The 288,358-nt window shown below is 40.0% G+C and overlaps 14 protein-coding genes and 2 long non-coding RNA genes across 39 annotated transcripts in view; 5 read left to right on the top strand and 11 right to left on the bottom strand.

Moving 5' to 3' along the window:
- LOC120555698 overlaps positions 1–393 on the bottom strand; it is a 4,629-nt gene extending 4,236 nt beyond the window's left edge. The window contains exon 1 of one of the 3 annotated variants that reach the window (XR_005638744.1): positions 1–393. This exon is cut by the window's left edge and continues 691 nt beyond it. This is a non-coding gene — a long non-coding RNA (uncharacterized LOC120555698). The other 2 variants (XR_005638745.1, XR_005638743.1) reach the window with 2 other exon arrangements.
- Positions 394–523: 130 nt separating this feature from the next.
- On the bottom strand, positions 524–13,280 carry LOC120555697 (interleukin-18 receptor 1-like). 4 transcript variants are annotated; one of them, XM_039794662.1, is made up of 10 exons: positions 12,745–13,280; positions 8,176–8,431; positions 6,307–6,487; positions 5,964–6,108; positions 5,814–5,879; positions 5,578–5,701; positions 5,221–5,366; positions 4,821–4,964; positions 4,622–4,725; positions 524–1,282 (listed from the first exon to the last, which is right to left on the bottom strand). In XM_039794662.1, exons 1-10 carry the CDS (start codon positions 12,803–12,805, stop codon positions 1,145–1,147), a joined length of 1,365 nt encoding a protein of 454 aa, XP_039650596.1. In that variant the 5' UTR covers positions 12,806–13,280; the 3' UTR covers positions 524–1,144. The 4 variants fall into 4 exon arrangements, with proteins under 4 accessions (XP_039650596.1, XP_039650597.1, XP_039650598.1 ...); XM_039794663.1 differs by having other exon boundaries at positions 524–1,263; positions 12,745–13,278; XM_039794664.1 differs by having other exon boundaries at positions 1,184–1,263; positions 4,575–4,725; positions 12,745–13,278.
- A 4,311-nt stretch (positions 13,281–17,591) lies between these two features.
- On the top strand, positions 17,592–33,497 carry LOC120555695 (coiled-coil domain-containing protein 81-like). 3 transcript variants are annotated; one of them, XM_039794660.1, is made up of 16 exons: positions 17,592–18,138; positions 20,273–20,334; positions 20,456–20,609; positions 20,983–21,167; positions 21,257–21,331; positions 21,448–21,646; positions 23,116–23,230; positions 24,810–24,903; positions 25,475–25,621; positions 27,065–27,163; positions 27,469–27,638; positions 27,754–27,832; positions 28,947–29,057; positions 29,733–29,842; positions 29,917–30,042; positions 32,579–33,497. In XM_039794660.1, exons 2-16 carry the CDS (start codon positions 20,296–20,298, stop codon positions 32,715–32,717), a joined length of 1,842 nt encoding a protein of 613 aa, XP_039650594.1. In that variant the 5' UTR covers positions 17,592–18,138; positions 20,273–20,295; the 3' UTR covers positions 32,718–33,497. The 3 variants fall into 3 exon arrangements, with proteins under 3 accessions (XP_039650594.1, XP_039650592.1, XP_039650591.1); XM_039794658.1 differs by lacking the exon at positions 17,592–18,138 and adding an exon at positions 19,892–20,139 and having other exon boundaries at positions 23,119–23,230; XM_039794657.1 differs by lacking the exon at positions 17,592–18,138 and adding an exon at positions 19,894–20,139.
- Positions 33,498–58,350: 24,853 nt separating this feature from the next.
- Positions 58,351–61,690, top strand: LOC120555913 (serine protease 23-like). The gene is made up of 2 exons (XM_039795104.1): positions 58,351–58,745; positions 59,513–61,690. Exons 1-2 carry the CDS (start codon positions 58,720–58,722, stop codon positions 60,693–60,695), a joined length of 1,209 nt encoding a protein of 402 aa, XP_039651038.1. The 5' UTR covers positions 58,351–58,719; the 3' UTR covers positions 60,696–61,690.
- A 1,925-nt stretch (positions 61,691–63,615) lies between these two features.
- tmem39a (transmembrane protein 39A) lies at positions 63,616–77,111 on the bottom strand. The gene is made up of 9 exons (XM_039795102.1): positions 76,826–77,111; positions 71,918–72,134; positions 70,389–70,611; positions 69,468–69,551; positions 69,192–69,346; positions 67,484–67,841; positions 67,143–67,330; positions 66,910–67,030; positions 63,616–65,521 (listed from the first exon to the last, which is right to left on the bottom strand). Exons 2-9 carry the CDS (start codon positions 72,028–72,030, stop codon positions 65,282–65,284), a joined length of 1,482 nt encoding a protein of 493 aa, XP_039651036.1. The 5' UTR covers positions 72,031–72,134; positions 76,826–77,111; the 3' UTR covers positions 63,616–65,281.
- A 2,090-nt stretch (positions 77,112–79,201) lies between these two features.
- LOC120556409 (immunoglobulin-like domain-containing receptor 1) lies at positions 79,202–88,060 on the bottom strand. Of its 4 annotated transcripts, none has more exons than XM_039796007.1 (10): positions 87,765–87,985; positions 86,809–86,979; positions 85,532–85,681; positions 84,818–84,937; positions 84,441–84,587; positions 83,089–83,211; positions 82,547–82,728; positions 81,583–81,636; positions 80,956–81,525; positions 79,202–80,788 (listed from the first exon to the last, which is right to left on the bottom strand). In XM_039796007.1, exons 1-10 carry the CDS (start codon positions 87,808–87,810, stop codon positions 80,750–80,752), a joined length of 1,602 nt encoding a protein of 533 aa, XP_039651941.1. In that variant the 5' UTR covers positions 87,811–87,985; the 3' UTR covers positions 79,202–80,749. The 4 variants fall into 4 exon arrangements, with proteins under 4 accessions (XP_039651941.1, XP_039651940.1, XP_039651939.1 ...); XM_039796006.1 differs by having other exon boundaries at positions 80,956–81,573; positions 81,604–81,636; XM_039796005.1 differs by lacking the exon at positions 87,765–87,985 and adding an exon at positions 87,993–88,060 and having other exon boundaries at positions 80,956–81,636.
- A 4,249-nt stretch (positions 88,061–92,309) lies between these two features.
- LOC120555986 (immunoglobulin-like domain-containing receptor 2) lies at positions 92,310–117,002 on the bottom strand. 3 transcript variants are annotated; one of them, XM_039795226.1, is made up of 10 exons: positions 116,826–117,002; positions 112,407–112,793; positions 107,119–107,238; positions 102,955–103,011; positions 100,232–100,378; positions 99,936–100,103; positions 99,325–99,453; positions 98,028–98,373; positions 96,385–97,120; positions 92,310–95,198 (listed from the first exon to the last, which is right to left on the bottom strand). In XM_039795226.1, the coding sequence occupies exons 1-10, from the start codon at positions 116,947–116,949 to the stop codon at positions 95,163–95,165; spliced, it is 2,250 nt and encodes a 749-aa protein (XP_039651160.1). In that variant the 5' UTR covers positions 116,950–117,002; the 3' UTR covers positions 92,310–95,162. The 3 variants fall into 3 exon arrangements, with proteins under 3 accessions (XP_039651160.1, XP_039651162.1, XP_039651161.1); XM_039795228.1 differs by lacking the exon at positions 99,325–99,453; XM_039795227.1 differs by lacking the exon at positions 102,955–103,011.
- A 1,107-nt stretch (positions 117,003–118,109) lies between these two features.
- On the bottom strand, positions 118,110–128,619 carry LOC120555985 (cell surface A33 antigen-like). Its single transcript, XM_039795225.1, is given in 8 exon segments — positions 118,110–119,202; positions 119,205–119,371; positions 120,569–120,695; positions 120,834–120,950; positions 124,157–124,321; positions 124,752–124,968; positions 125,092–125,261; positions 128,444–128,619. Coding segments are annotated over 8 exon segments (1,269 nt in total). The 5' UTR covers positions 128,484–128,619; the 3' UTR covers positions 118,110–118,936.
- An 8,698-nt stretch (positions 128,620–137,317) lies between these two features.
- On the top strand, positions 137,318–144,981 carry grpr (gastrin-releasing peptide receptor). The gene is made up of 4 exons (XM_039795658.1): positions 137,318–137,688; positions 142,157–142,508; positions 143,895–144,008; positions 144,700–144,981. Exons 1-4 carry the CDS (start codon positions 137,318–137,320, stop codon positions 144,979–144,981), a joined length of 1,119 nt encoding a protein of 372 aa, XP_039651592.1.
- Positions 144,982–153,763: 8,782 nt separating this feature from the next.
- On the bottom strand, positions 153,764–161,550 carry vegfd (vascular endothelial growth factor D). Of its 2 annotated transcripts, XM_039794187.1 has the most exons (8): positions 160,605–161,541; positions 158,225–158,426; positions 158,018–158,138; positions 157,567–157,636; positions 157,207–157,334; positions 157,014–157,129; positions 156,448–156,613; positions 153,764–154,008 (listed from the first exon to the last, which is right to left on the bottom strand). In XM_039794187.1, exons 1-8 carry the CDS (start codon positions 160,713–160,715, stop codon positions 153,990–153,992), a joined length of 933 nt encoding a protein of 310 aa, XP_039650121.1. In that variant the 5' UTR covers positions 160,716–161,541; the 3' UTR covers positions 153,764–153,989. The 2 variants fall into 2 exon arrangements, with proteins under 2 accessions (XP_039650121.1, XP_039650122.1); XM_039794188.1 differs by lacking the exon at positions 153,764–154,008 and having other exon boundaries at positions 156,454–156,613; positions 157,211–157,334; positions 160,605–161,550.
- A 409-nt stretch (positions 161,551–161,959) lies between these two features.
- Positions 161,960–177,502, bottom strand: pir (pirin). Of its 3 annotated transcripts, none has more exons than XM_039794031.1 (10): positions 177,343–177,502; positions 176,116–176,243; positions 175,918–176,010; positions 172,970–173,050; positions 170,412–170,618; positions 167,908–167,992; positions 166,564–166,608; positions 163,421–163,503; positions 162,563–162,629; positions 161,960–162,418 (listed from the first exon to the last, which is right to left on the bottom strand). In XM_039794031.1, exons 2-10 carry the CDS (start codon positions 176,206–176,208, stop codon positions 162,300–162,302), a joined length of 873 nt encoding a protein of 290 aa, XP_039649965.1. In that variant the 5' UTR covers positions 176,209–176,243; positions 177,343–177,502; the 3' UTR covers positions 161,960–162,299. The 3 variants fall into 3 exon arrangements, with proteins under 3 accessions (XP_039649965.1, XP_039649964.1, XP_039649967.1); XM_039794030.1 differs by having other exon boundaries at positions 177,347–177,501; XM_039794033.1 differs by lacking the exon at positions 177,343–177,502 and adding an exon at positions 176,924–177,322.
- An 808-nt stretch (positions 177,503–178,310) lies between these two features.
- On the bottom strand, positions 178,311–188,141 carry zgc:113276 (uncharacterized protein LOC553748 homolog). Of its 3 annotated transcripts, none has more exons than XM_039794245.1 (10): positions 188,055–188,141; positions 187,275–187,509; positions 183,074–183,267; positions 182,760–182,975; positions 179,897–180,284; positions 179,502–179,635; positions 179,160–179,399; positions 178,884–179,045; positions 178,699–178,788; positions 178,311–178,617 (listed from the first exon to the last, which is right to left on the bottom strand). In XM_039794245.1, the coding sequence occupies exons 2-10, from the start codon at positions 187,480–187,482 to the stop codon at positions 178,447–178,449; spliced, it is 1,803 nt and encodes a 600-aa protein (XP_039650179.1). In that variant the 5' UTR covers positions 187,483–187,509; positions 188,055–188,141; the 3' UTR covers positions 178,311–178,446. The 3 variants fall into 3 exon arrangements, with proteins under 3 accessions (XP_039650179.1, XP_039650180.1, XP_039650181.1); XM_039794246.1 differs by having other exon boundaries at positions 187,275–187,482; positions 188,055–188,140; XM_039794247.1 differs by lacking the exon at positions 178,699–178,788.
- Positions 188,142–189,890: 1,749 nt separating this feature from the next.
- Positions 189,891–197,026, top strand: LOC120556456. The gene is made up of 7 exons (XM_039796078.1): positions 189,891–190,016; positions 190,132–190,250; positions 192,259–192,355; positions 193,481–193,856; positions 194,382–194,507; positions 194,626–194,756; positions 196,182–197,026. Exons 1-7 carry the CDS (start codon positions 190,005–190,007, stop codon positions 196,401–196,403), a joined length of 1,083 nt encoding a protein of 360 aa, XP_039652012.1. The 5' UTR covers positions 189,891–190,004; the 3' UTR covers positions 196,404–197,026.
- Positions 197,027–198,085: 1,059 nt separating this feature from the next.
- On the bottom strand, positions 198,086–211,636 carry ace2 (angiotensin I converting enzyme 2). The gene is made up of 18 exons (XM_039796077.1): positions 211,397–211,636; positions 211,147–211,305; positions 210,893–210,986; positions 209,320–209,463; positions 208,505–208,620; positions 208,272–208,377; positions 207,563–207,660; positions 207,237–207,409; positions 206,261–206,487; positions 204,628–204,772; positions 204,294–204,392; positions 203,476–203,598; positions 202,997–203,175; positions 201,224–201,282; positions 199,593–199,690; positions 199,373–199,489; positions 198,419–198,613; positions 198,086–198,318 (listed from the first exon to the last, which is right to left on the bottom strand). The coding sequence occupies exons 1-18, from the start codon at positions 211,583–211,585 to the stop codon at positions 198,213–198,215; spliced, it is 2,427 nt and encodes an 808-aa protein (XP_039652011.1). The 5' UTR covers positions 211,586–211,636; the 3' UTR covers positions 198,086–198,212.
- A 7,265-nt stretch (positions 211,637–218,901) lies between these two features.
- Positions 218,902–286,741, top strand: nhsb (Nance-Horan syndrome b (congenital cataracts and dental anomalies)). 7 transcript variants are annotated; one of them, XM_039795334.1, is made up of 13 exons: positions 218,903–219,512; positions 273,011–273,163; positions 273,259–273,395; positions 275,763–275,810; positions 276,101–276,145; positions 276,328–276,372; positions 276,648–276,710; positions 277,185–277,377; positions 277,582–277,713; positions 278,230–278,382; positions 278,746–281,937; positions 282,157–282,298; positions 282,458–286,741. In XM_039795334.1, exons 1-13 carry the CDS (start codon positions 219,233–219,235, stop codon positions 283,083–283,085), a joined length of 5,211 nt encoding a protein of 1,736 aa, XP_039651268.1. In that variant the 5' UTR covers positions 218,903–219,232; the 3' UTR covers positions 283,086–286,741. The 7 variants fall into 7 exon arrangements, with proteins under 7 accessions (XP_039651274.1, XP_039651268.1, XP_039651270.1 ...); XM_039795335.1 differs by having other exon boundaries at positions 218,904–219,512; positions 282,175–282,298; XM_039795341.1 differs by lacking the exon at positions 218,903–219,512 and adding an exon at positions 263,542–263,774.
- On the bottom strand, positions 240,182–241,319 carry LOC120556026. The gene is made up of 3 exons (XR_005638784.1): positions 241,227–241,319; positions 240,425–240,563; positions 240,182–240,297 (listed from the first exon to the last, which is right to left on the bottom strand). It is a non-coding gene; the product is annotated as an uncharacterized LOC120556026 (long non-coding RNA).
- Positions 286,742–288,358: the final 1,617 nt, after the last annotated feature.

Below are 288,358 nucleotides of genomic sequence, written 5' to 3'. Positions count from 1 at the left end.
TGTCAACCGTCACTTGATTACTGTTTGCTATTTGTGGGCAGGGGCGTCGGACTGGGGGGCAAAGGGGACTGAGTACCCATAAGGCCCAACAAGATGATAAAATGAATGGCTGTGGATGCTGGGAGGGGCCCATAGAGAATGCCCTTTAACAGGGCCAAGAATTTTGTTTGTGGGTTTATCACAGCTTCCTTTCTCCGCAGTGCTGTGGAGATCTGTCTGGCAATGTGAGACTTATCACAGCTTGTCTGCCCCTCAGCAAGTTGATGAGAACATCTGACTGCAAAATGTAAAATCAAAACAATATACTAAAAAGCTAACCAGTGAAATACCTTTACTGGGAAGCTCCATTAAAGAAAAACAGTAGGATTTTAGTAAATATAAAAGACATAAAATAAAATATAACAAATTATAAATAGAAATAAAAATATATTATATATATATACACATATATATATATATATATATTTAATACTATATATATGTATATATATATATATAGTATTAAATATGAAATACATTCAAGGCAAATATACATTTATACCTTTTCATCATACACGTAATAATTGAATATAATATCAAACACAATGCTGATTTAAAAGTACTGGTACAACAGAAACAGACACAAAAGAGAATTTCTGCCACAATGACAAGTCAAAATGTCTGCTGCCAAAAAGGCCTATTTGCTCAATGAAATGTGTTCAACAGGTGTGCGCAGAGTGAGGGAGAGATGGAAGATCTGCAGTGCTGAGGCTCACCAGGAGTGGGCATTACTACACCAAGGCACTTCATTTTATGATATATGTGGTAGGGGTGAGTGGGGTCGAGTGGTAGGGGAAATAAGTTATCGGGGTGGAAAAGGGATGGAGAACAGTTATTTCCTGTGAGTAAGAGGATCTTCAAAAACTATTTGAGAGTAAATTGGAAATCACAAGAAAGCTTTATCATGAAAAGTGCTCTATAAATAGAATGTATTATTATTATTATGATGTAGCATACAAAAACAATTGATCTGATATATTCATTGTAACTAAAAAGTTATCATACTGGATTGTCTGAGGTAAAAGCCTTTCTTTTGATGCACGCTGCGGGGAAGGTAGGTAATAACGTAGCTGCTTCCAGAAGGAGGAGGAGGGCGGCATGGAGCTTATGCCCTTCCAGGTGACACAGTCGCCAGCCTCGCTAAGAAGCTGTAAGGCCTCTGGTAACGAACCTGAGCCTGTCGCTCCACAAGGGCTTCATGGATGGCACTCAGCAGGTCAGATCCTAGACGGAGAAGAAGGAGCTGCATGGGTGGGAACCAAACCCAGACAGCAACCCAACATTGAATAAATATTGATTTTCCATCGGAATCATCATTATGGTTGATATTGAAATTTCAATGCAAAATAAATGTTGAATCACCATTACAATATCGATGAAACCTGACGTTATTAATGTTGATGGCAACAACATTGGAACAACATTGATCTGTAGTTATCTTTATGATTGATTAAGCATTGATATTTGGTTTATCGGGCGATATTGCCAATGTGTTGAAAAGTCATTGATTTATAGTTGACCGGGAAACGACCTGTTGTTGAAAAGCCATCGAAATATAGTTGACCGGGAAATATGATTGAAAATGCATTGATATATAGTTGACCGGGAAATATGATTGAAAATGCATTGATATATAGTTGACCGGGAAATATGATTGAAAAGTCATTGATTTTTGGTTGACCGGGAGATCATCGGGTGGTAGACCAACGTACTGCACCGGACACATCTCATTTCTGGACTCTTGGGGCGAATACGATCAGGTAAGCTTGCTTAATATGTAATGTTCGATATGAATGAATTGTACTAGCTAAATCAAATACTGTTACTCGTTAACATGATGGTTAGTGTCCATTATGCTTTTGGATTCTGCATCAGACAACTTTTAAAAACAGCTAATGTTAGCTAGCGTTAGCTAACGTTAGCTAGCGTTAGCTAACATTCGTTAGCGTTAGCTAGCAGTAACAGTCTTAGAACATGGTACAGATGAAGTTGGAAATGTTTTGGCAAGGAAATTATTGGATATGACTGAATTTCCATTTGTAGTTGCATTATAGCTTTTGGGTTTTGCTGAGGACAACTTTTAGAATTCGGTCATGTTAGCTAATGCTAGCTAACGTTAGCTAGCGCTAGCCTTAGCCTAAATATCCATTTTGAACTGATGTTTGGCAAGGATGTGACAGTATTTGTTGCTCTAATTGTGTTGTAATGTGTTTGTAGAGAGGAAAATGCCGGGCGGAGAGAGAAGGAAAAGAGATCACCTGCCAGAGGGACTGAAGCAAGTAAAAAGGTAACCTTCAATTTTGAAAAGTGATTTGAATGTAGGGAAAACATGATAGGCTAGACTACAACACTGGACAAATTGCCTTATATCCGATCATTGAAAAATACTAGGACTAGTGAATTTGTTTCCAAGTGTGTATATATGTGGGTGTTCTGTTTAACTTAAAGGCTAATTTGTTTGCATTGTGCTTGTATTTTCTGTTTTAGATGCTCATACACAGCAGATGGGGACAGCCAGCGTCACCCAATTTACTTTCCCACCCAGGCTGTGCAACAGTTGCTGCACTATGCGTCAGACCGGGCAGGATGGACTGGACGACAAACCAGTCAGACGTCAGAGGACCATGAACTGTAACTATGCTAAAGAGGACAAATAATGAAATAAGAGGCTAATAAAATGAATTTGTTTTTACCTTAAACAGTGTGGTGTGGTCAGTGTTTTTAGGCTAGGCTATAGGCATACAAGCTTTCAAATGTTCAATCACTTTTTACCTTCCTGGCTGTAGATAAAGCAGGATATTCATTATAGGTTATTTAATTTAGGGCATTACATTTTCGTATGCCTAGCAATACTTTTCTATGGCTTAATAATGATTGAAATTCCATTGAAATCACGTTGATCCTTAGTTCAGTTGAAATTTCAACATTGTTTCAATATTCCTGATAATTGAAATACCATTGAAATTCCGTTGATCTATGGACAGGATTTCAACATTGTTTCAATATTAAAACAGGGTGCAAAATGATGTTGAATCAACATCAGAATTTGATGTTGTTTCAATGACTTAATGTTGACAACGCAATGTTGATTTAACATAGTTTCAATGACTGTTTGCTATCTGGGAAACCACCGTGCGACTCTCAGCTGCAACCAATCAGAATTCAGATTATATATATTATTATATTATTAATATATATTCATTAAAGGGGGGGTTCAGAATTTTGGACATAGGAAATCATTTCCAAGTTAGCCAGTGTATTATTTATCAGTGGAGACCGTTTTTAACATGTTTAATCCAGTCCTTCTAGTTGCAGAGTTCGCTGGTGCTAGGCTAGCGCAAGTCAACAGTATCTGCTTCTCAGCAGTGGCGGAATTTTACTTTGCTCCGGTTAGTAGTACTATAAAGTATTAAACAGAGAAGCGCACTGGCGGAGACACTGCTCAAGTGGTGAATGTGTAGTGTAGTTTAGACAAACTTTCAAAAACCCCGCAATCTGAAGGACCACAAGTCACTGACAACGAATGCGGTTCCATCCGTCTTTCCAGATGCACCAACAGCTACTGATGAACAGGTAATAACTTTTGGTAGGCCACTATAGCTAATAAAGCTAGCCCCTTTCGTAACATTAGCCTAGCAGCTACTGATAGATTATAGAGACTGACAACGTTAGTGGAGATAACGTTACAGTTCAATGCATTGTGTTGATTTCTTCGTGCAATGTACTCTGCTTCTGTAGCAATAAGTGACAGCGGCACGTAAATAAACTTGCATGATTGTCATGTAAACCGGCTTTCTTGGTAGCCTAGGTAATATTACTCCGCTGCTGCTGCTGTAGCCTATGCCTGGGGTCTTCAACGTTTTTTAAACCAAGGACCCCTTAACTTAAAGCGAGACGGAGCAGGGACCCCCTACTACATATATTGTATAAAATGAAGTTGCATAATAAACTGGGCCTACAGTTACGTGTAGGGCTGCCTAAAGCTTTTTTACATACCTTTTTTTGCATAGAATACTAAGCTTTTAAAAAAGCCTTATAATTGTTGGCATATTATAAATTACATTTTAAATAAAAAAAACAACTAATACCTTAGTGACTACCTTACCTATGGGCCAGTAAGCCTATCATCAGTGGGGATTTATATTTGCTAATAATATGTTGGATTCATGTTAAGACTTTTTTAATTTTTAAAAAGACTTTCAAAAATTGACAATAATTTGGAGGCCCCCCTGCAGTGACTCTGAGGACCCCCTGTTGAAGATCCCTGGCCTATGCTATACAACTACAGGGAACAAAGTATAACTTTTGCAATGCGATGTAAGGGTAGTTTTATTAGCAGTTACTGTTGACTTGCGCTAGCCTAGCACCAGCGAACTCTGCAACTAGAAGGACTGGATGAAAAGTGTTGAAAACAGTCTCCACTGATAAATAACACACTAGGTAACTTGGAAATGAGGTCCTATGTCCAAAATTCTGAACCACCCCTTTAAGATTTTCGGGTAGATTCTCTTTAGAGTATAACCTTTAATATGTACCTTTCCCCGGTAAGACGTCACGATCAAGACAGAGACTATAACCAAACCTCTCTTCCAAAACATTCTCTCTTCTCTTTTCTGTCATCTTCATGTAGTCCTACGTCTGTGTTGCTCTTGTAACAGACCAAAAAGGCATCATAGCTCTTTCCATCTAAGATAACAAAAACAAACAAAACAAGCTTAGGTGGAGAACAATATGCACCTGTTATGCAAAACGTTATTCAAAACATGAAACATTTTTTCCACCTGAGGTGCTGGGATAGCAACAAAGAGTGCGTCGTAGAAAAACAGCAATGTCCATTTTCAGCTTCATATACAGAACAACTGCTACAACAATCACCACCACGACCAACACAATGCCAAGAGCGAGGGAGAGTGACGAAAATGATGCTGTAGGGACAAAAAGGACAAATAACTCCTACAAATATTCATTTAAAGTAGCAAACGCCAGATGAAACATCCCTGTAATCTGAATGTGTCGATTAGAGATGTGTTTATTAAGTACAATTTAGTGTATCCCAGGGTCATTAGCTGAACTAGTTTGAGCTTTAGGTTAGTAAACTGAACCCAACACTGCTGGAAAAAACAATATACAATAGCAAGAATAGGAAAGCCAAAGATGTATCTATCCATCCATCTCACATACATTTTTGGGCCAAGTTGATTGTGACAAAGCTTGAGTGTTCGGATACAGATTGCAGTTTACAGGTGTAATTTTTTGATAGATCCTCCTCTGACACTTTTTTAAAGACGAGAGATGCTGTCATCTTTAATTCTCCGTCATTATTTTCCCTGAAAAGAAAAGGAAAGGACAAAGGTTAACTCTGATATGTGTGTGTGTGTGTGTGTGTGTGTGTGTGTGTGTGTGTGTGTGTGTGTGTGTGTGTGTGTGTGTGTGTGTGTGTGTGTGTGTGTGTGTGTGTGTGTGCATATGTGGCTACGTATAATATTTGCACTCCCAAACCTATTTGTGAAAGCTGGTACATCTGTGTGAAATGTTTACCTTGTGAAATTGTAGAAAACTGGTAAGCTGATGTCCGTTTCCACCAATGATTTCCCACTTAACCAGAATACCTCATCAAAGTCTGAATACATAACAGCTTTACAATCAATCACCTTTGGTGAGCCTAGAAAAAGCAGAGTTTACACAAAATTTAAAAGTAGTAGATTAGAAAGATAATAAATGCTTATACTTGTATATCCAAGTGTGTGTATTCACGCTACAAGATTGAAGCTCACCCAAATCTACATGAAATACATGATTATTCTGTGGTTCTGTGATTGCAGCATCTTTCCCAGGTTTTTCTGTGCAAAAAAAAGGAGAAAAAACTTTCATCTCTATTCTAGCATATAAAGATAAACATATTGAAAACAGTGCTGATTTGCTACCCTTTGGTTGGACATCAAGCACCATTGTAAAGGTCATGTTATATATTTGACCATAACACAGGTAAGATCTGGTACAGGTGTAGACCCCATGATCACTCTCTTCCACACTTGAGAAGTAACTGTTTTTTGGCAATGACTCGCCCTCCTACAAGATGGAAAATGTATTAAATTCATGAAAATCAGCCTCAAATAAAACAAAACTCCACACTCCTCCCAAACTGTGGTATGCTTAAAAAATATTTTTTAAATGTTTAAATCTGATGGGTTACAACATGTAGTCAGAAGTCCTGACCACATTTCTGGAGCTAAAATATCATATGATATATCTGCTGTGTTTACATACCTTGTGCCATATAATGCCGTTGCTGGTTATATTCGGGATGTTTGGAGCAGGTCTGTTTACATCAGGGCAATGCAATGTGCAGGTCTCTTGTGTGTAACATGTTATAGGGTACTGGGTCATCTTTTCATACTCTCTGGACTGTGGTGTGAGAACTGTCAGCCTGAACCAGGTGCTGGCATTCCTGCCATGTCATCAAAGAAAAGATGAATATGAAGGTTTCACTTTACATTTGAATCACAACCACTTACAATGAATGTGAAAGTAGAGACGGCTTTAAGGATCTGTTTCCAAATGACAAATTTTCCTCTTAGCCAGTGTGCCATTTCCACATCCAGTTTGTTTTGGTATTATTTGGCAAGATCTGTATGTCTGTATATACATCACCACATTATAACAGCCCTTTAATGGCATTTGGCTTGTGGCTGACAAGGTTTCATGAATTTTATTAATTTGAAGCAGAGTGAGACCTGCAGTTCTCCCTCTTCCCTCTTTGTCTAACTCCTCCTATCAAGCGAGCATGGGCATGGGTACCACTAATCATTAATTTCATACCAATGCCATGCCGGTATATAGCAGCAATCCTATGAGATTGACCGTTCTGTTTTTTTAGTAAAGCCCTTTGAGATGACATACTGTGATTTGAGGCTCTAGTTAGCTAAAGAAACATTAACTTGAATCAGCCCCAGCCGTAAACTAGGGTTAGCAGAAGGCTAAACTACTGTTAAAGGTCCCATGGCATGAAAATTTCACTTTATGAGGGACCACTAAGGTCTATATAAAAGCATCCAAAGAGCACCACGTCATGGGACCTTTAAAGATTTTATTTGGCATTGAATCAATACATTTTGAAGGAGACCTAGATAATGCAATATGATCCTGTATTCAAGAGATCAAAATTAGGTCTGCAGAGTAACGAAAGTTAATACAGGGTCAGATTCTTATATAGGCCTATAGGTCGTCCATCCTTATCTCCTCCAATCAAAAGGCCTTGGCACTTCTGTAGGGTTGAGATAGTCTTGCATTGCCAGACCTACCTTCACAGCACTGCGGAAGAAGGTCTGGCTAGTCCACACATCATGGGAGAAAAACATGCTCTGGTTTATTGGCATTTCTTTAAACCAATCACAATCGTCTTGGGTGGCGCTAAGTGCCGGACTCAATGACGGTGGCTCTGCAAAATAGGCTCGGGAAGGAACTTGTAGGCCTGCGTATGTTTTAGTAATGCAAGAGAAAATACAAATTTGGTCTCGATTTACCCTGCAGAGATCTGAGGAGCTAACCATAGTCCTCATAAATCGACCAGTTTAGAATGAAAGCGGAAGGTGACGGAATGAGGGACTTGCGGCGGAATTTCCGGCGGCACCTAAACAATCCCGAAAATGAAACGTCATCAATATAGACTAGGGTTCAGATAACCTTGCTTGTCCACCACGTTTACCCGGTGTCTCCTTGTTCGGAAGGCAGCAGTAGGCGGTGCCATAGCTTCGGCATTATTTTTTTTCTCTCTCTCTCTCTCTCTCTCTCTCTCTGAAGTGACCTGTGATTGGCCAAAGTCTCCTTTGATGACTAGATTTCCTTAAGCCTGAAGATAGAGCCCAATGACGCCAAAGATAAACTGCCTACCCCAACTTTAAGATCTAACTTCTAATAAAATGACTAATGTAAAACCTCATCCGTCAGTGATCTTAGTAGCCTCTAGCCAAAATAATCCCTTAGGAGTAAAATGTGTTTGCATGCCTTAACTTTACAGTTTTGTTCTATGCCAGTCTCAGGAAGGAAACATGCATGTTATTAACTGTGGTTTCTGTGGAAATGTTTCTTCCTTGTGATAGAGGAATGTTTAGGTTTATCAATTTGTTTGTACTTTACCCCTGAGTGCATGAGTAATTCCCCCGATAGTTTACAGAGGCATTAAGAATCACAAGGCTCCTCCCATGAACCAGTATGCCCATCTGCCTCTGCTCAGCTGATGACACGTTGTTGGTCAGATCCATGTCCTGGGTGGTGTAACTGGTCCAGATCAGTTTGGCATCACCATGATCATACCCTCTGGGACGGGGGCAGTACAGCGCGACCATCTCACCTTCCTTGACATATATCTCTCTGGGTCTCTGGGGACACACACCTGCAAAGTGTCACACATTTTAATTGTACTTTGTAAAACTAGAACTTTAGGTTACCAGGGTAACTATAATTATCTGTTAACCCAGTGAGGTATCTCGCTATGGGAAGTGCCCTCAGGCGTGACCAATCATGGAAGCTCCAATAACACCACGTCTGTCGAAGACAGCCCAATCATCGTGAGCTGATGCAAGCTAAAATTAACCTCGACGGTTAGCAGAAAATATAACGGACACCCAACTCAAAAGCAACGCAATTACAGAAATGTATTCCTTTTTGCCGTAAAGCAGTAATATAACGCATTACTAATTACATTTTGGTAATATTATACCCATTACAATCTCAGTAACGCGATTTACAACGCATTTTAATGCAACATTTAGTGGTGTTTTGTTTTTTTAAGAATTCACCAACAACGCGAAAAACATTTCTTCACAGGAAAAAAAAAGCCATGAGTATTATTTCCTGTTGCTGTATTCGATGGTTGAGATGAATGCAGAGACAGATACATCGCGTGATGGACATTATTTCCAGGAGTTATTACGCTGCGTTGAAGGGAGCTGTCCCATCACTCTTCCATGTGGTCTGGGCCAGAACCAGAGATGGTACGGACAACATCTGTGTCCCAACAGGTGACTTCACGGTACGTCAGCGCGGACAGCAGTGTGTCCGAGCTGCTGACAGATAGAAACATGTCGGGAATTAATGTTTAGGATTGCTACACGTAAATACCATTGCATTTTATCAGCCGTGGAAAGTAACTATGCCATTGTCTTTAATACAACTGTAAGGTACTTTTAATGGAGTATTTTCATTTTCTCCTACTTGCCTATTGTACGTTTTACTTCTATTCTATTCTATTTTTATAGCTTTAGTTACTTTGCATATTCATATCAATTATACAAAATAGTATGAATAATCTATGATGTATTAAAGTGGATAAAGATGAGACTTTATTGATCCAGTGGTGAAATTCACAAGCTACCTGCCAAGTAAAACTTCTGCTGTTATTTTGGTGAAAGTAACTCAAAAGTAATGCAAAAATAGTGTAAAGTAGGGGTGGGGGGAAAAATCGATACAACATAGTATCGCAATATTTTCTGTGGCAATACTGTATCGACACACAGACGGCAAGTATCGATCTTTCATTATATATGTGTTGTCAGTTTGTCTGCTTGACAATCTGATTTTGCAGCAATACAATTGAAGTGAGATGAACAAAGAGAAATTTATCTTTTTAGATAAAAGAGATGTTGACAAAGTTTCCTTTTGGGGACATAATTTGAAATTGGGAAAAATGTTTAGTGGGAAAAAAGTTAATGAATTGCAATATATCGCAGAATATTGCAATATGTTTAAAATCGCAATAATATCGTATCGTGACATAAGTATCGTGATGATATTGTATTGTAAGGCCTCTGGTGATTCCCATCCCTAGTGTAAAGCATTACAATTCAGAGACAGTAATATTGTAATATAACTAATTACTCTCAAATGACAGTAACTGGTAATCTATAATGTATTACATTTTGGAAGTAACTTACCCAACACTGTTGCTAATGTTACATAGTGGTAGAAATAGGTAGACGTGAGCAAAGAATTTCTAATAAGGGAAGAAGTTTCACTATCTCGTTACTTGCAGTTCCACCAGAGTTCCATATAGGGGGCGCTCACAGGCCAGTGCAGAATGAATGGGAATCTATGGAGCTATACCCCTCAAAATCCACTTTTCTCAGGATATAATTTTTTGTCTAGTAATTTGAATGTTGCATTCGAAAGGGGAGGCTAAGAAAATACACACTGCTGGGTGTTGGATTTTTTTAACGTGGCTTTTTTGTTCTAAAAAGCCTTTTAAAATGTCAGTGATGTCATACACATATACTGTACAGCCAGAGATACTACTTTACGGCAAGCTCTGAGTCACTTCCTTTGTTATTTCGAGGCATCGACAACACAGCTAACAGGTAAGGCTCTCCCTGTCAACACACGTGCTAGAAAGAGGTTTGCTAATGTTTTAAAGACCACGCCGAAATATTCACTCTGACATTCTGGTTCTGCTTCGGATGCCGTCAAGCGGGATCTCCGATCGTAATCAGTCCTTCACTGACCAATCAGCATTCATTAGCAGAATGCTAGCGTGTTATGGGCAACAACGACTCAACCTGTAAGAAATCGAATGGACATAAGTACTCGTTCATTCCACTTTCGACCTATAATCCATGTTGAACTTGCAAAAACTACAATCAAATCTGAGATTTCTCAACGACAGTCAGACGAAAGAGACAAATTTAGCCGTCTAGCTCCACAGAGTCCCATTCATTTTGCACTGGACCACAATCACCCCCAGTGGAAATCTGGTGGAACTGCAACCAAATTCGGTACAATGGGGCTGAATAGGGAGTGGAAGGGCTTTCCGTAGACCGGCTTTGATATGAGCCAACACAGCCACAATAGAAAACAACAACCTGAGCCTGAGCAAATATTTCTTATAAAAAATCCACAAATCCACAAGATTTGTCCACAAAAATCCGGACGTGAGGACAGCTGAGGAGCTCGTATCATCTATACAAGAAAGAAAATTTGAATGGCACGGGCGGCAGCGCTTAAAAGGAGGTTAGGCTGGCCCATGCTTCCATGATTGGTCACGCCTGAGGGAGCTTCCCATAGTAAGCTATTTCATGCGGTTAACAGAGAACTTGAACTTGTTTGTGGAAATTAACAAGGAAATTTCAAAGTTATCATTGTATGCTCAAATGGTGACTGAAATGTGACTGGTTAGAATAAGAGAATAATTTTTGACCGAGTGCAATAAAGATAAAATCTTGTTGTCACCATGAAGTTTCCAGGCAACTATCAGAAAGTCGAAGAAGTTACTGCACCTAATCCCACACAAAACTCCTTGTAAAACCACAAAATTGTTATTTTTACTTCAGTTTTTGTATAGATAAGTTTTGTAAGACAAAGATTTATGCTTAACTTAGATAAACATGTCCCACTCACGTCCACAGCTACAAGTTTGTTTTGGACCACATTTATCACAAGAAGTATTAGAAAAATGCAAGGCGCGCAGACTCACCAGTTTGTGATGCAAAGATGTGAAGATGCGGTGACTGATATGAGAGGTTGTAATAAAACAAAAGTTGTGGTTGTACTTAACACATTTTTTATATAAGTAAATGTAAAAGTAAATGTAAATATCATTTTACACATTTGTGAATGAATACACATTCAGATAATGTTTGAATATTTTATAATAGTGAAAATGTTAACATACAAGTTCAGATTTTTGTTCTACAAGTTCTCACAATGTATTCTACAAGTGCTCTAAATCAAGTCTTAAAGCTCTTGCATTTAGCTCATATTTAGCTTGATATAGGCTATTTTGCCTTTGTGACACATCATGAGTTTGGGTGATGAGACTACAATATTATGACACATTCTGACCATATACCAATTTAGTGGTTGCTAAATTAAGGAATTGGTCAGCTTCTGCGGAATTATTCAGCACTGATGATGCTTTGTTTGTTTTATTTGGCACGTCTTATAACCATGGTTATTTCATGAGGATTGTTGATATTTACCAGCTGCTAAAGCAATGCTGGTATTGCTCCCCTTGTGTGTGTGTGTGTGTGTGTGTGTGTGTGTAATCATGCAACATGTGATCTGGAAAACACCTACTGACTACCACTACCACAGAGGCGGTTTTGAGTACAGTACATCGCCAGGTGTTTATATGTCTGTCTGTTTGCAGATTTTATCACTGCGATATATTTACAATCTGATGCAGATATAATGGAATGTAATTCCTGTTTCGTAATCAAACCAGTAGGGGCAACAAGGCCTAGAATTACCTATTAAACAGATGAATTTATTAAGATTCAAGATGTATTTTTTGTCAGCCCCGGCTCTATAAAACAATATTTCCAAGTAATATAATAATCAATTAGCATGACCTGAGCCCATTTTAACATTGTATTTTGTCGAGGTCAACCTAGTTTTAAATACTTCCAAACTACATTACAGTACGGTTCGGGCCCCCAAAGGGTCACTGGATAAATCTCAGACGTAATGGAATGATAATGAGGGTTTATATTAAATAAATCTATATAATTTTTTTGACTTTTTATAAAATATAGGATCATTTTAGCTGTCTGGTTAATGATTTAATAATATAAGATAAGAAATGGCTCTTTTGTGGAAATGTAAACAATTAATAGATATCGAAAACTTATGCCCATATGCCTGTCACAACAGATTTACACATTATTCAACCTGTCTAATGACATACAGTAGTAGAAAAAGTAGTCATTATCATACCTGTCCATAACGTCAGGAGAATCGGAAGTATTTTCACAGTCATGATGAGAACAAAGCACATCAGGTTCCAGAGAGTCCAGGGTATTCTATAAACTCCTTGGTCCCGTTCAGTGGAATTACATGAGAACTGAAAGTAAAAGGAGGAGCTATATTACATAACAAAGTCAATCAACACTGCTCTTCTCATCTACCTCATATCTATTTCGGAGTGTCTCCACCCCCGGTAGAATAGCCTCGGCCACACAGCTGAGCTATTCACACCCTGTGACATAACAACAAAAACACGTTGTTCGCGTGCACCGAAATCACAGACGTTCATCTTCCATGACCGCAGAAACTGGCGTATTAGGAAAGTTTTGTCTCTAAAGTTTATAACAATTGAATTTCTAGCGGAAAATGGATACAGTCAACAGGGGCTAGCTCAAATAGTGGCATCGGCAGCTCGCAGTGGCATTTCCGGTGGCAGGTTGAGATGCCACGGCATCTGCCTCTGTTAGCAGTGGCATTTAAGGTGGTAGGTTGAGATGCCACGGCATCTGCCTCGGTTAGCAGTGGCATTTAAGGTGGTAGGTTGAGATGCCAACGATTTTTCCTGAGATGCCACGGCATCTTTCGCCGTTTATATGGTATTTCCGGTGCCAGCCTGAGATGCCACAAATTTACTCTGGCTCCTGCCGATGTTTGTGTGTTATTCATCGTGGCATTGTAAGATGTCACGGCATCTGCCGATGTTTGTGTGTTATTTCTCGTGGCATTGTAAGATGTCACGGCATCTGCCGATGTTTGTGTGTTATTTCTCGTGGCATTGTAAGATGTCACGGCATCTGCCGATGTTTGTGTGTTATTTCTCGTGGCATTGTAAGATGTCACGGCATCTGCCGATGTTTGTGTGTTATTTCTCGTGGCATTGTAAGATGTCACGGCATCTGCCGATGTTTGTGTGTTATTTCTCGAATGTTGTGGTCGGGCTAAGTTCGGCTGGCGGGGGGGGGGGGGGGGGGGGGGGGGGGGGGGGTTTTTTGGGGGGGCCCCGGCCCCCGTAAGACGCCATGGCAACATTTGACCAATTATGGAAGGTAATAACGAAAAATTAGTCGCGCAAACAAGGGCTGTGTCCGAAATCACCCACTAGGCTACGCATATAGGCTATATCATAGTTTATAAATATTAACAATTGCCAATATAAGACTTGATAGCATTTCCATGACCCTATTTGTGCAAAGGTTTCTTTGATTATTACAATATTTTATTTGTATTACAGTCTGTTATGTTGCAGTGCTGAGGAAAGAAATTGGTGGTAGCCTGTGTTTATTTTAATTTAAAATGCAAAGTAAAATGACAAAATCTCTATAAACTATAGGGATCAATTATAAAGATACAAACTTTTTTTGGCTGTAAACATTGTATCTATTCTTTGAAGTTGGGCATGATTTATAAAAAGATAAATCAGTTTTTTTTTCTTAAAGGTTATGTTCTATTCTATGTTTATTGTTATGCACAAAAATGTTAAAGCAAATCTCTTGTAGCCTTTGTGCAAACCTACTTTGCATTAAAACTGATTCTGATTATTCTGTAGAAAGAGAACTTTGTACACATTTTACAAAAGATAGTCACATTTTTAATAATCCCAAACTTTTAGTTTTATCAACTTTATTTTACATTAAATTACTAACTTTCCAGTGGGAAGGCTACTGCTTTGGCATTTCAACGTGTAAACATTTGGTGATGTTTGCTGATGTCAGTATGCATCTGCTGTAGGCCTACTAGTGGATAATACTACTGAGTTTGTGAAGTGTTTAAAACTCCTACATAAATATCGTCACAGAGAGTAGGCTACAACACCAGTGAGGAGATTCATCAATTAGCAGCCAGTGACTTGTTTAATAGCACTTGGGAAAAGCAACAGCATGAGTTTCTAAACAAACTCTGGTTTCGTCTTTCGAGTTCTTACAAGATGCTATATCCAATAGGCTATACATGTAAAGTAAAATAACCTAATCTTTAACCTGCATTTTTCTGTTAGCATTCCTATTTAAAAAGTGCCTATATAATGTAGCCTATTGTTTATGCTGTCATTGTTTTCACCTGCAGTACCGAGCATTTTGAAGACAAAACATGAAACAGTTACAGTCACATAAGCACGGACAGAAAACACAGGAGCATAGATGAAAGCAGATAGACATAGAACACATAAGCACTAAATCACATAAACACAGCACATGCGCACCAAAATGAAATGCATAATATTTTATGAAATAGTTAGTTTTTATTATAGCCTAGTACACAACATTTCTATGAAAGGTTCCACATAGCCTAAACTTCACTTTGCCTTTTAATATTAATCATCTGAATACAGTTTGTTAAATTAAATGAAATTGAAAAAATATGTTATTACAATGACATTACAGTACACAAGACAATTTTGTGTGTTTTGTGGAAAATGGTTGCCAGATTTGTGTTTGTCCTGTAAGAATTGAAAACTCAGTCCTGATGGTTAATTACTTGCAATGTTTTATGTTGTTTGTAGGCAGACTTGTTTTGTCTTAATGTATCCATTAAAACGTTACCCATTTAAAGTGTGCTGAGGTGTTGCCTCAGCACACTTTTGCTGAGGCAACAGTTATGACAATATAATATCACAAGTGTCATGAGGTGATTGTCAAATTTGAAAATATAGTCTATGAACTTAAAGTAATCTTTAGTGCATGATATGTAGCCTAGGAACAGTATAACGCATGCTGATGTATTGGAAACATATGCATGTTTTGTAAATTATTTCTGAGAAAGAGGCAAAAAGAGATTCTTTGCTCTGCTGCCCAAATACTGGTATGTTGTCACTGACAAGGTATCTGAAGATTTTATAGATTGTAGTTTGTTACCACAATCAATGTTTGTTGTATGACTGGTATAATAAAATTGTCCTACTGTAATAAATAAGCCGTACAGCACATTCACAAGCATCACAACTCAGAAGTTCATATATTGGAAATTTTGACCCTCGAAGCTTTGATAAACTTCTATTTGTTGTCATTGATTATTAAATATGCAATGCTTACATGTAAAACTAACAATGGAGCTGAATGAACATAGTTAAGCAATAAAGTAATTTGCTAAATACAAAAATAGAAAAGGAAAATGAATACATTGTAGGGGCCCTGATGAACACTATAGTAAACATAAACACCCATATGAATGCCATTTAGCCTTTCACACAAAGTCATATGAAGGTGTATAATACAGCATCACTTACTGTGACGGGAAGCTTTTTTTGCACTCCCAGGACACAATGACAGTGGTACTTAATGATGGGTATTGAAGATGCTCTGGATACAGATTTGTTGCATTACAATGTCTTAATTTGTACAATTATGAATATATACTGAAATTTAGTTTGGAGGGTTTTAGATGGAACCCACAGTGTTGACAAAGACAGGATTTGTTGGTACTAATTTTTGTTTCTTTCAAATGTACTGTAAATTATGTAAGTCTGAAATATTTACTTGGGAACAACAAATTAGAACATACTTTTTTTACTGCAGGAAAACACTTATCAGAGATAGCCTAGCTGCAGCTGACTGGTGCCGTAAGGCAACATTCGATGGAGGACTGAAACTCCCTGCTGTCCTTTCAATGGACAGAGAAGAAAAGAAAAAAGCCCTCCAGGAGATGGACAGCTGGAATGGGGAACTGGATGAGGGTTCTCCAGCAGAACTGTTCACATTTCTCTTTAAAAAAAAAAAATAGGACTACTGTGCAGAACTTGTTGATAAAAAAAATTTACAAACTTTTTGCAAGATTTGAGGAACAGTGATGTTGTATTATATTAAAGAGTTTTGTTCCTAAATACAGTCTAGTCATTCATACCAAGACCTTTTTACATAGTTTTAAATTAGAATCCAGTGATGCACATATACATATAAATATCACATAGTATAGGCTAAGCTATAAATATTGAGGGTTAGAAGTCAATCATTTTGACAGGTCATCTGTTACATCTTGCTTCATTTACAAACCGAAAGGGACAGCTGCCACAACAGTGGCAGGTGCTTTGTCAAGTGTAGGCCAATAGCCTAAATATTGTTCCCCTAATGTAATCATGCTTTAAACTGCAGCCTTTTAATTGAGTGAGTAAAGTATTTTGTAATTTTACATTGCATTTTAAATTAAAAGAAACATAGGCTACCTCCAATTTCTATCCTCAGCACTGCAACATAACAGACTGTAATACAAATAAAATATCGTAATAATCAAAGAAACCTTTGCACAAATAGGGTCATGGAAATGCTATCAAGTCTTATATTGGCAATTGTTAATATTTATAAACTATGATATAGCCTATATGCGTAGCCTAGTGGGTGATTTCGGACACAGCCCTTGTTTGCGACCGTTATACCCCATAATTGGTCAAATGTGCCATGGCATCTTACGGTGAAACGGTGGCAACCCACAAAAACAGCGGCAGCTGCCGAGGCATCATAGCCTGGATGCCAGCCGAACTTAGCCCGACCACAACATTCGAGAAATAACACACAAACATCGGCAGATGCCGTGACATCTTACAATGCCACGAGAAATAACACACAAACATCGGCAGGAGCCAGAGTAAATGTGTGGCATCTCAGGCTGCCACCGGAAATACGATATAAACGGCTAAAGATGCCGTGGCATCTCAGGAAAAATCGTTGGCATCTCAACCTACCACCTTAAATGCCACTGCTAACCGAGGCAGATGCCGTGGCATCTCAACCTACCACCTTAAATGCCACTGCTAACCGAGGCAGATGCCGTGGCATCTCAACCTACCACCTTAAATGCCACTGCTAACCGAGGCAGATGCCGTGGCATCTCAACCTACCACCGGAAATGCCACTGCTAACCGAGGCAGATGCCGTGGCATCTCAACCTACCACCTTAAATGCCACTGCTAACAGAGGCAGATGCCGTGGCATCTCAACCTACCACCGGAAATGCCACTGCTAACCGAGGCAGATGCCGTGGCATCTCAACCTACCACCGGAAATGCCACTGCTAACCGAGGCAGATGCCGTGGCATCTCAACCTACCACCTTAAATGCCACTGCTAACAGAGGCAGATGCCGTGGCATCTCAACCTACCACCGGAAATGCCACTGCTAACCGAGGCAGATGCCGTGGCATCTCAACCTACCACCTTAAATGCCACTGCTAACAGAGGCAGATGCCGTGGCATCTCAACCTACCACCGGAAATGCCACTGCGAGCTGCCGATGCCACTATTTGAGCTAGCTGTCTCTCACTACAGTTGCGCTTTCTGTCTTCAGTGAAAGCATACAACCGTTAGTTTGTTAGTTAGTACCTATTTTTTTTAGACACCAAATGGTAAACCGTTGTAAAACATTCTGAAATAACTGCTAGGTGAGTGGTTAGAATGTTGCGCTTTGGTCTGTGAGTCAGGAGTTTTATTTTTTTCATTTTGGATTGGATAATTGCATGCAATTGCGCAAGTCAGGGCCCGCGAAGGCGAAATGTTTTTGGCAGGGTGGTAGGGGAAGACTCATGAATATGCCTGCTCTGGTTGGGTTGGTTAGGTTTAGGCAAGAGGAGTGGGATTGGTTATGGTTGGTTAGGGTAAGAATGTCAGGGCAATAATATTCCAAAAAGGTGTAATACATGAGTAGTATGGATAACTGTGTGTAAATATATGCCAAGGTACTGTAAATGCACAGGGGTACAAATAGCATACATTGATATTTGTACCAGACGGGGTATTAATAGAACGAATGAACTGCCTTGCACTATATTGATATTTAAATCTTAAATCTCAGGGCGTTTTCACCTAAAAGTCTGGACCAACTTCCGAACCAACGTTCGTGTTTAATTACATTGTACATTTGATCCTCGTCACCACGTACTCTCGGCATTTTTGTGAGTGTTTTCTAATTGACTTTTGACCCAAATGTTGGGTTAAAACAACCCCATTTTCTGGTTTGAAATAACCCAGAAATTAGTTGGTCCTATGCCCCTTTTTAACCCAGGAGATGGGTCACAAATAATCTAACTCCTCCAAAATGATATGAGAAAAACACAATTTATTGTACTAGTTTGCATTTGGCAAAGACATACAGATGGAAAATGTTTTTTTTTTTTATTGCTGGTGGTGGTGTAATGGTGTGGGGAATGTTTTCTTGGCACACTTTAGGCCCCTTAGTACCAATTGGGCATCGTTTAAATGCCACAGCCTACCTGAGCATTGTTTCTGACCATGTCCATCCCTTTATGACCACCATGTAACCATCCTCTGATGGCTACTTCCAGCAGGATAATGCACAAACAGATTCTAATCACAAAGCTCGAATCATTTCAAATTGGTTTCTTGAACATGACAATGAGTTCGCTGTACTAAAATGGCCCCCACAGTCACCAGATCTCAACCCAATAGAACATCTTTGGGATGTAGTGGATCGGGAGACAAACGGCGGTTTGTGTTACCTTTCGACATATTAATCAATCAATTAAACGTTAATTCTATAGCATATTTTCATAAAAGTAACACAATGTTCTTTGTACAAAAGCGTCATCAAATAAAACTTAAATTCAATTATATAAAATATACAAAACATGTATAGAACACACAAGCACATATGCATGCACACGTACACGCACGCACGCACGCACGCACGCACGCACTTCTATTTATTTATTAAACTATAATGACTAATTTATATATTTTTATATATCTTTTCCCTCATTTATTTATTGTAGGAATGTATTTAATGAATATTTATTTATGTAGGCCTATGTATTTATTTATTTAATATTGAATAAAATGGCATTCCATATAAACAATCCACAATAAGAGTGGCACCTGTAGGGGAGGTTAAGTTATTCCTGTCTATATGTGTTAATAATAATAATAATAATAATAATAATAATAATAATTGTTGTTATTTGTGATTGTTTTTAATTATTAACAGGAAAGTCTGAAGTTAATGCTGAAATAAATAGGCTAGTTAGGCTATGTCGAGTTCACCCTGAATATGACGTTTTTTGGCTCCAAATAGCTTATGTGTATCCAACATTATAATAATGACAACTACAAGAGGAAACTTGAACTCATAAAAACCTCCTTTGTTGTAGTTTCGTGTCAGCCGCACTGACGGAGGCATCAGCTGCGCTGCACTCGGCGCGTGCACTGCGGGGGTGCATTGCTATGGGCAACCGCGGCTCTCAAATGCTCGACATGCATGATCTCTGGCAGTGGCAGCCAAGCAGCGAGACGACAGTAGGGAAAAGTTTTAAAAAACAACTTAATTTTTTTTTTTTCTGACGGTTTAACAGATATGACTGACATACTGCGGCTGGTGCCAGAAGCGGACACACGGACTTTACCTACTCTCACTCAGCTCTCTGAAAACGGTCGGACAACCCCCCCGCCCTTTTTTTCTAATGACTGTGATTCAGCTGCTGGTAGTTTATAGTCTGTGTATACACTGCTAATAAAGTGCGCATGCGTCTCCATTTAACCACATCTAATGTGTTTTTTTTTCAGATATCAACTGTATTTGGGCTGATATGTCCGCCTACATTGAACGTCAGATGACCTTACAGAAGGTAACCCATCTATCTATCTATCTATCTATCTATCTATCTATCTATCTATCTATCTATCTATCTATCTATCTATCTATCTATCTATCTATCTATCTAAAAATTGATTGATTGATTAAAACAGGGGGTCCACCTGGCAGGACTGGGGACCTTCACCTTCTCTCAGCAGAAGTTGGACATAGGAAACAAGTTCACAATGATCCAAAGACCCATCTTTCTCCTGGCTGGGAAACTAGTCCAGTCGCTGGGTTTAAAACAGCTCAGGCCGATGGCTGCAGGTGAGCTAATTTTTGAAGAAAAGCTATACATGTGACTTCTGAAGATTTATTTAATCACAAACTCATCTGAAAAACAAAAAGTGCCACCAAATGGATAAAATATATACAATCAGGAAATGAAAGGCCTTTAATCAGCTTTTAGTTATGAGTGATGGGGTCTTATAAAGACACAATGTAACACTTTTGGTTATTTTACAAGAGAGTTCTTTTTTTCTGTGCTTGTGATATCCCATACTCCCATGCATCAATCAGGATTTAAAAATATTTCAATCAGAATCTTATGATAGTTGGTGGTTGCTAGGTCACTGTCATTATTATGATTATGATTATATTATTATAAGGGTTTGTTGGTTTGTGTGTATGTCCCTTGCAGCAACACACCTACCAGTTGTGCAACTGAACTTTGCAGCTGTGTCACAAGATACTCCTTTCAGTCGCGACGTAGTGGAGGGCTGCATTAGAGAAACTCTTCTTCTCCTGTTCAGAGCTTTGGCCTCTGAACAAAATATATTCCTCACCTTCCAGGGAATTGGAGTTTTATCGTTCAAGAACAACCAGGTGGCTCGCCTACTCATACTGTATTTCTAAGTTGCAGACTATGACGATGGTTTTCTGGTAAATCTAATCTCATCTGTTGTTATTCAAAGGTACGGATGAAGTTCAACAGAGAATTTATTAATGCCATGGATGGAACTGGTCGGCTGCTGTTAGCCTTTAACAACGTGAGTATAAAGAAGTGCATGTGTGTTTGCAGGTTACAGTGCATGTTACAGTACAGTATATAATTAATGTAAATCATATGTATGGATACAGATAATCTGTACTTTTGCCCCTGCAGAGACCTGGGAGCAGTGTCTCTTTACTGTCTGGTGGCCTGTCCAGGCTGCAGAGGCCACAGACTGCCAACCCTGTCGCCTTGCCAACTGTCTGCTCTCCTCAGCTAGACAACAAAGCTGGTGACAAAGATCTATGGTGCTTGTCACCAGCTCCAGACCAGAGGAATGCAGGAAGTGAAAGAGCTTTTTGCACTAAATTAGGTATTGAATCAAATCCAGATCCTTTCAAATCTCCTATCAACTTGCTGCAAAGGAAAAATATTAGTTGTCTTCGTGGCTGAATCTGAAATAAACATGTGGGGGCCTTTTTGATTTCTTGCTGAAACGTTAGCTGACTCTCCGTTAAATATAAAGCTACAGGCAATGGCCGATTAGCTCAGCTTAGCATAAAGACTGGAATGAGGGGGAAACAGCTAGCCTGGATCTGTCCAAAGATAACAAAATCCACCTTTTGGTGCTTCTAAACTCATGAATTAACACGTTCTATATAATTAGTTTAATCCGTACGCTAAGCTAAGTTAAGGCTATAGTGCATAGCTTCTGTCGCCCCCATGAGGAATTCTAAGTAATAGAAACATAAAGTAAAGAACTGTGGGCGTGTCCACATGATGCAAACCTTCCGTGATCGCGCATCACCCCCACCCCTCCTCCACGCAGTTGCTAGTTGCCAATGAGGAAACAGAGGATTAAAAAAACATGGACTCTTCAGAAGAGGTAATAAGTAGTTCCCAAAATGTCAAACCATTCTTTTAAGATGTGTCAGTGCACTTGAAGAACTGGTTGCACCAGCAGTTTGAGGTGGAGCAAACCAGTTCTCATGTTAAACAAAATGACTCAAGCTTTTACTTTCAATTTTGTGTGGGCTACTATAGGCAATATTTAAGAATGGGCAACTCTATAGCTAGTTATAAAAGACAGAATTTGTTAGAGCTTAATGAGTCTAGGCATTGAACCTACTGTACTTGGAACTGCTATTGAAACCCATCTCTATCAAAAACCAAATGAATAGGGTGCAACAAAGGTTAAAGGTCCCATGACAGGGTGGTCTTCGGATGCTTTTATATAGATCTTAGTGGTCCCCTAATACTGTATCTGAAGTCTAAATTCAGCCTTGGTGCAGAATTACAGCCACTAGAGCCAGTCCCACAATGAGCTTTCCTTAGTATGTGCCACTTCTGTATCTGTAGCTATTGAGGAGAGGGGGCAAGGTGGAGGGTGGGGGTGTGGCCTTGACCAACTGCCACTTTGCTCGTTTGAAAGCCATGATGTCTCTCTCTTTCTCATGGGTGGGCCAAATTCTCTGGGTGGGCAAAGCAGAGAAAGGGGAGGTAACCTTGCTCCTTATGACCTCATAAGGAGAAGATTCCATATTGGGCTTTCATTTTCTCAAAGGCAGAGCAGGATACCCAGGGCTTGGTTTACACCTATCGCCATTTCTAGCCACTGGGGGACCATAGGCAGGCTGGGGGAACTCATATTAATGTTAAAAAACCTCATAAAGTGAAATTGTCATGCCATGGGAGCTTTAAGATACAGCAAAGAAAGAATAGCTGTTGAGTTCAGAATGACGGAATCAATAACGATAAATCTGGAGTTGCCATTTAAAGAGCAAGATAAGTTCAGTTACGTTTTGGAACAGTGAACCTACTCAGACTTGTATGTCTCCACAGAAGTTCCCCAACAGAGAGAATCTAAAACTAATCAGCCACTGCAGCCTGCCAAGATGAAAGCTGTCAGCCTGTCTGAAAACCTGAATCCAAAACCCCCCATGGAGGCCACAGACAAGTACACCACACACAAAGACACAAAACCGCACAGACAGACAAGCACACACAATCTCTGTGGAGGTACACTTTGCAGTGTACAGAGCTGTTGTTTGAAGGTATAGATGAGTCAGTGAGAACTGAGAGCTCAGTGGTGGTCTTACATTGTTACAGCCCTGAGGCAGCTTCCAGCTCCATCAATGATGCACAACTAGCTGTGGGACAGATTTCTCTTCTGTCATTACCTACTTGCACTGTCAGAGAAGGAGTGAGACACACACACACACACACACACACACACACACTTAACTTGGAATAAATATCTGAAATAACTTGTATTATTTGTCCATCCACACAACCCACACACGGTAATTGCAGTTTGTATGTATCTTTCGCAGATCCCCTCTTACACAACCTAGGAAGGATCTAAAGATAATGTGTAAAATTAATTATATGTTTATATGTTCATGTAGACATGTTTACAGCAATTAGGGCTGCTCGATTATGGAAAAAATAATAATCACGATTATTTTGGTCAATATTGAAATCACGATTATTTAACACAATTACTCATTAACATTTGGATATAATGGATAGTGTCCAGGGTATAATCTGTTAGTGTCCTTTATCTCACAGAAAGCGTCTTTGGATCAGAATAAAATCTGTTTTACTACTGTGAGTCGGTTCAGCTTTACAGATATCACACATAACGTTACACAGCTAATGAACAGATCCCCAGACATAACACAATGTGCATCTCACATCACATGTTCACTCACTATGACCACTACTACTGTCATTACTAAACATTGGGCCAAAATATTAACAATAATGTCGCTGTCAGTGGGCTTATTTGCTAGCTAACCTTAGGAAAAATCCAGCACATAGACGGTACCTTAGAGTAACGTTACGTGAAACAGGTGATTTAACGTCCCTGCTCATTTACATACAGTTTAACAACAAAACTAAATGCTGAGGGAACATTACTATGTTTTTTCATGTTGGTTTTGAGCAGTATGCCTATGCACCCCCACTAAGCTGGAAAAAGTTTTAAACAGTAAGTGAATACAGCGTGTTGGGGGGAATACAACATCTACTACAGCGGGGGGGGGGGGCAAAAGGCAGAGGGACGGCAGCGTTAGCTAACGTTAGCTGTTCCCAGACAACTGAGTTGGTTTTGGCTGCCATCTTTACTCGCGCTGAGTTTTTAAATTCCAGCGGAGGATATGCACACGACTTGCCTCCCTGACTGGCTTCAGGAGGGGCGGATGTGCGCGCATGCGCGTGTCATTCAGAACACAAGACAAAATAAGAGTGTTCTTGCAAAACAGAACATGGCAAAATAATCATTTTTTCTCGAGTATACTATTTTGGTGATCGTTGGGAGCCGAAATTCAATTAATTGCACAGCCCTAAGAGCAATCTAATAATCTGTCAAGAATGTAACATTTAATTCAAAAATTTCTTTTGCACAAGGAAATCACACTGCTTAGATTATCCCCTTTACCATATTAAGATAACACCAAAATGCACATGTACACGGGACATCGGTCTCTTTGATGAACAATATACAGAAGTAAAGGATTGGTTTCCCCTCCCAGGCCTACCACCTCCATCACACCACCAGAGGTCACTCCCAAACTAGAGGAACCTCGCGTGAACGTTAGCTGCTCTGGCCACACCCGTGCTGGACAGGTGAGTGTTTGTCATAGACTGTAGGCCTGTAATAAGCGGGCGGAGCCAGAGTGACGGTTTGTGGACTACATTTTTGGCATTTTGGAAAGGTGTAGCTTGGGAGGATACGCATTGCTAAGCCTCTATGATAATTTACATGTCGCCACAGTAGCGTCTTGTTTATCACAAGGTAGCCACCACACCTTAAAGCATAACTTACATTGTCTATTTTACTCTAAGCCTAAGGCGTACTCATACTTGGCCCAGTTGCCTTGAACCGTGCCCGAACACGATTGTTTACTGAGGTAATAAATCAAGTGAAAAGCAGGATAATTTTTTCATAGACTTATATACAATCAGAATTATTTTTGCAACCAGTGGAGTCGTCCCCTGCTGGCCATTAAAAAGAATGCATTGGCTTCACTTTTCAGACCTGTAGGCTATGTCCACTTCTTTTATACAGTCTATAAAACCCAAACCAGCATTCTCTACAAATTTGAAAGCCTGTGAGGAAAATGAAAATAACTATATGTTCACGTTACTAATAATTACAGTTTATGATTGTAATAACTGTCATTTCTTGTCATCATAGGAACTGTGCTACCTGTGTATGCAGCGGGCACAAAGAAACGTTCCAGTCTATTTGAGGGAGCAGCAGCAGGCAGAGGAGAAAGCGTACGAGAAACTCTTACTGCTTGGAGAACAACAGAGAGACAAGCAGTACATGGACGAAGAACAGGTGTGTGGGTGACCCGTGTGTTTGCGTGAATGCATTGTGCGCACTTGATGTGTTTGACAAGGACAAGAAGTGAAGCAAATTTGCATTTTGCATCATTCGTGCAAATGTGACTGCTGGAATGCTTGTCAATCTGTGTTAATTCCCCTGTAGTCTCTCTTTGCCAGACCTTCCTCCACAGTGCTGCACTGGAGGGTCTGGCTAGTCTATACACCATCCGGGATGGGAGAAAAACGTGCTCTGGTTTATTGTCATTTCTTTAAACCAATCACAATCGTCATGGGTGGCGCTAAGCGCTGGACATAGCCACGGTGCCGCTGCAAAATAGCCTCGGGAAGGAACTTGTTTTGGTGGAACGTGTGCACGTTCAAAGGTTGTTTTAGTCTTGCAACAGAAAACTCAGATTGGACAGATAGTCTAGCTAGCTGTCTGGATTTACCCTGCAGAGATCTGAGGAGCAGTCAACCATAGACCTCATAAATCGACCAAAGTTTAAAATTCTAACACAAAGAAAGCGACACGTAACGGACATCCGGCCGAAAAGAATGTCACCCGGCGGAATTTCCGGCGGCAACGCAGTAATCCCGGAAGTGGAACTTCGTCGACAGACCAATTCCCCTGAAACATCCAAACAGCCTCTTTGAGCTAAATGCTAATGTCAGCATGGTTACGTCAGGATGTGTAATGGTTATCGTGGTCACCACGTTAGTTTAGCAACATTAGGTAATTACTGTAATACAAACACAGCAAAGGCTGATGAGAATGTTTTGTAAGTATTTGGTCATAAACCCAAGTATTGGATAAAATTACATTTTGAGCTGATGATGGTGCTACATGAAGGGGATCACAAAAAGTGATTATGATCCTGAGGGGAACATGAATGAACCAAATAGCAATCAAATAGTTATTTATCAAGTAGTCAAGATATTGCAGTCCGGACCGACTCAGAGACCAACATTGACCTTCCCAGAGTCTTTGCGATTTGTGAGTGCTCTCGGGATTCTTTTGTGGTTTTTAGTCAAAGCAAAACACAAACTGTGGTTGGATTAACTGCTGGTCCCTTGGTCAGAGGCAGAAGTCAGATAAAACTCAAGCATTATTTCAAGAGAACGTGAAAGCAGCAAGAAAAACACAAAGACTAAAAATATCTCAACAACTGAGGAGTTAAGGGTGGTTCCAGACTGGTTGGGGCCAGAGAGCTGAGAAAACAGCTTTATCCACTTAACAGTGCTGGGAAAGAGGTGTTGGACATGTGGGATATTAAAATTGTAAATGAAAAAAACTTTAAGTGCTTTGCACGTTGACTTTGCCAATATTATTTCATGGTTCAATAAAACTTCCCTTAAAAGTTCATGTTTTACCCTGTATATGTCATGCGCTCAATGTCTATTTTTTCCAGTCAATATGATGATAAAAGGCATGTGTTTTTGTGTGTTCATCTGGCAGGAAAAGCTGAATGAGCAACGTGAGCATGCAAAGCAGGTTGCTACATTCAACCTGAAAATGTCAGAGAAGAAAGAGAAAACTTACTGTCCTCTCTTGCCTGTGAGTAGAACCTGGACGTTAAAGCGTTTCAGGATTTCAGTCCTGGTGGTAACACTCCTTGAGCAGCTAGTTTGTAAGAAGTCCATCAGAGGAGGGTCTGTTTGCCAAACAAACTCATGTTGTTTTACTGAATATAAATACATTGAATGGCTATTGCAGAAAAAATGCTGAGCATCAATACCAATCTTGTGGATTATTACTTTAAACATGAAATAAGATGTATTAACTATTGTCGCTCACTGCATCTTTTGAAGTTAACTCAAGCTGTTAAAATTCAAAGTCTTCTCTGGGCTACTTGTGTTTAGACCTCATTTGTCTTCCCGGCTCGGCCCTTCACTCCTGCCAGGAGGATCCAGCAGCATCGCTACATGAACGAGCTACAGAGCCAGATAGAGACACGGCGGCAACATGATGTTCAGGACCAGCAGAACCGTCTCCTCATGGAGCGTCTAGACCAGGTCCAGCTGGTCCAGGAGTGAGTCCTTAACAGCGATACTGCTCTGGCATTTCATATAGTCATCTGTTGTGATAAATAGTGTGTCATCTGGTGTGTGTATGTGTGTGTGTGTGTGTGTGTGTGTGTGTTTTAGGATAGCTTTGCAAAAGGCTCAGCAGCTCCAGCAGAAACACAAGAGAACTATGCATTACAAGAGGGCTCTGGACACTCAGGCAAGAAAATGTCTTCACAAAGTTGACTTTCAGACACAAGCAATTTAGTAAACAGACAATGATTTGAGTTCATGAAGTTAACATTAGGTGATACATGTTCTTGCATTTCAACATGTTTTACAAACACTTGCAGCAAGAGAGAATACTTGGTCATTGGTTTTTATTATAATGTTAGTATTAGTTAGCTCTGGTGTTAATAGGCTTTAAAAATATATATTTGAGATCTTTTACAGAAATAATGTTGTCCCTTCTGTATTCCTCTCTGATTACGAAAGCATTTCAGGTTCAGATAATATTACGGATGTCTAACTGTGCTGTTGTGTTGTTCAGCTTGAGGAAGTTTGTAGGTCAAAGGAAGGCAGCAGAGTATAGCTGCCGCCCATCCTGCCAGTTAAGGGAACTAGTGCCAGCAGGCTGACCAAAACACTTAAAGCATTAAAAACATGTTATTGATTTTTATTTCCCGACTCAAAAAAACACATTTTCTAAACAAAATCATTCCAGTTTCTTTGTTAATAAAGAAGCATAGATTTACACAACAAAGTCTGTTTACAGGTCTTGGGGAGCTCTTGACTCAGCATTGGTTGTAGCTGAAGACTTTAAAGGTGCCCTGCCACACGTATTACATTACTTTGTGGTAATGTCTGAAGTTCTACCATGGACTCTGTAACATGTTTTGTGCGAGCAAGTGGCAGCAGATCAAGCATCAATCATCACAAACCATACATATATTAAATAGATCCATTAACACAATACAGTTATAAATCCTCATACCACGATTGACATCTGAGGCATTTTTTCATTTTCTACATTAGCAGCTACTAGCATAAACAGGGTACATTTAGAAAAGGAAGAATAATGCATGGCATATTAAACAATAGCTCTGGTTCTGCTGCATTGAGTTTGACATAGTAAAAAAAAAAATTGATAACCAATATTTTTTTGGGGATAACAACAAAGGGCAACAGCAAAATAAAATTCACTGGGCTTTGTTTTGATCTTGTCGGCCAGAAAGGACATGGCCACCATGGCATATCTGGCCCGGAAGCTGTATTATGCCATGGTCTGCTTTATGGTAACCTTAAAACTGAAATGAGTCTGTTCTGTCCTTTAGGTGGGAGATAAGAAGTGCACAGACCCTCCAGAGTGCCAGCATGACAACTCCGGGTTTAACCGCTGTGAGAGAGCAGCCAATAACGCAGAGAGCCGACAGAGGGCCCAGAAGGTCACCTCTGTTTCTTATTGCTGCCATAAACCTCATTTTTCCACATGTGGCCTCTTGCAGATGTCATAAATAAGAACTCATAGTTGTTTAATTATCTCTGCATAGGTTTTTTTTGCAATGACAGTGACAGAAAAGGTATTCAGAACCTGAAGTAAAAGTAGCAATACCACAGTGTAGAATAAATGTGCTATTATTATAAATTATATTATTGGATTATTCATTCATTCAATCATTGATCCATTAACATTTAATCAGCAATTTTATGTTGCAGTTGGTTGAGATGTAGATAATTAAACTTCTTTAAATAGGGTGGGGGCTTAAAATTAAAAAATGCATCACATTTTTGTTATGTCAAATGTTTACCAGCAAAATGATTACAAATTATAGATGTTAGATAAATGTGGTGGAATAAAAACTACAATATTGCCTTCTAAAATGTTGTGAAGTTAATGTATAAAGTAGCAAAAGATGTAAATACTATGTAAAATACAAGTTTCTCAAAATCATACCTACAGTATTTGAGTAAATGTACTTCTTTTCTACCACTGTCTTTTGGTTGACCAGCCAACAAATATTCTCAGGCCTGTTACTGTAAGTCTTGTGTTTTTTTTTTTTTTTTTAAATTGGTCTACTATTTTATCAAAGTTGATGTAATTTTATTTTACATACTGACAGCTCTTCCAGGTAAATTGCAACGCTGCCACTCAGAGGAAGAAAGAAGAACTGCACAACCGCCGAGAACAGCTGGAGAAAGAGAGAGAAGTTCTCAAACACAACAAAATGGAGTGAGTAAAGGAAAACCTTAGTCCAAAAATGTTTTCTTTTTGTGGAAACTTTCTGTGGTATGTTTTCTGTCCAGGTTAATATTGGACCGCATTAGTCGCTTTGAGAAGAAGCAGGACATCAGTAAGTCACTGGAGGACGAGTGGAGTCGTAGTGTGAAGCTCAAACACCAGCGAGAGGACGAGGAGAGGCACTTCCTGAGGTGTGTAGATGTAGGACTACCTTGCGACTGCATAAACATTCACCCATGCATTTACATCTATTTAAATAATCATACGCTTGTTAACCATTCACTCACACAATGTGGTACTTAGTCTGACTCAGGCATGAGCCGGTATAACATTCTGACGGTATGATAACCTCAGCTTATACCGCAGGAACGGTATGACGGCAGATTTTAGTGGTTTTGAAACTGCGACTTTTTCAAACCTTTAAACCGGTAACCGTCCCATGCCTAGTCTGACTGGCATAAAATTTGTTGCACCCTGGGACAATGGGCCTCATTCACCAACCGTTCTTACGAAGAAATGTGTTCTTAAACCCTTCTTACGCACTTTTTACGAAGATTCTGGCATTCACTAATGTTTTCTTAACTTGGATTTGTTCTTGGCTAAGAACAAAATCTACGAACACTGAAAAGCACTCTTACGCACATTTGAGTGATGACAATTTGCTCCAAATGATTGGCTACTGCATTTTCTTTAATTCTACAGTCGTTTACAATGATAGTATTGTACTGTAATGTATTTCTGATCATTTGTTGAAAAAGAAATCATATTATGCAAAAAAACACTAACACTGCAATTTACATTAGCAGTTAAACTCATTAAATCCTTCGTTTTTTGGTGATTGGTCGCTATTTATAGGGCAAAAATGCAGTGGTAGAATCTAACAAAGTACAAATTCTTCGTAACTGTACTTAAGTACATTTTTCACGTATCTGTACTTTACTTAAGTAGACTCTACTTTTGACTATTACTTTGTTACATTTTGCTACATTTCTACAATGTTCCGTTACATTTTCTGATCAGTTTCCCCCCTGCCAAAACGTCTTCCTGACCGTCACACGTTTGTCTCACCAGTGAAGTTTTGTTGCCGTAGATAGGGCACTGCCGATCCAAGCCGGCTCCGGTGCTCCAGAGCCCGGGCGCAGCGCCGCTGACCCTCGTTAATACAGCCTCCGGTAAAAGTGAAAATTAAAATGTTTATTTTTTATTATTCCCGTTTTTAAATCATAGTTGCCATCTATTTCTTTCCACAGCGTCGTTTCCTCCTCCGCCAGGCTGCGTAAGACGCGTTCATATCTAATTTATTTGGCTGGACCTTTTCACATCTCCCCATTTGCGCTGCTTCACACACTTTATTTGCTTACTTGCATGGTTAAAGAAAATAAAATACATCCACGATTCTAACAACACATTTCCATTTTATGCTGGTTAGGATAGGAACTTTTTTTAAAAGCCAGGCCTTGTTTGTGGTAGTGGACACCTTCTACTTTTACTAAAGTAAATATGTCTCTGGTTATTTGTACTTTTATTTAAGTACTGAGATTCAGTACTTCCTCCACCGGGGCTCCGACAATCTCCGAAAACCTGTCTCCCAGGAGGTGCACAGGAAGTGTCATGTCCTTATAAGGGAATTTGCGGGGCGTTTTCTTATGCTAATTAGGAACAACTGGCACGCGCTTTCAGTTACGAAGACGTGGGATTCATCAATCCTAAGAACACAGATGCGAACAAATCTGCTGTTTAAGAACACATCATGAATCCGACGTAGACTTTTCTTAGGAACCTTCTTAAGAACATATTTAAGAGAAAACTTAGGAAGATATCGGTGAATGACGCCCAATGTTCCTTATTTTAGTTCCTAGTTTCAGACTTGCTATCTAAGACACAAACAACTGGCCCATTTTGACATCTTGCACACAAGAATTTAAAGTGGCTTGATTAAAGGTAAAACATATCCAACTTTGAAAGGCTGTAACACTGTACATATTGCTCTAATTGTGAATAAATGCTCTCCTGAGTTTGGTTACAACATTCATCTGATTGTGATGTACAGGACCTTGGTACTGACTGCCCTAAAAGATACACCTTGGCCTACATCATTCATGCTATATACAGACTGATCTCAATAAGTGGCGTATGTATGACACGCCAATTCGTATGCCATTTTGGCGTGTTATCAAGACACATAATCGCTTTTTAGCGTGTTTATCGACGCCGTTTGGCCTCCATTGACTTACATTACCTTGCGAGTACGTGTCAATTAACGACGTAGCGAGTAGTATGAAAGCCCGAAAATCCGCATAGAGACGTCGGTTGGGGTAGTGGATGGGTCAAACAACACAGGACCTTCACCCAGGAGACCGGCGATCGTGTCCCGCGTGTCACATTTCCTAAACCCAACCGTCGCTTTCTTCTTTTCCTAAACCCAACCCCGTTATTGTTTTCCTAAACCCAACCGTCCGAAAAGCGATTATGTCTGCGTCTTGATAACACGCCAAAATGGCATACGAATTGGCGTGTCATACATACGCCACTTATTGCACTGCAACCCGTCCGCTTTATACGGCGTAGACGCGGATAGCTCAAAATGCGTACAGATAACACACCACTTGGCTTTAGAAGGTGGCGTGTATGTTTACGCGAATTCATGATGTCACGTTGCTGTACAACATGTTTTTCTGGTCATTCAATCATTCTTCTTTTGCTTTTTTGCTTTCTGTCTGTGGTCAGGTCTGCTGGTCAACTCCTGGTTGATAAGCTTGAGCAGTACAGGCGCTGCTGCCAGTGTAAGAGGAGAACCACCAACTGTGGAGAGACCAACATCTGGAAAGACTCCTATTATCTTTCTGGCTCACAGTTCATGATCTGATGAACAGTGTAGCCTAGAGCAGCACTTACATACCTAAACAAGACCTCAACCTTTGTAACTCATCATGTGACTAAAGATACTTGGATATTTTGGTGTGCAGCATGCAATTTCCTCTGTTTTAATGTGAGATTTCTTCCTGCTCCTTTCATCAATTAGTCTTCTGAGTTCATGATTGTTGTACTTTGTATTTTTCCTAGAATATGGTTGTTTTGGGTATTTATATATCCCAAGTTTGCATGTTACAATAATACTCACCCATACAAAAGGTTTGTTATATTCACAGACTGGATTTTACAACTCTGGAAAGTTATCACAGTGGCAACTATTTTATCCTTCGTTGTTTAATAGTGTTAAAAATTAGCTGATGTCATCTTATTTTCAATCCATTCAGAAACCACCTAATATGGAAATGGCCTACTTCACCCTAGCAACCACCTAGTAACACCATAGCAACCAGCAGAAACATCTTATCAACCATATTAAAGTCCCACAGTAACCTCCTGGAACAACCTACTAATCATCTGAAACATCTCAGCAGCCACGTATTATTACAAGAGCAACCACACCAAACACCATAGCAACCACCTAGACGCAATCTGGTGACACTCACACAAACCTACAGTACCCAACACTTTAGAATAAACAGCAGCACCCTAACAGCTACTCAGCAATGAAATAGCAAAGTACTGTCTGTTATTCACCCAGCGTTCACTCTGTATGCCCTTTGAGATGAATTTGTGATTTTGGGTTATAGAAATAAAACTGACTTGACCCCTTTGAGCAAATCTCTCATTCAGTTTGGTTAAGAGGCCCAGTGTACTAATGTAATTTTGTATTATTGGAGACAAAAGCTAGTCACTCTAATTAACTAGTCAAGTTAATGTTAAACTTTGTAAACATGGCTTACACTCAAAGCCATTTTTTACATCAAATAAGAATCCTCCTCTCTAGTAAGTGCAGTCTACATAGACTATAATGGCGTTTTTCCATTACATGGTACCTGCTTGACTCGGCTCGACTTGGCTCGACCGCGGTGCCCCGCCCTCCATTTTCCATTGCAGATTTAGTACACCTTATGCCTGAGGCAAGCGTGACTGGTCGTCATAGTGGCGCCGCAGGAAACTGCCGTGACCTAACACGGCACGCACACAGAACGTCGAAGGTGTGTTGTTTTTGACTCTCAGCATGTGGCTGTTGCCAGAAGACAACTTTTGTTTCAAAAGAAGCTGGAGGCAGCAAAAAAAACACAGCTGGCTAAACTATTTAAAAATGGCGGGTTTGTTCAGGACACCCCCGTCTGTCGCTAGCAATGATGACGCAGTGATTAGTGACGATTCTCTCTGGCCAATCAGTAGTCTGCAGGTTTTCACGTCACCTTTTGGTATCGGCTCAGCTCGCTTGGAACCTGGACGGAGGTGGTACTAAAAAAAAGTAACTGTTAGCAGGTACAAGGGACTTTTTTTCGTAATGGTAAACCAAAAAAGGCGAGTAGAGTCGAGGCGAGTCGAGCAGGTACCGCGTGATGGAAAAACGCCATAATGCAGGTGACGTCATATTATCATGTCAAGTTTGACTGTTAAAAAAAAAAAATGTTCTGCCTAGGCAAAGTAAAAAAAAAACATGGTTATTAACATACAAAACGGTGTTTTTTTGCTTCTGAAAGGCTTACACTGTGAAAACCCAGGGTGTTCATCAGTGCAGCACATTGGCAAAGTAAGTAAAGAGACTGTCTGTAGTGTCTTTGAGAAGTACAGTACAGAGAGATGAGAAGCAACAGGGCCCCAACAGGGCCCCCAAGTTTGTGAGGACTGTGAGGATAGGAGGAGGGAAACACAAAAACACAGATCATTGTACATCATTGTTTTCTTCATAAGCCATCATTGGTTGAAAACAAATTGGAGGAAACAGATAAGTAAGGGAAAACAAAACAAGATGAAGATGAAAGAAGGTATGCAGCCTCGATATGGGAGGACTGGTTCATGCAGTGAAGAGTTTCTATAGATGATAAATGTGTTCCAGGATCATGACAATATTATTCTGGCTGTGGTCCCAGTTCTCTCTGAAGCCAGAATTCCCTTAATGAGCTCATAGAGGCATTTTGAAGGTCTTTGTACCAAAACAGATGCACAATTGACTGCCCAACACACTGGCTGATTAATTTACTAACTGACAGACAGATTGTGTGTATGGACAAAGATGTGTGTGTAGGGAGGGGTGGGGGGGAGCGGGGGGGTTGTAGGGTATAAAGCATAGACTGTATATGTAGTGGTACAGAAACCTCATGGATGTTGTATCTCAGGAAAGAGGTATGTGATCCAGAACAGACCTCCCATTAAAATAATTGCTTTATAATAAATTACTGCTGTTTAAGGTCACAGGAGTATATTTGAAAACACTACCTTTCCAACATATTTCTCTAAGCTTGTAAAAAATTACCTGTTGAGATATGCATGGGGTAATATATACAAGAGTCAGAGATACAGTCATAGATGTGCCAAACTGCATATTTAAACCAAATTCAGTGGGTGAGACATTCCTAGAAATTGTCAAATACTCACTTATCTCTTTTCGCCTCGGTTTTAAGTGTTTGCATGCGTCTGTGTATGACCCACCCATTTCCTGCAAAGTCGTGTGGTGTGTGTTATTAGGGTTTTGATGAGCCCTTGTCGACTTACCCTTAAGCGATGTTCCATTACTCTGTAAACACATGGATTTGAGAAGGGATCGACCCTTGAAGAACTGAGGGAGTGAAAATGTTAGCATACTGACGTTAGGGCTTGTGCTTAAGGGCATTTTTAATTTCAAGTTTCCCTATACATTATGAAAAAAACAACTATTAGTTGAAATGTAACAAAAGCTCTTAATGCTCTTTTACTAATCATATTTCGGGCATGGATTACTTGCTCTCTGGGTGGTTTGTGTGTTGAATACAATACTAAGGATTTAGGACTTGGAATCAACATCTGGTGACTACATTTGTTATGGACTCATCGTTGTCTTTGATTAGGCTCACTGAGGTGATGTCGTCCAAGCCGGGTCATTGGAGAGGATTGGGGTGTTATTAGAGGGGTGGGGGGCACTGTCTCATGGGGCATTTATGCTCCCTTAGAGGAGCAGACAGCAGACCAACGTCAACATATTGTATGCTGTTTGTCATGCACTTGTTGACTGATAGCCAATGGAGGGGGTTATATGAGGCAAATTTTGCACAACAGCACAAAAGTGTCCTCATATACTGTAGTTGACTCAAATGTGAACTTGTTTTCCTCTGGAGGAAATCTGTGAAATGTGTGAAAATCAGGACAATTGTGAAACACCCTCTATTTCCTCTCTCTTCCCTCTCCTTTTCTATTTTGTGTGTGCATGTTTCCGTGTTTCCCAGGCCTAGTAGATCTAATGGATATTCTGGCAGGCAGACTGTGGTTGGCTTTTTGTCAGTTAGTGTCCGAGCTTCATTTCAGATCCAGATGTTCCCACCCTGTCCACACGCCATCCCACAATGACCAGAGCACAATCCCCATGAACCAACACATTGTGAGAGCAGGCGGGCTGCGTATTTGAACGACAGCCAACACATGATCAGTTGTTTACACTCTGAGAGTAACTAATGGAGAATGACACTGTGTGTATGTCCACTGTAAAAAAAAACTGGTATGTAGAAAATATAAGTTCAATGAAATGAGCTGGACATAGGTCATGTAGTTTAGACACTTTAACCCTTAATACTGTGTCATGATCTGTGTCAAAATTAAGATACTTTAAAGCTGAACTAATCAACATTTTTATATTACCATTGGATCCAACGACTATGTGTAAGTGACAAACCCACAGAGAGTCACTCTGCAGTTCCCTCAGCTCTACATTTTAACATGTTTCAGCTCACTGCCTTTTCTCTTGATGTTGTAGGTGAAAACATACTGTTGGAAATTACAAACATGTATGTAAGAAGACATGTTGAAATAAAATAAAAGCCTCACTTGAGTCGAGTACAATATGGAACTGGCTTCTAAACGACCGGTATCTACCGGACCGAATGACAACTCAGATTTAAGTGCCTCATTTCGATGCCACTTAAATGCCTGCGCTGCACACTGGTTGGCAGCAGATCGTATTAGCCTACAGTTAACTAGGAGCTGGCTGAAAATGCTGAAATTAAAGTGTGGCTGTATTTCACTCAATAGGATTCCAACACCGGGATGTACAACAGTCTGCAGCTAAAGACACAGCGTAGACCAGCTGCACTTTGAGACACTATGGCCACTGCCAGAGTCAGAGATCAGAAACAACACTGACTTAATGGTGCATTCAATTACACCTCGTAAGCTCATGGTGCATTCAAGTGCAACTCAAGCTGTTGTTGTAAAGTACCCTATTGCCATCTAGTGATTCTAACAGCAATTGACTGATAACATTAATAAGAATTATTACATTTTAAATAAATTATTTTAATTTGATCATATGGCCTTAGCAATAACCAAGCAGTTCTTTAATGTCGCCAATTGTCGTTTTGTTCTCTTCTTTTTTTATCGTATGGTATTAAGTATCAGTTCAGGCACTGTTCAAGCTCTGGCACCGTTTTACAAGTATCGCAGCTGATGTTTAAAAACTGAATGAGAAGCTATTAGTCTGTTCTGCAATCACTTTTTTCTCTGACAAAAAAATCTAAATTACTCAAAGTTATCAGAAACAATTGGTGATGATGAAAGTGAGATCTGTTGTTGATTAGAGTCATTTTCAGCACGTCTGAGAAGCAAAAACTGTTTCCAGTGATGAAACCAGTACAGGCCAGAAAAACCACGCCTGCTCCCTCAAGCTCTTAACAGCGTGTCTTAAATACAATATGAACACGTGAGTGCACACGCACATGCACACACAGTCTCTGTCTATCTCACACAACCATGCAAAGGGCATCTAAGGCTCACTCTGCATGTAAAAAAATTTCATTTCCTGTCACAAATATTTTTCTACTGTTCTATTGAAGCCTCCTCCTTTCCTGTTCCTCTTCCGATCATAAAGGTACATCCTTATGGTTCACACATGAATAACCTCAACACAGGCAGATACACAGAGAAATGATTTGGACTGTTGTCTAAGGGCAGCAGTAGTTGTATTATATGGATTTGGACCAAACTCCCCTTCTAATCTTCCTCTTTTTTCCGCATTTTGCATTTTCTCTGACCAGCAACAGTACATGATCATCCTTCCTCTGTCTCCTCTTTAATTGTTTTTTCTCTTTTGATTAATGTCCTTCTAGATGACTTCCCATCCTTCACCACCTCTTCTCTACATATGTATCCCATCTTACTGTAATCTGTCTGTACCTTTGTGTTTGCCTGTCTCCAGTGTATTATCTAAGGTTCCTGTCCACTGTAACACAATACAGGTCTTCAGTTATAAGCATGAAGTCACAGCTGCTGCAGGGAGCCCATCTTGGCACAGGGAGGTCAGCATGGCTGTGTGTGCGTGTGCTGTGGTTTGTGGTACAATGCCATTCAATTGTACAGCGCGATGGGTAATTAGAAACCGTTTCTCAAGCTGAAAGTTGTACTTAAACCGCTCATTCAGTGGGCTGCAATTTACACAGCATAATGACTTCCATGTTAAGCAGAAGACAAATTAGCTACAAAGCTTCTCAAAAGGAGTCTGAGCTGCCTGGGTAGCATGTTGTTTTATTTGCTAAAAGGAGCATGTGGAGTTTGCATTAAACGCTTTTGAACTAAAATTAGTCAAATGTTCTGTTGTGTGTCTTTGTGTGTATATACGTACATGTGCACATCTACACGTTATGTTTGTGCGTTTCTAAGAATTCAGCTGTCTCTCATGCCCGTTTATGGTCAAACTATGCTAGCAGGGTCACTCAGAGCACAGTAGACATGGGAAGAAGGAGAGAGAGTGATTGAGTGAAGGAGAGAAACTAAAATATGTGCTTAAAAGTCATAAAATATAAAGCTCCCACTGTTAGTTACTGGTTTATTTCAAATTCATTTGTACTTTGTGTCCTGGCAGAAGTTTGAGTCTGTACTTTATTATTCGACGAGGGAAAAAAAAGGAATCAGTTACTCATTACATTAAAAAAGTTATTACATTACTTTCCTCATTACTCAAAAGCAAACGTAATTAGTTACATTACTCCACCGATCCTTTTGTTACTGAGCATATCCCTGTCAAGGGTAACTTCAAATGTGACACACTGTGATTTCACAAGCAGTTTGGAGGTATTTACTGACCATCAATGGTGGAAAAGTACTCAGATCCTTAACTAAAGTAGTGCAAAAACACTTAAAGCACAGTAGAATTCCTAGATTTAGAATCTTAGTTAAGTAAAAGTACAGAGGTATTAAATGTACTTCTCTGATATATTTGTGGGTTTGTGTTGTAGTAAACTTATATATTCAAGAAAGGGCAACTGAGGCTCATCAAGTTTATTCTATTAGTTCATCAAAATGGAGATTGACTGAAGTACAAGTTTTTCTACAACACCCACACTGTGTGAGTCACAGTAATTTGGATGCAGGCCGGCCCCCATGTCATCACTTGTTAATCGACTACAGTTTATTCGCTCCGATCCCTCTGCACTTGTTTTGTATCCTTCAATAATGGAGACAGAGGGTTTCTCCTGATATGATGAAGGAACCGGTCCCAGTGAGCTGCAGCTTCAGCTGAACTAACAGCTGAAAGCAGATCATGGTCGAGATATTGCAGCAGTATTACTGATTACACTGCTGCTCTGCCTGAACACCAACACCACATTCGATGTCAGTGTGTGTGTGTGTGTGTGTGTGTGTGTGTGTGTGTGTGTGTGTGTGTGTGTGTGTGTGTGTGTGTGTGTGTGTGTGTGTGTGTGTGTGTGTTTGAATAGGATTCAGAACAATATCTCCATTCCAGCCCCTTAATTGCCTGCTGCTAATGAGTGGAGTCTTGATAGATGTGAACAGCTGGGAATGATGGGAAACTAAAGAAAGATGGAAATAATGTTGATAACCTGCCAAAATGCGGAAGCACAGCCACTGAGAGTGTGTGTGTGTGTGTGTGTGTGTGTGTGTGTGTGTGTGTGTGTGTGTGTGTGTGTGTGTGTGTGTGTGTGTACTGCAGGACCTACTCTTGACAAGGGGCTAAAGACGTTTCAAGTTGTGAGGACATGTTGTTCATTCCTCACAGCATTAAAGAAACATTTTAAAATGGATTGATTAAAGCTGTACTAATCCTTGGTATGTGACAGTTGTGTCACTTGTAGTCACCAACCCACAGACAATTATCATCCTACTCTAGGGTGACCAGATGAGAATGGGTAAAATCCGGTATAGGGTAGATGAGGGCGGGCGTTGTCATGTGGCTACGGTGGGCGTGGCCTCCAGTCCATTACATTTAGGGCCCTATCTTACACCAGCGCAGCTCGGGGCAAAGCCCGATGCATATGAGTGTCTGCTATTTTAAGACCATCCAGCGCCCACGTCGTTTAAATAGCAAATGCACCTGCGCCCACATTTGCACCCATGGGCGTGCTGGTCTTACAGGGAGGTGTGTTCAGGTGAATTGGTGAATTCTATTGCTATCTTGAGGCAGCGGGAAGTGATCGCGCCATTGACCGACAAAAACCTGATCTAAAATAAAAAAATGTTTTGCCTTTTGTCTGTTGTGTTCAGACTCCGCTAAATTCAGGTGTCTTTTTTTTAGGAGCAGATACAATAAAAAGGGGAGTTCAACGTATACCTGACTGCTTGAATTAGTTGATGAAAACAATGTGTAGCAATAGGCCTATATAATAACTGAGGAGATGACGCACATAGACTGTATATTATTAGTCTATGGTGACGCATCATGATGCATCGTGGCGCATCGTGATCGGGCGTGCGTGCAATTGTGCGTGTGTGCATGCGGGTACTACAGCTTAGGTCCAAGATCAGCACATAACAATTACTCACAGACCTGAAGTCCAGCCAAACTGGCTGTAGGCCATTTCGTGCTGCAGCCCCCAAACAAGACTGTATGTATTCAGCAGTACAACACTCTTCAACCTTGGTCTGATAGATTACATGTATCCTACTGAGACTCAAACAGCATCAATCTTAGTCAAAAAGTCTGTCTTAAAAACCTGTATTTTAATTGAATCATTTTGCCAGTTGGAAAGCTCCTCGTTTCCACTGCAGTTTAGCTGATTCAGAAGAAAAGTCAAGAACCAGAAATAAAACAGGATAAGAAAGGCCGATTCGAGCAAGATTACATTCTCTCAAATTAGGTGATGTAGTTGATTAGATGAAACAAGTGAAATTGAACAAATGAAAAATATAACATGGCCTATTTAAAATATAAAATGAGTTATTTATTATTATATGTTATATTTTATCTCCATATTTAACTTAACTTGAACTATTTTATGTCTTAGATTCAAATTGTTTTCATTGCATGATTTTCTTTTTATAGCCTACATATTTAATAAGCAACGACTGCTTCTCTGTAATTGTTGTGCATATGACAATAAATAACTCAAAACTTACAAATCACGTGTGTTTTCCTACTTTATTAATAAAATAGTGGAAATATTTTAAAAGGTATACACAATAAAAAAATGTCCCAGACAGGAAAAAATGAATAGCCTGGGACACTAAAACAATATTCCCACTGTCATAAAAACATGGAAAATCCCCTTTGTCTGAATGACTCAGAGGTCTCCCTCCTGCTGTGAACACACTCCTTCCCACACGGAAGCTCTCATTAACCCGAAAAGCTCCACACTTCCTGCTGGTCAGTGATTGTGCCCTGGTTACTATAGCAACAGTTGTTTTGTGGGAGCAAGACAGGTCAAAAGATGACTACAGATAAATGTTTGTCTGGTGTGAACACAGAAGCACAGTAATGTGTGTTTGTGTTAGTTGCTCAGCCTGTTTGGCAAATACAGCAGTGGTGGAGAGTAACTAAGTACATTTACTCAAGTACAATTTTGAGGTACTTTACTTGCGTATTTCCATTTGCTGCTACTTTATACTTCTACTTCACTATATCTCAGAGGCAAATATTGTACTTTTTACTCAAATTGGTAGCTTAAGTAACTTAAGTTACTTTGCAGATTCAGATTAACAATACAAAATACAATCAACAAATAAATGAGGATGTATCATTATAGGTTATAAGATACAACTTTATTGATCCCCAGGTTGGAAATTCACAAGCTACCCAGCAGTAGAGCCCTGCACAAGGCAACAACTCCAGCCATATCCCAACCCTGGCCCGTGGCGTTAAAGCCCCAGCCTGACAAAGTCTACCATTTTTAAGACCAAGACTAACAGCAATCACTTTCAGCTCTGTCTGACACACTCAGGCTCTTACTTCAACCTGATGATCTGCATCGTCAACAGAATTATCACGTGTAATGCATGTGAATAAAATGTGTATGTATTGTGGTGGACCTTGTTTTCACAACTCACAAGACAAGGTCAAATGGAACTTGTGAAATGAACTTTCAATCTCAACAAAACACTTTAAAAAAATGTTTTCGAACTTTGGCACTGCTCTGATTATGGATAAAAACCTTTGAGTGATAGGTAACTAGAAAAGACCCAGAAAAAAAGATTATATTCCGTCATGTAATACATGAGAGAAAAACAGCAAATGTCTTTGCTGAGCTACAGTTATTTAAGTGTTGGGCTTTGATTCATACTGATTCAATTAGATAGTTTCAATTGACCAACAATTAGAACAGGGGACAATCATAACATGTCTCATGTCGTGTAGGCTTTTAGCCTATTGTTTGTCTCAAATGTGGTCTCTCTACCTCCCTCAAACTGACATTACAACAATAAGCTCCATGAAGCATCTCTCCTGCCAAACAGTTTATTGTGTTTATAACTGTGAATACGCCCATTATCATGTTCTGATTCATGAGACAAACCTATCAAGCCTTCCAGGGATTTCTGGAAGCACTTTAGCTTCTTCTCATACCAGTTTCAAAACAAACATAAAACATTATCCATGGGAGGGTTGTTAACAGCAACCTTTTAAAACAACTTCACTTCTAGCTGCCTACCGGACGTCTGAAATGTGAGAATTTGGGCTCGTCCTACCTTTGTACTGTTCTAGCGTTGCTTTGGGCGATACCGAGTGAGAGTTTTTGTTTTCCCAAAACCAATTAGCGGAAAATACACCACTCCTGTGACAAAAAAAAGCTAAATATTCACCTGAATCTGACTTGATTATTTCTAATCTGTATCCACGACATTCCACTTCCGGGATTGCTCCGGTGCTGCCGGAAATTCCGCCAGATCACACACTTTTCGCCCGGATGTCCGTTACCTTCCGCTTTCTTTGTGTTGTAATTTAAAATTTCCGTCCGATTTATGAGGGCTATGGTTAACTGCTCCTCAGATCTCTGCATGGTAAATTGAGACAGCCAGTGTTCTGTTGCACGACTAAAACAATACAACGTACACACGTTCCACCAAATTAATTCCTGAGGCTACTTTTACAGCGGCTCCGTGTGGAGCTTAGCGCTGCCCATGACGATTGTGATTGGTTTAAAGAAATGCCAATAAACCAGAACATGTTTTTCTCCCATCCCGGAATGCTGTGTGGACTAGCCCTCCTCTGCAACGCTGTGGATGAAGGTTATTTCTGTTAAATTTATTTACTACTAATTGACTGCTGACTCATTTCGGTGTGAAGCCTTAACTCTGATGCTTGTTTGTTTTGTCACATAGCGGTAAGGCTCTAAGGACGGTAATAATGGCCACCATGGCCCACCACTTTGGTCCAGACTAACATATCTCAACAACTATTAGATGGATTGCCATGACATTTAGACATTCATGTCCCCCTCAGGGTTAATTGTATTTGACTTTATGTCCAATCCTTTGGTTGTCCCACTGGACTGGCCTCATTCAAGGGCAGCTTTTCCCCCCAATCAGAGCTTAAGTCGGTCTGAATGCTGCCTCAGTCTGGTTCACCACTGTAGTGCTGCTTTTTTCCTGACTTGTTTTGTAGAAACAAACATAATACAGTCCGTTCTTTATTTAGGAGGGCACCCAAGGGAATCTGGCTAAATGTACTGTAATGTATTTGTAAAATGTATATTAATACTAATAAATAAACTATACAAAGTTTGGAAACAAAATGTCAGTGGTGCCTGATCCATTTGAGGTCAAAATCCTCACCCCCATCTCACACACACACTTACACACTTACACACACACACGAGTCAATTGGGTCTGGACAAGAGAAAAGGACATCATTTCATCATCAAAAGTGCTGAGGAGTATGATTTGTGGTCTGCTGGGTGCTTATTATGGTCAGAAGAGATCTCACTGGTATGCAGATAGACTCCATGTTCAAGCTTGTTTCGCGTGGTCAGACCACCTCTGCCTGGCTGGAAAAGTTTAACCTCTGACCTATGAGCCGTGATATCCTCAGAAATACAGAGGATCAACTTAGAGAGAGAAAAAAAGAGATCATGATCCCTGCCATCAGCAGTGTGAGCGTAACAGGAAACCTGCAGCTAAATAACAGTCATTGTGTTGCTGATGTTTTGGGTTATCTGAGTCACACAGATAGGTTCAACATGGACTGTCCCTGCAGCTCTGAAAAAAGCTTTAGAGATATAAATACAGTGTCTCCTGACTTTGTACCACACACTAAACCACTTGTTGCTCCCTTGAAAGTGCACACACACTGGCATCTTGAATTGCTGTGGGTCAAGATGTTATCTCAAGATGTGCTTTGACTGTGAAAAAAGTCTCTCAATCACATAACTGATACAGACTCAAGAGTGAATACATTTTGCTCTGAGAATGAGGCAATCCCTGGATGACAGCTCTGAAAAAAATCCTTTGTAAAGACCTACAGGGTTTAAAGATGGATTGGATTCACAGGAATTGCTGATTTCTGGGGTCTCTCAGCGGCTGACAGACTGTAACTTTCTTCAGTGTGTAGTTGCTCTCTCGGGGATGGGTGGATGCTCACAGTGACTCAACTTGGATCAAGATGGGAGCAAACTCAAGCAGATAGGGTAGTTGTTTGTGTCACAGCATCCTTTGGCAGGCAGCATCGTGGAATTACAAAAGCATGTTGCTGGTATTCTTTGAAAAAAATTGTAAACAGTATGATAATAAATGTGACAAGCTTTGGACTAGATTTATCGTGTTTTGTTGTGAAGCATATTTGGGATCAAGTTCATGCTGCTGTGACAACTGTCTATCTACGGTCTATCTGTGATTATCTGTATCTATGCTGGACAGAAGAGTTAGCAGTCTAAAAACATAATTCAACATTTTGGGAAAAACACTTATTAGCTTCTTTTTCAGAGTAAAGGAGTAAAGTTTGTCATCTTGGACCTCGGACCATCTGTGTTGTTGTTTTACAATTCTCGTAAGTATAGACGCAACGTGATAGGTCGATGATCTTTGATCTATGAGCTCAGAAAAATCTACCTTGTTCCACAAAAGAAATATGTTCCATGTTTGCTGCATAATATTCACGTTCTGTGTGAAAGTACTTGTGACAAAAGCAATTTGAAAAAATATATTGACATGCGAATTAATAGCACGAAAAAAACGCCCCCGGTGTGTAAAGGCCTTAAGATGAGAAGTTTTTCACTAATCTGATGTTTGTGTTATAATTATGTAGCAGGAGTCAGGGCATGATTAGCCCAGCTTAGCATAAAGATGGGTAGCTGGAGAAACAGCTAACCTTGGTCTCCAAAGTTCAATAAGATGCCTTAAACTGCATTAGACTCCGAGGCCCAGATGTACTAACGCTTTTGCGCCCACTTCAGGCGTATTTGTTTCGCAAAGTGCACGTAAAAGCATGGCGAGGTATGTACAAACAGGCCGCACTGAGGTAAAAGCGCAGACTGCCTGTTGCAGGCACTGAAAATGGCAAATTACGCTTTTCTGTGTCATGCATATGCATTCACGGGAGGGTCAAGGGGAAAGTGGGAGTTTCCCATAAAGAGATGGGAGGGGAAGCGTAAAGTGTGCCTAATTGTGTATTCCGCGGTATGTACAAAAACCGCCTGTGAAAGCATGCCTCTATTTTGCACTGAAAATTCTCCGCCTCTTAAAAGCTAGTGTAAACCAGCCGCAAGCGAGTTTTCCCGCATATGCCTCCTGGTGAAATGGCAGCAGTACAAGACGAAGACATAGGCCAAGGAGATGAGCAGAACGGATTTTTGCCACAAGGATCACACTTTTTCAGTTAAGTGAACACAAAATCATTAAGCGTTACAGATTAAGCAGCCATGCAATATTACAGTTACTGGAAGAAATCAAAGATGACCATTGAATCTCCGACTCAGCGTTCACATTCCATTCCAGCAGTTGTTAAACTCCTCGCTACATTAAATAGTAAATAAGTAAATAAAGTCAAATATATTTATACAGCGCTTTTCACAGACAGGGTCAAAAAGTGCTTTACAATGTGCATAGACAATAAAACATAGTAGAAAAATACAATATAAAATTAAGTACAAATACAACAGTTAAAATTATCAATAAATAAAAGACATAGGTTACCCAAAAGCTAACCTGAACAAGTGAGTCTTCACTTGTCCCTTAAAACAGCCCACATTTTCAGCAAACCTAATGCTGGTTGGCAGAGTATTCCAGAGTCTGGGTGCCATAGCGACAAAAGCTCTATCCCCACATGTCTTCAGACGAGTGCGTGGCGTGGATAGCAGATTTTGGATGATAGACCTGAGAGACCAGGACGGGGTGTGTAGGTGAATTATGTTGGCAAGATAAGCAGGGGGCCTGACCATGTTGAGCCCTATAGGTTATGGTGAGAAGTTTGAATTGGATCCTGTAGATTACAGGAAGCCAGTGAAGGGAGCAGAGTAGAGGGGTGATATGGGTGCGCCTGCTTGATCTAGTAAGTAGCCTAGCAGCAGCGTTTTGAATGGACTGCAGGTGGTTAAGGACATATTTGTTGAGTGAGGAGAAGAGTGAATTGCAATAGTCAACATGGGAGGAAATGAAGGCATGGATGAGCATCTCTAGTTCTGACTGAGAGACCACGTTGCTTAAGTGGAAAAAACAGGATTTGGTCAATGATTTGATGTGAGTTTCAAAAGATAGGGATTTATCAAATGTCACTCCTAGGTTCCTAAATCTAGGCCAGACCGCAGATGACAAAGGCCCAATGTTCTGCTTAATCAGAGGGATAGCGCTGTCTGGCGCTATGATTAAAACCTCTGTCTTATCTGGGTTCAGCTGAAAATAGCTTTCAGCCATCCAGTTAGTTATGGCGTTTATGCAATTCAGGAGCCTTTGCCTGAATGTAAAATGAAGCTGAATGTCATCTGCATAAAAGTGATAAGAGATGTTAAAATTGCGAATAATCTGATCCAGAAGCAACATGTATAAAGTAAACAATATTGGGCCCAACACTGAACCCTGTGGAACACCACAAGACAGGGGCGATGATGCAGAGTGGCAATCACCAGTAGAGCCACTCCTGATATTCCCACCCATTCATATAATCTCTTAGTAATGATATGGTGGTCGACTGTATCGAAGGCAGAACTGAGGTCTAGAAGTACTAGCAATGAGCATAGAAATATGTCTGAGGCCATCTGAAGGTCCTTATGGACTCTCACCAAGGCGGTCTCAGTAGAGTGTCTCTTTCTAAAGCCTGATTGAAATTTGTCATACAGCTCCAAATTCTCTAAAACAGCTGTAAGTTGAATAGCCCACAGCTTTTTCGAGAATTTTGGACAACAATGGCAGCTTTGAAATGGGGCGATAATTCTTTAAAACTGTTGGGTCCAAATTTGGCTTCTTTATTATAGGTTGGATAGTTGCATATTTAAAGTAGGACGGGACACAGCCTGTGGCCAATGAAGAGATGACAATAGCCACTATACTAGGGCCAATGGCAGGACGTGCTTTTGAGAATAATGAAGGTGGTATTATATCCTGTGGACAAGAGGACATTTTCATTTTCTTGGTCAGGTTTAGCATATCATGGAGGCTGATTGGTTGGAAAGACTCCAAGAAGACTCCAAGAAGAAGGTAATAGGCCTAGGTGAAGGAAGGCAGTCTACATGAAGGTGTGGCCCAGGCTGAATATTTTATCTAATAGATTCTACCTTATCAATAAAAAATGACAGCAGCCTATTAGTCATATTGAGAGCATATTGTTGTCACAATGGCAGGAGGAGAGACAATATTATTTATGGTATAAAAAAAAAGATTAAAATAGAAAAATAGGCAGACCTGGATTTCTTGACTAAATTATTAAAATCCTGCATAAATTCCTTAAGATACAGACGGTGTACTTCAAGCCCAGTGGATTTCCACAGGCGTTCAGTCATATGGCACCTCCTCCTTAGACAACGCACATCGTCCGTCATCCAAGGCAAGACGTTACAGATGGGCTTAGATTTTATCTTTAAAAAGGAGCCACTTCCTCCAACACAGAAGAGCAGAGGTTGTTAAAAGACTGCATTAAGAGCTCAACATCATACTACCCATAGTATTAAAGTCACAGCCAAACCGGGAGATGAATTGCTCAACAGTTGTTTGAGTAATAATGTGCAAACGTGCCAGATGTTTCCGACAGGGGGGGGGTTAGCAATGGCAGAGAGATTAAAAAAGATACACTTGTGGTCACTAATCAACCTCACAACATATTGCATTGACATCCAAACCTAGTGTGAAAACAAGGTATAATGTATGACATTCCTCATGAAATCAATTTATACAAACTTGATAAATAGAGGCCTTAGTGCAGTTAAGATATATAGAAGGTTTATAGAAATTCAATTAAAATTTTTCAGTCGTGATGTGTTATTCTGAGGGAGAAACTATTTTTTTAAAGCAGCAAAAAGTGTATTACTTGCTTTTGAGGGAGATTGTTGGGTCTCTAAATTATAGAGTGGTCAAGACCTACTCTGCCTCTGCCTGCAACGTGTCCTGAGATAACCTCTGTTATGATTTGACATATAAAATAGAATTTAATTCAATTAAACCAAACAAACCATGAACATGCCCAATTTACAGGAATAGGAGTTGTTAATTCTTTACCACAAAAACATAGTGTCACCACTATTACTGAGGCTCTCTGCCCTCAGACTACATTATTCATCATTTAGCTGGAAGAAAGTTCTCTAATTATATTAAACGCCCCGTAATAAAACATGACTAGTACGACGCAACCTGAACATATTTTACAATGATGATGTAGGACAAAGACACACACAATTAAAGCCAATTTTACACCAGGCATATAATTTCACGTATTATTTGTGTAACCTAATATTACATAAAGTACCTCAAACAGGCTTTACAGGCACACAACAGCAATGGTTCACAACCCAGCCAAAGCGGTCAATGGAGACAATTAGAAACGCCACAAAAAACCTTAGCAAAGTATGAAAATCAAATCAAAGATCAAAAATCAAATCTGCATCTGTACTGTCAGATCATGTTTCTATTGGAAATGAATTGCACCCATGACCAGCATTCCCATTACTGAAGGCTAAATACCACAGAACTTTGTATAAAGAAACACTGTTTTGATTTACCTACCCTTTGATTCGATTAAATGTGCTGGCCTAATGAGTGAAAAATGACTTCAGAGGTGAGGAGAGTTCAAATAATCCTTTATTTCTAAATGAACTGAATATATTTGTAAGGACATCAAATTACATCAAATTGTTATGCTATAAATTTCATAAGGATGTGAGTCATTTTCCAAAGAGCCAGAGTATGACATGCCAAGCCAAGGGGTTTACCCATAGTCACAGTGCAAACTTTTCCTGTAGGCAAAATCTGCTTAGAAAAGCATCAAAAGCATTTGTATGCGAGAGGAGGAAATGCTATGACTGGGGGAAAACTTTAGGGTGTATTGGGTGCTTTTTGACATTACGATTCCCTATTTCTTTTACTTCTTCTTTTTGCCTTCAATGTCATACATGTGTATGATGCAAAAAGGTGAACACATAAAAAACTGTATGTAAAAAGTTTTTTTTCTTTTTTTAAGTCTCTAGCACATAATGTCCGGAAATCTTCCAAGGGAAGTTTTGGATTTGGCTTTGTTTATTTCAATATAAGAATTGTACCTTTTAATAGTGGACTTATTTGGGGGGAAAAAAACACATAAGTCTTATGGCATGATTTGTTTAAAAGTAGCCTATGCCTGTTGGTAAATTTCTAGATATTGCAGTAAAGCTTGGGAATTTTAGAAAAAAACATGTTTTGATTTAAATGAATTTTTCATATAAAAATCATCCCTTTAGGGAACTTATTTCGGGGGGGAAATACACATAAAAATCAGAGTCTGACATAAAGATCCATGGAGAAGATAAGTATAAGTATTTAGGCTAAGTCTTTTGGAGAATGGGACCAGTTGAGGTGGTTTGGGCATCTGGTAAGGATGTCGCCTGGCCGCCTCCCTAGGGAGGTGTTCCAGGCACGTCCAGCTGGGAGGAGGCCTCGGGGAAGAACCAGGCCTAGGTGGAGGTATTATATCTCCACCCTGGCCTGGGAACGCCGCGGGATCCCCCAGTCGGAGCTGGTTAATGTGGCTCGGGAAAGGGAGGTTTGGGATCCCCTGCTGGAGCTGCTGTCCCCGCAACCCAACTCCGGATAAGCGGACGAAGATGGATGGATGGAGAATGGGGAATTTTCATTTCTTATTGTTCAATGAAAGTTCAATACAATGCTAAATTATTTAATGTATTTAATTACACATCAACTCAACAAAGCGTGAGAGACGCGCTGGATGTCCCTCCACTCTCGCTATCTTTCTTATTGGGGCTTAGCACAGTCAAGGACGTTTGTGATTTGTTTAAAGGTCCCATGGCATGAAAATTTCACTTTATGAGGTTTTTTAACATTAATATGCGTTCCCCCAGCCTGCCTATGGTCCCCCAGTGGCTAGAAATGGTGATAGGTGTAAACCGAGCCCTGGGTATCCTGCTCTGCCTTTGAGAAAATGAAAGCTCAGATGGGCCGATCTAGAATCTTCTCCTTATGAGGTCATAAGGAGCAAGGTTACCTCCCCTTTCTCTGCTTTGCCCGCCCAGAGAATTTGGCCAACCTATGAGAGAGAGACATCATGGCTTTCAAATGAGCAAAGTGGCAGTTGGTCAAGGACACACCCCCACCCTCCACCTTGCCCCCCCTCTCTCCTCCTCAATAGCTACTAGCAGAAATGGCACATCCTAAGGAAAGCTCATTGTGGGACTGGCTCTAGTGGCTGTAATTCTGCACCAAGGCAGAATTTCGGGAAAGAGACTTCAGATACAGTATTAGGGGACCACTAAGGTCTATATAAAAGCATCCAAAGAGCACCATGTCATGGGACCTTTAAAGAAATACAAACACGTCAGAGCGTTTTTCCCCTTATTCCAGAATAGATACGTAGGTGGTGTAGCCAGACCATAGCCTACTCCACACTGACACTGCGCTGTGGAGAAAGGTCTGGCAATGCAAGCATTATCTGCATATGGCATGGTATATGCAGACTGAGCAAATAACCCCTATATTTCCATTATTACTGTTATTTCCCATTGAACATTTCTGTTAGGATAATTATTTATCAAAGAATGGACAAAAATCACTGGAGTTCTCTCAAAGTTAATTTTTACTTGCAAGTAGAGTCAGTTAAGGGTTAGCACCTCAGCACATGTACAGAAAAATGACTGAAGATTGTTCACAACAGTGTCTTTTTAAAGGAGTCGGGAGTCAAGTTAGTTATTCGGTTCATGCAATCAGTAGGTCAGGCTTGGCATCTCCTCCACATTATGCGCTCTGCCCTCAGGGATACATCCTGTGCTCTTTGCAAGGTCACTCAGCTTTCATGATTAACACATGAAAGACAAATACTAAAACAGCAGTTCAGATGCAAATGGTCAACAAAGAAACTGAAGCAAAATTTTCACCTCGAATATTCCCAGAATTTTGCTACCCTAGTCAGAAGGGTGCTCTGTTGCACCTGTAACTACGCCAAAAAGTGAGGTCACATTGTACTGACCACACCTTGGAGTACCCTCCTACATCACCCGCTTCGAACGTTATCAGCCAATTGAATGGCCGTTATCAGTACCACAGATGATGATATGAGGCGATGTGCAAATATCTAATAAGTAAGGGAATGCTTTGGCCTGAGGAATACATGGTGTGAATGTAAACTATTATCAGGTAGAGCACCATCAACCCAACTGTCAATATGTAAAGTACAACATAAAGTAATTGTTGGGGCAACATACTCCAATGTAAGTATAAACATGCTTTTTTGATGTTACTACGCAATCATCACTATTAATGTGGGACCTCTAGGGGCTTTCTGGGTAACAGGAATTCACAAAATGGCATATAAGCACACATGGCTAAATGGAGGAAAGTAAATACTCTAAACAGTAAAGTTGAAGACTTCATCACCAAATAACTCTTGGAATGCATTGAGCATAAAGCATGGACATTTCCTTTAACTGCAGATGAGTGAAACTGTTTACAATCTTTTTACGGAGGCATTACAATGTACAGTATATATCAAACGTGCTTGCCAACAGTTATATTCTCTTCCTTTTAGCTTTGCCTTGAGCTTTAAACTTGGCTTAAGTCCTCCCCACCCCAACGATTTCACAGCAAATAACTTCTCAAAAGTACGTCTGAGGTTATCTTGTTTTGCCAAACAGCTGTTTCGTGGCCTCTAGGGACAAGCGAGAGAAGAGGTCCAGGATGGGAGAGACCAACAAGATACTGAGAGGCACAGAGAGAGGAAAATACAAAGCAGGAACAGAGACAGACAGAGACGGAAAGACAGAGACAGAGACAGACAGAGGGACATAAAGAGAGAGGATTCAAACATGTGAGGCCATCCACACTTGCTTGATTGTGTCCGTGTCCAGAAGCGAGAGGAGGAGAGTGGGAGGAATAAAACAATTAACATGAACAGTACTCTGGGGAATGTGGGTTTCCTTGACAACAGCCAGCATAGCCAAACAAACAGGCCCTTTCATAACAATTCAAAACAAATAGAAAGGTCTCCCTCATGAGCACCCATTGGTAAAAAGGGACATCCCTTCCAGTTGTCCTTGAGGAGAAATAAAAAAAAGTTATTCTAATTCTTGTTTTATATTGATTTTAGCGTCTGTGCTCCTTATTTCAAATGTGTCCAAATGTGCATTATTATCAAACAGCAAAAACTGATCTGCTGGGATGGTGTGACAATATTTACAGAGAATTTGGTTATAAAACCAAATCATCAGTGAACGGGACGAGAGGAGGACAAGATGCTGGCAGACCCTCCTGCTCCAGAGAGAGAGAGAGAGGCGCGCGTGTGTGTGTGTGTGTGTGTGTGTGTGTGTGTGTGTGTGTGTGTGTGTGTGTGTGTGTGTTGTGGGATGGGTGGGGTTTTGGGTTATTCAAAGCAGTGTTTGATGAGCCAGCAGGTCCACCCAGTGTCCTGGCAAAGGTGCTAATGTATAATCAGTTGCAGGAGACCTTGAACAGGATTTTAATCCTCATAAAGCAAACGTTTACCAATGTATTTGGTTTCTTTGCAGAGAGTTTGATGAGGATTAATACCACTTCACATATCTGTTCAGTAAATATAAAGCTAAAGCCAGCAGCTGATTAGCTTACCTCAGCATAAAGACTGAAATCAGGGGGAAACAGCTAGCCTGCCTCTGTCTAATTGAAAACAAAAATCCATCTACCGGCACCTCTAAAGCTCACTAATTAACATTTTATTTTGTGTTTGTTTATTTGTATAAAAACAACAAGGTGGTTACAGGTTATAATTTTTCTTGTCAGGCACAGTAACATCCTGTGTCCACTGGTTGCCTGGCATCCTCAGTGACAACAAGACGTGTTAATCAGTGAGCTTTAAGGTGCTGACACGCCAGGCCGATTATCGGCCGTTGGACAGTCTGGCGAGGTCAGTGACTCGAATCTGTTCGGCGTGTCTCGCGCCGTCGTCAGTCTAGGGGGCTGTCGGCGTTCATTTTGGCTGACCTGACGTGTTCAGTCGCCGGCAGGGCAGTCGGGACTCACCCGGAAATGGCGAGCGGAATGAGGTGACTAGAGTCTCTCTCAAAAATCTTTTAAACTGACCTTTGTTGAGCTGAAATGAAGACAGATTCAGCAACCGCATGGCCTATTTTTCGCTTAAAATGTTTTCAGAAACATGTTTCAGTGAACTATTTTAGTACAATATGAGATCATATTCTGAACGGCTGCCATGACAGTCTGGCTTTGAATTTCCAGAGAAAACAAACCCATGTGACGCGTTCGTCCAATCAGCTGCCGGTTTTCATTTCTTGGGCAACAATACAGATTAGCGCCGCCTGCTGTTATAGAGATGTATTACGTCTCGTCTCGTCTTTTTGGTGTGTTCTGTGGCACTTTTTGGACCAACACGGGGAGACTGATCATTTTGACGGGCTGAGTGGATTTTATAACCTTTGGACAGAGCCAGGATAGCCGTTTCCCCCTGTTTTCAGTCTTTAGCCTAAAATAATCTGCCAAACTGCCTGGCTGTACAGACATAAGAGTGGTATCAACAATCTTCTCGTCTAACTCTCCTTCAGAAAGTCAATCAATGGATTTCCCAAAATGTGAAAAAAACGATTGCTTTAAAAGCCTCTGAGGGACCATCGGTCGACATTATAGTGATTGGACAACCAAATCTTTTACGCAAGTCGGTTCAACCGGACGGTCGTTGGTTGGCCTACCGAGTTAATAGATTCGGTCACCGGTTTGCGTGCCCGCGGGTTGGTGATCGCGCGTTTACTTCCCACTCCATAGTTGCTCCAAGACATGTAGCCTCTAACTGCAAAGGTCCTGCTCTCCATGTCTCTGAAATAGGCTGACATACTATTTATACACTCATACTGACCGACACTAGACTCACTTCTAACATTTAACTTAACATAACTACCAAGATGACGTGTATTTGTGTGTGATATCCATCGGTAATGTAGCCTATGAATTTCTATGTACACAATCATCCAAGATGCACGAAAAAATAAAGGCTTCTGGGATCGGTTGTTAACTCAAACTTGCCGAGAACCTAGACACCCGTTTGATTACATTAGACTCATGCAGTACCCTTGGTTACGGTCTCATTCAGTAGCCTGGTGCGCAGTCTCCTCGTGACAGCCTACCTACCATAGAGCCTGCAACATTCACTTCTCTAACATTTAACTCAACATAACTACCAAGATAACATGACGTGTATTTGTATGTGATGTACTTCCCCATCGATAATGTGTGAATTGCCATAAACACAATCATCTAAGATGCACCAGAAACAAGGCTTGGTTAATAACTCAAACTTGCCGAGAACCAAGACACCGCTTGATTACATTAGACTTCAGCGGTTGCATGGTTACATTCGTTCTCATTCAGTAGCCTGGTGCACGGTCTCCTCGTGACAGCCTACCTTCTTAACGTAACTACCAAGATCGCCTAACGTTACATGTAGCCTACTTGTACTGTATACGTTATAATTCTTTCCCCTCGCTATTGTGTGGATTTGACCAAGAACTATAGACACCGTTTGATTACATTACTCATGCGCCAGGCATGTCATTTACATAGCGTGCACCGCATTATTAAACACTTGTCATGCACAAAATACTGCAAAGTGGTAATTTTGTAAACACAAACATAGGCTACATTAAAGAGCACAATTATATCACCACCTTTTATTCCCAGAGTATTCGATGCACTGATACATTACAATGGCTCATGGGATTGGCTCTCAACGTTAGTAGTACAGCATTCAGTAACTGAGTCAACAGTCCCCGAGAACAGTCATACCGAGTAGCTCTCACCGCAACCGTTCTTCTACAACTCTTTCGGTCCAATCGTGCTGCTCGAGGTAGCCCATTTTACTGATAGATTGTACCCCGGGGGAGTCGCTAATGAGCTAGATAACTACACAAACACACAGTAGCAGAAGGAGACCAGCTACACACAACGGAGCATACACCGATCACACTCAGCTTGAGCGAAGCGCTGCCGGAACGAATGAGGTAAAAAAAACAGGAGTGAGTCGGTTCATTGACATATGCTACTCGATTCTCCCGGTTCAGTGACACGACTCGGGTTAATTAACCGGCTCTTCGGTCAGTTCGTTAACACTACCGACATTGCTTTCTTTAAGAGGCTGTAGCAGGCTGGGTTTTAAAGCTAGAGTGAAGATACGGATATCATATGAAACTAGATGACTTCCTAAGAAATCCATTGGCATCACCCATGTCACCAGCAATTCGGGAAGGGGTCTAAATATCACTCCAAGGTAGGGCTAAATCTTGGCGAGGGAAAACATATCTGGATGTAAATAGGTTATATGGATACCCATGAGCCTACCCCCATTACAGACACGCCCACTTTATGATAATCTCATGCAGTTTGGGGCAAAAAGCATGGACTTTTTCTCATATAGTATAAATGTGTTGATTTTGCCTATTCTGAAATGGTGTATTTAAATATTTCTGCATACTGGGGTCCCTAAACAGTCTTGGAATTGCATAAATGGGGTATGACTTAAAAGCTGAGACTCTTGTGGATGTGGGATCTGATCATTTTTAAATAAATTTTCAAGTGGTAAAAACATGTTAAATTGTGCAAAAAATCTCCATAACAAATGGTATCAACCTACCGTATACTTCCATCATAATGCTCTAAGCACTTATACACTCTAACCAAACCCAATGTTTATTACAGATTTATGACTAGAAAAACCTGACACAGCTGAGCAGCATCTCAAATTAATCTTCAAAATACCAGCTTTCAGATGATATTCCACTATGTGGCATATAATGTTGACCTGCTATCTCCCTCTGAAGAGCCCCTGTCCTTCCCATAAAACAGGCAAAAAATGGTTCTCAGAGGTTTAATATTTCAGTTAAAAAAACTCAGCTGCATGTAGGGAAAAATCTTCTATACCAACATAGGTAATTTAATACCTCGATTAGATATAGAACACAATATGGCATGTTTTTCTGGTAATTCAATAGTCTATATGAAATTAACACCATTACCATGTTACCATGGTAAGGCCTATTTTAGTAAACTCCTGTGTGAATTAACTTGACAAAATATTGAGTATTTTCTCATTTTATGAAGAACTTTAGAGCAAAATTAACATAACGTACAAGGATCAGATATTTCTGTAATGCAGCTCTAATTTTTGGCACTGCGGTTTTCATTACAAAGTCCACATACGAGCAATTTGCTGCAGGACAAGGAGAGATGGGTGGAGGTTGGTTAACTGTTCAGCCATGCATGAGTCCCCACTCACCACTCCTCTTGTTCTTTCTTTCTCTCCGTCTTTCTGGTGGCAGTTGAGCCTAATGAAATCATTACATAGCATAATATCAACAGCTTGCACATTTTCCGCATGGGTGGGTCAGGTAGAAATCAAACTTCCAGTCATAATAGCAGTACGGTCACCTTTGACTGTAAATGTCATATTTCAGAGAGAATAATCACAGCCTTATGATGTGAAATGAGAGAGCTTTTGTTGTGAAATAAACAGCTTGTGTGATTGCCAAGACTCATGAGGCTGATCAACCCAGTGAATTAAAGGGGGGGAAAGTGTGTTTGGGCAAAACATTGAAGTATGTGCGTTTAATGAGTACTTGGTGGCCTTTGTGGATGTGTGTGTGTGTGTGTGTGTGAGACAGAGAGGGAGAATCATGTCATGTTGCCCGATCTAAAGAATGAATGTGGGTCAGTGTTTGTGTGGCGAGTAGGTCACTGTACGGAAGTGCAACTTCTCTCTCTCTCTCTCTCTCTCTCTCTCTCTCTCTCTCTCTCTCTCACACACACACACACACACACAGTTTGACAGCCAGCACACGCCTCCGTCCAGCTGTTTTGGCCTGTTAGTAACAAAATGTCAATCGAAGTATGGCTTGTAATAAAAATCCAAATTTTAAACAATTATAAAGAGGCTACTGGATATCTGTTTTGAATGAGCATAACTTCCTAATAAATAAGCCGTTATATGTATCTGCAGACCAAATAGCTTCGCATGTGTAAATGAATTACCAACATTTATAACTACCAAGCAGAAAGGGAGTTTTCACAACCTTGTAACTCAAGTTATTCTTCTTAATGCCTTGTAACTCATATATACATTAATAAATGAGTTATTAAACATTAATAAATATATGAATTATAAACCCATTAAGATGGGGGACTTATAAGAAAGAAATACCATATTACAGTGATCAACAGAAAATAAATAAATCGTTTTCAGTTATCCACAGTAATATAGTCTGTATTTATATTTTTGAGTCATATATTGAAGAAAGAATTGCCCCTTTTCATATGCAAGTATTTGCAAGATTTCTTTGTTGAACACTGTGACTGAATCCCTTTCGGATGTTTTATTGTTCAGACAAAGTAAGCAAACTAAATCTGTCATTTTGGTTTTTGTGAACTTGCATGTTCATTGTTTACTGAAATTCTATAGAAAACAAATATATTAATTGATTCAAACCGGTTAATCGATAAAGGAAATAATTAAATGGAGCCCTTATTTAACGCGATGGATGTGTAATAGGCCTACCCAGTGCACAAAACTTTTTAAACAATTCAGACCTAATTGAATCATCGTTAACTTTATTTCCTATTGATCCGAAGAGAAAGGAGGAGGAACGGCAGTTAATTGGTAACCAGCAGCATTGATGTGATGCGTCTCATGACCGTGTCGGTGAGGATATACTCACTTTGTATATTCTCGTCGGCAGATGTGACAGTGTGAGCACAGACAGACAGACAGACAGACAGACAGACAGACAGACAGACAGACGGATAGACAGACGGACAGACCGCCTCCTCCAGCAGCGCACAATGATCCAACTCCTCCGCTGTCGACCCGGCTGCTGCCTTCAGAAAACTCCAGACTGTCACGGAATAAATAAAGTCGTCAGTTCCTGAAAAAAGCGCCGAGAAGCCTCTTTTCTTTGCAGCAGGAGTGCTCACCAGTTAAACTGCCATCGCGGGTTTTACCCTTAGTGTTCGACCACCGGCTCACCTGCAGAAGCCAAACTATGCGCTCCCAGGCTGCGGTCCCCCGGTAAGTCACCTCTATGTCCGGTTCGTCCGCACGTAACGGAAGGATTTACAGAAGTCAGAGAGGTCTGTAAGCAGCGGAAAACTTGTAAATTAAGAAATACATCTTAACTCTACTGTAAAATTGTAATGATGCAGTGCTAAATTATTATTTTCAGAAAATACCTATTCCCCTTAAAATAGCCTAAATAATCTGCCCTTACATTTATGTGTTTGGAGTTGCAAGATTCAGCTATGTCATGGTATGTGTATGACTTTATTATATCTCCGCACTCTTTTATGACACTTAATGACATATTTTAGCCTAGTCCCATATGTGTCATAAAAAAAAACGTCTTCATTACCTCTAACCCATTTACAAAACTACAGTCTATATTCAGTGCAACAAAATGTTATTCAGACATTTTTTCTTATAAGTCACCCATCTTAATGGGTTTATAATTCAAATCTTTATTCATGTTTAATAACTCATTTATTAATAAGGCAAATCCCCAGGCCACTTCAGGAATGTTTCCAGCAGTGTCTAGTTATGCCTGATCTTTGCCCTGTCGGCCATATTTACAGCATTAAAAACATGGACAGCTGCCAAATTCCAGCACTGATAAAAATAAAAAATAAAAAACTGGTGGTTGTAATTATAATTCCACGATGCTGGTTTCGGTCAGGTTCAACAAAACCACATAACTTCTGCAGAAATGTTTTGAGGTCATTGACAGTGAATGGGTCATTAGTACATAAGTTCACCTCATCTGTCCTCATGTCCATCCACAGGTTTATGTCCCTCTTATTCGTCCTCTTCCTTCCCCCTGTTTTTTCCTCCTCCTCCCGTCCCCAGTGGGTTCTACAGCGCGTCCCTGTGGTCCTCCCACAGCAGACTGAGGCTCGATCAGCCCCTCATTTCCTGTCTCCGGCCCGCTTGGAGGTCAGCTCGCCCTGTGACCCAGAATGCCACAAAAGGGCCCCTCGCCCGAGCTACTGGGACCTGCGGAGTCTTCTGGCCTATGAGACACTACACTCTGATGGTCAACTTACTGAGACCGCCATTGGGATCTACGGCTACGACCCCAGTTCTAACACCAGCCCGGCCTACGCCTCAGGGTCGTCTGGGAAGGCTGAACGGTCACATGTCAGGAGGAAGCGACAGATCTTCGGCCATGATGGGCGTTTTAGCATTGCTGGGCAGAACTTCCTGCTTAAATATCCATTCTCTGTGGCTGTCAAGCTGTCCACTGGGTGTTCTGGAACATTGGTGGGGGACCGTCATGTTCTCACAGCGGCTCATTGTGTTCATGATGGGAAAAACTATGTGAAAGGAGCCCAGAAGCTCCGGGTTGGGTTTCTAAAAACCAAGCAACGAGACACACAGGCTTCTCCCTTTTACCTTCCCTCCAACTTCACCAACCATGTTGAAGGTGGCTCTGCTCCTTACACTCCACCAACCAACGAAAAAATGAAGTTCCAGTGGATCAGAGCCAAGCGCACCCATGTGCCCAAAGGATGGATTAAAGGGAATGCCAATGACATTGGGATGGACTATGACTATGCTTTGCTTGAACTCAAGAAACCCCACAAACGCCGCCATATGAAGTTAGGAGTCAGTCCCCCAGCTCAGAGGCTGCCAGGTCGACGAGTCCACTTCTCAGGATTTGATAATGACCGTCCAGGCAAGCTGGTGTATCGGTTCTGTCGGGCTGGCGAGGAGACGTCCGACCTGCTGTACCAGCATTGTGATGCTCAGCCCGGTGCCAGCGGGTCCGGAGTCTACGCCCGGATGTGGGATGGACAGCGCCGGCGCTGGGAGCGGAAGGTGATAGGCGTGTTTTCTGGGCATCAGTGGGTGGAGCGACAAGGGGCGTCTCAGGAATTTAATGTAGCGGTGAGAATCACACCTCTCAAATACGCTCAGATCTGCTACTGGATAAAAGGAAACTTTGTGGACTGCCGAGAAGGGTAAGAGGCATACCTACGAAACCATAGGCCCGCTACATCCTCGCACATAATTCACATATTTACCCCACCACTTGTAGCGCTGATGTAACATCAATATAAACATCAACATGTTGTTTGTTGCCCCCATTCTCAGACGCCAATACCATTACTGTAAATACAGACCTGACAGATGCAAATCCACTATTGACACTATGTAAACAGGGCGTGTTCATATCATTTATGCTTAGTTTTTTTTTTTTATTACTGGGGAAAGGTCATGTGGTTTTGCGGAATAAATGCAGGCTTATCTGGTTCTCGGCACATTTGTCTAGATAACAAAGTTATCTGGAACATCCTCAGATCTGAACATGGACTAATGTAAAACAGGCCCTCAGATGGAGCAGGACTGGGAAAATGGTTTCAACATACATTCGGGCCTTTTTATTGTGCTAATACTAAAGATTGCACTGTTAAAACTCTTGTTATTCTATTGAGAATTATTTTTGTGGATGAATGTATGAGTCAGCAACCAAAGGTGCAGTTTCACTCCAAACTATCATATATTCTCTCAGTGGACACACTAGTTCTCTACCTGGTGTACTCTCTCAGCTAAATAACCTGTGCTTTCAATGAGCATTTAACTTGTTATACAGAAGGATATTAAATGACTGCAGATGCCAAGGCTGCGGATTACTTGTTATAAGAAGCACATTTTGTTGAGTGTTGTACTTTAATGCTTAGCTCCCTCTGGCGGCAAAGATAAAACATTGCAGGTGTCCAACATCATGCAGACTATATAGCCCAGGACTAAATATGCACTTTTTAATTTCTCCCTGTTTAACATTTGTGAAATTGCATTATTTGGGTTTGAAAAACTGAAGACTGTGGCGAAACGCAATGAAAAATGTGATTAGAAATAAGCAACCGAGTCACACTTGTCTTTTTATGTATGCACCAAATAACAAGGCAAATTCCTAGTAAGTGTTACTTACTTGGCAATAAATTCTTTTCTGATTCTGATTTTCTGATTCTCCGTCTGTTTAATACAACATATCCCTAACACAACACAATCTTTGTTTAAACACCATTTGTTTTATTTCAGATGTTAAAAGGCATTCTCAGAAATGTTGTGGGGAAACTGAACAGCGTAAGAAGCTGAAATATGAGGACCAGGCTCTAATGACTTCTCCAGCAGCAACACATTCAACAACTGGTTCAACCAGGAGTCTGACACTGCATACTGGGATATGGCACATAGAAAACACACTCTGCGACTCAATTTTACACTTTTTTATAAGTAACGAAGAACAGATCAACATCATTACCAACAATTTTACATAAAACTTGTCTTCAAATTTCATGTAGGCTAGGTTAGAGGACGATCAAGTACACTTCGGGGCAATGTGGTCAACAGGTGATTGAACATAAAATCTTTCCAAATCTCATTGCTCTTCTTCAGCTGTGATCGTATGGGTTTCACCAAAACAAAGAGAGGAGACTGAATGTGTGTCACTTGAGGATGACTCAACACTCATGTAAAAACTGACAGAGCAGGATTTAAAGGACATCTGAAATGTCTACTCTGTGTTATTGAGATAAGGCTGAGTTAAAAGGTGACATACAAGTACACCCGTTAAAAAAAAAAAAAGATTCAGTGATGGTGCTCAATTAGAGGCTACCAACTTTAAAGACATGTCAAGTCAACAGCAACATTCAGTTGAAGGATCATTCAACATTCAAGCGGAAATGACCACGGGCAAAACCGAAGCACCAAGGAGACAAAGCTGACCAATGAGCACGTGTATGGCATGTATGTATAATCAAAAGATTTCTCACCAGCGATCCAGATGCACACACTGGTTCATCTCAAAAGCAGTTTTCTCCACCTCATTTACACTCAACATCAAAGTTGACTGAAGCTCACGACCACATGAAATAATGATCCTCTGATTTTCTATTCCGACTTGAATCTACTGATCAAAATCAACAGAAAAGGCTTTTTATCTGAATACTGAACAGTCAATCATGCTCTGACGCTAATCTTTAATACTGCCCGAAGTTATGCACCAACTGCAGGTTGGAGCCAGTGAAGGAAAGGAGGCTCATAAAGAGGAACCCGCTTGAGAGCAAGTGAATATTTGCCAGGTGTGACTAAACAGAAAGGCAACATGCAAGGCAACCAGTTCGTAACACCATTCTGGTAACTGAGAAAACAAACTGGTAATGAGGTGACACATACAGGGCCCTATCTTGTAACCGGCATGGCGCAGCGCAAAGCCCGACGCAAGTGTCTTTGCTAGTTTAAGACCGACGCAGTTGTCAATTTCTCGTCCAGCGCCCACGTCTTTTAAACAGCCAATGCACCTGCGCCCACCTTTGCGCCCATGGGCGTGCTGGTCTTACAGGGAGGTGTGTTCAGGTGAATTCTTGGCGTATTGCTATCTTGAGGCAGCGGGAAGTGATCGCGCCACTGACTGACAAAAACCTGGTCTACAGCATTTCATTGTTATTTTAACTGCAAATTAGTAAAACGTGCATACTATGCTTGTTACACACACACAAAATATTTCGATGCAAATCTGCCATCATAATAGCAATGCGCCAAGATACAAACACGCCTGGCTTTTAAAGGGAATGGGAGAGGACACGGATTGGTTTATTGCATTTTACCCCCAAAACACACTTATGAATTAATGAAGACACCAAGTACGGCGCACGGACCCTTTTTTCCGCCGTCAAACTAGCAAAAGTGAATTTGGACACTCCCTAAACGCACCTGCGCCATGCGCTTCATGCCGTGCGCTTAGATCGTTAAAATAGGGCCCATAGTCTTTGCCCTCCAGCCTTTGATCTGCATTCATCACTGATGAAGATGTCACTATTAATACATCCTCTGCTGTCATATCTACATAAGAGTGTGACGGCAATGATACATTTCCAGTGGGAGAAGGGTTAGGTTCTGGGACGTACCAACAGACATATTTATTATTAGTCACATTTGTTGTCATCTACAGCCAATCCCTAAAGAGATGGACCGGATGTGGTAAGGCCCTTACTAGCATTATGGTTTAAGCATTTAGGCACCAAAATTGAACAAAATAACCATTGATGGGATCACCTTAGAAAACACAAATGAGTCATACGCTACATCATAGCAAGAACATTTTTAGCATGTCAAAGTGTGGTCAGACATCAGTAAGTTGACTTTAATTATCACCTGGTTACAGCAGCAGCCCTTCAAACGTTACGGTTGTTAAGTAACAACCAGGGCAGGCAGGGCTGTATGACAAGATGAAAACAGCTAGGGTCAAGCTTTTTTTTTTTGTTTAATTTTTTTTTTGTGTCCTTTAAGTTTAAAGATGCCAAATTTCAGTCCCCTCTCACTTGTTTTTATTCTGGTGTAGGTTTGTAAAGACTGGTGCTGTAACTGCCCTGATGCGAAACAAGCAGATACCGATAGCAAAAAAACGGTAACAAAAGTGAATGAGGAAGAAAACAGCATTCTCTGCAGAGGCAGTGGATAAGAGAGTTCCTAAGGTGTTTTTCCTACAGACTGATCTCAAGTCAGTTTGTAGGAAAGTTTTATTCCACGGGTGGAAGCTACTGCAGGCAGCAGTAAAAATATGTGTGACAATTTGCTGTGTTACAGGGGGTAATATGCCATACCATTTCTTGGTCAGATCAACTTATCGTGCTTGGCAACTGCACTGAGCCACAAAAAAAAAAATATTGTCCGGCACATAACCACCTCAACAAAATTATGTTTTTACACTTCAATCTTTAAATTTGTTTTTAGGAAACAGAGTTATAATTAGTTAGTTTTAGAGGTGCTGGTAGGCAGACTTTGTAATGTTGGACAGAACCAGGCTAGCTGTTTCCAGTCTTTGTGCTAACATTCAGCTAACCACCTGCATGTTGTGGCATCATATTTAATAAACAGACTCTCCACCAGTATATTCCTAAAATGTTGAAGTTTTGCTCTAAAATCACCAGTGAAATCGTGGCTTTTGTTTGTTTGTTTCATTTGGATCCCCATTAGCTTCAGCATAAGCTAAAAGCTATTCTTCCTGGTGAAGATGTTGAGAGCAGTGACAGTGTTTCCGTCCTGCTAACATTACCCCAAAGAGCTGCATCAGTTTAACTGGTTCTAGATAGAAGCTCCAAGAGCCTCAGGGTTGAACAGAACAGCCCAATCAGGATTCAGCATCTCAGATACAATCCTTTCCACTGCTCTGAATCGCTCGTCTGGTTTAACCAACTTTCGGAGGCCAAGTTCAAACTGTGATTGGCCACCGGCACTTAAAATATCTTTGGTGAAAGTCACCTCCTGGCATTCCATGACTTCCCTGTCAACAGCATAACACAACATGCTAATGTCTTCAGCGTGGTAATGCCCGGCGTAACTCGAAATAGTATACAAAATAAAAATATTCTTTTAAATAGGTATATATAAACATTGCATTAAAAATAGAACCGTATCAAAACAAGATTATGAGTTCACAGTCTGTCCCTTAACCTCCAAGCGTGAGCGCTGATCAACCCTCCGGTCCTCCACTTTACCAGACCTCCACATCCAGAGTTTGTAGGTGAGGTCTCACTGTGCCGAGCCTTTTACTGCGACTTGAGCCCCAAACTGTTGGAGGACAGAGGGTAAGAGTAGGCTTTGCCCAGCACAATACGGTCTCGGAGCAGTTTAAAAAGGACATAGTAGTTGCAGAAGAGAATAAGGCCCAGAGACAAAGTGTGGTTCCAGCGCTCAGAGCGCAGCAGAGAGTATAACTGGTACAAAACCACACTGGACTCGATCCAGATCAGCAGGTTCAGGATCCGCAATGGCTTGTGGAACAGGAACTGGAAGACCAACAGACAGGAAGAAAAGATTAGAGAAGACATTACAGAGTGTATATATAAGGTCAAAGATATAAATATTTAATATGCAGGGGGTGGAGACAATAAAACGTGCAATAAAACACTTGCATTAACTATGATTACATGGTTTCATTCACTTTGTGACAATAGAGACTATTACGTGCTGTCGCCGTATTTACGAGGTTTCATTAACTGTGATGGAGAGCGGGGGTTCGGTGAGCAGAGAGGGTTTGCAGTGGGGATGCCTTTGTTAAAGGTTTGTTGGTGAAAAACAATCTCTAAGACAACAGAATGTATGTAATTGTATGAGAAACACAATCAGCCCAAGCTGACCAATCACACATGGTATCTGCATGGCCGCTGTTGCCTGACCTGTAGTTACACTTTTTAGGAGGCACACGTCAAAAAACGGTGTTGCCTCTGAGCTAGCCTACACATGCAGCTGCCACAGGTAGAGCATAAGCCCTTAAAGAAGACCTATTATGCTTGCGGTCATATCTATGATGTTACAATGTCGGATGTTCACATTAAATGTAGCCAAATCTTCAAATAATTAGGTAAACGTATGTAAAAGCAATCCCTGCGAGTCAAAAACCTCAGATTTACCGCTCTTCTGAACGCTCCGGTTTCAACAGTTTTTTCCGTACCATGTCATACAGAGCCGGTTGTCTATATATGGTCATCTCCAGGCAGGCTCATTACATACCCTGTCATTTGTAGCTACCTGCTAACGGGAAACCTGTAATCATGGCTTCTGATGTTAATTTCTCTCCGATTTTGGGTCACATTCCTGCTATATACTCTGTTGCAGTCAGTCTCCACGGGCTGTACAGAGGCAGCAATAGCAGAGAACAGATGCAGAGACCCGGAGATTGGGAAATGCTGACTGGGCTTTTTCGAGAGGGGGGCTTAAAGAGGCGGACACTCCAACAGAGTGTCTCAGACAGAGGGTGAATACAGGTGCAGCAGCCATGGTAAGTATGAGAGAAATAAGTTTTTTGTTTGTTTGTTTTTTACATTAAAGCATGCAAACATGTTCTAGTAGAAACACAAAATACAAGTATGAACCTGAAAAGTGTATATAATAGGTCTCCTTTAACACACAAGTATAAATCAGCTTAACTCGTTAAATATGTGGCTATGTGATAAGAGTATAATTTCTGCTGAAGTTGGCAAGGGTGGTGTTTATTTCAAGTGAGGTGGTGCATTTTATGCTTGCATAGGTTGCAGGAAACCAATTCTACAACTGTGTAGTTTGTTGTATTGTTGTATTATATTGTAAAGCTGTAATTATTTCGTCCACCCTCATCACAATGAATTATGTACAAGTTACATCCACTGTCAGTATGATCTAAAGTCCAGATACTCACATAAAACCTTGCATGGGAGACATCAGAGGGCAGAGCGACATTATAGGTTCCGACCGCCTTATAAAGAGATCGACTGTGTCGTACCAACACCCCCTGAGGCCAAATGGTACTTTCTGACCACCTGCAAAACATAGCAACATCACAGTTACATCACAAACCATTAACAGTCATTTTTAAACCTCTATGTGTCTGTGTGCGTGTGTGTACTAGTGTGTGCACAAAGTGGCACTCACACATGCTGAGGTGCGTTGCTGTATGAGCCGTGCTCCAGTTTCTGCCAGCGGCCCAGGTGAGCCGCAGAGCGGTGAAGCAGGTCGCAGTAGCTGGGGGGCAGCAGCTGACTCATCAGCATCACAAACGCATTGATCCACACCATGATCAGATGCTCACATGACCAGCGCATGTCATAGTACTGGGTGCTCTATTAGAGTAAAGTGAAAGGATGGCTAAATTTACCTTAAAAAGAAAACACACACACAACTGTACGCAACATGAGGGGTAATGATGTCATGACACAACAATAAAATAAATCAATGAAATAAAAATGCAAATGAAACGACAGCTCGATACCAACCTTAACGAAGCAGAGCGGCAGAAAGGCTACATAGTAAGCACTGAACAGCGAGTTGAAAAGCACTTCCTTGATCCGCCGGTTGAAGTCGCTCTTCAGCTCCTCCACTTCTGCTCGAATCAACTCCGGTGTGTGGGAGTGTGTGTGTGGTGGGCAGGTGTGCGTAGGCATGTGCGGGGGGCTGGAAAATTGCTCCCTCAGGTTCTCACGCAACAGGAAGAGGAAGTCTCGCGGTCGAAAGATTGGGGTCTCTGTTAGGTCGGTCTGCTGGTGGTTGGCGGGGTAATCGCAGTCCGCCGGTGCCGTTTGGCTTTTCCCTCCCTCCTGATGGAAACAGCAAAGCGGGACGTACACGCCAAATCTGGCATGGAAGGAGGGCGTTGAGCAAACGAGGACAAAAGAACAGAGCAGCGCATTTTAGTTTTTCAAATGATGGCAGGATGAAATGGAAGATGTATGATGTGAAAACATCATGCATATTTAAAATGAGACACATTAAGGGAGGGTGGGTCCACAATTTCCTTTTCCATTTGCACACACATTAAACAAACAAAACAAAAAAAGTCTCACTATAACAGTATCACTGTGAATCACCTGATGAATAGCTACATGAATCATCTGTTTTTAAAACTGGTTAATATCCAGAAAGATTTAAGAAGGAAACATCTCGTTAGTTTTAGGTGTTTTACACAGTAAGTGTAGGTCTTTTCTTCCACTTTGGCACCACGACAGCAATGTGATGGTTGGTGTGTGAAAGCAATGTTTTGCATAAGATTCCGTCCCTGACCTCCTTGGCACACACAGAATCAAAACAAAACAGAAATCAAACTTGAATAGAGTTTTTAGTCACTACTTTTAGAGATGGAGGTCACCGTAACTAGGTCACCTGGGTCAGGTGTTAATATGACAGTTTGGTATTGTGGTATGGAGCGTCACTGTGCTTCAAACAAAATGCTTATCAGATCAATAAACATCTTTACCATGCAGGAATCAGGCTGCAGTCGATTATTTCTTCACATTGCACGGCAGCTGACACGGCGTGGTTTAGGTATATGTGACGACACAATGAAGTTAGCGTAGATGCTGCAATAGCATCAGTTGTGTCAGAACTGGAGATTAGTTCTTCATTGAAAGAAGAGCAAAGAATGCACAATTCCATCGAGGCTTTTCTCGATGGAAAAGACGTTTTCACTCTTCTCCTGACCGACTTTGTCAAGAGTTTGATTAGACAGATGGTTTGACCAATCACTTGCCAAGTATTACTTGAGAGTGCCTGCCCCTTTTCTAACAGTTTCTAATGTCGGCTTCTCAGATGGCTCTGTGTAACAAACCATTTGGCACTTCGGGTTAATCAATTCCTGTAACTTCTGTAAAACGGGACAATTCGACTGTACAAAGTGAAGTGTGCAGAGCGTAAAACGTAAGCAGGGTTTGAACTTCTCTATAAAAGCTCTATAGTTTTTGTGCGAAGAACCGAGTGAAACCCTAAGAATGCATTTGAGGAGAGAAAGCGTGCAATGTTATCCCAAATTGTATGAGAATTGCATCTCGTCCCTCTCTAGATGGCCTTTTGCCCTGCCTTCACATGAGGCTATTCAGAACAGGTATTAAAAAGGTATAAACATCGTTGCTTTGAGATGCGGTCGGTGACAACTTATACACATCCTGGCCTTCAGAGGGTTGGGGTTGGGGAGCGCTATTAAAGACTCACGGGTATCCCAGGAAGAGGAGGTTGAGCACAGAGTAGTTCTTGCAGAGGTTGACCAGTGTCCAGCAGAGCACCCAGCCACACATGGTCAGCAGGCTGAGCCGAGCTGCGATGAGAACCACGTAGCGGAGCAGCGATCTGCCGCTGCTCTGAGACACCTGGACGAGACACCATCACTCACAGTTACCAGAAAGACATCGGTGGGGTTGATTTCTACAGGTGCTATGTGTACTAAGATGTGTCAGCTGATTGGACGTATATACAGGTCTGTGTGTTTACCTCTGAAACTATAGTCCAAACAAGCCTCCTGGCCAACATGACAGTGATGAAGATAGCCAGGTGGTAGTCCATTAGATGAAAGTTCTGCTCAATTAGAAAAGAGAAAGAAGCTATAATTATTTTTTTCCTTGAAAACATTCATGAATTGTACATACTGAATTAGACCTAAACAATAAAAAATTGTTATGGAGATAGACAAATCAGCGTTAGTGTGTGCAGTGGCTGAACAAATGTGTCCATTTTTAAGTTTCAAGAGATCCATCAACAAAAAGAAAACATTTCAGGCTAATGTTCACCATTTTTGGTGTTTACCATTTCCATTTAAAAAAAAAAAGAAATTTGAAAAGGTTGGTTCTCATTCTCACTCCCCCCCTCATGTTGTGTTTTCTGCTCCAAGAAAATATGGTTCATTGTTAAAAAAAAAAAAAAGGTCTCTATCACAGCACATGATGTTTCCAATAATAGAAAGTATAGAGAAAAATGAAAGTGAAGGGAAAAAAAATTGCCTACAGATTGCAAAGCAGTAACTCAAAGTTAAAAAAAGAAAAACAATAAAAAGCTAAACTACAGAGTGTTTACACTACAGATGTCACTCAAGTTTTTAATATTCAAAAGTACTAATAAATAAAAAAAATTTAATTTAATTTGCTAATGGGCCGGGTCAAACTATCAATAGACGATGCTATCAAAACAAAAAACAGAGAGGCTCAGATTACAACACAGACGTCGCTCGCATAGAGAGCGTCACTTCATTCTCTGCTCAGGACACCATTACTCCCCATATCTTCTTTACATAGCAAAGATTTGTTTACTGCTATATTATTGTTTCAAAATGTCGAGAAGAGACCCTTTAAGAAAAGAAAAGGCAATGATTGCCAGTGACAACAGAGATGATTTGTGTGTGTGTGTGTGTTTTCTTACAAGCGAGGTAGAGGCAGCAGGGTGGCTGTATGGATACCACCACACCGTCCTGTAGATGTTTATGTACTGGACAAACAACGCCACCAGCAAATAAAGAAAGAGCAGGAACTCAAACAGCAGGCTGCTGTCCAACGGCAGCTCGGGAATCCTCGAGTGACGGACCGGCTCCGGAGTAATGAGGGCCGAAAGAGGGGGCGCAGACAGACCTACCGCGTTACTGCTCCTGAAAGAAGACACACAGACATAAATTCAGACAGTAGACAACGAACAATGTCTGTGTCACATCACACCTGCTGCACTTTCCTACTTCTCAAACATTAACTGCGAGAGCTCGAGTACCACCTACAAGGCTCTGCATAGATCCCTATTTTTGGAGTAAATATCATCCCAAACCAATCAGTAACCAAGTGAAATAACTCTATTAGGGCAAACTGACAGTTTTAAGAGGATAAGAGCTAACAACTGGACATTTAAACAGTCAATTTGCAACTATTTTGATGAACCGTTATGGGTAAGTTATTTTTTAAATTGTTTAAATTTAAAGTATACCCTTCGAGCATGCAGACTCGATTTGGCTGCCTGAACTAGTTTGCAGGTTTTGCTTCATTAGTCTTATAATAACTGAAATGTCAAGAAATTGTGAAAAAGGTCCATCACAGTCCAATGCGAAGTCTTCAAATGTCTTGTTTTAAACAGTCCAATGCGAAGTCTTCAAATGTCTTGTTTTAAGCAGTCCAAAACTCAAATATATAGAGTTTAAAATCTTATAAAACAAAGAAAACAAATGTTCACATGAGAAGCTGGAACCAGAGAATGTTCAATCGATAATCAAAAGATTTCTGATTAAAATTGATTAGATCGTTCAGCTCTAGGTAGAATGACCAAAACAACATTAGTTAATACTAATTTAGGAAGATTTCCTACTGAAAAAAAAATACACGCAAATAAAAGGCCGACGACGCTACAGAACTTTTTTAGCATGTCTGAATATAGTTTCTGAAACAATATCCATCTAAGTGGACAACAAAGAGCATTAAAGCCTTTTCTTTTTACAAGATCTACAGGGTAAAATGTATTGAGAATTGAAATTTGAATACATAACTATCCCTTCTATGAAATTATTGTGTTTTACTGTGGCAAGCAGAAACCATTATCTCCAAGGACGGAGCTTGTGTGCCAAATGTCTGTATCATATCAAATGTAGCAGCTTCAGGTTGTCTGATTAAGCAACAATAACTTACAGTCTCCCACTCAGGGAGGCGTTTTGATAGACTAAATATAAACTGCCTGTATGACAAAGTTTTATGCGCATTTAGCCTGAGACATGGTCGAAAGTTGACTGTTGCCCGTTTGCAAACGTGACAATAAAACGCAAAAGGCTCTCTTGTTTGTGAGCCTTTATTTAACAGAAATTCCCACCACATAAAAACAAAGGGTTGGTCTACAGACTGATCAGAGAAATTGTGGGTTATTAAGTAAAAACATTTCAATTCAGTGTAACGGGTGATGAACATATTGCGTGCGCTCACCTGCTCCTGAGGCCTATGCCATTGCCGAGGTTGCTTCCAACCAGAGTCTGCAGGGACGGCAGAGCAGAGCGACTTAGCTGCTGTCTGCTGGGACCCCTGCGACCTCCTGGCATGGTCGCCAGTTACCGTGGCAACCACGGACGCCGCCCACCAACCAACAGCCACTGGCACTCCTCCCCTTCTCGTCAATGAGCCACCATGTACCACAGCCAGACCACTGAGGAGGAAACCCGAAAGACAAGACAGAATCAGAACGAGAAAATGTACACAGATTATCAAACATAAAAGTCACACGTAGAGACGGAAAAAGAAATTTAAAATAATAAAAACTACAAGCCAACAGACCTGAGGCCTAGTCAACATTTACAGCACCCTGGAGTCAAATTAAATAGAATTTAATTTAGATGTGTACACATGTAGTAAGTAAACAGTAGTGAAGATAATTTGGGGAAGGATATTTGAGCACTGCACCGGTGCTCCAGTTTTTCCATGAGATGGATTTTCCTTTCTGATATTATTTTAAAAACTGATGTTGATTATTCTATACAAGGAGCGCGATCCACTTTAATGGAACATTTTTGCAAGACTTGTCATGTTGAAATACTGGGCTTTAGGCTAGACATATTCCACCGCCACTGTTGGTAATGAAGAATAGAGCAAACGGATCTTTAGCACTGCTGAATCATTTGGATTAAACATAGAAAACAGAGTTAAGGGGTCTCATTGAAAAAGCCAACGATGAAACTTCAGCATGAGAATCTTCTGCACTTTGAAACGTACAAACACATTCATGTTAACTCATTCACGGAGGTTTGAAGATGTAAAGATGTCAATATTGTACCATTTGTCTGTTTGGCATGGCTTTGATCAGCCTTTATCAAACCCACTACAGGTGAAAGGAATGACATGTCATCATGACATAAACTAAGTCAGCGATACATTTCAACAGTCACAAACCTGCCAGGGGTTTCCCCAGGAAACTATTTCGCAGAGGTTGTGAGCCACTCATATCCTAGTATAACTTGTTCTACAATCGGTTTAGTTTGTATAGGATAGCCTAAAAAACACACACGCACTGACTCAAGAGTACTTGGCTTTCCCCGTGGAGGTTTCACTTCTTCAAAAAAAGATCCACTTATCACCACTGCTACCAAATCAGAGAACCATCCCAAAAGCCTTCCTGGTGGCACCACAGAGCCGTCACCAAATCTACAACTACCCAGAGTAGTTGGCCCTTTTATATGCAGACTGCCTGCTGAAGCTCGTATTGGGAAAACAATTGCCTGGAGGTGTTTGCAGAGGCAAGGACAAATTGCTAAGTGTACGTCTAGATGAAATGACTGATGAGGGGTATTCATTCAATAATGAACGCATCTTTTGAGGCATTTACATCAGTGCTAGAACTGTCAGCGGACACTTTATACGGAATATTTTCACTGTGTTCATTGAGACTGTCAAATACTATACCTGACATCCTGTCAGCCAAAACACGACCTGAGGAAGATACCTGAACTTCTTCTCAGCTCCCAGACTATAAGTACAAATGTATCAGTGTTTGGATAATTCATAAATGCTGGTAATAGGCTTTTTTCACACCCTATCATAGCAGGAAAAGCACAGGTGTAACTAATAAAATTAACGACGGCTCATCTCTATTTCAGCTACGCCATTGTGAGCCAGCATGAACAATACTTTTTTTTAGGCCTTTATTGACATGACAGCTGAAGAAATTAAAAGGGGAGAGAGAGGGGGGGGGGGATGATATGCAGCAAAGGGCCGCAGGTCGGAGTCGAGCCCGGGTCCGCTGCGTCGAGGAGTACGCCTCTATATATGGGCGCCCACTATACCAACTGAGCTATCCGGGCGCCCAGCATGAACAATACTCTTGACACGCCGAAATGGCACGCAGCCATTAGCCTAATTATGTTGTTGTTATTATTAGAATACACCGGGACTTCTACAACACGTCAAACCAGCTGTTGTTAGTAAGACTAATTAGCTCTTACTTTGTCTCACTCTCAAAACATTTTCACACTCATTTCCTTATCATAGACATGTAAACACGTATAGTCCAGCTGTGGAAGGTTATGAATAATTTATTGTAAAGATGACCTGCTTAGTGATTTTTTTTCTCAACACTTTTGGTTCATACTAAAAAAAAAAAAAGATATCTTTTTTTATTTACACTGTCATTCTATTTTTTTTATCAATACACTGTGTAGTGCTACAACACGGCTGTTTGGTTGTTATGGTTAATTATTATGTTAATTTAAAGTTTTAATGTTAAAAATAGGAAACATAATAAAAAGGTCTAGAACCTTGTTAATGAGAGACAGTTGGCCTGAAGATACCCCCATAGTCTAATTATTTGATTTACATGTTTGTATGTTATTAACAATAAATAGAAGACAGACAGGAATAGGATAAAAAGGTACCATATCAATGTATGGTGATTTGTTTGTTACAAGTTGGTATGACACAGCAAGTTGATTTGTTGCATTTGTTGTAGCTGAGAGGACTACAACCAACAATTATTTCCATTATCGATTAATCTGCCAATTATTTTCTTGATTCATCAATAATGAGGAGTTTTATCTCTAAAATGTTTGAAAATAGTTACAATGTCCAACATGATTTATTCAAATTACTTGTTATATCTGTACAAAACTTACAGAAATGTTCCGTTTGCTATCATATGTGACAAAGAAAAGCAACACATCCTCATGTGGGAGAAATTGGAACCGATTTATCAATTATCAAAACAGTTGACGATTCATTTCCTGTCATTTGGCTAACTGATTAATCTAAAAGATAACAAACCCATCATGTTGCGGAAATGTATATTTGATACATGGTAGCTCTCCAAACTTTTAACTTGCTGGCTAAAAAAAAAAAAAAAAAAAAGACTACTAGATAGAAATAGAAACTACTTTGGTCAATGATTCATAATTTGGCAAAAGTGCCCAAAACAATTTGGTTGCAGCTTCTCAAATGTGTTCCTACTCTTTTATCGTATTTCATTGTAAATGGGATAATTTTGGATTTCTGGTCGGGCAAAACAAGCAATTTAAAGATGTCACTTGGACTCAGAAAACTTGTAAATGACATTTTCCCAATATTATAGGACACTTTGAGAAAACGACTTAATTTATCCAGAAAATAAGCATCAGATTAATCTACAATGTAGGCTAAGTAATTAAGAAGCAAAATAAGTCCCATCTGTGCCTGTGTAGTTGTAACTGAACGCCATAAAATACTACTGTATCATTTTTTCTTATCATCACTGCTCAGTGGGTTATAGTCCCACCCCGCTTCATCAGCCAGTGATAGGCTCCTAAAACAAAACACAAACCAGAGCCAGATAACATCCAACCTCCGTGTGTATCAACATTTCCTTCATGCTCAGAACCACGATGGAGATGATAGTAGAGCATGCTCTGTGGCCAGTCTGCAGCGCCAATATTAATGAATCTTCAACAGGAAACAGCCGTTGACACACACACACACACACACACACACACACACACACACACACACACACACACAGTCTCCTTAACAGAAAAGTAAAGTCATCACACTCACACACACACAATTACACATTGTCTCCTTAACAGAAAAGTAAAGAGTCATCACTCTCTCACTCACACACACACACACTCACACACACACACACACACACACACACACACACACACACACACACACACACACACACACACACACTATAGTTGAAAGTCGAAAGTGAAAACAGGAACTGTGAACTAGAAAATGAACTACAGTGGAGGGATTGCAGGATAGTATTTTGTGGAGAAGGACACGCTTATAGTTTTCCTCTTAACTTAAGTCCTTTTAAAAAAAGTGTTCAAAAGCAGTGTGGGGGGGAATTAACTAAGTACATGTTACTCAAGTAGCTACTGTACTTAAGTACAAATTCAAGGTACTTGTACTTTAGTTGAGTATTTTCATTTTAGGCTACTTTATCCTTTTACTCCACTACATCCCAGAGACAAATGTTGTACATCTTACTACACTACATTTGTCTCATAGTTTGTTGTTTTCATCCTCTTCCTGTCCAGTGAAAACCACACATCTCCAATGAATGTTTGTGATAAACTGAAGAACAATTTGAATAAACTACTAAAAAAAAAAAGCCATTTGGATGAAAGGCATCGTCACAAAGCTGAAAACAGGGATGTTTTTCTAAACTCATGAAAAGTAGGCTTTAAACGTGGTTCTCACAGAACAGCGATGTTACAACAATGTGATGCGTTGCTGTAGATTAAACAGTATACAAGGACGTAAAATTAGCACAACCTTAAACCTAACGTTACAGCAGTAAAACGCAACATACACATGCATAATAGTAATATTAATCCACAAACATCACCTATAATGTAAACCACTGCCAGAGAACATTTTACTGCACAGTGAGTAGGTCTACTTTTACTTTTTGATACCTTAGCTAAGTAGTTACCTTTTTTTATACTTAAGTAAGGTTTGAATGCAGGACTTGTAATGTTAACGTACATGTAACATTAGTGGAGTATTAGCTAGTGCGTTACTTAACAATTAAAAAGGATCTGAATACTTTTTTTGCCACTGTTAACAGGCGACTAACCAGGGTGAGAAACGTATGTTTAGCTAAAATAAGGCTGTGTTGGGCTGACGTCTATGTTAGACTGTGTTTTTGTTGTTGTTGCAAAGACTTGCTAAGACATGCACTGAAGCAGCCTGTCTGAATCGTGACACCAGGTAGCAGCGTTGTCATGTTACACACATTGAAACTTGTGAGCGCACTTTAACAAACGTTAAAACATTAAGATGTAAGCTTGTAGGTAACGCTAGCTTTTTTTTGTTTTTAGCCAAGACAGTTTTTCATTAAATCTCCGTAAAGCCATCGTTACTCACACAACACACGGGGGGGAGAAGTGAACAAGGATGCATCAGTCAGTTATGTGGCTTCCAGCCTGACGAGTCCAGACAGCACCTAGCATTTTCTCCGCCTTCCAGCTTCAATATTCCCGGTTGCACTGGTGTGGCGACGGGCTACGACAAGGCTGGAGGGTCGCTTTCTCTCCGGGTGAACGCATAAAAACGGCTTTAAAAGTTAGCCCCGGGCTTCAGAAGCAACAGTGTAAATGCGTTGCACAGAAACCGACGTGGCAAACCCGCACCGCCTCTCTCTGCTACGTCATCAGCGAGCGACTTAACACAAAACTACTGCACAGTCGCAGTTTGACCATTGACATATATAAGAGTTTGACCATAGAGTCTGTATATAAATATATTCTACTAGCTAGTTCGACCAAACAAACGGTTGTTTCGAGTCTTCTTCTTCCTTTTATTTAATCGACTTGCATGTTTTTATTAGAGACGGTTTAATATTGAATCTCTGATTTTATTCACGATCGTATTAATTATTAATAAAGTGTATTCATTTATTTTCACTAGCAAATTTCTAATTAACCAAATTACCAATGTTGCCTAATTCTTCTTTTCACTTCAAGTGCTGCGGTATTTACATTAAACATCAAACACAAAACATCACATTACACTCATTGTACGTGTAGCCTACTTTACCGAGTATGTCATGTTATGTTATGTAATGTAATGTTATTACAACAGCCTACTTCTAATCTACTACACTCTGGAGGCAAATATTGTACATAACTGAACTACATTTATTTGTTTTATAGGCTACTATTTACTTATGATTATTAATACAAAATATAAATCAACTATACATTATGATATAGTTTTTTTTTGTTGTTGTTTAAGCTACCGAACAGTAGATCTAAAGTCAGGCCCACATTAACCAGCTGCGACATTAAACAGATATTTTGATTCTACAGCTATTATACTTTTCCTTAAGTAAGATTTTACATGCAGGACATTTACTTGTAACAGATTATTTTTACACTAGTATATTGCTACTTTCATAACTACTACTATTACTACTTTTATTCATGTATTTTAACTAGCAGGTTTCTAATTAACCAATCGGCCAATGTAATTCTAATTTTCACCATACACATCATTTTACTCTACATTTTACTCATATTAGGATTAACACACTAGCCTACACTCAGTTGCCATGTTTATTACACAGTTCAATAGCACCACAAACTGCAGCCTCCAAAATTACCTTAAAAGTTGAATCAACATCTATAACTGAACATCATTACCTTAATGAAGGGAGGATTTATAGCAAGACTGCATTAGTTCTACCAAGCTGCTCCCAATAAACTGGCAACGGAGTGTAAGTCATTATACATTTACATGTGAAAACAAATTGTAACTTGATAAATAATAATTGTTCTTTTGTTTTGCTTGTCTGTAAAATGTCAGAAAACAGTTAAAAGCATTCATAATTTCCCAGAGCCAAAAGGGACACATTTAAATTCCTTGTTTTGTCATAATCCAAATAAATTCAGTTTATTAGCATATAAGACAGAGAAAAGAAGCAAATATTTGGCCATTTTGCTTGGAAAATGACTAAAACTACTAATTCATTAACACATTTATTGTTTCAGCTCTATTCAATTTGGACTGTAATTTGTGTTTTTTTTTTATAAACCAACATTAAGTAAATAGAAAATTTGGTTATTATTTTAACAAATGTATTTGCCAATTTTGGCAAGATTGTCAGGATTGGCTTTTTGTTCCCCCATTGCTCTGAATTCTTTTTTTACAAAGAAGTGACATTTGAATGACAAATGCTCCCTTTCTTTGATGGATAAATTAATGAACTTGTGTAGATCAAGTGAACGTACCACTATTCTTGAAAATGCTTGCATAAACCGACCTAAATTTAGTTTTTGTATTTATGTTACTGAATGTATGTTTAATGTTCTGCTTCTCATAGGTTTGGTCAAATGTTGTTCTTTTGAGTCTAAGCTAAAGCACATGATATTATATAGTCATTGGGATAGTTTTTAAGTTAAGTGGAATATTTCTAACTAAAACAAATGTTTTACCATCTTTCAAAGTTAACTACTGTTGTCAAGAACATACACTCATAGAATAACTGTAGTAAAGCCTTCACTTTCTTGAATAAATAATAAACATTTTGTTTTACATAAATACTACAAGAATGTCTTTGTTATGCATGTGCGCTGTTGATCTTCTCTATATTGTCGTCTTTCTCATGCAACTACCAACACATACAGTAATTGTGTATGGAAAACTTTAAAAGTATCATTAAGGTCAAAGTTCAAATGTATATAGAACAATACTAGAATAGTTTATTGACTGTAAAGTGTAAAAACAAAGAAATACAAATCCTTAAAAACAATGGAAAAGTCAACAACTTTAATTCCATGTGTAACTGATTATAGGTGTATTTCTAAATGATATGCAAAAGGAAGGGACAAAGAAACTAGGTGTTTCCAGAACTGTACACTGAGAATAATAGTATAACATTTTCATATGGTGCTGACAACTGTAATTTAAATGAAAAAACAACAACTTTTTGGGCCTGTAACAATAGTTCACATTACTTCATATCCTACATCAACACCATGTAAATGACTTATTTACATGCAGATTTTTTATAAGTGATACTTAATTTTATATACAAAAGTTTCAAAAAAGACTAATATTATCTAAACAGAGTGCAATACACCTTTTCCTTCACAAAATTAGTAAAAACAAATACACAGGTCACTTCAAGACATCCAGGAGATATGAAAAATAACCAGTGTTTCCCACACAGACTAATGTGTGGCGGTGCACCTCACTATCAACACCGGCCGCCGCGCATTGCGTTTCGTTATTAATTTCTTTTTTTTTATATAAATAATGTTATGTCATTTTTTTACTCTTACACTGAATGTGTTCCACGACTGAAAAAGGCACGTGTTGAGGATGAGGACCAGCCTGAACCGGAGGTATCTGTCTGAAATGGCGCTGAACAGTCCGACCACTGTAATTAGTTATGTTATTAATTTGTTTACAATATTTTCCGGCTTCAACCAGTGAAAGACGGGGTCAGGGAGATAAAGAGATAGATTCGTTAGGCATTGAAGTAGGATAGGAGGACAGCATCTAACAGCGTGTCTGAAAATAAGTATAAGTATTCCTTCCCCCACCCCCCCGGTGACACGGTGCAACACCCCACAAATAGCTTTCTATTCTGTGGGAAACACTGATAACCATTTACAAAAATAATATAGCTTAAAACTAATTCCAGCATCCACAATAGTCTATTCATATTTATGTAGGTTTATATAGTTCTAATGTAAGAATTGTAATTTGCTTATAGTTACTGGCCCTGAGCATAATTTCTTTGGCACGTAATGTTTTATGGCTTTATCAAATATAAGAACTAACTGTGTTCCTGCCAAGCGAATATGTTTTAAGAGGAGAAACATCCATTAAAGCCACATATAAAAAATAATCTAACATGAGGCTTTTAGTCCAAATCTACTGTAATTTCCATTACACTGATAAACCAGTAGAGGGAAACATTATTTCAAAAATTCCCCCTTTAGTAGAAGACCTGCATAGTTTTCTTAAAACAATATTTAAAAACAAAAACAAATGAGGAGCTACTAAATAAGTTTCTTTACTGACATCGAACATTTTCTTTAGCACATGCACACTTTGAGAAGGAGGATTATTGCCAATCTCGAGATTGTAAATCGCACATTTTATGAATACTTCTGCATATCAAGACGGTGATAAAAAAAAAGTTGATTCATGATTCATTTAAAAACATAACAAAACATTGATATTTAAAAGTTTACCAGTAGCCATACAACAAGGCTCCCAGATCTAGTGAGGTGTGCTTGTTCTCTGAAACAGAGGTCGCAGGGCGTTCAGCTGGAGGGCTCAGATGACGACGCTGGTGCCACTGCGAGAACTCTTGTCCTGAGAGACACATACTGACTTTAGATCACTTCATTCGCAATCAACATAATTCAGACTTTTTTTTTTTTTTAGAATGATTTGTGTGATTGAATGATTGTGTGGGTTTGTCTTTGGCGTAAGTGCGTTGGTGTGTGTGTGTCTATCAACTAAAGCATTGTGTGTCTTACAGAGTAGTGTTCAATCCTCCGTGATCCTGGTTTCTTTCCTGGTTCGTACTCCCTGTAGCTCGGAGGATTTTCAACCCAGCCTCCACCTCCTCTCGTCCCTCCTCCTCTCCTGCTGCTGCCTTCATCATCCGAGCTCCAGGACCCTCTTCTGGAGCGCTGCGATGCTGGGGGAGAGTAGTTTCCTCTGGACCTGCTGTCAAACAGGTCATCCCTGGAGCGGGAGCGGGGGCGGTCCATGCCTCCTCGTGGCCCGCTGTGACTGCGCCCGTCCAGGGAGTCCTGGCTGTAGCTCCTGGGAACACCTCTAGAACGCGTGGGTGAGGGCTGGCGCCTGCCTGCTGATCCTCGGTCGTCACGACGGCCAAAGCCGCTGCGGCTGCTCTCGCTGGAGCTCGGGGGCCGAGTCTTGGGTGCAGAAGGTTGGATTCTGACCTGCTGCTCTCTTATTGGTGGAAGTGTGATGACACGGCGCTCTGTTGGGCCCTCATCAAGGGCAGAGATCATGCTGGGAGGGCCGGGGGAAAATGGGATGGTCATGGGCCTCTGCTGTAGTGGTGGCATCTGCTGCATGTGGTGGGGTGGAGGCATCTGCTGCATGTGGTGGGGTGGAGGAGGCATCTGCTGCATGTGGTGGGGTGGAGGAGGCATCTGCTGCATGTGGTGGGGTGGAGGAGGCTGGGACTGACGTAAAGAAGACACCAGAAGAAAATACAAATGAAAACCACCACTCGTACTAGAGCTGGGCCACAATTCGACCCTACAGGTTCAGTAACATAGCCTATTGTTTTGGCAGTTATAACAGTTAGTGTACCAACAAGAAATGACACAACCAGTGCCCTTGCAGATGTCAGTCAAGATGCAACACTTGACAATTTATGCTTTAAAAAATACCTAAAATGTTTCTCTAAATATGTTGTACTTTTGTTGTTCAGTGGTTGAGGCATGCCACCTCGCCTGAAACAAAGACCACCCTTTGCTAATGAAATAAAACATGAACTTTTCAGGAAAAAGAGAAAGGGCACTATTTCACACAGCACATTATATATATATATATATAACATAATATAATAATAATTGTGGCTGTTGCTTTGGCCATCATCTACTAACTAAGATAAACATGAGACAAATGTGTCAGGATCCGGTGGCTTTCCGCCTCGGCTAAAACATTTCTTTGGGGAAACCCTGCATCAACAATTAGTTTTTACTAGTTCGGATTGAGGATCAACCGACTCTAAAGCGCCCACACATAACTTTATACCACCCCCCACCACAACTCTGGTTTCATCTACTGACTTGGCAAATATTGTTTTACTTAAATCAGATTAAATGCCTGAAAAATGCACCCCCTGCAAAAACAGAAACTTTGACAAAAACTCTGGTAGTTTGTGTACAAAAGACCATTGGAATTGTCTCCAAAAACTCAGAATATAAATTATATTCTGTATTATTGGCCTTCAAAAAGATACTACAATAAAGTAAACAGGAATGGTAACAGCAACAGTTGCTACCAGTTGAGAATGACAATATGACAGAATGATCTCATCCTCTTCCGTTTACATAACCACATTTGAGAACGTGAGCGGTTACATACCTGTAACATAGGACTGGCCATGTCTATCCCCTTCACCTGGCTCTCCAGGTAGTCCAGCATGTGATTGCTGTTGGCAGGGGTGTGGTTGCCATGGACACTGGGAGGGGGCATGCTGTAAGCTGAATAATGAGGAGGAGGGAGGGGCATGGGCTGCATCTGGATGCTCTTTCCTGAAACAGATCCTGGAGGGACAAAAACAAAAATAAAGTTATTTATTTGGAGATGAATACCACCTACAGTCTGATGGTATTAAAGCCACAGTGTGCACACAGTGTGCACACAATGTATGTATGTATGTATGTATGTATGTATGTATGTATGTATGTATGTATGTATGTATATATATATATATATATATATATATATATATATATATATATATATATATATATATATATATATATATATATATATATATGTATGTATGTATGTATGTATGTATGTATGTATGTATGTATGTATATATATATATATATATATATATATATATGTGTGTGTGTGTGTGTGTGTGTGTGTGTGTGTGTGTGTGTGTGTGTGTGTACCTTGGTAGAGCAGTGGGTTCATCTGGGATGAGGCGTTGCTCATTGGTCCATATACCGGCTGTCCTCCAAACCAGGGACCCATGGCCCTCTGAGCGTCCTTCATCATACGATGCTGCATCACCGCTGAAAGAAGCGAACAGCACATTCATTCATTCATATTTATCAATACAGGAAGGTCTTCACTGTGTATACAGTTTATCTGCACGGTGGCTGACAAGGTTTGAGGGACTATTGTTTTATTAACACAACAAATGTGGTATACTTTACACCATAAGATTTACTAAGCATACAATAAGATTTCAGAGTGATTTTGTACCTGCCAGGTAACACTGATTTTGGTTTATACCAGAACATTATGAAAATCAACTTGTGGAGACATAGTTGGGTAACCCATTAAAATGCACATTTACTTGTCTTAAGGCCAGGTAACATCACACAGGATTGCAGTGCAGAGCAGAAACTGTTTTAAAAGTTTAACTTTACGGAATAAGTTCACAATTGGTCAAGTCTGTCTCAAAACTGTACTCGCATGCCCATTGGTACTGTACATTAGGAGTGTTATTGGTTGCTGTAATAATTTCCCGTCCATCCGAGCTGTGATAGGATCCCTTCCTAACATGATTTCAAAGTATGTGATGGGGACATAAATTGTGCATGTACACGTCTATTGCTTCATATTTTCCAGACATTTTACTAATGTTTTTTGGACATTTTACTAACCACTTTTAGGTATTTTAGTTATATTTTTCCAACATGTTACTTACACTACACATAATGAACAAATTCACAATATCTGCTTTTTCTCTCCCAAGTTGCTTCAGTTTGTCTTATGTGCATTTCCAACAGGTTCTGACTTTAACGCTCTTGTGAAGCCAACTCCCTTGGCTTAAATGTCGGGGGAATTTTTAATAGGGGTGGGACTCACCAGAGCCCTCACGATACGATATCATCACGATACTTATGTCACCATACGATATTATTGCGATTTTAAAAACATACTGCAATATTCTGCAATATATTGCAATGTATTACCTTTTTTCCAACTTCAAATTGTTCCCAATTTCAAATGATGTCCCCAAAAGGAAAATGTTGTCAACATCTGTTTTATCGAAAAAGATACTTTTCTCCGTTTGTTCATCTCGCTCCAATTTTATTGCTGCAAAATGGGATTGTCAAGCAGACCGACTGACCAACACATATATCATAAAAGATTGATACTTGGCGTCTGTGTATCAATAAAGTATTGCCACGAAAAATATCGCGATACTATACTGTATCGATTTTTTTCCCCCCACCCCTAATTTTTAAAGCACCAACAAGGACAGTTTGCTAAATGGGGTTCGGCATTCTACCTTTTTCAGGACAGCAGCATTGCTGTGGACAGCAGGGACAGCGAACATAGCAGCAGCATTTCTGAGGGCAGCACTGACAGCAGCATATACAGAAGAGGAGGATCAGAATGAGGGCTCCAATGATCATGGCCAATACTGTTAGCCAGCCTGGAGAGGAATAAGAGATACGCTTATTGTGGTGTGCCCAAAAACAGAAAACTTGTTAACTGATATTTCTGACACTTATTATACTATAGCGCCAAAAAGCAACATATAATGCTACGCACATTTAGGTTAACACAGATCAACAGTAGATGTTGTGGAAATTCACTATTTGGAGCGACAATAAAATCAGTGAGTGTATGTTTCACCATATATATTTTCTGTTTGTTTCTTACCGTAAACAATGAGATTGACTTCTTGGTCAGAGTCTCCAGAGGTGTCTCCAGCAGCATTGACAGAGCAATAGTACACCCCGTTGTCCCACCACATCACCTCGGTGATCACCAGGTCTGCCTCTGCACACGCACAATTTAACAGCGGTCAAGTTAAAAAAAATTACATTATCTCATTTTACTGAGACAGAGCCACAATTTCAAAAAGAAAAAGATATTTTCATATATTTATTTTCTCAATTATTAATTAAATATTTGGTCTATAAAATGTCAGAAAATACTGAAAATGCTTGTCACTATTTATCAGAGACCAAATTGAGTGAAATCATTTCTAATTTCTCTGACCAACGTTCCAAAACACAAAAACACATTGACTTAACTAAAATAGAGCTCTAAGAAAAATATTGGCAATAATGTATCCACAAACAGTAATCTTTTTGACATTTAAAAGAAAGTACATAAATGAGTAATCGATTATCAAAATCGTTACGGGTTCAGTTTGTCAATCCACTAATTGATTAGTCGACTAATCATTTCAGCTCTGTTATGAAGTTTGAACAGGCAAAATAAAAGGTCAAGCAAAGAATGAGGAGGATATGAGTGTTTGAGTTCTTTGGTTCTTAAAACTGAATTTTGTCTCAATACACAAATTCATCTTATTCCCGTAACAACTGACGCCGTGCTGGATGGAACCACATAGTGTTTGCATGAACTCACTATTTTGGATGGTGATCCTGCGTTGACTGTATTCCGGTCCCAGCGTCGGCTCGCTGCTTCCTGACTTCTGGATCACTATGCGCACCGTCCGCTGACTGTCTGGACAGTCATTCGTCGGGTCCTGTCCCATCTGTAGTTGAGACTGGTACGCTGCAAAACCAGAGGCAAAGTTTCCATTAACACAATAAATAAAAATCTTTTCTGTGGTTGGTAACCACATCTACGCCTTCTATTTATACATGCTTGGTCAATTCATCACTTTGGTACAAACTGAAATATCTCAAAGACTAATGGACGGATTGAGTTTAATTACAGACATTCATGGCCCCCCGAGGATGAATCCTACTGACTTTGGTGATCCCCGGACTCTTCCTCACAGTGATCAGGTCAAAATATTTGTTTGTCCAATATGCTAACACGCAAAATATGCTTGTGTTAGCATTTAGCTCAAAGCACCACTGAGCCTAAGTACAGCCTCACATAGTTGCTAGCATGGCTGTAGACTCTTAGTCAATGAAAATATGATAAAATGTTGTCAATATGTTCATCAACCATGCAAAAATAATGTATAACTTAGTTCAGCAAGTCCCCACGTCACAATTCAAGGGTTTTAATGGTAAAAAAAAAAGAAGCTTTTTTATTAATGGGAGCACATGATTTTATTTCCAACATGCCTTATCTGGAACTACTTTCGGTTATTTTAATTTCATATCCTTTCATATTTGTTATTGTTATTATTGGATTTTATTTCACTGCAGTCATGAAATGTGTTTGTTCCTGGTTCAACCATGTAAAACATGCAACTTTGTTTTGGAAAGTGCTGTATAAATAAAGATTATTATTATTTGTCACAAAATATGTCGTGAAATCATGTGTCATACACATTAAGGGCTGTGCTAAAAGATTAGTGTAAAAATAAATATAGAATAAAATGATCATTGTATCATGTGTGCAGTGCAGTGCAAAGGATTCACAAAGGACAATGTGCTGATTATTGGCAAGAGGATAGTTGGAGCCTACACCTCTCATACACACCTTCTTTAGATTAGGCTGACTACATATGGGAAGTTATACGTTTTAGTAAAGTTCAGAGAGAACATTTATTTATATAAACATTTATATTTTATATAAACATATTTATATAAACATAAAGCCTCCATTTTAAACATAAAGCCTCTGTTTTATGTCAGCAGCACAGCTCAGGTAGGCCCTATATGTTACTGTGATTTTCTCTCCATTATGCTCTATTGTGGTGTGGGTTGGTTGTGTTTGTTTACCTGTGGAGTAGTAATCCAGCACGGGGTCCATGCAGAAGGACTTGTACCTCCAGGTGACCAGAACATTTTGGAGGCTTGCAGAGGTGGAGTAGTCACACCGGAGGGTCACAGCAGCAAACAGAGGTGTGCTGATCTGCGTCTGAGGAACAATCACCTGAACACACACCGACACTGTTGGGAAGGACAACAAACAGATTGTTACAAAACAGTAGTTTGTGTATTTGTATTCCAAGGAATAAAGCTACATCTCGTGTGCTGGAAATGAAGTTGGTAATTTAGAGAAACCGTAGCTTATGTGTGGCCAAAAGTCAAGGAAGAAAAGTGTGTTCAAACTGAAACAATGTGTGTGAGAGTTTCTCTCAACCAAGGAGTTCATTTCAAAAGTAGCAGAACCAGACAAACAGGTGACACAGACCAGAGGCACAGGAAATATGCTTACTGTGAAACCACTAACCAAACATTCAAAAGCTGGAATGAAACCTGTTGACTTTATCTGTCCCTAAATATGGAAAGCTCCCACTGACTATTAAAAACTCTTAAAAGTTAAGACCTTCGAATAATAAAAACAAGATTTAATAATACATTTTTCAAACATGTTCTTCAGCTCTGCAAAAAGACTTTTGTTAGCTTCATCCTGCAGTAGGCCGACTATCTCTGTGTCACATAAACACAAACTGTCATGTGATCGATACCTCCAGTCGGCAAGGTAAGGCCAGGCAGCTTTACTTATATAGCACATTTCAGCAACAGGGCAATTCTAAGTTCTTTACATAAAACATTAAAGAGCAGTTAAAAACGATTACAAAATTAAAATCAGATAAAATATGAGAATAAAATGTACAGTGCAGTGTAAGAAATAGGCTAGTTTCAGTCGACATTTCGACAAACTTTCATAAACAGGTTTAGTCGACTTTTTAAAGGAACACGAGTCCAATATTTTAAGAGATGGAAATTACCTTTTAGAAGCGAGAGCAGGAGGAAGCCAGCAGCTAATCTCCCCATGATGACAAAAAAAACAACCTTGGGCTGCGAATAATTAGTACCAAACAAAACTCCTCGGATGACAAAAATAAATGAATAAATAGGCCTAAAAATAAGAAAGAAAAGAACAAAAAGGGCCTACCCGTTAACGTTAAACTAAAACACCACTGTTCATTGTGTCGTCCTGAACAGCGTATGCCTACCTGAGCCTGCACTCATCTCCGGCCACACCCCGAAACAGGTGAATTCATCCGAACCGTGACGCACCAGAAACCCCCTCCAAAACAAGAGTGTAATTCAGCTAATGCTAATTTATCATTACATACATAAATAAACATGTTATTCTTATAGGGATTTATACTGTAAACACGTGTGTCTCTGGTGCTTAGGCCTACTGAGTTTATTTCTGTTAAGGCAATATTAAAATGTCAGTACAAATAGCCTATTGACATCATTTGCTCAGGTGCATTTGATAAAATAGTGTTTCAGATGTCCTAAATCCTAAAGAGCAAATGCTATTTTTCCAAAGCTGACTTATGGTAGGCCTATTTAAAATGGATTTAATGACAGAAATGACAGAAAGGCCTGACAGTGCTATTGCACAAGTCAAAAAATAGCCTACATATGATAATATTGAAATCATTATGAAATATTCTTGGATTTTCTAATTATATTTTCCGATTTTCCATGAATATATTTAGGCCGTCACCACAACTGAGAAGCTCATAATCATTTTAATTACATGCTATAGCATTTTCAGGTCTCACTTGTTAATGAGATCTTGATCTTAATGTGATTTCCTGATATATATATATATATATATATATATATTTTTGTTTTTGTTTTTTTGTTTTTTTTAAAAGATACAACAATGCCATTAGTTAAGAAAAGGACATACAAGTGATTTTTAAAAATAGACTTATAAGAGAGGATACTGAGACTAATGAACCAAAGTTTGCAATCTGACAATATCCAATACATTTATTAATATTATTAAATTATTATTACAATTTCAATAATTATTGATTTTCTGGCATAGGAAAATACCTTTCTAATGATATGACATAACAACAGACTCTGTCACTGGTTTTCTGCATTCATTCAGCACTCAGGTGTAACTCTGATCTATCACCACTAGATGTCAGCCTAACCTTGTTTTAATTTGAGTTGGCTATTCATTATTCTGTTTCTTATTTAAGTTTGACTCTTGAATTCTCTACAGTTTAAACTATAAAACCAAGCTGTTTATTCCCTGGAGGAAAGATGCTTTTTAGATGTGTCCTTCATAAACGTCTAGGCCCATCTGCAGATATTTGAGACTACTTTTGTGTGTTGTGCTAAAGTGCTGTCCAAGTCCTTCAGATTGTCAAAGCTTGTTTTCCCTCTAAGCACACCCACTCTGCGCCTGCAGCCCTTCAGAGCTCATATATTTTCCTGGAAACTCATGCCAAAATCCACTCTGTGTTTTATACTTGTTCTCCCTTATATCCTGTTCTTCTGCACAAAGTGCAAGCACATTGTTATGCATTTGATTTGATATGGTACAAAAGTAAACTTGTAATCACTTACACTGAAAACATCTTTAAATTTGCCTAAACATTACGTATTATGTACTTTTATAGATTAAGCTACCCAGCAGTATAGATTAATACATCAATAATCCAATTACGTAATATATATTCTTAAATGGGTCATTCTGCATAATGAGCACTTTTACTTTGGCTAGGCTACTTTAAGAATATTTTGATGCTAGTAATTAAGAACGTTTAACAAAAGTAAAACGTTAAATGCATGACATATTTCTACATTACTGTATTGCTACTGATACTTAGGTAAAACCATGGAGTACTACTTCCACCATTAAACATTTCTCTATGATATTAAATATTTATGACAAAACTAGTAACATCATTAGGTGCGACTCTTTATAGAGTTTGACACTTAAAAACTCAGCTAATCTGCTTCATCAGGACTGTGTGTGTGTGTGTGTGTGTGTGTGTGTTTGTGTGTGTGTGTGTGTGGTTTGATTAGATTTGTAAAATTGAATGAAAAAACATTTCTAAATGCTGATTGGTGCAGAGTCCCATCCATGTCAAACCAGCAAGAGGAACACAGAAAAAAAGCACAACTCTTTTATGGCGGGTTCATGCCACCTGGGAATAACAGGGACCGGCCCCATGATTATTGGACGGAGACCAGTGAAGGATTTTAGAAGCACTTTTCTGGTGAGCGCTGAGCATTACTGCGCAGCCTCCAACTGAGAGAGACAACGTAAATGTGACGTGAGCAACCTGTCTGAAAGTTATAAGTCTTCTGGTAGCTGTGCCAAGAGAAATCTCAATCATTCCCAATCTTACAGAGACGGAGAGTGTAGGTATATGGAAGGAGATAACATAGGCACAGGCTAATTATTGCTAACTAAAATGCTAGTTAACATTAGTAATTAAACTTAAACAGCTAATGTAAGTCGAAGCTGTCTGCAAGCTTCTCCTGTACTATACAATCGTTAGCCTATTTTTACAAAAACGCCTGATACGGAGCCATAACGTGAGATACAAGGTAACGGAGCCTTTTATACATTGTCGTGTTTCTTTAGAAATAAAAATGGACAAATAGTCTTTAAACGCTTCAGATGTAAAGTTATTTGCTGTCAAAGTGACGACAAAATGAATGGGATGCTAATGGGAGGTGATAGCTCGTTAGCATCAAAATGGCGCCATAGGAGCTACGCGTTCCGAGGAGAGGCTTACCCCCTTGGTCGGGATCATTGACATATATATAAGGTCGGGATGCGTGATCTTCTTCTTTTGTTATATTGGCGTTTGGCATAACAACTTGTTGCATGACTGCCACCAGCTGTTGGCCGTAGCCTAGAGCATCAGGTGTGTGAAAACATGGAGGCCACAATAACAGAAGATTTGCTGCGGTTTTCTTATGCGAGCATCCAAACAGCAGCCAGGTGTTTGTGTTATCTGCAGGACAACGAACGGGAAAGGACACGGATAAGGTGTTGTTTTTTTATACATAGGCCTATTTATGAATAATTTGAAACATGTTATGTCTGTTTCTTGGCAGAGACAATAAACTAAACAGTTTATTGTCATTGAAATATTTTCAGTGTACCAAAGTCTACAAGCCTACATCAAACGTCACTTGTCAACAATGCGTCACCAACTGGGAAACTTGCAAAACTAGCAAAATCTAGCCCGAGTTTCCCCACCTCTCATTCCCACAGGAAGTGACGTTAATGGTGACGTTTTCACTGGGAAATTATTTTTTTTCGATGTCCATGAATGCATGGTTACTCTATGGTGTTTGGTGATGTCATATTTCCCTGCTGATGACCCTGTGAAGCCCAGGAGGACATTGCTTAACAATATTCCCGGCATATTCTCCAGCTGTGAGTGGTCACCTACTTCCCCGATCCCTCCCATCACAAACATACAGTGCATGAGCTCAGAAAGACACACATCTCTCACACACAGACAGACAGCACAACACAACACACAAAACCAATAGAATGAGTCCTTTCTGTGAATGTCATAAAAATAATTTCTTCATGTTCTTACTGTCCCTGTAGTGGTGGAAGAAGTACTTAAGTTCTCTTTATAACCTAAATAAACAATTTAAAACCCCATTGGATTGATTGTTTTAGCTCATGAAAAGCAGCTGAACTATCTCAAACTACTCAAATTTAACTTCTCAAAAGTAAAAGTGCTTAAAAAATTTAAACAGGATTTTTTGTTTTAACTCACAAGAAGCATATTACTGTAGTTGGTGAGAGCCGTTTAAACTTTGTACTTTATACACTGTTGGGTAGTAACATTTAAAACAATGCATTATGTATGTAAAATCTTTCTCTACAAAGTAAATAGTAACTACATATAACTCAAAGAAAACACTAAATACCCTATCAAAACTGTATCAGAATTATACTTGAGTACAGTAGTTAAGTACAGTATAAATGTACTTGAATTCCATCACCGCTTGTACAATCTTAATATCTTAAAGGTGCTCTAAGTGATGTCACACGTTTTTTAGACTACAAAATTTTTTGTCACATACAGCAAACATCTCCTCACTATCTGCTAGCTGCCTGTCCCCTGAACACACTGTAAAAAAAACTCGGTCTCTGTAGACAGCCCAGGCTCCACAAACGGCAACAAATACAAACTGTGCCAACCTGCACCACCAAACATAACAAACGGTGTTCCAGTGTTCCAACCAATAACCGACAAGAAGGATTTGGGGGTGGGGGTTGGGGGGTTAGTGCGCGGAAGCACGGAAGGGAGGGGGAGGGGACGGGATGAGGAGGAGGGAGGGGCAAGCTAGCCTCGTTTTGTTTGAAAATACTTCAAACGTCAACGAGAAGTGACGTCGCCCAACATCGCTTAGAGCACCTTTAAAGCCAAGCAGTTGAAAACATCCTAAAATAAAGAACAAGGGTCAATAAAACCTGGGTTTCATTATTTCTGTTAGACTTATCTGCCGAGATGATGGAGAGATAAACACTGTTGGTCTTTATGTTTTATGTCTTTATTTATATAAATAAAGAGTTTATGGACAAAAGTTGTAAGAAATGATTTTATGTGGCTGTCAAAACAACTGCGACGCAGATCTCTGTGGCTGAGCTGGCAGAAGTGATATATGAGTTTTGACACAGCTGTGTCGTGAAGACAGGCAGTCTGTGATTACAACAATGAACAAAGACATGAGTCATACTCAATTACACATTGTCTCCTTAACAGAAAAGTAAAGAGTCATCACTCACACACACACACACACACACACAGAATTGTCAGTACCAGATATCAGAAAACATGAACTAAAACGAGTTTTAGAGATTTAGACTTTTTTCAAGAAGACTAAAATGGAAGCAGGAATAATAAAATACTGTTTGGTGTAATGTTAGATCAAAATAAGTAACAATCAGTCAGCTAATATGTGTTTTGTATATGTGTGTGCGACTGTTGACAACATATGAAGGTGCTGGTCTAGCTATTGAATCAGCAGCGATAAGAAAAGGCTGAATTACAGTTATCAAGTCAAAGGCACTTCATCTTATGTACACAGTTACACTGGAAGGCTTAAACAAACATAATCATTTACAAATTACATCGATCATATCACACCACACATATAAATAGGTCCGGTTTATATATAAAAATGTCTTCATACTGTCGTAAAAAAAACTAACTTTTAAAAGGATAGTGGCAGTTCAATACCTTTAACTTAAAGGTTTACAAAAAACAAAGATTTCATAAGGTTTTAGTCAACTGTAGAAAGTAGTTACTTTGTGCGAAATCTAACATGTTATTATGTAATAGACGATAAAAAGCTCCACAGATATACAAGGTGGAGAAAACATAACGTTACTGCTTCATGAATAAAGAAGTAACTAAATCACCACTGCCAATGCTGCAAGTGTGGGTCAAAATTGGATCAGTATGCAGTATTAGTGCATAGCCTCATTAGTTTACTACTTTGTCGGTGTAGCTTTCTGTGTTTGGCATATACTGTATGTTGTCATGAATTTCAAAAGGATTCCCATTGACCTATCAAATACATTTGTGATTGGCACTCCTGCATTTTTAGCACATATTATTCAATATTTCAAAAGCTCTGTTTCCATCTTTTGTTGCTTTAAAAATGCCTAAAGCAATAAAAATGAAATTGATGAAGCTGAAAAATGTTGTTACGTGGCATTGAACCGAACATTTGCATGTAAGATTAAGTTACTTAAAGAAACATTAACAGATTCTGTTGGCCACATGGGGCCTGTAGAAGATGTAAACACACTTGTATAAAGAAAATTAAAAAAACAAAACAGTTATCACCTCATAAAGTTGTAATGGTGTACATTTAGCAAACACTTTAGATATGCAGCAGATACAGAGCAACATTAGTATTCATTTGGAGTTGTGTTTGTGAGCACCTGATGAATATTAGTCCGATATTCACTCTCCTTTTAGCTCCGTTTAGCTGTTTTAGCTCTGTTGTTGTTTCTTGAAACAACTCCTGAGGGAAATATCTCACTTTTTATGGCTGCTAAACACTACATTAGCCACCAGCTAGTTGCTAACTGTGTCCGTCTGCCATTTGGTGCTGAAAAGGTAGAGTACAGTGGCTTTTTAAGAGCTTTTAATATTACTATATACTAAAAAACAGATGCCTGCTGTTGCTGTAAACAGGGTTGAGAGCGGTGAAAGTGAATCAAAACAGTAAATGCGCAGCGTGCAAACCTCAAACGATGAGTTCAAAAACACTACGCGGCTCTGTAGGGTTGAGCAAAACTGCAGAGTCACTACAATTGACACCTTTTGCCTTACTGATCCATTGTCAATATACCAAGACCAGGTCAAACCTAGCATGTGGCTCGATCATGTAACGGCCAATGTGGTAAATTGTGGCCAAAGTGTTATACAGATAGTCAGTGGTAGTGTCTATAATGTGAATCCTGGCTATTAAATGTTAATCTGCAAATGTCTGTAGTGCTGCAGTAATATTTGTTCTTAAAGTGACTGAAGTAGCAAATCATATGATATGGTAAAGCTACGTTTGAGTCAATAATTGAGAAGTCTGTGCCTATTCGCAACGGCCAATGTGGAACTCCAACACTCGACCGATCAATAATGCAACTTCATCACTCACTCAGTATGCCAGTGACAAACTATTGCGTTTATAAAGCTGGCCCAACTTTTGCTTAATGCAGCTTTAAGAGTCCTTTTCCAGGAGGTGCTTACATTATTTTGTCCACCCCTCTGTAGATACACATCATATCAACATTTGATAATGTTGGTTACTACTACGAGCTTTAGTTAACATTTAAAATCTCTTTGCAAAAGCCGTCTGAATTAGGTGCTTTAGTCCCTGAATGTGTTGCTGAATGTCACAGTGTGTGTATTGTCATTCAGCTGAAGCTACAGTATGTTCTTTACAATAATGCTGTTGTCATATACCTCCTTTACTACAACTGTGCTTATTTAAAGCAGATATCTCATCAAGTGGAAATGAATGCACTCTTTGTGCTGGAAGCGTAAAGCGTATAGGGATGAGGGGAGACGAACAGTGTCCCGCTGGGAGGGACAGTCCAGGACATTGACCCAGTCACCATTAGTTCAGTGTTAGTCCAGCTGATGACTTCAACAGTAATGACTTCATCATTCATCGAACATCATCGTAGCAGTCAGGAACCCTAGTGACAGTCGCCATAGAAAAAGTGTGTCTGTTGTCCATTTCTGTGCTGATTCAGCTTTCCTTCACGGTCAGTTGCATATTTTTGATGTTGCATATAGTCATTTCTATCATCTTTCATCAGCTGACATGCGGGTCCTGTTGAGCGCAAGTGCTCAGTCTGTGTGGCTTTCAGTCCATCAGACGATGAGGGAGTCCCGGCTGAGAAGAGTGCTCTGGTGAGGATAAAAAAAAGTTTAAGTGATCAACACAATAGCAGCTTACACCAAAATACTCACATACAGTACGTTTAAAGTAGAATGCGGGAGTAAAAGATAGTGAACATTAGACAAACAGGGTTATTATGGTGAACCTGGGACAAACTGCATTTCAACCTTTTTTCAAATTCTTTAAAGATTTGATCGAAGCTCCTGAGAGCTGGTTCTGTCGAATGAATTTATCTTGGACATGAATTCTTTGACGTTGAATACCTTTTTTGACCCAGGTTTATCAGGGAGGAGACAACCAGTTATGATTGTTATGGAGAGTAGTTGGATACAGAACGGAGTATTCTACCTAGTTTTCATTGTAGTAGCATCTGAACCTGACCTGTCAAAGGTACAACAACAACAACAGCCTTAGAGCTGGGACCCCGTGTGGGGAAGACAACATAATGATAGGAGTTTGAAATAGGGCTGGGCGATATGGAGAAAACCAAATATCACGATATTTTTGACCAAATACCTTGATATCGATACAGCAACGATATTGTAGTGTTGACTTTTGGTGCTTTCACAAAATATTTACACAATGAGATTTTTGATAAATAATCATCTGTAATGTGGATGTAATGACTAAGTGGGTAAAGGCAAATAATAGTACAGTTACAACAGTCTGGTAAGGTCAGAAAATGACATAAATTTACTGTAATGCAACCTTTAAAACAAGGAAAAGACAACACTTGTGTCATATTATGATATTACGATATCCAAAATCTAAGACGATATCTAGTCTCATATCACGATATCAATATAATATCGATATATTGCCCAGCTCTAGTTTGTAATATATAATCTTTTAAAGTTCTACCGCTGACGCTGGGACTTTTTGCCCAAAAGAACTATCGTACAGCAACTTCATGTCTCCGGACGAAACGCAGATTTAGTTCTTCAAAAAGGTTCTTGGGCCCCTGCGGAAACGCCCTAGTAAACTCCCTTCAAAGCAGCGAAATCCAACATTGAGTGTTAAACACTTTGCCGTTAGCCTAGTGTTAAACTTTTTATCAATTACACATCAATACAATAACTCATTTTCAATGAGAAAATATAACTAGAAAATATGCTACTCACTGCTGTTGATCTGCAGATTAGCATTACCGGCACACAATGCTACCAATAGTTGATAGGCTTAGATGTTACTCACCACTTTGCGGGTCTTGTCTCTGGGCTCCTCTCTGCGACCGGCCAGGGAATGGCCAGGAGGTTGAGAGCAGCAAGTGTTTGCTGGGAGCGGCCGCGGAGATGGCCTGTCCGTCCTGCTTCGCTCGGTGTCTGAGCAGGGAGGAAGTGAATCCGCCTCAGGCCTGTTACTGGGCGACCGGCTGCAGTGCCGACTCGATTCCCCGCTGCTCTTTTTCGAGCTGCCCTTAGAGGTTGTGTCTGAATCCCCCTCCCCCCGGGCCCCACTCTTCCCCTGGCTGACCCCTCGTAACTTGGCCTTGCGCTCCAGCAGGCTGGTCAGGAACGTGCCGTCGTAGTCCTTCTCTTGAGAAGAAGTCGATGGCGGACTGACCCTGGGAGGAGGTGGGGCAGGTCGCTCGCCGTCCCAAGTGCCCCGTCTCTTTTCGGGTGACTGAAGTGGGCTTATGTAATGTCCGTTATTCTTGTTTCTTCGGAGACGATCTTCGCGGTCGCTGTTGTCGCCAAGCTCATTTTCGTCATTGTGATAATGCTGAGGTGGACCATTGCGGTATGAAGGATACCGATTGAACTCCAGACGCTCCATCTCGTAGTCTCCCCTGTCCTCTTCCCTTTTCTCTTCCCCTCTGTCTCCTCTCTGCTTGTAAGAAGCAGCAAACTCCTCCAGCTCTTCTAGTGAGCCGGTTCGTCCGGCAGTGCGGTACGTCTTTCTCCGCAGATGTTCTGAACGAGGGTTCCACCTGCGGAACACAACACAAGGCCAAGAGAAGACAGACAGGGAGAGGGAGGGAGGGGACAAGGGAACAGGATGCAAGAGAAGGTCAGGAGGATTGTGAGTATTGTGTATATTTATATATGCAGATATACAGAATCGGTTTGCACTCACAAGTCGCTGACTTTACATGTGCTTAAGTAAATGAGTTACTGGCTTTCTCCAGTAAGCTGATTGCTTAAGGCGCTGGCACACCAACCCGATTATCGGCCGTCGGACAGTCTGGCGAGGTCGGTGACTCGAGTCTTTTCGGTGTGTTCCGTGCCAACGTCAGACGGAGGAGTCGTCAGCGTTCGTTTGGGCCGATTTGACATGTTGAATCGGCCAGCGGGCAGTCGGACTCAATGACCAATCTGAGTGGTGGAACCTGGAAATGACGAGCGGGACGAGCGGGACGAACGTCTCTCAAAATCTGACAAAAATCTTTTAAACTGACCTTTGTCGATCTGAAATGAAGACAGATTCAGGAACTGCTCGGCCTATTTCTTGCTTGAAAATTTTTTCAGAAACACGTTTCGGTGAACTATTTTCGTAAAATACGAGATCGTATTCCAAACGAGCCGCCATTATGGTCAGTTTTGAAATTCGGGAGAAGCCAGACCCATGTGACGTGTTTGTCCAATCAGCTGCCGGTTTAAATATTTTGGACGACAATACAGATTAGCGCCGCCTGCTGTTATGGAGACGTATTACGTCTCGCACACGCGCAGAATGTACAGGGAGGCAGTCAGCCCGACTGCCTTTTCTGCGAAAGGTCGGCCGTTGGGTTGGTGTTGGGAAGCGTCTTCTATAGCAGTTAAATTAGTAAGCCATGCTTCTAAAATAAAGTAAGAACCCAGGTCACTTTAGTGCATGTAAACGCAGACAGAGAGTACCTTTTGTGGTTGTCCTCATCGCTGTGATTCTGCTGCCGTTGATTTCGGCCGGGCCTGCGCAACTGGGACGAGGACGGAGGGTCATCGCTGTACCGCCGCGGAGGAAGGGGCTCATCCTGGCAGCGGCGAGGCTCTGAGTCGCGGTCATCGTGATATCGTTGGGGTGAAGGGGGATTGTCACGGTAACGCTGCGGCTCTGGGCTGCGGTTGTCACGGTAGCGTTGGGGCTCAGGCTGAGGGTCATGGTCAGGGATGGCGGGCAGAGCTTTCCTCTGGACATTTCGGTATGTTTGGCGGAAGCTGGTTTCTCCCTCGTGGAGGGAGCTCAGCTCGGACAGGCTACAGGCTGGACAGGTCAAAATGAAGGAATGGATAAATGAAGAATGACTGAATAAACTGAACATTTCTCTTTAAAGTGCTCATATTATGCTTTTTGGCTTTTTCCCCTTTCCTTTATTGTGTTATATATCTTTTTTGTGCATGTTATAGGTTTACAAAGTGAAAAAGCCCAAAGTCCACCCCAAAAGGACTTACCATCTCCAACAGAAAACACTGTTCACAAACTGCTCCAAACAGCTCTGTTGTAGTCCAGCCTTTACTTCCGTGACAAACGTGCGTCACTTTGTAACACACTTTATAATGCTCGCCTAGCTGCTAGCGTGGCACGCCCTCATACTCTGCTTCTGACTGGCTAGTAGTCCTTACCTAGCTGCGCATGTGCGACTCCCAACAAAGATGGTACAGAAGTGCGATGCCTCACTCTGTAGCTAAAACAGAGAGCTCAACACACAGGGTGAAAAGAGGAGCTGCAGCAATGTGCAGTACAACAAAAATATGGTGTTTTTTGAAAATTACACCATGTAAGCCTATTCTGGTATAACCTCTAAATACAATTATGAACCTGAAGATGAGCATAATATGAGCACTTTAAGGTAGCAGAGAATTTAAGAGAAACATTTATAACAAAGACTGCAGAAGAAGAAAGTCAGAGTTGATTGATGTCTGTAAGCGATTACATTAATTGTTGGAGAGAGAATCGTAAAAACACATTCTTTCAGGTGAGTAGGCATGCACAGCTGCTACTATGCACATCTGAACTACCGGGAATTCAATACGCAGAATGCTTGTGCAGAGAGGCAAGCCAAGACACGCTCAAAAGGATAAAAAGCCCAAATAGAAACTACCAACAGTATAGATAGTGCGGCATGCATTGTGTGTTGAGTGCATCAACATGCAATAGAAGATGTGGACAGCATTTTCGGAGAGTAAACCGACAGGATGAGTTTATGGAGCTTACACTGGTGGCTGATTGACCTGGCAGGGTTGAAGTGAGCCAGTTGTTTCTCTAGATACTGTAGCACCCTGAGAGAGTCCTGATCCTGAGATGAAGGGGCGCGGTAGGGAACCCCTACAGCATGCATTGGCACTGTAGATACACACTTGACCCATCAGCATGGAAAAGTTTTCTCTTTGTGTGCTTGTTCATTGTGGATCGAGGACCATTAGTAGTGCTTTTTCTCGTTTGCTATTTTCACTACCTTATTGTGTTACTATTGTTTCTTGCCAAAATTGCAGAATAAAATAGTTGGCATGCATTCACGTGAGAACACACATATCAATTTACAGCATTCCCAAAATAAAATAGCCGACAGAAACAATTACATTTCTCACGAACTTTTTTGAATGTTGTACTTAAATATCTGATACAAAGGCACAATTTCCAAATGAATCTTATCTTGTAGATTATTCAACACCCACCAAATGCAATATTAAAAAATTAAAAATATTTTTTTCCAAAAGCAGAATAAACTCTGGGGACGAATATATAAAAATAAAAACAACAACACTGATATCGTCAGTAATTCTAAAAACACAGATTGACTTGCTTGAAAAAGAGTAAGACCTCACCTGCTGTGAGTATGCTGCCATTTGAAGGGGGGAGGGAAGACATCTTGTCCACCAGAGATGGGGGTGCGATGGGAACCATCGTCGGAACACCAGTGACAAAGTATGGAGGGTAGGCAGGTGTCTGAGGGGTGGAGGTGCCCGTCTTTATACCCTTACCTGCCTCATAAACTACAAAAGCAACACACAATCCAATTCCGACTTTCCAGAAAAACACATTTTCAATAGTCAGTCAGTGTTCTGAGCAATAACTTTTGCTGCGTGTGTGTGTGTGTGTGTGTGTGTGTGTTCATACTCACGGTGTCTTGGGCAGCAGCATGTGTCGGGACAGCACCAGCAGCTGATGTAGCAGCAGCAGGAGTGAGGACAACACTGACACCAACAAACCCCGACCAACAGCAGGAATAAGACACTGCCCAGTGCCACCGCCGACACAAACACCCACTCTGAAAGTACACACAACACCGAATCCTGCATTTAGATAAGTACCAACACATAAATGATTAAGTTAGAGAGAAACCATTTGATTTGATCAGATCACTGTGTACTCTACTATACTAAAATGGCTGTTTGCTCATCAAACATTGGTGCAGCAGAACCAGAGATATCGTCTTTTTGTCTTGCTTGGCTTCTACATGACCCACGATGCAACTCTACCACTGACAGTTTGGTCAGAGATTTGTGTGTCATGCTAACAGCAGCTAATGTAGCCTCGAGCTGAACTGAAGAAACGGCTACAGAGGACGGGTAAGGTCACTTCTTTCTAACTCCACTCGTAGTCTTCAGCTGACTCAAAAACTTTAAAAATTTTACTGCTTTCCCTCTGTACAGTATGCCTCCATGTGTACACTGACTGTAACCCAATATTGTAAACTATTTTAACCTTATTTTGAGAATGTACCATGTTAACATTTAAAGTAAACTTAAAAATGCCAAAATGTATACTAAAATTGTTGTATTTTTGAGTAGTAAAGTAAGTAAAGTATTTTTGAGTACCCTGTTGATGAGCTCAATGGACCCAAAATACATTGTTGAACACAAATGAAGAACCAATTCATAGTTACAAAAATGGGCATAAAGGTAGTAGTAGTTGCAAATAATTCAATTCAATAAGTCAATAAAAAATTATATATACACTAGGGATTAGTTAATTGATTAAAAAGTGACTTAATTAAAATTTAGACCAATGAATGAATGAACTGTTGAAGGGCTGTGGCCTTGTAGAATATAGAGCAACTGGTAATTAGGAAGTAAAATTGTTTGATTGAATGTTTTGATTTTCCTTTTGTTGTGAGAACCTTAAATGTATTTAATGTGAACAGAAACATGTATTATTAATCAACCTTTATACAATCTCTCAAACTTCACTATTTAACATGGGAGCTACAGATGTCCTTACGTGTTACATTAAGTTTATACTATGAGAGAAATCCCCAAACCCCCGGCTGACAGTGTGACCAGTTTATTAATTACTGTAATAACCAGAGATGATAACCGAGACCAAGATTGCATCCAAATAAAAAGAAAGAAATATTTGAACATATGTTTTCATGCATGCATGTAAGCTGCTTGAAGCACCGATGAAATGGTATAATTTCTTCCTTAATGTGATGTATTGGATGTTGGGATGGGACATACCACAGTGAGGAATGATTCCTGTAGAACTATGAAACATCAGCTAAGAGAGAGAAGGCTGAATTGTTAAAAAAAATGTGTCTTCTATCATGTGGAGTTTTTAATTTCCAGAAAGTAAATGTTTTTCTTGGGACGTAACAAATCAGAACAAATTCAATCTTAACCAGAATGAGTCAGAACTAAAGAAATAAGATGGTTTTACACCGAGTATTTGTGCGGAAGTGAGTGATAGAGCAAGTACAACAGATAAACAACATGTATCTGTCTACAGGGACAAAGCAAAGCAAAGGCAAGGAGAGGGCAGATAAGGAAATCTTAACAATGTAAAACCAAGGACGTTGTCTCTCTAAAAACACACACAGGAAACCAGACCTTGCTACAGGAAGGAAATGGACAGTTTACGCTGCTCTGTACGACACACACACACACACACACACACACACACACACACACACACACACACACACACACACACACACACACACACACACACACACACACACACACACACACACACACACACACACACACACACACACACACACACACACACACACACACAGGTTTGTGGCACTATCTTTGTGGGGACCTGTCATTGACATAATGCATTCCCTAGCCCCTTACCTTAACCATCACAACTAAATGCCTAACCTTAACCCTTACCCTAACCCTAACCCTAACCATAACCATAACCTAATTATATCCCTAATCCTAAAACCAAGTCTTAACCCTCAAATAGCCCTTTAAAGTTGTGGGGTCCAGCATTTTGGCCCCACAAAGCTGTTTGTCAAGCTGTTTCTTCAAAACTGAAGCTAACACAGTACATTTTAGACATTTCAGAGCACAGTGGGAGTTGATGTGGATAACAACACATGCTAATAACACCAGAGATAAGCCTGCAGTAACCATACTAGCTGAGTGATTCATACCATGTCATTTTGGGAGCTACATCCACAGAATTCATCTATTCATTCATCACTTCCCCACAAACCCCGTGATAATTAACTGTGTATTACAGGAATTTGATGTGACATAAACAAACTCACTCCCTCTGGATCACTGTGTTTTACTGGGTAGTGTCCAAATGATGTGGGACGACATGCTAACCACAACCATAAATAACTGTAATGACCATAATAGCTGCTTTTTTCAGCACAGCTCATCGTAGTGGGAGTGAGATCTTATCTAAAGGGTGTGGTCTCTGAACTCAACTCTGTCAAAGCCTCATTATAGCTGAATCACACCGGTTGCATTATTTACTCATCCCATCTCAAGGAATTCTCCCTGCCACCTTCCAAATGGTTCCCACATCCATTGTTAGAGCGGTGAGTAGGGTTAGTATGAATGCAAGGAACCAGGTGAGGGGGAGGTTACATTATGCCCCTACCTGGCATAATCTTCATATCAAAGTCTGGCAGGAGATCTTCAGGCACACCTGAGAAACCTGCAGAGAGACAGAGCAGAGGTGACAACAAGGAGCGGAGAAGAGGAGAGGAGAGGGAATGGGGTTGGTATAAATGATTGATTCAAAGAAAGTTGTTGCAGCAGCAGCATGCATGATGAGAGAAGCAGGACAGAACAGACAGAGAGCGATACAGGGAAAGATAAACAGATAAAAAAAAAAGAGTTGGCAGATCAACAGCAGCATGCACCAAAGGACAATCTGGTCTTGTTCCTAAAAGTCTCCATATCAGAGCAACTGATAAGCAGGTTGATCATCTGATCTCTGATTTCAAAAGCTGTGAGGTCATCGGTCTGGTAAGAAGACAGACTGGAACGTGGATCATTCTCATGACATATAGGCAGAAGCTGTGAGTAATGTCACATGCAAAAATCACAGGTAGGAACATTCTTCACGTCCAGAGCCAGGAAAACAGACTGCAGAGAAACATTTTGTTTCTGAAACGGTTTATTTGTCTTTGTCTCTCTGTTATCTATCCGGTGAAGAGAGTAAGTGGCCCAGGGATGAGCCCTGGAGCTCCATAAGTCCATTACTTCCCTTGATAATAAGCTCTCTCCAATTTAACAAATCATCCTGCTGAATAATTCAGGAAAAGTTGCTGTAGACAACTGAAGTTGCACGCCACCTCCGTGCAGTTAAACGTGTTCTTTCCTCATGCTGAAACATGTTCCTGCGCTTTTCCGTCGATATTCTGAAATGATACATGTTGCTAGTCCTTTAACTAAAGCTACAGAAACGTTGGTGGAGGGAAAGATAGATTACTTCCACACATACATATGTTTCAGGGAAAGAAAGGAGAAATGTGAACACCGGATAAAACCCAAGTCCTTAAAAACCATCACCGCCTGTCAATTGTTGATCCTGGTATCTTGCTAGTGTTATGACTTTCTCTTAAAAAATGTTCTATTTAAAAACAGCTCTAAGGGACTCCACACAAGGTCAGCAGATGTCTGAATGAAACATTTCCATGATAGATGCAGTAAGGGGGGGCGAGTGTAACAAGTGTGTTTTGTTTGGGTGCATGTGTCCATGTGAGCACGTAAGTTGAAGCTTTGTGAAAAGTGCAAAAGCCAGTATAGGTGAGTGTGATGTGAGCTGAGCAGATGCTGGTGTTTTACTGTTGATAGTGTGATTATGGCAGAGAGGAGGAGTGTTGAGCGCCCGAAAGAAGGACTGGAGAAACATATGTTGGCCTGACTCCGGCTGACATACCTCACTTTGTATCTTTCTGGAAGGCTAAACGTGTTCTTTGCTGAATTTGAAAACAGAAAGAACCCTGTTAAGTTCATTGAGAAGCCGCTGAATCACCACATTAATTCAAAACAACTGGGTGCTGGAATTTGCATTGTGTGCATTTAAGGCTCCTCTAACTTTGTATTTGTTGCTGTTATGAAGCTCAGCGCAAATTCTTTCAGGAAGACTTCTAATTACTGCAATCACCACTATCTCTCCCTAAATCTTTTCAGCTGTTAAGAGGTGTTTACTCTTCAGTAAACCAATCAGAATTGGCCACAAATTCATGATCCAATCCCAGCGTGATATCCTGCTTGAAATGTCTCTCTCCTTGCTATCAGCTGGCTTCTCAGGCAAACGTGCAACTCTCCTCCTCCTCCCCTTCCACCTCTGGGCGTCATCATCCACTGCAACCGGAGTCCCTTTCTGGCGGACGGGTCCTTTCGTTCGGCCTCCTGGTTCCCTCTCCGCCATCACCAGTGTCTAGGCTCCATCGGGGGATATGTCTGTTTCTCTACCCCTTTAAATATTTTAATGATGGAGTCTAATCCCCAAAGACTTTGTACATTTCATGTACATTTCATATTATGCTTATCTACAATAAATATTTGCATATCTGCAACGAAGTCTCTCCTGATTGAAATGTGTTCTTTCTCCATTCTGCTCAAACAAGTAAGGCAGCTTACTTGCGGAGTTCCCACTCACATGTGAATTTGCCTGCAGGGCCGGTGATTCACCGGAGATTTACTTTCAAATATTTGGGGTTTGCTTGTTTTTCTCTATATGGTTATACAGGCGGGTGGTATTTGTACACTGCCACGCATACTCCTGCTATGGAAATTAATTGTAAAGAGAAGGTCAGCCTATATGTTGGTAGAGCTCTACAGAGAGGGCGTATACTCAAAAAATAAAAAACACACACACAGATTAAAACCATACCAATAGAGAACAGAGGGAAGCAGAATTCTTCCTTCTTTTTCATCAGCTAAACTGAACTCTCAGTCGACCAGTTGAGTGTTTCACATGGTGTCACCCCTCCATCTTTTGTATCATTGTGCTCTGCTGTCCCTCCTACACGTCATTAAATCTTCCCTCCCTTCTTTGCTGTGAAGTCATTTACACAAAAAAGACAAAAGCCCCCACAGCCTCATCCATTCACAGAGGCCCCAACTGTTGTTATGGAAACACAAGTGCCTCACATGCCATATTAGCTACACGCAGACCAGAAAATACAACTTTTTTCACTGTTGTAGATTTAGGGTCTCTTATGCCAGGTTACAGACTGCAAAGGGCAACTCATGCAGGAAAATCATGCCATCTTAATTTGCCTGTAGCATTAAATATATATATATATATACACACACACATATACTGCATAGTATCGTACCAGGGCCGTACCCACATTTAACCGGATTCAGTATTAACTCAAGTCTTTGCAAACTGTAAAAGCTTATTGCCCATTACGTCTGTGTGTATGTGCGTGTCTTTTGTGCATACGCATAAGTCTCTGAGTGCCAGCCAAACAAAAGTTCAGCCTCAGAGTGAATTAGAGCACCAAGAGCCACAGAGCTTCTCAGCAGTTGCTATGGTAACATTTTTAACTGATCACGGACAAGTACACTGTCACTGTAAAGACACAACACACTGCAGATACTTAAACAACATGGGACATGCAGATTCTAAGCGCACGCACACACACACACACACACACACACACACACACACACACACACACACAAACACACGTGGCATTTTAAAGACTCAAACAAGCGATAACTATTCTGCAGCAACTATGTTTCAAAACCTTCTTGTAGTAATATACAGTATGAGTTAATGCAGTTGCTTTGGTTACAGATTAGGCAAAACTGCCCAAGAAGTGCCACTGCTAGTTGTAAATCAGCTCATTAATGAGCTTGTATTGTGCTGCCTGTATAGGTCAACTTATACAGTAAAGGCCGCGTTATGTAACAGCAGCTCGTAGAAAAATTAAATTTATTTTTGTGTCTATGAGTAATTACAAACATATACAGGGTTGCTCAGAGATACTACAGCGTGTGGTCTGCCAGTCTAATCACATCTACGAAACAAGGTGATGGGACACCGCTAGAATCGATGACTCAATAAGCCATTGTTTCGAATGGTATACCGTGTACTTTTGCAAGTTTAAAGGTCCCATGGCATGGAAATTTCACTTTATGAGGTTTGGTGATAGGTGTAAACCGAGCCCTGAGTATCCTGCTCTGCCTTTGAGAAAATGAAAACTCAGATGAGCCGTTCTGGAATCTTGCTCCTTATGAGGTCATAAGGAGCAAGGTTACCTCCCCTTTCTCTGCTTTGCCCGCCCAGAGAATTTGGCCAACCCATGGGAGAGAGACATCATGGCTTTCAAACGAGAAAAGTGGCAGTTGATTAAGGCCACACCCCCACCCTCCACCTTGCCCCGCCCTCTCTCCTCCTCAATAGCTAGAGACACAAAAATGGCACATCCTAAGGAAAGCTCATTGTGGGACTGGCTCTAGTGGCTGTAATTCTGCACCAAGGCTGAATTTCGGGAAAGATACTTCAGATACAGTATTAGGGGACCACTAAGGCCTATATAAAAGCATCCAAAGAGCACCATGTCATGGGACCTTTAAAGTTCCACAATGATGAATCTGCCGGGGCTCACACCAAAACTGGGAACACATTGTCTAATTTGAAAGCCGGTTGAACTTCAATGGATGCCAATGAGACATACAGTAGAGGCGATATTCACAGAGAAGGTTGTGTAAGTGTGATCAAGCTTAGGTTTATCTTTTTAATTTCAAAACTAAAATCCTTTACAATAGGCATGTTAGGAAAGTAGCGGCAGCTTACCAAGAACCAGCAGCTCCACAGAGGCTTCGTTCTGTCCCTCTAAATCATCAGCTATAACCACTTTACAGATGTAAACTCCACTGTCTCCCCACTGGACCTCTCCTATGCGCAGGTCTGCCTCTGCATGAGAAAAAGGGAAGAGGTTAAAAATGACAGTCCTAAGTCATTTTAAAACATTTTAAATGTCTGAGCATCTTTGGCAAAATAAAATGTCTTTGAGGAAGTTTACCCATTTTCAGGTTGTAGCATCTTTTAAAAGTTGAAAACCTAACATGCATAGGTTAACTAAAAGGTTTGAAAGTATTTAGATTAAATAGGAAAACCCTGTTTAAACATGTAGGCTATGCATTTGTGAAGCACAATGCCTCACTGTCCTTTCTTAGGTCCTAAGTACGTCTTACGCATAATGTATGTTTAATGTTAAATTTATTTTTATAATATATAAAATATTCCTTAAAAAAACTAACTGTGCCCATTCATTTTCCTCTGTGACCCTAAAAATAATAATGCATCACTGTTTCAAGTTGCTGGGGGTGAAAATCAATGAAAATGTCATCATGATTTCAATTAATTAATTATTATGCTGCCAGCACAGCCGCCACTCTTCTGGGAAGATTTTCCTCCCAAAGGTGTTGGATGGGAGTGAGGATAGGGATCTGTGTAGACCAGTCAAGATCTTCCCCCAAAACTCAGAAAAACACACTAACCCACAACAATAAAAACGGACTATGGTTTCCCACAAACTTTTGGCCACATAAAAGTACTTTACAGGAGAGGCCAGAGTCGCCCCTATTCTTTGAGGAGGCTAAGGTCATTCAACATCTGTCAGAAGATGCTGAGGATGTTTTATGAGTCTGTGGTGGCTAGTGCTCTCCTGTATGCTGTTGCATGCTGGGGCAGCAGACTGAGAGTGGCTGACACCAACAGAAACTAATACAGAAGGCCAGTGATGTTGTTGGTGTGGAGCTGGACTCCTTAAAGTCAGTGTCAGAGAGGAGGACGCTGTCCAAAGTATACTCCATCCTGGACAACTCCTCCCACCCACTCCACAATACCGGTCAGTCTGAGGAGCACCTTCAGCGACAGACTCAGACCCCCACGATGCCCCACAGAGCGCCACAGGAGGTCGTTCCTGCCTGTGGCCATCAAACTATATAACTCCTCCCTGCTTAGAGTTAACTGGTCTCACAGCACGCATCCCCACGTCACATCGCAATATTCTTGGACAATTATGTACAATAATTCTTGCAATAGTTATCAGCTACATGAACACACATGTTATTTATTTATTCACAGCTGCTACTGTACAATAGAATTTGTAAAAGCCATTGAAACAATCTTTTTAACCTAATCGGACTTGTAACATAATGTCACTTACTTCTACTTAATGTTTGTATTCATGTCTGTAAATACTTAAAAAATTGTAAGTTTTTATTTATGTCTTATTGTAGTTACTTATTTACTGTATACACTTATTGACTTGCTTTTTTCTTACTCTTATTTTACCTTAAATGTGACTGAGCAACTGCAACTATATAATTTCCCTGAGGGATCAATAACGTATTCTGATTGTGATTCTGATAATGTTTTATGTACATGTATGATAGCTCAGGATAATGAGCATTTATATATATATATTTTTTTTAAATGTTTTTCTAATTATGGAAGCAAAGATTCCAACAAAGTGCTATTTCATAAGACGAATAGGCCATAAAAACAATTCCAATACAGTTTGGCCCAAGAATCCAACCCACAAGACAATACTGGGCCACTGACTCTATTGTAAGGGGGTCAGACATGTAAATACAGCAGGCAGGAAACAGGGTTGAATAATTCACTTCCTTTTCCTGTCAGCCAAGGAAGGGGGAGGAGAGACAGGCTGACCAGACCACACCAGTGTGACCGGTCTCTCCTTTAATACAGTAACACCTCCACTCGTTCAACATACAATGTTATAGTGTTTATTTCACACACTCCAACCACATGCAAGGCAGATGGACTGCCACCTTTTAAAAGGACCAGAAGTGCAGGTCAGTGTGTCGGTTTGTCTGTGTTAGCCATGTGATTAACAGAACAGCCCCTGTCCAGTGCATGCTGGGACAGACTCCAGCCTCGCTGTGACCCTGAATAGGATTACATGAGTCTGGATCACTGGGCGTCTCTAAAGGCAACATTGTTAAACTTTTTACTTTTCTGTCCATTTACAACATTGCTGCACTGACCTGTTTCAGGACAGGAGGTGGAGTGGGACAGAAAAAGAGAAACGACAAAGTGAAGGAAAAAAAAGCCCTACACTGAGAGAAATTAGAGTGTGGATGCTGGGATGTGGAGAGATCTAGAGAGTGAAAATAAAAGCGGGACATTGATGTACATCAGAGGGAAGGAGTGAGAGGTCAGGATGAATGAGAGGACAGCATGAAAACCATTTCTTTTGTCTGTGTTTCTGGCTGGTGAAGAGAAGGTCGATTCTTCAACTAGAGTTAGAGCTCCATAAATCTGAGGCCTGCAAACAGGGCTACCTCTCTGTCTTCACCAAGCGCGCGCACGCGCACACACACACGCACGCGCACACCCACACACACCCACACACACACACACACACACACACACACACACAACACACACACACACACACACACACACACACACACAACACACACACACACACACACACACACACACACACACACACACACACACACAGAGTGTCCCTTAGATGATCCTTAGATGACATAATGGAGCACTATTTTTTTAAACCACTGCCTTTAATAGCATGAGAGATTTGCTTTCAGTTACTTGAGCTAATAGTCAGATTATTTTTCATGTCATCAATGCTTAAAACATTCACAATCATGCATGACTGCAGGAAACATCCACTAATATTCAGAACATTGTTATTTCTGAGGCTGCATGAGAGGTGGGGCTCTAATTGATAAACTATTAATATTAACTCAATATCTTGATCAAAGAAATTGTAAGCATTTACCAACTGATTATTGCAATACTATAAAGGTGCTCTAAGCGATGTCACACGTTTTTTAGGCTACAACATTTTTTGTCATATACAGCAACATTTTCTCACTATCTGCTAGCTGCCTGTCCCCTGAACAGACTGTAAAAAAAACACAAACGGCAACAAAAACAAACTGGCCAACCTGCACCACGAAACTTAACAAACAGAGTTCCAGCCAATAACCGACAAGAAGGATTTGGGGGTGGGGGTTGGGGGGTTAGTGCGTTCCTGAAGCACGGAAGGGAGGGGGAGGGGACGGGATGAGGGAGGGGCGAGCTAGCCTCCGTTTTGTTTGACAATACTTCGAACGTCAACAAGAAAAGACGTCACCCAACATCGCTTAGAGCACCTTTAATATACTCATGGCCATGTGTAACATACGTTGGGATAGGGCTGCACAATTCATCGCAGTTGTATAAAAATCGCAATATGGACTGGTGCAATATCCAAATCGCAGGGGGGGCGCAATATTTGTTAATGGCAAAAGATGTGTCAAACCATTCTGAATGAAGTATTGTGGTGCTGCAGAGATGTCCCGGCCTACAAATCGTATTTTTATTTATTTGTTTGTCAAAATCAGTCAAAATAATCGCAATATTTTCATCATATCGTGCAGCCCTAGTGGGGGAGCGCCCTTCTCTGCTGACCCAGGAATCAGAGAGCTGCCAATACTTTCTGAAGCCAATAATGATATTGACATATGGCAGTTTGAAAAATGTGAATTGTGCATTTGAAAAATAAACTTGTTATTGCTAACTGGTAGGCAAAACATGTAATGGTGACACCGTTTTTAAAATGACTTCAAACATATTATCAGGTGATTTTTTCTGTGTTACATATCAGCCAACATACTGTATGTGTCAATAGTATATCTGAGATGGTACAATGTCAGAAAATCTTATGTATAAAACATTTGTACAAACTTCAGTTTTATAATCTACAGTACATTCTTGAATTAATTCTGAATGCGTATTTGGGGCATTTTCTACTTTTAACACGTTCCAGGCTTCACACCCGCGGTTGATTAGTGATTTCTGACTGGATGGATGGTGAGTTTTGCCTTCTTTTTTCTCTGAGGACCAACCTCCTCTTCTCTAACATCTAACACCTAGCTCTTGTCTTCTCATGCCAAACTGTGGAACTGGAAAACAACTGTTACTAGTGGGTATGCACTTATTATTTTTGTGTTATGTAACCTGATTGTTCTGAAAAAGTGGAAAAGGTTTCAGTAAAGCTGCCTCCGTCTCTCACCCTCCTCTACATGTGTGCAGAATCTCTCTGACTTCACGTTGGGCATTTAATCATCAGGAATCTGTGTGAAGGATGGGCCAATGCTCTGATATATGGCTTTTGATTAAACCTGCCAGGCTTGGCTATAGAAGAAATAAGAACATTAGTTTGGATCAATATGTTACAAAATAACCAGAAAGGCTGCTATTTCTTTAAAGTAAACTGGACACCCCAAAAAAATGCTTTTGAGTTGCTTCCATAGTGCTGCTCTACTGTATATTTATATTTGTTATGTCTTTAATAACTTGTTTCTTTGCTGTTTTTATCTATTGTGTATTTTACTACATTATTCTGCTACTGTGAAGCACATTGTGATACACTGAATGAAACACTGATCATATCTGTCTGGCTGTTTCAGCCATCACATGTCTACAGTATTTAGCTTCAATAATTCTCCACCACAACTTTTAAACTGCAAGCAGATGAACTGAAAATCCATCTAAAGCTGCAGAGTTAAAATTCATCCTATAGCCCAAATAATGTGACGGCCTGGCTACACAGCTGAAGAACAAAAACGAAAAAAAGACTTAAGATCGTTTTCAGCATGGGCATCAGAGAAACTAGGGCAGGGCGATATGGAGAAAATCAGATATCACGATATTCTTGACCAAATACCTCAATATCGATATTGCGGTGATATTCTAGGGTTGACAATTGGTGCTTTAACAAAATATCTTCACACTTAGATTTTAGATAAATAATCATGAGTAATGTGGACATAATGTCTAAGTGGGGAAAAAGGCAAATAACAGAACAGCTAGAACAGTCTGGTAAGTTCAGAAAAGAACATCACTTTTCAAAAAGTGATGTTCCTGGTTTTTTAAAACCAGGAAAAGACAAAACTTATGTCCTATCACGATATTACGATATCCAAAATCTAAGACGATTTCTATTCTCATATCACGATATCGATATAATATCGATATATTGCCCAGCCCTAAGAGAAACCGAACCAGAGGTGCAAGCAGCACTACATAAGACTTACTGTTGATGATGGAGATGTCTCTGCTCTTGTAGTACTCTGACAGTGTGATTGAGGAACCAGACATGGAGGCCACAGTTCGGACCGTCCGGCTGCTGTCAGAGCAGTCAAGGTAGCTCGCTGTCATCCCCGTCTCGTACCCTCCGCCGGCTCCTCTGGATCCACCCGTTAGCCCACCTCCTCCCTGGCCTCCGCTCATGCTGTCTGGGTAGCTGAACGAATCCCGCGTGCGGTCCTGACAGTACGACTTGTAGACCCATTGCACCACGGGGACCTGGGTGGACACGCTGTTGTACTGACACGGCAGAACCACCGACTGGAACAGCACAGCATACCTCTTCTCATCTCTCACAAACACATGAACCCCCGAGCAGCGGGGAAGGAGGACATCTGTGGGAGAGTAAGGAGATAATGAAGGATCAATCAAGTGTGAAGGAAGAAAGGGTTAAAACAAGTAAGTCTGGATAATCATTGCATTAATTATGTTCTATTTGCGTCAATAAATCGCTCTCCTTCGCAGAGTCATGAGCCAGATCTGAATATACAGACATCTTAGATGTCTATCGCAAAAAAGTCCATAAATCTGATTAGATATCCTAAAAAAAAAAAAAACTTTTCTTATAACTCCAGAACTTGCCTGTGAATTATCACATTTTTAAGTTTTTTTTTCAGTATCAAAGTACTCCAGTGATAGTTGTCTGCACATCCACGGCGTATTCAACATACTTGTAATGGTGTCAATTTGTGGGGCTTATACAAACACAACACAGATCTGGCAGCCACACCAGATTTGAATAATAACTGGGTATGTGTAATAAAGGGGATTTAAGGACTACCACAGCAGACAGCAACACACAATGATTCAGATGCTGAGTCGAGGTTTAAGGAGACACCTATTCCTGTTGGCTCACTGTAAAAATAACTGACAAATCACACACTACCGTCGTTGCATCACGGAAAGCTTGCCCTCTCTTTTCGAAAATGAGATTCAGTAGAGTAGAAGTATGTCAGGATAAACGCTACCTAGAAATACTTGTTACATGTTTTTATTTTACTTTTAGTGGGAATGAAATTGATCGTCATGCAGTTTGGCATGGTAAGTGTAAGAAAACAAGGCTGTGTGTTGTTGAGACTGTTTGAGTTGCTTCTGCTCGGTGAAATCTGACCGTGAGCTGAGTTGACTCTGGGTCACATGATGACCAGGAGCTCAAAGCTCGGCGGTTTAACAGCAACACCCGCTAGAGAGATGACCATGTGAGAAAAACACAGACCCACCCAAAAAACATCTGTGCATGCTGCTACTGCTGCTGCTGCGCGTGCGTGCGTGCGTTTGTGTGTGTGTGTGTGTCTCAGGCTAAGCAGTGGGAGGTGTGACTGAACTGGACCACTGAACAGGGATGAGGTGATGGATTAGAGGGGGGCCGGCCTGTTGAAAGAGTTATGTTTTCTTTCTGTTACTAAGAGTGAACCTAGCCAAACACCCACGCCTGGTTCCAAAGAACTGATACATTTCATCAAACATACTAACAAGCTACATTAAGCACAGGGATATGTTTACCAAGAGTATTCGTTCTTGGCTGTTTACAGACCTTGACAAGGATGTACCAGGGTTCATATGCATTTTAACCAATACTTTTCCATGACTTTTTCATGACTTTTCCATGTCTTTTTGGCAAATTTCCATGACTATGTATTCCTGAAAATGTCAGTCGATATTATACAATAAGAATAAAAATCAGTGTTAAAGTTTACCCTCAGAGGTTTAACAATAAAATGAATGACAATTTATGTGGTATTGGGATTCGTAATATCACGCCCCGAATAGAATGTTGAGGTTAAGACAACGTGAAATACATTTATTAATCACATATTATTATACGGTGTTAAAAAAAAATTCCATGACTTTTCCAAAACTTTCTGGGTCTTTTTATGTTTCCAAAACCTTTCCAGGCCTGGAATTTGCATTTTTCAAATTCCATAACTTTTCCAGTTTTTTTCAAAACGTATAAACCCTGATGTACATGCTGACAATTTTTCTTTTTTCTTTCTCTTTTAACATATCTTTATTAAATTTGCTGACAATTTTTCTAATAAAAAAAAACATCAAAGGCCTAAACGTAGTTACTAACTGGTGCTGAAACAATTTGTCAGTTGATCGATTAGTTGATCGACAGAATGTTAATCAACAACAACCTCTTTGAACAGCTAATTGAATGATCGTTAAAGTCATTTATCAAGCAAAAAATGCCAAACATTAACTGGTTCTACCTTATCAGATGTAAGGATAGGCTGCTTTTCTCGGTTTTCTTTAGTCGTTTATTTGACTTTTAGCAATTTGAAGGGCTTTTTTTCAATATTTTAGAGACTAAACAATTTATTGATTATTATTAGAAATTATATTGTACACCCTAATTCAATAATGCAAATAGTCATTAGCTGCAGCCAGGCAGCCCTATAACTAACAGAAGTACTGTTACAGTAGAACCCAAACTGTAAGATCAAAAACCAAACATTTTCTCTTTACATGTAACCTCCATGTGATCATACACAAAGCAATCCATGTCATAACTAAACATGATGAACGCACAGTTCAACTGATAAAACACAAGTCAAACCAGTGAATCAGATGGACCATGAATCTCCCCCTGAAGTTGTTGTTTGCTGATTCAGTAGGCTACTGTGAGGTCAGTTTACAATTTGTACATTTCAAAAATCAAACTAAACTGTAAAATGTGATGTTTTTAAGTTTGCTATTAAAGGCTTCTGTGAGTCATCTGAAGCCAATTTGGTTTTACAGTTTGGCTGGAGTGGTATATTTTCTTTTTTGGGGGGGCTGGGGGAGAGAAGCAATTCAGACCAAAACGAATCAAGCTGTCTTAAAACACAAATTCCTCAGGGAGAATATTTCTCTGACTTCTGAGAACTAGAACAAAAAAAAGCCAGGAGGTTGGTCTTCCTGGGATCACAGGCGGAGGGCGATCCAGGCTTTATTAGTTTTCAGAGGAAGCCACCTCCAGAGCAGAAAATGAAAGTAGCAGGAGGAGAAGGGCAAAGATAGTTACTGTTAAAATATTGGACAGAGGAGCCCTTTGAGTTTAGTGTTAAAGTATTGCTGTCTTGATTTGTCTGCTTTTTACGTGGGGAGAATCATTTCCTAAAACCTTTACAGATAAAAATCTGTACGCATGCTATTTCACTTTTTTTCATTACACTGGCTTTTGCTTTGAATTGAGATAGACATGTTATCTGCCTTTAATAACGCATTTTTGTTTAATCCTCTCATTGCTCCTTGCCGCTTTGATATTGGCAAATGAGCTGCTTCCTTCTGTTGGAAAAGTTTGGACCCACAATTGCTGCCTGCGGTCATATTTTATATTGTTTCTTTATTAGCTTTAGGCTATTTGATTATAGTAGTAATAAGCTGGGGCCAGTAAATGCTAGCCATTTTTGCATAAAAAATAATGCAAAAGAAATGGTGTTTTGGATAATGTTCAGCTTCGGCAGCTTTACCCTATGTCTTTACCTTTGCTAAAATATACAATGACTGAGGAAGCCTATATGAGTCCATAGCAACCAGTGTTGAATTTATTATTACCCAGTGTGCTTTGCTGAATGGTCTCAATGTTTTATTGTTTTATTGCATGTGAATACTAGTTTACTAGATGAGTAACTTAGTATTTGAAGTAATGCAGTAAATCTACTGAAATGGCCACCACACCATAACAGAGTGTGATGCGTAAGATGAGAATGCAGAGGTTTAGTCACGTATGTCATGGCTGTAAAAAAAAGCAATGGGCATCCAAAATGTATTACCGGTGAAGGGAGGGTCAGGTCTATTTTGAATATAAGGATCCCAAAACTCCTCCGGTGGCCCCTGAAGTAAATAACGAGCAGTCCCTGACTTTATTTAACTTGTTCTATTCGATGATTAAGCTATGGATCCAAATCATATATTCATATACATATACATATATATATTTTAGGTATGTAGTAAAACTAACTAAATAAAGTGGTAAACTGTAATTTCTGTCAGAAGTTAGCTAGACCTCCTAATCCACAACGCCTAAAGCCTCTGGTCGGATCATTCACACATGACTAGTCGACTGCAGCACTGCTGGCATACCAGACACCAAGCTGGCACCAAGTACTTTAATACTTTTCTGTGTAAAATATTGAAGCTTTGGCAGAATAGAAAAGACCTAAATGTGCTAAGGAAGAATAACTGACGCCCGGTTTATAAAACTTCATAAAGTTTGAATCCAAATGCTCAATTCGATTGTAAAAGGTTTAATCATTAAAATGTTAGCTTAGTTAAAGTGACGCTAGCATTAACGTTAACGTTACTTACAAACTTAAATCTGAATTAAACAACCCATGGTTACACCACATAGTTGACTCCATCTGTTCCCCTGTTCATCTTACCTGTCAGACAAACGATTAAAATCCACCATTTCGGCAGCAAAAGCATTTTCCAAGTCCTGCAGGTGAAGTTCATAAAGGTTTTCTGATGAACGTCTAACGTTACTTCTTTTCCCTTTAGTCTCATCCCTGGACGATGTTTCAGGCTCACACACGGACAGTTACTAACCTAACTAAAAGATAACGGGACCAGCGTCAAGCTTGTCAAAATAAAACTCAGCATTTCCGGCAACGGCTTCCAGAATAAAAGCTTTGTTGACGCGGGCATTTGTGTTGTGAAGTATGTATTCAAGTAACGAACTGTATTTTACTGAAGTGTAGGTTTTGATATAGCTCTACAAATATAATTTTACCTGATACACACAAGCCAAAATGTTACTGTTAGTGCAACAGAACATGCAAATAGTAAACAAAAACAATACAAATTTAAAATATTAATAATAGGCTAATAATAATAATAAATAAAATAGGCTACCTACGAAATTATTTTAATTTTGTTTAATAATATACTTTAATATTTAGTTTTTTTTAGAGTTACACTTTCATTGTACTCGCCAGGAGGTGCAGACTAACATGTGTGGCACATTAGCCTACTGGAAGCCACATAGAGGAAGACTCAGTGATGGTCTAGTTGGAATATCTCGGTGCTGCTGTACGAGAAGCTTGCAGCCTAAGGCTTGCCGATTAAATAAGAGGGGAAGTGTACGTTTTCTCAGTCTGAGTGGGTAAACAAATGCATTGCAAGTTACTTTTTAGTAGCCTATAGCCTACTGTATTCATCTGATGGCTGTGAATACTAGACTACTAAAGGCTATAGCGCGCTTTGGAGGAAGGTCTGGCAAAGCGAGACTTCTTAGGCTATAATGTGACGAATGTATATGGCTATGAAAGTAAAATGTCAAACCTTCGCCATCACAGAAAATAAAGCACAGGTGGTATCCTATCGTTCTTTATCATGTTTAAAAATGTTACAATTTTATCTTGAGGTCTGAAATGATCCCATATTAGACAATTTAGCTGCATTGTGTAACTTTACGCAGTAGGGAGGCGCAGAGACGCTCTTTCCAGACAATGGATGGTGGCGGTGATGGATGAAAAGGACATTTTTAACGACTAAGTTTATGGCGAAATTAATCCACCAAATGACAATAATTAATACTACAACTGGTAACAGTAATAATTTATGTCTTTACCCCTCATGTATCTATTTCATGTGCTTATATGAGAACAGTTGTTTTGCAGGTGTAATGTTGCCATCTAGTGTTCGGAATTCAATTTGCAAAAAGCTGTTTTGTTAATTTTATTTCAGCTTTATTTTTACAGTATATTTCATGATTGAGAGTACACACAATGTTTCACAACACAAATCCAAATGTAAAACTGGTAACATTACCATTGCTGAGATAAAAATAATACCATTTGTAATGTAAATTGTCTAATTTCATTGCATTTCAACATACATCTCTTTACAAAATAATTCAAGATAAAACAGATTATTTACATTCCAAATTTAGACATTTATTTATTCATTTAAAAATAGATCTGTGGTGAAATTAATAATCCCAACAATCAGAGGAAGAAAAAAAAAATGCACCAAATAGAGGACATTAAAACTGGTTAAATATGTTTCTATAAAAAGAGACATTAGACATTAGTCAAATAAACAGAAATAATCCTAGTAAGCGTAAAAAAAAAAACAAAAAATTAAAGCCCTTTTTAGTGTGGAGGTAGCATCCTAAAAAACCCAACTACCACTAGTTACACCCAACAGCAGAATACATCTCAAATCAAGACAGACGACAAGGCCTTGCATTCTTATGTAACAATGCCAACAATGTGAGTTTAAAGCTAAAATACCACCTAACTTCTGTATCACACAGCTCTCTAAAACAAACTAATCTTTCCTCAAAACTGTTCAACCTCTCGGACAGACTATGCTTCCTCTTAATTCTAGTATATTTGTGGCGTTTGAGCCAATTATTTCAAAACAAGAGCCATGGAGGGAAAAATGTTGTTTGAGCCAACCAGGCCACACCTTGAGTGAGATTTATCTGGCTGCCATTGGAGTAAAGTCGATGGAGAAGACAGAAGATGGCCGATACAGGTTGGAGGCTTTAGTCGTCGTAGTTCCTCCTCGGTGGCTTATTGGCTGGCACAGCTGGTCTGTCACGATTGCGATCATCATAGCGGTCGTCATCATTAATACGACGGTCTCTGCGGTCATCGTAGCGGCGATCGTCATCGTAGCGCTCATTGCGGTCACTGTACCTTTCACGGCGGTCATCATAGTCGCTGCGGCGGTCGTCGTAATCGCTGCGGCGGTCGTTGTAGTCGCTGCGGCGGTCGTCGTAGTCGCTGCGGCGGTCGTCGTAGTCGCTGCGTCAAGATCCTTGCGGTTCTTGTAGTCGCGTTCACTTAGTTCAACAGGGTTCCTCACACTGGAGTCAGAGCCCCGGGCGTCCTCCTGCCCATCGGCACGGGGACTCACACCGTTTCTAACCGGCTCTTTGAAAGTTTCCCTCTCCTCCTCCTCTTCCTCCTCACGAACTCTGGAAAGTAAACACATAACAGTCATGTTTGTTGTTTTTGTGTGAAGGGTTTTCATTTGATTGGGTTGCCTTGGCAGAGTTCACCTGGAACAAAGCTTCCACCATAGTTGCCTAGAAACCACCTCAGCTGTGGTCCCAATCTTCCCAATTCTTGCTAAAGAAATTTGGCAGAAGGTGAGGTTTGTCTACAGCTGTGATATTTTACACTCGGCACTCCATCAATGAATGTAATCCTGTCAACAAATATGACTCTGTGACATAAATGGGATAATTGGGATATGTTCTCTTCACAAATGCTCATGCTGCTTGTGTGAAGAGTACAAACTGTTGCGTTTTTTTTTTTTTTACTGAGATACAAAAAATCTTTGACTTGTATGTTCATGTATAATGTTGACTTGCAGCTACTTCGTTTGCTCATAATTTCTGTTGATAAATAGGATTTTTGGAGGAATTTATCTTAGTAATTAACAAATTTGACTTTGTGCCTATGAAGGCAGTAGGTCTATTTGACTTCTTCAATTTTACTGCAACAATAAAAAAAAAAAAATGTGCTGTATAAATAACATTTTGGCATTTAATATTTGGTATCTTGATTGACAGGTTATTGTTGATTTATTTGTCTATTAATCTAAAAGCCCCGATATGTTCGACCACCTGCCTCGATAGGTTAGTAATTAGTTTACGTGTCTGGTGACTTCGACTAGAGCATAGATAACAGCTTCAGTCCCTGCCGCGTAAACTTCAACAGGGCTGTCTGACGGCCAGGTAAAGCAGTGACAATATTCCAAATATAGTGTACACATTCATTTTTTTTATGTGAACCTTTAAGTGGCTTAAATACGTCACTGCTGCCCTCATCCACAGTCAGACATTGCTTAGCTTCCATGTTTGACCTTCTGCCTGCTTTTCCATACTGTGGGCGTGCCGACCGCCATCTACTGTAGGTAATACAATGACTATGGATAAGTACCTCATAACCCTCTTCAAAAAATTCCATTAAGCATTGTGAATGGGCCATATCAGATGTTCACCCTGTTCACATTGTAAGTTTATTTGATTAGGACAATGCACATTAATCAACATTTCTGTAAATGCGCCAGTGTTAGCCAGTCAGCTAATTTTCAACTATAGTCCTAGTATCACAGCATCTTGTTCATCAGTCAGTGCGAGTGTGTCTTTAAGGGAGAAAAACTTTACCCCATGGCGTATTCTTCGTCCTTTTTCTTCTTCCGACAACAGCAGCAGTAGATGACGATGATGAGCACGATCAACGCAGCGATTACTCCACCAATGATTCCTGCAGTGGAGGCAATGTTCATGGAAGCTAGAAGGAAGACAAGTTGATAGAAGAGGAAGAAGAAAAGGATGCATATTATAATGCAGTGTTGTAAATATGTGTTTAGTGGGATTACTAAGTTCCCAGACAGTTATGGAAAAGCTGCTAAAAGAAGGTTTCTCTCACGCGGCATTACTGCGAGGGTGAGGTTGTAGGAAGCAGAGCCGATCTTGTTTTTTGAGGTGCAGATGAAGAATCCTGATGTATCTTTGGAGATATTGTATAGAGACAGGATGCCTCCCTCTGAAAGACAGAGAGGCAGTCATACACACATCTCTTCTATAAAAGGAGGTTATTATTTTATATAGACTACAAATTCTTGTGCTACTGCTCATAAAAAAAAAAAAAAAAATCCAAGAACGCTCAATCAATAAGCAGTACTGTTTGCATTTTTCTTTTGATATCCAGCACCACTATGCAGTGTCACACCAACCCTTATTACAGTTTAAAATTGTTTCAAACAACACATTAGCACCCCAGGAAACAGTGGTTCCTGAAAGTGTCATTGTATTTTAGCTTATCACAAATATTTGGGTATCGGCCCAAATGTTGGCCGATAAACAACTTGCAATACAGAAATGCCATATACAGTATATGTTTGAAGTCATTTCAAAAATAGTGTTCGCATTTTCATGAAATGTTTTTGTCCACAAGAGAGAACTGAGAAGATGGTTTGACAGTATTCACTTTTCTTTAATAACCAAATCCAAGGGTTAGGGACTGCTAGGTGTTCTACTGTAAATCACCAAATTTGCTTCTAACTCTTTGTTGGTGTTCAGAAAATCAACAGTGAACTGTGTCGACACTCAAAATATCATCACTGTTTTAAATAAATGTCTTGGAGCACTTACCCACATATCAGCAATATGTCACCTGTCCCACCCGTGACACAGCCTGTCTTGATCAGTGCTATGGAAACATACAGGATGCCTTCCATTCTAAAGCACTGCCCGGTTTAGGGAACTCGGATCACAATATGATCAAGTTGATGCCTGCCTACGTGCAGGCTGCGGCGTGAGAAGGCCAGAAAGGTGGAAGTTAAGTGCTGGACTGCTGCCACCTCTGAGGCACTGCAAGACTGTCTAGAGCGCACGGACTGGGACGTAGTGACCGATGGGACTGAAAACATTAATGATGCAGCGCTTGCTATCTCGGGGTATATAACATTCTGCGAGGACACAATCATTCCCAAAAAGATTGTTAAGCTGTTTCCCAATAACAAGCCCTGGGTAACCCCAGAACTAAAACATCTTCTTAATCAAAAAAAGCGACTGTTTCAATTGGGAGGAAATAGAGAAGAGAAAAGGACTGTGCAGAAAAACATAAAAAGTATGATCAGGGACTGTAAAGCGGCATATAAACGTAAACTTGAGAATTTTTTTAGAAATGATGCTAGGAGAGCATGGCAGGGGGTTCAGGCCATTACAGGATACAAACCTAAGAGACATCTCATGACAGTTGAAAACGAACTTGTTATGGCTAATGATTTGAATGACTTTTATTGTAGATTTGATACCCATGATTTTATAGCCGAACAGGAATTGGTTTATAAAGAAATTAGTAGCATGAAATGTGGGGACTTTGACATTTCTATAGATGATGTCAAGTCCTACTTCAGACATGTGAATCCCCGGAAAGCTAGTGGGCCTGATGGTATTAGCAGCAGGACATTAAGGATGTGTGCAGATCAGTTGGCACAGCCCTTTCAAAGGTTGTTCCAGCTGTCAGTAGACACTGGTGTAGTTCCTTGTGTATGGAAAAAATCTTTGATCGTGCCCGTACCCAAAAATAATAAACCTAGGGAACTTAATGACCTGCGCCCTGTTGCCCTAACCTCCACAGTAATGAAATGTTTTGAAAAAATAATCCTGAAACAGCTTTTATGTGAGGTCATACCATCTTTAGACCCAAACCAATTTGCGTATCGTGCAGATAGAGGCGTAGAAGATGCACTGCTGACTCTGACAAACAATATATACGAGCACCTTGAACAGGCAAAGAGTCTTGTCAAGATTGTGTTCATAGATTTCAGCAGTGCCTTCAATACAATCCAACCACATCTGATGGTAAAAAACTGGTATACGCTGGGTGTCAATCCAAGATTATTTCGGTGGATTTTTAACTTTTTAAAGAACCGTAGTCAACAAGTCAAATTCAACTCATGTGTCTCATCGTTAAAAATCGTAACTACAGGGCCCCCACAGGGTGCGTCCTGTCCCCTATTTTATACACCTTATACACCAATTACTGCCAAGCAACCTCCTCAGACCACACTTATTTTAAATATGCTGATGATACAGCATTAGTGGGTTTTTTAAGGTCTAATACTGTATCCCTAGAGGGTTTTGAGAGGGAGGTGCAGGGTTTTTCTAAATGGTGTACAGATAATTTCCTTGTGGTTAATGCAAAAAAAACAAAGGAGATGACCATAGATTTTAATAAAAAGGGAATTATAGTTCCTTCCTCAAATATAAATGGTGTAGGGGTAGAGCGGGTTACAACATATACATATTTGGGTGTTGAAATAGATAACAAACTGACATTTAATGAATGTGCACAAAACAAGTGCAAAAAGTTACAGAAGAGGATGTTTTTTCTAAGGAAACTTAATAATTTTAGAATAGATAGCTGTATTCTTCAGATGTTTTACAAAGCCTCTCTTGCAGTGTGTTTTATCTTTTGGCCTTATCTGTGCCTTTGGTAACATGTATATCAAGGACCAAAAGAAACTGCAAACGATTAGTTAAAACAGCGAAGTAAGATCATTGGAGTTGATCAGGTACCTGTAGCTCAACTGTACAATGACCTTAGTTTAAAAAAGACAGAACAAATTCTAAATGATTTAACCCATCCTCTTCATCAGATGTTTTTAAGAAGTAACAGGTCAAGTGGCAGACTCCTGCAAAGGAAAATTAGGACTACAAGGTACAGCAAGTCTTTTGTGCCTACAGCAATTAGACTGCACAACAATAGACGTAAAAACTTTTAGGTATTTTAACTCTTAAATACATGCTTGTCATGTTTTCTTAATGCTTTTATTGTCTTGTCTGTTTTGTTAAATGTTTTGTATTTAGGTTTTTTAATGTTATGTAGTGGGCTGTATAACATTGGAGCGTGTAATGGTGACCACATGAATTTCCTACTTGTGGATAATAAAGTTTACCTTGACCTTGACCTTGAAAATCAACAGTGAACTGTGTCGACACTCAAAATATCATCACTGTTTTAAATAAATGTCTTGATTTGTGAGCGCTACACACCACTATGTGGTTCAACTTTGAACATCAAGCTGAGATTTGACTTAGAAGCCCGCGTGACAGAGGTTAAACTTACAACTTGTATACCATGGTCGGTCTTTTGCAGAGGTAGGCTAAGTAAACCTTTATACACTAAAAGTTGACCAATTTATTTTCCAGGATCGATAGTCCTGACAAAAAAACGATACTTACGGGCGGTGGCTCTGGGGGGTAGATCACGAGGTTTGTTCATGGCATCTAGACTTTGCCACGTATAAGTGGGTGGCGGGGAGCCTTCCGCTGACAAACAGGTCAGGTTGATGTTCTGGCCGTACTCTGCCTTTCCCTGGATCGTACAGATGGGCGTAGTTGGAGCCACTAGAAAGAAAACCAGGTGTAATTTGTCCTTAAAAATTATAATAAAACATGTCTAATGTAACTCGGTCAATCTACACAGTCAATCTAGATATTATAAAAAGTATAAATGCCTAAAGAATACAACACATGCAACATTTTCTTTTTAGAATGTCAATATAGAGAATGAGTGTTGTAACATGTCTATGCCACCTGGTAACAGTAGCGGCAAAATGGTTAAAACGGGAAGAGACCTTCCACATGACTTTTTTTTGCACTTCATTGCTAAAAGCATGATGTATTGCACTAGCTTACATTAGAAAACATTTAAATGCTTAACACAGTGGTTCCCAACCTGGGGTCCGGGCACCCCCAGGGGGGGCGGCAAAGATCACAGGGGGGGCGCACCCCACTTTTAAACAGAACATTTTTTTCCAAACAAATAAAATTTTACCTAGAACCACCAGACGTGTAGTGGCGGTCGGCGTGCCCTTAACGTCACTTGGAATCAGGGCATGGCACTTAAACACCCTGTTGTCATTTAGTGTGGTTGAGGACAGTTTCAGGTTGGCATTTGCCGTGGCAGCATCTACATCCAGGGACACCCGGCCTTCATACAGCGTACCGATGTCAGTAATTTGTTCAGTAGAATAATAAGTGAGGACAGCATCCTGTTACCCAACGAGAGTATCAGCTAAACATTAGAAACCAAAGATAAAGTTCTCCTAGCTGATAGATAATAGAGAATCATACAAACATGCACAAATAAACACATTGTAGTACTTTGGTCTGACCTCTTGAGTGCCTGGTGTGTCAGCCACAGCAGACCATGTGACGATGACTTGTTTGGGGGTACCAGTACCTTGGAATTTAATGCTGCAGGGCAGTGTGACATTCTTACCCCTGGCAACCTCATATAACACCTGCGGGATGGTCACAAGGATGGCACCAACACCTGACAGCACTGTCACAGTTTAAGAGAATAATAAAAGTAATGTTAATCTGACTGCATGACAGCCTGTGTGTAAAATGTGCCTTCACTGTGAAGGATTCACCAGCTGAACCAGATCGGCACAAATAAGTTACACACACACACACACACACACACACACACACACACACACACACACACACACACACACACACACACACACACACACACACACACACACACACACACACACACACACACACACACACACACACACACACACACACATACACATTTGAGGTACTTGTACTTAACTTGAGTCTTTTCATGCCACTTTCTACTTCTACTCCACTATATTTCAGAGAGAAATATTGTACTTTATACAGGGGCAGAGCACATAATTCTGGGCCCTGTAGAAAGGCATTCTCCATGGGCCCCTCCCTGAATCCACAGCTATGCATTCTAGCATCTTTTGGGCCCTCCTCACATGGGGGCCCTAGGTACTCAGTCCCATTTCCACTCCCAGTCCGACATCCCTGACTGCATGCATCTGACAGCTTTAGTTACTTTAAAATGTAAGTCAAATGTCTGCACACAAAGCACATGTTGCTTCTAAAATACAATGTTTAATTATAAGTTTAACTACCCAACAGTATATAGGCCTGCAAGTACAGCTGAAATGATTAGCAGGTTACCCGGGAACTGTTTGGATCGTTTCTAAAATGTGAAGATATTTCTGCATTGAGTAGCCTACTTCTACTATACGTAACCTACATTTTCCCTGAGGATACATACTTTTAATTGAAGAGGTGATAGAATGCAAAACCGATTTTACCTTGTCATAGTTGAATAACGACAGCTTAGTGGGTAAATAGTACATACATAGAACCTCAAAATCCCATTGACACTTCTTTCCTCTGCAAATCTCACAATTTGAAACTGCCTCTGAAAATGGGCGAATCTCAACCTCATTTGGCTCTAGTCTCCATCTTTGTCACGCCCAAACATTAACATAGGCTACACAACTGACCTGAGATCAGGTAGTCTTCTGAATAGGTCGCGCAGATCTCAGAAATTGTATACATTGTTCATCTGCTATTTTACCACTAAATTCACTTCTGAGACTTTTTTATGCGAGAAATCAAATATGTAGAGGTCAAATATGGACCGTTTTAAAATAAGGTGTTAATACAAAGTACATATAAAAACAAGATTAATGGATTATATTCACCACAAGTAAAATATATGTAACTTGCGTCTGTCCCTTATACAATACAAATACAATTCCGCTAAATTGTGAAAGGAATGTATTGTTGGAGTTTACAAGAATACAACATTAATAATTCCAGACAATTATTTATTTCAGTGGACACCTCTGACAACACCCATATTTAAAATCAAGCAATTCAACGGTATACATTTAGAGATTTTATGAAGTAAAAGTCCCACATTTCTACGGTAAAATGACGTCAAATCTGACATTTAAAAAGGTGCTATAAAAGACTTTGCTCCATAGTTCCAGGCAATTACGGATATATTTGAGTAGAGGGCATCACTTACTACACCCATACTGAAAATCAAACAATTTTACTGTTTAAATATCTAATGAGTAAAGTATGGGACTTTGCTTCCAAAAATCTCCATATTTATACAGTAAAATTGTTTGATTTTGAGTAAGTGATGCCCTGTACACAAATATCAGTCATTGCCTGGAACTATGGGCCAAAGTATTTCTACTGCACTTCCAGTTTCATATGTTTAGTCATTTAAAAGCAGAAGTATGGGACTTTGCTTCAAAGAAATCTCCATATTTAAATATTTGGATTTTCAGTATGGGTGTAGTAAATTATGCCATGTACTCAAATATATCAGTCATTGCCTGAACTATGGAGCAAAGTCTTTTTAAAGCTCCTCCAGTTTCAGATTTCAGGTCATTTTACCGTAGAAATTAGTGGTGGGAATCACCAGAGGCTTGACGATATCATCACAATACGATATTATTGGGATTTTAAACATACTGCAATATTCTGCGATATATTGCAATGTATTACCTTTTTTCCAACTTCAAATGTTTCCCAATTTCAAATGATGTCCCCAAAGGAAAATGTTGTCAACATGCGTTTTATCGAAAAAGATACTTTTCTCTGTTTGTTCATCTCGCTCCAATTTTATTGCTGCAACATGGGATTGTCAAGCAGACAGACTGACCAACACATATTATAAAAGATCAATACTTGGCTTCTGTGTATTGATACAGTATTGCCACGAAAAATATCGCGATACTATACTGTATCGATTTCCCCCCCCCCACCCCTAGTAGAAATGTGGGACTTTACTTTGACCGCAGTTGACTGCGGTCAAGCCAGCCGAGATTTGAGTTGTCTGTGCTGATCAATCTTCTATGCTTAGAACTGAAACAATTAATCGTCGATGTTTGATGGTGTCAGTGTTGTCCTCACTCCTGCTGCTGCTACATCAGCTGCTGGTGCATGCACATGCTGCTGCCCAAGACACCGTGAGTATGAACACACACAAATTACACATTTATCATAGTTATTGGTAGAAAATAATTGTGACCTAAAAAATTCCCATTAAAGCTTCGGCCCACCTTCATTCTGAATCTGAGCAGAGGTCTAATCAGCCAGAATAACTCCAAACACCTGTGTGGGTGTTTGTTCAGAGCCTTCTACGGAAATAAACGGATTCTCTTTGGAGATCTTTACATTTTGTACCGTCTGTCGAACAAAGCAAGACATTTTAAGATGTCACATTGAGCTTTGGAAGCATGTAGTGGGCATTTTATAGACCAAATGCTTTAAATAATCAAGACAATAAGTGAAAATAATAGTTACTTGAAACCCTACTTGTGTTATTGTAAGCCTTTTATGATGATATAACCCTCAATTTTAAAGTAAGTCTCATTTACTTATTTTAGAAACCAAACCATTATATACGGTTGCGTAAAGGAAAACAATAAAAGGTCGAGTCAAAAGCAACTTTGCTGATGTTGATTTCAAGAGATTCCATGGTTTCTAAATTCTAGTTTGCTTAAATTCTTTTGAAAAAAGGGTAACTTCTCCATTAACCTACATAAACAGGTTGTCTAGGCCTGTTCAGTTTCAGTCTGGTAGGCTACCTGATGCGTAAACGGGTGTGGCAGTTAAGGTGCAAAAAGAAAAAAGAATGTCATTTCTCGCAGGAATAGGTCTACTCACCCAGAGACAGCAGAGTCAAGGTAGCAATCCTCCTCTCCATGGTCAACACTTTTATTTCCTTAAACTAACTCACTGATTCTTTTGTGTCTGAGTTTTCTTTCAAATGAAACAGGGAACCAGCCGCCTGGTGCGTGTTTCCACCGAAACCCTAGAGCGACTTGTAAATTGCAACCGATGGGTGCGCCCGCCGAGTCTGGATGACTGACAGCGCTCCCAGCCAATCACTGCAGCTCCTGTTGTTCCCAAAAACATTCTTCATCCGCCCACCTGGCGTGTGACAGCTTGTCGTCTTTCCTGAGTTTTAATTTTTTTTACAGATCCTCCTTGCCTGAGACATTGGAATGCTGTTTCCAAATCTAACAAACATGTGTCACAATCTGACATATTAATCTCGAGCTCTATATAGTTCAGGGTGTCACCAAACCATAACAGAAGTGCCATTTAGTATATATTCTCATTATGTATTATCTTTTTACAATACGCTTAATGTTGCAAACGAGAGGGAAACGAGAGGTGTTTATGGATTGATAGGTGCAGCAAAAAAAAAAAAAAGGATCTGTGCTGTTGGAACAAGTGAACCGTTTAGTCCTGTCAGACTGGTTTGACGAGGAAAGGAGTTACCATCTAGAGGCACACACACACACACACACACACACACACACACACACACACACACACACACACACACACACACAAAAACAAAACAGAAAGAGAGAAACAACAGAGCTTAGTGTTTCAGGAACTAATTTCAAGCATCCTTCAACGATTAGTGTTTAAAATATTTAATTTTGAGTGACTAAACACACTGCCATAACTTTGAACCTGATGGTTTGTGTTTGGCTCGGCTCTGTGAGTCACTGTGTTGTACTACAGCACTGCTCAGTGGAGGTGAATGACTGTATATCCTTCTGCACACAAATGGGACAAGCCTATGATTAAATGCACCCTAACTTTAATAACTTTCAAAATAAAAAAATAAAATGAAAAATATGCCCTCTGTCAGGGGTAGAATGTGGCAGAAATTCCAGCAACTCCTGGTAAATAAAGGAATAGTTTGACATTTTGGGAAATACGCTTATTAAATTTGTTTTCTGGTGGGGAGTTAGATGAGAAGATCAATGCCACTCTCAATCTGTAATATAATGATACAAGCAGCAGCAGGTTAGCTTAGCTTAGCACAAAGACTGGAAACATGGGGAAACAGCTTGCCTGGTTCTGTTCAAAGGTAAAATTCTAAACTTAAACAGCTGTAGGTAGGATTGTGAAGATCCAGGGCTTAGCCCAAAGATTTGAACATCGACAACTTCTCAGTCCCTCCCCCCTTTCCGCTAAAGCCCAAAACAGTCTCCTAAGCCCCTCCCCCCACAAGGGAGAATTAATGCATGAGCAGTGATCGACACGCAGTTAGACACCCCCCCCCGGCCTTGATTGGTGCATCTGAACAGGGAGCTGTGGATTTTTGCAAATCGCACTACAGGCTGTAGGTGGTGCCAGAGGAGCCAGATATTTCTTTTAAATGACCTGCTTCGTGTAGTTCTTCTGGAACATAGGGTCAGTTTCAGCAAATATGACAGAAAGTTAGTTTTATAAGGCTTATCTACTGCATCTTTAACACATTATCTCATTTGTTCAATCACACAAAAAATAAATTTAGTTACCAAGACCTATAAGTTACCAAAACTCTATTATTAGAAGATGCAAGAATTAAACACTGACACACTGACCACGCCTTAGTTGTCTCCATGGAAATATTTCTAACATTCAGATCAACTAAAGATGTTTTGCATGATAGTTTGTGTATTTATCTGCCCTATTACCAGAGATGGGAAGTAACGAAGTACAAATGCTTCGTTAGCCTCCTGTACTCATGTAGAGTTCAGATATTTTTACTTTACTATTTATTTTGTGCCGACTTTTTACTTTTACTCCTTACATTTTTAACATGAATATCGGCTTTCTACTCCTTACATTTTACAAAATCGGCTCGGTACTTTAGTTTCAAATAAGTTCAGTGGAGTTACTGTCAAGGTTGGGGACAGAAGAACTCAGAAGAAAAATACTAAAGGTACATAACAGTAACAAAGAATAGTGTGACTAATCCTGCCTCTCTCCAGCATCATGTGGCAAGTTTTCTTCATCACATTGGATGTCTGCATCATCTCTAAATACAAATGAATGTGGTGTTGCCATTGCTTTCACTTCCATTACTTTTGTAAAGATATAGTGTTTTTCACTTTTTTGTATAGCTGTGTACATAACCTCAGATACCTGGACATGTTGGTATCTTTGCTCTTTTACCTGTTACGGTACAGTGTATAATTGTTTCATTTGTAAACAAAAAAAGGCTTTCTGAGCTTTCTCTGTATAAATACCGTATATGTTCACTAACTAGTCTAAAACAAGACACCTGCTTAGGGTTTCAGCTAAAATTGCAATCAGCAGTGTTTGATAGGCACCAGACTGAAATCTATTCTGTTTTGAATGTGTGGTTAACAGTTATGACAGCAGTGTGTTAGCATTTAAACAAAGTGCTGTAATTCTACAGTGCTGTGCACGTTGTGGGTAAAGTCATGGGATAAGTGTGTAGAGTTTTGAAAACTGTGTTCAAGCAATGGAAAACGAACTAGAGTTTGGTCCACATGAACTGCTGCTGTGCAGACTGTAGTTTGAGTTTTGCACATGTGACTCCAGTTGTGCCCACTGTTGTTTAGCAATCGAAAAAAAACCTGTTAATGTTAAGGGGTAGATTAAAAAAGAGAAACTGGATCTGTGAATTCTCACAGAATCACAATTGAATTCATATCTTGCTACTCAGTCAGAATCTTATTAACCTGGAGTCCCAGTCTCTGTCATAATAATCATACAGTGCCTTGGCGAAAGTATTCGGCCCCCTTGAACTTTTTCGGACCTTTTGCCACATTTCAGGCCTCAAACATAAAGATATAAAACTGTAATTTTTTGTGAACAATCAACAACAAGTGGGGACACAATCATGAAGTGGAACGAAATTTATTGGATATTTCAAACCTTTTAAACAAATAAAAAACTGAAATATTGGGCGTGCAAAATTATTCAGCCCCCTTTAAGTTAATACTTTGTAGCGCCACCTTTTGCTGCGCATTACAGCTGTAAGTCGCTTGGGGATGTCTCTATCAGTTTTGCACATCGAGAGACTGACATTTTTGCCCATTCCTCCTTGCAAAACAGCTCGAGCTCAGTGAGGTTGGATGGAGAGCGTTTGTGAACAGCAGTTTTCCGTTCTTTCCACAGATTCTCGATTGGATTCAGGTCTGGACTTTGACTTGGCCATTCTAACACCTGGATATGTTTATTTGTGAACCATTCCATTGTAGATTTTGCTTTATGTTTTGGATCATTGTCTTGTTGGAAGACAAATCTCCGTCCCAGTCTCAGGTCTTTTGCAGACTCCATCAGGTTTTCTTCCAGAATGGTCCTGTATTTGGCTCCATCCATCTTCCCATCAATTTTAACCATCTTCCCTGTCCCTGCTGAAGAAAAGCAGGCCCAAACCATGATGCTGCCACCACCATGTTTGACAGTGGGGATGGTGTGTTCAGGGTGATGAGCTGTGTTGCCTTTACGCCAAACATAACGTTTTGCATTGTTGCCAAAAAGTTCGATTTTGGTTTCATCTGACCAGAGCACCTTCTTCCACATGTTTGGTGTGTCTCCCAGGTGGCTTTTGGCAAACTTTAAACGACACTTTTTATGGATATCTTTAAGAAATGGCTTTCTTCTTGCCACTCTTCCATAAAGGCCAGATTTGTGCAGTATACGACTGATTGTTGTCCTATGGACAGAGTCTCCCACCTCAGCTGTAGATCTCTGCAGTTCATCCAGAGTGATCATGGGCCTCTTGGCTGCATCTCTGATCAGTCTTCTCATTGTATGAGCTGAAAGTTTAGAGGGACGGCCGGTCTTCGTAGATTTCTAGTGGTCTGATACTCCTTCCATTTCAATATTATCGCTTGCACAGTGCTCCTTGGGATGTTTAAAGCTTGGGAAATCTTTTTGTATCCAATCCGGCTTTAAACTTTTCCACAACAGTATCTCGGACCTGCCTGGTGTGTTCCTTGTTCTTCATGATGCTCTCTGCGCTTTACACGGACCTCTGAGACTATCACAGAGCAGGTGCATTTATACGGAGACTTGATTACACACAGCTGGATTCTATTTATCATCATTAGTCATTTAGGTCAACATTGGATCATTCAGAGATCCTCACTGAACTTCTGGAGAGAGTTTGCTGCACTGAAAGTAAAGGGGCTGAATAATTTTGCACGCCACTTTTTCAGTTTTTTATTTGTTAAAAAGTTTGAAATAGCCAATGAATTTCGCGTTCCACTTCATAATTGGGACCCACTTGTTGTTGATTCTTCACAAAAAATTACAGTTTTATATCTTTATGTTTGAGGCCTGAAATGTGGCAAAAGGTCGAAACGTTCAAGGGGCGCGAATACTTTCGCAAGGCACTGTATATGTGATGGTTTAGGCTTATTGGCAGACATCCATTTAAAATGTAGGCAATGGCATATAAAGAGCCTTTTAGCCTCTTAGCCAGTGTGTAATTTATCAGTGGAGACCGTTTTCAACACTTTTCATCCAGTCCTTCCAGTTTCAGAGTTTGTTGGTGCTAGGCTAGCGCAAGTTTAACAGTATCTGCTAGCCTGCCACTAAAAACAGTCTTACCCACTCGACAGTAGTTCTGGTAAAAGTTTGTGGTTTGACTTCCTGTAACAGTTTCCGTATAGAAACATCAACCGACCGAAATGTTTGCAGATTGCAGAGGTAAAAGCTAATTTACGACACAAAGTGTGATATTAAATATGACTGAGCATCTTTTTTTTGTAACATGCTGCCTCGATGGTCTGTTAAATTAAGATAACATATATAGATAAGAAATTCTTGTATATCCTGCAGAATAATGTGCAACTTTGTGCAAGAGGTTCAATGTGGGGTACCTGGGTAGCTCTCCAGGTAGAGCGTGCGCTTATATACAGAGGCTTAGTCCTCGATGTAGCGGTCATGGGTTTTGATTCCGACCTACGGCCCTTTGCTGCATGTTGTTCCCCCTTTCATGTCTAAAGCCGTCCTATCTAATAAAGGCATGAAATGTCACAAAACATCTTTAAAAAAAAGAGGTTCAATATGGCATTTTGTGACACACCACATTACAGTCAGGGACCTGTCACAAAAGATAGTTGAACTGTGAGCATCTGCTGAAAGATTAGGCAGCAAGTGTCTGATCATAGTGAGAGCGTCATTTAATCTTTTGCTTGATATTTACATGACATTTTGTGTTTCAAGTGTAACCTTTCCTTAATAAATAATGAATTGTGCTTTTTCTACGCATGCACAGGTGTATGTGTGTATATATACAGTATTGTAAATATTTATATATATATATATATATTGTTGTAAATATGTTGTGTGTATACACTTTGTAATTTACCCAGCCCACCTTCTCACCTCCAGGTTTCTTTTTCTGTTTCTCATCCCCTCCTTCTCCACTACGTACTGTAACATTTAAACCAATTTTTGTCTCTTGTGCTCCTGGCAGTCTTATCTCGCCTCTACATAATGACTCCGGACCCCACAACACCTTTTATTTCTTATCTCATACAATTCAAGCATGTAAAATGGCCTGGCATCTCTTGACAAACCACAGAGATAAACAGAGATTAAGAATGTTCTCTCACTGTGGCGTATTACACCCTGCTGGATACTGGTCATCATTGTTTCTCTGTTTGTATCTGTTTTGTATCTTTGTTGAAGTAAATTGGATAACCTGTAAGGGGTCTTTCATGGATCATTTCTCGGCTTGAGTGCCTGTTGATGGCCTGTCAGCCCTTTTCTGTATCCGGTACCTGTGAAGAGTTGTATTATCCTGAGGCAGCTGAGGATCCATTGAGACATCACTTTCTACAGGAACCCGCTGGGTAATTGCAGGATGTGGACCAAGCAGGAGATCAGGTAAATTCAACCAGTCAGCCTGTGAAAACCACATCTCATAGCCCTTACAGGAGCACAGCATGACTCACTATCTGGTTAATGCTTTTAATCATTTTTGGACTACATGGGTCATAGTTTTAAATTACTGGATCTGAACTGAGCACAGATTCTCAGCATGCAGTTTTAAAAGATGTAAGAGCACAATCAGCACTGGCCAAGGGACAAAGGCTTCATCAAATAGGTTAAACCAGCAGTCGTCCAAAACTTTTAAGGAATTGAAATGATCCATTTGGCTAACTTAATTTACAGCAAAGCTGTGTGGCTCTATGGATGGCAGTGCCAGTAGATCGATCCACCACTTTGGTCCAGACCAAAATATTTCAACATCTACTGGATGGATTGGCACAATATATTCTACAGACATTTATGATCCCCAGAGGATAAAGCCTAATGACTTTAACCTTTGACTTTGGATGGATGCTTCACACATTCACGTCCCCCTCAGGATGAATTGCAATAACTTTGGTGATCCCTTAACTTGTAATATACCGCCATCTTCTGATCAAAATTATAATTTGTCCAAGATTTTGCTTCACCGTGCCTGCATTTCCATCAGCCTCAGCTGTACTTTGTGTTTAGTGCTAATTTGCAAATGTTAGCATGCTAAACTAAGATGCTTAGCACACTTAACATTACCTGTTAAACATCAACACTGTGAGCATGTTAGCATACTAACAATTCAGCATTCAGCTCAAAGCACCGCCGTAGCTCAGCTTACAGAGCATGGCTTGGCATGGCTATAGGCTCTTAGTATTGTCTCGAAATCAATTTTGGTAACAGCAGTCAATTTGATGAATCCATTTTCTAAACCCCTCTATCCTGTTAAGGGTGGCAGTGGGCTGCAGTCTATTGCAACCCACGTTGGGTGATAGGCGAGATATGCTCTGATCAAGTTGTCAGTCTGTTATAAAGCTTCAGTTCTTTTCAATTGAAAAAATATTTATCCCTACCAGGGTCATTTCTACCTGCAGCTTACAATATTAATCTGCATGTAGCCGACTATGCCCGTGCTGCTAGCCCGTGCAGTGGTTGAAACGGGGGCAGCAGCAACAAGAACAACAACATCCACTGTGTAGCCTATTGAGGAAGTTAATCAGCTGATTGATGGGCAATAGCAGAGGTAAAAGTCTGTGTCATGCTATTTCAGTTTGAAGGGTAATGGGCAATGGGGAAATTAAAAAAAAGACAATGTTGTGCACATCCATGTAGTTGCTGGTGCAGGAAAAAAGAGTAAATGTTCAAATAAGGTAAAGTTAAATCAGGCAAACAATGTTTCGGCCCTCACACCTGAGGAAGGCCACATTTTGGGCCGAAACGAAACGTTGTGTGCCTGATTCTGCACTATTAAATATTTTTTCAGAGCATTTAACTGTTGTGCAGTCTTTACCTTATTTGAACACTGGGGAAATACCAACCCTGACGTCATCACACTCATTCCGACAAATGGTGGAACTTCATCACTCAGTCAGAGTGACAGAGTTTTGAGGTTGTATGGCTGGTCCAGCCAAAAAGCACACAAAACAGTGGATATGAATAAAGAAGCTATACAGAAGGATAGCAGAGTAAATAAAAAAGTTGGAATAATGATTACTTTTGACAGCAGGTAAAGCATAACAATGTTCTGATTCACTCATTGTGTGTGTTTTGATAGACTCAACATGCTCATCAATTTTCTCACGTAAGAAGTCTTTCTTTTTCACTCCAACAATCTCCAGACATATTTTCACAGCACTTTCTCCCAATTTTTCTGTCTTTCAGGGCCATGCTGTGCATCCGGCATAAAAGCTAAGAGGTCAAATGACTCAACAACAGATTGCTAAAACCACTAACAATAACTTCACTGCAATTACATTTTAGAAGTGCACTCCCGCGCTTGGCAACCATCTCTGTGTTTACATGCCATGGTAATTGATTGTCAATGTTTTAATGTCAACTCTCTTAACATCAGTGACATTGTCTCTGTCAAATTTCATATGCATGGGAACATTTTTGGTTTTAGATACATTAAACTCCAAGATTATAAGATATAGCACGGCCATGATCCTGTTCTTGACCCTGACAAAAAATTCACTTTAGGGGCTTGGTGGGGATTTGAGACACGGCTCTCTACTAACATACTTAAGGGGAAGAGCCATGTCCTCTGGTTCATACAATGATAAATTTATGTTTTGTTGAAAGTATAGTGTGTACCATGTCTGACATAAATACTATTCAGCTGCCTAAATATATAATGTAAGCTATTGGACAATATTACATAGTGGGTAACTATCACTTTTTCAGAGTACGTATGTCTTTGCATGTTGATTGTCTTGGTCCAAGCAATGATAAAGGAACCTTTTGTTTTCATGACCACGATTTATTCATTGATGGATTTATTTGAAAAATTAGTTCATTCTTTTTGATTGAGTAATCACTTTTTGCAGATCACATAGTGATTGTGTTGTGATTGTGTTGAATGTACCATTAACGTGATGTGAGGATTGCACTTACTACTAGATTGTACTAGTACTTTGACAATTGTAAGATTGTTTCAGTAAGTGTGCCAAATCGATTGGAAAAACTGTATTATAATTTTCTTATCTTTTTTTCTTAAATTCAATACCACATACACACATACGGATTTAGCACCTCTTTGGTGCATGGTGCGTTGAGCGCACATGGTGACACCCCACTATAGCGGACCCCCACTTTCAAACACAGAGGAGGACGTGCACTCAAATCTAAAGTTGGACATAAAATTGTCAACGCTGCATTTTTTTCTGAAACCCCAAAGGACCTGTCCGTAGGCTGTATCAGAGTTTGAAACATCTCTTGAGCGGTCAGTTGATGTAACGATGGGAGATGGACCATCTGTACCCAAACGCGTCGCGCAGCGTCACTGCTCTCCAAGGCACGGCACGGACGATGTGGTTCACCGGCGTGGTCATCGCTTCAATTTACGGTGTAATAAGCGTTTTGGGGCTAATCGGCAACATCACGCTCATCAAGACGTTTTGCTCTGCCAAATCCATCCGCAATGTGCCGAATCTCTTCATGTCGAGTCTTGCGCTCGGGGATGTTTTACTGTTGGTGACCTGCGCTCCGGTGGATGCCAGCCGCTATCTGTCAGAGGAGTGGCTCTTCGGGAGAGTGGGCTGTAAAGTCATCCCCTTCATTCAGCTCACCTCGGTTGGGGTGTCTGTGTTCACTCTCACGGCCCTTTCTGCTGACAGGTAGGCTACGGTTTCTAAATATATTTTTTTGACCCTATAATCACTTTAAAACGCCCACACGGCATCCAAATTATGTAAATGTCCTCTTGTTTTTGTCGTTACAGGCCATATGTACAAACTAAATGTTTTATTATTAGAATAAAAATCAAATATGTAGGCTAACCGTGTATTGATGTGGAGACTATTACGCACAACAGAGCTGCTTCTGTTTAAGGCTGCTGACAAGTGTACCAACCCGCGTGTACATACGGTGGCCTAATCAATTGCTAAAGAAATCAATATACTGCTGCTAATTTTGTGATTTCAAACGTTTGAAAAGATGACTTTTGCTTGTTTTTGCTTGTGAGTCTTCTTATCTTAATCTCACCAAGAATAACTGTAGTTCCCAAAATGTTGAACTATTCCTTTAAAGTTCAGTTTACTCGTCAACTTATGAAACCCCTGAGTTCAGGTGCCAATAACTCACCAACCAACAAATAAGAAACTAAAACACAGGAAATACAGTCACGCTGAAGCTTTTTGATGCAAATCCCCATTTCTTTGCATTTCACATTGCAGCCCTTTGTCATATTTTGGAATGATAGTGGGTTGCAGTATTTGTTGGATGGTTTGCGATCAGACATTTCTCCAAAAATTAACCCCATAGGAGTATCGAGTGCTGAGGTCACAGAATGGACACATTTTACTATAAATGCAAACAACAGCTCTCTTTATCCTTATGTGCCATAAAGAATCCCTGGCCTCATTTTCAGTTACAGGTTGGAATAAGAACGCATTAAAAACAAATGAGTGATCATGAGCAAACACTTGCTTTTAAGGTTAGTCTACAGCCACTCATCCAAAGAAAGAAATCTTGCTATTGTCATATGTTTGCCACAGTATTTGTCACCTAAAAGTAGCTACATTTTGCATCACATTGTAAAATAATGGGAGTAGGTGCAAAGGAAATCAGATACAGGGCTCAGCGGGTTTAACTTCACATTCGGTTGGACAAGCTCCTCTGTGTATCGCTGGTGTTCAATAATTCTAATTGTATGCTGCAGCAACAGGGAGGTGCTGGACATGGCTGCTAGAGAGGTGAGCGTTGATGTGTCTTCACACTCACATTTAATTAAACCCCTGTGTCTGTCAGTTCTGCTCCTGCTCCAAACTTTCACCATTCCGACAAAGTACAGTGAATTCACTGTGCTTTGTCATTTGGCAGCACACTGCGCAGTATCATGGATATGGTTCATATTTTGTACATACCTAATCTTTGTTTGGGGAGTTTTGGGATACCTGACATGAATTAATTGATGGTTATTACATATATTTTGTGTGTAAAACCACAGGAAGTTATTGTAGATTGACTGATTTGGCCTGCTGATACTGTAAATAAATTGAATTTATTACCACGGTCAGCACACTTTTAAATTGGGTGTGACTTATACTTTCCAACCATGTCATCATCTTTGATTACCATCGCAGATAAACATCTATAGATTTGCAAAGAGGAGCATGATGATTATCACAGAAGTAGACAGAAGACAAAAATGTGTCAGTATTTAAAAAAAAACCCTGCTCTATACCAATTAATATCAATAACACAAGCAACAATCAAAGTTAAAGTTGAGAATAAAACCATTGCATCCTTATTTATTCAAGTAAAAACTACTATATTTCTCTCTAATGAAAAATGTAGTGGAGTAAAATTAAGTAAAATTAGCCTGTTGTTGTGTTGTGCAGTTCAGTTCTAAGAAAACATGTCTAAATCCAGCCTCCTGTAGGCTACTCAAAATGCTTTCAGCTCAGTTTTATGTGTTTCAGGGTCATGATTTCATTTGAGCACATTTACTGTATAATTAATTATCCTTGAATTTAGTGGTGTTTTCAAATTTAGTTTTGAGTCTGGGGAAATAGAAACAAGATGTAACTAAATAAACTTGCCTGGCTTCTGTTTCTTTTACCAGGGTTAAACACTTTTAACTTTTAACACTTTTAATAATCATTACAAATCATTACAAATCATTACAAATACAAACATACAAATAATACAAATTACAAATATTAATAACACCACTAGATGGATGTTATCTTCTACATAAGGCTTGTTTTTCATTCCCTCATTTTCTATATTACTTCCTCAAGTTCAACATGGTTAATGCTTTTACCCATAATGCAGTAGATCAGTTTTAAGAGATATTGAAGGACAACGTTTTTGATTTACAGAATGCTAAAAAAATGCATGTGGCTTGTCTTTATTTTAAAGCAAAATATTTGCTTCATCATTTTGGCTGTAATTGACTTTTGCTTTTAATTGATGCAGGATGACCCCATCCAACAAACCATTTGAACCCATATCTTCTGGAAAAAGAGCTGCAGAACACCTGGACCAAACTTAATTTATTAATTAACAACGTATTAACATTTGGATTGTTATTAAAACCGAGTTAATATTTATAATTGCACATAATTCCCTTAGTTTGGCTGGTGGATTATTATTGGTTTATATTTCTTTGACAGTCTGAATCTTAATAGAAACACAAAAGCGTTTTAATAAAACAAAGCACCATGAAGTGGAAGTCTTTAGTAAAACAATGCCATAACAACTTCTGAACTTGAGAACGTAATATGAAACTCCTGCCATAAACATTTCAACTCCACTTTACTGTTCTCTCTTTGTCAACCAACTATAATCAATGTTTTACATAAAAAAAAATAGATCACATGACTACATGTATGTGAAAGGGTCGTTCATGGTGAAGAGAATAATCTTTATCTCTGCAGTTTCCCTCAGCTCCACAGAGCTTTATACCAGTTTTCAGCTTATTGTTTTGGTTTTGCTGCAGAACAAATAAATTAAAAATTAAAAACTGTACACTTCCTGGCAGCAAGCAGCCAGTGGACAAAGTGGAAGATTAAAGAGCAAGATCTTTTTTTTTTTTTTTCAAATATGTTTATTGAGCACCAAACATACAAAGGGTACACAATGTGAGACAATACTTTATACTAATATGCAACAGTGCTCACATTTTTTCTTTTTCCCCCCCCACACTCCCCCTCACCTCCCCACAGTGCACTATCCCTGACCCCTACATGAGGTCCCACACCCTGATGCCCCCCGCTCTTAGATAACAAACACAATACAAAAAATATATATATTAAAAAAATAAAAATAAAAATAAAAAATAAATAAAAATAAAAAATGCATTGGTGGTTAGTTACACTGTAAATCCAGAGGACATAAACATGTCACTCATCAGGCATGATATCTAGGGAGTCTATGATGGAAAGCAAGGGTTCCAAGTTTTATCAACTTCTCAAAGAGCCTCTAAGGGAGAACCTTATCCTCTCAAGTTTTAGATTGTGTAGGACTTCCTATCGTTCATATGATGGGGTTAGGCCTGCTTCCAGGTAAGTAAGATCAGTCGCCTAGCAAGCAGGGTACAGAAGGCCAAAGAATGTTGTGCTTCAGCCGTTAGGGTGCTGCCATGTGATATACCAAAAGGGCAGACAAAGGGTTTGGGTTTGTTACACAATGGTAGGCTGTGTGAAGAGTGTCAAATAGTTTAGACCAAAAGTCTGCTAGCTTTGAACATGACCAAAGGCACTATTAAAGTGGGGGGGGTTTGGTTGCCCCTATTACAGACATCTGCAACATTGGGGTAGAACTTAGACAATCTGTGGTTAGTATAGTAAATCCTGTGTATCAGTTTACATTGAATCAGTCCGTGCCGTCGCGAGATGGAAGAGTTGTGGACTAACTCCAGAATCTGGTTCCATTGGTCTTCCTCAATATGCCCCAAATCCTGCTCCCATAAATCTCTGGTTTTTTGAGGGAAATTAGAGAAAGTGGAATCAAGGGCTTTAAAGATATAAGAAATAGCCCCTCTCTGAGTGGGGTTTACTTTGAGAAGCATGTCTACCAAAGTCTCCGGGGGGAGACTTGGAAAGTCAGGGTAATCTTTTTGTACAAAATGCCTAATTTTAAAAAAGCGAAAAAGGTGAGCAGAGGGAAGTTGAAATTTGGCTGACAGGTCAGTGAAAGACAAGAAGGTGCAAGAGCAAGATCTTTAACTTACATTCACCTGAGACGATTTAAAATGAATGCAACTGTCTGGTAATACATTCACCGCATCATCTAAACTGGTGATAATATGTCAATGTTAATTTTTCAGCTTGTTTTTGCTGCCCCCATGTGGCCAAGAAATCAGTTAACAATGGTTTAAGTGTTAAACGCATGCAACCACACTACGAGTCATGAAATAAGTTACCATTTAATGTTTCAAGTGTTAAAAGGGGACCAATTTTTATGGTACTTTTTTAACATTTGCTGCCCACTAAGGGGTGTAAGAGTCAATGGGGCTTCTCACAGTAAGATGCGTAACCTACTGATAATAAATCAATCAATCATCTATCTATCTATCTATCTATCTATCTATCTATCTATCTATCTATTTATTTATCTATCTATCTATCTATCTATCAGGTACAGGGCCATCGTGAAGCCTCTGGACATCCAAACATCAAGCACCACTACCAGCATTGTCCTGCGGGCCGCGCTCATCTGGCTCTTCTCCCTGATCCTGGCTATCCCCGAGGCTGTATTCTCTGACCTCCATACCTTCAACGTTACCTCCACTAATGAGAGCTTTGTCACCTGCGCCCCTTATCCCACATCTGGGGAACTGCACCCTAAGATCCACTCAATGGCCTCCTTCCTCATTTTCTACGTCATTCCACTGCTGGTCATATCTGTGTACTACACCTTCATCGCCCGCAGCCTGATGAGGAGCGCCTCAAACCTGCCTGTGGAAGGGAACATGCATGCAAGACGACAGGCCAGTGTTCAAGCTAAAGTCAAATTATCAGGGCCGTAGCCAGATCTGGGACATACTCAGGTCATGAGGTCATTGTTTTATTGCTACATTTACTTAAAGTTACTATATGTAACTTTTTAAGGTTTCTGAAACTGTGTACTTTTCATCTAATGATCATAAATGACCTGTAACAGAAAACAAGACTAACAGTGAAAAGAACGCTACTTTTATATAGTTTTGGTAAAGCTTCTGCCCAGGTCCGATTTTTCCCACAAAGTCACATTACGATTTACGGCACGTAGATGGTGCTACACACATTCTGATAGGTTCATTATTATAGATCCCACGTAACTTCTAGGCAAGTCCCGCCCTATGAAACAGCTTGATTGGTTGGGGTTAGGCATTGACCTCGAGTGGTTAAGGTTAGGATAGGTTAGGACCTGAACAAATCGGATTACGTTACCTTGGACGCCTGGCCAATGGTAGTGTGTGAATGCTATTAAAGGGCGGGTCTTGCCTAGAAGTTGCGTGGGTTCCATAATAACGCCGGGTAAGCCTGTGTTATTGTATCCAGCCAGGTAAAAGGTAGCAGGAGATTTCTTTATATAGGCCTAATTGTATTTTAATGTTATTTTAGAAGTTATCTGCTGTAGTTATGGCTGATACTGGGGCAGGACCATCACAGGAAAAATTTGAATTGGCCCTCCGGTATATAAATGCTATGTCTATTTCATTCGTAACAATGCGCGATGTGGTTGTATGTTAATAGCCAACATTAAATTGCACCCCCCTTCCATTTACATGTAGCACCTGCTTTTTATTTATTTTTAATCTGAGTTTGTGTTGGCTTACTATTTTCTTTTCCCTTGTTCCCCTTGGGTAAAGCATCCGTGGGTTTCATGAAATGCACTATATTAATCTAAGTTATTATTACGTTGGTTGCTACAACAAACTGTTAATGCTTTGGCTTGTGACACAGTGACAGTGATACCCGGTTTAGCTCACGATACATCCAGGCTAAGTTACCGTATGCAACATTGGACATGCAAGAATGCATCTGTAAAGTATTCTCTTATTGTAAATGAAGGATTTTCTGTCTGAGCAAAACATTAATTGCAAACTATATGACCTCCCGGTAACGCTAATTCATTAATCTACAGTGGTCAATAAAGCACTGTAAAGAAAAGACCTTTACGACAGCAGGTGTGGTAAAAACACTACCGCTTTTGTCCAAAGCGGCCGCTAGAATCAACACTAACTGAAAGTTACAAATAGCCACTTTAAGTTAAAGATTTGAATACATCTTCTACCATTGGCAAAAATACACTAAAATATAACTTTTTAAATGTGTATCAAACAATAATATTTATATAATGGTTTTGAAAAAACATTTTCTACACCCAACAGGTTGAATCAAGGAAGCGATTGGCCAAAACAGTGCTGGTGTTTGTTGGTCTCTTTGCAGTATGTTGGCTTCCCTGTCACGTCATCTACTTATACCGCTCCTATCACTACTCACAGGTACACAAAAAAACACTTAAATTTCCAATATGTTTATTTATTTCCATCTGTAACACACAATTTGTATTCGTTTATTTCACAAAAAATATTTGTTTTTGGATCTTTATTCATAGATATACAGTACTGGAAGTGGGCTGTGCTACACTATACTGGAATTTGTTTGAAAAAACAGGTTAATTTACTGTATATAATTGTTTTCCACTGCCATTTGTATTTCTTTTACGTATATGGATACGTTTGGCTGCCTAAAACATAAAAACAACATTTGTAACATATTTTAACCATGTAACCAAATTAATTTAACAATTACAATTATTAGTTAATAGTCAAGTTGGAAATGGATAGTCCAATGGGAGGCTTTACTAGAGAAATACAGACTTTCACTCAGCCATATTGCATGATTTTTTCTTTAAAAACTTGATGTAGTGTGTTTGTATAATGGAAGCAAGGCTAGATGAGTTTAAAGTTGGTTTTGAGTGTCTGATACAAAATTTGAAAGCCATTGACAAAAAAACAACCATAATAGCTCATTGGGACAGAAATTCAGATTCTGTTTGTATCTGTTCAGAGCGCATAGCCAAATGATGAATTGGTATTTGTTTACATCCCTGCTGTAGTATAGGCACACCTCTAATGTCTGTCTGTCCATCTTATAAACCATTTTTTCCCAACCCTGTCTCTCCCCCACCAGGTGGACACTTCCCTTGTTCACTTTGTGTGCAGCGTCGTAGCTCGTATCCTGGCCTTCACCAACTCCTGTCTCAACCCCTTTGCCCTTTACCTGTTGAGCGAGACCTTCCAGAAGCAGTTCAACCAGCAGCTGAGTTGTTGCTGTCGTGTGATCCTCAAATGCTCAACGCAGAGCCCGACTCATTTTAACACACATGTGACGTCTGTCCGCAGCACACATCACTCTATGGCGAGTCTAAGCATTATCAATGGCAGACGGATCTATCAGGAGGATTGTGTGTAAACTTATTTATATAATTTAATAGTGGTTTGTAAAATATCTTAAGTAATATTTGATTATTTATTTTACAAGCTGTGTGAACATTATTTAAAAAAAAACACCTCAGTGCATCCTTTGTTGTTTTTGCTTTTGAGTCAGTGACTCGTACTTTATGTTTCCACAAAACATTTTACTCATAGGAGCCTTGCATAAAGACATACTGTATAGTTGAATGATTGTACCTGAAGGAGTACTCCAGCATTTGAATATTGCAATTCTATGAATTCTTCTAGTCTAGTCCTCCCTACGACTTTACACAAACTAAATATTTTTCCCTTCGAAACCTAATTGAGAATGCAGTTTTGTTGTATGGGAATGTAATTTTTAAGGGACATGGATGACTTTTCCTATAATGCAATATGACAGAATCTCTTTGCTATACCCTCTGTACCTGGTAAATGACCACGCCTTTCAATCTCAACACCTCCAGTTTGTATCACAGGCTGTTATAACTCTTAAGTCTCTACGCCCAAGCTGAGATAAACCTGACGACATCATCAGTGGTATTTTGTTAGACTTGGTAAAGCTCCTTCAGAGCCACAGAAGACATTAACTATTTTCACAAGCTGAGTTGTACTCCCCAGGATGACTTAACAGAACACCATGAGTCAAATTTGTGAACAATTATCATCATCTCTAATGAAGCTCCATGTACAGTATTTACAGAAGTGAAAAGACACATTTTGCAACAACAAATTAGAAAGCAGTATACGTCTTTAGAAAAGGCAGAATAAGGTGAATGACCCCTTTAGTACCAAAGTACCTTTAATGAACTAAAATAACCTGAATCACAATCAGTGGCACTTTTTATTATAATAAATAAGATTCTTTTGCTCAAATTTTGCCAAAAGGTAAATGTCAGATCAGTGTGCTCTATCTAGTATGTGGTATCTTTTTATATTCTGGGATATTATTTTATAGTATTATGCCTGCACCCTGTTGCTGTATTTGTATAATATTTCTAAATGTCTTATGCTGTGATAATAACTGTGAAATCGTAAGTGTACCTTCCGAGATGTATTTTAAATGTTAGTCACGAATGTTTATTGAGCTGTGACTCGAGGTGAACACGGTGTGAAAATTAACAGTGAATGTAAATGCATGTGTTAGAAATCCCATTTGGTATTGGATTACGCTATGTGTGTTTACATTTTTGTGGTTGTGTGTGTTAACGCAATTTACACGCAGTTCTTAAGGAAATTAAATTGACAGACGGTCTGTGTTTAGCTTAAAAATATTCCACTGTGCATTTCTCTTTCCAGTGGAAGAAAATAATATAAATCAATATAAATTGCAGTCATATTAGTGTGCACTTTGTCTCTTTCTACATATTGAAAGTGGATCCACATGTGCGTCTTTGTAATTGAGTGTTAGTCCTGTTGACTGTGTATACACCACATAGTTTTTGCACCACTGATTATTCTGCACCGTCACATGCTAAATTTACAGTCACCATGTCACAGTGCAATGTCCTAATTTGGTGTTTCACAGAGGCAGAGGATCATGCCCAGGTTGTGATGAGTGGGAGTATAATTCAGTCTGGATAGCGTTTGTTTGATTGTGGTGTAAACGCCTTGCCAAATTTCTGTCCTGCATGGTCTCAACCATCTACTTACATGTCATCTTTATAGTCAGGTTCATTCAGTGGGAACTCTGGAATGCAAATAGGGATTAGTTATTATATGTTTAATTTAAGGAATGAAAGAAACTCAAAGCAATACAAATAAAAGCACATTAGCATATATGTTTAAAAATCAATTTCAAAGAGTCTTACAGGAATTCTGCAGATAAATGCAAATGTCACTTCTTAATCCTTCCTCCCTTAGGAATTCTGCAAGGCCACCTGTCATACTTGCATCTACAGCAAATATGTCTAATTAGTATAATAACGTAATCAGCCAAGTTGATTAATTGTTTAAAGTTCACCCTCCAGACATGTTTTAAGACAAAATCTACTCTGCTATGAATAATATTTTGTGTTTGATACTTAAAAAGTGTTAGGACCGCCTCGTGCCAAACTGTGCACATTCTTCAAAGTGAAGGGCAAACATCCAAGGGAAGGAGAGGGACTTCACAATATCTTTGATTAGTATTAGATTATATTTTTATTTTAAAGTTCAATGTATTGCACAGGCAGTAATTTAAGAAAGGGGCTGTACTCAACATTCCAAACATTGATATAGCAGCAAACAAATATTTGCTGTGTAAAGATATGGTGGAGTAATGGCATCTTGAACAGAGAATAAAGTCACACTCCCTCTGTGTGAGGTGTAATCCGAGTTCTCAGTTTTTTGTATTGATAGGTGGTCCGGTGCATGTTAGTGCAAGTGGCCGTGAAAAAAAGGTACTTCATGTATTGGGCAACGGTCTGTGAGAGCCGTGTGGAGGCAATTCCAGCCCGCCGTTTTATTTATGTATTTAGGTTTTAGAGTAAAGTCCCTTTAATGTCCCAACATTTAAAATTACAAGATAATTACAAAACTACATTAAAATTAAATGTTGTGTAATGTAATAACAAAACAAAATCCAAATCCCAATAGTTCTAAATCAATTTGTTAATATTTCTAATTCATTTTTTTTAAGTCACACATAAAAAAGTAATAATAGATGTCCTCTTCAAGCTTTTTTCTGTCTCAATAGTATCATTATAACAACAAATTAGGTAAAAAAAGTTAAAAAAAAGGTGCATTTTACATTCATCATTCATGTTGTTACTAAGTGTAGCTTTAAAACATTATTAGATCAAATAAAAACATATCACCATATTTTTAAAGCAATAAAACACCAAATCTGTGTTATATACGTATGCGTGACTACATATGTTTTTTCTTTTCTCGCTCTCCTTTTTTAATAAATCGCTACAGGGATATGAAGCCTATATATTGTAGGTGAGATTCGCTCTCATTGATGGTGTGAATCTCCTTTAGATGCTTCAGTCCCATCCTTGAAACACCCTCGAAAGTTTTCCTCTTAAGCATCTCTGTATGGAAAGGGCCTTCAGGCAGAAAGAAATTAAAAGCAAAAACACTTCCAGCCCTCCCGAACCACTCTGTTATTCTAAAGGTCAGTGTTGTGTGTAGGTGTTTTATCTGGTCACTTAGCAGTGGATTGATCCATATGAGGTTTCTGCTCATCATGTTCAACCAAAGTGTCAGAACTGTCAAAGGACGTCAGAGGACTGAAATGTCATCATGTTTATTCCACAGTTGATGTCAATGTTGCCTCCATTCCTAAACAACAGAAGAGGTCGATTTCCAATGACTCTCAAAACGACACATATAAGCGTTTTATATAACACTGTGATACTATAGACATAGTATAGTCATGTGATGGATGTATTATAATAATGCAATAATAATAATAATAATAAGTGATACGGTAGCACAGTGGCCATTTTGTGGTGTAACACGTGACCACAATGGCAGTTTTCATCACGTGACAGTTCTATTTAAGCTCACACTTTTAAGCACGTAAGCACGTAGTTAACGTTGTGAAATGGAACTAGTTAACTTCAGGCAACAAGAATACTAAGTTAGGAAAAATATTGTCTATAACTAAAGATAGTGCATTTCACGGTGCTCCAAACTGTACACTTCCAGTCTCCTAAGTGGGCGCGGCATTGTTTGCAAGTGTCACGAACATCATGTGCAAGGGTGAAAAGTTATATAGCCAATAGCATAATGGCTTTTTTTTATTGCAATACCGTGAGTGGCCACTGGAAAATAATGGCTGCAAGACTGAGTGCGATTCCTGGGGACCTGGTTCTAAACCGTCTCTGGTTAGGTTTATTAAAACATCAGGGATTGGCATGTAATTAATCACGTAAAACTACTAAAATTAGGACGTATCGTGACATCACAGACGTCATTGCAACTCAGACTAAGGTCCGTAAAACTCAGTTCTTAAAAAAAAAAAAAAGAATTCACAGTTAACTTCTGGGTTTCACATGGGACACGAAGCCCGGAGTAATGAAATTGCACCTGACTGCAGTACGCAGATCGGGGTTGGGCCAAATGTGGGCGGAGCTAAACGTTTGACTCCGTGGGCGCGCCATCTGGTGGCGGACATCAGGCAGCACATTCTCAAACGTCATTGCAACACCTTTATAATATAATATTATAGATATATAGATTATAATAAACAATGATATTTGAATTGTAAAAAGGAAAAAAGAACGGGGTTGGGTTTAGGAAAAGAAGAACGGGGAAAGCAAACATGACTCCCGGGAAATGAGCCCTGGTCTCTGGGGAACGCCAGACAACAACTGACGGTTGTTAAGGCAGAGGCGGAGTGGCAATCGGGAAAGTCTGGACGGACTAACCTGCCGCCTGCCGGACGGACGCTGGCTGCCGGCTGCCTGCCCGCGGACACACGCTACCTGCCCGCGGACGGACACTGCCTGCCGGCCGGTGGTCTACATAATTTCCCGGTAGATGTTTTGGTTCCACTCCGCCGCTGGGTTAAGGAAAGGATAACGGGGAAATCAAACGTAATTCGCGGGAAACGAGCCCATGTCTCTAGGGGACGCCAACAACGGACGGTTGGGTTAAGAAAAACAACAACGGGAAAAGCAAACTTCACACGCAGGAAAAGATCTCCGGTCAGCTTGAAAGTCCTGCGTTTTCCCCTCACACCAATTGCCAGAGTGATAGAGAAATGGCTCTGCCAATTGCCATTTGGCAAGTGGGCGGAGTCAAACGTTTAGCTCCACCCACATTGAGCCACTTCTCGAATGGCCCAGTGTTTGTTACTACAGCCACGAGAGGTCGCCGCTTAACAACAAACATAAATATGAGTCATGAGCGGCTTGCACAATCGCCCTATACAGCCGTTTTCTGGATGAGGACGGTCATAATTGGGGGGCTATTGCACCTCGTTTGTAACACAGGCAATGATGAGGCAAGTCATATTTCTTTGCGTCACACCTTTACAATTGCCAGTGAATTTTGTCTGGTGACAAACAAATACAAATTTAGAGCAACAGATAAAACAAATTTACATCCCTATAGTATTGTTTTCATTTTATATATATATTATACGTATATATGTTAATATCTTAGTCTTGTTTATGTCTTGTGGCTTTGACATTGTAAAGGATTCATTTTTTCCCTTATACATACCTACATTAAATCCATCCATCAACCTTTATTTAAATTTCAGTTCCGACGGTCAAACCGCTTCTCATTACCTACTAGGCAAGGCAGCTTTATTTATATAGCACATTTCAGCAACAAGTCAATTCATTTATTTTTCAAAATATAAATTGCTTTTTATTTAGTACAAAAGTCAGTTTACCCAATGTTGAACATACCTTGAACATACTTAGCAAGGATCTATTCCCCTGTGAGAATAAAAACAATAAACGGTTGTGTGTGACTATTTTGTGTACATCAATCTGGTCATCATGTAACAAACAACAAACAACAAACAAACATGTGATAAAGTCTTACACCGAGGTATCAGCTCACTTGCTTACAAGCATAGCATACTGTCCTGGGAGCAAGTCAATTCAAAGCGCATTAAATAAAACAATAAAGAGCAGTTACAAACAATTTAACACATTCTACACTAGAATAAGAGGTATAAAATAAGAAACTAAAAGTTACAGTGCAGTGTAAGTAACTAATGTATTTTGGTGCAAGAAATAAATGAAAACAACAGTTCAAGTGATTCTAAGATTAGAAATTTTAAATGTCTGCATGTTTGTAGAAATGTTTTAATGTTGATATATGTATGCATGATGTTACTATTATGTGGTATAGTTGCAAAGTAGCAAACATGAGATGGTCACATTAAGGATAAAGAGTAACAGGCTTTGAATAATACAAAGCGAATAAGATATAATGAATGTGATATTTTGTATTTGTGACCTACAGTAGTAATCTTTTCTACAATTTGCCAATCTGCCGACTTAATAGGTCTTTTGCTTTTGGTTGAAATAAAGATTTGAAGTGCTTGCTCTTCCAGCATTTTCTTTTATGGGTTTCTTGTGTAAAATGTGTATAAGTACTGTTTCATGATGAAGCGATCATTTTCTTTTCACCCCTTGTGCTGCATTGGGGTAGTTACATACAGAAGAAGACTGCAAGCTAATAAACATAGACGTAAACAATGTAGGAGCTTTAAAAATGTCTGCAAATGTTTTATGTTTAAATGAAATGATTTCAACATGATTGTTAGACCTCAAGGACACACAGAATGTGTTTTTGTGAGTCAATGTAAAAATAACGGTTTACAAAAATTGCATTAAGTAGGGACTTTAATCTTTGGCATTTGGGAAACACAGGGATAAATATGCATAACATGTTTATGCAAGTACACAAACAATGCAGCAAGGGGGAGACAAAACTCTTTGTAACTTCAGGCCTGTTTAGTATTTTGTGTCATCACATAATCCAATATATGCAGCGTTAAAATACTAATAACAGTTTTTGTATGAAATTTGGTATTATATTTTATTTATTGTGGGCAGGGCAGGATCAGTGGATGAGTGAAATATGTTATCCCATGTAATGCCAAGTGGTGTCATTTCTGGATGACACTTTCATTCTGACTTTGGCTCCTAAAGCCAGGGTGGGACTGTCACAGAGAAGCACTGATACTGTTTAATGGTAGAGCAAGCACTCCCAGGAAAGCTTGTCACAGTCACAAACACCTTTAACAACGTGTCCACCAGAGTCCTGAGACACAAGGACATTAAAGTGCTCATATTATGCTCATCTTCAGGTTCATAATTGTATTTAGAGGTTGTACAAGAATGGGTTTATGCGGTTTAATTTTCCAAAAACACTATATATTTGTTGTGCTGCCGCTCCTCTTTTCACCCTGTGTGTTGAGCTCTCTCTTTTAGCTACAGAGTGAGACATCGCACTTCTGTACCATCTTTGTTGAGAGACGAACATGCGCAGTAGCTAGGTCAGCACTGCTACCCAGTCAGTTGCAGAGTATGAGGGCGTGCCATGCTAGCAGCTAGGCGAGCATTATAACGTGTGTTACCAAGTGACGCACGTTTGTCACGGAAGTAAAGGCTGGACTACAATCAAGCTATTTGGAGCAGTTTGTGAACAGTGTTTTCTGTTGGAGATGGTAAGTCCCTTTGGGGTGGACTTTGGGCTTTTTCACTTTGTAAACCTATGATGTGCACAAACAATATATATAACACAATAAAGGAAAGGGAAAAAGCCCAAAACCATAATATGAGCACTTTAAAGCATTTTGGTATCTAGTCATTTCATGATGGGTGCAAAATCAATTCTGATGCCAACGAAAGGAGGGAGGACATATACTGTACGATTTAATGTTTGCATTTTCAGGAGCACTGCCGGATAAGGAAATAGGAATACAACACTGGACATCAATACATTCACCACGCAACAACTGTAAATGAGGCACATTGTACAAATGACGCACCTGTTTTATGAGAAGCAGTACTTACAGTCCACTCCGTCTTCAATAAAGCTGATGCAGGTCTTCAAACACTATCACAACAGATGGAGTTTCCCCTGGAAGCTCAAATACTCAACACATTTCAAATACAAGACGTAAGGAGAGATAGATAGCTAGCTTTTCTGCCACCATCTGGCTAACAAAGAAAATGTCAGATATGGAATAGAAAGCAATGCAGCAGATCTCATCAGCAAACAGCTGCTTGTACAGTGTCTAGAGTAATTTTATTGTCTTACATTATTTAATAAAAGTTGATTTAATGTGGCTTTTTGACAATGATCAACAGGGGGAAATTATTTGTCTTACTGAAAACAGATCACTACAAAGTGATTTAAATTACAGGTGTATTTACACTATATTCTCTTGAAAGCCCTTGACTACTCACAGGTGATCTTAATTTAATTATGTGATTTATTAAACAAATGGACTGCAGCAGTGAGGATTTAGTGTCCTAAATCTTAGGTTTTACCTTTAAAATGAATTGAATCACTTTGTAGAAATTCGTTTTTTACTTTACTTTCTATCTTTTTCGGTTGAATCAAAGTCACCAAAAACACATGAAAGCCACTGTAATTCAATGTTGTAAAGAGAAAAAAAACTTCTAAAGAGAGTGAATCGTTTTTTAATAGACTGTATGAAGAAGGAACAAGATTTTCAGGTAACAATACCCTTATCGTCCTCATGAAGTAACACTTATTAAAGGCAGGGTTGGTAATGTTGAAAAGCTAGCAAGATTTGAAAGTAGCATCTCCTCGGGGCTCTGCCTAGCCCCTCCCTCTGCCCTCGGGGCTCCGCCTAGCCCCCCCACACACTGATGCACCAGCATGAGCACTGTTGCGTCGCCGCGTCAGAGCAGAGCGGAGAAAGGACGGCAATTTTACTTCATGTCTCAAACCCCGGTAAGCAAACACCTAACATTATCATACTGAATGTTTAAAACAAACCTGACTACCGTTAGCAACACGGCGACGACGCGCATTGAGCTCCGGCTCGTACACGGGAGGGGTAGAGTACGCGCAGCGTCGCAAGAAGGCATTTCATTAGTTCTTTCCAAGCAGACTGTGAGGCAGTTATATAACAGAATTCAGCAGCCGTGGTGCCCATGAAGCATGCAACAAGTTTTAAAACTTTCCAAAGTTGTGTTTTGCACCCTTTAAAGCAAATTTCTTTGGAATAACAGCAGCAAATGATTAAATGGAGATTAACATGTAGTGGAATATTCCATCAGAAATTAAGCAATAATCCATAAATTCATCACAGTTTGAAATTATAAAAATAATCTTTTAATATAAACTACATATTCAGTGCACAAAGAACAATGTACAAATCATAAACTTTACAAATTGATTGAAACATAAAGGTAAGCATGTTAAAAAAAATCTATTAACATGGTCATGTGAGTTAATATCATATTAATTAGTTAAAGTGATCGCCATAAATAGGACTGTAAATAAATTATGAGCCTTTTTTCTCTGCCTCCAAACATCCTTGGCAAGCAGGTTGTCGTCAGTTATTTCCTCAGAGTTCTAGTTGGGCCATTTGCATCTGTGAATAAAAGTAAAGGCATCATTTAGAAATATAAAATATGCATGATAGAGCTCAGAAAGCCTGGATGAACCTGAACTCTGCAGGAGTTTTAGAAACTGATTACTTTGTTGATTCATCCTGCATGTCTGAGTAGTTGCTGGAAATACACATTCATTCACCTTAAACTGGATCCTTTTATGTTTTATACTCATACTTTTTTCATACTGTTTAGGTATTTCAATCAATTCCATGCCAAATAACTTTATTTAGCATCTTTCAAACATAAAATGCAGCTCAAAGTGCTACAGTATGGCATTAAAAACAAAACAATAGAAAAAAGGCAACATACAAAAGATAAATGAGTTCATACAAATAAAATAAAAGACACAATCAAACAAAAAGGCAGAGAAATAAATAAAATGACAGTAGAAAAAGGTAATCAATGAAACATTCAAATATTAAAATATACACAGTGATGATCAGACACACTGATATACATTACTAGATCAGCGACAGTGATTCCTCTGGAAATAACTAGATCCAGAGTGTTACGGCGGTTATGGGTGGGGCCAGAAACATGATGATTAAGTTACAGTATGTCCAAGATATTCAGGAATTTTGAGGCTTTATAATACGATAAATTATTTATGTGGATATTAAAATCACCATTTATAATTATTCTATCAGACTTGATGACAAAAGTACTGAAAACTCACAAAAATAACCTGTCTTTAGTATAGGAGTGTGGTGTACCACTGGCTCAGCCTTTTAAAGTAAACACAATGTACTCAAATGTGGAGAAATCACCAAAACTTACCACATTGCCACTGAATGTGTTTGAGAAAGTAGTGGCAATTCCACACCCTCTTTTATTCTGCCTGAGTGATAAAAACTGTAGTTGAGTGGGCAGGTTTCAATAAGGACAGCAGCACCATCCGAGCTGAGCCATGTCCTTACAAGAAATAAGAAGTCTTATTGCTTATCAAATCAGGGTGCGAACTACGGGGGAGCTAGGGGGAGCTCGGCTCCCCTTAATAAGACATGGGCTCCCCTGAAAACGTGATTTGTGAAATTTTGGGGGGTCTCTAAAAATATTGACAATGTGTCATTTTGACGTGCAATTTCAGTTTTGTGTAATGTGATCATCGTGGATTATTATGTGTAAAACTGCAAAAATATCATTCATGCATGTCGGCAATTTGAACCTAATTCACTTCAATAAAGATAACTATACATGCTATTCTTGTCATGATCATCAAGGTGTGGCGGCGCTGCCGTGCAAATTCAACTCATGTTTAGTACATGTTAACTCAAAGATTCATAGAGAAAATATAAACGTTGGAGGCCATTAATCGGCGCGCAAAATCCTTGAAATCCATTCTGCAGTAAGCATCATATAGCCATGGCAAAAAGAAAACAAGGCAGTTTAATTAATTTTGGTTTTACTATGAAATTGTGTAGCGATGACGTTAATAGCACAACACGATTCACCTGATGCAAGCCCTGTTAGCACACCTCCCACCGGGGTGACAACGCAAGAAGAAGCTGAAGAAATAATGTCCTCTCTGGCTGAAGATGATCCTAACCCCTCTTGCTCCTCTCTCCCGTTAAATTCGAACAGCCAGCTTTGGAGAGACTGGAAGAGCCGATATACATGGCTGTTTGTTAAGGATGGAAGCTTGGGGTGCGTCGGTAAGGTCTAATTGAACGGAGGAATTATGGTATTCTTCGCTAGCCTGAGTAACTTTACCCGTTGTTCATGTGAAATCTCAAAGACAGCCTGATGCTTTGTTTGTTTGAATTCTGAGATTAAAGTCAGAATTCTGACTTTAAACTCAGAATTCTGACTTTATTCGCAGAATTCTGAGATTAAAGTCAGAATTCTGAGAATAAAGTCAGAATTCTGAAATTAAAGTCAGAATTCTGAGAATAAAGTCAGAATTCTGAACTCAAATAAATTTTTCACCAGTGGCCCCTAATCCTCTTCTTATACATTGTATAAAATGAAGTTGCATTATAAGCTGGGCCTACAATAACGTGTAGGGCAGCTTTAAGCCTTCATACTTACCTTTTTTGCATAGAATACTAAGCTACTAAAATAGCCTAATAATTGTTGTCATGATTTTATAATCACGTTTTAATGTTAAACATACATGTGGAACAGTGAATCCTTAGGATTAACTCTATCTATGGATGGCCTTAGTGACTACCTTACCTATAGGCCAGTGAGCAGTGTGGATTTATATTTGCTGATATTATGTTGGATTCATGTTAAGACTTTTTAATTTTTGAAAAAGATTTTCAAAAATTAACAGTAATTTGGAGGCCCCCCTGCATTGACTCTGAGGACCCCCTAGGGGTCCTGGACCCCCTGTTGAAGATCCCTGGAGTAGAGCATTTAAACAAAGTGTCCCCAGTAAAGAAACATAATTATATGAAAGCCTCCCTCTGGTCTACCTGCAGGAGGCTTGATCAAAACGTTGATGCCTGTGGGCACAGATGGAGGAGTTGAGATGACAGCGTTGGATCGGTCTTGGTTCCAGCGTTGGCCCAGGTCTCGGAAGACAGTCACAGCGCTCAACGTCTATCTCACAGTCGGGCATCCATGAACTAAGTGGAAACTCTAAGCAGGAGGTAATAACGTTCAATTTAAGTCACAAATACATTATAAGTACAATAACTTGTTAGCTGAATCTTCGTATTAAATCAGTTTGGTCATACTTTCATAATGAAAATACTTTAATGTACATGCCAAATCATAAACTAATGTGAAAAACATTTTCTAGATATGATATACCTGGGTTTGGAGTACAATATGGTTAGTATTGGGCTTGTTTTTGAGTTTACTGCTAACGTCAGCATGCTAACGAAGACTAGACTTAAAGGACAACTAAAGTATTATTGGAATTGTATTTGTTTTATTCATAAACCAGAAGTAATTAGGACCCATCGTTAAGGAACTACGAATGTCTGTTCACAATGTGGTGCCAATCCATCCAGCAGTTGTTAAGATACACACACACCTGGTGTACTGGAAGGGTAAGGTATGCATCTGTCAGTTGAACAATCCCAAATGAACCCACTGGCACAAAGTCTTCTGGAGTCCTGTGCCTCTGACAGCTGGCCCATTGGAGAGCAGCTGCCAATGAACCAGATGGGTTAGAGGAAGAAAAAAAAAAATCATCATATCAAATTCAGTTAAGAAATAAGACTCACCTACTGCTCCTGTGAGGCTGAGCATTACGTCGTATTATGGCGGGCTCCATGCACCTGCACTCTGTATGATTAGCTACTTTTATTAGCACAGGCTCTGGTACAAAGTTAAATGGAATGACACTAAGGACCTGGAAAAAGCACACACACACACACACACACACACACACACACACACACACACACACACACACACACACACACACACACACACACACACACACACACACACACACACACACACACACACACACGTGTTATGGTTTGACCAGTGAGAACTGTGGTTGCAATAGACCCTTAAAAATGTGTTAAATAAAAAGGTCTAATGGATATCCGCCAATCATCACAGGTTTGGTCACTCACAGTTTTATTCACATATACTGTCGTTGTGTTTCTGCAAGTGACTCCCTCTTGATTGCAGCAGCCACTGCACCTGTCAGCAGGAAAACAAATTAACATATGGGTAAAGAGATGTGCATGGAAAAATGACTTGCAGTACGTTGTTGTAGTTGACTCTGAGGATTTTTTTAATCTGTGAAATGTAAAAGATCATATGGTCAGAAGTCAAATTTAATATATATGGACACAGAAATAAAGCACCTCTGCAGGCCTGTAGAAGTCAAATATGGACATTGTTTTAACATTTGTTTCCATGTCAGCATCTATTCAATATAAATAAATACGTGTTGATGTAATTTGAATGACTGCTGAGAAGTTTCGTCGGCTTTAGTGTTAGGTAGGATGCAGGGACGGTGCAGCTCACAGCATTGAGCTTGATGTTAAAGTTCTGGATCTGGTTTAATGTCAAACAAACCTGTGGACGGAGACACAAGGTGGCTTGAAGAACATTGAGGGGTCGGTGCCCAGCTCCTTGGCCACGTCGATACACGTTTCCCTTGGCATGCACTGAGTGCGCTGCCATTCTTCATCTATGGCTAAATGGGAGACACACAATGTTGATAACCACATCGGCACACATACACAGACTTGCCCGTAACATGTAGTATAGGTTTTATCTGACCTTTAAGAATCTCCAGGCTGTAAGATTCGGCAGCGTAGCGTGTAGAGCGGTGTGAGCCAACTGAAGGTGGAGAAGAGAGGGTCTCTGGCTGCTGCAGTCTCAGGCGACACTTCCACAACTTCCAATCAGGAAAGTCTGCAAGCATCAGCAGCTCATCTAAGCTGGAGGCTGACCGCACCTTCCTCTCCCACTGCTTCATTACCTGCAGGGATCACAGTCATCCTTTAATGTTCACATTAACATTAAAAAAAACTGGGATGTTAAAATTCCATCTGTAGCGGTCCCAGTATTTGTTTGTTGTGTACTGAAGTATATGAAGCACATCACATGACATGGTTAAGTTATATTTGAGGACTGCTTTAATGTAAAGGAGACCTTTTATATACTGTTATCAGGTTCAGACTTGTATTGTATGTTTCTACTACATGTTTACATGATTTAATGTTAAAAAAAAACAACACTTAATTCTTCTCATACTGCCCATTGCTGCTGTACTCTGTTTGAGACGCTCTGTTGGAACATGGTTCTCTTTAAGCCCCCCTCTCAAAAAAGTCCAGTCTGCTCTGATAGGTCAGCTGTTCCAGGTCTCCGTATCTGTGCCCATTCTTATAAAATTATATCCATAATCTGCGCTCTGCTCTCGCGGTTTATACCTAAAATGCACCAATAAAGGCTTCCAAACCAAAAACTACAATGACATGTTCCAGCAGAAATGTGATTAACAACATCTGCAAACAAGATTACAGGTGATTTCAGACACCCATGGTAAATATCCCATGTTAAGCATTAGCATATTACTGTAGCATTCTGATGTTTGCATTTAGCTCAAAACTCTACTGTGCCTAGGTACAGCCTTACAGAGACTGCAGACTCATTAGTTGTATAAAGAAAGAAATGATTAAATATGGATTTAAAAAACTGAATTTAGTCAAATGAAATGCATTTATAGCTACATTACTGCATGTGCATTATTTTCTGCCAACATGCCTTACACTGGGGCTGAATTGATATGATGTTTGCTGGAGTTATTACTTGGAGCACTCGGCTTGATGTCACACACATTAGTCAGAGTGTGATTATCAACAGCTGCTGCAGAAAATGTGTGTGTCTGCTCCGGTCTGCCTCTGAACGCTACTCATTCTGAAGTTTCATAACCGCTACCAAAGAGTATACATTCATATTCACTGGAATGATAATATGCAGCTGGATATAAACCGTGGACATCTGACAAAAATGGGCCTCAGCCAACCAAACCACTATCATGCATTTTGAGAGGAGGCAGCATTGGTGGGAGAAACCCATAAAACCACCTGTCAGGCTACATGAGAAGTGCAAAGTTTCCATGATGACATAAAGCAGAACAAAATGGAAGCTGAACAAAACGGATAAGTAAGGTTTAGATAAGATGTGTTATTACTTAAGTTTATCGTTATCTTTTAGTTTTTGTTTTAACTTAGCATTTGAACAGACTTTAAATATGGATGGATGTGATCTTTCTGAGGAGGAGAGGGGAGAGAAGAGGCTCATTTTTGAGGCGGGAAAGCCAAGCCTGATACCGGATGGTTGGTCTACAAACGTCACAGAGACAGTCATGGGATATTGCACTTGTCTACACACTGTTTGCTTCATTTCCTCTGGACAACTCTAACAATCTGTGTCCTCTGATGTGTTCAGTGTGTTGCAGAACGGAGGGTGGGGCAGGTTGGCTGGCTAACTGCTTCCACTCAGAAACAACAACAGAAAATAGGGAGGTTTCCCCTCTGCAATTTCGACCAGGGGATAGACCCACTAATGAGAAACAGAGAGGGAGAGCGCCTGAGAGATAGGGATGACAGGAATTGAAAGGGAGGTAAAGATGGGGGGAGTTTGAATAGAGAGCGAGTGAGACAAGAAAAATGGAAATGAATGACAGCTAGATAAAAGAAAATTAAGAGCGAAGTGGTTCAATAACCCCTCTGACGCAGATACAATTATGGCATGCATTTCCTCTTTAAACCACATGCAAGCGCACACATTTTGGTTTCGTGGACAGAACACGGTGAGCACATGTGAGTGTACTGCACTGGCAGCAACTGGTCAAGTGTGAGGTTTATGAGAGAATGAGTGAAAGGAGGAAAGAGGCTACACAACACTGCACAAGCGAGTGAAATCAACCCCTGAATGCATCAAGAATATAAAAGCAAGGCAGCGTTTTGATTTACAGTATGTTCTCCGAACAAAGTTCGATTATGAATTGAAGTTGTTTGTAGTACAAAAGGGGAACAAAATCTGTCGTTATACATCATCTACAAACACCAGTGAATTGCAAGAAGCCTCTTACGTTGCTGCTTTGATACATATAACATGCACTTGAAGACATAAGGCTTTACGCCACACTTACCCTGCTTCCTCCCTCTCTGTGCATGCTGTGGCCCACGTTTATCCAGCTCAGCTCCACCACCAGAGTCACCAAGCAGGAGATTCTGCACAGAGTCCGCTTCATCGTCATCATTATGCCTTGGCTATGCTTGCGGTCTCTGAGAAGCAGTCAGCAGTATGAACGTATCTCCTTTTCCTTCTGGCAGAAAGCACTTAGAGCTGGCTGCCTCTCCGACTCGGTTTCCCAGAACAGCTGAGTCCCTCAGACCACACACACTCCTCTCAGTGCAGGTATGTGCAACACAAACTCTAGATCCTCCAGCTGCACAGTAAAGAGTGTGAGTGTGTGTGTGTGTGTGTGCGTGTATAAGCCAGATGTAACCTGTCACAGCAACCCAGATGCCCACGAGCCAAATGAAGAAGGTTAAAGATGCTTTAAAACAGACACCTCTTACAACAGAAGCTTTGATGCAGAACCGGAGGTGTCCCGTTAAATAACGAAGCTACTAGGAGTCAGAAGCTGAAAATGACCTCAGAAAAAGTCACGATTCCCTTGAGGACTTCTCAGCACATTCTCTTACGTCAGAATGGATTGAAGGCCTGTGGAATAGTTCAGCTAGATGATCTGAACAAATTGCTCGGTTTCTTCTTTATATACCCACCTCCTGAAAAAAAGGCTGCTGACTTCCCTTAATTTTAGTGGTGACAATATCTGTAGGTTAAACTTCCCTTCGGTCAGTCCTCAGTTCTCCAGATCCTACTGTGGTTTGTCCGTGTAAAAAGGCCCTGAGGTGCAAAAGCAGCCACACAATTCCTTCCACTAAGATGTGGGCTAATTCTGAAGAAGCTATGAGAAACTAGTATGTCTGACTGGCTTCTGCCTTTATGTCTCTCCCACTGGCCTTGCTGCCTCAAAGCACGCCTTTTTAGTTGCTTTTTTGTTCCAGTCTTTTTTTTTTTTTTAAATGTCAATTTCTTAAGTGATCACATCCCCTGCCAGTTAAATCCCTTATCAGTGTCTTTTCCTCTGGAGTTGCCAAACCGCACACAGCCAAAAAGCATTAACATGTGTTTTAAATGTGCTCCAGACTTCCGTAACATGTGAGGGGAAATCAGATGCCAGTACCACCCCTGTCCCACCGACACCCCACCCACTCAGGCCCGTTTGACTCAGGGTGTAATCTGCCAGGAGCGATGCTTATAATAATTATGAAACATGCACAAAAAAAAAAAAATTAAACAATATTTTAATGTGGTCTGTGCAAGTTTTGGGAGCAGGATAAATTATGTTAATGTGGTGCATAAGTGTGTCATCAAACATTAAAACGTTTTGTAAAACCTTTATACTTAATAGTTTATAATAACAACGCAAGAATGTCCTAACAGCTCTGCTACTGTTTTATTTCAAACAGCAGAAGGAAAATGTAATAAAGCTTAAATTTAACAAGGGGAGTGGAGAGCAGTTAGAAACACTTTTTCCCTAAAATATATATTTTACAATGTAGAACTACTAGGGTTAACTACTACTGGGCAAACAACGGGACATGTAACAAGTTAAAATAGGTGCTGGAAAGTAGTTAATGTGCGATAAACAAGTACAGAACATTTCATGAGGGGAAAAATACCCATGTTTTAAAACATCAAAACAAATATCTTTTTAAATATGCTTCTATAGCAGCAAACAAGTAAGGCTAACATTTCTACCAAGGCGTAGTGTTTAGAAAGAGTTGCTGATTTTTGATTTCCAGTTTTTTGCCCTTTCAAAGCCATTTCTGCCAGTCTGGTAGTCCCTGATAGCCTGTCCAATCTCTTCCTCTGTGGTCATTACAAACGGACCTGAAGGGCACACAACATTGGAAAGTATTACATTACAGCTCTTGATTAAGTTCTGTTTGCGACTTCTTAAACCCATCTAAGCATTTCTTATGTGCAGTGACTTGTTCTGTATTCATGTCGGAGGGAATAACACCAATGACGTACCGTGCTGTACCACAGGCTCTTTGATTGGTTTTCCAGCGATCAGCACAAAATGGGAAACTTCAGAGCCCTGAGGAGGAAAGACAAAGCAGTGCTTTCATCTTTGTCTGTATGTGAAGTGGTCTGACTTTCATTTGTAATTTCAAAATCAGTGGTTCCCAACCTAGGGATCGGGACCCCCCATTAGGTCCCGAGATAAATCGGTGGGGTCAAAGAAAAAAATCACATATTAAACAATCTGAGAAGGAAATATCACTTTTGATTGAACTCCTCAAGACAAAGACGTCTGGAACCACTGATCAAATCAGTGTTGCATAAAAACCAGCTGAATTAAAAGTTGAATAAATCTGATTAATTTGGGAACATCAAACAAACAAGAGTGCTCTGACTATTAAGATTTAAGTTAGCAAGATTTTTTCAGAAAGTAAAACCAGAAGTGAAGTGGAAGAAAAGATAAACAGGTAATGCTCATCAAACAAAATTAGTGAAAGCCCAGGCTGTTTCCCAACTCCATGATATTGAGGAGTCCATGCCTAAAAACAAAGATCCTCCTTTAAAAGATAATGTACAGTTCTGAATGTTGGCCAGAACCCAAAGCTGATATGAAAAGGATCAAGGGAATCAACAATGGCAACCTGAGAAGGCCATATGGCTTCTTTAAAATCTTGGAACAGAGGAGGGAAGCTCAGCATGTTGCCAAGAATAAGAAACAATAGAGGAAACTCATTGTGTTCCACAGGGGAAGAAGAGTAAGTAACTCATCAAACAAACTGAGCAGTAAAATACTAAATTTGAAGAACGGCGTGAAATATTTTGGCATTATGGAAACTGCTCTTGATCCAAAGAACTTAAGTTCCTCACCTCGTTTTTAACTTTGACGCAGTCTCCATCTCCAAACACCACAGTGTGATGAGGCTCCACCTTCTGCTGCTCCTCATCTGGGCCTTGAAAATTAGAAAAAGTTCAGTATTGTCCTTCAAGCAAAGCTGGAACTCTTCACATCCCATGATTTTATAATGATACAGGGATGTCTTTTTTCATCTTTCCTTCATAGTGACATTAAAAGGTGCTGTAGGTAGGATTGCGAAGATCCAGGACAAAAGATTTGAACATTGACAACTTCTCAGCCCCTCCCCCCTTTCTGCTCAAGCCCAAAACAGTCTCCTAAGTCCCTCCCCCCACAAGGGAGAATTAATGCGTGCGCATGAGCAGTAATTGACACGCAGTTAGACACCCCCCCTGGCCCTGATTGGTGGATCTGAACAGGGAGCTGTGGATTTTTGCAAATCGCACTACAGGCTGTAGGTGGTGCCAGAGAAGCTGGATTTATTTTAAATGACCTGCTTCATGTAGTTCTACTGGAACATAGGGTCAGTTTCAGCAAATATGACAGAAAGTTAGTTTTATAAGGCGTATTTACTGCATCTTTAAATAAGAAAGTGTAAACCCACCACTTCAATTCAATCATGTATGATTACTGCACATTATTACTGTTAATTCTAATGACAGTGAAATGTTGAGCTGGGACAGTTCTTCACATTCAATTCTAAGTCATGTTGGGAAAAAGACACAAAATAAATTAGGAGGATTATTGAGGTGTGTGGTCTCTGAGCTCTTTTTGATGCATTTCTGAAAACAAAAATGGGAATCTATGACTTCTGGGAGTAGGAGTGCCTCATCGGGGAAAACAAAAAAAAATTTCTACAGTAGGATTATAGTCTTGATGGGAAATTAAGATGAACATGAGGTTAACCTGTTGTGCATCATAGTAATTGTTTTTTACAAATTATTTTAGGTTACCACAAGTGTGGCATAACACTGCGAATTAAAGAGAAATATAGGCACCTGCGTGTTTCGGACCTTATGACCGGTTTTCTGCACTTTCACAGTACTGACACTAAACGCTAAGAGAGCCAGACACTTCACTTGCGGTCGATGCATTCATCGAAGCCAGCTGGTCCTGACTGGGCCAGACTCCATGTAGAGTTAGAGACTAGAGATTCAAATAACTTCTTTAATCTTTGCAGCCAATTTCATCCTCTCGTGTCATCAAAACATCTGCCAGCATTTACAACCAGTCTGAGAGATCCTGCAGTGTAACAATGTAGAGTAATCAAATCATAGTGGAATGTGATGAAATTAAATATTTAAAAGGGGAATTCGGACTGAAAACAACAGGTTTCAACAAACCAAGAAAGCCTCTGAAAATGAGTTCACTGTCTGAAAGGGTTTGTTCTCATGCAATGGGAATTCCCTGATCACAAAAGTTTGTCCATTAAACAGGAAATGCAGTATTTCACAGTATAATGTCAAGCAACACTGATACAACAGGGCGTAGTTTTAACGTGTGGGCTAGGTGGTTGATATGGAGCCAAACTCTAAGATGGTCATATTTTATACACAGTTGCACAACGAGGTTGGTTCTTTGTTGCGATTGGATTGAGATCACACACATATTTGTAACGTAGATTTGGCAGCAGGAAGGTAAGTTAGGTTGTGATTAAACACACTGAAGAGCGCACATATCCAACTAAAGAATGTTAATATCACCCCGTTTGTTACGATTTATCCTTCTCCTTATATACTCAGCAAAAAAAGAAACGTCCTCTCACTTTGAACTGCTTTTATTTTCAGCCAACTTAACATGCGTAAAACTTTGTATGACCATAACAAAAATTCAACCACTAAGAACTAAACTGAACAACGTTTCACAGACATGTGACTAACAGAAATGGAAAAATGTGTCCCTGAACAAAGGATGGTCAAAATCAAAAGTTGCAGAACGTTACAGGGAAGACATCCTCCTCCCTCATGTGGCACCCTTCCTGCAGACTCATCCTGACACGACCCTCCAGCATGATAATGCCACCAGTCCAACCCGTTCTCATTCCGAACTCGTAAAATAAGTACGTTTGGTCAGTGTCCTTCAGCGTGTGATGCGACGAAAAAGGCACCCTTCGGCGTATTTGTGTAACGTACTGGGGAGAGCCGCAGTTGGATGAGATTTAGCGAGTGGTATGTAATGGGAAATTGCTGGGTAAGGACGGTGGTTGGGTGGTGGATGGGTAAAACATCGGACTTTCACTCAGGAGACTCGGGTTCGCGCCCCGTGTGTGGCGTTTTGTTTCCCCGTCTCCGGCGTGTGTTTCCCGGCTTTTGAGGCGTCCTTTCCCCGTTGTTTTTCTTTTTTTTCCCCGTCTACGGCGTGTGTTTCCCGGCTTTTGAGGCGTCCTTTCCCCATTGTTTTTCTCCTAAACCCAACCTCCGCGATTCCGTTATTGTCGCGCTTCACCCGCGGTGTGTTTCCCGGCTTTTGAGGCGTCCTTTCCCCGTTGTTTTTCTCCTAAACCTCCGCGATTCCGTTCACCCGTCCCGACCAAGCGCGTCAAAAGGGACGAAAAAGGGACGGCAATAGTGGCGACCAAGCACGTTTACATGAGACGCTAAAGGATACTTTTAACGTCAAATAAGAACGAGAAAGGCTCCTGACCGAACGTCCTTATTTTACGAGTTGGGTGTGAGAATGTGTTGACCAGTCATACCGCTCGTTCTGTGCGCGATTTCCTGAGCCCGGATCTCAATCCCATTGAGCGTGTCTGGGACCTGTTGGATCGGAGGGTAAGGGCGAGAACCATGCCCCCCAGAAATGTTTAGGAACTTGCAGGTGCAAGAGTGGGGTAATATCTCACAACAAGAACTGGCAAACCTGGTGCAGTCCATGAGGAGGAGATGCACTGCAGTACTTAATGCAGCTGGTGGCCACACCAGATACTGACTGTGACTTTTGATTTTGACCGTGCTTTGTTCAGGGACACATTTTTCCATTTCTGTTAGTCACATGTCTGTCAAACGTTGTTTAGTTTAGTTCTTAGTAGTTGAATTTTGTTATGTTCATACAAAGTTTTACGTGTTACGTTGGCTGAAAATAAAAGCAATTGAAAATGAGAGGAGATTCTTTCTTGTGGTTCTTTCTTTTAGTAAAACATTAACCAGACAAAACTCACCAACATGAATGGATCCTGAGAGTGTGTAGATGAATGTAGTCCATCCTGTCAAACACAGAAATATTATTTATTAGGTATTTGTGTAATAAAGAAGTTGGTGAACCATTTCTCTGCTCTTAAACCAGCAATAAATAGATGTTGGCCGCTTACGGACGGCAGAAACAAGTTGTGAACACAATAACTGATAGCATCACCTTATTTACACACCCAGTAGTTACGGAGAAACATTACCATAGCTCTGTTTTTGGTCTCTACAAACTCCTGAGGGAAATATTTGGCTAGCTGTTTCCCCCTATTTCCAGGCTTTGTGCTAAGCTAAGCTAACCGGTTGCTTGTGGTACTGTCCACCAGACATGAAAGAGGTATCAATCTAACTCGTCTAATTGAGTCCAATTTATACTTTTTGCATCTGGGTGGCCACAAGTGTGTATGATGTAAATGTTGTCATCTGCCCAAAATGTATGTCTCTGCAAACTGTACACAGCAACAAACGCACAAATATGTCCCTGTTTGCAAACACCCAATGTAGTATAAACAGAATATTGGTGTGTGGTGATCATTTTAAACATTTTAACAAGATGACAACAGTCTTTCGTTCTCTCTCTGATAAAATTCTGTACACATTTCTCTTAGTGCAAACCTAGTGTGAACCTTATACTGACCTAGATCCTTCTGAATGGAACCTGTTAAATGCACAATACAGTACTCTTACTATTAATAGTATTGCGAAATATGAGAGCACTGTGTCTCTAAATTATATGAACACCGGCACTGTGACAATTACGGGATAATGGTAAATACTGAAATGTAAGCACACGTTAGAATAAGGGTACATTGTGGAGTTTTTGGTAAGTAACACCAAATGTAAACTGAACTGAAACTTTGTTTGTTTACAAGAAGAAAAGTGCACTTTAAATTTTTGCTAACATTTGCTAACTTTAGCCACCAAAAGCTACTGCTCATACCAGACAAAGCAAGGCTGTAGCAGCAAAACCCCCGAATATGTTGAATTTAACAAGGGTTTGCTTTATTAATTATGAATTAAACGTTTCATTTGCAAAGTGAAGATAGTGTGATTTCTATTTAGTCTTGCTTTAATTCATAATTTCTTTTGTTTTGTTACGTTCCCAAGATTCACTCATTGTTTCGTTTCCTGCCACAAGAGGACAGGGACGTCTCATGACATGGACACTTCAGAGTACATCAGAGAAAAAAAATGAGGAGGAATGGCTGAAGAGCAGACTAATGGAACTATGAGATACCTTTGTGTAAGCATCCTTACTTTTGCTATTAAAAAACCATTACAGACACACTATGGTGCATTTAGAAAAGCTGTTCTTCTACCTGAGGGGACTGGCTGCACATGCAGGGCGCCTGTCTGCAGTCTGAAGTCCAGGTACAAGGTCGGTGTCCTTGTGTAGACTTTAGACTATAGAGGAAAAAAAAAGACACAGCACACACACACACACACACACACACACACACACACACACACACACACACACACACACACACACACACACACACACACACACACACACACACACACACACACACACACACACACACACACACACAGGATAAAACAGAAAACATTAATGCAAACTTTGAAATAGTGACAATTGTGTACAACTTCAGGACCATCTGCACTGCTGTTCCCTGCAAATGGGTTGTGAACAATAAATGATAGCTGCATTGTTTTGTTGCTACCCACATTGTCTTGACCACCTATTTATGATCTCATGGTTTGTCAGATATTCAAAGTCAGAACTTATTATTAGAAGTTCCATGGTTTACACTTCTTGCACTAAACAGCTTAGTGTATCATTGTTTGTGCATTTTTATTTATATATTTATTTTATATCATGACCGATGATGATGACCAAAAAGAAACGCTCAGCACTATGGCTTTGCAAATAGGAAACGTGTGTGAGAACATTAGCAAAGTTAGGGAAATGAAAGCCCCTATGCTTTTTTTTCGAATTCTTAGTTCTTGTTTTGTGCAGCAACTATTATTGCCATTTGTTAAAACACAATACATACAGGGAGGGTATTATTTTCAGGACTTATCTGCACAACTGTGCATTGTAGGACAAGTAACTTGAAATGTAATCAATTAGCCACATTAGTTACATATTGAAAAGTAATTACACTTTACTACTATACTAATTACTTAACAGCAAAAGTAACAAGTTACATTACTCTTGCATTCCTTGGGTTAATGGCCCAGCTATGCTTTGTGTGACTTTACATAACTTCAAAGCTTCCCATGTAGAAATAGAAAACAAGACATTGTGGTAATCCTTTGCACAACTCATTACTAGTAATCACATTTTAACTTAAAGCTCAACGCTATATCAAGTTTCTTTGCTCTGATTGGTTTCCAGTTCTATCCAATTGCATCCAGCATTTTGGTCTATGGTTGTTGATAATGCCCCTTGGGTATCAAAAATGAACTGAGTGGTTTGAGACCAATTATGGCAATGTCAGGCTACATAAAATCAGGGTTAAATTGAATTTAAACCATTATCAATAAGAAACCCAAATTATACATTATACAGAATGAAAATGCAGTAGAAAAAGAAAAAGAAAAAGTTTTGTTGTTGACTTTTAGGGCGTTTTCACACATGAAAGTCCGAACCAAGGTCCGTACCAAGGTTCATGTTTTTGTTACATTGTATACATTTGATCCGGTAAGTTTTGGTTTCACACTGCAGTTTTGCAAGCGCACTACAGATCTATATGTGACAAAACTACGTCCTGCCGTCATCACATAACGTGAGCGCTCGTCTCCAGATACTTATAATTGATTGGTTTGTTGACGGGCTTCCCCGTCCTCTCGGTATCCTCTCTCTGGGTCCGAGTTTAGGCTATTCAACTGACCGCGGCTCTCCCCCCTACTGCCGGCTCTTTTTGTTTTGTTGTGAGAAGCAAGACGCGGAACTTTCTTTCTGGAGCATTTATTCAGAGACAAACTGAAACCTACATTGTACATTTACTACCACTTAACAAATAAACTGCTGATGTATTCTCTGCTCTGATAGCCGACAGCTGTCTGCTCTGAGCGCATTACCATCTCTCTCTCTCTCTCTCTCTCTCTCTCTCTCTCTCTCTCTCTCTCTCTCTCTCTCTCTCTCTCTCTCTAAGCACCGAGCTATTCCCCTAAAGGAGCTTCCCGGTCTTGTAACACGAGGAGAGCCTGCCAGAGCTTCCTGTATTTGGTCCGGAAAGTCCGAACCATCCAAAAAATGCTTTCACACTATCAACGAACCGGACCATGGTTCAGTTTGGTCCGGACCGAGACCACCTCTTTTTGTCGGACCAAAATTTGGTCTTTTGATCCGGACCGTGGTCCGGGGGAGGTTTCACACCTGTAATTTTGGTTCGGATCAAACTAAAAAGTCCGAAAGTCCGGACCAAACGAGGTATGTGTGAAAACGCCCTTAGAGGAGGTTAAATGCCAGACCACAACTTGGGAGTTTCTCAGCATGCCCTGCAGTAACTCTGCACGCACGCACACACACACACACACACACACACACAGTTTTTCAAGCATCCAGCAATTGAGCAATCACCATGAGATCAACAGCTAGCAGGATGGTAAACATCATGTTTAGTTTCAAAGTGATCTTCTGTCTGTGGTTGATTTAATGGTGCTGCAGTGACATCACAACCTTGTGGGTGAATTACACACACACACACACACACACACACACACACACACACACACACACACACACACACACACACACACACACACACACACACACACACACACACACACACACACACACACACACACACACACACACACACACACACACACACACACACACACACACACACACCTTTGCTCCTAAAGCTTCTCCAGATATCACAGCGACTGTAACTCCTCCCTGGCTGGGTTTGGGGATCTCTGAGCCTTTAAGCTCCTGGTACGCCGGTTCCACCATCTTGTCTCGTCTCGGCAGGTTCACCCACAGCTGTAAGCCCACCACGGGCTCCTCTGACACAGGCATCTCAGCATGGACCACCCCCTGTCCTGCAGTCATCCACTGGTGGACAATGAGACATATTTCAATTATACCAAAGACACAATCACAAATGGCACACATGTGCTGGGGTTGTTAACACTATTTGTCGAGTCCATAACATTGTATTTGTTATTTGTATTAAATAACCAGAGGTGATTTATTAACCATGCATGTGGCGCAGCACGAGGAATGGCACTGTGGATCAGCTGGCATGGTCCAGATTGTAGCTTTATATTTTGTGTACACTTACGTGATAAATAAATAAATATTTAAATGAATAATGAAATATAACTACAGATGACAGACCATTTTAAATGCAAGCAGCTGCCACATATGCTTTATCCTTCTTACTGCACTTGTTTGTATCTTCCAGGTTTAATCTTCAGACATAATCATTATGTGTTGTATGTTAAATGTAATGATGTACTCTTGAGTACTGAGATTACAGAGTCTAGTAGCAGTTAAATGCACCGCACGTCAGTAGAACACTTGAATATGAATAAACTGCAGGTCAATTTTCATAAGATGGTGAAATAAATGCAAACCACTTAATCATCCTTTGAAAAATGTCCAGCAGTAGTATACCGCAGGTACGATTTGTAGGGCTGCTATAATGCAAAAACAAGAGAGATAAAAGATAATTTTTAGAAAAATATAGATACGTTTTGATAGGCTTCTGAATATAATAATATAATAAATACATTCTAAAACGTAGAGCTGGTTTCAGGTAGTGATTCGAAAACAAACCGGATGAATGAAATTAAGTTTAGTTGAACAGCTTCTGCTTCATCTATAGTTCAGCTGGAAATTTCTACTCTCAAGCTAAGGTTTAATGAAACTGGCTGCTGATCACTCATCCGTGACTGTTCATCATGCTGTTTGGTTTCTTTTATTGCTGTGTGCTGGGTATTTACTGTCAGAGATCTACTGGATAATAAAACATGCAGAACACAACAGAGGATATTTAGAAACCAAGATAATAGAGGCAGTACAGATCTGCGTGGTGTAATAAGCTGGAAATAAGTCAAACATTAGCTAAAAATTGCCATCTTCACTGCTTCCTTTACTGCTTTAATCTGAGACAGCTCTCCCTGAAGGAGAGGCAAGCGGCTTTTTGAGCATCTGCAGCTCTACCGTGACGTCCAAGCCTACAGAGGGTGCACATGGTGGGTTACAGCAAATTCAGCTGAACTGACTGAACCTCTGCTGCAGTTAGAAGCTCTGAGTCAGCAGCCTGTGTGTGTGTGTGTGTGTTGGTGTCTTTACTACTTTAAAAACACAGGAAAAAACCCACAGGGCATGATATCCAATTAGTGTGAGTGCAAAACATTATAATGCATATGCAAGGCCTTAAGCCTTGTTCTGCTCTTGTAGTTTCATTTACGTTAATAAAAAGTGGACTGAAAGCTTCTGATTCAAGTTTATGACCGGCTTAAAATCTACCACATTTACTATTGGAGCATTAGACTGACAGATCACAATGATCCTAGTGTAGGCCTATCTAATATCTGAAAGAACAGAAAATATTTCTTTATATATTAAGTTATTTTAAAGTGACATTTTGGGAAAAACACTTATTTGCGTGTGACATGAGAAGATTGATTCCACTCTCATGTCTGTGCGGTAAATATGAAGCTCCAGTCAGCAGCTGGTTAGCTTAGCTTAGCATAAAGACTGGAAACAGGGGGAAACAGATAGCTCACTAATTAATACGTTACATCTCCAAACCAAAGTATGACCCTTTGTGGTTTTATGGGCCGGAATATTTTTTTTGCCGGGCACAGTCAACATCCAGGAGTCTTGTCGTCACCAAGACGTTGCTTGGCAATTTAGCGCCCTACTGTCATGAGAAGAGAATCTACAGCCAGCAGGAGGTTATCTTAGTATTAGCTTAGCTTAGTATTAAGGTGGGAAACGCAGGGAAACAGCTAGCCTGGCTCTGTTGAAAAGGCATATAACCACACGTCAAATGGCAAATAGTTGTTTTTACACTCTACTAACCATTTTTGTACAAATTAAACAAACAAGACATCATTAGTAAGTTGTAGAGGTGCTGGTGGGCAGATTTTGTTACCTTTGGACAGAGTCAGGCTAGCCAGTTGCCCCTGTTTCCAGTCTTTGAGCTAAGCTAAGATAACCGACCATCCATCCATCTTCAACCGCTTATCCGGGGTCGGGTCGCAGGGGCAGCAGCTCCAGCAGGGGACCCCAAACTTCCCTAGCTAGCTAACTGTTTGTAGCTGTACATTTAATGTACAAACAAGAGAGTGGTTTCAATATTTTCATCTAACTCTAAGTAAATAAGCATTACTCAACCCAAAATGTTAAACTATTCCTTTAAAAAGTTTTCAAAAAATAAAGTAATGCATTACTTGCAGATCTCCAGCTTTCAGTTGTCCTGAATGGCCGCAGAAGTCTTCATGGGCCGTGATGCCTTCTAAAACATATGTAACCTGTTTGAGGAAAGACGCAAACATATCATTAGGAGCCTCATATTACCTCATACTAATGAATCACAAAGAAATAATGTAAAGAATGTGGGCATTTTTTAACTTAATTTTATGTAACCCTTAGATGCTTATTTGACACAAAGTAATGACCTTTCTTTGCATTAAGTGAGTTATATAGTTCCAGGTTTCACTAACTCAGGCCAGGCGCTTATAAACGAGTGCTGCTTCGACACTAAAAACACCTGTGCGCTTGTTTCACCGCCTCGGTGCTCAGACTGGACAGGAAGAGAAGTAGGCTACTGAGCAATGGGTCACCGGTTCAAAGGGGAACATCTGTGTATGGGAGGAAATCTCCAGCCCCTGCAGTGAGCTCCCTGTGATCTGTCGCCACAGCTGTGTGATTTCAAAAGTCATGCGAGTGTAGGCAAACACACCTGTTGAAAGGCATGCTGGGTGTAGCCTAGTCCTGTCCACCCGCACCGGGAGATTTAAGTTGCATCTGCCAACTCAAATATACTTGGAAGAATGTCTGGCCATCTAAGGACATATGTGGGTTTTTATTAAAGTTTGATACAACATGCCACATTGCTGCTAATGCAGAGTACAAAGTTTAACCATAATTACAAATTCCTTGTTTAATTATTTAAATATTTATTTATTTATTTATAGCAGCTTTAAAGTAAAGATGATCTTAATAAATAAGTTACAACCAGCTTTCAAACATTGTGTATATTGCCAGGGTGTGAAAAATCTAGCTACAGCTGTATCGGTTATTTTTTTGATTTATAAATTAACGCTGAAGCCTAAAATCATGTCTTAAAGTTCTCTAATTTGTCTGACACACACATTTATAAGCTGTTTATTTGATGAAAAGGTTCTTTCCATTATCATTCTTGTCGTCAGTTACATCTCTGTCAATTAAATAATCAATTACTCATTTTCAGTACTACACTAAAGTCAGATATGAAATAAAGATAGCAATAGCAAATGACAAACTGCAGGGAAGGAAAGGAGGGAAATTGGAAGCTGTGGGTTCTGAACTGCATTACTAGGTTTTAAATATGTAATTAAACACTGAAGCCATGCCTACTTTATTAAATTGTCATGAAATGTAGAGAAAGCGGTGGCAATAATAGCACAGAGTTGTAGAAGAGATTTTGTGTTGGTATACGAGGAGCATTTTTTGCCCTTGCATGAGTATTGGACCTCTCAGTTCTCAGAAAACAGGGACAGACAACTTTGGTGGAGACAGAATACATTCATTTCAAATACCAAGAAGATTAAAACCCCACAAAACCAAGGACGGTTCAACAAAAACACATCAGAAGACACATGAAAGAAAATTCCTCTCTTTCAAAATAGGGGAATTTTGTTGTTGTCATGTTAAACTTTTTCAACCCAAAGCTTTCTGGGCTTAATGTAAGCTCAGGCGAACTTAACAGAACCAGTAGATATTATATCTCTGAAATCTCTGGCTTTCTGTGTCATTTTTTATTTATTTTTTTAAATCTATAAACCTAAAATCAACATTTGTGGAAAGCAAAGTAGTACAGTAGCTTTCTGGGCACTGTCCAGCTGTCGCCACCTTGTGGTCAAAGTAGGAAGTTCATCCCTCAGTGAGCCTGTTGGTCCTGGGCATTGTCCTGGGCTTCTACCATTTCAACCAGTAATAATACTACAATAAAAAATATTATAATGTTATAACATTTACTATTGCTTGGTCCTTACCCATATATTTTTTTGTATATGGCCCACAATCAAAAGATTTGGCCACCCTTGCTGTAGAGCAGAGATCTTCAACAGGGGGTCCACAACTGGGGTCCTCAGAGTCACTGCAGGGAGGCTGCCAATTTAGTGTTAACTACTTTTTTGAATGTTTTCTTCCCCCAAAATTAAAAAATGTCTAAAATTATACAGTCCATTAACATGACACCAAAAAGTATTAGCAAAAATAAATCGGCCTATTCGTGAAAAAACAACAACTTCATTGATGATAAGTTTACTGGCCTACAGGAAAGGTATCCACTATGATAGCCATCCACAGATACAGTTAAGCTTCTGGATTCACTTTGCCTTCCACATGTATGTTTGACATTAAAACATGATGATATATAAATATGTAAATAGAAGCTTAGTATTGTAGGGCACCATAAAAAGGAATGTGTATAGGCTTTAGGCCACCCTACATGTTATTGTAGGGCCAGTTTATTATGCAACAACATTTTATACAATATAAATGTAGTAGGGGGGTCCCTGCTCGTTTCTATTTAAGGTTAGGGGTCCTTGGCCTAAAATAGGTTGAGCATACGACACACGCTATCCTTGGACCCTCGATTCAGAAGGAAAAACTCTTTAACAGGGAAAAAATGGATTATAAACGAGTTACAATTATTAAAATAGTTGCAGATTTTTTTTTTTCTGTAAATAGATTAATTGACTAATTGTTTCATCTGTAGTTAAACATTTTGTATTTATGCCAATTTAAATTTATCTTGTACATTTCTGGATCATTTAAAATTGAATGTGGTATTTTGTAAAAAGGTGTTCATAATGATGATGTTGTTTATATGCTAAATACCGCTACATACTGAGACGTACGTGCGTACATACTTTACAGGGCTAATCAGTGGACTGTATGTAAGGACACCAGAAACAACCTCAGACACCCTGAAGAAGGCCAGACAGCTGAAATTGTTCGGCAGGGTGAAAAAAACAAAAAACATTGTGTCCTGGAGGAGAGAGGAACAAAAAAATGATTTGTGTTCCTCCCATTTTGCTGGCTTCAACCCTTTGCATTTAACTTTCTCCAGCTCCTATTTGGTGCCACACTAAATAGTTTGGGGGCTAAAATTAAAGTCAAATATTCTTACTGTCTCAAATCCCCGGTGAGGATGGTCTGGAAAACCTGCTGGCTTGCTCACTCTGAACTCATCCAACATCAGGAAAGGATCCAGGTTTCTTAGCTGGAAAATGTACAGTATTGCTTAAATTACAGTGGCGGTGGTTATGTTGAGTTCTTAGTAAGAAGGTTTGACAGTCAAACAACATTAACACGTTGAGGAACTTACCTCTTTTCTACCGATGCTCCTGCGGACACGAGCACCGACTCCCTCCGACTGTTCCACACTCAGAACTGTCTTTTCCACCCTCCTCACAATCATTGTGCCGGGAAAGGATTCACTAGTAACTGCAAAAACTTAAAATATACTTTAATGTCAATAAAAGAACAATGGTTTGTTTTCAGTGTTCTTTTTTTTTTCTTCTGAAAATCAAATGTCTTTAAAACAGCTTGAACACTAGAGGAAATGTCATGTCTTTTGATATTAAGGATTCTGACAAGTTTGTGATACAGAGCAGAATTAATACAGGTGATCCACTATGGGTCATATATAGGCTACATCACATTAAATGTCCTTCTCACTCACCGACTCTTCAGTCAGACTCATTCAGTGCAACCTACAGGTTCCCAGCATGCAGTGGGTAAAAGGCAGAGAAAGATTCACCTGTGCCCAGTTACATAAAACTTCTCTTTATTATTTCCTAAATATCTCAAATCGAAGTAGGCTACACGTTATTGGTCTCAAAGCAAAATCGTATCATCTTTATTGCAATTCAAACTGCCACAGTTGTTTTAACCATTTCTTTATAAAAGTAGCCTATATCTTGTAGGCTACAATATTGATAAAAAAAAGAAAAGAAAATGACCAAAACTGGACTAAGGAAGATAAACCTGTTGGAAGGATAGTCCCAACATCAGTTACTGCAAAGTAACATGATGATGATAAAATAACCGAAAAGGTCATGCAATCAGTGGTTTCTCTGTATTAAAATACTCTTTCTGATAAATTGGAGGCTCGCAACTGCCGACCAACCGACCTGACAGCAGCGATCAGCTGCGCGTGCATCAGCTGAGCGGATCAGGTGCTCGTCAGCTGATCTCAGGGCTGCTCATGACGGCTTTCTCGACATTCATTTCAAAAATACTTGCTCATATCCGTCCCGAACGCTCCCCGCTCTGTGTGCAGGAATCCATCTGTTCACTTCACCTCGATCTGCCCTCTGATATCAGATCATATTCGTCTACTTCCTCATTATGTTGAGTGTGTAGCCTACTATGTCCACACTATTCTAAATGAAGGCTTTAGGTACACTCCTGCACGGGGACAATTTAATATCTGCCTATTTTATTATTAGGCTATGTTTTCATTGTGGATAGCCTGCAGCCTCTGACACGAACACTTTATCACGTTTTAACATTCCCGCCAACGTTGAACTACATTGTAAAACACACTCACCTACCTTAAAGTATAAGAGAACAAGTCCCGAAACTGATCTGGTTGTTTTGACTGTTTTTATACCGATATCTGAATGACTTTCATTCTCAAGCGTATGGTTTGTTGTTGTGACTGCATCCCTCTTCACCACAGGTAGCCTAGCTACAATGCGGAAGTCAGTTAGGAGGCGTGGCTAAAGTATTTCCACAGTGTGAGCGACAGGTGAGTAGCTGGAAATAATTGAGCATGCGTACAAATATGTTTTTATAAGTTGACTTATTTTAGACACTCCACAATCCAAATGTAACCAAAGAGTGAGCCACTACGAAGCTCCCAGTCAATTGCAGCCCATGAGTCACAGATTTATCTCAGAGGGTTTTAAGCAGGCCCGTGTTAAGACAATGTGGTGCCCCTGGGCACTATACCCCGTCAAAAAATTTTGTTGGGTTAAACTGGCCACTTTTGATTACCCCCCCCCCACCCCCTTCCCTTTCCCATCCCCCAAATTATACATTTGCGTGTACTTGTGGACCAGCTCAACTCTGACAGATTGGTGAGGGGAGTGATAGTGGTCATGTAATATTGATTTATTTATAATTTATTATTATTATTGTGAAATTAGTGTTCATAGACAAGTAATGTATGGTCTTTCAACAATTTCAAGTGAATAATATAACAATTTACGGAAAATATTGTTAAAGCTTGTGTCATGTGGTGCCCCCCCACTGGTTGTGAATTGTTGGTGCCCCTGGGCACTGGCCCAAGTGCCCTTATGGATAATCCGGGCATGGTTTTAAGGATGATATTCATATAATAATATTAACTCTCGAGTATACACTTTTTTAATGCCATACAATATTTGCTTACATCAGCCATGATGTAAACACTGATATCCAAGTGTTATGTCATTTCATATTTGTGAATATAGACCTTAATAAAAACAACTGATTGGGATGAACATGTGTTTATTTAAAATACAATTGCTGTTACCCCCCAAAAAGGTTTCACAGGTTTCACTGCAGTTATTTAAGTCCAATCCATTTCATCAAGGCCACATAGTAGGCCAACAAGAATATTAGACTGCTCACACACGTGCATCTCAGTTCTTTGGGCTATATTGTAAAGTTAAAGCCATAAAAGGCCTTGCATCTGTTTAATATATTCTTCGGTTTTAGATTTCTCCCCACTCAGTTCAGAAGCCTCTGCATTGTCCTGTTGCTGACGGCGCATGATGTCTTTGGCGATTCGCATGCTGGCAGCCTGTCCGCCGGCCAGGTTGACTGCATGAGGTCCAACCTGTGTGTGGGGAAAATAATGGTACAGATTGTTGTTGAGACCTATATTTTTGTAACCCAAACCACCCCAAATAATACCTACCTGAAGAGCAGTGTACTGCCCCATCAGGTAGAGCGGGCACCCTTCTGCCCACTGTAAGCTTTCTGATATGCACGGCCAACCGTCTATCACCTTCATGGAGGGACAAGCCGGACACATTTTATGCATCTATTAGTGTCGCCTTGTTCAGGTCATGAAAAATTCATAAATTTGCATATTCAACCCACCTGAATGGGGAATTCCTTCATCACTTCAGAAAGCAACGGGTCCTGTTTGACATCAAGTTTGCAGCCGGTGGCGAGCCAGATCATATCTCCAGTCCAGTGGTCCCCTGTGCTGAGGGAGAGACTCCAGGCCTGGCCCCTGTAGCACCAGCTTGCCTCACTCACCTGGACAGTTGCATGCATTCAGATAAAAAAAAAATGTTCACTTACCTCACCTCATCTCATCTCAATCACTACACCCTCAACCTTACACCCTGTGGGATGCACATGCGCCATTACCTGACAGTATGTCTTCACGTCCACCTGTCCAGTCAGGATGAAAGGCTGTAGGTGGATGTAGGCCTCAGGGGTGACGGCACCTCCTTTCCTCGCCTGGCGAATCATAGCCAGTCGTTTGTGGAGACTCCGTTCATTATAGAACTGACGCAGGTAAGCTTGGCCATCCATCTTGATGCCGTGCTCCACGTGGGAGTAACGACCCACCAGGCTCTCCACGTCGCCCACATCAAACTGCTTTAACTGCAGAAGAAACAACGAGGACTGATTGTTTGTTGGAGGCAGACAGACAGGTATGTCGACAGTCATGGTTGGTCTACATGCAGTTTCACACTGTCACTAGACCTGGAGGTGCTTCCTCATGACCCATGTCACCTGGCTGGCACCTTGCTGCAGGGCAATTGAGACCACATGAGCGCTGGTCAGACCTCCACCAACTACCATTACTCTCTGCCCTGCCTCACACACTACACACAATTCTACACACACATACGCATACAGTACAGTACTTGTAAAGGAAAGTGTTGCAGTGAGGATGGGGGTCAAATAGCCTCTGAAGTCTGCAGAAGCACGGAAGGTGAAAGCAAAGTATTATTGAATATTCTGACAAAAACACTGGCAACGGGACATTACATTTTATACCAATTATCCTCCTGGACAAATGCTTAAACATTGTTTTCCTGCAAAGCTTTTCTGTATTATTGTGATGTTACATAACCCTTAAAGGAAATCTGACTCACCTTGAGTGGGAAAAGTCTCTTTCTGTTGCTGATTATCTGTGTCTTTAAGTTTTTGCCGAGCAGTTGGCAGGTTGTGCATGAGGTGCACTGTGTGTTGCAAACGCTCCTCTGGGTAACGCTCTGCAATGCTTTTCACCCATTGAGGGATGTTTGCCATCTGGGCACGGGTTGGACCTGTCGCCATAATGACCTGGCAGGCTTTTAGGATGACGCCATCTTGAAGTTGGACTTGAAAATACTTCACTTTCTTCCTTTCAGTCCCTCTCATGGCCTCACCCTCTTTTATCCAGTCATCCTCTTCTTTCACCTCTTCCTTGTCCTCAATCACAGTCGTGATGTGCTCCACTGTTCCCTTCACCAGCACCTTGTCCAAGTTGCATCTCTCCACCTGCATGTTCAGAATCATTAAAGGGGTGATAGAATGCAAAACCGATTTTACCCTGTCATAGTTGAATAACGACAGTTCAGTGGGTAAAAAGGACATACATAAAAGCTCAAAATCCCATTGACACCCCTTTACTATGAAAATCTCATATGTTGAAACTGCCGCTGAAAACGGGCGAATCGCAACAAAGCTAGTTGCTTGCGTAAGCATCTCAAAATCCAGAACCTTAAGAGAACGGTCACGCCCCAACATTTACATTTACACAACTGACCTGAGATCAGGTAGTCTTCTGAATCTAGCTAGGTCACGCAGATCTCTGCTATTCCATTACAAAATTCACTTCTGAAACTTTTTTATGCGAGAAATCAACTATGTAAAGCTCAAATATGGGCCGTTTTACAAAAATGGATGGCTAATTGCAAATTTTGTCCGACTGTGGGTCGGAATTACGCCGTGCTTGCTTGGCCTGGCTTTTTGGCCGCCCCGCGCTGTTAACTCCTTACGGCGCATACCACAGCAGAGTCACCGGTAACACCGCTAATGGACCACTCCAGGGCCTGCAGCTCCCCTCTTCCTGCTAGCTAAATGCCCGGTATGTGTGAGTGAGAGCGCGGTCAGCGAGCTTGTTACACCAGCAATCTGTTACCACAGGTTCCAGTTACTCTTTTAATGTGTGTAATTATAATGTGTTGAGTTATTTAAACAAACGATTGGGGAAATAAACGCCGCTTGTCCGCGAGTCTCATTGATAGCGCCTGCGGCTGGACGTAGCTCTATCAATGAGAGCTAGCTAGCCACCTCTTAGAATTCCTCTGGAATTCACAAATATTCATTAACTTGAAATCGGACACCGTTGTTAGCTTTATAAGACCTTTAGGTAGATGTTGTATAAGTGGCGTGACGAAATTCAAACTGTAAATATACTCAAATTAAGGCGAAAAGGAAGCTAACTATCCGTGATTTGTAGCTAGGATGGAAGGGACAGTCACAGCTAACGAAACAGCTAGTCTTCACAAATATTCATTAACTTGAAATCGGACACCGTTGTTAGGTTTATAAGACATATAGATAGATGTTGTGTAAGTGGCGTGATGAAATTCAAACTGTAAATATAATCGAATTAAGGCGAAAAGGAAGCTAACTATCCGTGGTTTGTAGCTACACATAGCTAGGATTGAAGGGACAGTCGCAGCTAACGAAACACTTTGTCTTCACAAATATTCATTAACTTGAAATCGGACACCGTTGTTAGCTTTATAAGACCTTTAGTTAGATTTTGTATAAGTGGCGTGACATGTGTGTAACATGTGGTAACAGATTGCTGGTGTAACAAGCTCGCTGACGGCGCTCTCACTCTCACACAATGGGCCATTTAGATAGCAGGAAGAGGGGAGTTGAAGGCCCTGGAGCTCTGTCAGGGCAGCGGTGTTGGTAGTCCCTGCTGTGGGCTGCCAGCCGTGACGGAGCTCCAAGTACCTCATAGCAGGCCGGGGTCTGTGAAGGAAGGCAGGCCGGGCGGCGAGGCAGCACCGGCGGGCGGCGAGGCAGCACCGGCGGGCGGCGAGGGCAGCACCGGCGGGCGGCGAGGCAGCACCGGGCGGGCAGCGGGGCAGCACCGGCGGGCGGCGAGGCAGCACCAGCGGCTGAACTCCGACACACAGTCTTACCAAATTTGCAATTAGCCATAAATTTTCGTAAAACGGCCCATATTTGAGCTTTATATAGTTGATTTCTCGCTTAAAAAAGTATCAGAAGTGAATTTAATAACAAAATAGCCCGATAAACAATGTATAACTTTGCAGTGTCTGAAATATGAGAGTCTGCCATATGTTTCTATGTAGTTTGCTCAAACCAATCAGCGTGTAGCTCATTCTGAATATTCATGAGCATACCATATTTGGAAGAAAAGCTCTTGTTCCAAATAGAGCCATATTCACAGGGTAGTTAAGGGCCTAATAAAATATCATTCGGGCAATTTTCAGCCCAACCAATGTTACATACCCCATTAGGAGACCTTAAGGAACAGTGTAAAATACCCTATATAATCATTCTATCACCCCTTTAAATCAGGAAATAGCAATGCTCAGAATTAGGTGCTCGTGCTGCTTGAAGGACAATGTTGGCATTAGTTCATGTTTTCCAGTTTGTCATTTTGGAGGCAATATAAAGCCATTGTTTAATATATTGTTTAATACAAGCATGTAATTAAATGTTCTTTCTATATTTTTAAATATTCAACTCCAAAGTTAGTTAAACTACAACATAGGTTATTTAGATGCAGATTTGCATGCTTTTGGGTACCTCTTTATTCAGTAAAGTAACATTGTAACATCAGTGTAACATTAAACATACCATGCGGAACAGACACACCCACACACACACACACACACACACACACACACACACACACACACACACACACACACACACACACACACACACACACACACACACACACACTTATATACTGTGTCCTACCTGATCTTTAAAGAAATCCACACTAAGTTTGGTTCCTGGCAGACTGAAGGATAAACTCTTATTGAGTGTCGAGGTGATGTTGAGACGTTTTCTCTCCTTCCTGCCGAGCCTCGTGTCATTGAAAAATGCATTTTTGTCCAGAATATAAACCTGGTCTGGAAGACTGTAAAGCTCCGCTGAACGACCAGACTTTAAAACAAACTCCTGCAGCGCTTTCTGACAAAGAAAACATACACGCACGTGCTTATTTACGATCACATTGTGAAAGCACTTTCCTTGCTTCTACTTCAAGAGAGGAAGTTGTGTGTGTTTACCTTATTGAGAGGGTCTGTGTGCACCAGTGTGTGTGAGCGCAGATGAGGGATGTTCAGAGCTGTGAACTGGCTCTCCCACAGAGTGGTCCACTCACCATAGGAATCTACCACTCGGAGATTCAGCAGGGGGCAATTGATCCTCTCTGATATCGTTGACTTTGCTAGTCGATCCTCCAGTGTCAGGCCTGCAGAGACTACACACAAACCACATAAAAACTGAACTGTAAGGTCACATACTGTAGGGAGCAAAAAAGGTTTGTTTGTGTTTTGTCATATGTCAAAATGAAGAAGTAGGCTACTAACAAGACAAGGGTTATTTATTTTGTGTTTCATTCGGTTTTATTGTTAGCTTGGTTCCTGGTTTCAGAACTCTAGTTCACCGCCTCCATCTCAGACTGCAATTCAAATTTAATCAATGAAAGAAGTTTATATATATATATATATATATATATATATATATATATATATATATATATATATATATATATATATATATATATAATATAATTTACACTTTATTAATCCTGCAAGGGAAATTACAATGTTTCATTCAATCTAACTATACCTAATGCTAATGCTAAGCATTTCATACAAAATCAAAATGATGACTTCAATCAAGATTAGGCCTACGTCAGGATTATTAGAAACTCATAAGAAAACAATATTAAGGCATTAAAAAAGTGGCGAAAAAAAAACAACCCTCTCGAAAGTTAAAACTCAAGTTAACTTGATACACAACCCGACTTCAACGTACCGGGGATCAGAAAAGACACAATGAAGACGCAAATGGGCATTTACAGTAGGTAAGTGACACTAATCGCTGCAACGCCTGATTTTGTGTGAATGCAGCTTAAGACTTACTAAATTAAAATGATTTGAGACAAAGGGCTCTATCTTGCACCCAGCGCAATTGCCTTTGTACACGTGTATCATTCCTATTTTGCACCCGACGCAAAGCGGACTTTTCCCTCCACAGACGCACGTCGGTAAAATAGGGAATGTATTTGCGCTCCTGGGGGCGGTTCAGCGAAAAGAGCTATATTCGATTATATTTACAGTTTGAATTTCGTCACGCCACTTACACAACATCTACCTATATGTCTTATAAACCTAACAACGGTGTCCGATTTAAATTTAATGAATATTTGTGAAGACAAAGTGTTTCGTTAGCTGCTACTGTCCCTTCAATCCTAGCAATGCTCAGAATTAGGTGCTCGTGCTGCTTGAAGGACAATGTTGGCATTAGTTCATGTTTTCCAGTTTTAGACCGAAAAGAGGAGGCGTGTTCCGGCGCAAACGTTCATGCTATTTTGCAGTTTCAGAAAACAATTCCGCCACTGACCAGGAAAAACCTGGTCTAAAGTCAGTGGCGCTAGTCTAAAGTCAGTAGCGCGTTATTCAGATGCTATTTTAGGGGCGCATGCTTGGCCATAATGTAGCGTGTGCACAACGCGCATACACTTCTCTCATCTAAACGGACACAGCAGTTCCCATTTTTACAAACCATACATAATTACAAGGAAAAATATTACTGAAAATGCGCTTCAGGTGTTTGGATAGATCAGGAGGCACTTTACAGTACAGTCCTCATAAGTCGCAGCATTCTTTGTGGCTTGTTGTGTTTTACACAACATTTCCATGAATCATGGATGTGTTGATGACATAAATGAGGAAATATTAGAGGACTTAAGGAGACGTGATGTTGAACTACGACGGGAACTCCGGCGGAATCTGGTCCGGGAGTAATGCGCGATGCGCTCCTGGTGGAGCGGGTGGATGGAGATGGAGTGGGGGGGGGGAGGAGGTTAGGGGCACAACAGGTGCACGTGGTGCGTTTGGAGGCCCACGCTCCATGGCTGCAGAAATCCTCTCCAGACTTGAGGAGATGCGCCCGAGGGGCCGCAGCAACATCGCCCCCCGGCCAAGACAGGTATTTATTACTTTGCCGCATCCCGGACAGCTCCCGCTGGCGTGCGCCAGGAAAATCCTCCGTCATAATAGCAATCCGCCATGGAACAAGCGCCTGCTCTTAAAGGGAATGTGAGATGACGCTCTGATTGGTTATTTTCACGTTACGCCCAAACCACACCTAGCTACTTCAGACCAACCCATTTTAGATTTGCGTCGGGCGCAAGAGTCATTTATCCCGCCGGTATAATAGCAACAGCGCCAGAGATCCGCCCACAAAGCTACTTGCATTTTGCGTTTCATACTTGCGTTTCAGATCGTTAAAATAGGGCCCAAAGTCTAAATAATGAGAAAGACTTACTAATTTATCATTTTCGTGACTAATTCATAATTTAAATTATAATTTAGTAAGTCCAAAATGTAACAGTTTTGCCTATTTGACGAATTTAATGTGCATGATTCTTGCAATTTTTGGGTGTATCTTAATGGTTGATTGCATTTATAAGTAAGTCGCTTTGGATAAAAGTGTCAGCTAGATTAATGCAATGTCAAGGTCAAGGTAACTTTATTAATACCCGAAGGTTCAGTTCTGTTCAGTTCAGTTTATTCTTTGTCCCAAAAGGGCAATTTGTATGCAGCAGGAAGACATCACATGAAGAATATACAACACAAACCACGCAACAATTAGAAGGTAGATTTGTTTTAGGCCTACAGTGGGTGTTAAGTGGGTCAGCTTCCTTTTACACACACAGACACACACATACACACACACACACACACACACACACACACACACACACACACACACACACACACACACACACACACACACACACACACACACACAGACACAAGCAGCAGCAGACTGTAGGATATAACGTGACAAAGAGACAACGTTGTTCATTACTAATAAAATACAATAAATTAATAGTTCCGCAGACCAAATAAAGAAATAAAAATAAATAAGGCAGCAGACCTGTATTGCTACTATTTATTTAATATACGTATAGCCACTGGGACAAAGCTGTTTCTGTATCGCTTAGTTTTACAGGCTGGTACTTTATACCTGAGCTTAAATTCACTATGTAAAATGTAGAAGTGGTCTTTCAAAATAGTAAAGCTATCCTTTGTAACTGTTTAGAATACAGGGATTCTGGGTTGAGGTGTGGCTTTCCTATCAGCTTACTGGACCACTTCACAATTTGATTCAGACGGTTCCTATTTTTAAGACAAGTTCCCAAACCATAACACCAGGCAAAAAGACAAAACGGATTCAATAAAAGCATGATGAAATAGGCTCATCAAGTTTCTGTCAAGGTGGAGGGAGGACAGTTTTCTCAGGCAAAACAATCGCTGGTTTCCCTTTTATACACAGCGTCTGAGTTTGCCTCAAAAGTCAGTTTGCTGTCAATGATCGTTCCAAAATATTAGTAGGTTTGAATTTTGAGTTGAGTTGTGAGAAACTAATAAGAAACGATGACTTACTACTTCAAGATATGAGATATATGTGATATATGTATATATATGAGAATAATTGACTTCAATTGACTCGGTTTATGAAATAATAACTAGAAATTATGACTTTTTTTATAGGAGATACTAATTTAAAAATAGGGCTTCACCTAACGATTATTTTCATTATCGATTAATCTGTCAATTACATAATTAATAGTTTGGCCAATAAAGACGTGTCAAAAAACAAATATTTATCAGAATCTTCCAGAGCCCAAATTAACATCTTCGAAAAAGCTTGTTTTGTCTGATCAATAATCTAAAACCCCAAAATACTGTAAATTTACTGTAACGTCATTGTAGCATTGCCATTTTAGCTCCAACCTTTTGGAAGCTCCTCCCTCAGTCTGTCAGGTCTGCTGAATCTCTGGACTGTTTTTTTTTTTTTTTGAACATTCTTTATTTAAAATGATGCATATAAAAACAAAGCAAAACAATACTTTTAGGACAAAATAATCTCTGGTTAAAAATCCACCTTTAGACATTAGCCTTTGTGTGAAGGTCTACACACCGTTTATGCTGTATTTTAAAATGTAATTTGTATTTTGTAATTCATGTTTATTCTTATTTATTTCTTCATATGTATTGCGCATCTCTATCTGTGTGTTTTTTAAAAGTGCTATATAAATAAAGTGTTACTTACTTAGAGAAGAGCAGTGAATCCTCACAATTTAGAAACTAGATGTTTGACAATTTTTGTCATGATGTATGATAATCAGTCAAAATGATCAAATTGTATCTCATAATTATGATTTAGTGAATAAAATCAAGCACACGGTACCAGCTGTCGCCCTCCTCTTCTTCTTGCCACTGCAGCGTTTGTTGTTGGATGTTTCTGGGTTTGTCTGAGGCCTTGGAGGGTCCGGGAGGGAGAGGGGCAAGTCATGTCCAGGTTCTGAATTTGGATCAGGGTCAGGGTTTGATAGCAAGCTAGCTAGGGTCAAGGCATGAGGGCCAGCCCCTATTATTAACACATCCAGTATCACCATCTGAAACACACACACACAAAGACAATTCTGACAGGACAGTGTTGTGTAGAAACAGTTAGAAACCAGCATGGGAAGCTTAGTAGTACTTTCAAAGCCTGTTCTGTAACCAGAGTTAGTTCCTTAAACTGTAACATGTCACTCTCACTCAATGGTGGTTTACTTTTATAGATCAGTGGATAGTTAAAAGATGGTTTACAATGACAAGAGCTTGCATCTGATCTTGGCCAGCTGTCATTTTGCCAGATTTTGTGCCATCTGCAGGGATTCGAAATGGCTACTAGTCTGCTTCTCTAATTTCTGGGCTCCTCTCTATAAGTTGTTCCTAAGACTCAAAACTATAGATTTCAATTTCAAACAACCAAGCTCCATCTGATAAGTTGAACTGACTTGAACTTTTAACTGTTTATCATCCAATGCCCACACCAGTGTTAAAACAAGTGGACTGCACAGCAGAGGTCAACATTACTCAACACCTTCTTCAGCTGCTACAATGATTAATTTTTTTCTCAGCAGTCAGACAAACACATCATGCAGAATATACAGTACAGTGGATGTTCAGTGCATTACAGTACCTGGTTGAGATTGGATTGTCAACTTGTGCCAGCTTCTGAGACGGTGGAAACAGTGCTGCAGTGCAGTCGTAGACCTGAAAGTTTGCGACCTGAAGGTTTGCGACAGTGGCGTGTGCTTCTCATGTAACTCAATCCACCTCAGCGTCCACAGATTTAGCTGACTTCACTGGCTCGACAGAGAACGCTGAAAATAGCTTCAGTGTGTGTGTGTGTGTGTGTGTGTGTGTGCTTGTATAAGTTTAGTAAAACAACTGGTCCCAATATGAAAACATGAAATGTTGCAGCACACAGACTACTGTAACAAAACCTATTTTCTTTCTCTTGTTTTCCTTTATTTAACCAGGTAAAAGTCTCATTGAGATAAACAAAAATATCTTAAAAAACAACACAAACAACGAGGCAACTGTGATATGCTAGAAAGGAGTTGAAATAACATCTAGTTAACGGAAAAAGTTTGACATTTTGGGCAATACTCGTTTTAACTCTTTCTACTTTCTCTTTTTTTCTCAGTTTTTTGCTGAGAATTTGATGAGAAGATCAATAACACTCTCATACAGTATCCGTCCTACATCTACCAACTTACCATGACAGCAAGACTTAGTCAAGCCAAGAAGTCACCCCCACGAAAAAACAATTCAGTTTTTGTATGCATTAAACAAACAAAGTATACATGTTCATTAGTGAGCTGGTAGAGGTCATCAGAGGTGCTGAAAGGCAGATTTTTGTTATCTTTGGGCAGAGCCAGGCTAGTTGTCGCCCCCTGTTTACAGTCTTAGTGCTAAGCTAAGCTAACTAGCTGCTGGCTGGAGCTCTCCTGGCTGTGTCGATGTTTCAGTGGGAGGCAGCACAATTACATGTACAATTTTCTTTTTACAAATGTGATTTGTGACTTGTTTTGTTTGTATCGTGCACATGCAAGCATGCAGACAAATTCTCAACTGAGATGGGCAATAAAGTAAATCAAATCGAATTTAACGCATGCAGAGTGATTCACATTCTGATGCATTGCTGTAGGTTATACAGTTTATAAAGGAGTTACAATTAGCACAACCTGAAACATCTACAGCAGTAAAATGCAACATACGTTAATGCAGCAGGAATATTCATCGAGAAACATCATATATAATATAAAACACTGACAGGGAACATTTTACTCCACAGTGAGTACTTTTACTTTTGATAGTAGCCTACAATTTCCCGATAATGCGGACATATTTTTATTTAAGTAAGGTTTTGAAAGCAGGACTTTTACCTGTAGTGGAGTATTATAACTTGTATTTCCACTACTAAGTGTAAAAACAAAAGCTGTACAAGGATTTTTTTGTTTGGTATATTTACCTTTTAAAATATAAATAAAATACCACCCTGACAAAATGTGACAGTTACCATTGTGAAGAGCAGTTAATTATCACTTCCGTTTCTAGTTGGATAGTTCATTATTGAACCACACATAGTACACATATGTATCCACTGCGGAGCAATTCACTTTTACAGAGGAAGTCATTTTCTTCCATTAGTTCCCATGTCAAATGTGACAGGCTGTAAAACAGACGGTTGCCATTTCCTTTTCTCTCTGTTTAGGGTTTTATGTTTGACAGTTACTGTAGTATAGCTGTAAGCGTATTGGTTTTGTTAACAAATTAAGGAAGTAAACATCCATAATAATAAAAGAAAATATGTGAACTCAGGAACTCTCACATCTCTCTCCTCAAGTTCTGTTTTCTAAATAAATCCTACCCAGTGTCCCCTTTTGCATTTGAGATTTACTAATACTAACTTCACTTCCTCTTCTGACATCAGTTCCACATCCACTGCTGTGTCATTTGACCCTCAGTCCTACTTCCCCTTCTGATCATGCAAAAGCTGAAGCACAAACACACTGAAGATTATTAAAGACCGGCACACTGATGTCAGTCTTTGGCATTATCAGCATCGGACACTGTTAGCACCATGGATCTAAAGGTTGGTGACAAAATCTTTAAACATTTAACACCGCTATATGTGAGATACATTTTTAAAAGACATGATTGTGTATATTGGTTGATGCTAAGTCTGTTTATTTATTCCTAAACATCAGGACTCTCTGGTTAAGGGAGGCGTGTTGATCGTCCACCAGCTCCATGAAGGAAAGCACCAGTATGAAGTGAAAAATGTGATGAAGTACAAACGAGCGGGTGGAGGAAAAGCATTTGTCAGGTATAAATCAGACAGTGTTTAGCAGACTCAAGTTACTCAGTGACTGACAGAGACTAATGTAGCAACAAAAAAATAAATGTCAATGCTGCAGAGGGGAGTATGTTACATCACCTTTTTTTTCAACTAAGCTGTGCAAAAGCCAGTGAAAAAGAGCGCAGAAAAAACAAACAAAAGAAATACACACGTTTAATATGAAATAACCAAAACTGTTCCAACTTTGGCAGAAAACTATGTATTAAAGGTGCAATATGTAATATTGTGTGTAATACTGGCAGCTAGCGGTTAAAATAGTTACTGCACTACCAATTCAAAATACTGGAGAGTCGTTTCCCCCGCCCCCTCCTGCCCAGACTCGAAGTTCACGGGGGTTGCCAGGCTGAGACCGCAGCATTCACAACAACGTTGCTAGACACTTTTCTCACATAGCCAGACATTACTCCACAGCACAGCCGGAGTAGCTAACGGTAGATGCTGGCTATATTGACAGTCATAAAGCCCGCGCGTTACCGCGGAGCTCTGTAACCAACTGACAGACACACTTTTTCGGCTGAACCGCTAAAAACACAACAACCTCACTGTCCTCTCCACACGCCAGTCAGGCACACTTCCTCGGCTTAGAATTACAATACGAAACGCTAAAAATACCACTACCTTACCGACGGAACACACTTCATTGGCTTAGAATTATGGCAAAAATCGCTAAACACACTGCAAACTCACAGTCCTTTCTTTCCGATTTACAGCCCCCTCCGTGGCTTTAAAATAACTCACCGTTGTCGGCTCCAGCCGACGAGGCTACTACGCTGTAAACAGCCGTGGGCTGCTTGCCTGGTTCTCCGGTAACGTTAACAGGTAGCAGGGTTAGCATGGCGGCGTGTTAGCCAGGACCAGTCGGGATCACTTAACTGGCTGTGTCTCAATTGTTTTTGCGAGTAACCAACTCGGGTACTCTAGCTATATAATTCAATGTGAGAACACAAATGTTGAAATGACAAAAAATGCCCCTAGTAGCTGTGATAAATTAGCCTGAAGCTAATGCTTACCGGTTCAGGAGAAAATAAGCCAACTCTGCGTCCTTTTGGGCTCTAAGCTGTCTCCATCTTTCAAATACATCTCCATTATTTACCAGGGGGTTGTTATGTCTGTGGTCATGCAACTGTTAGAAACATGCTGTTTTCTTTTTTTTAGGTCGGGTAGAATCTATCTCCATTGATCCTGTTTGTTTGTTTGCTGCTTTCATGGCTGTACTAACGTTACAGCTGTAGCGCTAGTTCACGTTTTTACAGGTATATCTGGCAACCCGGCCTGGCTGTCAAACTGGGCCGTTGATAACAACACACAGATCAAAACATAAACATAAATTCCGTCACGGAATGTAAATTTCAAAAAGAAAAAATACTGAAATTAGCATTGTTGTCAGAAAAGATAGTATTTCAGTTTAACATGTTTCCTTAATATCTGATGAGGCATTGGTGTAATTTTTGGATTTATTACAGTACAAATATTACATATTGGACCTTTAACATAGGACCCCATTATTCATATTAAGAAACTGATAGAGAAAATAAGTTTTCAGGGGCTTTATTGAACGTAACTTACTAACTATTTTAACGTATTTCTCACTTTCTAAGAGGTCATTAATTCTGCAGTTTTAAAGATGTAAAAAAATAATAATATCCAGATGCTGCAGCTCTCTTCTAGAAGTAGGCAAACTGTACATTATATTGGTTTTCCTGACTTTTAATGGAACTGGATTGACGAAAGACAAGTCTTAGAAAATAATATATGGAACGCAGAGGCATAGTAGCATGTTCAGTAGCAACAGTTTGTTTATTTTTCATGCTAAAAGTGGAAGTCTTTTTGTTTGACAGCAAACACAGAAAAGCCTGTTTTACTTTCTCCATTATTGGCTCATTACACATTTTGGTAACATTAATGTATTCATTAATTACAACTGATAACCCTTAATGGAGTATATGCCTTATATACGTTTCTGTTTTTTTCTCAGGAGAGGAGACAAACTGATGCAGATAAACGGCATGGACCTGCAGGATCTCACACCTGAGGAGTTGGCACAATTGTTAGCTAAAGATAATCCAATGCTGGTGAGTTCATGGGCTTCCAGTCTTGCACCAAACACCTTCAAGAGAGAGTTTCTATTTCAGACTCTATTCTATTTCAGTCTTTCACTCGGAGAAGGCTGAAATTGTTGCATTAAACAATTCTGTTGTTGCTCATTATTTTAAAGGGAACATATCATGAAAAACACATTTTTTCAGTGCTTGTGCACATACATTTGGGTAGCTGGAGTGCAAACCAACCCACACACTGTGAAATAAGACAACCCAGTCAGCTTTTTGATCTGAGTTCAGAAAACATGGGATTCAACAAGCCATTCAGATTTTGCGCCCCTTCATCACATGCTGGCCATTAGAATACTGCCCCTAATCTGCGAATCCCCTTTATGAGTATTTTAGCTTGAGAACTACCTTTGCAAAGGTGCGTTTTTCTCACAAGCCAATCAGAGCAGACTGGGCTTTTCAGGAGGGGGGCTAAAATAAGAGAGGGTGGATACAAGTAAGCCTACATGAGAAAAATAATGTTTTTGTAAGATTTAAACATGTTCTAACAGAAACCCAAAATACAAGTATGAACCTGAAAATGGGCATGACATGTCTCCTTTAACCGAATAATCCACCATGCCAAACTGTCCTATTGTTATATATTATAAGCCATTTTCTCCAATATACATGTTTGGCTGTCAGAATACACATACAAAAACAATCCACTTTGAGTCTTTAAACAATAGTTTTTTTATCCTGCTAGTAATTTGGATGGATGAAAATAAAACTAGGTGAACTTTGCTGGCACGACATTAACTGTTGAAGTTTAAATTACGCCAAGACTTGACCTGTAAGACTGTTTTTTATATAACATCACATTGGAGGAAGGAAGGTCAGTCAATTTTCTGCAGAAAAATTACTCAGGGTCTTTCGAATGAACAAAGATTTATTATTGCACCATCCGGTCTCCCTGAAGATTCTTTGAATTGACAAATCTAAGAAAATCCACAAGACACTGTTCCCATTTCAGGAAGGACACACACATTGTAACTTTGACACTAGCTGGTTGTTTAGGTGTTTTGAGGTGGAATTCTCACACAGCCAACAACAGACAAATGTTCAATACTCAATCTGACCCCACATCTTTTTTTTATTCCCCCTCTTTAGATGGTGCACAAGGCCAGCAGGATGAAGGAGCACACTGAGCAGTCCTTCCCAGCTGAGGACACTTTACATCCCTTCTCCAAAGAATCCACAATGCTCAGCTTCAGCATGGAGATGAGGAGGGAGACAGACTTGGAGAATGTGGGTCAGGAGGGAGAAGTAAAGGAGGACGTGGGTATAGAGGAGGACATTTGCCAAGCGGAAAATGAGGTGAATGGGGAGAGGGGAGACCTGCTCATTGTTTCCATGAAGAAAACCAGCATCTCTGTGGTGACAGGGAGGGGCTGCGACAGTGGAAGCCCCTGTAAGGGATGTCATGGGACAGGATGTACCTTTAATGATGTTGTCTTGGTGGCTGAATCCAGCAAGGTGGTGCTTGGTAAGTAAGTTGGGTTTTACTCTCCAAACTTCCGTTTTAATTGTGTAATTTATTCTGCATTCTCATATATATTTATACAGATAGTCTTACTGAGATCTCTTTTTTAAGAAAAAACAAAAACATAATACAGTCCAGTGACAACCATGGATCTCCAAATACTCTCATTTGAAATTTAGAAAAACTGAAGCATTTTCTGAATGGGTTTAGTGCTACTTCCTAAAAAAAAAACTATACATTAATAAAGCCCTATTGTAACAGTGCTTAAAACAGCACTCTTTCTTATCTTGCAAAAAGTTGAACCTTGGTAGTACATGTCTTAGAAGGATCAAGAAAACATGCATTATGTATTAAAATTAGATTAGAGAGCAGAGATATAGATCACTAATGTGTAGTACATCTCCATTCTTTTTGTAAAACCTATAAAATAGCAAGGAATCCATCATGCTTGTCTTGTTTCTTTCTTACAAACAGGGTATTAATTATAAACTACATGCTCTTTGTGTGATTGTTCCTTGTCACTTTCAGTTCCAAGAGGAGGTGACAGTATCAAACAGCAAAAGTCGCTGAAGAGTCCAATCCAACATTTAGTCTCTCACTATTACCTGAGAGGTCTCTGTCAGCAAAGCACCGTCTATGCTTCACCCAACCCAGGTTTGTCATTCAGAGCAGCACGCAGCGACGTTCATTTACAGTAATCACAGATGAGTTTTGGATTTAAGTTTTCAATTGATTTGTGAAATTGTTTGTTTTCATTTATTTTTGTGTTCAGAGGAGATGACCATCTACATGTACAAGACAAACACTTCCTTTAGAGGAATGCCAGTGGTCCTAAACTTTAGCAACTCCAACTGCTTCCTCAGGTGCTGCAAGGAAGGGGAGAGGGTGTTCCTACAAGTGGAGGTAATAACTGTTACTGAGTGAGTCAGTTCATGTACACATAGTTAAGTTTAAGGTGCTTCAACCTGACTTGAAATGTATAACAGCTATAAGATTCTAATAGCTGTTATATATTCCATCTAATAATTAGATGGATTACCATGAAGTTTGGCATTTCTGGCCCCCAGGGATGAATCTTACTGACTTTAGTGATCCTCTGACCTTTCCTCTAGCGACACCATGAGGTTCACATTTGTGTTATTTTTATTTTTTCCATCATCTGGGAACCATGAATGTCTTAACATATGAGACAATCCCTCTTGTAGATGTTGAGATTGGATTTCACTTGATTAGTTAAAATTTGACCCGCCAGTGGTGTTACTGTCGATGAAAAGTCAGGGGACCACCAAGTTCAGAAGGATACATCCTCATGGCACCGTGAATGTCATTTTAGTGGTAATTCATTTGAAATTTGTTGAGATATTTCAGTCTGGATTTGGAATTGTTGACTGATCAACATACAGACCAATACCTGGGCTTAACATGCATTGAGCCAAGAAGCCTTAGTGTCTAAAAGATTAAACAATTACGCTTACACTAATGATTGACTCAGACATAAACATTATTACTTGAAATATTTCATATTTAGGCTAGTATCGATTTAGTATGTACTTTAAGGTCAGCAACACTTGTTTTGATGTATTTTCTCTATGCAGTATCTGTTTAAAGAGAGGGGAAAAGGAAGAAAACAGGGAAGTAGTTACAGTACTGTCGGATGAGAGTTTCATTATACAGAATGCAACACGCTGAAAATATTTCCCCTCATGGTTGCCTTTTTCAAGGTATTGAAATGTTGTGAAAACAGTCCTTATCCCATTTTATGTTTGCACTTGTTGATTTTTGTACACCAATGTGTCTCTATTAAGGCTATCCATAATGTGTTATCACAAATTAGAAACCCAAATCCAAAGTGTAGGATTGGGAATTGGATCTGGGATTTAGGCTACTTGTCAAAAAATGACTTGCTCCCACCTCTGAAACATATGCAGTGGATGCACAGCGGTTTAAGCTAAATGCTAACATCAGCAGTTAGCATGCTAACTTGCTCAGAGTGGCAATGCTAACATGCTGATGTTTACCAGGTATACTGTTTAATATATTCACCATCTTAGCTTAGTGTGTTACCATGCTAACATTTGCTAATTATTTGCTAATAAGCTAATTAGTTCTGCAGGTATTTGGCATAGACTGTATATTAAGAGGTATTTATGGACAAATTACATTTTTGACCTGATTATGGCGCTAGAGATTGTTAATTCATTGGGAGTTTAACAAGTTGATTATGATAATTGTTATACTCGCAAGCAAAGTAATCATCAGTCACTGCCAGGATGTTGAACAGCCACCTGTTCTCTCTGTGATGGATATCCACGTTTGTTGTTGTTGTAGACATGCGAGAATCAGAGGCTGAAGAAGATCTCCATGAGTGACGAAAGCACCCTCTCCTTCGTCTTCTACATGAAGGCTGACCGGACGAGACTGCGGAAGTTTGAGTCAGCGCTGCATGGCGGCTGGTTCATCCAAATAGACAACCGTTTCGAGTCAGTGGATATGGCAACCTTGGATGGGGGGACGGGAGATGAATCGTTCCTCTTCCTCATTCAGACGTGATGGCTGGTCAGTTTCATCAGGCGTTTTCTCAGTTCTCAGTCAAGTTTACCTTTTAAAATGACCTGTGGATTTCTATTGTGATTTAATATTAAACAAAAGAAAAACTTTTGTGTGACCCACCTGGTCCAGTGACAGAGACCCACGTCACTGTGTCAAATTCTGCTATTGCAGAAGTGCGTAGATATGTATCATACAACCATATCTAATTAGAAATATGTTTTGGGTGTGTGTATAATCAGATTCTTTGTTTATGAATGAATATTTTGTGTTCAGGGGATGTAACTTTCATTAAAAAAAGCATATACTCAAAATAAGGGTGATGTGATAATACATTTATTTAAACAATTTTCTAATATAGATTATAAAGAGATGTGAGCAAAATTACACATAGTATAAACTATAAACATGAGTTCCACGTATTTCCACAAGCATTAATCGAGTTCTGAATGACTAGTTATAATGTTATACTGTATACATGTGTACTGTATACAGATAAAGTTTGGAAAATCCCTTTGATTACATTTCCCAGACTTGCTTGGAATTATATCATATTATAATGTCAACAAATATAGATGTATGTACTGTATATTAAATGTATTACGCTTCTTTTAGCATATGGTGATCTTTGGAATGCATTGGTGGTAAACTGTGTATTTTGTGTATTTTACAGTTAGTAAAAGTGTGAAATCCGTTATCACATCATTTTGAAAATTCAACATTTCAGTAATATACATGAGGCATACAGTACATATAAAATAAACTTGGCAATATGCAGTAATTTCTTTTGCATGATTTCATTTTCATATGCACCTGTTTGCCATAATAACATTTAGTTTTATATTTTAAAACAAGCAAAAGTATCAAATAGTATTACGCAAATGTCTGACCATCAAAGCCTTTTATAGAACATTACATATTAAAAAGTAATATGGACAAACAATTATTTTTCTTTTAATCAACTATCCTGAATTTGAGCTGCATAATACAATTTATTTTTGGAATTATATGAATATAATGTTCTGCAAATCACAAAACACTATCTGAAAGCAACATTGGGCACCTTCTGAAAGAATCTGCGCTGGAAACTAAAATAATGAAATCCCATTTTCAGGTGTGTTATTAAAATATTTTTTGTACGTAAAAAAATATTTTGACTGTATAACACTAAGGGTGTATACAGCTTCTGTACACTAACTGTGCTACTTCTGACATACTGATTTTGCACTAATGATGTATAAGAAGTACAACTTAAAATACTATTTACTACACTTAAGTGTACCTGAAACTGTGCTTTTTTACCAAGTTATGATAATTGTATTTGCATATACTTTTTTGTACTTGACATATTTGAACTATAACTTGAATTTACTTAAATGAATATTTCAGGTATCACGTTTACATTTGAAATTATGTTAAAGTTAAAATTTATATTTGCAGTTTATTTAATGTATATAGATATTTGTTCACAACATACAAGGTAAACATTAAAACAAAAACATACTTACATACTTAATTACAACTTAATGGCATCTAAAATAGCACAGTAAATGGAACTCAAGTGTATAAGTTGTACTACTTATATATTGTTAATACACCAAGTATAATATTAGTGTCTAAAAATAGCACACTTTTGAGTACATTCAAATGGAATTATATTAAGTATACTACAATTAACTGAAATTATGTATACTTTTATATACTTTAAATAACTCTATAAACTAAAACTTTCACACATAAACACATTACGCAATTATTGGATGTTTGACAAGAGGCAAGCATTTAGGAAACCTTCTCTCTTCTTCAGTGGACTCAGAATCCAGTTTGTTCATCGTCACTGACCTCAAAGGCTTTGTTAGTTTTTCCATCAATGTTTGTATCGTACGGATTCTCCATGCTGTCTTTCTTTGCAGATTTCCTACAAACAAACATGAAACACAACATGTCTCACAGTTATGGAAGCCAATTTCTCCAACACGGTAGAAATAGGTCACACTCTCGAGTCCATAAACACTCACTTCTTGCGCTCTTTGACACCAGAGATGACAAGGTAGACGCCAGCTAGCACCACGACTCCCATGACAACCCCAAACACCACCAGCCACACCGTCACCGGCTGCTCCACGGGAGGGGCCAGTGTTGCTGGGATACCCACAAACTCCAACGTCTTGTCATCCAATTTGAAGGCCTGGTTGATTCGGCCTCGACTTAACCTGGGATCAATATCGAAATGGATTTATTATTGTTCACACCTATTTACTGTCTCTATAGGGAAATGTCACACAGAGTTGATTATATCAATTATAGAAGGAAGCAATTTAACTGGAATTCTTATGTTAGAAATTAGATAAAGGCTAGACTACAGCTCTGTGAGGCTTTCAATGGGACCTATTGTGCTCATTGTCGGGTTCATAATTGTATTTTAGGTTTCTACTAGAACATGTTTACATGCTTTAATGTAAAGAAAAAATATTCACTTTATTTTTCTCATACTGCCCATGGCTGCCGCACCTCTGTCTTAGAATCTCTGTTGTAGCCCCTGTCTATTAACAGTAAGCCCCCCTCCCAAAAAAGCACAGCCTGCTCTGATTGAGAGCTACTTGTAGCAGTGTATGTAATGTAAACACTACAGTAATGTGCCTGTAGCAAATGACCATATAAAGAAATCTGACACGGTTGACGTGAGTTTGAGCTGAGAGTAGAAAAAACTGTTGAAAGCGGAGAGTTCAGAACAGTGTGGAATCTGAGGTCATTAAGCCAAAGTAGTGGAATGACACACCAACATCGCAATTCCCAGAAACGTCATTTAAAATCATTCAAAATAAATTGTATTAGCTCGACTAGTGGAGCTCCTTAGTCGGTGACACATTTACGGTAACACAAAACATGTATATTGCACTTAGTGTTTTAGAAATATACTCTATGTAATCAAAATACCCATGTGTGTTGATTAAATAAAGCTAGTGCCTCACCGTATGGCAGCCTCCACATTATCCTTTGGGATATATACGGTTGGACTTGATGGGTTGGTGACCACAATGTAGAAAGAGATTCTGGGAGTCTCTTCATACACAAGGACGTTCTCTGATCTGCAGGTACAAACCAAGAAAAGCTCTCAAACAAATGTTGTAAAAAAGATATTAAGAAGGAAAACAAAGCTCCATATTTTGTGGTCCCAATGGTGATACTGACGTGAACTGAAGGGTCTCGTTCTTTTGGCTGTAGTACTGCCTCAAAGCGTACGCAATGTTGGCCTTGAACAGGTACCGCTCATTGGCATCCCAGGAATACTGAAACACAGTTCATTTGATTAATATTGGCCATGATGATGATCAAACAGACTGAAGTTCACTTTAAAGGTGGAAAATTAACTTTTTACTTTTAATTAACTACGTTTAGTCAGATATTGTAACTCTAATACTGTAATAACTTCTAATAATAATAATAACACATTTATTTTATATAGCACTTTAAAAGGTAGTGAAAAAAACACAATAACAATAACTGGGGCCCGTTTCAGGAAGGAGATTTAAAAAAAATCTGAGTCTAACCCTGAATTCTGAGTTGATTTACCTGGAGATGGGAAACTCTGAGTTTTCGGTTGCAGAACAGCTGATTTGAGTTGGTTCAATGAACTCAGAGTAGGTTGACTCAAAGTTACCACCACAATGAAAAGGAATGACACTACGATTCACCATGGCGATAACCACAGACAAATCTGTCGGCACACTTTACCCCTCTGGAACTGGAACTACTCATGCGCACATGAGTTTGAACATATGTGAGAACATTGCTGCTGGAGTCTATGCGTAAACTCTAATATAGTGTATTCATTTCATATTTAATCATAGGTAGCCTATAATATTACTGGTGAACACTGGAATGGTATTACACCCTATAATTTCATTTAAGTGCAATCCTGCGGGCGAAAAAATAACCTACTACTAATCCCATTCTGAGGTTGCAGCACCATGTCATTAACAGAATTATAATTTATAATCATTTATTTCTTTTTAAAGGCTCTCACTGGTTTGCGTCCAGGGAACACTAAAAAAACGTTAAAAAAACGTTTCAGAGCAAGGCACCCTTTTTGCCATTTGCAAAAAACATAATGCAACACAGAATCTGCTGTGATGTAAAAGCATGTCCACGATGGGTGATATGAGGACGGATAAGGTATCTACATATCTGATCAACTGTGGAGAAAAACGATACCTCTCAAATAGGTAAGCTAGTATCTGAAAATGAAAATGCATCTTATAGTCGGGGCCTCATTATCATCTCCCGACATATGTTTAACTCCCTGTGAAGTAATACAGCTTCTTCATCAACGGGATCATCGACAAAAGGATATGCTATGTTCGAGAACATTTTTTTTTATAGTCTGCCTAACAGTTAATAAACCAACAAGTTTTTGCATTCATGCAGAGGACAACACTGCTCTAAAATGTACCTGATACAGACTGAATGAATGAATGAATGAATGAATGAATGAATGAGGAAATAAAAAAGAGCGCTGCGTTAGAGGGAGGAGACTGAGAGAAACTCAAGGTTTACTGAAGAAAACCTGCTCCCGACCAGGTTAGGTTCACTGACTCTGAGGTTAAGGTTACCTCTCTTTCTGAAATGGGCTGGAGTTACCCCTCCTTCTCAGTTTTAAATAACCTCCCTTTCTGAAACGGAAAACCCAAAGTTTTCCTCATCTCAGGTTTAACAAACTCAGAGTTTTCACTAAACCTGCTTTCTGAAACAGGCCCCAGATCGGTAACAGGATCAGTTTAACAACAACAACAATAACAATGATAATGATTAATATAACTCACAGCGTTATCGCCCATGGCAGCCTTCAAACTTATCCTTACTTTAATGGCATACGATGAATCTGTAAAACAAAATAATTAGTTTGATGAATTAGGATTTTTTTTGTTAAACACATTTCTCCCTTCTTATTCTCAATATTTCATCAAATCTTCACAAAACATGGCATATAACACATTTGGCTGACTGTGAACACAACCCATGCATTTGTCTTTGGTTATCACCATAAACCGAAAATTAACGGACAGAGCATGTGTGACGTCATCCATTGGTTTGTAGAGATCTGCTATGAGTCGTCGAGATTGCCGTTACGGGCGCAGCCATCCTGGTTGCGGACGATTTTCGACGAGAGGGAGGAGCCACGTTACGTTACACACTTTCACTGTCAATCACATCATAGCTACGCCCTAAAACACCCCCTGCTTTATCGCCGATTTTAAAATCAAGGAGACCATAATTAAAAAAAATTAACATCATTCTGTGTTGCGGAAGACTTAAAACTAGCGATTGAGACCATAAACTCATTATGAAAATGTTTACTGAGGTAATAAATCAAGTGAGAAGTGGGTCACTTTCTCATAGACTTCTACAGAAACCAACCTCCTTTTTGCAACCACATGTGTCCCCCCCCCACCCCCCCTTGCTGGAATTCAGGTAGAATGCAGGTTTAAGGCACTTCCACATTTGCAGCACTTCGGCGAACCGGATGCTTTGTCCATTAATATTAACAGCCTATGGATATCACCAACCTTTTGTCTAGAATTGGTTCACAAAATGTTGTTAATGTTACTGCCATAACATCATCCAATAGCAACCAATTTCTGGATAACCCGTACCATCAGGGACAGTGAACAGATCTCAATACAATATAATGCAATAGAGGGAGCAATAGTAAAATTATCAATTGAATATGGTTTAGTTCTTTCAAATGTTGTAAGCACGTGCCCCCTGGACATGAGTGTTATAAAGCACTTTTGGGGCTTATAAAATTTACAACTCATGGTGTACAGAATAAAATTTCAAGGAAATTGCAATCACACTCATCTTCAGGAAATACACATTCTAGTAAGTAAGTTCTGTGGTTTGGTCATGCACATATTTGTCATGAAAACAGTAGTGACTTAAAACTGTGTTTTTTCTACTTCCTTAAAAATGTCATTAACAAGCAAATGTTTCACCAGACATAACATCAAGTTCTTTTTTGTCACAATTTATTAAGTAATGATTAGAGAGTTGTTTGTCCACTCATATAGTTTATATGGCTCTGGTGCAGCTTTTCAAATGTTCAATTAACTGTGTTTGGTGTTACTACATAAACACAATATGGCAGTATGAACCCAGACAGCATCCACCCAGATTAGTTTGCTGTGCAGGAAACAAAGCAAAACTCACTTATTGACACATTAAACATTCTTTGGACGTACAAAAACCAAAGTGTAAAAACAATACATTGTGGTTTTAGGTAATGTGCTGGACTATGGTTGCCTGGCAACTTTGTGGTGATGACAAGACGTTGGTGAATTACTGGGCAAGAAATAGTCCGGCATATAACCTCCCATGAAACCACAATGTGTGCTGGTACAGAGCCAGGCTAGCTGTTTCCCCCTGTTCCCAGTCTTTGTGGTAAGCTAAGCTAATAAGTGCTGGCGGTATAGCATCATATTTACCATCACTCTCAGAAAGGAAATAACATAATACCCAAAATGGCGATTATAATTAGAAAATGGATTGTCATTTTAGTGGTAATGCTCTTCGATATGAGTACCTTTTGTACTTACATGGATCTATTCCTGTCTTCCAGCCTACAGTCCTGTTGTGTTTCTTGTTCTCGGCCTTCAGCCAGTCATGGAGTGGTTGGAAATAGTCCAACAGGGGGCGGGCTTCCATCTTAAAATCACCGGATATCGTATGCAAAGCCCTGGTCCAGGACTTGGACCTGCCAAGCTCTAACATATTCCTAACAGAAAACATTGATGATGATGAGGATGAGGATGAGGATGAGGATGAGGATGAGGATGAGGATGAGGATGAGGATGATAATGATGATGATGATAATACATTTATACATGTGTACCACAATATTGTAATATATAATGTGCAATAGCAAAACAGGAATGAGACATTATTTCCCTTTTGAGTTCAAATGGTTAGATGGGCTAACCAAAGAGAAACTATATAAGTCGTTCATAGAGATAACCAAAACAACTGCGTCTGATTCTGTGACAGCCTTTAAAGAGGAACAGAAAGTCGTCCGTACCTTAGTTTGGTTCCTGCTACTGTAGAATTGGTAATGTCACATGTAGATAAGGCACCAGGATGATTAGCTGCATCACAGAGAGCTTTTTGGAACTGAAACTGGTAGATGGTTCTCGTGAAGTACCTGTTTTTACAACCACCGACAAACAAAGACACATGGGTATACCAAAGCTGGGGCTATCTTCAATCATCTGTCTTTAATCACCTCTCTCACAGCTCTACTACTCAGCTACTCCATCTTCCTTGCAAGGGTGTGTGATTCTTAATTTCGGCCTTATGCAGCCAACAGGCACAACCAAGAGTAAAGCTCAAATACATCCAAAGCAAACGTCAAAAACGTAAATGTTTTAGCGCTTCTTGTTCACTCCCTGCCCACCAGCTTTGGTTGCTTGTGCAATGCGAGCTGGCAGGTCATGAATACTCTAAAAATGAAATGTCATTGTCATGTGTACGTGTCATTACATGGTTTAATCGGTTTAACGTGGTGTTTGACATGTTAACAAAGGCAGGTTTCACTGTAGCTCTCTTTTGGGCAGAATAAATCCCTATAATAGAAAACTAGCATGCAAAAAACATTTATTTTAACAGATCAATGTGAAAAGTGAAAAGAAAACAGTGAGTGGAGTAGTTCATCAGAAAATAGGAAAACATAAAAAAATGTTTTAATTGAAATATGTTTAAAAAAAGTTTGATTAACCATGACAGAACTAAAAACATACAGTAACCCTCTTGGCAAAGCTGATTTTGAGAAAATACAGGTGTTATACTGATGTTATGCTTTTATTTGCTTGAAGTGCAGCTTTACAGCGGGAGTGTTACCTGATGAAAGAATAGTCTCCAGATACATGGAACAGAGCAGGCGGGTCACAGTAGGTCTCGTCTCTCGGCACTGGCTCCACCACCCCCACCAGCTCCCTCCTGTTATGACAACAGAGTCAGCACTGATGCACGCCGATGCTGAACCACAAAGACTTGCAGTAAAGCAGCCGCTGAGGTAACGCAACATGAAAAGCAACGATACTTGGCCTGCAGTATGTCCACTTTTGATGTAATGCACATACTTACAGTGATATTGGACAGTATTTTTATTTTTTTACAGACTGCACAAATTAACTGGATTAATAAAAGAAGCTTCATATAGGTATCTGCTTACTTCATCTCCCACCAGCGCTTCATCCAATTATCCTTGGTGATGTTCCCTGCAAACACCTGCCACCTCCATTCCTCCAGCATGTAGGTGAACGGCAGCGTAGCCACGATGGTGAGCGCCTGTTTCAGCAGGAAGTTAATCTCTGTTTCTGCAAGACAAAAGAAACAGAAAATAGTTTATGCTATCAAAAGTTAAAAGTTTCAGGTGGCTGCCTGTTACTGGTCTAAACATCATTTTTAGAAAGGTTTAGAAAAGACGATGAAACACAACACAATTTCTACGGATAAATATTGTTGTTTTTCGGGACACTTCAGCAGAACCCAGAAGTGTTTAGCACTCTGCGTTTGATATGCTATTCATAACACCTATATCAGACGACGTAGATGACAGTTTGTATAACAGCAAGCAGAAGGCCCAAGGTCAAGTTATGCTTGGTTATGTGGTTTCACCCGAGTAATCAGGTGAATTCCGCTGTGATGGGTCTGTCTTGTTGCTCCAACAGTGCTGAAGATATTTTTAACCTACATGCCATTCGAGGGCAAGCAACCCAGAGACACATTACTCATACCTGTTCTGGTTTGTTCAGAACTATATATATATATATATATATATATGCCACTGTCACTTTGGTGATTTATATTGGTTTAGGCCAGGCAAATAAAATTGCATTGTCTTTAATGGGTTAAGAGAAAATGTATCAAAAGTTAAACCTGCAATAACCATTGGCCATTTGGGGGCAGTGTTAGCTTGGCACTGACATATTATCTAAGTTGATACTGTATGGCAAATGTAGTTGCTAGCAAACAGCTGGCTTATTTACACATCCAGCAGATGTGGAGAAACCTAAGCAGACATTTGAAGTCAAGTCTCTGGCAACTTGATGAATGGAAGCCCAATATTCACTCGCGCATACGCAATCTTTACTCCTTTATCTACGTCAATAAGCAGGCTTTGGAAATATATGAACTTGTTGTATGACTCTCTTAATAAATAATATCTGCTTTTTCCTTGTGACAACGGCAGCTAAAATTAGCTATTATTCTGTCTCGTTTAAGCAACAAGGAAAAACAGCTCCATACGAACAAAATACAAGGTGCACTGAGCTGCTGTAGTATTTATCTGATCCACAGTCATCAGTTCAACCACAGAACGATCTGTGTGGGTGAGGGAGCGGCGTAAATGAGAGCCTGTGGAGACAATTATACTTTTGTCTCGCTCATAGTTCATTAATATGATTCATTGATGTCTTTGTGTTGGGTTATGGATAGCTGTAAGCTAAATCTAGTTAGACTGTTATTGTAACTGAACTGCACAAATGCACAGCTTATTCTTCCTCTTCTTCATTTTTGGAAGTTACCAGACAGCTTCAGGTGCGTTAGCACCTCCTTTTGGACTGTAGGAGGGCCCAACCTTGAATTCCATGTAGATGCATGAACAGCATGTGTAAATGAAAGTGTCTTAAATCTCATCGGAATTTGATCCATATACGAGACACTTGAAATGACAAAAGTAAATGGGGCCACGGTCATTTCATCCATTGTAAATATAAAACTATTGATTATAGCATGTTTAAAGTTTCGGAGAGCCAATATTTCTTTGGTTTGATAATTGTCAGTGTTATCTACATCAATAGTACCCCTATCATAAATGAAGCCAGGAGCCAGGAGATTGAGGCTCTGCAGGTGTTTGGGCGTCGCGGCAGAGAGGGACATGATTTCTCCGACAGCCTCGTGGAAACCCTCGTTGGCTCCGTCCCTCAGGAGGTAGGACAGGTTACGGTAAGCCATCTGGTACTGGTTGTGACCCATCTCATGGTGCACTGTGAGGAAGTCGTCCATGTTGACCTTAGTGCACATTTTGATCCTGGAGACATCACAGGAGAAGTGTTAATGTCAGCAGGTATATTGTGTGATGCAGACATATCATGATACCATATCAGAAATATTATACCAATAAAACTGCGCAATAACATGTTTCTGATGAGTCAGATATAAACACTTGAGTCCAATGCGTGAATGCGAAAGTCTAATGAATACAGTTTAATTGAGCCAAATTGGCATTGGTGAGCCATGAAGCCTGCCTTTTGGAAAGAGTTATGTTTTGCATTTGGAAAAACTTTGTTGCTATAAATGGTCAAACCTCTAAAACCTCTTAAGCAACTACGTGGTTTAATATTTTACAAAATAAAGACTTTGGTTATCTTTATCAGCTGGAAAGAATGACTCAGAGATTAATCAACATCATTGTTCCAGCAAGTTCATAATTATGACTCTCATGTACTGATCTACAGTAAGATTTCTCAGAACACTGCACAAAACCCCTTCTAAATCATTTTTAAAAGAGCTGCGTATGCGAGTTGAGTCACCTGTCCCAAATGTAGGCTTTTTAAATACCAATATATACAGTGTATGCTCTTAATTAATAGCTCTGTACATAATAGAGGTTGGTTGAAGCTGCTCATACATAAGCTTATTGGAGATCACTTTAATCCGTTTAAGAGTCAGCAACTATCAGAGAGTTGGATAGATTTAGCTGTTTTTCTGATACTTGTTTCAGTGTGGCTGCATATGTTTCCACGTGTAAATATGTGCATGTCTGTTGATATATCATACCTAAAGTCCTCTCTGTTTCCCATGTCCCAGGCTGTGGGGTGACAGACCACCTTGCGTCCATCATCAGGCTTCACCAGCATGGAGTTATTCCAGAAGTTTGGGAACATCTTATACAGGCCCACAGACATGAAGAACTTCTCTGCTTCTTTGAAAAGCCTTTCCTCACTCCAGCCCTGGAATTCAAATTGACATTGAATAGACAGTTTCAGTTGCAATAGAGGATTTTATTATCTTGGTTGTTTAATTTCTTTTCCACTGAATGCATTATGTTTCAAAACTTGTTTTTAATACCACAAAATAACAAATTCAACAAAATTGTACTGCACCTGGTCCACCATAGCATTGCTGACATCAATATCTTCTTTATTAGGGAAAGGGATTGATAGAGGATAAAGGTTGGTCCAGAATCTTCCCCACATGTCACCTGAACAATCAACACTAAAGGTAATTACTTTCTACTCCACGTACTCCAAGTACACAGAGATGTTCTTTCGGAGGCTGCACCAATTTGTTTCAGCTAAACACCGCTTATAAATTCAAATTACATCTGTTGCATTTCTTTTTCCGTATTCTTGTATTGTTACATTTAAACAACCAAACAAATCCCTACACTTTTTCAGATTCATGTCTTTTTCAATATCTCAACAACACAAGCAATTTAAAGCTTCAAAATACATTATGTAAAACTCATTTTGCAAGCAGTCACTCTGCTTTTTCCATCCTCTTCAATCAAAAATAAACAAAGTGGTAGTGGTAGTCACACCTAGACAACAAATGAAGCCGTACACAAGTCCTGGACTGGGACTTAAAACTTACATGAAGGTGTATTCTTTAAATTGTGACATTTAATGCACCGTAAGATCATTTTGTAATTTTGGCTGATATTATTCTATTGTTGCACACCTGAGTTACTGTACAGATTTGCTGTTACATGTTGGAGTTTACAATTTGCTCTACTGCTGAATAACGGACTCCTTTTATACAATTTTCCTTGTATGCTTGTTTTGTTTTTTGGTAAAGAAAGACAAATCATACCCAGGAGGTGGGCTGGCAGAGGCCCTTCTGAATCAATGTGTCCTGGGTAGACTTCCATAAGCCTGGCTCTTACATAGCTATGCAGCTCCTTGTATAAGGGCAGGATCTGTGAAAAAATAAATAAAATACTGTTAATTACTTTGTAAAATCAATAACAAACTGTACATTCCTACCCTCGGGTAATGTAGACGTTCTGAATCACAAGACATACGATCCATTAATATTAGACGTGCCTCCTTGTATATAGAACGGACATCTTCCATCAGCTCATCTCTGGTGTACTTGTACTGAACTTCATCCTCAATGGTCTCATAGTTATATCTCCAGTAAGCTCCATAGTCTTCAAAACCTGTAGGAGTGTGTGTCAGAGAGGAACAGATCGAGCGAGATAGAAAGCAGACACATTTCAATTTAGAAAAAAATTTCACAACCAGAGGCTTTTTGGGTTTTTTTGGTAGAATTTTAGCTGACTCTGTTTGGCGTGTTGAACTAAGCCGTGGCGCTGCTAGTATTACATGAGTTAGAGGATATGACATACTTGGCCAAACTCAGCTCTTTAACTGTGTTACAAGAAAATCGTCGCGTATGATCACTGAACACCATCAGCTCTGTGTTCGTCCTATCCACAATCAGCATCAGCTTATGTCGGTGTAGTTCCTTGATAAGTTTATAGTCTTCTAGTCAAAGTATTTCCACTGTGTAGTAATTATTTAAGCTACATTAAGTTTCCACCCAGAATTAACAAGAGCAGGTCATTCACACATTAAAAACATTATACACCCTGGGGCGTCCTGGTAGCTCACCTGGTTGAGCGTGCGCCCCGTGTACTAAGGTTCAGTCCTTAATGCAGCGGCCCGGGTTCAAGTCCGACCCGCGGCCCTTTGCTGCACGTCGTTCCCCTGTCTCTCTACCCTCTTTCCTGTCTTAATCTGTCCTATCAATAAAGGCCAAAAAGCTCACAAAATAATCTTTAAAAAAAAGAAAACATTATACATCCTCACAAGCAAACATTTACATCTAGTTGAATATTTTCTTTGAGCTGTATCACCGTTTAGTTTGGCAGCTTCATTCTTCAGATCCACATAGTCTTCGTACAGAGGCCTCATCCTCTTCCCCACCACTCTCCTCCAGCCCTCCCACACATGCAGACGCTCAGAGTAGTCTATGCTGCTGGCCATTACATGTTCCAGGCCTGTAAACAGAAGAGCATGCAAGTCAGTGACAGAGTATATTGATCAAATGAATAAATGTTTTACTTTGTATCTAATCTGAAAAAAAAGTTTGCACTAAAACAAGTATGATGTGTGATATCAGAACTGTACTGTACTGTACTATTTTATTATAATTGATACTTCTATTCCACTACATTTTGGGGGGAAGGGGTGTACATTTTATTCTACTACATTTATCACACAGCTATATGCTGTATGTTAAGCACATGAACAGTTTATAAAATATGCTTCCCAACTGTTCTTGAAATGAGCTCCACCTTGACATCAGTAAAATGCTGCTCACATCAATGATAGTATTCCAATAATATATATGATAAATATAACACGTTGAATGGAGCCATTTGGCAGTATATTTTGATACCAATACTTTTACATAAGTAATATTTTGAATGCAGGACTTTTACTTGTAATGGAGTATTTTTCTATTGAGTTATTTAATGCAGGTATGAATGCATCATCAGCACTTCCTCCACCACTGTTTGATACTGGTCTGTAAAGGTACCTAAATAACTTTTTAAAAATACTCTATTACAGGTAAGATCATCAAAATTGGTGAAAATCTGAAAAATGTACTGAAAGTATCAAAAGTAAAAGTATTTTTTGTACAGAAATATGGCCTGTGCCTGATATATTACTACATATTACAGTATTAGATTGTTAATACTGATGTATGTACCCTGTAGTTTCCTCTTGGTCGATGTGCACCTAGCTCTTGGTCGATTTGCACCTAGTTCTAATACAAATCTAAATGACTAGTCTTTGCTGGTTTTGTGAAATATTTGGTAATATAACCTCCTTGGCCTCAAACAGTTATTGAACTTAAACCATCAGAACATTTTAAAAGGGGAAATCTGGTATTTCGTTGGCGGAACTGCTAACAACGCACAGACATCAGAACTGTGACAAAGAGTCCTAACCAGACACTGATTCTGCGTAATGGGTCAAAAGCCAAAAAGACTGGGATACAGTTAGTTAATCTTTAACAATTGCATTTTCTAATTTTTAAATTCTAAATCTTAAACTGAAAGTCACTAGTAACTATAGCTGTCAGATAAATATACTGTAGTAGAGTGAAAAGTACAATAGTTCGCTCTAAAATGTAGAAGTATAAAGTAGCATCATATGGAAACCCTCAAGTAAAGTACCTGGAAACATGCAGGTGTGATCCTGTTTTTAAATGTGTTTGTGGTTCAAAATTAAAGAACTAAACAGTATAAAAACAACACAGTTACCACAATGGATTACAGTATCTTGGTAAAATCTCGGTTAAAAAAACATAAAACTTATTTTCTCAGTGACTGTGTTAATCATAAACGGCTTTATCTGACTTTGACCGACAGTAGCCGGCAGCCGCGTCACCATAACCGGTCTTTAACAACAGAGTCGTACCTGGCTCCAAAGTCTGGCAGTTGAAGGGGTCGTCGTTGAGACACACTGTCGCTGTGCTGTAGATTGTACTCATCTCACTCATGACCTTACTGAGCTGAACAAGTTAATAAAAAAAAGAAAAGAAAACACAAGGATAAAATGTTAAGGTTGATGAAGCACTTTGGAAGCGTTCCAGAAGATGTGTCTTTGCAAAGAACATATTTTAAGACCTATCTAATCACATATAACAGAATGAAATATAACAATTGTCTTACATGTGCAGCTTTATCCGGGGATAGGGCACCAGAGCCTTTGTCTTGTAGCAAAATGAGCTGTAATTTGATTTCTGGATCCTTGATCTGGTCGATGGGGAATTTCAACGACTCTTCTGACATCTGGGTGTAGAATTTGCCCCAAATTTCCCCCTGTTGTGTCTGGGGAGGATGTAAACAGACACATCAAAATACCGTCTTGAGCAATCTAGAGCACCTATGATCTGTATTTTAAAGGTCTCCAAAAGCTTACCAGTTTATCGGAGTTCTCCTTTGAGATGTTGGTGTTGTAGGCCCATGATGCCAGCGAGTACTGGTACATACGCCGAGTGGCCTCCTCATCAAACTTCTGCAGGAACTCATTCGCCTTGTTCTCCACATCTGACTGAGCAGAAACAGCGCAGGACACAGCCAGCAACGCTACAAGAACCCGAGCAGACATCTTGGCTACTTCAGCTCCATCCACACACACAAACTAACTCTGAGAAGGAGGGACACTGTACTCTCTTATACAGTTTCAATCACCTTTTGTGCTGCCTTGACCTTTGGACAGCAGAGCCATAACTTAGGGTGTATCTGAGTTTTCATTTACAGATAGGATGTGTGGTGGCAAATTTTATTTTAACCATTTGTTTAATGAAATTGACCATTTGTTTAAAGATTGTTTTAAACCTCCACAAAATCCTGTTCCTTCCTGTAGACTTTTAAAGCATCAGAGGGGAAACAGCTACAGCAGTCAACTATAGCCTAGAGAGTTATTTAGTTTTACTAGCCTGAAGCTCCTCACATTGTTGTCTTTTGCTTAGATCGAAGTGGAGAAGGCCGATGACTGTTTACGACAGTGAGAACTACGTAGGTTTCTGTCTCCTGAGATAAAACTGTTGTTTAGGCTAATGAAAAGAACAGGAGCAGAGGGGAAGGTGATCAACTATGGCCATGCTAGAAGATACATTTAGAGGGGTGGCTTTAAGGGAGTCTCTTCACTATAAGATGTTTAGATTTTTAGGTTTCTAGTTAGGACGTGCTGCGGTACTTGTGAAACTGTATTAACATAAAATATATATAATACTAATATATAAATACTCAAAGACCAAACTTTGGTTTAATTCTCAAACAGTCGTTATTCGTTTTCATTTTGATCATTGATATTTCTAAACGCTGCTGCTTTCAAGGAAAACTTCCTCCACAGATGTTTCAGAGGAACAGTGAATGTCACTGCACGAGTCTGTGTTATATTTGATACATTATCAGTTACAAAATAGACACATAATCTCTTTATATATTTATATTTGTGTAGTAAGAAATTATTTTCATGATAACATACATCTAAATCTCTTGGCATAAAATTAAAAGCCTGTTACGAGCAATGTCTACATAACCATCAATAAAATAAATAAATAAATAAATACTCTGGACCACAGTAAAAAAAAAATATATATATATATATATATATATATATATATATATTGAAGGGAAAAGTCAAGATAACAGGAAACAACAGCGTTATACAAGCCTCCAACCTTATTATCTGGTGGTGGATTTCCCAGCACCAGATAAAATGCAAGTCACGCACTTTTAGGCCCTAAATGCTGATAAGAAATCATCAGCCACGGGGGCAAGGTTTTTTATTTTTATTTATTAACAACACCAATATATTATTTAATACTTTCTTTCTCTGCTACAAATCAATCAATAACATACTAAGACATAAATGAAATAAAGACTTGAATTTGACAGAATTGTTTTTGTATCCAAAGAATGTCTCAGTCTGGCCTCAGGCTACCATTTTATTTCTAAGCTTGACACTTAGTGCTCAGATTCAGGCTTGTTTTTGTATTTATCCATTTATTTATTTGGGCTTTTGGAGTGCCATTATCCTGATTGATCATGTTTCTATCAGAGCAGCAGATACACTCAAAGGCAGTGGACCTGTTTTACATCCCTGGGAACATCCACTTGGTGCAACATCGCCATCCTGTGGACGTAGTCTGTATCATCATGTTCATTTAAAGAATAGGTTTCGAGTCTGTCTTACTGTTAAACAATACTTACATGCCCATAATATTATTGCCTATATGTGTATATGTAAATCTTCATTGGTCCCCGTAATTGTTTTGTGTGTCCATATGAGCTGTGAAGCAATCTCTACTTAATGTGGTTCCAATTTAAGTGGCAAAATGACTTGCAACTATAGCTGTCACATCAGAATTCACCTCTGAGATGTAGTTGTGTAAAAGTATACATAAAATGCGAATACCCACGTAAAGTAAAAGAAACTTAAAATTGCACATAAGAACAGTACTGGAGTAAATGATAGTTTCAGATGCTTTACTTACATAAAAGTATCAGCATTACGGTGTAAAAATAAAAAAAGTAAAAGTCCTGCATTCAAAGAGGCTGGTATACATAAAGACGCAGGGGCTTGGGGGAAGTGGGAATGTGACAGAGAGGCAGAATGAGCAAAAATAAACACAACAGAGGAAGCTGTCGAGACAAAAAATGTGTTAAAGTGCTCATATTATGCTCATCTTCAGGTTCATAATTGTATTTAGAGGTTGTACCAGAATAAAAAAAACACCATATTTTTGTTGTACTGCACATTCCTGCAGCTCCTCTTTTCACCCTGTGTGTTGAGCTCTCTGTTTTAGCTACAGAGTGAGGCATCTCACTTCTATTCCATCTTTGTTGGGAATCGCACATGCGCAGTAGCTAGGTAAGGACTACTAGCCAGTCAGAAGCAGAGTATGAATGAGTGCCACGCTAGCAGCTAGGCGAGCATTATAACGTGTGTTACAAAGTGACGCACGTTCGTCACGGAAGTAAAGGCTGGACTACAACAGAGCTGTTTGGAGCAGTTTGTGAACAGTGTTTTCTGTTGGAGATAGTAAGGCCCTTTGGGGTGGACTTTGGGCTTTTTCACTTTGTAAACCTATTACATGCACAAAAAATATATACAACACAATAAAGGAAAGGGAAAAAGCCAAAAACCATAATATGAGCACTTTAAAGTATAAGCAGCATTTTAATATTGTAGCGGTTCTACGTACAGCAAATTCTAACTATTTATTAGACTGTGGAAGTTTTATCAATTATAAATATTGCATCACATTTTAAGAAAGTGATCATACATTTTGTATATAAAATGTATATTTTGTATCAAAATGTTGCACAGACATCGGTCAACCCACACAGGTGTTTTGACTTATGTTGTTGGGGGTTTACAAACTGTGCTGGATGGACATCTCCCTCACCTTTCTGTTGGCTTTGGTGTACCTATAGTTCTTTTTCACAGCAGACACTTGTCACTTGTTAGTGAAAGCACAGGTGCCACTAATAACATTAACGAAGGCTCGGTTCTATTCAAGTGTCCCAGTAAGTCATGGCAGTGTGACAGTGTGACGGTGAGTCAGCATGCACGACCAGGACCCTGAAACTGAAGCATCTAAATGGAATTATTCATTTTTTGATTCACACCGGTGCTTTTCCTTCTCTGAGATGTCAAAAATACCTATAAGGGTGGGACAGCCTACACTACCTGGTTCATCACTCTTACTACTAGAGGTCTAATCAGCGAGAGTGATTAAAAACACCTATGTGGCCGTGCAGCGCCTTTAATTTGCAGATGTAAGCAAATACAATAATTAGATCTGGAGGAAGTAGCCTCATTAGATCTAAAATGCTTAATTTATAGAATTTAAATGGTCACCAATGTGTCATATTCCAAATAAAGCAGACAAATGATGGATATGTTCAAGTGGAGAAAAATGTAAAGGCATGAAGAATTTCACACTGTCTATTCAAACAACCAACATAATTGTTTGTTTCCCATTAACATCAGTGTCCCTTAGCTCGTTATAAATCATTACTGTATGGTTTATTGTTTGCTGGGATGCAAACGTCGACCATTTTACAATTTGTAGTCCCACTTTTGGCAGCTCGGAGTGAAGCGCATGACAGGTTACTGTCAATCTGTGCTGCCTCAAATTTGCTGCAACAGCAAGTTTACTGCGGGCATGTCTATAAAAAAAAAAAAGAAAAAAAAAAAAAAAAAAAAAAAAAAAAAAAAAAAAACAAACAAAAGAAAAAAAAAAAAAAAAAAAAAAAAAAAAAAAAAAATAAATGGTATATTTAAGTGTTAGTGTTAATATATGGGCTGGGGGTGGGTTTAAAATTTAAAAATAAAAAAAAAAAAAGAAAAAAAAAAAAAAAAGGAAGGAAGAGTGTGTGTTATATTATATTTTGTTTTTTTTTTTTGTTTTAAAAAAAAAAAAAAAAAAAAAAAATTATAATAGGATATTTTTAAAGAAATATGACAGATTTTTTTATTTTATTTTATTTTATTAATTGTGTATTTTTTTATTTATTTTTTTGCTGAGTGATTGCATATTTTGTGGTTTATTTCATTATAAATGTAGCCTGGTTGACACCAGACCCTTCTCAGTTGTAAGTGATACCCCGTTTACACTGGCTATTTTGAAAAATGGAGACATTTCCCTTCATTTGTGCCCTTCGTTTACACGCAAACGGAGAATTAGCCTCTAAAAACGATTCTTTCTAAAACCTCCAGCCAGAGTGGAGATTTTGGAAAACTTTGTTTGCACGTTTGCATGTAAACTGAGACAAACGGAGGTTTAGGCAGCCGAGAGAGAGAGAGAGAAAGAGGAAGCGATTCGTTGCTGGTGTTGCTATTTTCGGGATTCTGATTGGCTAATGTGGGCTTGAGCTTCTCGTTACACTGCCACCTACAGGTCTGGCATGCTCTTGATGGCATTGACGTCATATATACACGGGTACATGTAAACGAACACTTTTCTGAAAACTGACAGCTGTGCACGATGTTATTTTTGAAAACGGAGAGGTTGAAATGTCCGTTTATGAAAATAGCCAGCCACGTGTAAATGTAGCATGAGAGTGGGTCTGGGAAAGCTTCATCCACAGCCCATTTCCAAAGATGCGTCACCAACGGACGCCGCTCAAATGCTTCTGGGCACAATTGGATAGACCCTCAACCAATCAGACCAAAGATCCGGGTGACGTAGCAGCAACAGAGGCATCAGCGGTTGTGATTGGTGATTGTGGGTGAAACCCTAGGCACCAGGAGAAAACCTATACAGAAATATGATTGAACTTTGTTTGTTTGATAAAGCTATAGTGCGTAGTTTCTGTTTCTGTCTAGGAATTCTAAGTAATGACAACAAAACTGTTGGCGCGTCCACATGATACAAGCCTTCCGTGATCGTGCACAGCCCCCACCCCTCCTCCTCCACGCAGTTGCTAGTAGCCAAGGAGGACACGGAGGATTAATAAAACATGATGGACTCTTCAGAAGAGGTAATTATCGTCACTCGAGTTTCTGCGCAGGAAAGTCGACGGACGCCACAATCTTCTGAACATAAGCCATACTGAGAAATACAGAGAGAGTTGTGTGGAGCTGTTAGTCTTAATTAGTTTTGTATCAACTCATTTGGCAATGGCTTGAATGTAACGGACGTTTGTTAATTTCAAAAAAGTTACGCACTAAAGCTTTAATTGATTGAAGTAGATCATTTGGAGTATCCAATAACTTAAAGTGCATATCTTTGGATTTTAGATTGTGGGAAGGAACCTGAGGACCAGGATTCTTCGTCTTCTTATTATCCGTCTTCTCTTTCTTTTCGTTCTCAGCCTTCTCCTCCTTTGCTTTGTTTTTCATTTCTGCCTCCTCTTGTCCTATCTCTTTCATCTCCTCCTATTTTTCTTTCTTATTCATCTCCTTATACATTTTGCTTTTCATTTTCTGCAACTCTGTCTATCTTGCATCGATGTTCTTCTTGCGGACCATGAAATCTCTCCTCTTCTTCTCCATTTTTAGACAGAGTTCCTCCAGTTTCTTCTTCTCCTTCTCCAACTTTTTTACTTTTGTCTCCCAGCTCTGTTGTTTCTTGGCCAGCTCCTTGTTCTTGTTCTTCATCTGTTTTTCTTTCGTCTCCATCTGTTTTTCTTCCGTCTACCATCTCTGCTCTTTCTCGGCCAGATCTTTCCTTAACTTCTCCTCCAGAACGTTGTATATATCGCCTGCCAAGCTTTCTGATTCTGGATGAATGCAGCTTCTTTCCTCAAGAGCTCTGTGACTTCTGTGTTCTCTTTGTCCAACAATGTTGCCATGATTCCTAACTCCTGGCCGTTCATGGACGCTGGACGCACCAGCACTGAAAGACATTTGAGACGTTTTTTGAGCTGACTTATTTCTAGTTGGTTTCCTTTCTAGGGGCAATAGATGTCCTGCCGAGCACCATGAGGGGCATTCTGACGAGGTGGTGGACGGCCCTGAGGACCTCCAACAAATCTTTTCCCATTTCTTGGGTTGTTTCTTCTATCCATGGCACTGTATAGCAGACCTTGGTTGTCTGTACTAAAGACTGAGACTGACACTGACTTAGGTTTTGAGATGTCGCTGTTCATAACGTTGAGTTGGTTTATCAAAGATGCTAGCGAAAGCAACACAGTACATAAAATAGGCACAGCAGAAATGTCAGAATAGGTCGAAACGTTACAGTTATGGCTGAAAATTACAACAAAGACGTGAAGAAATTTGCTAATTTCACATATCTCCGCAATTCAAATCAACGGGCAGTTGTCTACCCGACAAAGTCATTCACAGACACAGAAATGTACAGTATGTCATCCAACATAGTGACATTACAAACTATATATTATGTATTTGAGGTTAAATTGGTCTCCCCGTTATGACCTCTTATGAACAAACTGTTACAAAACTACAAATCCAATGAGGTCTTTAAAAAAAAAAACAGAATAGGATAATTTTCTAGAGTGGACTTTTTAAAGATGTTATTGGTTCAAAAATCGTTTTTAAAAGCAGTTCTCATAAAATTATGAAAAGTCATGAAGTATTAAGGTGATTAAATAATGTTAAGTATGTTCTTTTGATTAAATGCTGATTACAAGTTAATTAGTGAAGCCAGACACATTAGTTTCCAGATGACACTGACCAATTAAATCCTATAGACTTTTTGTCATATAGTGGACATTTCATTATTAATTAGGCCTACCTTAATTTCATACATTGAAGTTGAGCTGGTTGTCTGCTCTTATGAGCAAATTATATCCATAGATCAACTATTGTGTACAGTTCTGAACCCCCATTGATCCAGGTTGTCATCATGTACAAAGGTTTGATAATGAAAAAGATAATGAACATTTGTCTTATACATTAAGTCCAGTGTTACCGGATCACCCACACGATCAAATATCAGAGTCTGAATGAACTCAGATCTTGTTATAAAACGCTGGTCTGTCAGTGTGTCCTGTCACGATGAGAAACTTGTAGATTTTGACTTGATTTAGATTTTCCTGACCGCTCCCTGTCCACACACATCCACATCTCCGGGTTTTACCTCAGTCTCTCATCCTCTCAGCCTGCACGCTGTTCAGGCCACAGAGACAGGCTGCATCAATTCCCGGAAAAGTAACCGCAATAAGACCGGAAAAGCGAGGACAGACCTAAAAAAATAAAAGCTTAATGTGTGCAGACTGAGAATGAAACAATATGTGTCTATTACAAAGACGGTCTTTTTCAAGATATTCTGTATGTTGTTGTGTTATGTTTCATCAACGCCTATGTTTTCTGTATTTTCTATCAACTTTTCAGCCCTCCCCAGTCTCCTCCATCATTGTTTATAATTCTACTTGACTCGTCTTCTTATTTTGAAAGATTTAAACGGTGTTTCCTTTTCAATCTGGCTGGTTTGACGCTGCACGTAGGCAACCCATGATTGCAGACTCAACACGCATCCTCACACCACTGACCTGGGCTTAGCTGTGTCCTGCATGTGTGTGCATGTGTGTGTGTGCGTGCGTGCGTGAGCGGGAGTGTGAGTGATCCCCAGAAACCAGCAGCAGGATGGAGGATCTCAAGGAGAATCTGGGAACTTTGGATTGACGCCCGGGGATAACGCACGGTCGGCCTGAACCTCATCGGGTTTCTCTTGGATTTATATATTTGGATGTTGTCTGTTTCCCCCTTTTCCCTTTTTCTTCTAGGCACTGGGGATTTACACTTGGCTTACAACTATTATTTTTGGCGTGCAAAATGCCATTCGCCAAAAGGATTGTGGAGCCGCAGCTTCTGTGCAGGCACCAGATCCCCAACGATGAAGCTCTGCTTTTCGAGGACCTGTGTGCCATCAGTAACGTGGTTCTGTCCCGGACCTTGCGACAGCTGTCCGACCTGGCCCGGCACGCCTGCTCCTTATTTCAGGAGCTGGAAAACGACATCATTAGCACCAACCAGCGGGTCTGGGTCCTCCAGAACAAAATAGGCCAGATACAGCAGACTGCCAGTGCCCTAGACCCTAAAAAGGAGGCAGTGCGTAAGTAGACCACCAAGTATAGGCTATTTGAAGAAAAAGAAAAAAATCAGCTCATGATTTACACCTAAAAAATGTGTGATTTTATTCATTCATATCTTACATGTGTGCCTTTATGCTTCGAAGGGCGCCCACCTCAAAATATTTTTACCCAGCTGCACGCACGCCCGCTGCGGCCGCGCTCTCATCCCCCCCACCCCCCCATTGAAATGTGTCACACGGTTGCGTTTGCACATTTGACCATCCAGTAAGATCGAGATGCATTTTCACAGCGTAGGATGTGTTGACTGCTCATTCATTTGGCGGTCCAGACGCGGATGCGTGTGTTTGTCGACGATGAGGGGATCGGGGGGGGGAGGGGGGTCGGCGTGTGTGTGTGTGTGTGTGTGTGTGTGTGTGTGTGTGTGTGTGTGTGTGTGTGTGTGTGTGTGTGTGTGTGTGTGTGTGTGAGTGTGTGTGTGTGTGTGTGTGTGTTCACAGGCAAGCAGCGCGGAACGGAGCGGAGGGGCGTGTGTTGCCGCTGCATTGGCTCAGCATCGCAGTCTCGTTACTGCGGGTTGCGCACACCTGAAGCATGTTCTGGCGGTGTTTGGGGGGACAAAAAAAGCCTCGTTCAGTCAGGATGTAAATACATGAAGTTCAGAGTCTAGAATCTGTTAAAAGGGTTTTGAGGTGTGTGTGTGTGTGTGTGTGTGTGTGTTGGGGTTTTCAGAGGCGACTCCCCGTGCGCTAAACCCACCCTTTCCACATGCAGGCACCAACACGGCATCAATAATGAACCCAGATGTTCATGTTGCAGGGTAAACATGAACTGTTCATGACTAGATATTCAGGTTTTCAGCTGTTGATGGATCACATATAGCCTTAAAAAAGCCTGATTGGCATCAATGAGAGACTCTGCAATTCAATGTAACAGCGTGTTCTGTACAGCAGCTTATTTATGTCCTCTGCAGTCCCTTCAGTAAGCTATAAGGCTTTTGATTTTAGACGATCCGTTCATTGGTTTGACTCCAATTCTGTGCAGTGGGATTCATCACTGTAGGTTATCATAATCTGGGACAACCAAAGAGCATTTTGGGGCCTAAAGCTACTGTAGGCTCATGAACTCCTTCTTTAGATTTACCCCCTTCCACCAACTCCTAACCACACACACACACACACACACACACACACACACACACACACACACACACACACACACACACATCAGAGCATATGTGTCAGTGAGTATGTCTTTATTACATAAAACAGTCTTATTGTGTTGATCTGTTTACTGTTGTTTGGTGTGGATCTGGATGAATGAGGCTCTGATGTTGAAGAAGACTATACGTGGTCTCATGGAATTAAATTAAAAGGGACAGACATTTGAATTTCAATGCTGAAGTTCTTGTACAGTACAACACTACCAAAAGTCTCAAACACACAACACTACACTCACATCTCTCTATTCTAAACTCCTTAAACCTGCTAGCAACGCTAAACTCAGAAACCTGTCTGTCTGTTTCACCTGTTGTGCTCTGAAATATTGATTTGTTGAGTGGATTGTGCTTCTGTATCCCTGAGCCAGCCAAGACATACACGATAAGTATTACTTAGCACATGCTTTTCCAAGAGTTTTGTGACTCTCAAAACCAAGAATGCCACGCAGCTCATGCAATCAATTTAGAGTCCTTTTGATTGAGCGCTTTACTCTAGACCAGTGGTTCTCAAACTGGGAGTTAGGACCCTTAGAGCGTGTGAGATAATTTTAGTGGGTTTCCCAGATAGGAAATTAGAAAATAAAATACATTTCTTATACATAAAATGATGTCTATTCTTCAGAATTTTTCTCTACTTGTTACTTCTTTTTTTATGAAATGCTGCAGTGTTTCCCCTTCAGGCCTCTAAATATTATTCCATTGGCACAATCAAAATTTAAAAAGATTACCCTTTACACTACAATTTTGGGCAAAAATTGACAAACCTTGAGAGACATTTGTCAGTCAAAAAAGTGGTCTTAGATCATACCATTATACACGTCAACTATTGGCCAATTTAAAGCTTGGTTGACCCAAAAGTTAACCCAAAACCCGGGCAGTGTCAGAAATTAGAACTCACAATGTGACCGCTGCTATGACAGAAATCTACAAACACACCAATCAGAATAAAGCTTAAAATGATGCAGAACACACCGGCGAACTAGAATAATGCTACTGCTAAACATTTACCATAAACTCCCTTTGAAAAACAGCAATTATGCAATATGTTGCCCTCTTCTGCCTTACTGCAACTGGCTTAACAATCTCCCCCCTCTACCACTTTGGAGTTTTTTGATGCATAGAGCGCTATATGGCATTTTTTTTTCTTCTATTCCATCATTCCATCACACAATCCAACATTTCTCCAAATTGTAAAGTCTTACACAGATTGTGACCGAGACTTTATATATTAGATTCATCTCACACAGTGTTATAGCCTATCCTGGACACAGTCTACACCTTCATAGAGATGCTGCCATTGTTTAGATGTGTCGTGTTTTACAGTGAATCTTGACACTTCAACATGGCAAGTTGGCAAGTCAACATATTGGATCTTTATTCATCCTTCATCTCTATTGTGGTCATTAGATATTTCATTCAACATATTTTGGAGTAAAAATGAGATAACTGAGAAAATACTCTTTGACTGTCTGTGTGCAGGCAGAGTTTGAGTCCTCTGTAGATCAATGCTCATACTTGGATGCCCACCAAAGTTTTGCTATTTTTATTCCGTTTTCAAAAAGGGCTATTATCTTCCCTCTTCCTCTCAAATGGCAGCAATAACCCCGAGGAGCTGAATATCTTTGCGTGTACACACAGACTGATATTGAATGTCAGTGACAACAGAGTTTCCTCACTTCACTGTAGAGTGTACGAAGATTCAAGGCAGTCAATATGTTGCTAACTTGGAATGATCCTGATCGTGGCAGTGTTCAGATCGTGTTAAGACAGTTTGTGTCTGTCACATTCATGGAAAACAATGTGTTGTGTAGGACACATATACTGTATCAATTTATCAAAAGTGGTTTAAACAGTCTAATAGTCCTCTTTTGACATGTGGCGGTAACTATCAAAAAGTCAACTATAGTACAACTTTCTGCTTTTTTCTCATGATTTGTTTTAAACATTTCCTGCTCTGTAATTTTACTATGTCTGTATTGAATGACAATGAATGAAATGCTGATATAAGTCCCAAACTGTATTTCAGCCGTGAAGAGAAATACAGTATATATAATCATCGTTTATTTTAGGACATTTTGGACCTAATACTTAGGGGTAAACCAAACAACTAAGCAGTTAATGGAGAGTCGGGTGATGTCATTCTTATCTGTGATGAAACCACACACACACCAGTCCAACTGAGACAAGGGTAAAATGTGAGTTAGTTTAGGTGCTAACCATCCAAATTAGATACTATGACTGAGGTCTCTCTTCGTTAAACGTTGCACCTGAAGACCCTAAAAAGACAACATCAAACATACTGTATATGGCAGAGATATGAACAAAAACAAATTAGACAACCCATTTCATAAAAATTTAAACTATGTCTATGGATAAATACAGCTGGGTCATGTATCATGCGTATAAATACAATATAATGTCTGAAAAGAAAGCAGCCAAACACAGTAAAAACATACTGTACATGGAGACACAGTAATGATATACAAGATATATTGAAACCATAAGCAGGTATAACAAACTGTAGCAAAAAAAGAGTACAATAAACAAATTAAAATTATTCTCTGGATTATGTTATTGCAGTTGTGACGACCCTGCTGTGTCACAGAATTTTGTCAAGTAAAAGCATCAGTCTAAGAAAAATAAGGGCTGGTTTTAAAGAGAACTTTTCCATCTTTTGTGCCCTGAATTGAGCCCTCCTTCCTGGCTGTATGCTCACCCACAATGACTTCAAATCTTTAATGCTCCACAAATCTAGATGTTTTACATTAACAATGACTCAAATGACTATGTGTAATTTGAGGGGGGGTCGCTCACAGCTTGCATAAACCCACAGATAATTATCAGACCAGCTCTAAGCAGCTTTTTTAGCCTTTTAGCTCACTGTTTCAATTCTACTGTCTGAAGAAATGACTGCATGGTTAAGTCTTACTGCTGTCAATCAATTTCCAGCAGCAGCAGCAAAATGCTCTGATAAATCCCCTCTGTATACAAGTTGTTGGTCAAACGTGACTACTCATATGGGGCCAATAAAACCAACAGCTGTTTGTTTTGTGTGCGTCCTCCAGACAGCGGTCAAAACTTTTAATCTTACTGCTGGTCTTGGTATCATGAAAGCGGATGTAAGGTTTGTTCAGACTGAACAGGAAGCATATTTTAGCCCTGTGCTACTCACCCAAGTCCACGTTTATTTGTTCCAAACAGCCAATATACAGATTGTACAGACATTAGCCAGCAACTTCTGATATGCTGCAGTCACTGGACCCAGCTGTTAATCAGCTCCAAAAAGCCATCTTCTCCTTAAAACCAGAGAGACTTGTTTGATATTTCTTTATGTGTTACTGTAAGTACACAAGTCACAGAGGTGATGCTCATGACTTTACCTCTAGCGCCACCATAAGGGGGACATTATTGTTTTTTATTCATACATTCATGTCCCCCATAGTCTGGCTATCACCCGACCAAGCTCAATCTTTAAGATTGAACATTAGTCTGGGGAGTCTGCTCTGTATTTTCTACTGCACAAGAGGCGTGATCAACGGGCATAGTTCAAATGACTCTGTACGCAATTGGATAGTCCTTCAACCAATCAGCGCGACCAACGGTGACACGACCGCAACAACGGGGTTTGAGCTGAGCTCCATTCTTTTGGCCACCAGCAGGGCTAGCTGGTAAATGAGGCTTTTACCGAAGCCGGTCGGTAGTAAGGCAAACACATCCTTCTTTTGTAGGAATTGTTCCAGGGCAAATTTCTGTTCTGTTTTCAGCAAAAACTTGCCTTTGAAATCTTTTAAAACAGCAGCGACAGCGGTATTAACGGGTTGCTGCCATGGATGTATTAAGTTGCGCTTCGGTGGCCGCCATGTTGAATATAAACAAAAAGCTGCTTGCCGTCGCTTCTCTATCGTCATCGCGTTAAACCCGCCAATAATATATATGGATAAGCCAGTTTGTGATTGGTCCCCGAAGATTTGTAACGGAAGCAGGATAGATAAATGTACAGGTTTCCAGCCTGAGCTGCAGGGTGAAATCAAATCGCCGGCAGATCGGGCTGGGTTTACCCAGCCTACCCCAGAATTGTACAAACTTTTGAACCGCACCTAGCATCATTATCAGGTCAAATTTTCAAAACTAATGACTGTCCCATCAGCTTTGGCAGTGTTTAAATTAGCAAATGGTATTTCACACCTATCGTTCGTTTGCTCTGGTCCGAATCAGTTAATGAGTTTTGTAAACATGGAGCATTTTCCCCTTGATTCGTTTTCGTTTTACCCTCAGACACATCCAACCGTACCAAAATGCAACACTACCAGCGCTTATTGGTCAGATGTGTCTGGGGCGGGAGCAAGAAAATAAATACAGGAAGAAGATCCTGTATTCTGGACTAGTGCATATTTCTTGCATCTCCATGGTCAAACCAGTTTTAGTTTTAGTGCAACCATTTTATTTAACTCAATGACAGAAGTTTTACGTAGCAACCATTAGTTTTAGCAAGTGGTTATTTATTGTTATCATTAATGATGAATGTAAAAATATTGGTCTGTAGCGAATATATTGTACTGGCAACACTTTTTTTTCCTGGTATGCCATTAAAGCAAATTTGACTTTGAATTTGAGAGAGTATGGCCTGTGGCAGCGGGGGACTGCTCCATCTTGCTAGTCTGCATAGTAACAGGAGAGAGAGAGTGAAGCCTGCTTTAACCTTTCAGCTGAGTCAATCTCTCTCTCTCTCTCTTGCTGGATCATATTGTTGAAACAGTTTGTTATGGACAAAATGAGAAGGATAGAGAGAGAGACCTAACAGCACCGTGTGTGAGCTTTAGTGGTCTGGAAGTAAATGTGTTTAGTTTCTGTCTCTCACTCGCAGACACACAAAAACCTCTACAGTAAAAGCAGAGATAGAGACATATTTACCAACGTCATGTTGTGCAACTGGCCGACAGCCTTAATCTGTTCAGTGTGTGGTTTAGGGATCTGATTTCAACCACACGAGGCAGGTTAGAATACACTCTGCTCTGTCCAGGCACGCCTTGTCTGTCTCAAACCTAACCACACAACACACACACACACACACACACACACACACACACACACACACACACACACACACACACACACACACACACACACACACACACACACACACAAGGAGCATCAATTCAGATGTTTTCCAAATCCTATACTGTATGTGTGATAATTTATGTGGCTTCTTTAGTGTCTCTTTCTCCATCTGTGTCCCTCCATCTTTGCATATCTGTGTCCATTCTCCTCCTCCTCCTCTCCATCCATACCTCTTCCCTCACTGCCCTACTTTCCATGTCATCATCAGCATGGAGAGACTTCTGCCTCTTGACAGCATATTTAATGTTTAATGCACTTTGATTTCCACCCAGACACATACAAGCCTGAGAGGAGAGGAGAGGAGAGGAGAGGAGAGGAGAGGAGAGGAGAGGAGAGGAGAGGAGAGGAGAGGAGAGGAGAGGAGAGAGTTAATAATGGAGTGAAAAGGTGAGAGAAAAGATAAAGACAGAAAGTACAGCTAAGCCTATGGATTTGGACAGTGACCAAACTATTGGACAAATTGAAATGTTGACCTGATGGTGGCGCTAGAAAAACTACAGGTTACAAATTACAAACTACAGGGGATGGACAGCCACAGACCGCGGATGTATAATCTCCCACTTACTTGAAAGAAAATTGCTCGTCCAGTGAATGAGCCAAAAATGTTTTCCCATTAACAGATTTGCTTCTATGTTGCGCGGCCGACTGCACATGCACATGAGTGTTTCTCCATGGCCCTGCCCAATGGGCCCATAGACTTCACATTGGGATGATTTCATGCACACAAAAAAAGATGTCTCTGCCCTGAATTTTTTTTTACAAATATAATGTCCTCAAGGTTTAGAGACGTCTCTTTTATAATGTTGGCCAAATGCTTTTTTGGAGGATGGGTATTTTTTTGTTATACCGCGAGTGATCAATAGGACAAATTGGCAGAAAGGCTGAGTGACGGTGCTCTATCCAACTTTCTTAATACATCCATACCACAGACACTCAGCCATGGCCCAACAGGGAATTACAGTTTACTGTTTGCCATGTTGACCTTTGATTCTTACCAATGGTGGGCCTAAAACATAACGCTCAAAAAGGTGAGAGCATGATTATTTTGTGCAACTTTAAGGGCAATATGCCCATTACATTTAGAGATATTATGTTCTATATTTTGGCATGAGGATGAGGTTTAAGAAAAAAACATTTATAGAGGATACAAGCCCTTAGGAACAGCATTTATCTGTGGATCAACTTTGATAAAGTGGCCAACTTCTAAACTGCAGGGTCATGTGATGTGCACATTCAAAACATGCTCTTGAAGTGTTCACAATTAGAACCATTAAGCCAAATATATATCTAAAAGAGACCATTCATTCATGTGGGCAGTCAGCCAATCAGTGCCAACGAAAAACACTGATCTGTTTGTGCAATGGGTTAGCAGCTAAATGAACAGGCCACTTAATTTAATGTTTAATGTATTCATGGGAGAATTCAAGTGAAAATGGCTCATCCTCCGGTGAGAATGAATGTCCTCAATTCATCCTCATGTCCTCATTAGTTTTGATAATTTTGTGTACAAGGGGAAATATTCAGACGAAACACCCACACTGACATTTCCATCATCAGTGTATATATGATAGAAGGTCAGTAAAGAGGGTGAAGGAAGAAGTGGAGAGGCTCAGGGAAAAGAAGACTTTAATCATAGATCATATTTTAAATTATTACATTTTGATCAAGAACAATAGAGTTGAGTCTTTCTCCTGTATTGCATCTCTTTTTGTTTGTCTTTGCGTATGACAGAGTAAAAAAGAAAGTAAGAGATCCACACAAACTACCACAACGAAATCAAAACATATGGTCAGCATATGTCCACTTACGTTAACCGCAGAAACATGTGGGCATGACATGTGGGGAGGTCAGCAGAGAGGGTTTGCGATGGCATTGCGTGCGCATGGATGTAAACTTACACTGTAACACACTTTATTATTATGTGCACAAGAAAACAGAGCACCCAGCTGCAGCTCTGCTTGACACACACACACAAACACACACACAAACACACCATTGACATGCTTTCAGATCAGTCTGCCTTCCCACACCAGCAGGTAAACACTCACATACCACCTTACACAAACATAAACACATAAAACACACACACACATGCACGCACACACACACACACACACGCACGCACGCACACACACACACACACACACACACACACACACACACACACACACACACACACACACACACACACACACACACACACACAACCCTGCTGAACTCTGCAAGCCTCTTCTTTCTGTCTCTCATGTTATCATTTGAAATTCCGCTTTAAGTGCCCCTGTCTCTGTCTCTGTCTCTTTCTCTGTTGCTGTTGCAGCCTGCAATAAAACATGCATGCAGAACCTCTTGGTCTCAACATCACAGCACTCGGCCGGCTGGATGGATGGCTGGATGGATGGCTGGCAAGCTCGCTTTTTGAAGACGATTCCTCGTCTGTGCAAACTGGCCTCTGGCTTTTTCATGTTGTTGTAGTTCTGCTATAGCAGAGCAGTTATGCCAAAAAATAAACAAAACTTGAAGAATCCAAACTGTTTCTTTGGCTAAAATAATCAAGGAGAGAATATTGGCTTTATAAAGCACTGATAGCTGGAACGTGTGTGGTAAAATACACATGTAAACATAGGTAGTAACAAAAAAATGCGTCTCTGTATTCATGTTCTACAGTATGAATACTTTTTAATGCAGGTTAATATTGAGTAATAATAGTTCTATTTTATTGAAACAAGTTCATGGCCCTTTAAGACAGATTGTTGATTTTATGGTGCTTAAGGATCATGTTAAGGTAGTTAGTTGCTTTTACAGAGTGCAGTTTTTCACTGTGTTTTGGACTTTAAGAATATACAGAAAAAGGGCAGCATTGGAATATGTTTTCATTTTTATCAAGTTTATTTTGTATGAGTACATCTACATGCTTTCCTCTACATGAGGAGTTGTGTGTACATAGGATAAGAAACACAAGTCAACTTGTTTACTTTTTTTCAAGTTTACACCTAACGAGTTCAGGATCCTACTAAACTACAAACTATTCCTTTAACCTTTACTCTTTACTTTGGTGAGGTGGAGACATGTTGCAAATTCAAACATGACTTTGTAATAGAGCACCTGATATAACATACAGGGAACTGAAAACACAACACTTCATTGCATGATTATGTTAAGTGTTAGCCTAAATCACATAATCGATATAGATAGTGATGTTAGAAATATAGAATAGAAATGTTCTTTAAAATGAAAGAATCCAACATTACAAACAACCCGTGTACACAACAGATACACAACACATAGACAGTGACAACCTTGTTGCATTAAAGTTCTGTCTCCTAGTTAAACTTGACACTGCAGCTCAGTGTGTTGTGTGTCCTTTGTGTGTGTGTGTGTGTGTGTGTGTGTGGCTGTGGCTGTGGCTGTGTCTGTGTGTATATCCAACATGTCTGTCCATGCATAAATGCCTTTCTGATGTGTGTGTGCACACATTTGTGTGTCAGCCTCTTGTGACATGCTAAACTGAACTGTCCTGAACTGCTGTCATCTGTGTCTGGAGACCCCATCATCATCACCATTCCCCCAAAAACTTTTGACAGATGGCTGGGGACCAAAAAAATGCACATACTCAGCAATCTCTCTGGGTCAGTGTTTGTTTTATGTTTTATGTGTGTGTGTGTGTGTGTGTGTGTGTGTGTGTGTGTGTGTGTGTGTGTGTGTGTGTGTGTGTACGAGTGCGTGTGTGTGTGTGTGTGCGCGTGTCTGTCAGTGTCTGCACACTGAGTGGACATCTCTGTTATGTAGTGACTTCAGCATATAGCAGTGTGTTTAGTGCTGTAATTCCATGAGCACCACTGAGTAACCTTTTTCCTTGTCTGAAGCAAAGAAGCTATCAGACTGGTACAGCTGTTGTCGGTTCTTTAGGAAATTTTACATTAACAGATTCACTAATTGTTTGCAACAAGTGACAGTGGAAAGGAAACACGTAGGATGTAGTGTGTAAACAATGTAAATAGCTCCTTTAAAGGTCCCATGGCATGAAAATTTCACTTTATGAGGTTTTTTAATATGCGTTCCCCCAGCCTGCCTATGGTCCCCCAGTGGCTAGAAATGGCGATAGGTGTAAACAGAGCCCTGGGTATTCTGCTCTGCCTTTGGAATCTTGCTCCTTATGAGGTCATGAGGAGCTAGGTTAACTCCCCTTTCTCTGTTTTGCCCGCCCAGAGAATTTGGCCCACCCATGACAGAGAGAGAGAGAGAGACATCATGGCTTTCAAACAAGCAAAGTGGCAGTTGGTCAAGGCCACACCCCCACCCTCCACCCCCTCTCTCCTCCTCATTAGCTACAGACAGAAATGGCACATACTAAGGAAAGCTCATTGTGGGACTGGCTCTAGTGGCTGTAATTCTGCACCAAGGCTGAATTTCGGGAAAGAGACTTCAGATACAGTATTAGGGGACCACTAAGGTCTATATAAAAGCATCCAAAGAGCACCATGTCATGGGACCTTTAATGGCTGCACACTTTTTTTTTTCCATGTTGGCAAACCTAAGTTACCAATTTGAAGTATAGCTTAACGAGAACTGTAGCAAGGCTCCAGCAGTAGTAGTAGTAGTAGAGCTGACAGCAGAAAATTAATCTGCAACTATTTTGGTAATCAAATATTTATTTTAAGTCAGTTTTATCATTGTAAACGGAACATCTTTGGGCTTTGAAGATCTTGGTCTCTATGAACTTGTGCTGGGAATTTGCTGACATTTTATACGTTAATATCAAGAGTTACACATGTACCTACGGTTCTATGAATTATAGGTGACTGTCAGATATTATATCTAGGCTTTAAAAGAAAAGAAAAATAGAGAAACAGTGGAGGTGGGGTTGTCAGCAACCATTGGGTACTGGGGTTCAGGATGCTGAGAGCGTGTTCGACCTAAAATGGGGTGTTATGTTCCTTTTTAACTCTTAATAAATAAGGATTACAAACCTATTTAGATGGACTGTGTGTACACAAAGTAACAATTTGTTGTTGGTTTGGCTTTAAACTCTAACTCCATATAGCAGAAAGATGATACATCATGTTTGAATTGAGGTTTATTTACAGTATTTCTAAGGGCCAAACAGTTACAGTAGACAGATACTCACATTTATTTCTCTCTATCCCTCATTCCTTCACTCACTCAGTGGTTTCCTATCAGCATTACAAGAAAGTCCCACGCAGGGGCTCTAGCAGACGGATGTTTTTGTACTACGCAGGGGTGCTGTTGGCAAAGAGTAGTTATGTTAACACAGACAGAGATGAGAGAGAGATGCAGAAGAGACTGAAGAAAATAAGAATGGGTGGGAAAGTGGAGTTAATGATGAGTGCGCACAAAACAACATAAGGCGCACTCATTTCACATAGCACACTCATTTCACAAAGATTTTATGATCAGAATTTTTTTGTCACTTTTAACCACTCCTTCAATTTAAGCCTTTTCTTTATGCCAGATTAGTCACATTCACATATAGTGGAACCTGGAATGACCAGGACTGTCGGTTGTTGTAGCCTGGTATTAGCAGATGACAAAAATAGGATGGGAAGCCAATTATATTAACAATGTTGTGACCATGTGCTTGAGCAGGGTTCAGAATACGGACAGCAGAGATTATGAGTATCTACTGGGCATGGACGGTTGAGATGATCTTGATGGACTTAGTAAACTATCAGCACAAGATGGAAACAGATGAAGTCAAAAGAAAAAAGCTTAGGAGATGTTGTCTGCTGCTTGTTTTAAGGACTGAGCTTAAGGAGTCTTAAGGAGTTCCTAAGAAACAGATTGTCTTTGTAAGAACCTTAGAATGCTGTAAAGAAGAGCCAACCTAATTGGACTACTAGCAAAAAGTCAACATGCTCACCATACTGTGTAGGCATGTGTGTGTGTGTGTGTGTGTGTGTGTGTGTGTGTGTGTGTGTGTGTGTGTGTGTGTGTGTGTGTGTGTGTGTGTGTGTGTGTGTGTGTGTGTGTGTGTGTGTGAGAGAGAAAGAGTGCTGCAGTACAGTTTTTCAACCACATTAAACTATGTGAACACACATTGTAGATTAAACCACATTTGTAACACATTTCTTTCCAAATTTGCAACAAATCTGTGCTTGTTAAAGAAACTTGCTATTGGTTAAAATCCACAGCTGATACACAGTGTATTAAGGCGAGGTAAATTAATCCAATTTCACAGCGGGCTGGTGAGAGGTGAGGACAGCAGAGCCAAGGCTGCACTAATTAGCCATATATCTGTCACTACCAATTGTATCAGGGAGCCTACCAAAGCCAACCACTTTCTTCTGCATCAAACACATGCATATGAATATATGCACACACACACACACACACACACACACACAACTGGTTTTTCTTCACAAACAGGCACTCCCTTTTTTTTTAGGAACCTCTGATATCAGGATTTCCATACTTCAGCCCCACAAGCAGTGCACAGTGAGGAGTGACACTGTGAGCATAATAGTGAGTATGTACTGTGTGTAGGCTTTGCATGTGAGTTCTATGAACTGTGTCTGGCTTGATGAGTGTGCTAATGTACCTCTGGATGACAGGCCAGAGACGTGTTAGCTAAACGCTGCAGGCAACCACAGCTGTTAGGAGAGGAGAGGAGAGTATATAAGAGGGAAAAATGATAGACTGAAAGAAATTGTTGAGCTGTACAGTAACAAGACGATTAGTCTACAGACATGCTAGCAGCTCTGTGGGGTTGTATTTGGGCACAGTGGTGCTTTGAGCTTAATGCTAGCAGGTATACTGTTTACCATGTTCACCATCTTAGTTTAGTATGGCGTTATATATGTGTCACATTCCTGAGCGAGTGATTGTATGTTTTGAGCGCAGATAACTATATTTTGCAAGCACACTACATTGCATTTTGAACAGAAATTTACACTCGCAAAAAATTATTTAGTTTGAGTAAACAAAAACCTATTTCGGGCACAATAAATGTAAGCTGCTGCGCTCCGGTCACGTCTCCCTCGCTCTCAACCTCTTCTCTCTGCGCGCTCAACCCTAGACACGCTCGCTCAGATTTTCACAGCGTTACAAGTGTGCCACAAAACCAACCAATCGCAGAATCAATAGGTCAATTCTGATTGGCTGTTCGTCTCCAATTAGATTGCAATATCAGGAAACAAAAATCTAGGAGGAACCGTCTTTTTCAGTCAACACTTGTTGGTACGGCAAATACCGTCTACAGTGGAGCTGTTTGACTAATGTTACTGGATTAAAACACATTTCGGTCAGTATTTTGTATTATTGACATAGCTATATTACAGAAATGTCTTAATATTTGTGTGTACTATAATGCCGTTATATTGTTTGACTCATATCTCCTTGTGTGACTAACGTTAGTTTGACTCATCCTTCACAAGCAATCTAGCTAGCTCACACACAGCAGCCGACATGTCATCTGAACAGGCCTCGCAGCACTGTAACTAGCTAAGTTAGGTCTGAACAGCAGTAGGCCTGTCACACTATAGCCACATGTAAGTAGTTTTTAATACTTTGGTTACATTACCGTATTTTATTAACCTGAATTATGTTGCTATATTAGCTTGCGAATGAGCTATCCGTTGCTAATGCTAATGTATCTCAAAAAGCAGAAACGTTAGCTAGCTAACTACTGCCAAGATATGATTTTACGAGAGACCAGAGAGGTGTTATAAGACTCGTCAAGTGTTGTCATCTGTCTTAAAATGAAATCATATCTTGGCAGTAATGTTCGTTAGCTACTGCTTTTTGACATAAATAAGCTAGCTAGCTAACGTTAGCAACGGATAGCTACTTTGCAAGTTAATTGAACCAACCTTAAAGAATTAAGGTTAATAAAACACCACATCGATGTAACCAGTATTACAAACTTCTTTTAAGTGGCTGTATTGTGACATTTTAGGTTTGTTCAGATGAATATGTTGGATGCATATACTGTATCCATGCTGGGCTAGCTAATGTTAGATTTCTTGTGAAGGATGATGTTAGTCACACACGGAGATATGTAATTCAAAAAACGGTGTTGTGATTAACACAACTATTAAGGCATGCCTGTAATATACCGGTCGGTCAATAATATAAAATACTGTGGATCAGTGCTTTCCAACCCTTCTGGTCTGAGGTTCCCCCACATCCCTGTCATATTAACTCACATACCCACCCTGTCAATTCCCAATGTGTTCACACTATCCTATTAAAGTGAATATTCTTACATTTTCATGCAATTGAACTATAGACATTTAGGTTGGTTTGGTCAGAAATTCTACTAGCTAGGCCTTTTACTTGAAGTGTGGTTAATGTTTTAAAAGTCATCCATTACTTTTAACTAATCATTTAAACTGTTAGCTAAGTCAGTAGGCCACTTTTAGCTTTTTATTTCTACCATTGATTACTTCGCTATATGTTTAAACATATGTGTTGAGCTGTTTCAGCTGATATATTGTTTTAAATCAATCATAATTAAATTATTTTGATTAGTTAAGCTGCTCCACAATCTTTCCAAGTACCCACTAGCTACAGCAGATATACCCCTTGCTGGGGAATCACTACAGGTGTTGTGTCAAAAACTGTTTCCCTGTAGATATATCTTTCCTGCTACTTGCGATCTAATTGGAGGTGAACAGCCAATCAGAATTGACCTTTTGATACTGTGATTGGTTGGTTTTGTGGCACACTTGTAACGCTGTGAAAATCTGAGCGAGCGTGTCTAGAGTTGAGCACGCAGAGAGAAGAGGTTGAGAGCAAGGGAGACAGGACCGGAGCGCAGCAGCTTTTACCTGCGAGCAGAGAAAGACATGCAAATACATTTATTGTGCACGAAATAGGTTTTTGTTTACTCAAACTAAATAATTTTTTGCGAGTGTTAATTTCTGTTCAAAATGCAATGTAATGTGCTTGCAAAATATAGTTCTCTGCGCTCAAAACATACAATTACTCGCTCAGGAATGTGACACATATATAACGCCATAGTTTAGTAGGCTAACATTTGCTAATTAGCACTAAACACACAAAGTACAGCTGAGGGAATGGTACTAATTTGCAGCTATGAAAAGTTAAGAAATCACTAAAAGTTCATCAACCAATCAAGAGACAGAGTTTGTGGTGTAGCCACGGGTATGCCAGGGTGTGTATGAAACCATAAAATCGGATGCAGAATTAATTTTTTGTTATAGACTTACAAAAATGTTTTGTTCGAAACTTAGGCTATTATGGTTTATTATAATTGTTAATTCAGCGCGTGAGGGGGAGAGAGAAAGCTAAGGAACACGTCCACAGTGCCTAGAGCACCTTGGAAAACGCCTAGGTACAAGCTGATAAATCTGAACAAAACTGTCATCACAAAATAAAGCATTATTTATTTACATTTATTAATCAGAATATTCACAATAATCACTCAAAATCAGCAGGGCGAGCATAGAAACAGCCGGTCATGTCTGTTTGCAGCTCTATCTCTCTCTCTCTTTCTCTCTCTCCTTCACGGGATGCGTGAAGGCGTTCAGGGTGCTCCTGCAAAACCGTAAGGGGCATTGTGCGGAAAATCGCGAGGCACATGAGCGGAAGAAATGCGGGGTGCTAAGCAACACAAAAGCAGCAAGCAAAAATCTTCATTGTCATTGAAAACAATTTGGCTTACAAAAATGCTGTCTATAGATTGTTCCGTTTCAGTACTACGGACAGCTCCATTCCTACACATGCACCACCTAATTTAGCCATAGCCTACTGAACGAGTCTAAAAAAAAATTTGACACAAAAAAGCATGAAATCTCTTGCCAGCATACAGTGCATCTACCAATTTATGTTACGTTGTAACGTTAGAGATAATTAGATGTGGCAAACCCAGTTTTTCTGGCTACACTAATAGTGAGACCGACTGCTTACATCCGAGGTGAGGAGAGGAGGGAAAAAGAGTTGTTTATCCAATATTATACAGTATTAATACTCCAGATACAACATGCGTAAAAAATAATTACAGTATCCTTACAGATTCTACTCCCATTCTATGATCTAGTAATTATCACCACACAGTCGAATAATTACAGTAGCAAGAAATTACAATTAACCAATTGTGTGACTTACTGGGGACTCCCAAGCACTATTATACTATAGTGTGTGTGTGTGTGTGTGTGTGTTTTACCCAGCAGATTACTCCACTGAGGCCAACTCCCTACAGATGACATGTGATAGCAGATTAATAGCCTAACATATTAAAATAACAATCCCTATTATTTCCCCTGTATCAGTGATTAATCAGTTAATATCTCACAGCTGAGGACTCCTCTGCGTCACCTACAGCATAATCTAAAATTAATCACAGTAAATTGGCATATGGTTCATTTTTTTATGTACAGTTGTTTTCCAGTTAAGGGCATTATGTGAGAGGTGCTGTAAACCCTTAATTATTAAGGCAAGTTTATTTGGATAGCACACCTCATACATTTGTAAGACTAGAAATGTGTATCATCCTAATTAAAAAGGCTGTTTGACATATTTATAAAAAAAAGAAAAAAAGAAGAATTCATCAAGTGCTGCACATACAGTGATACTGACAGATTTAACCTAAGTGTCCATGTCAGGGCAAACCAGACCTTTAATCCATGTGTGTTAAAGTGAGTCAGAGCCATATGGTTCTGCAGTGCATCAGAAGCACTGATCCTGAGGATGATACGGCCCCAGCTGAACCTTTGTGCGGTGCATTTACACCATCTGATGTTTATTGTTGCAGTGTGGTCACAGCCCTGATAGCACTGATCCCACACAATCACATCCCTCATTATCACATTTGGTAACCGGCTTATGCATGTTAATGTAGCTTTGGCATTGTCTGCAACGTGCACCGTACTGAGGGAAATTTGAAAACCTTTCAGTATCAAGAAAACAAAAATGATGTCTAGACAAAGTTAGCTCATCTATTCTCCCTTCTGCTGTCTGGAGTCTTGTGTTTCACAAGGTGATATCTCTCACAAGTGGAGGCCAGATGCTTTCTTCTCTGCACACAGATGTATAACAGATACAAATACAGTGTACACTATAGGCATGCAGGTACACCCAATCGCTTGTCAACATACTCAGACAAAAACACACAGATGCACAAATCCATGACCAACACATGGACGTCCCACAGAAACTAGCCCTCCTCTCATCTTCGGGATAAAAGGGGAGATAATGCATTATACATCTTCTCCTCTCTTCAACTGCTCATTATAGTGCACTCAGAACCTCTGCCTAAAAACAGGTCACTTCTAATGAGACAAAGCTTGCTACATAACCCCATTGTTTTTACTCAAGTGTAACTCTGAAATAATTTTTTGGGTGTGTTGTCGCCTTCTTGTCTCATCTTATACAGATGTCGATGATTTGTCAGTCACATTGACCGAGTTTTATTGCAGTTGTTTGCAGCTCATCTTGTTCCCGTGAATTTTCCTTCTGTAGTTTCAGATTATTATTAATGACTGCATCGAACAGTTTTACATTTAATTCAATACACTGAGTTAGTCATTACTTTGCAGATTAAGATTAACAATACAAAATATAATCAATCAATACATTATATTATTATATCAATAAAATGTATTGATCCTCAGGGGGAGATTCACAAGCTACACATCAGTATATGTATATATATAGTATATATCAGTATATACTATACACACTAAAAAATACTGGGCTGAAAATAACCCAAATTGGGTTATTCCCAACCCAGTACCTGGTTCAATATAGGACAGAACACATGCTGGGTTGTTTTGACTTTTTGAACTGGGTTGAAATTTTAACCCAGTATAAGGGGTTGCTTCGCCTAACCAAAGCCTGGGTCATTCTGACACCAATGTTGGGTTAATGCAACTCATTACTGGGTCAGGCCCACCAGCCCAAATATTGGGTTAAATTGACCCCCTTGTTGGGTTGATATTTGACCCATTCATTTAGTTATTCTTTCATCTATGAAATTCCTATATATTCCTATATACAGTGCCTTGCGAAAGTATTCGGCCCCCTTGAACGTTTCGACCTTTTGCCACATTTCAGGCCTCAAACATAAAGATATAAAACTGTAATTTTTTGTGAAGAATCAACAACAAGTGGGTCCCATATATGAAGTGGAACGAAATTCATTGGATATTTCAAACTTTTTTAATAAATAAAAACTGAAAAAGTAGCGTGCAAAATTATTCAGCCCCCCCTTTACTTTCAGTGCAGCAAACTCTCCCAGAAGTTCAGTGAGGATCTCTGAATGATCCAATGTTGACCTAAATGACTAATGATGATAAATAGAATCCAGCTGTGTGTAATCAAGTCTCCGTATAAATGCACCTGCTCTGTGATAGTCTCAGAGGTCCGTGTAAAGCGCAGAGAGCATCATGAAGAACAAGGAACACACCAGGCAGGTCCGAGATACTGTTGTGGAGAAGTTTAAAGCCGGATTTGGATACAAAAAGATTTCCCAAGCTTTAAACATCCCAAGGAGCACTGTGCAAGCGATAATATTGAAATGGAAGGAGTATCAGACCACTACAAATCTACGAAGACCCGGCCATCCCTCTAAACTTTCAGCTCATACAATGAGAAGACTGATCAGAGATGCAGCCAAGAGGCCCATGATCACTCTGGATGAACTGCAGAGATCTACAGCTGAGGTGGGAGACTCTGTCCATAAGGACAACAATCAGTCGGTATACTGCACAAATCTGGCCTTTATGGAAGAGTGGCAAGAAGAAAGCCATTTCTTAAAGATATCCATAAAAGTGTGCGTTTTAAAGTTTGCCAAAAGCCACCTGAGAGACAAACCAAACATGTGGAAGAAGGTGCTGTGGTCAGATGAAACCAAAATCGAACTTTTGGCAACAATGCAAAACGTTATGTTTGGGTAAAAGCAACACAGCTCATCACCCGAAACACACCATCCCCACTGTCAAACATGGTGGTGGCAGCATCATGGTTTGGGCCTGCTTTTCTTCAGCAGGGACAGGGGAAAATGGTTAAAATTGATGGGAAGATGGATGGAGCCAAATACAGGACCATTCTGGAAGAAAACCTGATGGAGTCTGCAAAAGACCTGAGACTGGGACGGAGATTTGTCTTCCAACAAGACAATGATCCAAAACCTAAAGCAAAATCTACAATGGAATGGTTCACAAATAAACATATCCAGGTGTTAGAATGGCCAAGTCAAAGTCCAGACCTGAATCCAATCGAGAATCTGTGGAAAGAACTGAAAACTGCTGTTCACAAACGCTCTCCATCCAACCTCACTGAGCTCGAGCTGTTTTGCAAGGAGGAATGGGCAAAAATGTCAGTCTCCGATGTGCAAAACTGATAGAGACATACCCCAAGCGACTTACAGCTGTAATCGCGGCAAAAGGTGGCGCTACAAAGTTATTAACTTAAGGGGCTGAATAATTTTGCACGCCCAATATTTCAGTTTTTTATTTGTTTAAAAGGTTTGAAATATCCAATAAATTTCGTTCCACTTCATGATTGTGTCCCACTTGTTGTTGATTCTTCACAAAAAATTACAGTTTTATATCTTTATGTTTGAGGCCTGAAATGTGGCAAAAGGTCGAAAAGTTCAAGGGGGCCGAATACTTTCGCAAGGCACTGTATTTATTAATAATAACAGACAATGCATACACTTCATTAATGTCACTGATTTTATTGAACAATATTTAATTTACTCATTTAAAGAGAAAAACTGGAATAACAATAACAAGTCCAATTCCCTTATCACATGAGCGTTTCCAAAGAAGAAATGCATGGGGCCACATTATCCCTACCTCATTTCAAAATGTGTATCAAATAACTGGACTAATACCAAGCAACAATTAACAATAATTCATTTCCTCCTTATATTCCTCCTAAATATTAGAGAGAGACAGAGAGAGAGAGAGAATTCCCTTATCGCATGAGCATTTCCAAAAAACAAACACATGGGGCTACATTACTACCACCCCCCCATTCTTTCTGGAGGAACTGCTAAGCAGAGAAACACTGCTTTGGGAAATTGATATCAAACACATAAAAACATTTGACACAAACATGTACAGCTTGGACAACGCTGTCGTGCTCCAGGGCCGGCCCACTGGGAACGATGAATGCCTGAGAGCAGCAGTCCTCGCCTCCCAACACCAGGGTGCAGGGGTATGGCCTGGTCTGCTCTGCTGCCTGTTGCTACGCCACCCATGTTGGCTCCGACCTGCAAATAATAATAATATTCCATAAGTACTGGAATGACAAAGACTCTGACCATCTGACAGCTAATGTTTTCTAACAGATTTTACATTAAAAGACCTGCATCACTAGATACAAGGGGCTGTGTGAGTCTAGGACTACTCACAGGCTTACTGTAAGATCGATGAAGGCCTTCATGGCGTCAGACACTGTAGTCCTCACGGTCTTTCGGCCCTTTCTGAAGACTGCAGGTGGAATCAGGCCTGGCAGAACCATCAGGGCAATATAGTCTTTGGAGCCTGTAAAGAAAGAAAATAGTTTGACATAGGTATTACCATAGTTTATCGGATGAGTAGCTTATGGCTCGAAAAATGCACAAATCCAAATATAGAAATATAAGGGTTATGTTGATGTTATTGTTTATACCTTGAGACAAAGACTGTGTCTGCACGTGGAGCTTCTCCCCCCGCTGGGCCACATGAAGAATCTTCTCGCTGAACCTCCTCCAGCTCAAAAACATTTAGTCTGATGCCTCTTCATGAAGGACCTCGAAGTCCTGCACAATCTGAGAGGGGGAGATGTAGAATAATTAATTACATCATATATCATCAAAACAATAATAAGATAAGTGAGAGAGAGAGAGAGAGAGACAAAATGAGAGATGGAAAGAGAGTGAGAAAGAGTGTGTGTGTGTGTGTGTGTGTGTGTGTGTGTGTGTGTGTGTGTGTGTGTGTGTGTGTGTGTGTGTGTGTGTGTGTGAGATTGAGAGCCCCCAGCACATTTTGTAATAACAAAAATTACATTTCAAGTATTGCTGTGCACAATGGTAGACAGAGGTGTAGTGGTAAAATAAGAGGTAGTTAAACTATAAATTCTGTGGCCATGGTAAGGTTAATAAAACCCCATGCCAATTGTTTGCCTTCTATAGATGTTTCTGTCACTATCGAAATGGTATTTCAGGACCTACAATGGTGACCACAGGTGATGTGTAATCAAAATGGGATTCTGTTTAGGGAGGCATGGTCTTCAGTGGCACATATAGAGTGTTGGATTCTTTTACATAATGCTCTTACATGTCAAGATGTTGTACATCTAAACAAAATGGAGTATTGTGTAGCCTACAACTTCATTGGGGATGCATGAGGATAGGGTAACTCATTTTTTTTAATGTTGACATATTCAATAATATTAATAATAGGCATATAGTACAACAATATAACATATTTACCTGCAAAAGTGTCAATCAGCTCAAGAAGTTGCCGTTCTGTTAACTTTAGTTTAACAAAGTCCTCCATATTCAATCGCTATAGGGGAGAAGAACAAGATCTGTTAGCCTCAACCCAGTGGTTGGGTTAATAAAATAACCCAGTATATATATATATACTGTATATACACACTATATATATATACACTATATATATATATACACTATATATATATACACACACACTATATATATATATATATATATATATATATATATATATATAGATGTATACATGTGTCCTCCGGATCACCCATCAAGGGGGATGCTCACCGGAAAATTTCACTGTGTTAACTACACTGCCAAGGTCAGGTACATTATTTTAGTATGCGCTTGCACTTAAAGGATGTATTACATCTCGTCCTGTGTTCCTTGAAAAAAAATATATAAAAAGTCATTAAAATTAGCTACACCTTTTCAGCTGCAACATGAAAGTTACACATTAATGCACCAATAATTACAATTCAGAAATATAATGTACATTATTTTGAAATGGGCATTTTAGGAGTATTTTTACTTTCGGTACTTTCAGTATATTTAGATGCTTGTACATTTTTACTTTGATAAAAACTTGATTGAGACTTTTACTTGTAACAGAATATGTCCACACTGTAGTATTGCTACTTTTACTTAAAGTGCTCATATTATGCTCATTTACAGGTTCATAATTGTATTTAGAGGTTGTACCAGAATGGCTTTATGTGGTTTAATTTTCAGAAAACACCATATTTTTGTTGTACTGCACATTGCTGCAGCTCCTCTTTTCACCCTGTGTGTTGAGCTCTCTGTTTTAGCTACAGAGTGAGACATCTCACTACATTCCATCTTTGTTGGGAGTCGCACATGCGCAGTACCTATAGGTCAGCACTGCTAGCCAGTCAGAAGCAGAGTATGAGGGCGTGCCACGCTAGCAGCTAGGCAAGCATTATAATGTGTGTTACAAAGTGACGCACGTTCATCACGGAAGTAAAGGCTGGACTACAACAGAGCTGTTTGGAGCAGTTTGTGAACAGTGTTTTCTGTTGGAGATGGTAAGTCCCTTTGGGGTGGACTTTGGGCTTTTTCACTTTGTAAACCTATAACATGCACAAATATATATAACACAATAAAGGAAAGGGGAAAAGCCAAAAAGCATAATATGAACACTTAACCAAAGTTCTTTTTCCATCATTGTCTTTACAAAATGTCACCCGAAATCCCCCTCATTGATTATCCTTGTCATCATGGAGGATGTCCCTACAAAAGCTTTTCACGATTCATGGTGACAGGCAGTTATTGTTAATTACTGTGATGAGTAAGTAAGTCTGTATAAAAATTCAACAAAAAGATTTGAAAATAAACAGGGAGTTATTAGCAGACATCTTGATCCATAGCGCTTCAGTTATACATGTGGTTTTCATTATTCCTAATCATATTGTCCCTTCAAAGACGATGACGAAATCATGCCAACGTGGTCAAGGGGTCAACTCATGTCATGGGTGATAAATGGAGCTAAGGTGCAGAGAGAGTCTGACTATTGGCACATCTGTCAACTGTCAGTCTCCACTGTTGATCGGTATGTTTGATGGTTTTGAAGATTATGTTTGACATCAACTTTTGCCACTTGCACTTGTTAGAATGACACAGTTAATACACGTCTCTTATGATAGTCCGCTGCATTATAGAGCTGTTAGCGTGACACATTTCAAGGTTGAAATAGGAAGTGGCTTACGAAATGCAAACATATACTGAAAATTAATTTTTCTGGGCATGTTAAAATTGAAAACTGCAGTATTTCTATTGATTATAACTCTTTATCATGACTTGCTTTTCTTTACTCTCATGTTATTCCATAGTAGGCCCTCATTTATGCAGTTTAGTAAAAGAAGGATCTCGGCTGTCCGTGCGTTGCACTAAAATCATAGACTCCATTTGGTTGGACTACCCTGAGTATATGTTTTTAAAGCCACGGTCATATGCAAGCAGGGCCGTGGTATCAAAGCCTTTGAAAAGATTTAGACAGTAAATACCTTGCTTAACTCCCCAGTAAACAGATAGATTGGATAGGGCTCACACTGATCTCATTATGTTGTGTTCTTTTGTAGGAGAAGCAGGATTGAGAGCTTGAGTTTAGAGCTCATTAATAGAGCTGCATGAAAGCCTACTGCGGGAGGTCGTACATTTTCCTTTTTCTTTACCATTTGAGTCATAGCACAACATTTTATACTTTTGATGTTTTTATTGAAACTAGTGGTCATTTCCCTTTGATAGCATTTATGTTTGTTTTAACTCAGGTCTTAGATGGTGCAGAGGTGTATGGTATTATTTGCACACTACCAGCTGTTGAGTCCTATTCAATAAATGGCACTGCAGAATTTCTGTCTGTGAATGAATATTTAAACATCTTAGGTTTCTGTTTTTTTAAGTGAATATATTCAAATGTCATTCTAAAGCACACAAACAGTTTATTCAATGCACCCTTTTTATTTGTGATAACTAAAATCCGGCAGTGCAGTACAAACCTTTCTTTTTCAATTCTTGCAACAATGAAGTTCAATTCCAGTTTATGCCTGTTAGAGAAATAAGCACTGCATTTAATATCTATGGAGCACGTGGTAATGGTTTTATAACCTGTAACATCACAACTTTGACCCTTCCCTTCATGTGTCTTTGGCTCATCGGATAGTTTCTGATCTCAAAAAATCTAAATGTAAATGCATGCAAGAGGCATTTGAAATCAAGACACATTTGAAATCTGGAGGTGGTTTGAAATGCATTCTAGCTGATGTTAAAAGAGTGTAAATGCATCCGTCTCTCCAAGACGCATAAGTAATCTTTAACTCCTCCCACAGTGTAACTACGTCAGTAAGCAGACTGTGGAAATATCCACTCGCTGTCTGATCCTTTTGACAACGGCAGCTGAAGTTACACCAGAGTTACACTTAAATTGTCTCAAAGCAGATAAAGAGGGTTAGAAATTAAGGGGTTTCACAGTGAAAACACAGGATGAACAAATCATTAAATGTATGCAGTAAAGGGGTATATCCTCACTTTTTCTAACTTCTGAACTCCTAAAGGTTATGCTGACCTCAGCTGCCCTTGTGCCTGATGCTTTTTTATGCCTTTATCGCTATTGTTACCTTAGTCAAACTGTACATTTTCAAGTAATTGACTTGAATATTTTTTAGATTGAAAGTTTATTCTTGCCCTTGGAATCAGTAGTTTATTAAACAAGCTCACCACCAGGTCCATTTAGTAGCTGTTCTGGAAATTGTATCACATGATGTTGCTCAGCAGATGGAGTATATGTAGGTGTAAAAAAAGTGACTATATGTAACTTTTTAATGTTTCTGAAGCTCTGTCATTTTCCACACAATGATCTAAAATGACCTGTAGAAGCAAACAAGACTAACAGTGAAAAGAACTATTTTTATATAGTTTTCAGTAAAGCCTCTGCTCGGAGCCGATTTTTCCCGCGAAGTCACATGATTTATGGTAGGTAGACGGCGCTACAGTAACACATTCTGATGGGTCACAGATTTCTTTGTAACACCGGAAAAGCCTATGTTATTGTATCCAGCCAGGTAACAGGAGATTTCTTTATATAGGCCTTATTGTATTTTAATGCTATTTTAGAAGTTATCTGCTGTAGTTATGGCTGACACTGGGGCAGGACCATCACAGGAAAAAATGTATTAAACAAAGTACTAAAAGCTAAAAGGGTAAGGGAAAGTGACGACGGGCGAAAACGCGAGTCAACTTCGGTCGGGCTTTTAACAGATGGAGAAAATTATGGGATTTCAAATGATTCAAAAGCCACCCAGAATTGGCCCTCGGGTAAGTAATATGACAATGCGCGATGTGGTTGTACATCAGAAGCCTACATTAAATCCCGCCCCCATTCCATTTAGCTCGGACGGTTTATTCCTTTCAGTCCGTGTTTGTGTTGGCCTACTATTTTCTTTTCCCTCGCAACGTTACTTGTGTAAAGTGTCTGTGGCTTTCATGAAATGCGCTGTATGAATCTAAGTTGTTATTACGTTGGTTGCTACAACAAACTCTTAATGCTTTGGCTCATGACACAGTGACAGTGATAACATTACCCGAAATAGCTCACGATACATCCAGGCTAAGTTACCGTATGCAAACACTGGAAATGCAACAATGCTATGCAATCTGTAACTTATTCTTTTATTGTAAATGAATGATTTTCTGTCTGAGCAAAATGCATCGCAACTATATGACCTCCCCGTAATGCTAACTTGATTATACAGTGGACGATAGTACCATAAAAATTAGACCTTTGCGACAGCAGGTGTGGTAATAACACTACTGCTTTTGTCCAAAGCGGCCGTTAGAATCAACACTAACTGAAAGCTACATATGGCCACTTTAAATTTCAGGATTTGTTTTTGCATTTTATGGATATATCCTCTCTGTTGCCTAAAACGTTAAGACCAAAAGTTGAATGATTCTTTACTTGAAACTGAAGTTCATTCTTGACCTAAGAAGCAATTCTTCCTTGCCAAAACCTGGCACAATTACCCACAAGAAATGTATCAGACTTCACGCAGCTCCCTCTTGAGCCACAAAAGCCTTTATGCAACTTTTCTCACATATGCAGTAGTACTTCCCAAGACCTGTGACTAGTGTAAAATCATTCGAGTTCCCCTTTAAAGCCAACATGGACAAGAAATCATCAGAAAAACTGAAATTTACAATTCAATAACAACTGGGCTGCTGAGGATCAAAAGCTACTAAATGGTCCTTGTAGTGAGATTTCTTTGTCAAACACTTGAAGACTTTCAGAGCTGTCATTACCCTTCGCAGACTGATACATACACACACACACACACACACACACACACAAACACACACATTTTACTCCACTGAAATTTACTTGAACGCTGAGGGGATTAAATGCAAGTGAAATCCCCTGGTGGGGTTTAAAAGTGGGCTTTAAAGTCTGTGACTTTTTCAAAGCTGTCAGAAACCCCTCACAGGGGTTGTGGTGTCATTTTTATGATACAAAACCTTTCAAAATTTCATTCAGTAGAATTTGAAATGGATGAGACATTGATGGCACATTCAAAAGGTGAAGATTACAGTTTTTTCCAACTGCTTACACACGTTTTCAAAACTATGTCTCCTTTTTTCAAAACTCTCAAAACTGCACACACAAAATGCAAAATGCGTCACATCTCCTTCAAAATGAAACACTGCATTCAAAATGCCATAAACTCATCTCAAAATGAAGCATTTGCATCGGTAACACTGTACTTGAAGGTATCTACATAAGAGTGACATGACAAGACAGTATCATGAACACATGACACAGTCATGACACATGAACCCTAACCCTAACTCTAACCCTAACCCTAACCCTAACCCTAACCTGTCATGACAAAAACCGAATGACACTTACTAAAAGAAGCGTTATGTCATGAACGTTTATGACTTGTTTATAATGTTTATGACCCGTTCATGGCAGTGTCATGTCACTCTTATGTAGATACCTTCAAGTAAAGTGTAACCTTTGCATCAAATGGCAAACACTTTTTTCATAATAGTACATTTTTGGATATACCATGTACACACTGTGGTTCTAAATCTAAAGCTCTTTTGTCTTTCATAGGCTTATATCTACATTTACAATGTTCTAGAGTGAAAGTAATCTGCTGAGAGGGGTTGAAAAGTGTACCGTAAAAAAACAATGTAATGTTACAGTAAAACAGAAAATATTTATTGGGGAAAACATTGCATTTGTAAGAGTAGCACAGTGTTGTACGTACAGTAGCATGAAACAAGAAAGCAAAACTACAAACATAGGTAAACCAAAGGTATCATTTTAATGTGTGTGTGTGTGTGTGTGTGTATGTGTGTGTGTGTGTGTGTGTGTGTGTATGTGTGTGTGTGTGTGTGTAGGATTTTGATTGGTTGTGTTTGGAAAAGGAAAGCAAGTTAGGTTAGATGTTAGATGTTTGTGTTATAGGTAAATAATTGTGTGTAGTGTTTTGACAAAAAGTGTTTTATGCAATTGAATTATGCAATTGAAAACTGAGTGAAAGGCTGAGAAATAGCTTATGGTTTTGGAGATTTGGTGTGTAGTTTTGCACTTTGAGTGAGAGGTTTCAAAAATCGTGTGACATGAAAAGATTTGGTGTGTAAGCAGTTGGAAAAAACTATAATATGCTTTTTGTTAAATGCACCAAACACTATATTATCCACTGTTCCATGTGCTTGCTCAACTTCTTCTGTTTCTCTGGTCTTATAGTTTACTAGCCAGCCAGCTAAGTTTGCTAAAAAAGCTAGTTAGCTCTGTGGCTAGCAACAGTGTCGGAAAAGACATCTGCTAATGCTGTTACTATGTCTCTGTAACCCACTTAACTGGACCTTAATTTTGACATACACATCAACAAACATATAATGCATTATCACAGCTAGTTGCCGGGGGAACAGCTAATATAAGCCTAACAATTGTAAGGACAAAAATAGATATATTAAAAGGTTGGTTCACCAAAATATACTGTATTTTTATATTTTGTGGTGAAGGGAAGTAGTGTGTGTGTGTGTGTGTGATACAGAGTATGTTATGTGTGTGAGGGGGCAGCGTGTAAGAGCAGAGCAATAAGGCCAGGGTTCTTCGAGGAGACTCACTCTCACTGTCACATCGATCAGACTACAGCATCACACACACTCATGCAGCCAACACCCCTCCTGCTCATTCTCTGCTCTCATTAGTGCCACTGTGGAAAATAAAGCATGGAAATGAAGCAACAAGGCTGTTAATTTAATAGATTGTTTTCGGAATAGTTCAACATTTTTGGAAATACATTTGCAGAGAGTTAGATGAGAAGGCCAAAGCCATTGGTATCAAGCTTCTCATCTAACTCTCAGCAAGAAAGGAAATTAGCATATTTCCCAAAATGACAAACTATTCCTTCAAGACTAAATCATTTGGCCAACCTCGTTCCTCTTCCCACTGAAGCCCCTAAAAGCCTGAAACGTCTGCTGCAGCTTGCAACTCTTAATAATAGACCAAGGAAGAATTTCAGAAATAACAGCGTCAAAGTTAAAGATTCACACAGGTACACAGGCTTATCCAAAAAAAGCTGCTGAAGTGCAGGTGCTATTTATAATGCAATGACAATATGGGTACAGAATATATAATGGTTATTGTCTTTGTTCTGCATCAGCTCCTGAGAGGAGATTTAAAAAGGGGGCAGGGTAGATGGCTGGAATTTTCAGTTGAAAGGAAATGTGTTATCTTTCAAACATGTGCATACAATTTATAAATTAAAAACTTAACATACACATTCATTTTATAGGCACTGACACACACACACACACACACACACACACACACACACACACACACACACCCACACACACACAGGGTGTGCCCAGCATCAGCGAGAATACTCTCTGCCTTTTCCTCCTGGTACCCTTATTGGTTCCTGCCCAATCCGACCATCCTATCACATCAGGCAGAGCGAGTCTGTGCATAGACTTGCAAATAATCTGCAGTTTTACAATAACACCACCACCATTATTTTTGTTTCTTTCAATATCGTATCTCACTGTGTTACCTTCCAAAGAGTGATGAATATATATATTCATCATATATATATCCTACCTTACATAGAGCACATTCTATATTATATGTTTACATTATTCTATTTATGTGGCTTTGCAAAATGCATCTGTAAAAACTGTTGTTGTTTTCCTGAGCCTGTCATTTAGTAGAGTAGAGGCTTATAAAGCTGTAGTGAATTATTAAGCAGGGTGAATTATGGGGCTAGAGCGAGTAAGCGAGAGAGGGAGACAGAAAGAGAGAGAGCGAGAGGTCTGGACAAAAATAGGTCAACCTAGCAGTCGCAACCCAGGGAAGTAGAAATGATTCCCTCTCTGAGGAGGAGCTTGGTTTGCATGTGTGTGTGTGTGTGTGTGTGTGTGTGTGTGTGTGTGTGTGTGTGTGTGTGTGTGTGTGTGTGTGTGTGTGTGTGTGTCAGGGGAGGCTGCGTATTTGTCATTAGCTCACTGTGTAATGCTAATTAATATCCTACAACAAGCAATAAGAAGAAAGGTTCCCCCTTAAGCCACGAATGAGAGCTAAATGTCAAAACAAAAGTAGATCTTGTCCGAAAAATAAATATACTCTAAAGACATCAGCACACACAAATAATTTGAGGTGTGACACAGTTTGCATTAATGTAGTAATGATTATTTTTTGTTAGTTTTACAACTTTTACCAACCCCAAGTGGTGGAAAGTAACCAAGTACATTTATTCAAGTACTAGAAATTTGAGGTAGCCTACTTGAATTTTTTTTTTATACTAAATGTATAAACTACATTTCAGCTGGAATTATTGTACTTATTTAACTGCACTACATTTATTTGACAGCTATAGTTACTATTCAGATCCAAATTTTACATTTAAAAAAATATGATCATCTTATAAAATAAAACACATTGTTAAAGATTAAACCACTGGTTGCCAGTCTTTGTGACTTGTGACCCCTCTCAAAAATTCAGTGTCTAGTTGGAGCCTCCTTTCACAGTTCAGATATCTGTGAGTTGTTAGCAGTTCCATCAAAGCGACATTTCCCTTCTAAACTTCTCAGATGGTTTAATTTAAATAATTGTTAAAGGCCAAAAGAAGTTAAAGGGTTATTAGTTAAACGTACAATATGTAACTTTCTGCCACTAGGGGTCTCTCAACCAAAACAATGGACGGTAAAACTGGACTTTTGATGACGTTGGGAAGTTGCGTGGAATTATGGGAGTTTTAAGTGTTAAACACCTTCGCTGCCAGTTAGAATGCATCAGTTCACGGACGAGTTTACCCGTTCAAGTTTATTCACGTTACGTTTATTCCTTCTAATAAAATAGCTGCAGTTTCCCCAACATAATTACGTTTTTCTTGATTAGATTTTTATTTGTAGCTGACCAGTTAGCTCGTGAGCCAGCAAGCTAACAGTAGCCAGCAGCTAAAACACAAAATATTTCACATATCAGTGTCACCTTTTGGATCGTTTCAACACCGGGGCGGGCCGGGGTTTGTTGTTACGCTTAGCTAGCTACTAAACGAGGCTGAGAGACAGGTGTGGGTGGGGATTGTCGGGGAATCTCCGCGACGAAAGCCAGGACATTCGATGCCGGTTGTGCAGCAGCAGAACATCTCCCAGCTGCCCGGAATTATCTCCCCTTCACTTTTCAGTAATTTTAACTTTTCGTTTTGGTGCTTAACTCACCTTTTGTCCGGGTTAATTTAGCTAACCGTAAGAACAGCTTAATGCGGAAGAGGGGAGAATTCGGCAGGGAGGAGATTTTCAGCACATACACCGGTAGCGCTGCGGGGAGATGTAGCTAACTCTATGGATGGCTGCTGTTGTGACTCGGTGCCGTTTGATATGGTCCGTTTCCGACGTTTAATTAAACTGCCGTTAGTGGTAAGCACCAGGAACTGGAGATAAGTTCTGGCCGGGGGTTGCTGTAATAAAAGTAGCTGGCTGATAGCTGACTGGGGGCTAACGATAGCTAGCTAGCTATATGTCCCGGGGCTGTTGTCAGCTGTCATCCCCGACTGAGTCTCTCTGCGCCGGGGTGTTCTAGCTGGCTAAATTAGCATTAGATTAATCGTCTATACATTTAACGTTGCTAGTGAAGTTATTCGTGGGTTAGCCCAGTCCTGTTAACTGTGGTTGAAACAGTCATACTAAAGCGTGTTGAATGATGTTGTAACCTCATAATGTTACCCACAAAACAGTAGCATCAATGTTAGCTACTTGTCGATATTGAATTTTCAAAATAAATAAGGTATCTGTTGTATTACTGTGATAAAAAGTGGGATGTAATTAATCACAAAATGATGCTTTATGGCCAAAAAAAGCAGTATTACGGTTACAAGTATTTTTTTCTGTGACATTGCATGATTTACAATTACTCCTGAACGTCATCTTGGTGCCAGTGTTCTGACGGAAGTTAGAGTAACTGGAGGGTGAAAGGTTATATGATGCCACTGACGGGCGACTAAAGGAAACGTGCCGTGTCTGAAAATAAAATAACAGATTTCTCTGGGTTTGACATTTGGTGGAAACATTTGGGATAGTGTAAGAACACAACTCATAAAAATATATAACATAGGTATGGTCATTTTTAGACATTTTAAAGCAGAAATGTTACATATTGTACCTTTAATAGGGGCAACTATTATATAGCATTTTCACGATAATACTTGCATTTTGTGTTTGTACTAGAACATGTTTACATGCTTTAATGATAAAAAAAAACAACTTTATTTTTATCATACTGCCCATGGCTACTGCACCTGTATTCACCCTCTGTATGAGATGCTCTATAGGAGCACCTGTCTCTTTAAGCCCCCCTCCCGACAAAGCCCAGTCTGCTCTGATTGGCCAGTGTGTTTCCTGGAATCTGTGCTCTGCAGCCACCGCTGTTGTTTCACTAGCTAGTAAGTTATGGTGCGTTCTTTTTGTCTTTTAATCGCGACTAGTAGCTCGAGCGTGACATCACATCCGTGTCGAAAAACGAATAACCACGGGTTGTTGCATTCTTTTTGTCACACAATACTACGAGTCGGAGAAAAGATGGATTTTTGTAACATTTTTAGTAACATTTAGGATTCTATTCACCCAGTTATTGACATATTACACACATATATTTCAAAGTTTGATACATGAAAATTACGTTTGGATTAATGTTAACGTTAGGCTACTGCTCTGCTTTCTGCTCAAGACTCGGCTTAAAGCCATTGTTGTCATATAGCAACCGAGCGTCTCTAGCCAATTTCAGCTGCACAAGCTACAAAATAACTAATCAGGCGGTATTTAACTCATAATAAGACTGTAGTGACATGCCTATAGGTAGCAGTATACAGCGCTATGTGTACGACTTCTTCATTTGGTTACAACAAAGACAAAAGTGCTTAAAATTGTAGAAAACCACAATGTTTACTACGTGTGATGCACGACGTAGCCATCTTTGAAAGTGAGCTCGGGGTCCTCGGAGTTCAGACGACTTGACGAGTCGTAAATACGACCTCGGGGGCGTTCTTTTTGCAACTTCCGAGTTGTAACTCCGGAAAACGACTCGTAGATCGACTTCGCTGGACAAAAAGAACGCACCATTACTGGAGCTACTGCAACAGAGTATATAGCAGTATAAAATCACCAATAAAGGCTTCTATACCAAATACTACACAACCGGACATGACCCGAAATTGGGGAGAAATGACCAGCATTGGCTGCCAAGATTAGAGCCATCTTGCGTTAGCATGCAGCTACTTAATATTTAACAATAGGCTAACATTAGATTGTAATGACACAAAGCAGCACTTTCTACCGTCAAAAATTGCATATAAATGCTTCTGAACCAAACACTACCCAATCGGACATGTTTCAGCAGTAATGCGAATATATATATATATATATATATAAGCATATCAAATATCATTATATGCAGTAACATTAGGGGCCTAGTCTAACCATTGAAAACAGCCCCATACTCAAAGTACACAAATGTATGTGGCCATACATTTGGATATATATATATATATATCCAAAAGTATGGTGACCATAACAAAGGGATATAGCATTTATATAAAATATAACTTAACAGTTACATGCATAGATGAAATGTGAAATTGTACAATTCTTTTAAATACTCAAAAATATTAGAGTTTGGTTGGTAGAGAGTCAAAAATGTATCAGGTGGGTGGGGTTGTGCTGCGGAAATTTAGACTCATGACCTCAGTTATCCTGGCTACGGCCCTGCTCATCCATGTACCAGTATTTAATAAAAATACATACATACAACGTACGTACATTGCATTATTTTCAAAATCCAGTCAGACTGCTCAATTCAGGTCTCTGATTTATCATCTATGTAATCTTCTGCGGGCTCTTATGGCTGCTGTTTACATCATAATCCTGCTTGTGCTATACTGCAGCACAGACAGAAGTAGTTCAACGAGAGTTCAGAAGCAGACAGCAGTTGTTTTTTGTTTCATACTGTGATTTTAGTCTTTTTTTTTATTAATCATGAATAGTAATATTGGCTGCAGAGGAAGAATCACAATATTTTATGAGCTGTCCGTCCTGTTGGGAACAGTTCCACCAGTTGTTACCAAACAGCTAAGGGTGTTACCACCGAGCAGAGTAGTGTCACCCCGCCCTGTGTGAGACCGAGTGTGTGTGGAGGGATGAATTCTGTGTGTTTGCATGTGTGTTTGTAATAATACACTTTTGTGTGTCTGTGGCTATGGGTGTGTGTACCTATGCGATGATGCGATCTGTTTTCTGTGTGTGTGTGTGTGTGTATAAGGGGGTGAGGAGGTTTATATGTAGGTCTGTAAAAGTGAGAGAGAGAAGCATGACCTACATTTGGCAAAGCTCATCGTATAAGCATGAAACTGCCTAACATCACCCCAGAGCTCCTCAGCACAGAGCCACACGATTGGCTGCTCTCAGCTTCAGCCTGACAACAGCACTGGCATCACCCAGGGGGAGGGGGAGGGGGAGAGAGAGAGAGAGAGAGAGAGAGAGAGAGAAGGAAGGAGGCACATACATTAAATCCAAAAAAAAGATGCAAATAGATGATTGGATGGAAAGAGAAAAAAGACAGAGAGTGTGAGAGTGAAGTAAAGGATCCAATTAGAGACAGTGATGCTATGTGTGTGTGTGTGTGTGTGTGTGTGTGTGTGTGTGTGTGTGTGTGTGTGTGTGTGTGTGTGGTGTATATACTTGTATTACTCACATTTTGGGGTCAAAAATAGGTTTTACAGAATCACGTATGTTTTGTCGCCACCCGTTTGGGGACAAGAAGGGGGTTACGACTTGTTTTTGTATCTAGGGATGGCAATGTCAGTCGGTCGGCCTGTCTGTCTGTCTGTCTGTCTGTCTGTCTGTCTGTCGGTTGTCTGTTGGACCACCACTTTGGTCCAGACTGAAATATCTCAACAACTATTTGAAGGATTGCCATGGCATTTTGTACAGACATTTACGCTCCCTAGAGGATGAATCTTAATGACTTTGGTAATACTTTGACTTTTCCACTAGCGCTACATTGAGGTTCAAATTTGTGGTTTTTAATGAAATGTTATAAGGATGCCATGAAATTTGGAGCACACATCCATGCTCCACTGGAGGATGGATTTTACTTAGGCTACTGGTGAACCCTTCACTTTTTATCTAGCTCATTTTTTTAATTTGTTCAGATCTTTACTTAATGACCAAACACTTCAAAAATAATGACAGTCCTATCAGCCTCAGCTGTACTTTGTGTTTATTGCTGAATAGCAAATGTTAGCATGCTAACACGCTAAACTAAGACGGTGAACATGGTAACCATTATACCTGCTAAACATCAGCATGTTATCATTGTCACTGTAAGCTTGCTAGCATGGCTGTTTGGTTAAGGTTAGGTTTTGGTTCATGTTAGGCTAAAGGCTAAGGGTGTGCATGAAGTTTCCAGGGATCCCCTAAGTGACAAAAACAAGTTTCTGTGTGCACAAGCTATATTTGTGTGTTTGTGCGAAGATGCTGACTTTGGTGTCTTTGGTCATGTGAGCTGTCACAATAGAGTGGGGATTTGTAGCACGGCACATCTAGAGCTGACACACACACACACACACACTCTCCCTCTTCTGCCTCTCTCTCTCTCTCTCTCTCTCTCTCTCTCTCTCTCTCTCTCTGAGATCCCCAGGCACAAGGCATTATGGGAATCACTCTGGCATGGCTCTCGCTCTCACAGCTTTAATCTTTTAGTTGTTTCCATAGAAACGACTTTGTTCACTCAGTTGATAACTGTTGGATGGTTTCTAAAGCTATAGAAGAATGTCCTTACCCAACATAAACCTCCCCCACAACCTGATAACAGTCAGTATGTCTTAGTCACTGTAGACTCATTGATTCAATAATTATAAATAATAAAACGTCAGTATTGATGATGCCAGGCACGAAGGGCCAACATAACTACATCCAGTTGATTTTTTTTTATTCCTGGATTGAGAATGAGCTACCGTTCACTACAAATCACATTATTGTGTCACCACCACAGCAAAATGGTAGCTAAGTCACAGAAGACATGCTTCTAGGAGGCAAGGCAGGTCAGCTTTGTTAGGTGATGTGTTTAGTGAACTCACAGCCAAGGAATGGGTCATTTCAAGTTGAGGTTAGCAGTAGCAGACCGCCTTCTGTTGTCAGGTACAGCATGTTGGTGTTTCCTCAGTTGCCTCAGAAGCCCTTACCCTTCCCTTCTCTCCCTGTCTCTCTCTCTCTCTTTATATAAATAAATATATATATATATATATATATTTTTTTTTTTTTTTTTATATATATATCTCTCACAGGCTCTCAGATGTGACATGTACACACACACGTGCTTTTAATTTGAAAGGCTGGATTAAAAAATAAACAAATAGTCTCACAAACAGATGTGCATGTACCTGTACACCCACATTCACACTATGACCAGCGGTAGGAGTCTTCCTCAACACATACACAGCAGGAGATAGCCTGCTCCCTGCATGTGCCGGTTTCCATGGAGACACACAGTTAAAAAAAAAACATGGATGTAATCACACACACACACACACACACACACACACACAGACACACATACTCTGCCATCATCATTGCTGGCATGATAGTGGCGTTTATTCCTGCCTTCCTGCCGCTGGTCTAAACAGAGATGATGTCAGAGGTTATGTTATGAGATGAAAACAAGACGCCTTCTGTAGTGCTGTGTAGTAAACTCCTAATGACTACTTCAAGTTGAGTTAGTTGAGAACTATGCTGTTTGTGGGCTTTAAGGATAACACTGGCAATGTTATGTATTTTTCTTATTAAAAGCAAAGACCAAAACCAACAATGTGTTATGCCAGGTTCAGACTACACAATATTTTTGTCTGTTCAAAGGGTCACTGGGTCAGATTAGGCGATTATAGAGTCCTACATTCTTGCTTTGACTTGGCCAGAGAGACATGACATACTATAAATTGGCCTCTGACCAATCGTAGCTTACGATCTTTCACAACCTGCAAAAACTTTTCACTCACTAGTCTTTTCGTCGGGACGTCATGAGACGTCCCAAATGCGGCGTCAGTAGTTGTCGACTATGATTCACTGCTCAGGGTTATTTATTTGGACAACAATGGAGCTCTACTGCACATGGATAAACTATCAGACTTTGACTATAAATACAATACTTGTTAGTAGGATCAATTCATTGTTGGTTTTGGTCTTTTCATGGTTTAATGACAAAATAAGAAACATGTAGAATATCACCTGACTGATCCTTTAACCGAAGCTCTGCAGGTCAAAGTCTGTTATCTGGGATGAAGATAATTCTACTTGTCTGAAGACAATGTTGGACAGGAAAAGAAAACCTATTGCTACCATGCAATTACTACGCCTCACTTGTCAGATTTCTTATGTTCTTACAATTATTCAATAGTTTTTTGCTTCTTGACCTCCTCAAATAAAAATAAAAAAAGGAAAGATTGCAAGGTTGATCTGTTCCCCACTCTGCCCCATGAAGGCTGTAACACAGGTATTGCGCCATTATGAGGTTTTAAGAAAATGAATCTCTGATTAAGAGTAGTGTCCCATATCACATTTGAAAAAGAAACAGAAAGCTGAGTAATTAATTCATACTTTAGTAGGCTAAACACGATGACGGGAGGGAGTTTTGAAGAAGATATGGCAGAAGGGGATCTGGTGCGAGAATCCGATGCTCGTGGCTACCTGTACGAGCTGCAATACAGAGGCGGCCGGAGCAGCTGCTGCAGTAGAATATAAAATGTTTGTCTGGCAAAGACTTTTTCAGCAGCAACCTTGCAATTACAGTATGTGCATTCAAACTACCGCACACATGTACCACCAGGATACATTGGTACAGATCGGATAATATGCAGGAAACTTTATTACAGACGGAATACTCGACACACTACGCGACGCAGACCAGAACCTTAGCCTGCGGTGTGGGAGAAAGGGAAGGAGACATTGAAAGCGGTGTGCGAGAAAGCGGAAACGCGGAACGAGGGAAGGAGTTCGAGCTAGGGGGAAAGCTGATGCTAGCTCGCCACCTGTCCATCCATCCTGCTTGCAAATGTCCACTCATTAGACTCCACTATCCAGCTACCAGGCCTGGTAGCCTTCTGAGCAGATAGAGATGCTGCTCTGTCGCCGGGTAAGACTCGCGGAGGTGGGCTGTGTTAACACGACTAGACTGGTGCAGAAATGGGGTGCTTGTATCCAACTACTGCTCACCGCTGGTGGAGTTTGTGGCTGTTAAATGCCGACCATTCTACATTTCCACGTGAATTCACGGCTGTGTTTATACTCTGTGTTTACTTCCCACCAAGCGCTAATGCTACCAATGCGTGAGCTGAACTTTACGGAGCTATCAGTGAGCTCCAAAGCGCACATCCGGATGGACTATTTATTGTTGCTGGTGATTTCAACCATGCAAATGTCAAGAAAGTTCTTATTCTACCTTCACCTCATGGTGAATCTGACTTATAACAATCAGTGCTCTGTTACAAGTCTACTTATGCCCTGTCTTTTGTTGTCTGTTGTCTGTCCTGTCCCTTGTCTGTCTTAAATGCTCTACTTTAAGTAGTAATTGCACTTTATGTAAAGTCTATAATGTGTGTCTCGTATGTCGTTTTTATGTAATGTTGTTTTTATATAATGTTTTTATAGAAGGTCGTTTTTATACATTTTAAACTTGTAACACCACTTGAGCCGCAGTGAAACGTTTTGTTTTACTATATGCAGTGTATATGGTTGAAATAACAATAAAACCCACTTGACTTGACTTGACTGCCCTCTGTAACCGGTAGGCGTGGTTTGGGAGTGGCCTCGTTGGGAAGCGAAGCATGTGCATTCTGGGAGTTGTTGTCTTTCATCCACATGAGCCAAAAATACATTTTCTGGGTTTTCTCGGTCTAGAAGGCACCAACTTCTAAAAAAATGTCACATTTCTACTACATAAATTACCCAATTTAAATACATATTCATCTTTCCAGCGGTGAAATATCCCTTTAACCCAAACCCAAAGACCCCATGCAACCCCTCTGGTACCTCAGGCACTGTTTGACAACGTGTGTGTGTGTGTGTGTGTGTGTGTGTGTGTGTGTGTGTGTGTGTGTGTGTGTGTGTGTGTGTGTGTGTGTGTGTGTGTGTGTGTGTGTGTGTGGGGTGTGGGTGTGCGTGTGTGTGTGCGTAAATTCATGGGGCCCCTGTGTGGGCTGAGGGAATTTAATAGAAATGAGGGAACATAGGGCTGAGGGAACACAGGACACAGGACCTAATTTGGGGGAAACCCTTGAGTGAACATAGGGCCTTAATTTGGATGGGGGGAACATTTCATGAGGGAACATAGGGCTGAGGGAATTTACTAGAAATGAGGGAACCTAGAGAGCCGAAGTCACGCCCTTCTACTTCCGGTCCGTGGGGCCTATCTTTCGATATGAACGGTAGTGAATGGGGAGAGGCAAATTATTTTTTGATCCCGTTTTAATTGAGCCATGGATTACAAATATGATGTTCGTCAGTTTAAAAGATCATTTTGGGTGAAACCGCTCAGTGAACTACATCTCTCGTCTCACACAATTTACATCACCTAGCTTGATGCTCAACTTGCTCACTAGCTAGCTAGCTTAGCTCTGTTCCACCTGATGTGTTTTATCCAGTGAAGTGTTTTCAGCAGATAAGCAAAAGAACAAGCGAGATCCGCTGCTCATTTGAGTAACATCACATCCCCGGTACGATACACACAGACATCGTAGCTTCAGCGAGACGTCATCTGTGCGACTTTGAAGTGTGTAGTCTTTCTAATTACGTATTTTCACAGTCTTATACTTCAACAGTTTAACAATAAACTGAGACTTTCTTGACTATATCTATTAAACTGATGAACATCATATGTGTAATTCACGGCTCAATTCAGATGGGATCAAAAAATAATTTGTCTTTCCCCATTCACTACCGGGAACATAGGGCTGACCGCACATCAGGCAAATTTGTCTGCATGTTTTCAAACTAATACAATGTTCAGAAAAAAAGATAAAGGAATTACTACTGACCAATTAAAATAGAATATAATTTTTTTCAGGCTACTCTATTATTCTCTCCATGTTTCCTTCCCTGATTACTGCCTCTTTAGGAACAATGCTGCAATATTGATGAGAAAATAGAGAAGCATCACAAACGTTTGAGCAAGGAAAGGAGGCCCTACAACAACATGAAATAATAAAACATTGATCTCCTGCTGCTGCTTTTCTCCACTGACAGAAATGTTGGATTTTGATTTGTTCTGTTAATGTTTTTATAGGACTGGAGGCAGGGGGAAGAGCCTGTCTCAGTCCAATGTTAAACAAATGAGATACAACATATTGATTAGTGAGCTTTAAAAATATGTTAGTACATGACACAAGAGACATGAGAGTGATCTTATCTCTCTAACTAGCCTAAGTAAAGAAAGCAGGTAAGTGCATTTATGAAAATGTGAAACTATTTCTTTAACAGAAAATAGAGAATGGATGAGTGTATTACGATGGTGGTGCAGTATTTCCAGCCACTACATTCCACAGAGTAATGACCTTATTTTCTCCATTAAGATGTTTACAACAGTATGCACACATTCAGTTGGCTTGTTTTTCAGTTGGATCATTCCTTCTTTCAGTCTTAATATATAGACACAATGTGATGAACATATGGCAGCAATCACAAATCCACCAAGCACTTTCAGTACACACACACATTCAGCATCGTCTCTGACTTTGTGTATTGCTCATGCTGCGCCACTGAGGGGCAGCACAGGAGCACTATATATTTTCTCTCTCTAGCTCGTCGAGGTCACTGAGACGTAGTTGGTGCTATAACAAAGAATAACTTTTGGATTTATTGTCAGACGTTGTGACTCACCTCTGCTAGCCATTGCAGAAATGCTTTAAACCATTATAAAAACGTGCAAACAGTCTCTCACACACACACACACACACACACACACACACACACACACACACACACACACACTTGTTATTAACATGAATGTTGTGCCAGTCAGAGGGACAGAACAGAGGGATTGAGGAGGGAGGCTGAACAATAGAGCAGGTGTGCAGCTGGGAAAAGAGGGATGGGAGAAGGGAATGGGGGGGTAGTATGATTTATTCATTTAGTGTGAAAGGGGGACACAGACACAAATCTAGAGACAAATCTAGAGAAAAACAGAGTGGGCAGGAATAGAGGTATTTTATACAAATCTAAAAAAGTATTGAGCGTGATTCCTTCATAAAAACAAGTCTGTAAAAGTGTGTTTTAAGTGACTTAAAAGATGATACTGATTGAGCATTCGGCCAAAGCTCCCCAGGCAGGACAAGCCATTATCAAAGAGGCTACGATGTATCTCATATGCGGTTGAAAGGTCTGTGATCCGGCCAGGCGCATAGTCCGTAATGGGCCAGGGCGGCACTGGCCCGCCCACTTTACTCACTGGCCCGTCCAGCCAAGTTTTGACCAAAATTTTGTTATGAAAAATATTCAAATGTATGTTAAAAAAAAGAAATAGTAACAGAACTAGTTGTGTGTCTTTAATGTGTCTTCTCTTCTGATTAAAACGAAACTGTTTAAAGAATAAGGATCAAACACTTAGGAAGCCTTTGGAACGTAGTTGGTTGCTATGGTAACAACAGGCAGACTCTCCGGGCTGCCTTCAGCAGCTAACGTTAGCTAGCTGGCTTTTTAGACAATGCACAATGGATGTGTTAAGCAATGTACTGTTAAAAGTTACCGCAACAACAATGGCTTCTCTTTAAAGTGGTATGGACAGTTTTCTTGGATGGAATCCAGTGTAAATAAGGACAAGCTTTTCTGCAGCATGTGCAGCCATTTCCCCAGCGGAGCTGACAGCCCATCAGCGAGAGAGGAGTGCTGGCCCTCACAGAGGTAACATTAAGTAAAAGGTGTTTCATGCTTTTTGCGTTATTATTTAAAGTGCTCATTTTATGCTTTTTCCCTTTCCTTTATTGTGTTATTTATCTTTTTGGTGCATGTAATAGGTTTACAAAGTGAAAAATCCACCCCAAAGGGATTTACCATCTCCAACAGAAAACACTGTTCACAAACTGCTCCAAACTGCTCTATTGTAGTCCAACCTTTACTTCCGTGACTAACGTGCGTCACTTTGTAACACACGTTATAATGCTCGCCTAGCTGCTAGCGTGGCACGCCCTCATACTCTGCAACTGACTGGCTAGCAGTACTTACTGTGCATGTGCGACTCCCAACAAAGATGGAACAGAAGTGTGATGTCTCACTCTTTAGCTGAAACAAAGAGCTCAACATTAATTAAACCATGTAAACCTATTCTGGTACAATCTCTAAATACAATTATGAACCTGAAAATGACCATAATAGGAGCACTTTAAGTAATAACCTTCCTATTTAGTAAGGAATCGTGAACACTGATGATGGCTTCTAGCTGAATTGCGTTTGTGTTTTGCCCACATTATATAAGAAGATCTTATCTGTAAGTGACGTAGTTATTAGTTTTCTTTGATCCTGTCACTGCCGTGGACACTGTGTAAGATTTGGCGCTTTGCTGGCCACGTTTCATTATATCGTTCATAATTCAAACAATGCTTTGCTGGAAGTTTTCATTCTTTGATTTTCTTTTACTGCTGGTAGCGCATTTGCTGCTCATGATCTGACCAAAGTCCTGAAGCAACAATGCTGTTATGAATGCACAAAGGATATGTTACATGTGCCATTTCTGTCTGATGTAGGCTATTCTATGTCATGCAGTATGTAAACCTTCTCTGCTGTTTGGGTTCATGTTTAGTTGCTGGTTCTGCCGGTGAAAATATATTTTAGCCTGAATAGGTTAAAATCGACAGGTTTTTGTCTATGTTGTTGTGTACAAACTTTTTAGACTGAGCTTTGTTGGTTGTGCATGTTGTATGTAGACAGTACTGCTATTGCCGTTGTAATGCAGTATGTTGGAAGGTAAAATAGTTTGTCCTTTTGGCTACTTCTTTGTCTTTTTGAAAATGGCCCAATCACTTTTGTACTGGCCCGCCCAAAATACTAGTTCTGCCTACGCCGCTGGATCCGACCCTGATGTTTCATAGATCACTCAATACCACGACTGACCCCAGGGACGACAAGCTGTTTAAGGCCTCCCAGAAGTCCGGTTTAGAGAAACTGCTGCAAATAACTCAGGCAAGCCACAAGGTACGTCTGTACATTGACATGTAATAATCACAACACGTTCTCCTCCGTTTGTCCTGATGTTTAACACTGCAGTGAAACGCATGCAGACACGTGGTGGGTTTGCATTTGCGTGTGCGTGTGTGTGCAGATATTTTTGATGTGTCTGTGTCGTTCCCGGCCACAGCGGGAGGCTGAAAGCTCCTCGAGCAGATTGCCGGCTACTCCAGCTCTACTCCAAAATCAGTGAACTGCCAGAGCTCCAGATTACAGCAGATTACTGGGCAGGGTGCTCGTACACTCTCTGTGTGTGTGTGTGTGTGTGTGTGTGTGTGTGTGTGTGTGTGTGTGCGTGTGCGTGCGTCGCGCGTGCGAGATGCTGTATATTTTGCAACCGCATGGGGATGTTGACGCCTCATAAACAGTGTAGACGACATTTTCTTGATGAGGAAACTGCATGATAGAGAATAATTTGCTTCCAGCTTTTCAAATTATCGCCTGAAATGTCCAATTTCTGCGTCATTGTTTGAAGGTTTGACTATTTGACTGTAAAAATAAAAATAAATGCTTTTACACCAACATAAAGTCAGGTGTTCTCACACTCGCACACAGTCGAAGTGTATGTGTCACACAGTCATCATTCTTTGGTGGCAGCAATAGAAGGATTGAACATGTGATACATATTCCCAGCATGTGGTGGATTAATACATTAATACTTTGTGGCTGAACCCCTCCCGCCCTCCCTTAACATATTACTGCATCATAAAGAGATTATGGTCAGGGACAGGCCACGCCGTGGCAGGATTCTACCATCTGACACCCGCGGACGGGGGTGACTCATAGACACAACAGAGACAGGACAGAGAAGTGTTTGACTTTGTGATGAAGCATAGGTGCATCATACCTGGTTTGATGCAGCTCTTGGCCTGGCCAAAGTGAAACATTCACATGACATATTGAAAAAGGAGAAACATTTGTGTTGAGTGACATGTTGGTTCAGCTGAAGGGAGGAGAAAGCAGGGACAGCAGGTGGGTGGGTGAGGAGGTGCAGGGGGAGGGTCTGTGTCTGCAGATGTTGCTTGTCTGGACGTTGGAGATGCACAGAAATGTTTCGAAAAGGTCTGCAGGAGTAAATAAGGGGGCGTTATTGAGAGACCGATGACAAGGGGTCTGCAGGAGAAAGGGAGGAGCGACAGGGAAAGACAACAAGGAGGAAAAGAAGAAGAGAGAGTAGACAGCTGCTGACCATGGCTTTGGCTTGTCTGGGTCTAGGCTGCGCCCCTGTGAGATCCAAAGGTACCGTCTGGAGCATCAGTGTATTCCTTAAAACCTGTCATTACCTGTTATCATTGTTTATACTGTGAAATTACTTTTAATCAAGATAGGAATGTGATGATAGCGTCACTCTGGTGATGGCACCCCTGTGGCAATGTTATAAGCTCACTGTCGTCTACCAACAACAATAGTTATTATTCTGTCTGTGTTATGCTGTGCTTAACTTAGTCACAATAGTCAATGCGTTTTCAAAGATGCTATTTTAGCTAATTAATCACCTTTACGTCACTTTCAGTACACACTACAGTGTTGTGGGCATGAGGTTGTTTAATTATCAACTTAAATTATGTGTGATGAAGAAAAGTCCCAATACCATGTCAGGCTGAATTTCTTTTTTCTTCTAGAATATTTTCATTGATGGAACGGTGCATTCATAAAAAAATTTCTTGAGATTTAATATTTCACTAATAGTTTGAATACTTCATTTCACAGTGTACACATCTAGAGCTAAAATGATTAGTCAATGAATCACTTAATGTATGCATAGAAAATTAATCTGCAAAAATTGACTAGCTACAACACCCTTGAGAATATTTCCCGGTTTCCTTAGTCTTCAGTGAAGAGTTAACAAGGTGATGCATTATAAACACAAGAAGACGCTGTTAGACAGTGTAGAATAAGATCCTTTTAACAACCTTAAATCTGCTTACGGGGGAAAATGTAAGTTAAACGGTTAAAGTGCATGCGGATGTTGAGCTTTGATTACGTATTTTGTTGAATTCCACTATGCTCAGCCAGTGGGGAGTTAATGTAAAACTATTATTCCTGAAAATGTAAGTGCTGTTCGTGCAAAAGTTGCAACAGTTTGAACAATGTTTCTGCTAGATTGAACTGCTTATATCAATCTAGAAAATGAATATTAGTAGTGTTGATGAGATGAGGTGGTGCGTGGTTTGACTGCTGAGCCGTTAAAGGCAGTGCACAGTTTTTCCTCTGCAGAACTGACCAGCTAGTGTTTCTTATATAACAGCTGTCTACTATGACAAGATTCTGCAGCTACTGCCATAGGGAGTGTGCTGCCTGACCCAGATACACCCTAATACATTCTCCACTAATGACTTACATTCACTCACATCTGGACCAGAGAAAGACACAGAGAGAGAGAGAGAGAGAGAGACACACACAGAGAGAGACACAGAGAGAGAGAGACACACACACAGAGTGAGAGAGAGAGAGACACACACACAGAGAGACACACACAGAGAGACACAGAGAGAGACAGAGAGAGAGACACAGAGAGAGAGAGACACACACACACACACACACAAAGAGAGAGAGGAATACAGAGAGAGAGACAGAGAGAGAGAGAGAGAGAGAGAGAGAGAGACAGAGTGAGATACACACAGAGAGAGAGAGACACACACAGAGAGAGAGTGAGGGATACACAATCATATAGCTGTGCCAGAAAGAGAAAGAGCAAAATTAAAGCAGTGACATGTGGAGAGTCAGTGTTCTCATTGCAAATGTGATAGATGACTGTGCCTGGTTGTGATGTTTTGTTTTTTTTATAGTTTGTTGGCACTGTTTTTTATACTACAGTGTGTCCTCTGTGCATAACAAAAGAGCTGGAGCGGTTTACTGGCTTGCTGTGTTCCGAAACTGACCCTCATACCATCATTTTATTTTAGAATAGCTCTTGTTCTCTGTCTCCTTGTTTATTTCTCTTCTTCTTCCCCTACACGTTGGTGTATCTCAGAAACCATAAAAGCCTACATCAGCCAAGGATTCCAGATAAAACTCATGCATCACTCAGGTAATAAAAATCAGACCCATTAGCCAGATGAGGCTGGAGTTGGGCCATTTTACATTTTAGCCAATAACTCACCAACTGTACATCACACGCTTAAAACGTTTGCGTGGACACTGACAGTTGTTAGTTGAGATGGCTCTCCTTACACCACACCACATACAAGTTCACACATTTTGGCCAATGTGGCTTTCTTGATTTTGCAGTGCTTCAGCAGAAAAATACTTAGTAACTTCTTGTTAGTTTGTAAGTTTATATGAAGTCCCTTTGTTGCAAATACGATTTGGCTATATGTTTTCCCATACTATGATATGTTATCAGTGAATTTCCTAGGGTCAGGTTAATCAACATAAACGCCTGTCCACCTCATCAAACCGAATTTCAGCGGCTCATAAAGGCTGGAGTATATGGTAAATCTGTCCCCGTCTATTGATTACTCCCATCTGTCAATCAATCCCTCTATCTTCAAGTCAAGAGCGAGCAGAGCAATCAAACCTCAATGTCCTTTTCCATAGAAGTCCTTTTGGGGCATCCCCGAGCCCGCCCACTCCTTCTGTCAGTTGGGCATGCATTGAACACCTGCAATGGGGAGGGAGGAACTTCAGGTGCCGATAGCACATCCACCAGCCCCTCTTAGTGCAAAAAAGCAGTAGTTTAACATTGGAGTTGCTGTTCTTTAGATAGCCGGGCTGATCGCAGCTGTCGGCACATTAGGTTGTGTTCTGGCACTGGAGGACCAGGTTTACACCTGAAGTCTTGGGCTGGTGTAGGCTGAGAATCAGCTTCTGTTAGCAGCAAATATGGGAAAAATGTGTACAATTTCAGATTGTCTCTCCTGGAAGACACCCATAGTGTTGCACACAGTTGTTCATATGAAATAATTGTGTAAAAAATAGGGTTGGGTATCGTTTGGGTTTTTTCCGATACCGGTGCTAAAACGATACTTTTAAAACGGTGCCAGTGCCTAAATGGTGCCTGAACCGATACTTAAAAAAAATAGGGTATTCAGTGTTTCCCACAGATTAGGAAGCAACTTGTGGCGGTGAGTGGGTGTCGCCCCGTGTATGGGGGGGGAGAAAGACGCACGCACGCAGTTGGATGCTGTCCTCATCTACTTCAATGCCTAACGAATCTATCTCTTTCTCTCCCTGACCCTGTCTTTCACTGGTTGAAACCTGAAAATACTGTAAAACAAAATTAATAACAGAACTAATTACACTCGGACTGTTGAGCTCTGTTTCAGACTGATACCTCCGGTTCAGGCTGGTCCTCATCCTCAACACAGGCCTTTTTTTTTTATTGAAGCAGCAAACATTCAGTGTAAGAGTAAAAAATGACATAACATTATTTATAATACGTTTATTTGATTCACAGCTGCTACATATAGTGTTTTTGACCTCGACAACCCAACTGCATTTTACAGAAAATTTGCGACTAGTTAACTTTCTAAATTGGGCACAATCGCTTGTTTGCTAAGAGTCGTGTCGGTGATTGTGAATGTGTGATTGTGTAAAGGTGTTCACGAGATAGATACCAACCTTTCACGAACTTGTGAATTTCGCCAGCCGTCTTCTCTCCTTGATGGAGACGGACGCTGTGTGCACAGTGGGATCGATGGTGTTTTAAGCCTCCAACGTCGCCTTACAGGCACTAACCCTCACCGTAACCTTAAACATAACCATTGCCGCGGTGCCTGGAAGGTGACGTTTGGGGGCTTAAAAAAAACCAACACCGCACGTTGGGAGGAGCTGTGTGTGTGTGTATGTGAGCGAGACACCAGTGACAGAGAGACGGAGGAGAGCAGGGAAAGGAAATACAGAAGAACATATTTTAAATAGCGTTTAAAAAAATAATAATAACAAAACGCAATGTGCGGCGGCCGGTGTTGATAGTGAGGCGTACCACCCCACAATAGCCTATGTGTGGGAAACACTGTTATTTTACAATTACTTTGAATGCACCACGAGGCTTACTAGTTTCAAGTGAACGCACCACGTCTGTGTTGTTTTTCCGACATCGGCAGCTGCACACTGCTTAACGTCCTGCTGTTGGAATCCTCTACAGTGAAATATCCTTTACACCGTTTAGCTGTCAGCATTTTAACCGTGTTTAATCTAGCTGCTGGCTAACAGTAGGCTAACGTTACCTGCTGTCAGGTGTAGTGTTAACTAGCGTCACGTGCCGCGATGCTCCTGTTGCCTCTAACGTCTGTTCATCAGAGAGCAGCGCAGAAGGCATTTAAGTGGCACCAAAATGAGGCACTGAAATCTGCATTGCAATTCAGTCCGGTATATACCGGTCGTTTAGGCACCGGTGCTGTATTAGCACCGGGTTTCGGTACCCAACCCTAGTAAAAAAAGGAAAGAGATCTTAAGAGAGAAGTTCAAACGCTGCCTACTTTCTCACGTCCACACACCTGGTCGATCATGGTGTGTAGTGGGCATGAATGTTGGATTGCCAATTCCAACGTCAGAATAGTGTGGATGGTGGGGGTTTAAAACACTGTTTACCAACCAGAAAACACTTCAGTTGGAGCACAATAGCGCCTTTAGATTCCTCACCATGAGTATATGCCTTTATACCATGGTCTGGGTGAATACTCACTTCTGATTGGCTGCAGGGTGTCCATTAAAAATGTTGTAGGACACCTACTAAAGGAGTTCTGGTGAAACTGACTGTTAACCGTTCTAAATGAATGCGCTACATTAAAGGAAAAAAAACGTGATTTATTTCCAACACTGTGTGGTGCTTCAGTGCCTCGTCCTCTGAACACCACATGATGGCGCTAACACACAAGCTGCAAGAAATGCTTCTTGCCCCTCTGAACTGACTTTGTTTCACAGCGAATATCGTTAGGTCACATCCTGATCACTGTTCAGATTGCCACTTCAGGCTGCGGCCGACAGTATGCATTGCGGATCATTGTTCATGAAAATCTTTATATTGTTTTGGGGACAATGTCATGGCTGGATAGCTAGCTTGTCTTGCTGTTAACCATACTGTCAAATTATATTTACTGATTGCCAACTGTACACAATGTGATGGACTTTGAATCTTGCTAGCGTAGCGTTAGCTTTCTGGTTCGTAGCTGTCTGAGCTAAAGGTTTCTATGAGCTGAGCAGACTATATAAATATCTCATGTTGCTAAGGGTGGCAAGTCGTATCTAAGGTACGTCCTACTTACTGGAGCAGTAAACAACGTTGCATTGCATAAGAACCTTATGGGATTGTTCCAGGTATTAGTCAAACCCTCAGGCGTATCCAGGGAAACTTCAGATTTCGATTGTATGAATTAAAATATAAATTAATTATTTAAAAAATGTTATTTGACAAGTGACCATGGTATAAGCGGGTTAGGGTTAGTTCAACTTTGACTTACTTAAACTTTGATGTTGATTCACAGGTGGCAGTACAACAGATTAGATTCTAGCTTGTTGATATATAATAAAACGGTTTAATTTCCTCATCCATCCATCCCTTTGTTTCTCACCATCTTTCCTCTCATTCATATTGTTCAACAATTCTGTTGCTATCTCTCTTTTCTCTCTATTGATCTATGTACAACTATTTATCACAACATTTTGTTTGACCCTCTTAGACATCTTTTTGTTTTGCTAAAGATGGAGACAGAATTCTATCATTCCTAGTATGTGAGGCTTAATAGTGCCTTTCTCTTAATAGATCCTTTATCTAACATTTCTTAGCACAAAATACAAATTGCATCAAAGTTCATACAGAACGTAACAATACATTTGCATTGCTTCGGTTTAATCTTTGAACCACTGTTTTTAGACTGTTGGCCCCTGTAAACTGCTGCATTACTCTCTTTTGTGTATTGCACTGCATTTCTTTGTTACATAGTGTTTTCTACCTTCTTTTTTTGCTGTACCTCCTCTCCTCCCCTCTCTCGGTGCAGTTGGCATGCAAGTCCTGATGATGACACTGCAAGTTGCTGACACTGCACCTGCAGATTTCAGGATGAGGGGAAGCAGAGATGGAGGGATACAGTAAGGAGGAGAGTGATGATGTCAGACAGACAGAGTGTCCGTTAGATGAGTGTGTACGTGTGCTCACTCATGTCTTGTCCCGGACAGTAGCGATGGGTAACTCCCAGCAAAAGCTTCATTACAATCGAATGCAGATGAGAAGGAAAAGATGCAGGACAGCAAGAGCGAGGCGGGACAATGCAGGTAGGAAAAAGAGGTGAAACTCTAGAAGATGCTGAATACAAACAAAATTTAGATTTTGTCACATGCTACTCAGCATTATATTTTGGGATATGATTTGTATTCCTTTTGGATTATCCGTATAATTAACTTTGAACTGAGGACTGCATTGTTTATGTTTTAGTATTTTTAGAGCTTTGTGAGTTGCCACCAAAGGCTTGCAAGGTACTGGACCAAGCAGTCAAGAGGGGAAACACTGATACATCCTGTGTGGAACAGTCAGATGTTAAATAAAATATATATATTTTTTAATTTGTTTAGCGAAGTTGATGCTGCAGCCTGGCAACAGACTGTAAAGCTACATCTTATGGAACTTTGCTGATGTTCTGTTATCTATGCAAGTATTAAGTCTTACCTCCACTCAAAAACATTGCTACTTCACTTGGATGTTTTTTTTTTAATCTCACTGTGCAAAATGATCTATGTGCACAGTTTGACATGAGAAGTCTGTTTTCACATCAATCTGCTGAAGGAGGAAAGTTTCTTTGTGCTGCTCACCTTAAATCTGAAATCATGATTTTTTGACGTCGCTCTTTTGGAGGCAAATTAAACCTGTCTAGAGAGGATCTTTAAGTAAATAATCTTTTTTGATGACACAGAATGAAGCAGCAGGGAACATTTTGAATAATGCAGTTTTAGCACTACAACTTGGTGATAATGGTGAGGATTCACTTATTTAGGTTTTTACATATCCCTTTACTATGCACAATAAACAAAACTAATTTTGTGGCACCATTAATAAGATTTGATTTGACTTGTGGAGCAGTGGAGTTCTACACATGACAGGAAAATATCTACAGTTAAGATGAATGTTTTTACCCAAGTTTAACTTTTTGTTTTTTAGGTTATCACTTCCTCCACTCCTGGATTATTTTAAGAGAGCTCATGCTTTAATATCTAAATTTGTTTGGGCCGGACAACGAGGGAGGATTAGTTTGACCACTTTATAACGGCCTAAATTAGATGCTGGTTTGGCTCTACCTAATTTGAAGCTTTATTTTTGGGACTTTCAGCTTAGCTGTTTTCGGGTATGGTTTCATCATCATTCTAAAATACCACGGAAACAAATTAAAGCCTGCAGTGTAGCTACATGCAGGCTTCAGGATCTGGCATTTGGGGGCTCGGCGCTGAGACCCTCCGCAGACCATTTACGTACAGTCGCCCAGGCTGCAGTTACGTAAATAAACATGTAATCACAAAAATTGTAATAATGAGGAGTTAGCAGCAGCAAGACAGTAAGAAAACAAGAGTATAAAAGAGGAAGTGAAGAAAGGGACGATAAGAAGAAAGACAAGTGAGAAACAAGTGGGCTGGTAGGTAGTATAGCCACAGTAACAAATTCACTAATTTAACAACCATGAGCAGACTAGCTCTATGCAACCAACACAAGGATCTCACCGAATTTGCTTAAACTTCACAGAATTTCAAAGCAAAAATAATGCCCAAATTGACAAACGCTGTTACTAGGGCTGGGACAATATGCTTTGTCCCGATTTGTCATTTGTAAAGAAGTAACATACATGTATTTTCTGCATTTTCTGCTTTCAGCCTAAAATACTTAGGTGACTCATTGTTAAAAAAAAAATAATCAAAACATATTGATTCTAAAGAAAAATTATCTATTTTAAAAATCGTATAAGAAAAAAAAATTGATATATCCCCCAACCACCCATAGCCATTATGGTGAAATCCATCTTAAATGTATTTCAATTTGTCTTTAGATTTCAGATACTGTTTTTACTCTACTACAATTCATACAATTTCATCAGCCAACTGTGTTTGTAAAGATGCAGTCTTTGAAGTTGTGTTTCATAATCATTAAAGACACAAGGTGTGGTGAGCAAAACAGACAATAACTTTATCTGTATTTGACAATCACAGAACGCTGTGTAATTGTTTATCTAGTGTCAATAAGCTGGCCCTCTGTGCTTCTTTAACCGTGTAGTTTAAATCAGCCGGATGCTGCTGATGTGTGCTCGCTGATTTAATTGCAATGTGAGCCTTGATGAGCAATGAAAGGTTGCCTGGCTACTGATGTACAGTGTGGCTTTCAAGGGCACAATTGCATTATGCATGCTGAGGTAAAAGAGGGGAAACAGATTTAATAATAAAAGCTAAAGGTGCTCAGAGCAGATTAAGAGCGATGGATAATCTCACTCCTTCTCTCTCTCCTCATCTGTAAATCAACCGTTTTAATCTTTGGAAATGAAAGTTAGAGACTCTCAGGTGTACATCATTCATGATAGTAGGGTTTGTTGTGTTTTCTGATATTAAATTGTTGTGACAATCAACATGGAGGACTGTAAGAAATGTACAGTGGTGTGCTGGTGTATGCAGAATTGCAGCGAGTGGTGGTTAGCTGCCATCTGCTGGCATGTCTCGGCCTTGTCTCATGTTTGAATTTAAAATATAGAAAGAGGATTGTGATACAGTATGTCATCAAACTTTCTAAATAGTTTTTAGTGTAACAACTTATAATATCATTGTCCTTATTTCCCCTTTGTTTTGTATATTTTCATGTGTTTACTGGCTTTTGTGTGAGGCCTCTGCCTGGAGGTAGTACATTGTAAAACCTGGCCTGGATCAGAGCTTATTGCAGTTTTCCTTTATTGTTGTTTTCTTTCAGATGCTGGTGGAACAGAAATGACGTTGGCATACAAATTAAAGCAATGTGATCTCAGAACTCTGCCCTGTCATGTAGAGGGGTCCTAAAAATATATAGTTTTGAGACCGTTAATAGTTTATTTGATAATGTAATTGTATTCTGCACATTCCTAAATACATGTGTTTAAAATCTAAATACCTCAGACTAATTGAAATTCATCTTACCTGGCAACAGGTAATGTTACAACAAAGAAGTACAGGTTGGTTTGTGGGACTGTAGACAACCTTTTAGTTTTTGCACTTGTAGTCTGCTGTGTGCTCCGTAGTTGTAGAGTTCTAGAGGGTAACAGACTAGTTATAGGATGCAAAGAGAGCAGGAATATTAGGGGTTCAGCTCAGGCCCACAGCTCATTTTTCCCCCAGGCCTGCTAGTTGGTCATATGGCCACGGGTCTATAAGGTTAAGAGATACGTTATAATGTTTCTATGATTGGATAAAATCACACAAAGGTGAAACACTGCCTAAAAATACAGAACCAACCAGACCAGTTGAGATTTATTTTTTTATATGAGTCATCATAGAAATTCTGTTTAACATGTTCTGTCTGTGTCCTCTCTCAGCGGTGTCAAACCTGGATATAGAGAGCAAGCTGTCGCTTCACTATCAGGCTCCATGGCACCAGCAACACAACGTGTTTCATCCTTGTACCCGACCGCCATGCCTGGAGGAGCTGCACAGAAGCGCTCAGCTCAGTCTCAGAGCCCTGCACAGAGGTGAGAGAGGCTGATCCGGTCCGCACAGATGCATTATGTTGTGTACAAATTACACGGATTGTGAGTTTTCATGTTTGTGCATTTGGGTTTCACAGACGAACAACAGCACCACCGGTCCACGAGTCGGGAGAGAAACAGGGTGACCATCTCTATCTCAGTGGCGCCCCCTATGCCCACCTTCCCCTCACCACACAGCATCCGCCGACAACAGAGGAGTCGAATGGCACGAGCGGTAAGGATGACACATATCTCACAATCAAACAAACAATCAGGGGGAGGTTATCCAGAAAATTGTTTACTTTAAAAGGTGCCCTGCCACACATACAATTACTTGCATTTTTTGAAATATGTCAGGTCCATATGTGTTTGTGTTATGTTGTGAATGTGAAAACAAACTGCTACCTCCTTTGTCAGCTCTAGCCACTGAAAAGAAATAAGCAGAGAAATCAGGCCAATTACAAAAGCTGGTCAGTCTGACATCATATTGCCTGAGCTCATTGCTATTCATTAGCTCGCCCAGTTGGGCTGGGTAAAGGATTCTGACAGCCAGGCTCTCATTGTCTAGCTGTTAGCCAATCAGATTCAAACAGCTTAGCTTGTTGAATATTAATGAGAACTGGCAGAAATCCAGCTGAGTCTTCCTGTAGGCTTTCTATACCAAACTAGAATGGCTTGAAACAAGGTAACCAAGGCATTTTTTCCACAAAAAATGTTAAAGAGTCCATGGTAGAACTTCAGACATTACCGCAAAGTAATGAAATATGTGTGGCAGGGCACCTTTAAATGGCAGTAACTATATTATGCGATTGTATTTTTTAATCAAGCAGTTCAGGGGTTTCACTCACTAAGAATTTACATAGTCGAATCAGAATTGTCATGTCTTGCCTATCGTCGAATCATGTGAAGGGGGGACTGTCGGTCATGGATCATGGAAAGTGAAACTTAAAGTGATGGTTCGGAGTAATTTCACCCTAGGGTCCTTTGCACCATGACCTCGAGCCAAACACCCCCCCAGAAGCTTTTTTCACCTGGGTCGAACATTGGGAGAGTTAGCGTAAAGTAGCATTATCAGCTGAATAGCTTAGCGCAGGGGCTAATGGATCCGGTCTTATCCTCAATAATTATCGCCACGATACAGTATTAATTATAGTTATGCACTCATAAAACGATGGATTGTAAAGTGTTTTAGTACACCAGAAGTTTATGAACACTGTTGTTGCTGCTCTAAGACGAGTGCTTAGGGCCGTCTACAAATTACAACACCGAAAAGAGATGCAACAAAAATATTTTTTAATTTCACTTATTTTTTAAAGTAAGTACTGTAGAATAACTAGCAGGAGACAAGTTATAATTGAGGTAAGTTTGGAGACATTACCTTATTGAATCATTAAATTAATAAATATTTTTGTTGCATCTCTTTTCGGTGTAGTAATTTGTAGACGGCCCTAAGCACTCTTACTGCCCGGTAGTAACAGCAGCAGCAGCAGAGAGCAGAAGCCAGCAGGCAAGTGTTCATAAACTTCTGGTGTACTTACAAACTTTACAATCCATCGTTTTATGAGTGCATAACCTATTTGTACTACTGTAGACGTTTGGTATCATTTCGGGCATTATTAGTGGGGTAATGCTAAGAGACACTTCGGATCCATTAGCCCTATTCAGCTGATAACGCTACTCTACGCTAACTCTCCCAATGTTCGACCCAGCTGAAAAAAGCTTCTGGGGGAGTGTTTGGCTCGAGGTCAAGGTGCAAAGGACCCTAGGGTGAAATTACTCCGAACCATCACTTTAAATCTGTCACGGGGCGTTGGATTTATTCACGCACTTTAAAAAGATTTATTAAAAGTTTCTTTCTTTTAACATTTTTATTTACAGAAATATGTTGATATGTATATCATAATAGGGTGTATATTAACTTATTGGTAGTTCTATGTAAAATCAGTCATTCAGCACCCCCATATAGCCAAAATGGCATGATCCTTGTTTCATAGCTATATAGATAAAATTATCCATAATACATTTTAGTTCTATGTTACGAACTGTCATAGTGGAAATGGCAGAGATTTGGACAGAGGCTGGCTGAAACTTCAACGAGCGCCCGCAAGCACTTCAATGTGGTTGAGTGAGCTAGAGAGTGACTTGAGAGCGAGTGGCGTAACAACAAAGCAGTGAATCAGAGAAATAAAACGTTTTTGTCGTTTCATCACTAGAAATGCAACTGTAGCAAGCATCACACTATCACTAACGTTATCCACATTCCTATTTAGACGCAACAAATGACATATCCAGCTACAAAAAAGCCTGAAGTCGAAAGTTAGAACAGAAGTACAACGAGTCGTTGCTATGAAGATGATACATCGTCTCGTTTCGTCCCATTGGTGTAAACTGGCAGGTTTCAGAACATTTTCAAACAAGTAAACAAAGTTAACCACTGAACAACTGGACAGTTTGTCTTGTACATATTGAGTGAGGTATGGAATAGTGAAGAGGAAATTAAGTGGAAAATGTCCCTTTTTCTTATATTATTTGTGCTTAACACCTTATTAAATACGTGTTACAATAAACTGACACAATATCTCATTCTGATGTTGCCATGCAGCAAGAGAGAGCAGAGAGGGAGCGCGAGTTAGACTATCAACCCAGGAAGGTAAAACAGAAATGTGTCTGTGTGTTCATGTCTGTTAAAGTCTAACATGTAGACGCCTGCTGTAAGATTTGTGTGTATGCACCTGTGTACAGCCACTGCTGTGTGTCTGGCGTTTCATGTAACATGCACAGCACTAAATTTGATTCCAGTATAAAAATGTTTTTCTCTGTTATTATGCGATTGTATTGGTACCAGTTTACCATACCATATATATGTTGGTATACATTATAGGTAACTTATGTTTGGAACTTTTTTTAATCACACTAATTTAACCTCTGAATCTCTTGAAGGAGAGGACAGTGAGAGAAACAGAGATCCAGACCATACAGAGAAAAGTAAGGAAATTATCTGACACCGTAAGAAAAAATCTCTAATTGTATTAGTGAAGGACTTCACCGATTTGACCTGCACTCAGCAATAATTGTTTGTATGTGTGTGTGTGTGTGTGTGTGTGTGTGTGTGTGTGTGTGTGTGTGTGTGTGTGTGTGTGTGTGTGTGTGTGTTCCTGCTGCGACAGGAGAGGCCAGGGAGGGAAGCAGATATTCAGACGATCCAAAGAAAGGTAAGAGAGATGTTTATCAATCAACTACACCAGACTTCTACTGCCTTTAATTATTTCAGGTTTTTCTTAATGTCGACAGGATACACAGGATTTTAGCCAAATGGAGATTATTTTAAGTTAGCAAGAGGAAACTGGAAAAATTGTCTGTCGCATTCATCCTTCACCTTTTGACATTCCTTTAAATCTTATTATTTATAATGATTTAATCTTTTGGATTACTCATGTCATCTGTTCTTTTGTTTTCCTTTTGTCTTTTCTTTACTTTGTGTTCATAGTTTGAGTGCTTTTACTCACTTCCCCCTATTGAAGGTTGCATCTTTATTCCATGGAATAGAAAGGTATCAAGCATTTGTGTTGTTTTAACTTTCCGTTTATCATTAATCACATTTTGTTATTTCTTGATAGCTTCACTCTGCACTACATTTGGTATTGTTTTTGCCATTCGTAGGGCTTTGACGAGACACTCAGCTCACGAGATGAGACAGTACACAATATTAGGTTCACAAGTACAAGATTTTAACATTATTTTTAAAATGACTTCAATGTCGAAATATGACTGGAAAATAGTATTTTATTTAATCGAAAGTCACAAAAAGAAAAACAAGCAATGTTAAAGGTTCATCTCGTCACAGCCATTTGATGTCCACTTCTGTTATAGGAATGGTAAACTAGTGGCTATTTCATGCTACACATCACCATTGTAAACAATTATTTTTAGTTTATCCAACTAAGTAACTTATGTATCAAACTTTTGGACTTTATCAGTACCCACCAAGTATATAATGTTGCTGCTGTTCGTCTATTCCCTTCAGGCTACTTCGACAGGGGAAGGTGAAGGTGGTGAGATCCTGGTAGGCCACAGACCCAAGGCCTCAGCCCCCAATGCCCCTTCGACCCAGGATAAACAGACGAACTGGTCCAAGCAAAACCTCCCACCATCAGATCAGAAGTCAACTGCCGATTCTCACTCCATCTCCTCCTGCATCATCCCCATCAACGTCACAGGTAAGACAAGGAAGAACAATAGGAAAATCAAGAAAGAGTAAGGTTGGACCTAGTGAGGATCAATCAGGGACTTTTTTTTAATTGTGAGGCAACAGTGCTCAATCAGGAATCAAACCCAGACTGCCTGCATGACCAGGAATCTAATTGAATATATTACATTTTAGTTTTTTTATATGGCTTATGGCTTCTGTGTTGTTATTGCAGGAGTTGGGTTTGACAGGGAAGCAAGTGCTCGTTGCTCTCTAGTCCATTCCCAGTCGGTTCTTCAGAGGAGAAGGAAGCTGAGGAGGAGGAAGACTATCACAGGAATACCCAAAAGAGTACAACAGGACATGGGTATGTTATAGAGCACACCTGGAAATTTTAAGGTTATTATACTGTATGGGTCATAATCTTGTAGGTGTGGCAAATTGCTATTGGTTTTAACAATATTTTTTCCAATTGAATTGCTGAGATCTGGGAATGAAGTGGCCTTGCTAATACAGCCATGAGTTCATGAGAGCAAGCTAAATGAGCAGCAACAACCACATGCAAACAAAATACTAGGCAGTCCATTAAAACTGTTACCCAAACTGTACTAGCTACTTGTGAGCTACTACATGGTTTAGCTTTGACCTATTATCTGTAGTTATGCATGCATGCAGTTTCATAATGCCTGGACATTTTAGATGCTCTTACCTTTGTTTTTGCATCCAAATAATGTGGTTTTCAGAAAGTGGCATAGCTGGGGATTTGTTTACAATCTAAACATGAATAACGGAGGTCCTGATTCTCAGCAATAAAGCTAGCCTGTAAAATGTTACCATTACTTGTAGGACAAACACTCAACATGCTTTGTCTCTTTACTTTCAGACTCCGATGAATCACCCGTAGCAAGAGAGCGCACTGTGATTGTCCATGCCAACTCGCACCAACTCTCTCTCTGTCAGGAAGACCTCTTAATCAGCGGTCACCTCCATCACACTCGTGACTCTGGCTGCCAGACAGATGATTTCCTTATACCATGTAAGTTTCTGAGAATGGAAAAGTATCTTTAGATCTTTATTTTGGTTTCCATATTTGTGCTACGGACTAGGTTGAGGAGTTTGCTGAAATCATTCCTGCTATAAATTATATTACAAAATGCTTGACTTTGAGTTATAGCTGTGATGATAACTCAGCTCAGATAGCAGCCATTGCTACATTTGAACTGGACAACCATCTGAAGGCTGCCAATAATATCAGACTAGTATACTTTCATCTTCAAACTAGAGCCATCAAACTAGAATTCAAATTACGTAGGACTATGGTAATTTGGAATGGTTTGGTCAACATTCATGACATTTCTCCCTCTGTTCCGCTCTCTATCTTCTGTCTTTCCCTCTTCAGGTACAGCTGCTCCCTCCAGAAGGCGCATCAGAGCCCAACGTGGCCATCAGGGAATTCCTGCCTCTCTCTCCCATTCAACAGGCAACATTTCTTCCCTGGGTGACCAGTCAGATTCCACATACACCAGTGCTGCAGGCCATGGTGGGCGCTTGCGTTCTCGTAGCCTTCCTCGAGAGGGTGGACGTCTGATGGACAGTGACGAGGATGACGATGACAATTATGATGATGACGATGAAGATGAGGATTTGTCACCATATGAAGCAGAGGACTTTATTCCACCTGGCCCTAGTCCAAGAATGAAGATGATGATGATGAAGGATGAAGAAGAGAGCACAGATGACCAGGCAGCCCCTGAGCCACTGCAACTTGGAAGCCTAAAAAGGTTGCAGCGATCTGGGGATAGAGACAGAGGAGGTGGAGGAGGGAACCCAGAGCACAGCTGGATGGAGAGGGGTCGTTCTCGCATGCCCCGCAAGGCTGATATGGGCAGCTGTGAGATCTCATCGAGTTCAGATACTTTCAGCAGCCCTATTCACTCTGTTTCTACAACAGGAGTCCTAGGCAGCCATGTGGACCACAAGGAGGACCACCAGTCGTCAAGTGGGAACTGGAGTGGTTCCAGCTCCACCTGCCCCTCTCAGACATCTGAAACCATCCCCCCGCCTTCTTCTCCACCACTGACAGGCTCATCCCACTGCGACTCGGAGCTGTCACTCAACACTGTGCCCAATGCCATTGATGAGGGATTCTCTCTGGATCCCTCATACCACTCAGACCTTAGACCTCAGGGCCAGGGCCACAGGTCAAGCTCGTTCACATCCTCAGCAACCGACCAGCTGGACGATGCAGGGGTCAGTACGGCCAGTGAGGGGGAGTGGACATACCCTCCAGATCAAGACCAGACTGATCCAGATCAAGACCCTGACCAAACCCAAAATCTAAACCAGAGCCATGGGTTAGTGCAGGAGTACAGCTCCAAACAAGGTCTACAAGACCAACCTTGTTTCGGTGACAAGACCAGCAACACTGAAAAAGAGTCTAGCTCTTATTACCCACCTGATACAGGGGTTTCAGAGGGTTTCTACTCCTCTTCTCTGCATTTTGGAGAGTGTAATCAGAGTTACAGAGGATACATGTATAACTATGCAGAACCAGGGCATGACTATAGCCAATCCAACACTGTGGCAGCACCACTATCACATGGAGTTTACTCCCAGCCCTCAGCTGACTTCAGAGCAGGTACTATGACCCTGGGAAGGACCTGTCGTCCGCTAAGGAAACCAAAAGTCAAACCTCCACCACCCAAACGGACCTCCTCGCTGAAAAACACCTGTAGTGGAGTTGATGTTGGAACAGACACACAGGCAGATCAGGATAAACCAAAGATGGTTAGTGAACAAGAGCTTACCTTGTCTTCCACAGATATGAAGCTGGAACTGGAGCTAGAGCTTGGAGGTGCTCCAGAACCACTACAGACATCCTGTCTAGTGGCAGAGCCATTGGGAACTTGGGGAAGGGGACTGGGTGAAACCGTGGACATAGTAGAGCCTATGTCCTTCAGCTCTGCAGATACACACTCATTTAAGGATGAGGGCGCTGTGCAATCTGACTATGCAGACCTGTGGCTTCACAACACTGAGCTTAAGTCCAACAATGGTGAGTACATGTCCATGTCCAACTCAAGCACAGCTACAGGCACTACCGTCATGGAGTGTATCAAGTCACCAGACAGCTCTTCCTCCTCCTCAGAAACACAAAACCAGGCCCTTGTCCAGGCTTCAGAGACCAGGGCAACTAGTCCACCTCTCCCACCTGGAGACTTCAAACTTGGGTCACCTGAAAAGCTGGCTGGCCTGGCCTCCCCATCAAGTGGCTATTCCAGCCAATCAGAGACTCCAACATCAACCTTGCCCTCATCTTCGGCAGCGTTCTTCCCAGGACCACTGTCTCCCTCAACTGGCAAGAGAAAGCCCAAAGTGCCCGAGAGGAAGTCTTCTCTCTCTTCCTTGCAGCACTTCCCTAGAGATGGAGCTTCCATTTCCGCTGGCTATAAAAGAGACCCAGACTTCCCACCTCCACCTTCTCAACTTGATCTCAATGTTCTTCATGGTGGTTATGTCAGACACACGCTATCCCACCGAACACACCACATGCACACGCTCCACCACAGCAAACACAGAGTTGCAAATGTTTTAGCCACTGGAACAAAGTTGTTGGCCCCTGAGGCATCAAATGCCAACCCACCTCCAAGCTCAAACTCTGCTCTAACAATTCCCAGCTCCAATCTATTGGTGATAACTCCATCTGCTCTTCGTTCAGTGCAGCTCCATCCTATTAGCCAATCTACAGAGAGTGCTACCACTGCAGACCAGGAAACAGCAAGTTGTGGAGAGACCGCTACAAGACCCAAATGTCCTCCTAGTGGTTCTACTCTGGCTCCACCACCTATTAACACAAGGCCTCTCCCTCCTCGCAGACCACCTCCAAGACCCCCAGCTCATGACCACACCTCCTCCCCTGAACACTTGCCACCACCTCCCCCTGGCCGCCATCCTGATGGGCCTCCATCCTATGAAAGCCTGCTACTCAGACAGGATCGCTATGGACTTGGAACTTTCTGGGCTATGACGGCTTTTAGGACCCGAGTGGACCAATCATCAGAACTCTTAGAGGACAGCTCACCCCTGCATCGGCCCGTGCCACGTGCCCCCCACCCGTCGCCTGTGGATCTACACACACATATCCACTCGCACACAGAGTTCAGAGGGCTCACACATTCAGCTCATGCACACCCTGAGTTTAGGGTTTTGGGGGAGCGCTCGTTCTCCCAGGATGATGATGATGATGATGAAGACGATGAGGAGGAAGAGGAAGAGCAGGTGAAAGAGCCACAGAGGGCTGCATGTTCCAGAGGAGGCATGCGATCGGACCACCCTCCTCCCCCAGCGTATGAATTTGCTGGGGTATCCCACTCAGACTCAGGGCCCTGGGCTAGTCCAGTCAAAGTGCCTGGTACCACAATGGAGACATCGCATCCTTACCTAATCAGCGATGCAAGGAGAGGAGGATATGAAGAGCAGGAAGAAGAGGAGGAAGTGACATCAGGTGCTACCAGAAGTGCCCATCAGCAGCAGCCACAGGAGAGCAAAGATGACTCCACCACTCCCGACACTGAGGATTACTTCAGTAAAGGTAAGCTAAATTCTTCTGGCAGATGAGTACACTTTTGTAAAGATCACAGAAAACACTGAAACATTCCACTATTAATTTATGTAAAAAAGAACCAACAGCTGCTACAACAGATGATTAATCATGTAGTAGCCTGTAATATAAACAGACAGAAGGGTTAAAAGGATGGTCATTTCACCAATTGTATACTAAAGGATCAGACAACCAGATGACATGTGATAGGGATGTTTTGTGCTGCAGATTCCACGCCCAGTGACAATTCGCTCTCCCCTCTGATGGATGACACCAAAGTGGATGATGACATTATTATCACATCACCCAACAAGACCCGTACAACTGAGGACCTGTTTGCCATGATACACAGGTGCTGTAAATTTTGCATTGGTGGTCAATCTATTTGACTCTCTGTTAACAGTGTATATACTGCATGAACTGTATATTTATTTGTCATGTGATTTTGTCTATCCTTGTTAAGCCACTGTCTGAATCTTAATTAGGACTGTCCTGTGATTTCCTCATTCAGATCCAAGAGAAAGGTCCTGGGCCGTAAAGATTCAGGAGACTTAAACGCAAAGTCTCGTCTCTGCCCTGCAGCACCAGTGACCCCTGTCTCCACTGTCATTATCCCGCCAGCCCCTCCTCTCAACATCCCAGCCACCTTAGCCACTGCTGCCGGGTCACAACGAGCCCCTGTGCCAATCTACCGCAGCGCCAAGAAATCCAGTACGTCCAACGAGGAGTTTAAACTCCTGTTGCTGAAGAAAGGTAGCAGGTCTGATTCCAGCTACCGCATGTCAGCTACAGAGATTCTGAAGAGCCCTATCACCCCAAAAACCCCAGGGGACCCCCTTCAGGAAGGGGCCATTAGACAGGCTGAGGAGCTATCCTCTACACTCCAAGAACCCCACATTTCTGGCCTGGACCCAATCCAGATACCAGGCCTTTTCCCCAGAGCCAACTCTGAGAGTTTCACCCCCAAAACCATGCCTATGTCAGCTGCATCTCGACAGGGACGTTCTCGGATCCCCCCTGTAGCCAACAGCAGTCGCTACAGTACACGCAGCCGCCTCTATACGGCCCCCATGCAAGCCATTTCTGAAGGGGAGACAGAGAACTCAGATGGGAGCCCCCATGATGATAGATCATCATAAAACCACCTGATGAGAGATAGCTGTGTCATACATTTGAAATGGTCTCTTCTACTTTTCTAATCTTGGATAGGTGTGCCATCAAGGCCAATAGTGTAGTTCTTGTGACATACAAAATCTGACTGTTGCTAAAATGCACCCAGTTTGGATCTACTATTCTATTTAAGGGTGTCAGACAGTGTTGTGAGATACTGAATGATAAAGGGATTGTGAAAACATTGAGGATATACCTAAATACTGTATTATCAAAAGAATAGCTCACTCATAGTTAAAAGAGCCAGACTTAAGACCTATTTTGATCGATATGTCTTTTTTTAAATTAAAAATAAAAAAAGGCCCAAATGTTTGGTAAATTATGATAAGAAAATACATTTTGTGGAGTATAGCGTGTGCATGAACGAGTCATGCAACATCCAATGATATTTCTACTTCTTGTGTTTGAATGGTGTGGGTGTGTGTGTGTGTCGCTGAGGAATTGCTTTCTTATTAAAACAAAAAATTCTTATGAAATTTAATATTCTTTCAACTTTTGGTGCCCAAAGCATTGGCCAGACTTCCCAGAGTCCATCCTCAATATTCCTGCCAACATGCAAGGCTTGTTTCCTTGTGGAAGTTACTAACAACACAGCACCAACTTATCTACTATATTTCCATTTGCAGACCTGGCATAGAGAGTATTACACACAGAGCCAATCATATATTTCTTCACATTAATTATATCCAAAAAGATAACATGATGCATGTATTTTTGTAAAAATGCGCCTCAGAACATGATGAAGTTTCACCATGTTGCATGACCCTATATGGAAACATCCCCTGGATCCTGGTTTCTGTCGACATGTCTGTGGTTCCTTTGTATCATAAGAATATTTAATCTTTCACTGTGAAAGGTTTTAGTGACATTTGTATTACATTGCCAGTGATCTAAATTGATTTGTCTCGGATTTGAGTGTCTAACAAGAAGGAGCAAGGGCTTGCACCTAGATGGGGCCTATTTGTTAAAGATACAGGCTAATTTTGGACAATCGCACAGTGGCCTTTCTCTACTAGAGGTGGTTATAAGCAAGGCATTTATAAGTCCCTGCACATATACATGGACCTGCGCCATGTTCGCAAGAATTCAATCACATACTTACTTAAACCCAACCTTGAAATCTAGTATGTTTAGACTGATTACAGCTTTTCCAGTGGCTGGCCAGTCTTGCTGTGCTGACTTGAAGTGGAAAAGGTGCATTTCAAAGCAGTTTTAAAGATACCATTAAGTGCAGACGGTAAAAATGCTTTAGAAGGTCCTCAATCGGTTTGACTAGAGGTGAATTTGGAAAGCGTTCCAAGAACCAACCTCACTTTTGCACTTCATGATTCTTCAAGAATATTCCTTGAAAAGAAAATATATCTTATAATGAAATTGCATATGTATATTTGTACTGAATATTAAAAAGTAATATCTATATAAAACAACAAGCAGACATTTTATAGGGAATCAAGTGTAGCATAGAAGAACAGGTCTCACTGACAACATCACACATCAATCTTAACAATGTACACTGTTCTCCTCTCCTTGTTGCCTCTCCTTCATTTGCACTGACCCAGTAGCATTAGACAGGTGAAAGCTTAACCCAGTGGCTGGTGTACACAATTTTTTCTTACCCTCCAATCTTCATATCACAAAATCTATAAGATAGGTGACAAGAGGGGCAAAGGACTACGTACAACCAATCTTAAAAGCAATGCATCCATTGCATTGCTGCAGCCTTTTTCTAACCAACAATGGGTTTGGAGTTAAAAAATCTTTCGCAACTTTCCAATAAATGTTACACATGTAGAGCATCCAATGTGTTACAATAGCAAACTATCATCAGTGGAAAGTTTGACTCTCACCTGCCTCTCACAGCAAACACAACACATACTTCTTACATTCAGAGACCGTACTTCAGTAGAAACCATTCACTGTATTCTGTGAATACCTCAACAAGCATATTACTGTTTTATTGTAAATGCTACAGATAGATAGATAGATAGATAGATAGATAGATAGATAGATAGATAGATAGATAGATAGATAGATAGATAGATAGATAGACACTCAGCGAATCTGAATTGCATAACTGACACTGTGTAAGATGGAGAGGATAAAAAGCTGTGAAATGATTACTAGAATTTTACATTCATCATACCCATATTGCTGAAGCGCACTTGTTCCTGTTCATTGTTTTATTTGTTGTGTTTTCTATCGCATGCAATAAGTAAAGAAAAAAAAAGAAGAAAAGGACACAACCATATCATTATTTTTATCTGAGAGATGTCTCCTTACCACGAGAAAAGATTTTGTATTTTCCGTTCAAATGTTCAAGTTCAATAATGTGTTCGATAGATGTACAAACTGTCTGGCTAATTCTGTTCTGTATAGTCGTGATCACAAACAGGGGTTTATCTTGTACTGTATATCTACTCACTGGACAATCATACGTATAAGAGACTGTAAAGAAAATGATATAGAATCTGTCTGGATGGAGAATATGAACACTTTTGGTGCTGGGTCCTAGTCTTGCTGGAGTTGTGGAAGTTGGGAGTGAGAGAAATATTTCCCAGGTGAAAGTGCATATCTGGAAAAGCCACTTTGGATAAAAATGTACAAATAAAAATCATAGAAATGGAACAACCATTCATAAACCCCAAAACTAATTTAATTCGATCAAAAAATGTGTCTTTACTTTTGACTCATAGCTGAATTTTTTGATTCCAACAAAACATTTTTACTGATAGTTAAAATAAACGAATCAGTAAGCTTGATATAGTATTACATCAAAAATGCAATGTGACTGCAATGCTATTTAAAAGTTTAAAAAGAAAAATTCTCAAAAGTATTTGACAATTTCTTAAGTGTGATTTTTCCGTACTGTACCTGGCACCGATGCTATAGAGGTATTTTAAGCCTGTTTACTTTACTTGTAAAAGCAGTGGATAGATGATTGACTGACACAATTTGATTAGAAAGACAAACTGTGAGGTTGCCATGCAGACTCTTGTTCATTTAGCCGTCTCAAACCTCAGTCCTCAATAGCCTGGGAACAAAACAAGAATCTATAACTTTTATAGATTCTTGGTCCCAACTTGTTTTCAAATGTCTGCACGCATTTTTGCCCTAACGGGAAGTGTGACAACAACCACTAGATATTTTTTTTCCCTTAAAAAGGTGTACAGTATGGAATAACACTAAACAGAAATAGAAATATTTGACAGAGAACTGAAAAAAATACGTTGAAGACACAGTGTAACTATCTATTTAAAAGAGGCTTTGTGTTTAAAACTAGATAGGACTTAACAGATTTAAAATCACTTTTGTATTTTTGTATAAACCTGTAAATAAGTTTTTAAAGAAAAAAAAATGTTTCAAATTCTTTCTTTTGTAAAATAAATCAATAAAATAAAAATAAAAACGTTTTTTTTTTCTAAGTTTACATGATTATTTCCAAGCCTTTGTATATTTTGGAGCTGTGCAACACCTTCAGTCTTGTATTTATTTTTTCGGGAGGGGGGGGTTACAACATTGTGAAAATTCCATTATTCTATATCTAATTCATTTTAACAGCTCATCAGGCTGCTTAGTAACTGTGCATAGAAAAAAAGCCAATAAATGTGATTGCGTTAAAACGGAAGGCCTTTTGTGTGACGCTTCATTTCCTCCCCATCAGAACAAATTGCACTCTGAGTATCTCTCCACTAGATGGCAGAGGTTTAATGTTGTCTAGCTTGAGTCTCAACTGCAGTATTTCTCCTTGAACTGAAGCTATTGGTCAGATTCTGTATATAAAGGATCCATCATTTGAAAAAAAATCCAACTCAGATTCATTCTGGCTGAATTGACAGTATCTGCCAATGGAAAAAACAATGCTTTCCCAAAAAGAAAAGAAAAAAGAATTGAGGTTGTCTCATTTGCTTGAGTCAAGAGTTGACTCAAGCTGCCTTGTTAAGAAGACTGTCAGACTAAATGAAGAGCTGAGACTGAGACTTGACACTTGACTGTCCTGAGACTTAACTTAATGAGACATGACTCTCTAAAACAGGGGTCACCAACCTTTTTGAAACTGAGAGCTACCTCATGGGTACGGAGTCATACGAAGGGCTACCAGTTTGATACACTCTTCTGAAATAACAAATTTGCTCAGTTTGCCTTTAGTTATATATGATTATTAATGATTAATGATACTCATCTATGTGAAGACACTGATCATGTTAATGATTTCTCACAATAATTATCAACAATGACTTAACAAGGTGGGAAACAGATAATATCAATATTCAATTTTCATTTTTAGAACAAGCCTGAGGGCTACTCATGTGGTGTTCAGATCTCAAGTTTTGAAATTAAAAAAAACAATATGCTATTTGGCAGGCTTTGGACAACCACACATTGTTTGCATTAAACTGACTTGGTCTCAGTCTCAACTGCGAAAAACTCAGCTTTGAAAGGTAAACGTCCTAATGCTAGCTGATTCATTTCAATGGCAATCAAAGACCTTACAAGTCTTCCAATTGATCTTGCACTTTTCTAAGACTTAGCTAGCTATGTCTTGCCTTAAACTTGTCCTTAAAAGGGACCCGAGACCTTAGTTGAGATAAGACTTAACATTGCCCCAAACGCTTCAAAACTGTACATTGACAAACACAAATCTTACCTCAAGGTCCATTTACTAACTAGATTTCCACAGGGCTTTTTTAACTGCATCTTGCGGTCTTCCTTCGCTAACTGATCTTGTTGACGTTATTAAGCCAACTACCCCAGAAAAAGAAAAAGCTGCGTGATCCACAGTTAGGCTTAGCATTATAGTTTTTTTAAGAAAAAAAGAAAGAGAGAGAAAAAAAAAATAGTTAATGTACACACACCTGTGCATGCTAACAGAGACTATTTAGAAAAAGGACTTTGATGCTTATCAACCGTAACCATTAGCAGCGGTCTCCTAGCAACACAAGTCATCAGCTGACTAGCTAGCTAGCTAGTTTAACGTGATTTAACCTGGATTTAACTGCCCATAGATAACTACCTATCTAACAAACTTAGATAACTAACTTGTGTCCATGTTTAAGAGTTGTTGTGTGTAAGTTAGACTTACTCTGGCAGTAGCCTACAACTTGAGGATGAGGACCGATGTCTTCTCACCGCTCTCTCCGTTTATTTACATGAGCAGTGAGCACGCCGAAACGCTAACCGTTAGCCCATGCGTTAGCCTCATGATGTATTGCCATATGTCGGTACCATAGACTGTTGACGTATG

The sequence above is a fragment of the Perca fluviatilis genome, chromosome 3 (genome assembly GCF_010015445.1).
Source record: "Perca fluviatilis chromosome 3, GENO_Pfluv_1.0, whole genome shotgun sequence".
Classification (NCBI taxonomy): domain Eukaryota; kingdom Metazoa; phylum Chordata; class Actinopteri; order Perciformes; family Percidae; genus Perca; species Perca fluviatilis.
The sequence above is the reverse complement of the archived record's forward strand: the minus strand, read 5'-3'. Positions and strand labels throughout refer to the sequence as shown.

Excerpts from the sequence above, each read along its gene's own strand:
- zgc:113276 (XM_039794245.1), bottom strand. The coding sequence starts at position 187,482 with ATGGTGATACTGGATGTGTTAATAATAGGGGCTGGCCCTCATGCCTTG. Across the intron at positions 183,268-187,274 it reads GAAGAGGAGGGCGACAGCTG|TCTCTGCAGGCCTGACACTG; the intron begins GTACCGTGTGCT and ends GTTTGTGTGTAG. Across the intron at positions 180,285-182,759 it reads TGGATTTCTTTAAAGATCAG|GTGGAGAGATGCAACTTGGA; the intron begins GTAGGACACAGT and ends CTGAACATGCAG.
- pir (XM_039794031.1), bottom strand. The coding sequence starts at position 176,208 with ATGATTGTGAGGAGGGTGGAAAAGACAGTTCTGAGTGTGGAACAGTCG. Across the intron at positions 170,619-172,969 it reads TGAAAGCTGGAGATCTGCAA|TGGATGACTGCAGGACAGGG; the intron begins GTAATGCATTAC and ends ATTGTCCACCAG. Across the intron at positions 166,609-167,907 it reads TGTGCAGCCAGTCCCCTCAG|GATGGACTACATTCATCTAC; the intron begins GTAGAAGAACAG and ends TGTGTTTGACAG.
- vegfd (XM_039794187.1), bottom strand. The coding sequence starts at position 160,715 with ATGATGACGATGAAGCGGACTCTGTGCAGAATCTCCTGCTTGGTGACT. Across the intron at positions 157,335-157,566 it reads CAGTATATGTGAATAAAACT|GTCCTTAGTGTCATTCCATT; the intron begins GTGAGTGACCAA and ends TGCTTTTTCCAG. Across the intron at positions 156,614-157,013 it reads TTACCCTTCCAGTACACCAG|AGTTTCCACTTAGTTCATGG; the intron begins GTGTGTGTGTAT and ends CCTCCTGCTTAG.
- LOC120555697 (XM_039794662.1), bottom strand. The coding sequence starts at position 12,805 with ATGTGCTTTGTTCTCATCATGACTGTGAAAATACTTCCGATTCTCCTG. Across the intron at positions 5,880-5,963 it reads GCTTGATGTCCAACCAAAGG|AAAAACCTGGGAAAGATGCT; the intron begins GTAGCAAATCAG and ends TTTTTTGCACAG. Across the intron at positions 4,726-4,820 it reads TTGCTATCCCAGCACCTCAG|ATGGAAAGAGCTATGATGCC; the intron begins GTGGAAAAAATG and ends TTGTTATCTTAG.
- LOC120555913 (XM_039795104.1), top strand. The coding sequence starts at position 58,720 with ATGCGCTCCCAGGCTGCGGTCCCCCG. Across the intron at positions 58,746-59,512 it reads TCCCAGGCTGCGGTCCCCCG|GTTTATGTCCCTCTTATTCG; the intron begins GTAAGTCACCTC and ends GTCCATCCACAG.
- LOC120556456 (XM_039796078.1), top strand. Across the intron at positions 194,508-194,625 it reads CTATGCTTCACCCAACCCAG|AGGAGATGACCATCTACATG; the intron begins GTTTGTCATTCA and ends TTTTGTGTTCAG. Across the intron at positions 194,757-196,181 it reads GGGTGTTCCTACAAGTGGAG|ACATGCGAGAATCAGAGGCT; the intron begins GTAATAACTGTT and ends TTGTTGTTGTAG.
- grpr (XM_039795658.1), top strand. The coding sequence starts at position 137,318 with ATGGACCATCTGTACCCAAACGCGTCGCGCAGCGTCACTGCTCTCCAA. Across the intron at positions 137,689-142,156 it reads ACGGCCCTTTCTGCTGACAG|GTACAGGGCCATCGTGAAGC; the intron begins GTAGGCTACGGT and ends TCTATCTATCAG. Across the intron at positions 144,009-144,699 it reads GCTCCTATCACTACTCACAG|GTGGACACTTCCCTTGTTCA; the intron begins GTACACAAAAAA and ends CTCCCCCACCAG.
- LOC120555695 (XM_039794657.1), top strand. The coding sequence starts at position 20,064 with ATGACTGACATACTGCGGCTGGTGCCAGAAGCGGACACACGGACTTTA. Across the intron at positions 21,168-21,256 it reads TATCGTTCAAGAACAACCAG|GTACGGATGAAGTTCAACAG; the intron begins GTGGCTCGCCTA and ends TGTTATTCAAAG. Across the intron at positions 21,647-23,115 it reads AGCTTTTTGCACTAAATTAG|AAGTTCCCCAACAGAGAGAA; the intron begins GTATTGAATCAA and ends ATGTCTCCACAG.
- tmem39a (XM_039795102.1), bottom strand. The coding sequence starts at position 72,030 with ATGCCAGGAGGTCGCAGGGGTCCCAGCAGACAGCAGCTAAGTCGCTCT. Across the intron at positions 69,552-70,388 it reads CTGCTGCCTCTACCTCGCTT|AACTTTCATCTAATGGACTA; the intron begins GTAAGAAAACAC and ends CTAATTGAGCAG. Across the intron at positions 67,842-69,191 it reads CTCCTCTTCCTGGGATACCC|ATTTGGCGTGTACGTCCCGC; the intron begins GTGAGTCTTTAA and ends CTTCCATGCCAG.
- nhsb (XM_039795334.1), top strand. The coding sequence starts at position 219,233 with ATGCCATTCGCCAAAAGGATTGTGGAGCCGCAGCTTCTGTGCAGGCAC. Across the intron at positions 276,146-276,327 it reads TCCAGACCATACAGAGAAAA|GAGAGGCCAGGGAGGGAAGC; the intron begins GTAAGGAAATTA and ends CTGCTGCGACAG. Across the intron at positions 276,711-277,184 it reads TTATTCCATGGAATAGAAAG|GCTACTTCGACAGGGGAAGG; the intron begins GTATCAAGCATT and ends TATTCCCTTCAG.
- LOC120556409 (XM_039796004.1), bottom strand. The coding sequence starts at position 87,810 with ATGGGGAGATTAGCTGCTGGCTTCCTCCTGCTCTCGCTTCTAAAAG. Across the intron at positions 84,938-85,531 it reads CAGGATCACCATCCAAAATA|AGGCAGACCTGGTGATCACC; the intron begins GTGAGTTCATGC and ends GTGCGTGTGCAG. Across the intron at positions 81,637-82,546 it reads TGGCCAGTCCTATGTTACAG|TCCCAGCCTCCTCCACCCCA; the intron begins GTATGTAACCGC and ends TCTTTACGTCAG.
- LOC120555986 (XM_039795226.1), bottom strand. The coding sequence starts at position 116,949 with ATGAGACTAAAGGGAAAAGAAGTAACGTTAGACGTTCATCAGAAAACC. Across the intron at positions 100,104-100,231 it reads ATGCTGCTGCCCAAGACACC|TTTATGAGGCAGGTAAGGGT; the intron begins GTGAGTATGAAC and ends TTGCTTTTGTAG. Across the intron at positions 99,454-99,935 it reads TGGCAGCATACTCACAGCAG|TGCCAATGCATGCTGTAGGG; the intron begins GTGAGGTCTTAC and ends GTGTATCTACAG.
- ace2 (XM_039796077.1), bottom strand. The coding sequence starts at position 211,585 with ATGTCTGCTCGGGTTCTTGTAGCGTTGCTGGCTGTGTCCTGCGCTGTT. Across the intron at positions 208,378-208,504 it reads TCCGTTCTATATACAAGGAG|ATCCTGCCCTTATACAAGGA; the intron begins GCACGTCTAATA and ends ATTTTTTCACAG. Across the intron at positions 198,319-198,418 it reads GGTGTCAAAGAGCGCAAGAA|GAAATCTGCAAAGAAAGACA; the intron begins GTGAGTGTTTAT and ends GTTTGTTTGTAG.